General features: G+C 38.8%; 1 protein-coding gene across 2 annotated transcripts; it reads left to right on the top strand.

Annotated features, from left to right (window-relative positions):
* Positions 1-75,361: 75,361 nt before the first annotated feature.
* LOC149246834 (uncharacterized) lies at positions 75,362-249,164 on the top strand. 2 transcript variants are annotated; one of them, XM_089458036.1, is made up of 11 exons: positions 75,362-75,664; positions 75,803-75,873; positions 76,237-76,317; positions 76,450-76,567; positions 139,871-140,124; positions 141,293-141,415; positions 141,583-141,627; positions 211,454-211,510; positions 211,639-211,715; positions 247,898-248,006; positions 248,679-249,164. In XM_089458036.1, the coding sequence occupies exons 1-11, from the start codon at positions 75,544-75,546 to the stop codon at positions 248,739-248,741; spliced, it is 1,119 nt and encodes a 372-aa protein (XP_089314162.1). In that variant the 5' UTR covers positions 75,362-75,543; the 3' UTR covers positions 248,742-249,164. The 2 variants fall into 2 exon arrangements, with proteins under 2 accessions (XP_089314162.1, XP_089314163.1); XM_089458037.1 differs by having other exon boundaries at positions 75,363-75,664; positions 139,874-140,124.
* Positions 249,165-288,358: the final 39,194 nt, after the last annotated feature.

The raw sequence follows: 288,358 nt of genomic DNA, 5'->3' as shown, positions 1-288,358 counted from the left end.
GATATACAGAGTTGCACATGTCAGTAACTAAGTTTGCAAAACACATGGTGCATGTTAGTGCAATAGGATTTTATTTACTTGAACTCACATTGGCCAATAATTTCTGCGACGTATGTTTTTTATTGCTAAACGAATTTGTTCTATATTTGTGATCCAGGAGGATCTCGTCAGATCAGTTGCACAGGTCATCGTCAGTGTTCAGTGTCGTCGTCAATTCAGTTCGATGTCGTTCGCTTCGACGTTGTTGATTATGGATCAGGTTGTTCATGTAATATGGTTTTTCATGGTGTTCAGTTGAGATGGTTTAGAACCTGGTTGTCGACATGAGTTCATCGACAGTTCCGCCAGGATTTGGTCGACGACATGTGTTTGTTGTTCGCCTCGCAATATTTTGGTGTTGACATGGATTTTGCCGTCCACTCTCGGGTTTTGATGTCGATAAGTTTGTCATCATGCGACAAATGTCACTAATGTCGCTTGGTGATGATTGATGTAAATGGGTTGATAAACTTTATGTATTAAACCCTAATCTACATCTAAACCAAAACCTAATGCTAAAACCTAACCTAAGTCTAAACCATAATACATTATAAATCATGGTATTAGAAACCTATGCCTAAGTCCTAAACTAACCTATCATACCTTATTCAAACATTGTAAACCATGTGTTAACACAAAAAAAAACTAGCCTAATTAACCCTCAGGCACTATCCAAATTGCACGAGCAACCTAACCACGTCGGAGAAACATGTGACAGGGTTTGGATAGATCGTCAGGTTAACCACAGTCATTTGACCGCATCGGAGATTTCACCGCAGTGGAGGACATGTGAACGCTATAGCGGGGTTAGGTGGTAACCGCCAGGTCTCGGAACAGCCACAGAAACCGTTGATATGTGAACGCTTGGGAACCGCAATTGTGTCGAAGGTAAGCCACCAGATTTAACCGTGTGGAAAGAACGTGGACACATGCCAACAATCACCGCGAGGGTAGCCGGAACCGCCGGGGAAGACCGCGGAGGTGGAAGCCTAAGATTAGACCATGGCTGGTCACACGCAACCGCCAAACCTCCTCCACCTGGTTAGCTAAACACCAGTGGTTATGTGGTTATCATATGGTATTTTTGGGTTTTTCTAATGCAGTTTGTTAATACAGCTAATGTGACCACCAAGCAACCAGCCTAGGTGTCAATTGCCAACAAGACTAAGATCTAAAACTCATCCTCAGGCAATCAATTCATCTTCAATTCATCTAAAGAGGTTTTTATGTAGCTACATGCCTATAAGAAGCGGTTTTCCTTCATTGATCAAGAGGAGAGTGGTTTTGACCTTTATTTGCAGATTCTAAAGGTCATAGGCAGTTTTGTTTTCAGTGTAACAAGAGCATCCAAAGTCAGAATTGGGAACCGTGACAGGGGTTGGAAAGATGGTTCAGAGAGACATCTGTTAACAGTGATTAGAAGTGCCTGTGTACACATTCAGTCTAGTCTATTTTATGTGTAATCAAACTCCTTGGTTTAGAAGTGTATTATCGCATTTAGAAAATTTCTAGTGATAAAACTAAAATCCAGTTAGCTACACTTAGAATGGGGGGAACAACTTTAATCTGGTGGGAAAGTAAAACTTAGATAGATGTAAAGCATAAAGGAAAAGTCATCTCTTCATGGTCTAAGTTTTTAAAAGCTCTTAGGAAACAATTCTATCCTTTAGGATACATGCAGCAAGTTGTTATTGATTGGTAGCATTTGAGGCAAGGTAAAGGGCAGAGTGTTCAGGATACTCAGGAATTCAGAAAGAAAGCACTGGCGCTTGGTATTTCATTTGATACATGTGAAACTTTGTTAAAATACATCAGTAGTTTACATTCATATTTGCAGCATACATTATTGATGTCTAATCCTGATGATTTTGATGAAGTGTGTGTTCAGGCCATACATATTGAATCAGGTGGTAGACCATTCAAGTTTTTATCGCAGTCATCCAAAGAGTTGGAAATCAAAGATTCCAATGACAGTAAGGGGAAGAACATTTCAAAGAGAAAGAAATCAACGATCGTTCAGAAGGAAAGACCTACTTGTTCTCATTTCCAGACAATCGGTCATGATGAATCAAAGTGTTGGAAACTTCATCCAGAACTTAAGCCCAAAAAGTTCCTTAAGGAGAAGGATGAAAAGAAGGCCATTGCAGTAGTCCAGCAAGATCTAGGGTCAGATTCAGGTGATGAAAGGAGGATAACCGCTATGGTTACGACAGGTAAAACTTATGACACTGGGTTAAGTTCAAAAACTATTGCATCTTCATCTAACATAAATCCTTCAAATAAGGATAAAAGAGTTGAATTGTTTAACATAAGGATAACTTCTAAGCATACAAAGATAGATACAATGTTTGACAATGGATCACAAGTGAATTTAATCTCTGAATATTTAATTAAAAGTTTAGGTTTGGAAACACGGAATCATCCAAGACCTTACCGATTAGGATGGCTAAATAAATCAACTCATATAAAAGTCACCAAACAATGTCAATTAAGATTTTCCATTACAGCTAATTACATTGATGAAGTGGAATTAGATGTGGTTCCAGTAGACATATGTGGAATTGTCTTAAGAAGTCCTTATCTTTATGAACGTGATGCAGTATTTTACAGGAGAGAACATAAATATCACCTTAAGAAAGACAAGGTTGAATTTATTGTTAGGGCACATCAAAACAAAAATCACTTAAATTCAGTTAATGTTAATCAAATGAAGAGATTAATAAGTTCAAACAAGAGATTTGTAATCATGTGTGTAAAGGATCAACATGACAATCAACGTGATGCTTGTTTAAGTTATGAGACTCAGCTTAAATATGGTTTGATTAAAGAGATAGAAACTATTCCAGTTCTATGTAAAACCAAACATCTTATTCATAAGCAGGGATTACAACATGAATTACAATTTCTGCCGAAAGCTCCTTTTCCTAATGTTAGAATGAATCAATTTAGTTCAAGTTTGGAAATAAACAGTTGCATGGATACAAGTCAATATTGGGGAAAATCAGTGTTCAATTTCTCTTGTATTGTGTCGCCAGTTCATGTTTCAAACAGTTTGGAAACTTCTTTTCAAGTGGAGAGGAAACCTATTTGTTTTCATATCAAAGCCTTTTCTAAAGCAGTGTCAAAGTGTCTAAGGGAAACTTATGAATCAGGGGAAAGTGCTAATCAATGGAAACTTCATTTAATAAATGAAGGAAAAGTGATTCAAACAATCAACAGCTAATTCAATACTTTCATAATCAAACTAAGTTGCAGCAGATTTCACCTTATAGTTTGATGGGTTCATTGCAGTAAGTTCACTTACTAATCAGGAAGCAAGAAAGTATGTTTAATCAAGTAGCTGGTTTAATATCAAGAATATCTTTTATTGTATCTGTTATTCCGCAAAATAGATTGTTAATACATGTTGATGGTATTGAACAACATCTAGTAGAGATTGTTTTCAAAGATGATTATGAATCACTAACTCATGGTTCTTCGTGGAAAGAAATCAATTGTCATGTTCATAAAAGGTTGTTTTCCCATCATATGGAGGAAACAGGTCACCAAATCAAAATGTGCCATGGTCAGCATCATCAGGGTCATCACTTGTAAGTGACTGATCGAATGTATTGTTACATTATCAAGTCAATGTAGAAATAGAGGGAGATCTACCCTCATCGACTATCTGTTTAGTTAAACTTTTGTGGTCCAAAAGCTTTCAAGTGGAGAGGATTGATCTAGGAGGATCTCGTCAGATCAGTTGCATAGGTCATCGTCAGTGTTCAATGTCATTGTCAATTCAGTTCAGTGTCGTTAGCTTCGACATTGTTGGTTATGGATCAGGTTGTTCAGGTAATATGGTTTTTCATGGCATTCAGTTGAGATGGTTTAGCACCTGGTTGTCGACATGAGTTCATCGACAGTTATGCCAGGATTTGGTTGACGACATGTGTCTGTCGTTCGCCTCGAAAGATTTGGTGTCGACATGGATTTTGTCGTCCACTCTCAGATTTTGATGTCGACAAGTTTGTCATCATGTGACAAATGTCACTAATGTCGCTTAGTGACAATTGATTGTAAATGGGATGATAAACTTTATGTATAACACCCTAATCTACATCTAAACCAAAACCTAATGCTAAAACCTAATCTAAGTCTAAACATAACACATTACAAATCATGGTATAAAAAACCTATGCCTAAGTTCTAATCTAACATTCAAACATTGCAAATCATGTGTTAACACATAAAAAAAACCTAGGCTAATTAACCCTTGGACATATGTTGCAAAACATTACAAACAATCCATAACACTGTCCAAACTGCGCGGGCAACATAACCGCGTCGGAGAAACATGTGACAGGGTTTCCGTAGACCGTCGGGTTAACCACAGTCAGTTGACTGCGTCAGAGCTTTCATCGCAGTGGAGGACATGTGAACGTTGTAGCGAGGTGAGGTGGTAACCGCCATGTCTCAGAAATGCCACAGAAACCGTTGATATGAACACTTAGGAACCGCAACTGCGTTGGAGGTAATCTGAAAAATTTAATCGTGCGCAAACAATGCGGACACATGCCAATAGTCACCACGAGGTAGCCAAAACCTCCAAGGAAGACCGCGGAGGTGGCAGCCTGCAGTTAGACCGCGACTGGTCACATGCAACCGCCAAACCTCCTCTGCCCGGTTAGCTGACTACTAGTGGTTATGTGGTCATCATATGGTATTTTTGGGTTTTTCTAATGCAGTTTGTTAATACAACTAATGCGACCACCATGCAACCAGCCTAGAACAATGTAAACTTTGAAACGGGAACTGATATTGTTACCAGTTTCGTAGAGATAGAAAAAAAGTGACCTGATTTTGAAAAGGGGTGATGCAGAACACACATGTTTTTCTTAGAGCATAGTTTTTGGCACTTTAATTTTTTTTATGTACATTACGTTTTAGAATGGTAGTGATTTTCATGCTGATTTTAAAAAGTGGGTATTCTGCATCACACCCTTTTTTTAAAAGACCTATTTTTTGACTTTAAATTTTTTAATGTATGAAATGTAAATAATTATTTTCTAAATTTGACAATTTTTGAAGTGGTTGTTTTCTTCATATTTTCTTGTTTTTTATTTTAATTTTAATTTTTTTGTAGTGAGGTTTTTATAGTTTTGCATTTTTAAATTAGAAAGTCGATATTTTGAATTTTCGATATTCTACATATTTATACATCCTTAATTAATTTTTCAATCCACATGAAATAATTGTTTCTAAAAAACAATATTTTATAACAATGGACATAAAAATAACCATTTTTAACATAAATATAACAAAAAACTACACGTTTTGATAATTTTTTGCTAGAATTGAAATGTCAAAATCACAATTTTTATACGAAAATTTTAACTAAAAATTGTTAAATAATAGTTTTTTTTATAAATTTCATGTCAAAAAATTAACAATAATCATTTTTTTCAAAAAATAATGATTAACTTAAAAATCAATGCGAAAATCACATATTACAAATATTGAACGCATAACAACCTTAATTGAGTGTTTATTCTTCTCCTAAAATGTCAAAGTCAAAACATTGCAAAGCTTGATTTCCGAGCATAACTTAAATTTAATCAACAATGCCACGTAATCCAAACTCTTCGTCCTCTAGAGTTTCATCATTGTCTTCTTCCACAATATTTTTTGCTTCCTTTTGCTCATTTTCTTCTTCTAATGGATTCTTGATGTCTGCGAATCTCCCAATGTATGTCTTTCCAAACATTCCATGTAATGGTGGTTGGGGTTCCTTTGCCTTTTTTTCCCCACGTGATTCACTAAAGTCCCCTTTCTTCAACCCAATTTCTTGCATTGCATCTGGAAGAAATTGAAGAGCATTAATTCTTTGTTGAATGAAATTGCACTGTAATGGATCTTTTTCAATTGCAATGCAATTTCTTCCTTTTTAAAGGCAGCATGCTAGCGTTTTACCTAATTATCAAGCACAAAAGAAATAATGAAGTAAATTAGTACAATGACATATTAATTAAAAAATAACATATTGAAATTCAATTCCATATAATAAAACTTACCTGAGCGAGAAAATAATTCCAGAACCCAATCTCCTTCATTTGAACATATGTCTATAAGATAGTTAATCAATAATTGTGGTTTTTTATAAATGTTAACTATCTCTCATTTTGCTTCTTTGTCTTCATATGTTAGTTTTCTCACAACAGCATCATAAGTCAGTATTTGGCTATGACTCTTTCCGTCTATCCGATTAAAAATCATAGACATATGGCTATCATCTTTTGCCCAACTATCAATATGAAGGAACTCACAATTATTTATAAATTGTTGAACTTCATTGTTAAGAAGATTTGACTTTTGCCTATAACATGAAATAGTAGAAGTTCAATTAACTTGTACATAAATGAATTTTTCAACATTAATCAAAGATACATTTTAAACGTCTTACCATGTAAGCTGCATCCTTGAATTTGTTTTCCCCTTGAAACTTGACAATATCATTGCCAATTGTGTGTCTGAATGAAATGTCACAAATCTCCATAATGGTGATGACATGACTTCTACAAATCCGGAAACCACTTTACTAAGAGCTTGATAAGTACATAGTAAATGTTTGGAATATTGAAACCATGGGGAATATCTTCAATAACTAGGGCATACTCCCTTTTCGGTATGAGTTTAGCAATGTCTTCACAGTCGTCTTGTATTACTTGATATTGAATAGTGTCTAGCCCATTCCAAATGAAATGATTAAGAGTTGGATCAAGTTCAACATTTTTAATACGTTGCTTCCTCAGTCTTTCTATATTTATTTTTTCAATAAAGGTTTTGAAACTATCTGGTGCTCAATTATCATCCTTCCTCATCTTTTATAAAATAAACAAATATATGTGTAAGTTATAAATTAAAAATAGTACACAGATGAATAAAAATGAATGTATAAATCAAGATACCTTTTTAAATGCAAGATAAAAAGATTTTAATGTTGATGTAGAACTTGAATCTGGATAGTTGCGTACAACATCATCCCAACTATCTTCATTCAACAATTTAACCATTTGTTCTTGAATTTTCATGTAAACTTTGTGACTACATAAATAAAGTAACAAAAAGTTAATATAATGATATGTATAACAAATACTACCAAGAACATGTTTTATTTAAAAGATAACTATAATCTAGAAATAAATAAAAATAATTCAGCAAACTTACTTTTGAAATTCTTCAAACATTTCCTCCAATGATAATTCCCTTGACCTCACATGAGATAATATTGTTTTGACAATTTTTTCATCTTTCACTCCTTGCATCGCCCTCCAAGGTGTGATAGTCATATCGTCTGGAAGTTGCTTCATTTCAGGAGCTGATTTACTATTGCTACATATCAATGGCTTAGACTTTTTGATCCTCTGGTTTTTAATGCCAATGTCTTCCCACATTCTAAAAATCTCATCAATCAACTTCCAAACATCTTCAGTTCTAAATGCCAATTGGAAAATGTTATCAACACCTCTGAATAAATCACTATTTTTGTTGCATTTTCCACCTTTTGAATTGATTTTCTCTTCAATTTGATAGCCTATTTCCATACAACATTCCTTTCAGAAATCTGCAGTAACATTTATCCTATCCCCACCACATTTTTCTTGAAATTCACTATGAATAAATCTAACCCTTTGGATGAAAGTCATAAACATCCTATATTCATTATCTGAATTATGATCCCATGCCACTAACTTTGTTTCTGTTTCTGATAAACCAGCATAAATGATACATTTCATTGTTTCAAAACGTGGGCTATTAGGATATTCATCCATCAATTGTCTTTGAGCTTTTACAGAATGGTTCCGCCCAAGCACATAATAATTGTATTCAAAACATTTTGACTTATCAAATGCTTGTTTGTTGGGAACTTGAAGTGGATCAACAAGAAGCACATAACTAACCACATGAGCATATGGATTGTACCTCATCAATGTCTTCAAGTTGTGAACATGCAAATGATGTGGCTTTCTAACTTGATATTGACATTGTCCTTCACTTGCCTTATAGGTTTGTCTGACATTAAGCTGAAATGTATGACCACCATCAATTAAGTTTCTCTTTGTCAAATTCTGTCAAATGGCATTTTGTTTTGTTTTGATAATGCCATCATCTAAATAAGTGCCTGGTGTAATGATTTCTCTGCTTTCTTTTGAAGTTTCACTAGGTTCTTGGCTGCTGGTAATGACAACTTCAAAATCTTCAACTTTACTTTTCTTCGTCATAACATTCTCAACAGATTTATTCTTGGGCATTGTTACTTTTGGTATTTTACAGCTCTTCTCAGTTTCAATGTCATCTTCAGTAATGGCAACATATGCTTCACTGTCAGTTTCAACTTCATCGTCCTCAAAAGTAACTTGTTTACCCTTGCTAGATTTATCCACCTGAGGCCTTTTTTCTAATTCTTTGGATGTAGTTTTATAGCATCATCAATTACTACATTTTGCTTGTTTTCCATATCTTCTTCTGACACTGAGTAAAAACTGTTGACAACTTTCATGATATCATGCTCTATGAAATGAATGCCTCCCAACCTAATTAAACAACTTTCAACAAAATTCTACCAAATAAAATATCATATGTCAATAAAAACGAAGTTAAAAAAATATAGCGAGACACTTTCAAGAACGCAAAATACAAATATAAATAACAATACTTACGATGTTTTGTGTCATCTCATTTACGATTTGTTTACACAACTTTGTAGATACCTCTGTCGTGTCATACAATGAATATGATAGTCGGTATTTAATCCTTTCATGTGACTTGGGAGCTTTTGTAAGTATGTAAACAACTTCAGTGTCCGGTACCGAACACATATCTATGACTCTTCCCATCACCTCAAAAGTTCCATTATTATTCGGTATATCAATATATAGATATATATTCACATGTGTGCTTTCTCTTTCTTTCACATACCAAATTCTTGATGGAAATTTCACCTCTTTGAAATTCTTCTAGTCTAAAATCATCTTCTTATCACTTGAGGCACTTAAAAGATTTGTAGCCATGAGCTCAGGTGGAGTTCGTTCACTAATTTTTCTTGAAAATGCACCTTTAAGAGTCTTTGGTCCAGAAAGATTCACAGAAATTTTCTTTGATGCCATTTTCCTGAAAAATAGAAACACATAAATCAGTAAATAACAAAAACATATTAACTTAAATTAACAACGAAAATATATCATAAATTTTTTATTTATATAATCAGAATCGCCCAGTCACCCCTAACGAGTGGGCAGGCGGGGGGTCGGGTGAGGGACGGCGGGGCAAGGTGGGCAGTCAGGCGGATGAGGGCGGGCGGGCCAGGTGGGTGTGGGCGAGAGGGGTGCGTGGGTGTGGATGAGCGGGCGGGCGATGGGGGCGAGCATGCGAGGGGGGGTCGGCCAAGGTGGGTCGGCCCCCAACCTCCCCATCCTCACCCGCACCCGGCCCCCTTGACCCACCAACCTCCCGATTCCCACCCGCACCCAGCCCCTTTCCACCCCCACGCACCCACGCCAACCCTCTTCCCTGACACCCACCTGCCTCTCCCCCACCCCTATCGCCCCCCCTCACACACTCCTTCACCCACTCACACCCACCCGCCTCTCCCTCACCCTTCTCGCCCCCCCCACCTACTCGACCCCTCCCACACCCCCTCACACTGCCCACCCCCTCACACACTAGGCACTCCCGCGCACCGTCGCCCACGGCCTCCCCTTCCCTACCCACACTTCCACTCGCCCTCGTTCTCCCTCGCCTTCCCCTTCTCTGCTCGCCCCCTCACCCGCACACCCTCCTCGCCCACACTCGCCAACGCCGCCCCCCTTACCCGCCCATCCGCCCATGCCCTCCCCCCGCTCCGCCACCCTCCGCCCCTTCAGCCGCCGTCCCCCACCCACATCCGCCTCGGCCACCCCAACCCACACTCGCCCGCCCACATGCCCACACCCGCCCCCTCAGCAGCCCTTCCTCGCCCACGCCCACGGCCGCCCCCTCACCCGAACGCCCTCCGCACCCCCTCACCACCCTCCCCACCCACACCCACCCTCCCCCAGCACCCCCACCCACCCCCCTTCGCCCTCCCCGCATGCCGCGCCCTCCCCACCCGTCCTCGCCCATGCCCACGACTGTCCCACCCCCGACTCGCCCGCCCGACCTCACCCACGCCCACGCCCGCCCCACCCCCTCACCTAGCCCCTCACCCGCCCACCCGCCGTTGCCTACGCCTGCCTCACCCCCTCACCCGACCTCGCCCATGCCCACACCCACCCCACCCCCTCACTCAGCGCCTCACCCTCCCTCCCGGCCGGTGCCACCCCGGCAACTCCCCCGCCCCCCCAAGCCCATCCCCACCCGCACCTGCCCCCCTTCCATGTCCACGCACCCACACCCGCCCTCCCCCGGCACGCCCACCCGCCCCCCTTTGCCCACCCCACATGCTGCGCCCTCCCCACCTGTCCTCGTCCTCGCCCACGACTGTCCCACCCCCTCACCCACCCGCCCAGCCGTCCACACCCACACCCACACCCGCGCCACCCCCTCACCCGGCCCCTCACCCGCCCACCCGACCTCGCCCACACCCACACCTACCCCACCCCCTCACTCGACCCCTCACACGCCCTCCCGGCCGGCACCACCCAGGCGGCCCACCACCCCGCTCGATCGGTGGTCGGGCAATTCGAGGCCTGCACCACGCTGGCGGCTCGCCCCCCTGCCCAGCCACCGGTCGGGTGGGGGGGGGGCGGGCCACTGATCGGGCGCCAGCCGAGAGTGGGGCATGGGCGGTGAGGAAGGGTGGGCGAGGGAGGGCGTGGGCGAGGAGGGTGGGCGAGGGAGGCCGTGGACGAGCGTGGGCAGGGGTGAGGGTGGGGAGAGCCTGGGTGAGGGGGAGGGTGTGGGGGGGAGGGTGGTTGAGGAGGAGGGCGGGCATGAGGGGGTGGGGAAGGAGGACGAGGAGGAGGGCGTAAGGGTGAGGGGGTGGGTGAGGGGGAGAGCGTGCGGGTGAGGGGGTGGCAAGGGTGGATGAGGGGGAGGGCATGTGGGTGGGAAGGGCGGATGAGGGGGAGCACGTGTGGGTTAGGGGGCATGAGTGGGGGGGGGGTCGATGTGGGGTGTAGTCGAGTGGGTGTGGGGGATGAGGGTGAGGGGAGGGGCGAGTGGGTGTGGGGGGATGAGGGTGAGGGGAGGGGCGAGTGGGTGTGGGTGAGGAGATAGGGTCGGTTTGGGCGCATGGAGGTGGAAGGGGGGCAGGTGCGGGTGGGGATGGTAAGGTTAGCGAGTCATGTGGGGATGTGGGGGTGAGAGGTCTGGGGGGTTGGGGACACCACGGCAGCCCACCCACGGCTATTAGGCGATTGAGTTTGATCAGGCCCACCATGCTCATGACGGACGTAATTGTTATTTTGGCTTAGAAAAATTGTTAAAAAAAAAAAGAAATCATTAAACTAATTTAGTATAAAAAAATTCAAAGAAAAAAATTTAACTTACCTTTTAATTGTGAGAATTCTTCGTTGAATATGTTGTTGATAGCAATGTAGCTGCTCCACAAATTTATGAGTCTTTCAACGAACTTTAAAAACCCTGGATGTGATGTGAGTAATAGTGATAATGAAATTTAATATATAAGTGAAATTATGGAGATGTTTTACCGTACAATTAATGTGGGATAATTTGTTTTAAAATATTATAAAACGAATATTGTAGAACTGTTTTACAACGGTTTGAATGTAGGATTAATTTGTTTTAGAATATATTAAAAAATAAATATATATATATATATATTATTTCAATCGTTTAGTAAATATTATATACTTTAACTATTAAAATAATTAATGTAGAAGTTGTAGGTTACAATTTTAATTTTAATGATTTATTTCATAAAAAAAATTAGTTTACATTTTTCAATAAATTGTAGAATAAAATAATGAAGGTAAATAAATCTAACAAACTTTTTGGAGGGAAATATTTTCGCGAAAATTTTGGGAGGGAAATATTTTAGCGAAAATTTCTGGAGGGAAAATTTCATTCTTTAAGCTATATAATATCTTTAGGAGACTCTCCATTTGTATCATTCAACATCTTCTATTTGAAAGGGATGGATTGTTCTGATAGTGAAGTTTTGATTTATACACCATCAACATCTTCATCGCTTAACAACTCTATTTATATTGATGAATATAGCGGGAATTCTTCCACTATGAATAGAAAGTCAATTCTTCCACTTAGTCCTGATTTTAAGGACTATGAGAGCAACACTGATGAAAGAGGGGATGGAGAATTTCAAATAAATAAAGAGTCACAGATTCCACTTAGTCCTACTTCTAAGGACTATGAAAGCAGCAGTGATGAAGAGCATGATGATGAAGTTCAAAAGTATGGAGTGTCACGATATCCACTTAGTCCTAATTTTGAGGACTATGAGAGCAGCAGTTTTGAAGAGCATGATGGTGAAGTTCAAAAGAATGGAGTGTCAGGGTGTCCACTTAGTCCTAATTCTGAGGACTATGAGAGCAGCAATTTTGAAGAGCATGATGGCGAATTTCAAACGAATGGAGTGTCACGGTGTCCACTTAGTCCTAATTCTAAGGACTATGAGAGCAGCAGTGATGAAGAGCGTGATAACGAATTTCAAAAGAATGGAGTGTCAAAGTGTCCACTTAGTCCTAATTCTAAGGACTATGAGAGCAATAGTGATGAAGAGCATGATGATGAATTTCAAAAGTATGGAGTATCACAGTGTCCAGTTAGTCTTGATTCTAAGGACTATGAGAGCAACAGTGATGAAAAGCGGGATGATGAATTTCAAAAGATTGGAGTGTCATGGTGTCCACTTAGTCCTAATTCTAAGGACTATGAGAGCAACAGTTATGAAGAGCGTGATGATGAATTTCAAAAGAATGGAGTGCCACAGTGTCCTCTTAGTCCTAATTCTAAGGACTATGAGAGTAGCAGTGATGAAGGATAGGATGATGCACTTAGTCCTAATTCTAATGAGTATAAAGGTAGCAGTGACAAAGGACAGGATGTAGCATCTTCAATAAGCAAACACTCATATTTTCGACGTAGTCCTAATTCTATGGACTATGAGAGTAGCACTGACAATGCACATGATGAAGAATATCCATTAAACATCGAGTCAAATTTCCCATTCATTCTGAATTCTAAGGACTATGATAGTAGCACTGAAGAAGGGGAAGATGAAGAATATCCTCCAAGTCAATATTTGAAAAGCAGAGCTGATCATAGTGTGTATAACATTCCTCTTAATGATGATGAAAATCCTTATACAAATGATGATTCAATGATGGAGATGTTGCCAAGCAGACCTTTTCATATCAATGCAAGCTGTTCTAGTTATACAAGGGGTAGAGAAGAATATCTGACGAGAAGAAGTTCTATCAGCGCTCTCATTTCAAGGGAATTTTGCCAAAAAAATTGCTTGAAACATATGGATTTCACATTTGCATTAGAAAGCAGGAAGAGATATTTGTCAATGAATAAAAGCATGCAAAATTCATATTTAGTTGGGTGCATGCAATCTACATTGTCAGGTTATGATTATCATATTAGGACTTTATTTATGTGTAGAAAAGCTTTCAAAATGTTTCATTTGATTGGGAATTTTCGTCTCTCGAGAATTCAAGAAAATTTGGAAAAGGATCCCACATTTTATTCAGAAGTACATCATAAAAGACAGTTTGGGCCATTATCGAATACTGCAATGTCATGGATGAAAGATTTCTTTTCAAAGCATGGAGAGTGTATGTCAAATAGAGAGACAATACATATTCCAGATAATTTTTCAAGACGAAAAGTCTACAACTTATAAAAAGAATATGCAGAAGGTGCGGAGGGACATGGCCGGTTTATTACATATCAATATTTTGTGAAGTTATGGAAGAAAGAATTCAACAATGTTTGTATTCCTAAGAAGACAAGGATGGGGATTTGCAGTACATGTGCTTCTCTTAAATAAAAAAGGGACAAATGTGAAGGGTCAGAAATAGGTAAGCATTCATAACTTCAACTTCTAAACTTGTATAATCATCAACTATGAAAACATATTTCTTAATGAATTTTTTTTATGTTGTGTAGATTTAATTGTCAAAGAACTTCAGGAGCATCGCGAACAACAAACAAACGAAAGGAAGAAGTTGCACAAGCATCGAAAGAAGTGTTATGATAATCCGAATAAATATTTGTGTTTGATAATTGATGGTATGGACCAGAAGAAAACACTTTTACCACATTTTATTCGCACACCCAAAAATTTAAAGGAGGAAAGTTTTATTCAGTTTCACTTGGTCAGTTGTGTGGTCTTCAATGGGAAAATGTTGCCAAGGGTGTACTTCACAGCTCCAAATATTCATAATGATACAAATATGACCATAACCATAATTCATGAGGTGATTTCTCATTGGTCTGGTAATCTTCCTGAAGTTTTGTATCTACAATTGGACAACACTTGCCGTGAAAACAAAAATCAAGTTTTTTTTGGATATCTAAACATGCTTGTTGAAATGAGAATTTTTCAAAAGGTAAAGGTTGGTTTCCTTCTTGTTGGGCACACTCATGACCATATTGATCATATGTTCAGTCGTTTTTCAGTCACATTGAGGAGGAAGGAAGTTGGGAGCTTGCCATCACTAATTGAATGTATTAAGAAATCATACATGCCAGAGCCTACTTTTGATGTGTTGGAAGAAACTGTTGACATGCAAAGGTTTATTCTGGGATCATATGGTGAGGGGAAATGCATTGAACAACTTAATGACATCAGCTTCTAACATCAATTTCGTATCAAAAAAATTGATGGGAAAACAATAATATGGGGCAAGAAGTATTCAGCTAATGCAGAATGGGCACCGTCATCAGGTTTGCAATTTTTGAAGTTCATTCCAGATCATCTAATATTTGCATCAAAAATATTGTTATTACAATCAGTTGGTGAAGTTCAGAATGCACGCAGACAGAATAGACATATAAATTATTCTGATTGCCTGGAAGAAATTAAAAAATGTATTAGATATACATATGAGTACTTTGACATTGCTGATTCAGTTTGGTGGGAGTCATTTTTCAATAATCAAAGTGATATCATTTCAACAACAACAAATGAAGATATACCTTTGAAATATCCATTTATTTGGCCACAAAATGTGTCGAATGAACATGAGGAAATAAACATTGTTGAATAGCAATAATCTCAAGGTGTTATTAATTCTTCACAAGCAGCAGAAAGAGAGCTGTATTGGTTCCAGAAGATCTCGTGCACAACGTGAAGCCATGGAAGACCTTTACAGGGGTTCATTACAGGATATTAAGGAGGGTTTCATGATTGCAGTGCTAGCAAATGGAGATCCCAATGGCTATACATTCTGGGTTGCTAAAGTTATAAAGGTCTTTACAGAAAATGAGGATGTTACAAGTGTTGAAGTACATTGGTATGCCACAAATACACACCCATTCAATGGTGTGTATAAGCCAGAGATGGTAGTTGACAAAAAAAAAATGGCGGAAAGAGAAAAAGAAAGGGTACAAATATAAATCATCGCCGCACATACATATTAAAATTGGAGGATGTTGACATACTTGTTTATGACTTCAATTTAACAAAGAGAGGAACTCTTCGCTTCAAGACGATAGAGATTCTGAAAAGGTTGTTACCAGAAGGAACAGTGTTGAAATGGGAGTCTGCTAAAACCAGTCGTAGATCTAGAAGAATTTTGAAACCTAAAATGTTGGGCATGCATGTGGACTCAGATGGGGCACTAGCTGATGAAAGAGAAGAATATGGAACATCTTCTTCAGCATCCAGTCACTCATCTGAAGATGTGAATTCTGATGGTGTGCAAGAAAATATGAGTGATTTTGAATAATTGTTTAAGACAGTTTATATAACTGATGTATGCATCGTATCTTCAAATAAAATTAATGATTTCCATATGGTGTTAAATGAGAAGTTATGAGGCATTTTTATGTTGTTGGATTATACGTCTTAATTATGATAAATTTTATTGTTTAAAATATCTACAATGCAATATTAAATTAGAGATATAATGTATGTTTTATTCAATATACAAATAATGACTTTTGAATTCATTTAGTGATGTAATTTGTTCATAATGTCATGGTTTTTTAATTTTATAGTTGAAAAAATTTCAATTTCTTTTGTATCTAGCATGTTATGATTGAAAACATGTTGAATTTATACTTAGGAAAGAAAAATGATATTTTATCAAAAACATTAATGTGTTTTTTCCTCATAAACAACTTTGTTTAGCACATAAAAATTTGGTTTTACTAGCATTTTTTTTAAATTTTGAAAATTGACCTTAAAAAAAGAAATCATTGTTCCAGTATCATCACTTTCGTTTTGAAACTATATTTTGCATGAAAATTTCATAGTAAATTTCTTAGTCACTGCCATTTTTAAAACATGTTCAAAATTGATGCCTAAAAAATAAAAACATCGTTCCAGTATACACACTTTTCGTTTAGCATTGTTTTTGATGTTTTTTCGGGGTTTTTTTGCTAGAGTTCCCGTTTTGAGTTTATAATTCTCGTTTCAAAGTTTACATTGTTCTAGGTGTCAATTGCCAACAAGACCGAGCTCTAAAACTCATCTTGAGGCAACCAATTCATCTGCAATTCATCCAAAGAGGTTTTTATGTACTTGCAGACCTATAAGAGGCGATTTTCCTTCATTGATCAAGAGGAGAGTGGTTTTGACTTTTGTTTGCATATTCTAGAGGTCATAGGCAGTTTTGTTTTCAGTGTAACAGGAGCATCCGGTGTCGGAATTAGGAACCGTGATAGGCATTGGAAAGCTGGTTCAGAGAGTTATCTGTTGACAGTGATCAGAAGTGTCTGCATCACATTCAATCTAGTCTATTTTCTGTGTAATCAAACTCCTTGGTTTCAATCCTAATAAAGCGGCCACCCATCTTGAAAGCAGACCCAGAGACGTAGTCCATCAGGGATGAACTCCGTAATCAACTTTGTTGTCTGGTATCGCTGTGTTTTTACTATTTTTAATCCTGTTATGCATCTTTCTTAAGTTGAATCAACTGTCGTAAAGTCTTCTTCTCAAGTAGTTTTCCTCAATTTATGCACTTTCAGCTAACATTCAAATCGTTAATGGTTAATCAATTCTACATCAGTTTTAATTTATTATCATTTTAGATCAATTCACTTCATTTGACACGACCGCACCCCATTGCAAGACCCATCTTATCCTTGTTTTTGCTGCTTCTCAGGTTATTAGTAACATGAATTTTGTCTCTCTCCTTGCAAGGTTAGGGATTGGAATCTAATTAACAAGCAGCAGAACGCAACATACATAATCTATGTGGAAGAAATAAAACACTTGCTACTCATCATAATCTTCAGTCAACATTACACATCATTTCGAATGCTATACACATCCTCCATCATACATGAATCATGTATGCTCATACGAGGCAGATTTTGTAAAATAGTCTGGTGATCAACTGCAATCAAACTTTTCCTAGCAAAAATAACCTCCTTTTTTTTAAACGAGGTACATAACACTTTAATCAACTAGAACTTCGATTATAGGAACAATGAAATAAATTAAGTTTTAATTTTTATTTTTTAACCATGATTCTGCGAATAATATTTATTTTAATTTTTTAAATGAGCCATGAGCAGAATTCACACTTGGGATGGTATTGTATTCATATGATATAAGGTTAATTTAATGCAGTTTTGTTGTTACTATGGGATATACTATACATATTCCTAATGTGCTATAATTAAGGTATGTATACTATACATATTCCTAATGTGCTATAATTAAGGGATATATACCATACCTATTCATAATGTGAATATGCATTAATAGGGTAACAAAATCAATAAACATATAATATATTATATAACATTAAAAATTACTTTCCTAATTTCTTTTTTTTAAATAAAATAAAATATTTAAAAAAATATTTATTTTCTCTTTTATTATTTATTTATTTATTGATTTTTTTTAATAAAAAAACTAATCAAATAAAAAAATAAATTCCTTTTTTCTAATTTAAGTTTTCCTTAGTTTTGATTTTATTATTTCTTTTGAGAAAAACATATTAATTAATTTTTTGACTTGTTGGATTGATCTGTTGCATTTTTACTATTTATTATTTTTCTAGTTCAACTATTCATCTATGTTTTGATGATGAATTACACTAAGTGGTTTGAAATGCTTTGACATTAAAAATAGTTATATGATTTTATAAAGAAAATCGTTGATATAAATCATGAATCACAAAACCCTACATTTTGATAAATTAGTCGAAAACTAACATAAATTAATAATTATAAATAAATTAATTAACTACTTTGAGAAATAAAGTATTGTATATACCATAGATATTCTTAATGTACTATGACTATCGATATACCATACTATTCTTAATGTAAAATTAGGCAACACAATCAATAACCTTATAATATATATAAATTAATAATTGCTAAAAACTTTATTTGTGAATGTATATTTCCATAGCCCAAATTCATGTTGATATAAGATCCAACCATTAATGATAAGTCCAACCAATCAAAACTATGATAAATCTTACCAATAAGAATAAATACGACTTTGTTAAAAAATATTTCTTTTAATAAATTTCATCTCCAATTATATATATTCGGACCATTGCTCTATTTGTGTGTGTCATCCTTATTTACAAGGCAGAATATTATATATTTTATAAAACTTATCAATCTTGTTTATATTTTATAGAGAATTTACACTTCTTATCAATTACATCAATACTTAGTAAAGAACATGCTTACCTAATATGGTTAGCTATTGATTACTTAAATTAATTAATAGTGAAACTACTTGTTTGGTAAATCATAGAGATAATAGCACATGACGTGCATGATGTAATGGTTGGGGCGGATGGCTTTCACACCGCCCAGCCAAGTTCGAATCCTGTGGAGGTTGTAAAATGAGAGGTTGTAGAATAAGAGGGTCCTGCCGAAGCTTACAAAAAAAAAAAAAAATCATAGAGATAATACCTTGGGAAAAAATTTCTTTGTGGTAAATACAAAGATTCATGTACTTAGATGGAGTTATGGCTTATTAACCAAAATGTTACATTACTTATTATCCCTTCCGCAAGATGTTGCAATGGGTTTTTGGTCAAACCCATATTAGTCTGAGTTTGACCAAAAAAAAATCTATAGTATAACATTGTACATTAAAATATATGATTTTTTAAAAATAATTTGATTTATTTATGTTTAATTTGATTGGCTATCAAATTGAACATGTTATTGCCCTTTGCCTCTATTAATGTGCCCATTACCTCTATTAATTAACGAGAAGTACATAGATCACATCAAGGTGTAGGATGAGCATTTATGATACAATTTGTTTTGGGAAGGTGATAAAATTATTGCTAATGAATATAATCATTTTATATTCTTATTTATAAAAATGACTAGTGATTAATATAATCTAATAAAAAATATATTGTTTAAAATTACATATATAAATTAAAATGATTATTTAAAATCACATATGTAATTTAAAAAGATTTATTAATCGCCGAGAGATATATTTTTATTTTTACATTATATTTTTAAGGGGTAGAGGTCACTTAGGTTTTTATGTGAACTTAATCACATATGATATATTTTTACACTATTAATGAATGAATGATATTCAAAATAATAAGATGTTTGTAATAGGAATAAATAAATTTCTCATATTCACAAACCAAGGTATAATAGAAATTTATGATAGGACCTCTATACCGAGGTCTAATAATAAAAGTTTCATAAGACCAGATCCACAAACTATAAAATATCAAATGTAAACAATTAATAAATAATTATTACTAAAATATATTTAATAATATTAATTTATTCCTAATAGCTAATTTTTAAATAGATAATATTTCAATATTTGGGCTCCTAACAACTAGTTTTCTAACCAACATATATTATTATTCTAATAAACAACTCTTATTATCAATAATATTTTACCTACCTAATTAACTAATTTAACTAATCTATCAACGGCTAGTTTTCAAGCGCTGACTCTGGGCAATGATACATCCATGCTATTTATTCGTTAAGATCATTTGTTTATTCACCTTGTCCTAAGGATGGACCACATTAGTTGGTTAGAAACGTCGGCCAAATCTTGATAATGTGATTAATACGAAAGACATATATCTACATTATGGATCACAAAAGTCTTAGATCTAATATTAATAATTATTTCTATGTTGTAATACAAATAATGTTAATATACAAAATTTAATAATGCATTTAATTACAATTTAAAATTAATCTAATTATAACATTTTAAATTTTAAATTTTTGTATTTCTATTATTTTCTACTTTAATTTAGCTATATTTAAACTAAGCTACAGGGACTATCTACTATGTAGCCCTTGTTTCTATCCCGTCATATTAAATTACAATTAATTGTGTTTTTTTAAATAAAAAGAGTTGTCTTCTTTAACTATAATATTTTCATAATTATTTATTTTTTTTAAATTAAAAATACATTATTCTCATTTAACTATATTTAAACTAGACTAGCTACTATGTAGCACTTGTTACTATCTTATTTTCCGTTCTTCTTTTTTAATACTATCTTGTCCTCATTTTAATAAATATTATCCCCCTAATTCATTTTATTTATATGATAAATAATTATAATAATTGGTTATATTAGTTTATTATTTCCTTATATAATGTTACACACGCTCTAGGATCGAGGAGCGATTTAACCTTCTGGCCAGGGTTTCAATCTGTAAACCTTGACGTCTCTGTAGAAAACCTTGGTGGCATAGACTCTAGCACCCATACCTACCACGCACAACTCTTCTAACGGAGGTATGAGTATTGTAACGGGGGGGAGAGATCCCCACCTACCAGAATGTAACAGCAAGAGAAACAAGCAATCAAGGAGTGGCGACGGCAAACATCCACGACGGTAACAACAAAGGACCTCCAATCCTGGGAGCCCATTAGCAAGCACAACTGAGAGGTCAGTGTCTACCAAGGGCAACCAAGAAACCACAATTTGTCATGCCAAACAACAAATTGGAGACATACAGGAAGTATATGAAGGACCATGCACTAATCTGTAAATTTATTGGGGTCTGACCGAAAGAAAAGGATCTGGTCAGATGGATCCAACACAAATGGTAGCCAAAAGGCCATATTGAGCTGAAATTGGGAGCAAAAGGCTTTTTTACAATGATCTTCACCAACCTGGAAGACAAAGAACGAGTTTTTGAAGATGGTCCATACTTTTTTAACAACGCGGGCCTCTTCATGAGACACTAGGAGGAATGTTATAACCCTGATCAGGAAAAACTCTTAGTAGCACCAGTGTGGGTTTGTTTATTCACTTTACCAGTAGATTTTTGGGATCCAGAGATCTTGGAGGGGATTAGCAACTCCATTGGAAACTTTGTCAAGGTTGCAGACTCCACAAGAAAGGGAAGGTATACTTCATACGTCAGGATCTGTGTTTATATGAATATCACAGAGCCCTTGCCTGAATTCATAGAGCTAGAATATCATGATGAGGTCTGGCAACAACCTATGGACTATGAGCATATACCTTTCAGATGTCATAGATGCCATGAGTACAGGCATTTGTTTCATGCATGCCCTCTGAACCAGAGTGAGGCATAAGAAGCATCCAATGCAAATGGTGAAACTAAAGAAAAAGAAGATGCAGAGGGCTTCCAGGAAGTCCAAAGAAGGAAAAGGAACTAGAGAAACCCTCTAAACCCCAATCAGGCACAGAGTGGAAAAGGCCCTCGAAACCACAACCACTATAAAGTCTTGTAGGAGGAAGAGGAGGGTATGGAAACTCCCACACAAAGACGAGTCTGGAAAATCATCCAATCCCTTAGAAGGGGGGAACGATATTAAAAGAAAAGCAGAGCAGGAACCTCAGGAAAAAGAAGTCTCCATGCAAACGATGGACCAAGCTAACATGGAGATCGATAATCAGAAGGAGGATCTCAGTACATAAGAACAAGTAATGAAAAGACTATTGAATGAATGGCGACATCTAGATGAGAGATTCATCCCAGAGGATCAAAAATAGTTATACAAAGAAACTTTTCAACAATACAAAGCCAAGCAAGGAATGACAACCATGGACCAACCGGAGCATCTGGGCTCCCAAGCAAGCCAAGTTCCGGAACAAGGAACTCAAGGGAAAGGAGGAAAGAAGCGGGGAAGGAAAAACTTGAGCGAATCCATCCAGATGGTAGGAGAAATGTTGGTAAACTCTAGAAGGGTGGTACCACTATCAGTGGTCTTCCACCAACTCAATAAACCCTTGAAATGATCATTACATCCTGGAATGTACGAGGCCTCAACAATAGGGGAAAACAAAGGTATCTGAAGGATAGACTTAAAAGAGATAAGCCAAGTATCATGATAATACAAGAAACCAAGGTTGTTGAAGTAAAGCTGAAGGAAATCCTCAAAAGCTACAAACCTCAGTATGAAGTAATAGCTCAGGATGTTAGGGGTAGTGTTAGAGGCCTAGCTATTCCCTGGAATCCGGTGTAAATAATCTTTACGGACTGGATTAGCCTACCAGGGATACTCTCAGGAAATTTTTTCCACATTGGGTCCAAATATTGGGTCCTCTTTATAGGGGTTTATGGGCCTCACATTCTAGGAGAAAAAATATTTTCCTCCGGGACCTAACAAAGTTGAGGAAAGCATACCCTAAAGATTTGTGGATAGTAGGTGGATAACATGATATCATCATTAGCAAAAAACAAGGGAGGGACTCGTCAAACAGAGGTAGATATGGAAGCATTTGGGGATCTTATAGTGGATCTGCACTTAGTGGACCTGCAGACGAATAATGGAGTCTATACTTGGAACAACAGATAGGGAGGAAGCCACCAAATCGCCTCTCGGCTGGACATGTATCTGATCTCTGAACAAATCATAAGTAGGGACATCTTCTTTTAGGCATCGATTCTTCCCTGTATGGGATCTGATCATTGGCCTATACACCTGGAGATGGACTTAAAAATTGGACCCAAGAATCACCCATTCAGATTCAAGGCCTTTTGGTTAAGGAACCCTAACTTGATGGAAAAAATTGAAGAATGGTGGAGGAACAATGAAGAGAGAGGGAGAAACTGCATGCATACCTTCCAACTGAAATTGAAGGAGATCAAACACAAGATAAAGAAATGGAATAAGGAAGAGTTCGACCATATTATGAAAGATCAACACCAACTGAATAATAAAATCCAAGATGTACAACAACAGATCATTCAACAAGGAAGATCTGACAATCTAGTGAAAGAGGAAGGATAGTTAATCAATCAGCTGGAGGAACGAAGAAAACAAGAAGAGATATTATGGAAGCAGAAATCAAGGGTTAATTGGTTGCGAGAAGGAGAACAGAATACTCGTTTCTTCCACAAAGCTATGATTCAACATAGGCAACACAATCAGATTTATTCTCTGAAAGATGCAGATGGGAATCGAATGGTACAACATGAGGATATGGAGGATCTGTTAGTGGATCATTTTAAATCCATCCTAACAGAACCACCCCAAGACCGCTCAGAAGTTATACAAAGGATTACGAGAAACATTCCTCAACTCATCTCGAGAGATCAAAACCTAGCACTTATGAGAGCTGTAATGTTGGAAGAAGTGGAGGAGATAGTCAAAGGAATGGCGAAAAATAAGGCCCGAGGACTAGATGGATTTACGGCGGAATTTTTTTAGGCAACATGGAGTTTTATGGGGCATGATATACTGGAGGTGGTGGAAGAATCGTATCGGAACCAAAAGGTATTTCCTAGCCTAAATGCTACTTTCATAGCTCTTATTCCTAAATCTTCGAAATCTAAAGATCCCCAGGGCTTTAGACCCATTGCTCTCTGCAATGTCATTTACAAGATTATAGCCACAGTGATAGTCAAGCACCTTAAATACCTGCTCCCCAACCTCATATCTCATGAACAGACCAATTTTGTGGAACGACGACAGATCTTGGTGGTTTTATCACTTCTCAAGAAATTGTGCATTCCCTAAAGGACCGAAAACTCCCAGGTATGATGATAAAGTTGGATCTCTCCAAAGCCTATGACCGTCTAAGTTGGGATTACCTAAAAAACGTCCTTAAGGCTTTTGGGTTTGATCAGAGATGGATTGCCTGGATTTCTGCTATGGTCTCATCCCCGATGTTTTCCATTCTGCTTAATGGATCCCCCTCCCATACTTTCAACCCTTTGCGTGGCCTTCGCCAAGGCGACCCTATATCCCCATTCCTCTTTATCCTTGCAGCGGAACGCCTGGGTCAATATCTTAAGAATGAAGCCAAAAATTCTCAGCTCAAAGGCATGAGGCTATGGGGTAATGACCTTCCCATCACCCATCAGCAATTTGTAGATGATATTATGCTCTTCTGCCATGTATCGCTGAGAGAATCCCACCGCATAAAAGATGTTCTTCACACCTTTATGGAGGCTTCTGGGACAATGATAAACAATGACAAATCATGTATTTTCTTTTTCAACACCTCGAGGCCTATACAATCTTACCTTGCCCGGGTTCTGGGGTTTGGCATTGGCTCTCTTCCTTCCAAATATCTAGGAATTCCCCTGTCGGTGAACTCCCTAAAGACCTCATGTTGGCAATCTCTGCTCCAAAAAATAAGTGATAAACTAAGCAGTTGGACCTTCAGATTTTTAAACTTGGCAGGCCAGACAGTCCTTCTCAAAGCAGTGCTTCAATCTATTCCGATATATCAACTCTCAGGGATGGCAGCGCCAAAAACCTCTTGTTCAAAAATGGTGGACACCTTCAAGATTTTTTATGGGGAGGAGCTCAGCAAGTAAGGAAATGGGCTTTGGTTTCATGGCCTAATCTAACCAAACATAAGATGGAAGGTGGGTTGGGTCTCTGGGATCCATATACCTTGAACCAAGTAATGGGCGTTAAACTATGGTGGCGATGGATAGGAGGAGGGCTTGACCTCTGGAAACAAATATGGACTCAAAAATATAACATGCCAGCTTGAACAAAAGATATTCTTAGATATCGTGATCCTCCCAAAGGATTGGCTATTTGGAATATGGCAGCTCAAAACAGAGACCTTATACAACAACATGCCTTCTGGAAAATCTGAAATGGGAAAATGGCCTTGTTCTAGCAAGACTCCTGGCAGAAATGGGACAAACTTATTGGCAAACAAGACTTAAGCGACATCTTTCTGTACACTAATGGCAGGAATTTTCATACAGTTGATCAATTTTGGAAACAAGAACATGCTAGTGAATGATGGAGGAAATGGAACGAGCACGTGATTAGCCACATGCACCCAAGTTGGAACAATGGAGTCAGTTGGACAAAGAATTAAATTCTAGAAAGATATCCATTCTAAATGGCCCAGATATCCTTCGATGGGGATACACCACAAAATGAACCTTTACTATCAAAGAGGCTTACGATCTAAGGATAGGACGTGATCGGGCTGCCAGAACCTTATCTGGAAAAATATTTGGAAAGGAGGTTGGTGGCCAAAGGTGGCCGATTTGATAATGCTGGTGTGTAGAGGCCGCATCTTAACCTAGGATCAGCTTCAACGAAGGGGTTTCTATGGTCCTTCGATGTGTACGCTGTGTAAACAACACAACGAAGATCTAGAACACATGCTCAACTCTTGCTCGTTCGTTGATCAAAAGTGGCACCAGATGCAAGATCTATTTGGAAGAATGGATCGGGATAACCAAAGTATTAGAGAAACCATCCTCCTCTAGCAGAAAGGCATATTCTCTAGTCTTGTCCTCAATAGAGCCTGGGGGCTAGCGTTGGGTTTAACTCTGTGGGCCATTTGGAAAGAGTGGAATCATCGAATCTTTAAGAACCAACTTCTTCCTCAAGAGGTTGTGTGGGAAGGGATCATCCAGAACATCCGAGAAACAATCCTAGTAGAAAAATGGCATCAGGAACACTGGAAGGTACCCCCTTATGAAGCTCGAATAATGCATAGGTTGAACCTATCACCGGCGATGATTGCCCCATCATCATGGAAGGTAACTTTGCTGGGCATAGACTCACTCAACTATTTCACTACCCCTACGGAGGGATTTATCAAGTTGAGTTTTGATGGAGCTTCAAAGGGAAATCCAGGCCCGACAGGCCTAGGAGGCCTCTTCCGGGATCCCAGAACCCAAACCAATCTGATTTATGCAGATCATTGTGGGTATGCTAGTAATAATGAAGCTGAATTTGTGGCTATCATACAAGGCCTCCAAATAGCCATCAAGATGGGATATAGAAATATTGTAGTGGAAGGGGATTCCACTCTCATTATTAATACGATGAAAAAATTGAACCACAGAACCAAATGGGATAAGCTCAGCCACAGCTGGAGAACTGCAAGACTAATCCAAGAAATAGGCGATCTGATCCACAACTTTGACTATATAATGACTAGTCATGTCAGGAGGGAGGGTAATCAAGCGACGAACTTCCTAGCCAATTGGGATGTAGTCATCAAAATGGCCCCCTTGAGAAAATATGGTTGATTCAGCTCAAGGATGAGCATCCGGCTCATGGAAGAAATCATGGAGCAGGATCGAAGACAAAGCTCCCAGTGTAGCCAAACATCAGGCCAAACCCCCGATTAGGGTGCAAGCCGAAGGACGTCCCCAGCAAGACAATTTAATGGTGAGTACGCCAAGGTACAACACCACCACGCCCCACACGCTTGAGGCGATGGATGTGGTGGCCTTATGCATGCATAAGATTGTCGCCACATACAAAGGTGTTAGAGTTACGAAGGGAAGTTTTATGGGTAGTAGCGCTTGCAGTGAGAAAGAATTTGGTAGTTTATGTGACTGGGTGAGTGTGGTTTACTGTGAGAATCAAGGGGACTTTGGTATTGGGTCGATGTAGCATCTACAGTAGTGACGGAGGTTCCATCAGCTTCAAACGTAGGAAATCAGGTATGTAAATTGTTTTCTCCTCCCCTCCATCATGCTCCCTTGTCTTTGGTTTGGTTTGTGGGTTCTGTATGGGGGCACCTGGCTGGCGCGCGAGGGAAATTAGGGTTGGCGGAATGGTTTGGTGGTGGTAGCCTATAAGAAGAACTCGAATCCCAAGGGAACCCCTCTAATTTCAATCTGCTGCGAGATTTTCCTTTCTCTCATAGGGTTAATTTGGCTATGGGGCAGGGTGATAACCTTGGGGAATGGAACTGAATTTGGTTCAGAGGCCAGAGGGTTGGGTGCTAGGATAGTGTTGATATTTGTCTTAATGTTGAAGCCTGCTACCTTATGGTTGGACAAATTTTGGCTGGGGATACCCAAGGCCTGGGCCAAAAGGTCCGTGGGATTGTTGTTATGAGGATGTGTTGCCGGGGGTTTGCAAATTGGCATGGAACTGGGGCTAGCTATGCCAAAATTGGAAGAACGGGGGAAGGTTGCTTGGTTAATGGGTCTCTAGTGGGATGGCTCCCAAGGTTGGGCAATCACAACCTGCGTCAGAATGGCCGGAAGGTCATTATAGACTGGGTGAGCCACTAGAGAGTCTACAGGGGTGTCGAGATATTATTGCTTTACTTGGGCTTGGGGAATGCTCTCAAAAGGGTTGGAACTGAGTGCGAGAGACTTGGAATTTTTGAACTGGGTCACCATGCTACAAGTCCTGTGGGCGGATGGTTGTTGGGGCACTGCACCCATGTCATGGGTTGCAGTATATGCAAAATAGCTATTGTGGGGGTGCGCCAATCGGGGTACAAGAATTTCATGCAGGTGCAGGAATGGGTCATATTAGGCTCGAGATTGTCTACACTGCTTGTTATGCAAGAGGTCAGGGGGGGCACGAGACTGCATGCACAAAGGGGATGGTGGACTTCAATGGGTGGCAAAGCTTATGGGTGATGAAATGACACAGTATAATTGATTGTCAAAATTTGTTTCTTGACACCATGACAGGTATGCATAGTGGTAAACCTCCCCCAGGAGTTTCGAGGCCTACCCCATCACCAATTTAGGGATCAGCCAGCTCTCATCAAATTATTAAGCATCGAGATAGTGTGTCTATTGATCGTACCACAAAGACCAAGGGTCAAGGTAAGAGGTCACGGGGGCCTAAGCAGGGAAATGAGCCCATCTCCTTGGGAGGAAAACGCGGGAGAAATCCTGTCAAGAACCTCATTTATGAAGCGAAAGCAGCTTATCGGGAGGCAACCAACGAGGAGATTAAGAGATTGATAGAAGGATGGGAGGCTGACTTGAACCGCCAAGTGAGTGTGACTGAGGTAGAGATTGAAGATTGGAGAATCCTCGTGACGGACCCTGGACATACCTGTGGTCGAGTGACTAAGTTTAAGCAAACCCTATATCTGTATTAGCTAATGAAAATTCTCCTGGGCAAGGCCATGGAGCAGATTTCGGTGAGCATGAAAACAAGGGTTCAGGAGTTTCCAAACTACAAACATGATTTTTAGAAGTTGCAATTTCAAATGCATAAACAAGGACGCATGGGCCGCATTGGGAGACACCTTCCCTGTCTTCTCTCACAGACAGAGCTGCCAGGCTCGAATGTCAAAGATCTGGCTCCAGTTGATTCTACCTTTGGTGAGCAGGAAGATTAAAATGTTGGTTTCCTGTTAGTTTTGTTCAATACTTATGCAGATAGATTTTAATTTTCAATATGCATTTATATATGAATATAGTAAACTAGAGTATGGGTGTGGACATGAGAATCAAACTTATATAGCTTGGGTAGAAAGACTTAGATTTTTTTGCTGTTGGATGGCTTATCATGCGGTTAGGTGGCCAACAGACTTGGTTTACCGCTAGGCAAGTTGAGGCCACCTAGCCTGTTTTATGTGGTATCAATTCACTTATTATTAATGAAAAAGAAGGATTTACCAAGCTTACAAAAAAATTTATTATTTCCTTATGATTATTATTGTTTTATTTTAATATTTTTTGTAACAGTCATTTTTAGTCATTTCTCTTTATATACCTTTGTTAGATTAATTTTGTCCATCTTATCATCCTGATGATGAACCACATTAGTTGGTTCGAAACGTGTTGGCAATTAATTTTTTTATGTGATGGATCCTAAAGACATTTTTATAAATAATTTTAATCACATAAGCCTACATTCAAATATATTAACACCTATCTCAAAAACGAGAGAAACTTGACGTTATATTTTTTTAATTTCATAGTTCACCATCAAATAAAAACATAAACGAGAAATATTTCATAATCTTTGAAAGACAGTGAAAATGTAAAACAACATATCCTAAGAAATGTTAACTTACACCGCCTGTTCTTTGAATACATTCAAACTTTGTTTAGCATCATGACCCTATTTCACTTGAGACTGCGGGGTTTCAATTTGTTTTTTTAGTGTTGTAGTGATAACTTCAATGTTTCTTTCAATTTCTTCTTTCAACATCCATTTTTGTTCTTCATATGCCTTTTTCAATAGTAATCCTCCAACCAGGGTTGTAGAATGAGCTTTCCAACTCTCTTCACTAAATGCTTTGCTCTTTTCAATTGTATGTGGAAAATTCTGACGAAGCCCAAGGACTTGTCTCAGTTGAAGATCTGGGACTAGTTTTCGAAGATGAAGAAACTAGAGCTTCAACTTCATGCTTTGGTATCCTCTTCTTAGAAATATCAAACGTAATATGAGATAAACCAAGAGCTTTGCTTTGTGAGCGAGTGCAAGCCCTTGAGAATTGTATCTGGGGGTGAACATGCATAAAAGAGATCTAACTTAATCTATAACTAAACTAAACAGTACAAATGATAAAACTAAACTAAAAATAGGGGAAAATATGGAATATGTTTGTATTTATGGTTATCTACAAAACATATACAAACTGTTGTTGATGCGCAATAGTTTTGAGTTGATGGAACAAACAACAATGAAGCTAGTAGGATGAGGGATTCATTCAAATATAATATTTAAGAGAAAATATTATGTGTGTTTGATTCTAGCTGGAATCTGGGTCCAGCTAGGCACACAAGATGTTTTTTGAAACGGCTCTTAAACTGAAAGCCCAATGTTTTTTTTTCTCTATTAATTTGCATGGAATAACTAAATCAAGCAACTTAAAATTGAAACCTATCTTGAAAAAGAGAGAAATTTAACATTATATATTTTTGAATATCATATTTCACCATCAAATAAACATAAACAAGAAACAATTCATAATATTTGTATGGCAATTAAAATACATTGCAATGTATCTTAAGAAACGTTAACGGAATATCCCAACATTCAATCAAAGGTGAATATGAATAAAGTTAGAAAATGAGTACTAGATGTATCCATTAAGTAATTAAAATGATGAAAGGACATCAGACGCACAACTCATAAATAGATTCAACTCTGAATTTGGTCTTCAAAAAAGCTTAGCTTCAAAAATTGATTATAGAATGCAGGTCTTGAGTTCCACAATTCATCGACCCTTACACCAACGTAAGAGGCCATATAAATACTAGAATAAAATAAGATAGAGTTTGTTGTTTTTTCCAAATTTAGAAAATCTTCAATATTTTATTTAATCAGAGATGGTACTAGGAATAAATATTATCCGTATCTAAGGATAATTTCCTAGAAAAAAGTGGCAATTTGTTTCAAAATTCCTCCTCGTCTTCAGAGTCCTTGTCCTCAATGTTGAGTAGATGTGGAGCATTTTTTTCGATAAAGATTACCCAATATGTATACACCTGAGAAATTGTAGAAAAGTGAATCAGATGGAAATGAACAATGTTGACCTTGTATATTGATACCAAATTCTGAATGAACCTTTTCTTTTTATAATACTTAACAACAAATATTGAAATTAATTTGATCTGTTAAAGAGGAAATTGCAAAAACTTTTGGAAAGTTTGTCGCATCCAAAAATTGGTTTCAGTTATCACTATCAGATCTTCTATTGTGTTATCTTTTATCTGTTGTTGATTCAGAGATCCAAGGACTACCTTCCTTATTGGTTTGGATCCATGAAAATTGAATTCTTCAATGAAGTTTGTCCCAATCTCCTATACCTTGTTGCAGTGTTCAATAACTTTCTTAGTCCACACTTGGATTTCCTTTGCTTTTAATCCTCTATGGTTTAATGAAGCATACATGAGTCATTTGTCCTTCTTAGAGGATTTAGGAACTTGCTTAGGTTGCAATTGCTTTTCCCATTCAAGAATTGATGAAAATCTTGCTTTAAAATTTCTATCTTCTTCAACCAAAGATTCAATACTTTCATTAAGATTCACAATCTCCTGATAAAGTCTACAAACTTTATCCATTCTTATGTAGAATTTAGCTTGATCCTTTTCAGTATTTGGTTAATCTGCGCTACCTATTCTTTGAATACATTCAAACTTTGTTTAACATCATCGCCCTATTTCAGTTGAGACTGCAGAGTTTCAATTTGTTCTTTTAGTGTTATAGTCATAACTTCAATGTTGCTTTCAACTTATTCTTTCAACATCTGGTTTTTTCTTCATATGCCTTTCTGATTTGATCAACCTCCTAGGAATGCTTGATTTCTAATTCATTCAATTGACTTTCAAACTAACTTTGTAAGTTGGATCTTTCAATATTAAATCCTCCAACTAGGGCCACAAAATGAGCTTGCTAACTTTCTTCACTAAATGCTTTACTCTTTTCAATTTGTAATTCTAACTCTTTAATTCTTTGCAGCGTACTTTGATGAGATTGTGAAAATTCATTGACATGATATTGTTGATTGTTAACAAAGGCTCCAAGGGGCTTTGGAGATTCTTCAACTTTCTCTCTCATATATCTAGTTTCCTACTAGCTATGTTCAGACACTATTTCAAAAGTGTCAAATTTCCTCTTCTTAGTCCTTCTTACAATTGTTTTTGTCTGTGTATTGAAATAATATTCAATTAAAGATGGAACATTTTGAGTTACTAGTTCCATTTCAGTAACAAGCTTAAAGCAAAAAAACATAGAGGAATTTTTGTGGAGATGGGAGTCATGAAGCCATGGGGGCTGTTTCTGGTATTGAAGCTTAGTGGTTTTAGTATGTTATTAAATTGACTCATTCTCTTTATTAAGATTGTCTGAATTATTGAATGAACAAATTCTTCTACATCCTTTTTATCAGTCTCTACCTCTTCGGTTTGTTCAACATATTTTTTAGACTATAAGTTCTCTTATGTGGTTTCCTCAGGAGAATCAAGGACAATAATGTCTTTGGGGAAAAGGTTTTGTTTGGTTACTTGCTCCTCTGATGCTTGTTTTTGGTCCTTGACCTCTATTATTATCATAATCTTTTCAATCATATGGATTTCTTGTTCCTGTTATTTAAGATTAACATCTTTGCTAACCTCTGGACTGGTTGATCCGTGGACTGTAACAGAAACATCAGGAATATTTCCAATTTAAATTTCTTGAAACTGCTCAAAAGAAGAGCCTGGTTCTAGAAGGAGTTGAGTGAAATTAATTCTCATACATTCAAGAGATTTCAAATCTTCAATTAGAATAGAGTACACAAGAATTTTTTGTTTAAGAAAATCTTCATAAGCGTTTTCTCTAAATTCTCGAACTTTTTCCCTGTCCTCAATACTCATTAGTTTTCCCTTTTCAATCGTCTAATCAAAACTATCAATGTTTATGAAAACATCATCAAAAGAAGGATTTTGATGTGTAAAAGTTTTAATATAATTTACAACCTTATAATGATGATTTATTATCCCACTAGGGCCATAATCAAAATGGGGTAATGAGTGAAACCAAACATATTAAGTTCTTCAACTTCTTTGAATGCATGGCCTCTATTCTTCAATTTTATTTTTCCCAAACATAATTGGAAAATTTGGCCAAATCTTCTTCTCAAGTTTACTAGCCAAATAAAATTATGTATGTCTTTTTAACAAGCTTTTTTTAATTCAACTCATCTCTCTCTCTCTCTCTCTCTCTCTCTCTCTCACACACACACACACACACACACAGGCTTTTGTAATAATATATTAGATTAAAAGTCAAATTAACAACAAAAGCTAATGTTTTTTTGTTCTACATGTTTACAAAGACTCCATCATGCAATATTTTATGCCACACTACTAATAAATTCCAAGTGGAGTAGAAAACACATAATTTAGCTTGAAGAAGTGAAAACATAAATAGTGCATGGAATCACTCGATTGACTGGAAGTGCATGATTTGTATTGCGTAGTCTAACGAGGTTTCAAATTTTCCAGGAAAACAATGGAATTTCTGGCAAGATTTTGATCAAAATCTGGCAAAAATTATGGGAAATAGGGTTTTTAATAATGTTGTATCCATTTCCACCATCAAAAATATGATTCAAGCACTCCTCCTTTCAGACTTGTTGAGAAAAAATAACCGGATTCTGGTGATTTTTTTGTTGTCCAGGCAAATTTGTCACCTTGGTAGACAATGCCGATTTGAATTGTTGCAGAGTTGCTCCTCAATGTAAGTTAATTATTCATATTTTTCCACTTCCAATGGAATAACAAATTCATATAATATTATTGCATTGAGAGGCGCTATACAACCCAATACGGGGGGGATGTTGTAGTGTCTGTAAATGACTGTAAATATTTGGATATCTACTCAATATGGGAGAAGATGTTGTAGTGTCTTTAAAATGAAACATTAAATGAAAAACTAACAATAATAAAAGAGAATGTCGATTCAATTAGAAAAGTAATAAAAATAATAAATGGTTCTAACAAGGACCAAGATGAATCAAATCTCTCAAAATGTAAACTTATTTTCAAGTACAAGACTTGAGGAAAAACACCTAGAGATTTCATTCCTTTAATTGATTAATAAATCTAAAAATAAAATAATATATACTAATATGATTCCATCCATTCAAATTAACTTTTTACCATATTTAAAAAATAAAACAATTTATTTCCTAAACATAATATAATGTCGTAGTCTAACAAGGCTTCAAATTTGCTCGGAAAATCATGGAAATTTTGGAAAGATTGAGATAAAATCCAACAATATTTTTTGTAAATCTAGGTTGCTTGTAGGGTCTGATATTTCAGTTTAGCCACATAAACAATTTAACGTGAATTCTATCAATTTACATACAAGTACATACACGTTTCTTTAGTTTGATGTTGATCCCTTGGTTCCTTGGCTCCAAGTCCTCTGTCTTTGCTACCAAACCGACTAATTCCTCCCTGCCAATCTAGGATCAACCTTTCCAGTTCCCAGGCCCAAAAGATTCTGAGGATGAAGTCTTCTAGCCCCTATGCCCAAAACTCCAAGAATAGTTGCTCAGATTCCCTAAATTTTCAAGCTCGCTCCACAATTGTGTAATATTCCTTCCTCCCCCTTCTTTGTCCCATTTGATCTCCTTATATTTCCCCCAAGGCTCTTCTCCCCCCACTGCATCCTCATCGAATCCTCTCCCATCTAAGTCGGTTGCCTGTCGATTCATATCTTGTTGGCCTTGTCAGGAGGATAAGGTATTTATGATCAGAGGTAGTGGTTCATCCTAAAGATGACAAGTTTAAAATCTCATTTTTGAAATATGAGTGTATAATATCAACACCCTCCTTAAATACTAATGGTGTAATGTGCCTTAATTATTGGGTTTGGGTTAGGTAAGATATAAAGCATTATATTTTCTTTTTGTTTTAGCTAATGCACTTTTGGTTTAATTTTTTATTATACATATAACATACTTACTTTTCATTGTATACCATACATAATAATTTTTACTTTTTTTGAAACACAAACTTTATTTTGTACCTTTTTACTTTATTTTACTAGAAACATAAGACTATCATTTTGAACTTATCTATAATTATGAACGATATTTCAAATGATTATGCTTTGTCATGTATGCTTGATTTGAATACATACACGTTGATGGTACATGGATACCTGTGTCAATTATGTCATGAATGAAATGTCTACATATTATGTTTTACCTATTAGCATGTGTGATGAGGTTAAAGAAAACATATTTTCTTTATTATTAATGAGATGAATATAACTATAGTGACCACAATTGACTACTTAATGTGAAAGCTAACTGCAGGTATATTGACTAGACATAGCCAAATATGTTAGGCAAACTCAAAGACCAATATAATGGATGTCAACAAAGATGTATGCTTGAAATTGTTAGTTGAATACATTGTGGTTTTTTATATTTATTGATGCCTATGTTATAATGTGTATTCAAGTGCTTATATTGCAGATGATATCGTTACCCAAACGGACTGCATGATGACAAAACTCCAAGAATAGTTGAGGCTCAGTGAGATTCCATGATAGGGTGTTGACCTTGGTATTACTAGGAGGGGTGGAGGTGTTCTCACCATTTATCCTCCAAAACCTAGGGTCATGGGAGGATTGTGTGAGTCACGCTCCCCTAGACATGTGATGATGACTACCAGATGCCTACTGGGGAATTTAAGTCGATGTAGTCGACACTTGCACCCTTGGGGTTTTATGGATAGTTACGTCAGTATAGTTGATGCCATGGCATATTCCACTAGCGGACGAATAGGTTGGGAGTGGAAGAGATTAGGAAGGATAGGATGATTCTTGAATAGCTTGGGAACTCTAATGGGGCAAAGCATGGCTACTAAAGTTGTAAACCAATAAATGTTCAAAATACAAATTTTAAAATGTCCTTACATTATAAGGGCAAATTCAATTGCAAAACGCAATCCTTACAAGATTATACTAATTACTAGAGCAATTATTGATATACTACATAAACCCTAACTTCAACACAAAGTTTTCTGAAGGGGAAGGGGGTGTATGCAATGACCCATCTAAAATTATAAACAAAATGTGATTATTAGCATACATACGAGGCATGAATATGATAGCTACATATGCATGCATTGCACTAGTATCTATATTAAATTGTGAAGAATTTCGAAGCATAGGATAAAAGACGTAATTATTGAAAATACTAAATAAATACCTAACTCGAAAGAATGCACTAAATACATTAAGGTAAGGTATTTATGTGTGTTTCATCATCATAATTGGTAACCATAGTATATTATTCAAAATAAAAGATTAATCTTATATACTATACAAATCAAAATGGAAATATAATTTATACAAAATAAAATGAAATGACAATTATATATAAATAAAAGAAATTATATATATATATATATATATATATATATATATATATATAAGCAAACAAAAGAAAAAAAGATTATGTATGGTATACAATGAAAAGTAAGTATGCTATATATATAATACAAAATTAAACCAAAAGTGCATTAGCTAAAAAAAAGGAAAATATAATGTGTTATATCTTACCTAACCCAAACCAAATAATTAGATATTTTAAACCTATCATCTTTAGGATGGACCACTGCCTCTTGCCATAAATACCTTATCCCCCTGACAAGGCCAACAAGAGATGAACCGACAAGCAACTGACTTAGATGGGAGAGGATTCGATGGAGAGGTAATGGGGGGAGAAGAGCCTTGGGGGGGATATAAGGAGATCAAAGGAGACGAAGAAGGGGGAGGAAGGAATGATACACAATTGTGGAGCCAGCTTGAAAATTTAGGGAATTTGAGCAACTGTTCTTGGAGTTTTGGGCACGGGGGCTAGAAGACTTCGTCCTCAGAGTCTTCCGAGTCTAGGAACTGGAAAGGTTGATCCCAGATTGGTAGGGAGGAATTAGTCGGCTTGTTAGCAAAGGCAAAGAATTTGGAGCCAAGGCAGCAAGGGATCGACATAAAATGGGAGAAACATGCATGTACTTATATGTAAATTGATAGAATTCATATTAAATTTGTTTATCTGGCTAAATTGAAATATCAGACCCTACATTGTCGTTGTCAAACTTCAAGATTTTGGGTGTTCCAGGGGTTTTTGATGATGCTGAATCCATTTCCACCATCAAAAACACAATTCAAACACTTCTACTTCCAAAAAAATAAAAATTAAAGTCATTTTTTGTTGCTCGAGCAAATTTACACCTAACATTATTACTTTCATAACTTCAAAATTAGGATAAAATATTAAATTTTCAATTTTTATCCATTCTCTTAAAATTCATATAGAAATTTAAGTAAAATAGAGCAATGCTAATAACCCAACTTCAAACTTGCATAAATTTAAAACCCAAGGTGACTGACTCTCACATAATTATGTCGATAAGCGTCCCTTCTTGAAAATGGTCAGCCAACTTTCGTCTACCATTTCATCCACACTTGGCATCTGTCTTAAGCAGATTGCATGGAAAAACCAACACGATTTTATTACGATAAACCTCATCCCCTAGTCTATTGCCGATTTTTTTTATGTTGATAAGCACCTTATTACGCATATCACTGTCAATTTTAGCAACACCTTGTTACGCCTGCAGTTGGAAAGGAAGTTGTACAACCCCACATCAAAACACAATGAACACAAGAAACATTTAAAAAATAAAAGATTCAGATAAGAAATATTTGCTCACCTCCACGATGAAATCTTCGCTTGGGCATATCCTTCTCCCAGGTCATAGAATAGTGAGGAAGACACTAGCGAGCCAAACGAATGGATAGGTTTTTTATTAACTAGCCTGGCAGAATCACAAGGGCATGTGTTATGAAACCAGCTCACAAAAATATAGAAAAGATAGATGAACGCCTTAGAAATAAGCCTCTTCGAGGGGGCAACCTCCTTTACATTACACAAATGAACAATTCTTGGATGATACAAATGACAAGGCCTCCTTTCTATATATAGGAGTCTAAGGGGTCATAATATAATCAGAGCCGACATAACAATAATAATTTAAGGGCACAATAATAACAATAGTGGGCTTTTATGGGGCATAATAATAACAATATGGGGACTACATGGGCACAACAATATAATAAGGGGGTTGTACTAATAACAATAAGGGGTTAGACTAGTAGTATAGTGACCTAACATGTCCCTCTCCTTCAAAAAGTGTTGTCCTCAACGCTTGAGTAGCTCTTGTTGCTTTTGTATAAAATTCTTGTCCTCCCATGCGGAATCTTCAGCGGGTAAGTTCTTCCACTTGATGAGAAACTCTGAAATTGATCGATTTCGTAGCTGTCAGGTTCTTGTTTCTGTGACTGCTCCATGTTCCAATATGATTTTTCCTTCCTCTTCAAGTTCTAGCAATATTGTTTGTATTGGGATATTTTGCAACTTTTGAATGAGTGGCCACACTTCTTTGTCCTTCTTCCATTCATCCCTTGCTTCATTTATCCAATCTAGTTGGATAATAGAAATAACACAAAATAATGCTTCCACATCCTCATCCTTTCTTGAGAGTGCATCTGCAACAAAATTTTTCTTCCCTTTTCTGTAGATGATGTCAAAGTCATAACCAACATATTTGTGACCCATTTTTTTTGTTCTTCTAAAGATAATATTTGTTCTAAAAAGTATTTAAGACTATCATGATCCATTTTTATCTTGAAGTGTCTTCCCATTCGGTAAGGTTGCCATTTCTTAAGTGCATGTAGTATTGCCAACATTTCCTTCTCATAAATAGCTTGCTTGAGATGTAGCCGTAAAAATACCCAATTACCTACATCAAAAAAAAATTTCACTGCGATGTTGATCTACCTGTTGTTTCATTTGGTTATGCACCAAAGTGGCATTATCCTTTAAAAGTTGGAGAACTTGTTGTTGATGATCGATGTGATCTTTCACTGCTTGAACCTTTTTCTTCTTGCTATGTCCTTCTATCTTGAGAGTTTGAGGAGTGGTAATTTCTTCCAATGTTTTACAAGATATGGTCGGATTCATTTCTTGATGCTCGATGTGATCTTTCACTTCTTGAAAATTTTTCTTCTTGATATGTCCTTCTATATTGATATTTTGAGAAGTGGTAATTATGGCCAATGCATTATAAGATATGGTTGGAATCTTTTCTTCTTTCTTGATGTGATCTTGCACTTCTTGAACCTTTTTCTTCTTGATATGTCTTTCTATCTTGAGAGTTTGAGGAGTGGTAATTCTTGCCAATGCTTTACAAGATATGGTCGGATTCATTTCTTCTTTCTCTAGGGTTGGGTCCTGGCATATATCCTCTTCTTTTGATGTTTCTTGATCATTTTCCTCCTACTCTTCATACTCTATGTAAAATAATTTCTTCTCAGCACACTTATGACCTTTAGTGCATTTGCTATCACAATTGTAACAAAGCCTGTTTTCTCTTTTTTCTTCCAATTGTTGTGGTGTAACCCTTGTATGTTGTGGAAGGCTGGGAGAAACAACACTTCCATCTTTATAGTTGTGAGGGGTAGACTTCCTTGTTGCCATAATTTTTCTTTCCACTTTGTAACAAAGCCCTTTTTCTCCCCTTATGCGGGTGTAATTACGACATGTTAATCAAATCGCATGCAACCGCGGCAGCTGTCCAAACACTTGGACGGATCCGGCAGTCCACACACTTCTGCATCAGTTGATATCAAAGGTGAAGAATGTGGAATTAAGGCTCTTGTTATAGCATTCAATGTGCATCTGGTTCGAGATCCTTAGCAAAACGATTTAACCATGGCGCGCTCTCCGGTGTTTGCAGTTGATATTCACAATCCCGTCCTCCTCTGCTCGCTGTTTTTTCCGCACCCATGCTCTGCTCAGGGTGTATGGAAGCCCCTCTGGTTTCTTAATTTGGTTTATTCCGCTTGTGTCTGGTCGCCTTCCCTCTAGTTCTGGTCATCCTATCTACCTAGGCTGCCTTTGCACTCTGCTATGGCTCGACGTCGCGGCATCCCCCGTCGTGGAAGCAATTCTGGTACTTGTGGCGTTTCTCGGCGTCGTTGTGGCTCTGCTCCTCAGAACATCACTCCTTTAGCCTCTGCTTCTCCATCCTCTCTGCCTTCTGATCACTCTCGGCCCTCTCTGAATAACTCCTTTCAAACTACCCGGTTCAGGTTCAGGAGTAGGCTCAATAAGCCTTTAATCTCAGCCACTATCACTGTAATTTTTTCGGAGGAGGAAGATGAGCTTACGAGCTCGGACGACATCTCCAGGGCTCAGTCTCAGTCTCAGAATACGAGCGAATTTCAGGGTGAAATGGCTGGAGTAGTACTCAATGACAACTTCAAGCAGACTGAGGATGGAATCCAGGAAGCCCCTCAACCCCAGCCAGCATCTTCACAAGACCAAATTCTTGCTTGTGAACCAGTGCACTTTTCTGGAAGCGTTATGAATCTAGTTATTCCCCCAGATGGCAGTATAATGGGCGCTGAAGAAAATGAAATGGTGACCTGGCTTGGCTCCCCCAACCAGGCAAACGTGGACGCGACAACCTCTCCTCCGCATGATTAAAGACTTCTGGTTTATATGCCATGACAACAGTCTCCCTTTTGATATATGGTACTCAAGTTATGCTTCCATGGTTCTCTTTTGTCCTATCTGTGCATGTCTCAGGCTTCTTTTTGATATCAGCGTGAATTGTTACAGTCTTCAAGTCAGAAGCACTTACAGACTTGATAGCCTGGTTTTGGCCTTTTTTGTAATAGAAGCTTTAAAAGATAGTATTTCTGCAAGTGAACAGCTACCTCTGAAGCATAGATCAACTATAGGATAGTTTAGTTTTTTGTCTCTCAAGCTTACTTCAATTCTTGCTTCAAAAACTATCAATCATGTAAAAGGACTGAAGTTTGCTATATGCACAAGTTTCTTTGGTGAAGGGCTGGCTACGGCCCCCTCAGAGGTTTAACCCTCTCTGTAAATATTTTTATCTTTTTTAATAGAATAGTCTTTATCCAGAAAAAAAAAAAAAAAAAAAAAAAAAAAAAAAAAGCCCTTTTTCTCTTTTTTCTTCCAATTGTTGTGGTGTTGCTCTAAAGAAGGTGTTTCTCTTTGTATAATCATAATGTGCTATAATTTCCTCTGTGAAAATTGACCACGTAACAAGTGGTTTATGAGAACAAAGCCCTTTATACCATAAAAATTGATCTTGTTCTAAATATGAAGATGCAATAGATACGTTTTGTAACAGTGGTACACCATGTAGATCAAAATATTTTTCCATCTGTAGCATCCAATTTACCTGATCCTTGCTATCAAACTTCCTCTTCTCGATTTTTCTTGATTTTAGGAGCTCAATCTTGAAACGACTGTAACTCTGTAATTTCAGATCTCCAAGTTCTGAAATTTTTGCCTGTGGTAGGTCTCTGAGTTCTCTTTCTAACCCCGCAAGTCTGATCAGAATTTGATTATCCAAAAAAGAATCATGCCAAATCTCCCAAGATGACCTGATTATATACCTTTTTAGAAGAGCTAACTTGTATGAAGTGCCACGTGTCATTATTTTGACCTTTGGATCTGAAATATACACAGTAAACTACAGTTTGTCTTCTTTCTGCAATTTCTTACGAAAATTCAATCTGATGCTCATAGCGAAAGTTATGACAATTTTCCCAAGGCAACCTATTTGGAATGTAATTCGGGGGTCTGCAAAAACCCTAACTTCCTCAGGTTATATCTCTGAAAATATAGCGAAACAGGATCTGAAATTCGGAGCCGAGGTTTAGACCAATTTTTTCTCAAATGGGTTTTTTTTGTAGCTTCTGAAACTTTGTAGCGAAAATGTGCGAAAATGCCACGATGACATATATGGAGCAGCGAAACCTTAGAATCCAAAGCTCTGATACCAAATGTTATGAAACCAGCTCACAAAAAGATAGAAAAGATAGATGAACACCTTAGAAATAAGCCTCTTCGAGGGGGCAACCTCCTTTACATTACACAAATGAATAATTCTTGGATGATACAAATGACAAGACCTCCTTTCTATATATAGGAGTCTAAGGGGTCATAATATAATCAGAGCCGACATAACAATAATAATTTAAGGGCACAATAATAACAATAATGGGCTTCTATGGGGCACAATAATAACAATATGGGGACTACATGGGCACAACAATATAATAAGGGGGTTGTACTAATAGCAATAAGGGGTTAGACTAGTAGTATAGTGACCTAACAGCAGGAATGATTTGTGGTACACTTAACAGAGTCTGACTCTCAGCTACTTGTTGCTGAGGACATTTTGAAAGGATAAGCCACAACGCCACCTACAAATTTTCAGATTCTGGAACGAAATTACATAATTAACTAACCATATTCTTGATGATCAGTCTGCCATGCATAAATCTGGGTCTATAGATGGCATAATGAGATTCTTCTCCAATCAGAAGAGCTCTAATCAGTGGTCTATTGATAAGGGCTATGTGAGAGGTGAAAAAATGGGTTCAAATCAAGGCTTGTTGGGGGAGACATAGTAGGATAGGGAGAACTCGACTGATCACATATAATTTTACTCTACTATTCCTCGATAATGTGTGTGGGTCTATTAAATGGCACATGTGGGGTGATTAAGAAACTATGGGATTATATAACATGCTTAGCTTAAAGGAGGGTGGGGAGAAATATGAAGAGGAGAGCGACTCTACCCGCATCTGGTTCAGTCCATAGCATTGATGCATCATCTACATTACATTAAAAGTAGATGGATGAGATGTATCCATATGGTAAAGAAGGTGTAGAATTTATTATGAACGAAGATAAATCGATCCTATCATGAGTTTCAAGATTCACCCCACTTGTTGATTTGCTTTTCTACATTCGAAAACAAAATAAAATCCTCTGGCCCAATAGTTCAATCACACACGGGAAAACAAATGGAAATGAAAAGGAAAGATCAATCAAAACACAAATACAATAGTTAGATGAGAAAGAACACGGAAAATCAACCAAAATCTCTGCATCCGGAAACAAAATAAAATCATCCAACTAAATAATTCAAACACGCGAGAAAAACAAATGAAAACAAAGGAAAGATCAATCAAAACACAAATACAACATAACGTCGTTAAAGACATTGAAAAATCAACCAGCATGGCCATGTTGCAGACCAATCAAATAAAAATAATAAACAAACCAAGGCATTTCAATCTAAAGACGAAACTATAGTTGAGCTTCCCAAAGAAATTTTATATGCGCTCCATTTCAAATGGTCACTCCTACTTAAATTAAAAAATAATTTAAATGACCACTTTTTCTTGATTATTTTTAGGTTTCTGAGTGCTCGTTTTTTCCGTGGTTTCAAATTCACCGCCATCACCTTTCACCACCTAGGTCAAATTATGATGGAATTACAATATGAAATTTCTTTTTTCCAAATTACGCCATGCGATGATTCTGTTTTGGAAGTTCATATGGTTCCGTTCAGAGCGTATTCTAGTAAGTTCCTTTGGTTATGTTGCAACGTATTAGAGTGCGACAATTCTAATTTGGAAGTTGCTTTGGTTATGTTCCAAATATATATTGATTGAGCTTATTGTTGCCGATCGTTTAAAAGATTTAAAATCATTAATACTATCTCTTACAAATTTTGGTAACATCTATGAACATGAAGAGATGTACCAGAAGTGTTAAATATAAACTTGAAAATCTATATTATTTGAATTGTGTTTTTATTGTGATTTTTATTTTGCTAATTGTATATTTAAATTGCAATGCCATCATGTGTATATATGCCATTTATTATCTAGTAATATCTATTAGTTTTTAGATATCTATAAGCTTAGCCATACACTTGGTGAGCATTTTTTTTGTTTTTAGTCAATGTTCTATTCATATAGGAAAAAAGGAGTACATTCGGTGGTTCAGAAAACATGTGGTCTCACCCCGACCGGGTTTGTTGACCAAAATTTGCACCAGATGACAAAAATACAAAAGGGAAACTAGGGACATTGTCCATAAACGGTAGGGCCAGAGGCACCAAAATATAGATAAAACATAAAAAACACCAGAGAGCATACTAGTCGTCCAACGTGATGGAGAGAGGGCAGTCTAGGGCTATTCCTAGAGGAGGTGGAGGATGGAAATCACACTGAATGTGCCCTTCAAAGTGCGTCAACCAAGTCTCCAGCTTTTCTAATTTCTCGGTTAATTAATTTGGGCCTCACCAAACCACCACCAGTCTCTCCTGGACTTGGTAATGAAAATAGTGCATTTGGTCCAATGTTGCCATTTGCTCTGCATGCTCCTCATGATGGACTCTGAGCTATGTCCACTCTTTCTATCATGCTACTGATAAGTGATCGACAGTTCTCTAAGCAACAATGTTGGATACCTTGTCCTTCATTCGCTTTAGCTCGACCAGACCCACAATTCTCCTTGCCACCCGAAGTTCCTCCACCCCGATGACTCAGCGTCTAAACCCACATAACCCCCTGTACTAGCACCTCGTTTACCTCCTCCATGGCCTCCACGTGCTCCCACAGTAGCTAGCCATGCGTGTCCAATGGTCTTGCCACCCCAACTGGGAGCCCTAGTGGCAATTGCCGAGTCTACCACACCCGCATGGCCAAAGGTGGTTAGGGAGGGGGAACGCCCAACACCGTGCAAGGGGTTTCATAATTCACAAAGATGGCAAACTGTCGTGTTCAAAATCCAAAGGCCAGGCCCCCACGAGAGAAACCAAACACCACCTTCAGAGGAACCATTTTCCACCACACGAGAGAAGCACAATACCACCACCCACTGCCTGAAAAAGACCACCACCACTAGAGAAACCAAATACCATTGCCCACCACACCAACACAGACAATTGAAAGAAAGAAGAAGGAAAAGTAGCTGGCGCCTGAGCGCATCTTCCCCCAAGGCAGCGACTAGCCTCTGAATTCAACTCTCAAAGACCAACCACCAATTTGCCAAACATCATCGCGCCCACGCCAGAGGTCACGAAATTGGAAATTGAAACTAGTTTTCTGCCACCACCCATGGATTTTCCTATACTGTTGGTTCCATCTTCCACTTCTAGCCCGAGCAAATAGGCTTACCATAAGCCAAGAGGAAATGGAATGGAAGAGGTCTCGTCTCACCGACTTCCCATCCTTATGCGTAGAGAATAACAAAGAGGCTTTGTAACAGGGTCCATCTTGACACACTGCTCCAACAAATGCCCAAGATAAGTACACATAGACCACTCCTACCAAATAACCTCCTACGACGCTTTCGTTTTCTCCCTAGAGGCCACCGCAAAGTCCAACACACTAGACTAGAGCACAGATATGAATGTTGGGCTCCCTCATCTTCCCATGCCTTAATCGTTTGCCACCGCCAAAATCCAACAAGATGTTAATACTCGCACGAGTTCCCAACCTACTGATATTGTTCCTCCCATTACATGCGCTTTGGTGAAGGGACCAGAAGGACCATCCCTCACCCCCACTCCACCTGTATTCACACATGAGGCTCCTCCTCCACATGTTGCAAGGATCTCACCCCCATCAGGGAAGAGTCGACCTCCTCCACACTTCTTCGCAGGTCAACCAAGAAATTGTTTTGGGAGGAGGGGGGCCAGTCTTGGACAATTTCCTGGCCTTGAAGCTTACTACCCAATTCGCTAGTTTGTCTACCGCTTTATTTCCTTCACGATCGACATGTTTGATTATCACATAATCAAAGTAGGAGTGTCTGGAGAGTATATATTCCCCTATTAGCTCCAAACGTCAACTATTTATGACCTTTGACAGAGGAGAACCATTAATAAGACATTGGAGCATGGATATAGCGATCCGAGAATCTCTAGTTACTTGCAACTTCATGATCCCCATATCCGTTGTTGCCTGCCATGTTGTTGGTGGTGTGGCCGCAACATGCAACATAGAATCTGAGGGCCTGCCCTTTTTCATTTTGAAGGATTCCCCTGAGGCTTGTTGGGCCATGGTTCCCCTTTGAGTCCCCATCAAAATTGAGTTTAACAAAGCTTTATGGTAGACAACCGAACGCTTCTCAAGAGACAAGTTGAGGTGTAGGTCGACGAGTGGGGCTTGAATAAGGGGGCTCCCTCGGGATATCTAGCGTTAACAGAATAACGCATTCTCGCCCTTTCGCTTTCTAGTCCTCCTCCGACCATGGCGAAATCAATATAGTTTCCTTAAGATTGCGGAGAACAGTGTGCCAGGCATTGACGAGGTGGAACTCTTCTAAGTGGACAACTGCCCTGTTTCTACCGTTCAAGATGTTCCATAGGATGAATCCTTGCGATAGGCACCATGCTCGATTGACAATTGGATTCTTGAACACGGTCCATCTCCACGTGTCTAGAGACTCCCGAATATTGTTAACAGACCTGCCAGTGACTCCAAAGACCTCTGAGTGACATCTCTAGACTCTCAGTGTCTTGGGGCAAAAATTTAGAAGGTGTTCGGTCATTTCCTCCTCCTTGCGACACAAATGACAATAGGATAGACTAAGAAAGCCCTTCTTTCATATTTTATCCCACATGAGAAGCTTACCTTATTCGATCAACCATAAGAAGAAGGAGTTTTTTGGCCGAAGGTGAGAGTACCAAATCCTTTTCTATAGAGGGTCTGGCTCTAGGTCTCCCACAGAAGATTTCAATGAGCATGCCTCTTTAAGGGTGAACATGCCTTGCTGGCGATATCCCCAACATAATCTAACAGGTTCTCCATTATTTAGAATTGGCCACTGGCGGAGAATCATAAGGAGGGCCTCCCAATTCAGAGGGGGGTCATGAGGAGGCCAATTTTCAGAGGATTTCCACTTTTTCCACTTTGAGCCCGGCAGAGGGCCACTCCAGAAGTCTTGGACATAAGCCGCACTAGTCTGGGAGGTGAATGCTTGGAGACTTGCAAACTTCAAATTTTGATGTAATCTAGGATATTGCATCCATCAGTCGGTCCAAACTTTATCTTTTCTTCCACTACAAACTTCTTAGAAACCATGTATCTGAATGAAGTCTTGTTGTGCCTTGGATTTGTTCCAAATCGAGGAACTCGATGGGAGGTCTTAGTGGCAATGAAGGGAATTTTTCCAACCCTCAACCCCGTATTTGGCTACCCATATGTTCTTCCATAGCTCCTACTTGCCTTGGATCCAACGCCACCACACCTTTGCATAGAGGGCCATAGATAATAGCTCATGATCTTTTAGCCGAAGATCACCATAGGTCTTTGGTTTACAAAGCTTCTCCCAAGCCACCAAGGCCCATTTGCAGCCGATCTAGGCCCTTAACCATAGAAATCGGCAGAACCTTGCTGTCATTTCTTTATAGATGTTACTAGGGGCTGGGAGTGATGATAGTTGGTATAAAGTGATTGCCTAAATTACTTCCTTTAACAACACCAATATTCCAGCTGAGTTCAGAGCCCGGAAGATCCATATTGAAAGTTTCTTATCTATGAGAGAGAGAACTTCCTTCTAGATGAAGGTCTTGAGAGAGTTAGGCACTAGGGGGACTCCAAGATAAGTGTTGGGAAGTTTCCCGATTCTGAAGCCCAACATTTTGGCAAGGTGAGATTGCACTCTGGGGTGAGTGTTGAAGAAGAAGATGTTTGATTCCCCACCATTTATCAAAGTGGCTGAGACCGTTTGGAAGGTGTCCAAAATTTTCCCCAGTTGCTTAGCCTCTTTCAATGTTGGCTTCCCAAATAGCATTTTGTTGTCCACAAACTATTGATGTGTTATCAGAGGGATTGTTTGAGAGATGCGGATGCCCGAAAGGGCCTGAGAATCCATCGTTTCCTTAATGAGCTGACCCAACCCTTTCGTCGCGATAATGAATAAGAAAGGGGAGATAAGGTCACCTTGTCTAAGACCTCTTGATCCTCGAAAGGGTCAGGATGGGGCTCCATTCACAAGGATGGGAGTATAACAGAGTTGATATTAGGTCTTTGACCCACCCAATCCATGCTGGGGAGAAATCAAAGTCAGTCATAACTGACATTGAGAAATCCCAATTCAAATGATCATAGGCTTTAGAGAGATCCAGTTTGATAACCATACCTAGCATTTAGGAAGAAGATAAGGTGTGCACCATCTCATGCGCAACCAAAATTCCATCCATGATCTACCGACCTTCCACAAAACCGGTTTGTTTCAGGCCAATGATAACTTGGAGTAAGGGTTTAAGCCTTCACACTAGGATTCCATAGAGGATCTTGTAAATTACATTGCATGTAGCTATTGGCCTGAACCTGATGGGTTCCAAAGTAGCTACCTTTTTTGGGATGAGCACGAGGAAAGTTGCATACAACCCTAACATAGCCATTGGGACCGGCAAGAGTATTCAACGAGCTCGAGGATCTCCTCTCTGAGAAATTTCCATCCCGCCTTTAGGAACTCAAAGGTAAATCCATTGGGCCCAAGGGCTTTGGTGAGCATAATTTTTGAATTGAATTGGTATTGTGATTTTTTATTACGAAGTGTGAAGGGAATTTTTATGGTTTAAAAATGTATTTTTTGAATTGTAGTATTATTATGATTTTTGTGTATGATTAAATGTGATGAAATATTTTATTATTGGAAAAGGTGTTGTCTACTAAGACCACAATTTTGCCAAGACGACAAATTTCTTGCCAGAATTTGGTTAGAAAATAATCAAAAAATTGATGTTGGAGTGTTTTAATTGTTTTTTTGTCTGTTGAAATGGATTCAGCACCATTAAGAACCCTTGGGGCACTAAAATCTTCTAACCTAGATTTCCCAAAAAAATCTTTGAATTTTGTGAAAATCTTACCGAATTTTCTATTATTTTTTGGGGAAAAATGTGGTCTTGTTAGGCTACTCTCTATTAGAAATATAGTTACTACAATTTATAGAAGTAAAACTATTGATATAAATGATTTTAAAAGAAGAAGATTAACATATTTTTATGGTAAACCTTTTGAGTACAATATAAGGTTAAAGTTGATTATAAGATTATAAGAAAGCTAATATTTAAAGATGATAAGAGGAAGGGAACATGGAATGTTTCAAGGATGAAATTTCACCCAGGAATTAAATAAGGAGATTTGTAAGAGAAAAAAAAGTATATGTAAAATTCATAAAGCATGTGTAGAAACCCATTTCCCCTTGTAAAATTTGAACCAGATCTTTTGTATTTCACCTTTAACAATGACAATTATTTGGAGGTATTTCACTATATAGATTTCATGTGCACTTTGTTCAAGTTTTCCATTTGTCCAAGTTTGTTGGAATAACATTTTTTAGTATTAATTTCAATGATGCTTTTTTCAGATGAAAAAAACCTGGTTTATATAATGTACAAGTGCATATGTAGAAAATTGTCACAAAAACCTTCCAAGCGAGATATAGAGGAGCATATTGACATAAAAATATAAGGATACATCTGTGGCTTTAGAAATATAACAAAAATATGAAAAGTAAATGTCTCCATCTAATACCATATATCACCCAGGGATTAAATAAGGAAATTTGTAAGAGAAAAAAAAGTATGTGTAAAATTCATAAAACATGAGTAGAAATCCATTTCCCCTTGTAAAATTTGAACCGGATCTTTTGTATTTCACCTTTAACAATGACAATTATTTGGAGGTATTTCACTATATAGATTTCATGTGCACTTTGTTCAAGTTTTCAATTTGCCCAAGTTTGTTGGTATAACATTTTTTAGTATTATTTTCAAGGATGTTTTTTCAGATGAAAAAAACCTGGTTTATATAATGTACAAGTGCATATGTAGAAAATTGTCACAAAAACCTTCCAAGCGAGATATAGAGGAGCAGATTGACATAAAAATATAAGTATACATCTGTGGCTTTAGAAATATAACAAAAAAATGAAAAGTAAATGTCTCCATCTAATACTATATATCAAAATGTAGAGCATGACTATCTAATAACTGCAACCAAATACAAAATCATATAATCTAAAATAGATATGAGAGCAATAGCCGCTATGGGAGAGGGATGGAACCCTCAAAGCAAATATACTCAGCCTCCATGAGTGTATAATGCATGTAACCATATGTATCGGAAATACCCAACTTAGACAAGGAGTTTACGACCCGGTTTTTCTCTCTGAAGATGTGCTTAAAATGTGTCAAACTAAAAGACCTCGTGAGGTGAGAAATCTAAGTCATCCAGGCCTGGAGATGGGGAGGGGAGAAACGAGATTATTTTGTTAAGCCATGTATAAGTACCTTTGAGTACTCATATATAAATAGAGTGTCAATAGACAGATGATTGACAAACCAGATAAGTCCCCAGAGGGCCATGACCTCATCCCTCATGTTTGTGCCCGGGCCCTCGTTCCAATGAATCTTGTACTATGAAGATTGATCCAGGCGTAGCCAGATGCCACAACTACACTGATTTCGTTGTGCAGCGCCATCAAAATACCCTACCAAAAATTGTAGGGGGTTTGAAATATGTTTAAGAGAAGGATCCTAGATGGGTCGAATGAGAGTCCTAGCCATCTCTAGCCACTGTATGATATTTTGAATTATATGTAGAGGATAAATCAGGGAACCCTAGAAAATGAGTGCATTACGGGCACACCAGATTTCCCATATAGTATAAAAAGGGGCCACCATATATTTTCCACCCCGCTCCAACCACCATTGTAAGCATTATGAATGTGACCAAAACCCATGTATGTGGTTTAAAAAAAAAGACTTCCTTCCAAAACGTGCTTGAGATAGGGCACTCAATGAACAATTGGAGGTTAAATTCAGGAGCATCACAACATAACAAGCATCTACCAGGACCCAATAAACTCTGCTTACACAAATCCTCCCAAGTGAGGTTTTAGTTCCTCCAAACCGGCCAGATAAAAAGGATGATATTGCTAGGTATATCCAATTTCCATACCAACATGGATGTAGATCTTGACAAGTGAGGATGAGATGTCAGTAAATATCTGCCACAACTAAACCATTTGCGCGTGTCATTCTTGTCCAAGAGATAAGGCCCCCTCCCTGTTTCTGCACAGACCTGCAAGTCTAAGGGATAATATATAAGCATCCCATTCTGAAGCCATAGTACCAATCAAGCCCAACTCCAGGCCTGTTTATAAATAAGGATGCTCCCATTCCAACCAGTAATTACTTGATCTAACATAAATATGCCCCGAGAGTGTAATTTGTGCAACAGGTCCCCGTTGAGTTGATGTGCTCCAGCCACTTCTTTTATCTAGTCAACACCGATGATGATATGGGATCCCCTGCCAAATACCCAGCATAATCTGTGTAAGAAGAAAACTTTTAATTTTTGAAAACTTCTCCAGATATAGGATCCCAAGGCACTCCCAAGTGCTCCATTTCTGATCCACTCATTTGGCTCTTTCCTATGCATATATTTTATTTTGATGATGTCTCGCTAGATACCATCCATAAATAGTCCGCGCCACAAGGATTTTGTAAGTAGTGCCCAGCCGAATATTTTAATGTCCAATATACCCTATCCACCTAGCTCCCTTGGAACTGAGATACTTTCCAAACTCGTGAGATGATATTTCCAGTTTGTATCTCGTCCAAGCCACATGAAGTGTGCCATGATGGATTTAATTTTCTTGATGATGGTTGAGGGTAGGATGAATAAATTTTCCCAATATATAACCAATTGTTGAAGAACAACTTGTACTAATATGAATCTACCCCCTGGGGATAGTCAACGGTGTGCCCATCCATTTATCCTCTTCCTGAATTTGTTAATAATCCAAAGCTAGTCCTTATATCTGTAATTGTTAGGTTTGAGTTTACATACAAGGTAAGTGAGGCCCTCACCCAAAGGCCTAGTGTTGAAATTGAAGATACTGACAATGTCATTAATCACCCCCATATCTCCCGTAGAGTAAAGAATGTATGACTTACCATCATTTTCCATCATCCTAGTAGCAACTCCAAATCACATCTATATGCCATGAAAACAATTATAATATGCCCTAGATAGCACACCGAAAACTAGAATATCATCCACAAAGAAATTATGTGAAGCCAAGATACCTGAGCATAGTCTGATCCCTTTGAAATGTCCACATGCAATATCCGATTTTATCTTTAGGCTAAGGCAATCTATGACCAATATAAATAATAGATGGGAGAGTGAGCATCCCTATTGTAATCCTCTACCTACACTGAAGAAATCTGAGGGGAAACCGTTTACCAATACCACAAAGTCTACACTAGTGACACACACCATAATCCACTCGATGATATGGGTGGAAAGGCCTATCTTCGACGGGAAAGTCTCAACAAGTCCCATTCCACGTAGTCATATGCCTTCCACGAGGTCTACTTTCATCACAAGAGCCTTTAATATGCTGGTGTAGATTGAGTGAATAGTCTCCTGAGCAATAACCATTGCATCGTGAATCAACCGGTTGTGGAGGAAGCTTGATTTTTCTTTGTTAATGTGAGGTGAGAGGGTACCCTTTATGCACTCAACACTAATTTTTTAAATGAATTTGTGCATAATGTTGTAGAGAGATATGAGTCGAAAGTCTAGGAAGGTTGAAGTGATAGACGCTTTCAGGATCAGGGCTATGAAATTTGAATTAATAGAGTTGATAACACATCCCAGGGATCTAGATTCTTCCACCATATCTAATAGGTCCATTGCCACCAGGTCGAAAAAATGGAGAAAGAACTCAACAGTCCAACCGTTTGGGTCAGGGCTTTTATCTCTAGCAAATGATTGTAAAGTCTGGTGGATTTCCTCAATGGTAACAGGTCTGAACACGGTAGAATTCCTATCCTTATTAAACATTTGGGGATAGTTAGATGTGCCCCAAATTTGGTCATCTATGTTGACCCCAGTACACTTCTGGAAGAAAGATTTGAAATGTAGTACAACTTCCCTCTGGATTGTCGTAGTGCTATGCACCAACTCCCCACTGTGACAACAAATCTGCCAAATGGTGTTCCCATTTCTCCTCTGATTTGCATATTGATGGAAATATTTAGTGTTCTGGTCACCTTCCCTTAAATAGAGGGCTCAACTTTTTAGCCTCCAAGTCGCTTCTTGTATGAGAAGGATCTGACGCTTTCTGTCCTCTAGTGATTTTAATTTCTCCCAAGTATGAACAGTTGGCGCACCACAGTCCACTAATAGTAATAGACCTTCAATCTCCCTTGTGATAGTCTTCAATTCAAGGGCTAGAGCCCTTTTCTTCTCCTTCTCCCATACCTTGGCCTGACCTTTTAAAGATTGAAGTAATTCAGTGAGATGCTGCAACGGGGAAGTACCTTACTTTCGAATATGCGCCTTCGAGAAGTCGATGACCAGAGTGTTGAAGTCCTCATCCTCCAACCAAGTCTTGTTAAAGTTGAATGGGATGCCCAAACGAGGTCATTCCAACCGTCATTGTAGTACAATAGGCATTTGATCATAGAGGCATGCTTTCACCACTCAAGAGCCCATGCATCTAAGCTGGCCCATAAGGTTTTCATGGACAAGGAAACGGTCCAATCTTTTGCCAATATGCGCATCACTCGATCTACCATTATGCCAGGTAGGAGATAGTGGATGAGGACGTACATCCCTAAGATGGTTTACGTCGAACATATGGGATAAATGATTTGCTAGAGGATCTCCCTGGCACCTAACCCCCCAGCATTCCTCCCTTGATAAAGTAACATTGAAGTCACCGACCAAGATCAAAGTCCCAATTTTGAGAAGATCACAATCATCCATTCTCTTCCATAAATCATATCTTCCGCTGTAAGGAGCATATAGATTGAGGAAGTGTAGTCTTGTCGAGTGTCCCCAGATATATCCCAACAATAGAATACATGTGAAAAGTTTGTATGCTGACATAGTGGCCAATTTGGGGTCGTAGAGAGCGGACATACCACTAGACAAACCATTTGAATATACAACCACCTGTGCCAGTCCGAATTTTTTTTGCAAAAATATGATAACGCGCGATCAGAGATATTCATAGTTTCTTGGAGCAGAATAAAAAAGGGGGCGAGAAGTACAGAAAAGATGTTTGAGGGAGAGAAGTTTTGAGTGGTCCCCTAGTCCATGCAAGTTTATACATATATAGTTCATCCGACAATCGAAGGGGTGGGCGTCGATGCTCTAAGGGCTCGAGAGAAAGTAGTAGTAATAGGGATGTCATGAAGTGCCTTCGAATATAGGAAGTGTAAGGATTTCGTTGATATAGCTGTGTTATGGTGCTGAGAACCCCGACCCACTTTTTTGCGAGTGGTGATGTTACAACTAGAGTTTGGGCTAATAGAAATGGAGGAGATGTGGGATGAGCCCTTATGGATAGTTAAAGATGCAAGATCCATGGTTGATTTACCAAGAGGAAATCCAAGTCACTACCGACAAAATTATGGGGGGAAAGGTCTAAAGATGCACACAATTGTGAAGGAGGAGACCTCGGGGGGGAAATCATAGGGGGAGGAGGAGGGTTGTCGTGGGGGTCAAGCAGGTAAAGGTGAAGTGGCCTGTCATAGTGGACATGGGGGATCCACCGAGATTGGTAAAGATAGATACGAAATGGTAATTGATAAGTGAGCAGGAGGATGTATAAGCGGAATAGGAGGAGCCGAGGAGGATAATGGAGAATGATGGGAGAGGGAACTTGATGAGTGAGGGAAGGTAGGTGAACACGACGAGGGGACACCTTGAGGAGGTGTAAGGAGAAGATGAAGGGATATCATAAAAAATAAGAGATTTCTTTGAGGAAAAATCAATACCTGATGTCCGATGAGGGTCCATAGTGTCGACATTCAGGTGCATTCGTCATCCCGCGTCACGATGCCTTTGAAGTCCCCCTCTTAGGTAGTCTTTGTGGGCACTTTTCCAATAAGTGCCCAGTGCGATGACAAAGAAGGAATGTAAAGGGAATACACCAATAGTACAGACGTTGTCGATGAACAAAAAACTCCCATGCTAGATCAATCTGGCTTGGAAGTACCCCAGAGTAGCCCAACTCTACCAGAATCTAGGCAACCTACTTGTCGTTTTCCCTAAGACAGCTAGGATCAACATAGATGAAGTGGCCGATAGAGTTGCTGATCTCAACAAGAATCCGATTTGTCCAGAACTCCAATGGAAGGCCCAGGAATTTAACCCAGACGAAAGTGTTCTTCGACATATCCAACAATGGATTAAAGCCCACGTACCAGTTATGGAGAAAAAGGAAGTTGCGCCCCTGAACCCATGGAATATTCTAAATCTTGTCTAGGTCTTCCTGATGCAATAAATGAAAATTATACCAGTCATTCATGAGACAACTCATGATAGGTGATCATTTGATTGAACCCCATGATAGGTGATCATTTTGATTGAGCCCACTATTGCATGTCTGAGTCTTGTAAATCACTAAAGTACCATCTGCCAACCAAAGCACGTTTATGTAAACTTACTACTCGATAAGACATAACATCATAACCGAAGCTCAAGAGCTTAGTTTTAGTATCGGGGTTAATGGGTTTAGCGCAAGTCCGCTGTCTCGACCAAGGACTGTCCCGGTGTGATTGTTGCTTATGATTCCCATAACCTACAAGTTTTCCACTTGGAAAATATGCACCATTTGATGGGCACGCCAGGAGGTCCACATGAGAAGGATGGGGTCTAGTTAGATGATTAGGCAAATGGGCATGTTCAACAATAGTGGTGGCATGGATAAAGACCTCATGGGAGGACACATCTGTGTCTAGGGTGGCAATATAATCTGCTAGGTGGGCCATAAGAGAAAAGGAACAGAGGGGGACAATATAGAAGATAACAAATTCCACGACATATGATCATGGAAAGTGCTAGAAACAATGGAAAAGATGGAGGTGCGAGTAAGGAGTAGTCGAGTAAATAACACCTGGAGAGTTGTCAGGTACAGAGCTCGTAGATACACACAACCCACGAGACACTCGAGGAAAATGCCTGACAGATAATAATAGTCCACCACCCTCCCAATATGGTAGTATGAAGGTATAGCCGTTGGATTCAAATAAAGGCAAGTAGAAAGGATGAAAGTGTTAGAGAATATAAATGTTAAGTAGTAAAAAATCCATATCCATATGAGAATACTTATCTAATATCCAAGAGGGTGGAATTATAATATGCTTGATGTACCAATCCAAATTAATCCTGCACCAAACCAAAATAAAAGCACCTTGTGGATGATGACATCGCCACCCTCAAAAACGTCGTGAGATCCGATCCACCAGGATCAAGCGAACAAGAGAATAATCATGCAATAAATGAAATCTAGATGTCGGAGAATGTTTCAAAAAATTCCCCCGGAAAAACTATCTCTAGGAAAATTGAGTCCCTACTGGGACTGTAATGCCACCCTTGAAGCACCGAGAACCAGTCCAAGTACGAGAATCGAAATGGCAAGATGAACCGTAACACAATAGCAAGGGGATGAGAAACCTTGACTAGCAACAACAACAACTCCAACACCCCAACACTTCCACCATTTATGGTAGCATTTGAAGCCAATATTTTTGCAAGGACGCGAGATGTTAAAAGAGGCAATCCATTTATGCCAAAAAAATGTAAATCTCGACTGGTTCTGTAGGTTCCTATTCTCAATTTCGACAACTGGTTTAATTTTCTTGAGAAGGTCTGTCTAACTGACCATGAGGCCTCTTACGTCAAGAACCACAATGTTTAATGACAATCAAGTATAGAATGAAGAGAGAAACGAGGATGAGGCATCCAATATGAAAAATCTCCCATATAGGGTGGTAAAACATCCCACGCAAAATAACTCACAATACCCATAAATTAGCATTGACCCCAGGAGTTTACTAGAAAGTATCAATCTAACACCACTTTGGAGAGACGACCCCAAAGGATAGACCATAATAGACCCAAATGATAGAACAAAGCAACGTCAAACCCCGATAAACCATCCCAAGACAAATATGACACAGGTGCAATGTCCCCAGGTGTAGTCCATAAAATCCCCCCCGTAGGAGAGGGCCAAAGTGGTTTTTAACTGTCGGGACAGTGCAAAAGCAACACATAATAAAGTTCCAATTAAACCCAATACAACACTAGACTTTATACAACTCACAATTGCCACAACAACAAATCGACCAACATAATGTTAAGTAGAAACAATAAATACCATAGTATGAGCTCAAAAAATTACCAAGAAAGCAGTAGAAATCTAGGGTACCAGTGGTAGACTACTGTAACAATGGTAAAATATGTCTGGCTCTACTGTCTACTTTTTTCTACCCTTTTCCTATCTCCTTCTCCACCAAGCTCCAACAAAAAATAAGCCCACCATCTCCGGAAAGAATTATGACTTTGTGTGGGACTTCCTAGGCATATGTACGACAATTAGAATGCAAAGACATATTTCCAGGGACATTTGCCAGATGATGTATACATTTCTTATATGCAAACTATGTTTGTTGTATCATTCTTGTTTCCCATTTCTGGTAACATAACAAATACCTACTATCACTAGTAGATTGTTTCATTGGCATTGTGAACAATATCAACATTAGTATTTTGAACACTAACAAGAAGAAAGATAATTTTTGATTTTCCCTTCGGCCTCATTATTTTGAACATTGACAAGAGCAAAGATAAATTTTTGATTTTCCCTTCAGCCTCATTGACCTATTTTTGTGATCATTTGTCGTTGGACATAAAAAAAATTATCTCATCTTTTTTGAAGTTGAGTTGGTTAATTTCAAGGACGCTTTATGGAAGCAAGGTTTATTGACTTGATGTGGGATTTTAATTTATAACTCATTTTTTTGCAAACTTGAGAAGGTAGTTTCCAACTCACTTGAATTTAAAATTACAACACTCTTTTTCAAGCCTCAAATTGCATTTCCAACCCTCTCTTTAAGTTTTAAGATTGCTATTTAATGCATGGTTTTTGTGTAATATTACATCCTTCATTTGATTGTATGGAAAAATGAAATTTCAGCCACCATTTGCATCTTTGAGATGGTAATATCTAGCTCTATATCCTTGCTTGAAGGATGATTTACTATCTTCTTTTTTGTTTTTGAAAAGAGGGATTGTGAGGTACAAACTATGCTTTGATTGAAACATAAAAGGTGAAGTGATTGCATGTTGGATTTTATGAAAAAATAAGATGAAAAGAAAACTCATTTTTGCAAACTATGTATAGGATAGTGAAATTGAAATCAAAATTTCTATGTTATCCCTTCAACATTTTGAATATCCAAAATTAGTTTGCACATAAGTTTTCATGACAAAAAGGCATTGAAGTAATGCAAAATTTGCATGAAGTAATGAACTTGCATGAAAATCTTTGTAAGATGATGTTTCAACAAACTTTAATCGAATAACATGTGTTATTTCCAAGAGTTGATGCCAACAAACTCGTGATAGGCAAAAGAAACCATCTCCCATTCGGTGATTAGCATGCCTATTGGACAGTGAACGATTAAAATCAATGTGTATGGGAAGATTCAATTAGGCTAAATTTAGTCATTGTGTAATTTTTAAACTTTGTTTGAAGGTTTGTACAAAGATTACTAAATGAAGCATAAGTCCTTAAACTGTGGCCCACTTTTATATAGGCTTGTAAGAAACTTCTTGATCCGAATTGGATCCTTAAACATTTTCATGACTGTTTCAAATTATGTCAGATCAAATCTTATGAATAACAAGCTTATCAGAAATGACCTTTGGACAATGGCAATTGTGGCTAGCACGGAACAACGAGGACCCTCGGTCAAAGCGCGTTGACCATTGGCCCATGGAGACCGCGCATGGACGCAAATTGGCAATCGGAAGCCCAGATCCAGAAACAGAGGCAGTTTCTGATACGTGATTAGCGCAAAGGGCAAAACCCTCAGAGAAGGAAAGCCCCGAGTGCTCGATCACGAGGAAAACAGGAAACCGTGTGGAAACTGTCAGAAGGCAGGTCCCGCGCCCAAAACCGGCAGGATATCGCGTGCACTTCGAGCGGTAAGCGGGTTTGGCCGAGTTTAGCGCGATGCCATACACTGGGCAACACGTGTCCAGCGGATGAGAGAGAAAACTGCTTACATCGCGTGAGTAACGATCGAGCAACTTACTCGCGCGATATAGACGGAGATCGTAGGATCTGGAGGCTCCAGATCAACGACGGAGAATCAACCCAACGGATGACTGGATTCGACGGGGAAATAGGCTGAGGCACATAAAGAGTTGAGGTCCGGCATGACCGATGAGTTGGCAGAAAAATTAGTTTCGTGGGAAAATCCTGGAGTAACGGAAATAATGACCGTTCAAAGAAACTGGCACTCAGTTCGTAAGGCGATAGGTGGCCACCTCTCTATGCAGCGTTACACAACGATGATGACGCAGAGCAGGGGAATTCCAGCGGACAAAGGCAAGCGATCCAAAGAGTCGGGAAGAGGAAACGAACAATTAGGGAGTAGATTGGCTTTAAGCCACGAACATACAAAGAGTAAGAGGGAATAGAAGGAGAGAAGTAAGTGAATTGCAGGGAGCAGAAAAGCCGAGCTGACCTGCAGAGCAAAGGCAGCATCGAGCAGATAGAGACAGAGAGAGTCTGAGAGTCTGTGAACTCCAGAGAAGGCTTGAACGGTTCAAGCAACTCTTCTGTGTATACCTATCCGGTATTGAGTACCAAATTGGGCTCACACCATTGAGACTAGTGAGGTTGAGATTCAGTAAGGGGGAGTCTGTGTACTCTAGAAGCTTGGGGGATCCAAGTACCACCCTATTGATCATCATCTGTTAAGAGAGACTCAAATTGAGCTCCTTATTGTAAAATCTCTGCTTTAAGACACAATAGAAAGGCCCCCACTGAAGGCTAGACTAGGAGACATAGCCCAGGAGGATTAGGTGAACTCCTTATTAAATTTGTTTTGTTTTTGAATTTGCTTACTGTGTTTCTCTTATTGTTTCAAGTGCTTGTGTATTTCGCAATCTTATCGATCCGTTGCTTAAAATAACATAGACACACCCCAACACATGAGTCTATAATACCTTCATTAATTAACTGAGATCATTCACGAGTGATTTTCAGATCACTTCTGCAAACTTGTGGGTTACAAGGCTAATTTATTCCACTTTTTGGCCACTTAATGCCTTGCTAAAATTGACATTTTTTTTAGAAGACCTAAGCATTTTAGGTTAGCATGAGATTTCTAACTTGTTTGAAAACTTTCTTTTACATGTTATAGAATGTAATCTTTAAGATGTAATTTTCAACACATAGCTTTGAGATGAGTTTTGCTTGGAAACCAAAAATTTATCCCTCTTTTGTTTGCTTAAGAATGCATCTCTAATTCTTTTCCAAGCCTTAGATGCATTTCTACCCTCATGTCAAAGACAAGTTTTTTTTTTTTTTTTTTTTAGTTTGTCCAGGATTTTATATACACTTCCAACCTTCATTCACTTGCCTGAAAATTCAAATTGTATCCTTCATGTTTAAAAATAATTTTTAGCCCTTTTGATGCTAGGTTGAAGTGTCATTGACTCATTTCCCATGTTTGAAAACATGTTTAGTGGTATACAAAACAAAGAAAAAATATATATTTTATTCTAATTTAATATATCAATTATTATTTACTTGATTATAAAAACTAAGAAACAATTTTTCCAATTTACCAATTCTATGAGTGTCTTTTTACACTTTTCAAGAGTAATTGCCAGTTAAATTTTTTACTAAAAACATTGCCTAAAAAGAAAGAGTTATATACATTTCCAACATTTATTCAATTACTTGAGTTCATGTTTAAAAATAATTTTTAAGGCTTCCAATACTAGGTTGAAGCGTCAATTTTCCATATTTGAAAATATGTTTAGCCTATACCAAATATAGAAAACAAAAATTCTATTTAATTTAATATATTATTATTATTAGTCCCTGCCGGGGACTATAAGCGATCGATAGATCGCTGACTTTGGGTTGACCGCGGCGATATTTGGAAATATTTGGCGTTTTTCCTAAGTTGAATTAAGGTTTACGGGGCAGAAAGGGTTGGGGGTCTTATTACGCGCTTCGCATGGTTCGAGGCGAATGGCACGTGGCGCGCGTGAGGGGCACGTGGTTGCATGCGGTCTGGTGGTGTGATCGGCGGCCAGGTGTCTGTCCTCGAGATGCTGGAACATTCGGGGTGTGTTTTACTGTCTTCGCGGCATTTGGGTTGGTATTGTTACTTGCTTGTGTAGCTCTGCAGTCTGTGCGATGTTTGGTCTGTGGTAGAGTTCCTGCCTGCCCGGGTATTGTTGCTTGCAGTTTGTGCGATTTTTCGTCTGCGGTGGAGTTCCTGCCTGCTCGGTGTGGCTTTGGTGAGTTCGGCTACTGTGTGGCCTGCATGCAAGAGTCGATGGCATTCTGGTTGAATACTGAGGGTTTGTCTTCTGGTTAGATACTGAGGGTTTCTCTTACGTGCATGCAAGAGTCCATGGTTAGTTGAACATTATAAGTTAATGGCATTCTGGTTGAATACTGAGGGTTTGTCTTAGCTGTGGTCGGCATGCGCTATGGTGGTCTGATCGGCGGCCAGCTGTTCCTGCTCGACATGCTGGAAAGTTCGGCTTGGGTTTTACTGTCTTCGCGGCCTTTGGGTTTTACTGTCTTCGCGGCCTTTGGGTTGGTATTGTTACTTGCTTGTTTAGCTCTGCAGTCTGTGCGATTTTTCGTCTGCGGTGAAGTTCCTGCCTGCTCGGGTATTGTTAGTTGCTTGTTTAGCTCTGCAGTCTGTGCGATTTTTCGTCTGCGGTGGGGTTCCTGTCTGCTCGGTGTGACTTTGGTAAGTTCGGCTACTGTATGGCATTCTGGTTAAATACTCAGGGTTTCTGTTACCTGCATGCAAGAGTCCATTGCTATTTGGGTTTTACCCTGTTCGCGGCCTTTGGGTTATTATGATTACTTGGTTGTTTAGCTGCGCGGTCTGTGCGATTTTTCCTTTCTATTTGTTCTATTGTCTGCGGTGAAAACACAATGCGGTTCCTGCCTGTTGTGTTAGCTGCATGCAAGAGTCCATGGTTATTTGAGCATTATAAGTTAATGGAATTCTGGTTGAATACTGAGGGTTTGTCTTAGCTGCATGGGTTTTATGCAAATTTGGGTAAATGTCTACGTGAAGCTATGATTCTTAGTTGTATTGTTTAGAGGTTAAGTTCGGCTACTGCATTATAAGTTAATGGCATTTGGATTATTATTGTGAATACTGAGGGTTTGTCTTCTAGTTGAATACTGAGGTTTTGTCTTACGTGCATGCAAGTGTCCATGGTTATTTGAGCATTATAAGTTAATGGCATTCTGGTTGAATACTGAGGGTTTGTCCATGGGTTGACGGACGCGATTTTTGCAAATATTTGGCATATTTCCTAAGTCGAACTAAGGTTTAGGGGGCAGAAAGGGTTGGGGGTCTTATTACGCGCTTCGCATGGTTCGAGGCGAATGGCACGTGGCGTGCGAGGGGCACGTGGTTGCATGCGGTCTGGTGGTCTGATCGGCGGCCAGGTGTCCGTCCTCGAGATGCTGGAATGTTCGGCTTGTGTTTTACTGTCTTCGCGGCATTCGGGTTGGTATTGTTACTTGCTTGTTTAGCTCTGCAGTCTGTGCGATGTTTGGTCTGCGGTAGAGTTCCTGCGGTAAATGTCTGCGTGAAGCTATGATTCTTAGTTGTATTGTTTAGAGGTTAAGTTCGGCTACTGCATTATAAGTTAATGGCATTTGGATTATTATTGTGAATACTGAGGGTTTGTCTTCTGGTTGAATACTGAGGTTTTGTCTTACGTGCATGCAAGTGTCCATGGTTATTTGAGCATTATAAGTTAATGGCATTCTGGTTGAATACTGAGGGTTTGTCTTAGCTGTGGTCGGCATGCGCTGTGGTGGTCTCGTCAGCGGCCAGCTGTTGCTCCTCGACATGCTGGAAAGTTCGGCTTGGGTTTTAGTGTCTTCGCGGCCTTTGGGTTTTACTGTCTTCGCGGCCTTTGGATTGGTATTGTTAGTTGCTTGTTTAGCTTTGCACTCTGTGCGATTTTTCGTCTGCGGTGGAGTTCCTGCCTGCTCGGGTGTTGTTCCTTGGTTATTTAGCTCTGCAGTCAGTGCGATTTTTCGTCTGCGCTGGGGTTCCTGCCTGCTGGGTGTGGCTTTCGTAAGTTCGGCTACTGTATGGAATTCTGGTTAAATACTGAGGATTTCTGTTACGTGCATGCAAGAGTTCATGGTTATTTGGCTTTTACCCTGTTCGCGGCCTTTGGGTTGTTATTGTTACTTGGTTCTTTAGCTCTGCGGTCTGTGCGATTTTTGTTTTCTATTTGTTGTATTGTCTGCGCTGAAAAGACAATGCGGTTCCTGCCTGCTCTGAGGATTGCTGTTACCTGCATGCAAGAGTCCATGGTTATTTGAGCATTATAAGTTAATGGCATTTGGTTGAATACTGAGGGCTTGTCTTAGCTGCATGGGTTTTATGGAAATTTCGGTAAATGTCCGCGTGAAGCTGTGATTCTTAGTTGTATTGTTTAGAGGTTAAGTTCGGCTACTGCATTATAAGTTAATGGCATTTGGATTATTATTGTTGCTTGGTTGTTTAGCTCTGCGGTCTCTGCGATTTTTCCTTTGTATTTGTTGTATTGTCTGCGGTGAAAACACAATGCGGTTCCTGGCTGCTCGGTTAACTCTATCGCAAACGTTTGGTTGCAGTTGTGTTGTTTCAGGTGCAGCTTCTATCGCTCGACTGTGTGCTGTCGCTTTGGTAAGTTCAGCTACTGCATTATAAGTTAATGGCATTCTGGTTAAATACTGAGGGTTTCTGTTACTTGGATGCAAGAGTCCATGGTTATTTCAGCATTATAAGTTAATGGCATTCTGGTTGAATACTGAGGGTTTGTCTTAGTTGCATGGGTTTTATGGAAATTTGGCTAAATGTCTGCGTGAAGCTGTGATTCTTGGTTGTATTGTTTAGAGGTTAAGTTCGGCTACTGCATTATAAGTTAATGGCATTCTGGTTAAATACTGAGGGTTTCTGTTACCTGCATGCAACAATCCATGGTTATTTGAGCATTGTAAGTTAATGGCATTCTGGTTGAATACTGAGGGTTTTGTGTGCAGACTTCGTTAACCAATTTCGTCATTTGCACATTTTCTCATGGTACTGGCATAGGCTGCGTTGTGCATGCATATGGTCTAGACGAGAAGGAATTTGAACGCTCGGCTTCGTTGCAGGTACGGTGTTATTCTACTAATTGCTTTTTGTCAATTTTTGTATTACTTGCTTTTTGTCAATTTGTTAGTGTTTTAATTTTTGCATTGTGTAGGTTTATGGTCCAGTTACTCTAGGTTTATAGTCCAGTTACTCCGTGATCCCTGCTGGGGACTATATGCGATTGATAGATCGCTGACTTTGGGTTGACCGATGCGGTTGCTGGCTGCCGTGATACTCTGGGTTTCTGTTAGCTGCATAGGTTTTATGGAAAATTCTGTAAATGTGGGTTTCAACCACGATGTGACTTCGTTATCATTTGAGCCGAGTGGACCTGGGCGAAGCTATGGTTCTTGGTACAGATTGAGTCGCAGTCTTTTGTAGTTTGAACTGTTTTTTCACATGAAGATCTAAATAAATTGGGGATTTTGAACTGTTTGAAATGTTAAAATATTGAAGATTGCAGTCTGTTTTGTAACTGCACGGTTTCCTATCTTAGACGTGTATTCAACGTTTTTCGCTCGTATAATTTATGTATATGTTTACTTTGGTCCATAATGTTTGTTCAAGTTTGTAATTCTGTTATGGATGTATGAATATTCGACTCTGATATTACTCCTAGAATGGAAGGTTGCTTTGTTAACAACTTTGTTAAGTTCATTTAGTTAGTGTTAAGTTCATTTGCTTTGTTAAGAAGTGCTGAATTGAAGGTTTGCTATATTGGTACTAGATGTTGTTCATTTGTTGTTGCTTATATATTGGATGAAATGTTTCGTTTGCGAAAATTATAAGCTTTTCTGTGATACTGAGGGTTTCTCTTACTTGCATGGGTTTTATGGAAATTCCCGTAAATGTCAGCTTCGAGCACCATGTGACTTCCTTGTCATTTGGGCCGAGATGGCCTAGGTGAAGCTGTGGTTCTTGGTACAGGCTCTGTTGTGCATGAATATGGTCTAGACGAGAAGCAATTTGAATAGTCGGCTTTGTTCCAGGTACGCTGTTATTCGACTAATTGCTTTTTGTCAATTTTTCTATTAATTGCTTTTTGTAAATTTGTTAGGCTTTTAATTTTTGCATTGTGTAGGTTTATGGTTCAGTTACTCTAGATTTATAGTCGAGTTACTCTGTGATTGTTTTAGAAAACATAGATATTTAAGCTGTATTCAGTCATTTATATCTTTTCTGTCATTCAATTATATTGGAATTCAAATTTGAAATTGTCATTGTTTATTCTGTGTTTACATTAATATTAATATTAATTATCAATTGTTATAATCATAACAACAATATTATTTGAGATGATCCCAACAAGTAGAAGTTGAGTAATGCATGCAACTAGCTCCGTATAATGATGAATCAAGACATTTTGTCTATTTAAACCTTAGATTAAAATGTCATGTTAGCTAGTTATAACCAGATTGGTTCTCATATGATGTTCAACTACCTTATTCTGCTCAGACAGAAAAAATTATTTTATTATGAAAACAAAATTACATTTATTATATATGTTCCTGCATTTCACAGATATGCTTAAGCATAGGAAGTGATAAAAGTATTGCTGGGAACATATCTTGTTTCATAAACAGTTTCCAAAAATGTCAATATGACAGCCCTATCATAGTCATTCTAACATATATCAGAGCTTTGAAGCGAGTTTTATCTCATAAGAAATTAGCTGCTAGATATGTCCATAAACAGTCCCATAAAAAAATATAGATATAGAGATATGCTTAAGCATAGGAACTGATAAAAGTATGGCTGAGAAGATATGTTGCTTCATAACCAGTTTTCAAAAATGTCAATATGACAGCCCTGTCATGGTCATTCTGACATACATCAGAGATTTGAAACCAGTTTTGTCTCATGAAGAATCAGGTCCTAGATATGTTCATAAACAGTGGCATAAAAAATTATACATAGATATTGGCATTTAAAAGACATTCCATCAGCTCTCCTTCCACTCTCTGTTGAATGAGCCAAGCTCATGCTACCAAGTGTAATCTTGCTTTTGACAGTCCATCAGTTTCCATGTTCCTGTCTTTGTAAACATGTTCAAACATAATGTGTTAAATACTCTGTTTAACGAAGTCGAATCTCCTGAAATATAGGTTGAAGTTTATAATTATCCAATCAATTTGTTCCATTCATCGAATTCACCACAATTTGTGAATCATCAAAGATCTGTAATTTTTGGGCATCTTCTTTCACATGCGACAATTGCCAATAGTCTTGGGACAATTTGCTTAGGCAGATTGTTGCTGTGTTTGCCAAACCTGCCCTTTGAATATATTACATGTTCATCATTTATATGGATCATACCTGCAGTGTCCCATAATGATGGATCTTCTTGAGAAGCGTTATGGAATTATGCTTATGCACTACTCGTATCTGGTTCTCAATGCCTTGTTTGGGTTCCTTCATCCTTGAATTCTGTTTAGATCCATATAGTATAACCATATCCAAATGCCATTAACTTATAATGCAGTAGCCGAACTTAACCTTTAAACAATACAACTAAGGATCATAGCTTCACACAAACATTTACCACAGGAACTCTACCGCAGACCAAACATCGCACAGACTGCAGAGCTAAATAAGCAAGTAACAATACCAACCCAAATGCTGCGAAGACAGTAAAACACAAGCTGAACATTCCAGCATCTCGAGGACGGACACCTGGCCGCCGATCAGACCACCAGACCGCATGCAACCACGTGCCCCTCACGTGCGCCACGTGCCATTCGCCTCGAACCATGCAAAGCGCGTAATAAGACCCCCAACCCTTTCTGACCCGTAAACCTTAGTTCGACTTAAATGAAGACTTCAAAATTTTCAATTGCATCTCAAGTTGCATTAAGCATGAAGTAATGATATTGATAAAGGAAAATATCATTATCCTTGAACATACCCATTTTGAAGACTGCTTTGTAGAAGCATTGTTTGCAAAAATAAAAGTTGACACATTAGAAATTGCAATACTCAATATATATGCATTGCCACATGCAAACCTAAACAATATCCTCAACGTCATTGCAAAATCCTTATACCAGTTAGATCTAAACAATATCATAGTTATACTAGGGGACTTGAATATTGATATGGTGCATTGCAATCAAAAAACAAAGCAGCTAGAAACCTACATGCAAAACTACAATCTTCATTTCCTAGTTGACAAAACTAATAGCATGCACAAATCATTGATTGACCATGTTTGGGCAAATCTAGGCAATATAAACTATAGAATTTTCGTATTGGATGCATATTGGTCTGACCATGATATAATATCTCTTGTCCTTGACCTATGATATACACATGAAACAGTTTACAAAATTCCAAATTTTGACATTTTTGCAATATCTCATTGCTTTTACCATATCTATTTTACTAAAGCATACTACAATATCTTTTTGTGGTAAACGAAGTGATAACAGCATACATACTATGCATTCTATTCTACATTTACATATATGGCGTTCTGTATTGATCAATGCAACTTATGCCAGAGACAGCTTTTCCAATTAATCAACAGAACTATCCTATCATAAATTTGCAGATATGACCCCATCTATTTATGCATGCAGATTCTGCTAGTAAAACCCTTTTCAATTGAACAGAACAACCAAGAAAAAAGAACAACAACATGCAACATAAACAAACACAGTATATTCTTTTTGCCTTTCCTTTTCTATGGATCTTGTCTTCTTATTCAAGTTTTACTTTCATATGTTCTTTTGACTTGTACTAAATATGTCTTGGTATTCTATAACATAGCATAAAACTTGAAAAAGGAAATGAAACAATTGAAGAAATAGAATGCATAAGGCAATTAGAAAGCGCAAACAAACCACTTGTTTTGCAAAGGTATGTCTATGAGAACTACACAAAAATGGTAATTTGTATTTAGAATATTAATGTCTACTATATATGCATTCTATTTTTATTTTTACATATGTATGGTTCTATGGTTTTAATGTTCTTGTTCAGTTTTTACTTCTAGTTTGCACTAAATATATGTTACTATTCTATAACATAGCCTAAATCTTCAGAGACGAAACGAAACAATTGAAGAAATAGAATCCATAACGCAATTAGAAAGGGCAAACCAACCACTTGTTTTGCAAAGGTACGTATGACAACTATACAAATATGCTGATTTGTATTTAGAATAATAATGTTCAGCAAGGTATGTCTATGACAACTATACAAATATACCAATTTGTATTTAGAATGTTAATGTTTAGTATATATCCATTCTATCTTTACATATGTATGGTTCTATGGTTTTAATGTTCCTTGTTAATTGTTTACTTCTATATGCTCTTTGAAATTGAACTAAATATATGTTCCTATTCTATAACATAGCATAAATCCTGAAAAAGGAAAACAAACAACTGAAGAAATAGACCACATAACTCAATTAGGAAAGGCAAACCAACCACTTGCTTTGAAAAGGTATGTATGGCAACTATACAAATATGCTATTTGCTATTTAAAATATTAATGTTTACTATATATATCTCCTCTTTTTACATATCTATATTTAAATGTATATATGTCAGATCAGGCGACCAAACCCCCCTGAAGCTTCTCAACGCCAAAGTCTTTCCCAAAGAACGATCTCCCTTTTTCAACGAAACTGCGAATGTTTGCATTGGTAGTTTTGTTGAAAAAGGGACATCGTTCTTTGGGAAACACTTTGGTGTTGAGAAGCTTCAGGGGGGTTTGGTGGCCTATCGATGACAGTCATGTTCAGTTTTTCCTAACTTCATTAATATTTTTTGCAAAGCTGTACAAGACAATTGCAAAAGCCAACTCTGGTAAGCAATTGCAAATAATGCAAGAAATAATAGATGTTGACAATTACAAATTCAGATTGCAATGCATTTTGCCTGAGAACATTGATATTGTATTAAAAAGAAATGGTCTTTTTAGACTAAATGCATTTTCATATACTGTAGGAGATTGTCTATTTGACTCGTTCGAAATGCTTCTACATTTTCGTTATACTTCAAATGAATTGCGAAATGCGTTAATAGACCACTTTCTTTTTTGCTTAAAGAACAATGACGTTGAAGCAATACAGTGATATCAATATGAACTAGCACTTGAGTTCCTATACGAGTTACATCGTGTTAATGATATTGGTACATATCTTCATAAAATGCGTTATTATGCATCTACAAATATAAAGGAGTCTGAACGAGGTTTATGGGGTGATACCTTTTGCATACGTTGGTTAGCTAAATGGCTAGATATATCAATTGCATTAATGTTGGAAACCACTTTTATATCAGTTTGAATCTTCTGCTGCATTGTTGACGTTCTGTTTTACTTGGTGGTGCATCAGAAGAAAAACAGCTTCAATCAGGGTAAAAGGAGGCTCAAGTTAGCGTGAATCTGAAGTTTGATTGCAGATACAATTCTGTAACCAGCAATAGCATTGCATACGATAAAACACCTTTCAGCAGCTTGATCTTATATTGAAATTGTGTTCTTCCCTGCTCACATAAGGCAAGTGCAATCTGCAACTATTTGATGCTTCTTTCTGTTTGCAAGTATTTCAGGTTTTTTTGCAAATACCTTATCCAGACATCTTTGTTTTATTTATGGCTCAACATATTATTAGATGCAAAATTGAGTTGAGATGTTTTAGGTTACACTTCCATGTTATTTCAGTCTTGCATAATTTGACTACTGTTTTGACTCAACTAGTTTATTTGCATGAGCAAGTGCACTTGATGATACAAAGTGCAACTCGTCACAGAGCATCATGATGATGTTACATGTGTTTATTCTTTCCCAAATATTTCTGTTAGCTTACCTAAGTTGTCAAATTTTTCCATCGCATGGAGCACCGCATCAAATTCTGTTGGATTCAGATATAGATAGAAATGACTTTTTTGCAATTCTTTATCTTCTAAAACAGAACCGCTCAGAGTTCAACGTGAAAGTACGTTTATTTTCTGCTTCACTTGCTTTTACATATATGTCTCTAAAACTTTGCTACGTGTTAGTCTGGATTCTGTGTGCATTCTATTTTAGTTTAATTGCATTCATTTGACTCGAGAATAAAAAAACAAAGATCATGACACATAGTTATTAGTCCCTACCGGGGACTATAAGCGATCGATAGATCGCTGACTTTGGGTTGACCGCGGCGATATTTGGAAATATTTGGCGTTTTTCCTAAGTCGAATTAAGGTTTACGGGGCGGAGAATAAGGTTTATTTGGCGTTTTAAAATAAGCATGATAAAGAATGTCCAAGCAGTAAGTTTACCTCAACCCATTTCATTTTTTATATCATTTGAAGTGCACTTCACACAAAGTGTTGTGTATGCAGAAGCTACCTTTGGAGTACTTCGGCAAGGGGACTTAAAACTTTTTATGAAACCCGTGCCTAAAATTTCTAGTCGGTTCTTTGCATTTAATTGCCTACATCCTCAGCATTGTGCAATATTTTCAGCCAATGTTTCTATTAGACCTCATTGAAAAGCACATGCTACAAGCCTTGTTCCAAAAGTTTATGGCTTTGTAACCTGACACTTTTGATCTCTCCTTCTGCATTCTCATGTTTAGCTAGTTAGCGTGAATATGAAGTTTGATCGCAGATACAGTTCTGTAACCAGTAATAGGATTGCATATGATAAAGTACGTTTCAGCAACTTGATCTTATTTTGAAATTGTGTTGTCTAATTGGCAGGGGTGCTGTACTGACTTCTGATATGAGGCACACAACAACTGCCAATATTAGAATATTACAAAGAGAACAACTTCCTCGGTGTGCTTTCGAAACCGATCAATTGGTTGAGGTATGTACAATACTCACTGTCTAATAAATTGTTTTTGCAAATCAAAATAGATCTCGTCAACATTGCAAAGCTGCAACAAGCCATCTTAGGCATGTGTTTTAGTCTTATACAGCTTTAGTCAACAAAGCAACCTTCCGTTCTAGGAGTAATATCAAAGTCGAATATCCATAGATCCATAACACAATTACAAACTTAAAAAAACATTATGCACCAAAGTAAACATACACATAAATTATACAACCGAAAAACCTTGAATACACTCCATAGCTTGACTCAGGTCGTCTCGTTGCAAATGCCGGTCGAAACCGACATTTACAGAAATTTCCATAAAACCCATGTAGCTAAGACAAGTCCACAGCATCACGGCCGGCAGAAACCGCATTGTGTTTTCACCGCAGACAATACAACAAATACAAACGAAAAATCGCAGAGATTGCAGAGCTAAACAACCAAGTAACAATAATAACCCAAAGGGCGCGAACACGGTCCGATTCATACCAACGTTACACAACGGCTTGGGAGTCACCGGACCACATGCCCTTCACCTCCAACGATGCGAGGCCCCAATAACACCCCAAAACCTTTCCACCCCCAAAACCAACCTTTCCAACCTCCAAAACCTTGGTTCGACTTAGCTTATATCGCTCATAAAAGCCATGCAGGTAAGAGAAACCCTCAGTATTTAACCAGAATGCCATTAACTTATAATGCTCAAATAGCCATGGACTCTTGAGGGAAACGAAGAGACAATACTGCTGGACCTACGAAGCAGGCAAAACTGCACAGTTAAACAACCAAGTAACAATAATAACCCAAAGGGCGCGAACACGGTAAAACCCAAGTCGAGTAACTTTCCAAGATCTCGACGAGGGACAATTGTCCGCCCACAAGACCACCACAGACGAAAAATCGACGAAAAATCGCACAGACTGCAGAGCTAAACAAGCAACTAACAATATCCGAGCAACCAGGAACTCCACCACAGACGAAAAATCACACAGACTGCAGAGCTAAACAAGCAAGTAACAATACCAACCCAAAGGCCGCGAAGACAGTAAAACCCAAAGGCCACGAAGACAGTAAAACCCAAGCCGAACTTTCCAGCATCTCGAGGAGGAACAGCTGGCCGCCAATCACACCACCACAACGCATGCCGACCACAGCTAAGACAAACCCTCAGTATTCAACCACAATGCCATTAACTTATAATGCTCAAATAACCATGGACTCTTGCATGCTCAAATAACAAGCTCAATTGTTGATGCCTTGCTATGAACACACTTTATTTACTGATCATGTTTTCTTTGTATGGTCAGATTTCTCATGCCAAAGTTAATCTTCTTGAAGTTAGACCAGGAAAATCTGAATCACTGATTGAAATTTCAGGCAATCCACAGCAAACAAGTGCACCAATTTTGTATGCAGTTCTTGATCTCCCTCCGACATTTTCCAACATTTGCCAACAATTCGTCTACTGTCCCTCTGTTGCTACTTTTTGATTTTGATTTCTTAGAACAAAAGCAGATTCCTTGATTCAATTAAATTTCTATTTAAGATAATTAACCATAAATCTGTCTGCAAACACGAACCCCTGCAGTACTAACTATATGCTTTGTTTCAAAATTCAGTCAAATCGCAATATAAACAGTATTGGCAATTTCTCTGAGTCTGAGGACCCAATTCTTTGTCAACAGACTTCTGCAAGATTTGAAAGGTACACAACATTTGCAAAATTTTGTCAATTGCTACTATCATAGTGCTTTTGCTGATCAGTATTTCTGTGCTAATGTCCTTGGCATTGTATATCACCTTTGGCAGTGTGACAGCAGCTGGTCAGCTTATCACAAAAACTACAGTTGAAGTTGTAACATCTGAACGCACAGTTGCAGCCATTCTAGGAAAGTCTGGAAATGATCTTGTTAAAATTCAGCAGTTAAGCTAGTATAAAGAAGCATAAATTTCTGCAAATTCCATGGGATCCCCTTCAACTGAAATTTTTGAAACATGCAGACTTGGAATGAACTGCTGTCATTGTTGGCAAAATGACATTGTATTGACAGAATGGCAAAATGTTACAACACAAATCCTATGTTCTTAAATGATCATCTTGTATCTGAACATTCATCTAGTGGAATGTTGCATTAATTATTAGTTAATAAAAATTGGCATTGGCAGTTTTTATTTTGTCTCTATGGCTCTTGATTCATTATGCTAATGTTTAATGCATTAATTATTAGTTAATAAAAATTGCATTGGCAGTTTTTATTTTGTCTCTATGGCTCTTGATTCATTATGCTAATGTTTAATTAAATTTCAATATCTCTGGTCCAATATTTTTTCATTATGCCAATGTTTAATGCATTAATTATTAGTTAATAAAAATTGCATTGGCAGTTTTTATTTTGTCTCTATGGCTCTTGATTCATTATGCTAATGTTTAATTAAATTTCAATATCTCTGATCTAATATAAAAATATTATTATTATTTATTTTTATTTAATTGTAATATCACACTCTATCTTGCATTGTTTAAATAAATAATGCATTTTATGATTTAAATTACCCATATAATATTAAATACTGCTTATCCATTCATATTTAATTATAACTATTAAATTATTTATAGTTTTAACTAAGTATAAATTTCCTATAATATTTTTATTATTCAGTATTCATAATGGAAAGACTACACTTCCAATCACAAAGAAATAAAATTCCTTGAATAAAAAGATTCGCACATTGAAATGAACTGTTATCTATTTTTTATTTAAAACAATATTAATTGAATATGACTTTCATAATTTATAACATGTAATATCATTTCTCCCAATTAACCTGCAATAATTAGCTTATGGCAAGGCAAGCCTTTCTTGTCACCAGGTATAAAGTTTAATAACATAATAACTTTTAAAAAATCAAGCTGTCAAAACATTATTTCTAACTAATAAAGAGTAATTTGAAGTGTCAAAACATTATTTCTAACTAATAAATAGTTTCTAACTAATAAATAAAGTAATTTGAAGCGTCAAAACATTATTTCTAACTAATAAATAGAATAATTTGAACTGGTATAGTCAATCTCCATTCTTTTATTATTTTCAATTATCCCAAATTTCGTCATTCTATATGTCATCATATCTCCTATGCTTATGTTATGTCAAATAAATGAATTATATTAAACTATACTCCCTAATTAAGATAATCACAAAATAGAAAAACAACTATGTTTAATGGCATCTGTTTATCTGTGATGTAAGTGCCTTCATTATACTTTGAAAAAATTTCAATAAGAAAACTAACTTGCTTAAATGGAACACAGATATTGCAAAAAGCAAGAGTATACAACACCAAAAGATAATGAATTTTTTCTTGCAGGTCATGATCAATTTACATTTCAACTCGTAGAGTTTAAATGTTTTTTTAATTTTAATCTGTTTATTTTACTTTTTAATTTATAAAATAAACTTATCAAAATTGCTTTGCTATTGTACTTAGATACTATATTTACTAACCCAAAACTATAAAAAAGACCAAAAGTCATGTCCTTTTGCATCACAACAAATTACTAATTAAATGCAACAAATTACTAATTAGAAATTAGATGCAAGGTTTATTTTCTTTGCTAATTAGTAATTGGACAAATTTAAAGTTCACACTAAAGTTATGATAAACAATATTTTTAAATAAATATATCTTTTGTTCTTTTGACCATGGAATAATTCCCCAATCATTGACATTAACCCCAATGGAATCACTTATGTCCAAACATGTTACTAGATATCTAATCTTTCAATTATGGGTTCAAGACTCCATAATTTTTAAATGCTTAAGTTCTTCTTTGATTTTCGACAATCATTTATCTAAATATTGAACACTCTCCACCACGGATTTAATTAACAAATTTATATTCATAATAATGTTTATTTGCTCATTATCATTTTATGAATATTTCCATAATATTCAAATGTAAAAAAATAACAAAATTCTATCTTTTATGCACCATGAATTCATTATTATGCATTTAAATATATTTTATACCCCATGCTTATTAAAATACATTACTTACTTTAACACTCTCCAATTCTTCATACATTATAATGCATTATTATTACCTTTTATAGTTTTTCCCCGTCAAGGTTTCCATGATTCACTCTTAAATTTTATTACATTTTAATTATTAATCTAAACACTTTCTAAATCATGACACATTGGAAAATTACGTCTAAAACTATTCTTACATTTATCACAATTCTTATTTAACAAACGCAAAGTTCATTATATTTCACTCTTTGCATAAAGTCAAAAAGTCCATACAACAATTCGCTATCTGATTCACTAAATCTTAATACAAATAAGCATGCCTACAACACGCTAGTAATGCAAACCAGCTCTGATGATAATGCAAATTAAACACCTATTAAATCTCATCATAATAACTCACCAAACCCTTCTATTAACCGGCAGGAACTAGCGCCACAAGAGTGGCTCCTTGTTTATTTCATTATGGAAACCTAAAAACAATTTTTCTAATTTAAGAATCGTATCCAAAATCCGTCCTCTTTTGGGAGCAATGGCTAGTTAAAACTCTTACTTCAAACATCATAAGGAAGAGTACAGATACAAGAAAATATACACAAATTTATTCTCTACGAGTTACAAGTCAATGCCCTAATATTTTGTTTTATTTTTGGTATAATCGCAAAAAATAAATTGGTTGTCAGAATAAATTGTGAGAATTTTGACAAACCATTACCACCAGTTCGGAGATCAGCAATGGCGGAAGCGGTGGCAGAAGCGTATTATCACCAGGACGAAGACTTTCTCCGGCAGCCCATCTCACCTCCAGTCTCCCCAGAAACCCAACTTCAGACCCTAATTCATGAAAGCAGTTTATGTAAGTTGTCATATCTCAAAAATCTCCTATTTATTCAGTTTTTTCAGCCACCAATGCATCCGCCTTCTAAACCCTGCAAGTTGTTTTTAATTTATATTGGGGTAAAGTAATTTGATACTTTGAACTGCCGAAAACCAGTTTTTGACAGGCTGGTGGAGTTGATACCGGCCAGATTTTACCTGCCCAGCGAAGACCCACCGAACCCCGGGGTAATTTTATTTTGAATTTTAAGCACTTTGAAGTGTTTTAGTCATGCTTTGTATTTACTGACTAGGACATTGAGATGTTATCAGTAAATTACTATTTACAGAGCAGAAGCACTCTCCTTATTCTAGGACCGCAAATACGCATAATACAAGAAGGCCAGTTCCGTGTTTTAAAACTATGATTTCTGTGAAATTTTGTTCTGAATGCACATACATTTTCTTGAAAGTTGAAACAGATAATTTTCGCTATTGTGTGTGTGAATTTTTTGTGCACATCCAGTTAAATTAAAATATTGCGTGAGTCTACTTGTCGATAAAGGCCAAAGAACACTTCTTTGCTCATATAGGGTTTCTGATGTGTTGTAGTACTATGGCATGAGCAAGGCAGAAAAACTTGCAGCCAGAAAAGCAACGAAGGAGAATCTTAAGAAAGCACGCCGAGATCGGGTAAGTGTTTGGTCATGCAACTCGAGATGTTGAAAATTTCTCATCCTTAAAAAGCTTTATAATGGTATATGTGTGCTTCTTTTTTACTGAACTTATGTGTTTTATTGCTTCCTAATTTTGTACTGGTTGCAGCTGGATCCAGAGACCTATGCTAGTACTTTGGAGCTGGTGAAGAGGAATGCTGAAAAAGATGAACAAAAAAAGCTGAAAGATGAAGAAGATGTCCAAAATGCATTTATCGCATGTAAAGGTAAGCATGGTTATGGGCTGTGTCATTGCAGTTGGGAAAGCTTTTTGAAAAGGGTAAAAATTTGTCGAATCAAGCACTGGCAATCTTAATGATGAATTTTGAATGTAAGGGCAAATATAATGATGAATTTGATGGCCAGACATTTTTTTGTAAAATTCATAAAAAAATCATTAAGATTCCTGTATATTTTGTTAAACTTAACACACACACAAGCAGATATATTTTGACATGTTTTGAACAATATATGATGCTTTATAATGTTTTCAGAAAGTTATGGAAAAGTTTATATAAATATCTTTGTCAAACTGAATGGCCAATTTTATCATTTTCTTTTTACAATGGCAATTTTTGTTCTTTTGGGCAATGTTCGTTGTCATCGAATTTGGATATGAGCACAGATTAGGTGACTTAGATTATAAGCATGCGCTCAACTGTGTGTTACAAAATGCTATAACTGTATTACGTGAATATCAGTTAGGTATGTTACTTGGACCTTTCATGGGTTGCTATCAGGATTTTACTGAAGCTTTTAAGTGATTTATCACATATATATTCATGAAATGACATCTGTGCCAACCTTTTTGAAATTCAGTATGAAATAAACCCAATTGCATAAATCAATGGCACAGACAAAGATAAATTGGCATATTTTTATTTTATATTGGAAGTTATGGTGGAAGTACCAGAGAAGGCTCATCATAGTCAATTCCCTCTATTTGTGAGAACCCTCTAGCCACAAACCTCACCTTGAACTTCTCAATGCTGCCATCTGCAGCATGCTTGATCTTGTAGAGCCACCTGGAAGTCACAACTGACTTGCCCTCAGGCCTAGGCACTACTTCCCAAACATTGTTCTTAATGATAGAGGCATACTCCTCCACCATAGCCTCTCTCCATACCTCCTAGCTGGCAGCCTCCTCATAGCTAGTAGGCTCAGAGTCAACGATGCTGGTAGCCTTGGCTACATAACTGCAAAGTTGCTCAGGTGGCACACTCTCCTTGTTCACCCTCTTTAGAGGACCAACAGACTCCGCTTCCTTCAAGATTTCTTGAAGCCACTTGGGCCTCCTCTTCCCTGAAGAAGCTTCCCCATAGGGAACCTCATCCTATACCCCCTAGTCTGGTGAACTTGAAGGTCTGCCAACTGACCCTGGTGTGCTTGTACCAACACCTATCCTCGAAGAACCTGTACTAGCACCTGTGCTTGTGTCAGCTGAAGTTCCATGTGAACTTTGTACTAGTGGACTCCCTAAAGAAGTGCTCGGTGAACTCGCCACTGGTGCCCCAGATGTCACTGACATTGAAGTACCTCCTGTACCAGTCGATCTAGAACCCTGAGGTCTTGCTCCTTGTACTTGACCTCCCTGCTGAGGAGAAGTCTGTGACTCTCTCTCATCATACTCCCATGATCTCCGATAGGCCCTCTCCTCCTCGAAATTCACATCCCTCCTAATCACCACTCTCCATTTAGAAGGAATGAAGATCCGACAGGCCTTCGAAGTCTTGCTGTAACCCATAAAGATACCCTTCTCTGCCATGGGTTCCAGCTTCGTCCTCTGCTCCTTGGGGATATAAGAATATGTGAGACATCCAAAGATACGAAGATGTCCCACATGAGGCTTCTCTCTAGTGAAAGCCTCCTCCAGAGTCATATTCCCCAATACTCTGTGAGGACTCCCGTTCTGAAGATAAACAACAGTATTGTAGGCCTTAGCTGACAAAAACAAAGGCAATTCCTGATCATGAATCATCGCTGTAGCAACCCCAACAATAGCTCTGTTCTTCCTTTCAGACACCCCATTTTGTTGGGGGTTGTAAGGAACCGTGAACTCTCTCCTAATGTCCTCCTGTGCACATAAGTCAAAAAACCCACCATTGGTGTACTCACCACCATTGTCTGACCTCAAGACCCGAATCTTCCTACTTGTTTGCTTTTCCACAAGGGCTTTGAAATCTTTAGAGCGACTGAAGACCTCACCCTTGGTCTTCAGGAAATATATCCAAGTCCTCCTAGAGTAGTCATCAATGAATATAACATAATACTCATAACCACCCAAAGACACATGAGACATACGGCCACGAACATCAGTATGAATAAAGTCTAGTATACCTGTAGATCTGCTGTCCCTCACTGGGAATGGGAACTTGGTGTACTTGCCCAAAGCACACCCTCTGCAGACCTCATAATGTTGAACAATGAAATCAGGGACTCTTAAAGCTACATGATGCATATGCGCCATCCTTCGGTGCCATAAATTGCACAAGTCTCTACTGCTGGTGGTACTAGTGTGAGTGCTACCAGATGTGCTATTCAACAATGCTCTTGCCGACTGAAAACTGAACCTGTATAGTTTCCTAGAGCGGACTCCAATCACTTTGGCCGAAGTGATGGAAGCTCCCCTGGGATGCATCAAAACTTGCCCTCCTGAGAAAGTGACGTCAAACCCCTTTTCCTCCATAGAAGACACTGAAATCAAGTTGTTCTTCATCCCCAAAACATACAAAACATCCATGACCTTCAAAGGTCACAGTGCCCACACCAACAACTCTTACAGTGTGGTCATCTTCTAGTACAATCTCAATATCAAGTGCCCTCTCTGCAAGCTCTGAAAGAACTCTCGTGCACCTGTCATATGGCGGGAAGCCCCACTGTCTATGTACCACTTGTCAAACTATGAACCAAATTGCTCCACGTTTGCTGAAGTTGCAGCACCCTTCCCCTTGTTCTTCCTCTTAGGACACGTAGCAGTGTAGTGTCCCATCTTCTGACATGCCCAACATTTGACTTTGGATATATCTGTATCTTTCTTCTTCTTCTTCTCCTTTCCCTTAGCCCCATCTGATGAGGCCCCTTTCTTGGCCTTCCCTTTGTTCTTCCCCTTGGTTGTCAAGACTACATCCTCCTCATCTGCTATCTTCACCCCACCACTGCCAGTCTTCTGTATCTCATGCTGCACACAATCATCCTAGAATCTGTCCCAATTGGGAAGATTCTCCCTAGAGGTAACAACATCTCCAAAGACCTCCCAAGACTTAGGAAGTCCCGCTACAGCTATCCTGAGTCTTGAGTCTTGACTAACTCTGTGGGTGCAATTGCCTCACCAATAGTGGTCAAATCATCACGTACCTGTTTGACCCTGCCAAGATAATGAACTACACTTTCAGCCTTTGTCATCCCGATGTTTTTCAATTGTTCTTTGAGTACCATCATCTTCATGCTCTCATTGATACTCTGATAGAGAGTGGTTAGAGCTGTCCACATCTGATATGCATATGTGTTTCCTCTCACCTGAGGAACCACATGATCCTTCAGACTGTCCATCAAAATCCTTTTTGCCTTTGCATTATTTTTTGTGAATTCAGCAAGTTCATCTGTAGCAGTAGGAGGTACAACCACTTGCCGCACTATGTCCCAAACTGCTGCCTCCTCAAACACTGTTTGAATTCTGTCCTTCCAAATGGCATAGTTGGATATCCCATCTAGTCTGTCCTCTATCCTTAAGAACATGGCCATGACTGCTGTCCAAAATTTACAAAACCAAGAAAATGGAGAAATGAACTTTCCAGCACACCTTGCTGTCCCAAAAGTTCAGTCTGTGTGAAATTTCACCTTGCTGTCCCAAAATATCAGTTTGCTGTCCAAAAATTCAGTTTGTTGTCCAAACCATTGTTTGCTGTCCCAAACTACTGTCTGCTGTTCAAACTGCAATTTTCAGCTTGTACCTCTGATACCATGTTGAAATTTGATGACTAAGAAAAAAGTTTCTTGCAATCCCAACCCAGTTTTAATTTCACCTTATCACTCCCATTCAGTTAAATGCACTTCCAAATGGCATAGTTGGATATCCCATCCAGTCTGTCCTCTATCTTTAAGAACATGGCTATGACTGCTGTCCAAAATTTACAAAACCAAGAAAATGGAGAAATGAACTTTCCAGCACACTTTCCTGTCCCAAAAGTTCAGTCCGTGTGAAATTTCACCTAGCTGTCCCAAAATATCAGTTTGCTGTCCAAAAATTCAATTTGTTTTCCAACCCACTGTTTGCTGTCCCAAACAACTGTTTCTTGTTCAAACTGCGATTTTCAGCCTATACCTTTGATACCATGTTAAAGTTTGATGACTAAAAGAAAAGTTTCTTGCAATCCCAACCTGGTTTTAATTTCACCTTATCACTCCCATTCAGTTAAATGCTCTTTCCCATAAACAGAGATTCAACATACAGAATTATGGAAATGAAATTTTCAGATTAAAACACATGGGACTGTCGACACATGCTGAAAATAAATATGGACATAACCAGACTAGCAACACACATAAAAATAACCATAGGTTTTTGGTCAACTTAGACCCAGGCAAAACCCCTTCAATCTTCTCAGAGGAAAACCTGTTAGAGAGCTCTTCAAATTTATTTATCTTTCAAGTTCAGGAAAAATACATTTGCAGACAAAACAAAATAGTAAAATACAACTTATCTCTTCGGCCCAAAACTCCTTGAAAATCGTGCCCACTTTGCCTCGATTTTGTGCCCACTTGAAGCGGAAAATATGTACTGTATGGATACGACTATATGAACTTTATTGTACGGATTTCCATGCCATTGTGCGGTTTTTTCCAAAAACTTCTCTCGAACAACGTGCAACTCACAACATTCAATGCTGTTCGTACTATACCTTCTATTGTTTTCTATGCCTTGATTTCCATGCCCAACTTTACCCAGAAATCACTCCTTCAGCTTGCTGCAACAAATTTCTCTTTCAGAGCTTTTCTCCAGCTCTTAGCGTCCTTTCTCCAATCTGCTCATGAAGAATGAATGTAGTCTCTCTTTTCTTTTCCCCCTTTTGTTTCCCTAAGTGATTTTTGGACAACCCTAAGATTTAATGGCTCAGATTCATTTAGATCAAGGGATGAGAATAAATGTGCATTTAATTCTCACTTTCTATTTTTTAACTCACCCATTAAATAAAGTCCCCACATTGTACTTTATGTTTAAAGTCACTTTTCATTTTATAATTTAACATTGAGTTTACCACTTATAAAGTCACTTTCACTTTATAAAGTCACACTTAGGAAAATAATTATTTTGGACACTTTTCCCTAGGTAGAGACTAACCCATGGGAAACCACTTGTCCAAGGTACATTAAAAATCAACAGGGCCAAATAAAAGTCATCTTCTACATCTTCTCCGTTTATGTCATTGTAGCACACAACTTGGTGTTAGAGGCATCTGATATTCAATTCTAGGGTTCTAGCTTTGTATAATTCAAGAACAATTACTCTTCAACAGCATAGTAAGGACAAGCCACAGAGCCTAGTTTGTGTTTCTAATGAATAATTGGTGCCTTCAAAATTTTACTCAGGTTGGACAACCATACTGAGAGCTTGAAAGTGAGCTTCAAATAAACGCTAAGGTTATTTTCAGTACATGATTCTTTGATCAGTCATATATAAAACCTAGGGAAAGGGCTTGGAGCAAATTTAGAGCTGATTTTTTGTCTAGCTAGATGATGGAATAATCCGAACTTGAAGTGAGGGTATCTAGTATAATATTTTATTTGATCTTCTTTTTTTGGTTTAAAAAGGATTTTTTTTGTTTGTTAAATTTAAATTTAAATTTTATTTATTGATTATTTTAAGTTTAAGGGAAGAATTATGAAAATGGTACAAAAGGATGGGCTTAAGCTCTTTTGTTTTCCTAACACAATAAAAATATTGTCTGCCCATAAGATTAAGCTCATAGATATTAGAAAAAAGACCACCATGGTAGTTTGAAAAATTAAAAGTTAAAACATATCACTGTGTTACAAATTCTTAATAGTTGACTTGCCTACATTCTGACATTCACTGAAAACTAGATTACTGTAACATCTATATCAGTAATAACAATGTTACTTAAACTTAAATAGAAACTTGGTGAATCGGTACTACTTATTTGCATTCTGGCTTCCTTGCTTTGAGAGTCTTTGTGAGGAATTTCCTCCACTATCGATACTGGTGGACTTGGTTCTTCCTTCTTATGCATTTTGGGTGGACTATTTATTTTGCAGGACTTTTCTGACATACTTGATAGCATCTGCCATTTACCATTTGTACCATTTTTGCCTCTTGGATCTCTATTCTGCCTCTTGCCAGGAATTCTACCTGTTGTGTGCATCTCTCAATGCTTGCCAGTTTGTTTCCTAAGCCTGCAACTGCTTGCTGATTATCTTGTTTTACATATGATGCTGCAAGAAATATATTCGAGGGCCTGAGATTGCCTTGGGTCTTGCAAGGGAGCTAGATTCCAATTGTTACTGCAATTGTCTTCCTGCCTTAAACATTCAAACTGTAGCCTACCCTGCACTGTAATATCAGTTACCTATCATGTAAACCTTAGATTACATAATTCTGTGAAAGGTGGAGCTCTCCGAGTCTTGAGATGGCCCCACCTTATTCCCATGAGGTTGGCCTCCCCTCCTTTGCTGGCTAGTCTATTCAGTTTCCATTTTGGGACTGCAGAACCCATTCTCTGCAAAGCTGCAACTTTTGTTCCCATGGCAATGCCAAGGAGGGTGGTGAGGATAGTTCTATGTTTCTTGAATCTTTCATAACATTGAGCATTTTGTTGAGAGTGTCAACAATCATTTTCCCCAAATGCATGTGTATTTGGTTGGTTGGTGATGCTGTGCAGAGGATTTGAATATTTTGGGGAATGTGACACGATGAGGGCCAAATGTCCCTCCCAAACTATAATATTTTTATCTATTTATATGTGGAGTAAAAATTGTATTACCTTCTAAAAAGGAGATTACATGAAAAGCTGAGAAATTTGGACTGGTTGGTCACTGGGAAAACCCAACCAAATCTGTTAATTTTAGGTATGTTCTATGCGTAGAGCAATCTACTTCAATTTTTCATATTAGCCCAATAACAATATTCAGATTAGCAATCACATCAGCATGATAGTAAAGTGCAGATAGAACATAAACATAAACAACAGAAGACAAGCCAAGACAAGATGACACAAGATGTAGCACCAGCAAGGGACAAACCCCAATGTGGTGAAACCCTTGATCAATTCTTCTTATATTATTTAATAGTTCAGCAGAGATAGAGATAGTACAAATACATTTGAAGTCAATACTAGACTTGCCAAATTAGGAGATCAGACATCAGAGATCTTCACCATGAAGATGACACAATAGATCTGATGACAAGCACTGAAGATATGCAGCAGATGATAGGTCTAGAACAGCTCAACCAATTACCGCAAAATACTGAAGCTTTCCTTCCATAAGACTCTCCTTCCTTTGCTGCTTCACTGATCATGACAAGGATGCCCATCTGGCAACTTTTATATGCTGAAAGGACTGAAGCATATCTTGGTAAACCTGATTACAGGTTAGGGCACAAACTCAGTGTGCTACAGCACCTATAATACACCCCACAGTCCACCTATAGACAGTGACTAGCCTTCATACAGTCCTCCAATGAAACGCTGCATTATAGGACTGCTTACCTTATGAACGCAGCTCCTAAAAAGGTCTCCAACTGCTGGCTATGGCCTGCGGCCTAGCCCAGCAGTGGACTGCAACTTAGGTTCCTTCAAACAGTGATCCAAACAACCCTTACATAGCAGCCTCAAGCTCCTCCTTATAGCAGATTCTTCTTCCCTTTAAATCAAGCTTAGGAACAATATTAACATGCCCAAACAGCCTTGCTGTCACCTACAGCAATGTGACATTATCATTGATCCTTCATGCTGTAATATAATTACCCTTGCTGCGTTTTAGATTCACTTTCCAGCTGCGTCTAAGGGTCCTTTCATACTGTGATAAGGGCTCCTTTAACTACGGCTTTCCTCCTTCATTTGCTGCTGATTAGGGCCTCTCCAACTGCGGCCAAGATGACCTCCTTTAGGACTGTGACTAGGGCAGCACTAGCCCTACTTTGACAACGGATTAGGGCACACCTGAACTGCAGCTTAAACTCCTTGTTTGGACTGCGGTTTAAGGCACAATTTGACAGCTGCTTGAGACCTCCATTTTTGGTGGCTGGAATCTTCTCCTTTCACTGCAGCTAGGCCAGATAGAAGCCTCTTGAGACTGGGGATTAGGCTGAGGATTAGACTGCAGATTAGGGACCTTTTAAGCTGCATATTGAAGCTTCCTTTGACTGCTAGAGCTCCCCCAGGACTGCGGCCAGATCTCTTTATTATCTATGACTAGGGTAAGGCTAGAATCCTCCCATTAAGACTGCGGCTAGCTGAGTGTAGAAACCTTCCTCTTGACTGTGGCTAGGGTTCTTTTAGAGCAGCGGCATAGGGTCTCTTCTAGACATGCGTTAAAGCCTCTCCTTGCTTCATTATAGAAGCCTCCTTGACTGCGTTAAAGCCTCTCTTCGATGACTGTGTTTAGATCTCATTAGGGCAGCATATTCTCCTCTAGATCTCTCCTTCCACCAAAACCCAAACAAGTGGAGAGAGATCACAAGAGAGGTGAGTGTGTAAAATGATTTGAAGACCTCTTCTATTTATGGTTAAACGTTGAGGATAGGTTGGGGTAAATTGGTTGCTAGTCGACCTTGATGAATTGTCACACAACACAAATAAATTCATATTTCCATGAATACATGTCGGAATTGGATGATTTTTAGATCAATCGTACACCTCTCGATGTGAGGAATCCAAGAAAAATATCAGCTGCCATAAATAAGAGGACCCACATGGAGTTTGGCCCTAGTTGCCAATTTTAACACTCCCTCTCAACTAGGGAGAACTCCATATGCTAATCCATCTGCCAGTCTGTACTATCTCTGCCATCAATGCAGTGCCCTGCATTGCTCTGCTCTGTTGAACTATGAAGAAGAAGAAGTGATCGAGAATGTATCATACTATTCTCTACCGAACTGAAGTCAGTCCCATATAAAGAGAGTGACTCATACCACTCTTACTGATCCAAAATCAGTTCCAAATAAAGAGAGTGTCTCATACCGCTCTTACTGATCCGAAATCAGTTCCAAAAGAGAGTGTCTCATACCACTCTTACTGACCCGAAGTCAGTTCCAATTGATCCCAGATCAATATCATCCTAGCATAGGGAGTACGGTAGTACACGATGCGTCCATCGGTAATACTATGGTTCCTATCTTCATTTCCCTGCTCATTGGCCAGATGAGAGGTACTTCCCATGAGTCCCAGACTGCACGGGTAGGATGTCTTAGCAGGAGAAGGATGAACCACTCATCCTGCCTACATGTTGCCATGGGTTATCCCAGGGGAAGGCTGAACCACTCGCCCTGTACACAACAAATCACTAGGAGAAGGCTGAACCACTCACCTTATGACTGTGTCTCAGCAGGAGAAGGATGAACCACTCATCCTACCTACATAGCAAACCACTAGGGGAAGGCTGAACCACTCACCCTATGGTTGCTCATCTCTCCAAAAAGTACCCCCAAGCCCCCTCGAGCTCCCAAAGCTCAATATCCATATCATACAGGACCCTTGGGAGAGGGTCTCTCCACGACTCCTAGTCGTTCTCAGAAAGTCAAGAATTTGATCTTTCCCAGGGGCTTCGTCAGAATATCGGCGACTTGCACATCAGTCCCAATGAGTTGGAGCCTTCTTGCTCCTTGTTGTATCATATCCCAGATAAAGTGCTACCTGATGTCTATATGCTTGGAGCGATCATAGAACACGGAATTCCTCAACAATCGAATTCCACTCTGTTTGTCACAGAAGATCACGATGGTATTCAACACATATCCAAACAGCTCACTGAAGAGCTTCCACAACGAGACAGCTTCACAGGAGGCCATACTCTCAGCTATGTATTCGGCCTTCGCGGTGTTGAAAGCAACCGACTTTTGCTTCCTGCTTATCCATGATGTCGAAGCAGAACCTAAGGAGAACCAACACTCAGAAGTGCTTTTGTGATCCTCCACACTGCTTGCCCAATCAACATTAGAATAATAATGCAGCCTCAACTCCAGTAGTGTATCTCAGCCCATGAGTGATTGTGCCCCGAAGATACCTCAGCAGATTCTTGTCACCAATCTAACGAGGCTCAACCATATGTTGGCTCAACATGCTCACTGCAAAACATATATCCAGATGGGAGTTCACCAAGAACATTAATGCTACTATGAGTTGATGAAGCTCAGAGGCATTTTCCAAATCAGGTCCGGCAGCACTACCGCATAACTTCTTCAAGTTAAGCTCCATCGAGGTAGTCACAGGGTTGTAGTCCACCATTCCAAATTCAAAATCCAACTCCCTCTTACTTTTGCAAATGAGAGGGTCTATACCTGCCAGAAAGATATCATCCATATAAAGTACCAGTATGAGAGGTCTATCCTCCATAACCTGAAGGCAAAGGTTTGGATCGGCTTCACTCTTAGTGAATCTCAACTTCATTAGATAGCTATCAATCTTCTCATACCAAGCACGAGATGCTTGCTTCAAATCAAGGAGAGTTTTCTTCAACTTGCATACATGAGATTCCCGATCATGAATCTCAAACCCCTCGGGTTGTTCCACATCTGTGGTCTTGCTATTACATGAGGGGAATGGTACCCTTGTAAGATTTCCTTCGGTACATCTCGGACATGTACCTTCATGCTCTTCTTTGAATTCAGGCATCCCTGTCATCATCTGTCTCACATCGGGTAGGGCCTTATATTGAAGATGGGCAAACCTCTGGTGCCATAGAAGAGATGTGTCACACGACATGGTCCCCAGTGGACTTCCTTCAACTTGATACAAGTTCCCAATCCTAAACCCAAGAGTAAAAGCATATTTAATAATCCTTTTCCAAGCACGTACCTTTCCATCAATGAATGCCACCTTGAAACCTTTGTCTTCCATTGCCGAAATGGACACCAGGTTCTTCTTGAGATCAGGTACACAAAGAACTTCTTGTAAAAGAATCGAGTTACTCTGATTCAATTGAAGAGTAACATTCCCTACACCCTTTACGGGATAGGTGGCATCATCTCCAAGGATAATCTCTAAGATTGTTTCCTTCTCTATCAGATTAGAGAGCGCTTCCTTGTATCCGGTGAAGTGCCTTGAGGCACCACTATCAATAAGCCATTTCCCAACGAGTCTGGAGGAGAGGTAGTGGAGAGAGATAATACTCCTTTCGCTTATCAGAAACAACATTTGATTCTTCATACCTGGAGTTCCTGGCTTTCTTGGAGAGTCAACCATTTCCTTGATGTCTTGCATTCCTTCGATCATTGAAGATGCCCCTGGAATGATTGTGATCATCATCATGTGATGTGTCCCTTCTAATTGGACACCCCCTCGCATAATGGCCAAACTTATTGCAAGCAAGGCATCTGCCCTTCCTTCCATCCTTAGATCTGGACTTTCCATTGAAGTGACCTTTAGGTAGGCCACCAAATGCTTGTCAATGGAATCTCTGATAAACTTCTTTGCTTCGAATTCACTCTTGGTGTACTTGTTCTTTGTAGCAGCTGGTGCATTTGATGGAGGCTCAAGGATTTTACCCTCCACGAAATCCAACACTTCTTGCTCTTCCAATGTCAGATCCAAAGACATCTTTCATCTGTGATTGACTTTTCACGGAGCTTGACTTCAGCCGGGAAGTGGGATGAGGAACCCTTTGAGCCTTTTGTCCTTTCCAATTGTCTTCGGTGATTGCTCTTTCACTCTTGCTTGGGCTTTGTCTTCACCTTAGCTCTGATACCATGATAATTTTAGGTATGTTCTATGCTTAGAGCAATTTACTTGAACTTTTCATATTAGCCCAATAACAATATTCAGATTAGAAATCACTTCAGCATGATAGTAAAGTGCAGATAGAACATAAACATAAACAACAGAAGACAAGCCAAGACAAGAGGACACAAGATGTGGCACCAGCTAGGGACAAACCCAAATGTGGGGAAACCCTTGATCAATTCTTCTTATATTCTTCAATAGTTCAACAAAGAGAGAGATAGTACAAATACATTTGAAGTCAATACTTGACTTGCCAAATTAGGAGATCAGACATCAGAGATCTTCACCATGAAGATGACACAATAGATCTGATGACAAGGACTGAAGATATGCAACAGATGGCAGGTCCAGAACAACTCAACCAGTGACCCCAAAATACTGAAGCTTTCCTTCCATAAGGCTCTCCTTCCTTTGCTGCTTTGTTGATCATGACAAGGCTGCCCATCTGGCAACTTTTATATGCTGAAAGGACTGAAGCATATCTTAGTAAACCTGATTACAGGTTAGGGCATAGTGTGCTACAACACTTATAATACACCCCAGAGTCCACCTATAGACAATGACTAGCCTTCATACAGTCCTTGAATGAAACACTGCATTATAGGACTGCTTACCTTATGAACACAGCTCCTAAAAAGGTCTCCAACTGCTGGCTATGGCCTGCGGCCTAGCCCAGTCCAAACAGTCGTGCTGTCACCTATAGCAATGTGACATTATCATTGATCCTTCACACTGTAATATAATTACCCTTGTTGCGTTTTAGATTTACTTTCTTGCTGTGTCTAAGGGTCCTTTCATACTGTGATAAGGGCTCCTTTATCTACGACTTTCCTCCTTCATTTGCTGCTGATTAGGGCCTCTCCAATCGCGACCAAGATGACGTCCTTTAGGACTGTGACTAGGGGAACAGTAGCCCTACTTTGATAGCGGATTAGGGCACACCTGAACTGCATCTTAAACTCCTTGTTTGGACTGCAGTTTAAGGCACAATTTGACAACTACTTGAGACCTCCATCTTCGGTGGCTGGAACCTTCTCCTTTCATTGCGGCTAGGGCAGATAGAAGCCTCTTGAGGCTGCGGATTAGGCTGAGGATTAGACTGCGGATTAGGTGCCTTTTAAGCTGCGTATTGAAGCTCCCTTTGATTGCTAGAGCTCCCCTAGGACTGCGGCTAGCTGAGTGTAGAAACCTTCCTCTTGATTGCAGCTAGGGTTCTTTTAGAGTCGTGGCATATGGTCTCTTCTAGACCTGCGATTAGGGCACTTTAGGACATCAGCTCAGGGTCCCTTCTAGACCTGCGTTAAAGCATCTCCTTGCTGCGTTATAGAAGCCTCCTTGACTGTGTTAAAGCCTCTCTTCCATGACTGCGTCTAGGTCTCATTAGGGCGGTGTATTCTCCTCTAGATCTCTCCTTCCACCAAAACCCAAACAAGTGGAGAGAGATCACAAGAGAGATGAGTGTGTAAAATGACTTGGAGACCTCTTCTATTTATGGTGAAACATTGAGGATAGGTTGGGGTAAATTGGTTGCTGGCCGACCTTGACGAATTGTCACATAACACAAATAAATTCATATCTCCATGAATACATGTCGAAATTGGATGATCTTTAGATCAATCCTACACCTCTTGACAAGAGGAATCCAAGAAAAAATAGGAGGACCCACATGGAGATTGGCCCTAGTTGCCAATTTTAACAAAATCGAAAACCAAAAGACAAGCTAACTTGAGATTGAAAATACAATGACATATACTGAGATTCTAGTCTTTAAAGCCAGGAATGATCATGGGGCTTTTCGAAGGTCTTTTCATTCTTCTTTCTTACGAACATCAATCCATCTTGAGAAGTTGACAAGAGCAGATAACGTGGAGACAATGGCTGCATTTCCTTGAGGCAATTCCATTTTCGAAGGGTTTGCAACAATGGCTACTTCCTTTTCATGAAGACGTTTGTGCCTGCTCATGGATGAAGCCAAGATCATAGTGTAGGAATTTACAGGGTAAGTTCCTTAGATAGAACACCAGAGGACACCGCTCACAAACAGATCACAAATTAGTACACCAGTGTTCTAGACGTGGTTAAAACCCTTAAAGAGGGAAATAGTCCACGACCTGGGCCAACGAGGCCACTTCAGTGAATTTATTAATGTGAAAGAAAGAAAATTTACATAAGCTTCTCTCATGAATGGTCACCTAATAAATGACCCTCCATGCTCTTTAAATGGAGCTCATGGACCAATCGGGTGTGAAGCCACGGATCAAGTGTCGGTAATACTGAGGAGAGAATGAAGTGTCAAATCACTTCATGTCTAGAACATATCGTGACCGTCGGATTGTAAGTTACAAAAATTACATACTAAAGAAACACATTTTACCTAACTATACACTAGACCAAGTTATACTTAATTATTTCATATGTGTTGGAATATCCTAACATCCCCCCTTAAGAACAACTTGGGATAGGATTGGAGGATGTACAAAGATGACATAATAGGAGAAGGAAGGAGGCATTAGAGCCTATCCCCCCTTAGTGAAAACTTCCTGAAGTCCAACCATAAATCGAAGTTTAGTAAACTTCGCCTATGTGAGAGCCTTTGTAAAGATGTCTGCAACTTGATCATCAGTTGAACAATATTGCGCTTCAAGAAAATGGTCATGAATGAGCTTTCTGATGAAGTGCATGTGTAGTTCAATGTGTTTACTGCGCTGATGTTGGACTCGATCTTTGCATAGTTGAATGGCACTTTGATTATCACACCAAAGTGTAGTTGGATGCTGTTGCTGAAAACCAAACTCTGACGGGATCTGACGAAGCCACAGGGCTTCCTTACTAGCTTCAACGACACCACGATACTCTGCTTCCGCTGAAGAAAGAGAAATGGCACTCTGTGTCTTGCAAGCCCATGTAATAGGTTCAAAACCAAGAGTGAAGACATAACCTGCAGTAGGCTTCCGATCACCAGGGTCACTAGCCCAATCAGAATCAGTGAAACCAACCAATAGAGGAGATGCTTCTATAATATAATGAATATCAAACTGAACTGTACCTCGAACATAACGAAGTATTCTTTTCGCTGCTTTCCAATGACTTTCATGTGGGTTTTACATAAACCGAGCAACATGACCAACAACAAAGGAAAGGTCAGGATGGTTATGGGTCAGATACACAAGTTTTCCAACAAGCTGACAATATAAAGGTAGCATCAACTTCAGGGGAAGTACAAGTGACTGAAAGTTTGGCTCCAAACTGAAAGGGAGGAAGGGGCTGGCTTACAGTCTTCCATGTGAAAGTGGCGTAGAAGGTCACAAGCATACTTGGATTGGGAAAGGGAAATACCTTCTTTGTATTGCAAGATTTGAAGACCAAGAAAATAATGCAAGTGTCCTAAGTCTGTCATTTCAAACTGCTTTTTAAGGCTGGATTTCACATGGTTTATAAGGTTGGGATCACTGATAGTAAGGATAAAATCATCAACATAAAGAACAAGAATGATAAGAGGCTTACCCACTTTCTTGGTGTAGACATTATTGTCAGAATGACACCTAGAAAAGCCAATATCTAAAAGATAGCTATCCATTTTGGCATACCAAGCCCGAGGGGCTTGCTTGAGACCATAAAGGGATTTCTTAAGCCGACATACAAGGCTGGAGTTTGCTTGTATAAACCCAGGAGGTTGTTCCATATAGATTTCTTCATGCAAGTCCCCATGCAAGAAGGCGGATTTAACATCCATCTGATGGACTTCCCATTTGAAAGAGGCAGCAAGGGAAAAAACAAGGCGAATAGAGTTCATTTTGGCAACAAGGGAGAAGGTTTTAGTATAGCCAATGCCTTCAACTTGTGAAAAACCCTTAGCAACAAGACGAGCTTTATGTTTATCAACTTTTCCATCTGGTCCAAACTTGGTTATGTAAACCCATTTGCATCTAACATGTTTTCTTCCCTTTGGAAGAGGAACAAGGTCCCACATATCATTTGCCAATAATGAACGATATTCTTCATTCATAGTTGCGCCCTAATCTGGATGGCCTGAAGCTTCTGCAAAGGTGTCAGGATCATAATTCACTGAAGCTTGCACCAGTAAAGAAGAGGCTCTATCAAACTGAGAATGTGTACGACACTGACCTGTAGGATCACCTGCAAGAGCACCTAGCGCATCTCGAGTAGCGCGGACCCATTTTGGAAGGTGAGGAGATGAAGGAGGATGCTGAGAAGGTGGGGGAGGATTGTCATCCTCGTTGTCATCATTTGAAGAAGAAATATTTTCAGAAGTAGAAGGGATAGAGAGAGGTGGCACATCCGCTGAACTAGGCTTGTAGGCCGATATATTTTCAGCAAACTTTACATCTCTTCTAATGATAACATTTTTGGATTTAGGTTGAAGAAGTCTATATCCTTTGACATCTTCCGAATATCCAACAAAAATATATTTTTCACTCTTAGGTTCTAAGGATTTATGTTTCTCATCTGGAATATGGGCCCATGCTTCACTTCCAAAAACACGAAAGTGACTTACATCTGGTTTAATTGAGCTCCATGCTTCTTCTGGAGTGATATTCTTTAAAATCTTAGTAGGAGTGCGATTTACTATGTAATTTGCACAGTTAATTGCTTCTGCCCAAAAATTAAGACTAAGTCCTTTAGATTGAAGCATGCAATTAGCCATTTCCTTTGAGGTGCGATTATTCCTTTTAGATATACCATTTTGCTGTGGAGTATATGGAACAATATGTTGCAATTGAATTCCATGCTCAGTGCAAAAGTTGATGAATTTGTTGTTAACATATTCTCCGCCATTATCAGATCTTAGCTTAAGAATTTGATGTCCAGATTGTTTCTCAACAAAGGCCTTAAAGGCCAAGAACATGTTAAAGACTTCACTCTTGAGTTTTAAGAGCTAGAGAAATCATCAATGAAAGTTAAGAAATACTTGTAGCTAGAGAATGACACAACTAGTAGTGGACCACATAAATCACTATGCACAAGCTGTAAAGGGGATGAGGCGTGCCAAGAGGCACGTTTTTCAAAACTATCCCGATGATGTTTTTCGACTACACATCCGGAACAAACACCATCTCTGCAAGATACCATAGGAAGACTTGTCACCATATATTCTTTACATAGATTTTGAAGGGAGCGATAGTTTATGAGACCAAATAGCTCATGCCAAAGTTTGCTCACTTCATCATTATGAGCAACAAATACCGAGGGAAGAGTTGATGACTAAAAGTTGTTAAACTTATACAATCTTGTAGAATCATCAGCAATGCTAGTAGCTAAAATCTTTCTAGGATCTCTTAGGTCTTTAATTACAACATCATGACGTGAAAATTTAACGGTTTTACCTTCACCTGAATGAGTTATTTGATATACAGATAGAAGCTTGCAGGATAAAGTAGGAACACAATACATCATTAAATTGACCATTGTCTAAATGAATAGTTTCAGTGCCTACAACACTAAGGGATCTGTGATCACCAACATATATATTTTTGGTGTTACAATCATTTAAAGAAGAAAACATGGCTTTGTTTTTGGCCATGTGATAAGAAGCTCCAGAATCAATGAGCCACTCATGAGAATGAGAAGAAGAAGATACATTTAGTGCATAACCAGATCGAGATGCTTGACAACCACATGCAAAAAGTGCTATTCCTGAAGATGAAGTTGAAGTTGAAGAGTGCTCCAAATGGATGTTATGCTTTTTCATTGCTGCTTCCAAGGCTTCCATCTTCTTAAAGCGTTTGGATTATAAGTGGCCATCACAATTACAAAAGTTGCAATGTCTATTAGTCTTCTTCCCTTTGTTTTTAGTTGCCTTATCATTTTGTTGAGTTGATTTTTCATTTTGAGACTGAAATGGCTTAGGACCCTTGTTTGGTTTATGACCATTCTTTTTAGGATGTTGCTTCTTAGGATTCTTTGAACTTGGTTGCTGCTGGGCTGCTAAGGCTTTCTTAGAAGAGTTTCCAGTATTAAGAAGACCAAGATGTAAGAGTTTTTCTTGTTCTCTTATTAAAGAATCACAAAAGGCATCAAAAGAGGGGGACTTGTAGTCTTGTCCTTGAGAAATAAAGGCTTCTCTAGTAGAATGGAAGGTGGAAACAAACATAGAGTAGGCTGGTCCTAACTTAGTAAGAATGGAATAGATAAGGCTACCATTTTCTTTCTTAACCTTAACACTTTCCAAGAGAAGTATAAGGGTCTTGAACTTGGACAAAAAATCTTCAATGGAAGAAAAATTATTGGGGTCCAACGTAAACAACTCATTTTCGAGTTGATGGACTCTAGTTTCATTTTTAATTCCAAAAACTTTATTGCGCTGTTTCATTGCTTCATCCGGGGCATTAATTTCCGCGATATGGAATCTAAGGTATGGAGAAATAGACATCCCTATCAACCAATGTGCTTGATCTTGCTTATTTTCGCATTTGGTTTACTTCTCTTCATCTTTAGGTTTAGACTCTTGGCCTGAGGCTATTCTATAAAGACCTTTACTTCTAAGTAAATCCACAATGTAGGATAGCCATTGGAAGTAGTTAGTGCTATCAAGAATAACTAGACATGGACTTTCAATTTCAAAAGCAACTGAAGCTATAGATGCTGAAACCAAGTGTTCCAATGGAAAGATCTCAAAAAATTTGGCTGATTAAAAAAGAACGGCTCTGAAAACGGCTTCTGAATGAAGAAGTTATGGCTTTTTTGAAGAAACGTTGTTGAAGATGCTGACGAACCACATGAATGTTGGAAAGTGAATGATAATATGATATTTAAAAAAAACATTCCCCCCTTTCCAAACTTAATCTAATTAGCTCACTTTAAAAAAATGACTTTATGTGACCCACTTTTATAAATAAGTGGAAGTCACTTTTACAATGGTACTTTATGAACTACCCACTAAATTGTAACTTAAATAAAAGATAAAGTGACTTTAGAATTATAAGTGACTCACTTTTTATAATGGGTGAGAACACTTTTACATAAAGTTGTTGAAGAAGGTGTAACTAGGTTCGGTCTTTATAATGACATGATCTTTGTAAATGATGTAATAAATTATTTTTATATGCTTTGTTACATGGGTTTCATGAGCAAGAAGTGTCACTAGGTAAAAGACTTCTTTTTGATGTCATTAAGATTTTATTTATATGTCAAAGAGTCATGTCATATGAAAAGAAACTCTTCATGAGTTCATGTAAATGTATACAAGTCTTCAATAGTGTGTAACAACCCTCCAAGACCAAGAGCAATCCTCCAAAAGCAAGCACACCGAAGTCTGCAAGAAAAACAACGAAGAGATCACCATGTCGGCTCAAAAATAGAATTAAAATGAATTAAATACGTAATTACAAGTCATGTCGGCTAGGGCAATAGACATGTTGATTCATGGATTAATGCCGGCTCATTTGTAGAGCATGAACCACTATAAATACCCGCTTAGGGTTAGCGCAAAATATACAAGAAGATTTCGCGTTTCTCCTCTGAGATTTCGCATATATAGAGGAGCAGAGCCGCATGGATTTTCGGTGAAGGTCTTGATTGCACCTCGGATGGGTTTAAGGTATAGTCAAGCTAGATCTCGGTTGAATGAAGCAGAAGGGACTTCGTATGGGGATGAGAGCAGAGATCCGCATTTTCGGTGAAGGTCTTGACTGCACCTCGGATGGGTTTAACGTACAGTCAAGCTAGATGTCGGTTGAATGAAGCATAAGGGACTTTGTATGGGTATGAGAGCAGAGATCCACACTACAGGAAGGCGTGATACAGATTTCGGATGGATACAACATCTCGGTGATAAGGTGCAGGCTTAGTATTTCGTATGGGTGCAGACAGACAAGACTTTGATGTCTTTCTCGGAGGTTTGAAATCCTGGATAGGCACAACAAGGTACCTCTGTCATAAATGGCTACAATCTTGGTTAAGATCACAGTCTAAAGAAGGAGCAGTAATTCAGACAGTCTCAACATTTAAATGATGAAGTGATATCTCTGCCTCATTCTCGGCATACCTATCTCGGATGGATGAAGCAGAATAAACTTCGGATAAGGACGCAGTACATTCTTGGCATAGTCACAATTCTGGTGAGAACAATCCCGATGGGTCTACCTCACAACAGTCAAGGTATATGTATATCCTCACTGTAGATATCACAATGATCCTAGAGGTACAATCTCAGTCTTGACATATGTATGTTATATATAATCATTTTGAAAAGAATTTCGAAGTCTAGGCATATAAAGGAGCAATGATGAGAGTTTCAAGCAGTGTCAAGTACTGCTGTAATAACGAAAGTGATAGCTACATTCTCGGCATAATGGAAGAAGCTGTGACAGGATGATTAGTGTCAAAGATCACGATCTTGCTCTTGAAAGATCACGATCTCGATGAAGATGCAGAGATCACCTCTGTGGCAATCTCAAGGGACCGTCATGGTGCAACAATGATGTCAACAGTAATGAAGATCTCAGTGATATAGGTGGTGCAACGAAGATAATGATCTCATTAATGACAATGTAAAGGATTGATGTCTTGTTCTTGGAGAGGCAGAGTGTGTCAGGGGTCATGGTCTTGGTATTTGTCAACTGAATCTCCATAAGAAGAATTTTGTGTGGGTTTTCCCCTCTAAGAGGGAGAGGTTTTGGCCCTTGCAGAAAGCCAAATATTTGTGTTCTTGTCTCTTTTGTTTTGATAGTCGTTTGATGAAGTAAACACACACACTAATAATGAATGGAAGATCAAGCTAATATTAAATTGTATAAATACTTCACAAATTGTTATCATGAAAAGAAGAATCACTCTAATTTATGATTGCCCTAGATTTTTCAACAAAAGTAACTTTAAAACATAAGTTACATGTGTTTTTTGAAAAAGTAACTCAATAAAAAGAAAGACTTGAACCCAAGATCTCTATTCTCATAAAGTAACTTTGGACCAAGTGAGCTAGTTTAAAAGGTTAGTAATTTTTGGAAAGGAGGAAGGTTTTTTTTTTTTTTTTTTTGCTCACTGAAGCTTTGGAGTATGTGCTTACTTGAAAAACCCCTTTTTGCCTACAAAAACACACACACACACACAACCCAAAATGAACAAGCAAAAGTAATCCAAGCCTTATGGCTTAGAGTCAGATTTGGTCGAAACTAAATATTTTTCTCAATGTTTCTGATTTTTCGAGATCACACTAAGGCGCAACAGAAAAGAGTATACGCATGAGAAAAATCCTTTCTTTCTATTTTTGGTTTGCTCAGATCGCACAAAGTTGCGGGGCAAAGAGGATACACAGAAATGAAAGGTATAGATCCGGTAATAAAAAAAATTATAGAGGACTATAAACCGAAATAAACAGAGAGATAAATAACTATAACTGCAAATAAAGACTGTATACATCCAGATCTTAAAAATAATGTAGCTAGGGCTATCAGAAACCTTTTTGCATGAAACGAAAGGGGTTCCTCACTGGAACAGATGCTTCTAACACAATAGAGTTGTCCTCTTAGCCCGAAAGCAGTCAGAAACAGTAGATCTAGGAAATGACAGTTGGATGTAGTTGTACCGACTTTGAATTTGGATCCCCAACGGATGCGGCCCTCAAATAGCTTTGATACCATGTCAGAATTTACAAGGTAAGTTCCTTAGATAGAACACCAAAGGACATCGCTCACAAACAGATCACAGATCAGTACTCCAATATTTTTGACGTGGTTAAAACCCTCAAAGAGGGAAACCGTCCACGGTCTGAGCCAACGCGACCACTTCAGGCAATTTATTAATGTAAAAGAAAGAAAATTTAGTAAAGCTTCACTCATGAACGGTCACCTAACAAATGACCTTCCATGCTCTATGAATACAGATCATGGACCAATAGGGTGTTAAGCCACGTATCAAGTGTTAGTAATACCAAGGAGAGAATGAACTGTCATATTGTAAGTTACAAAAAGTACATACTAAAGAAACACACTTTACCTAATTATGCACTAGACCAAGTTATACTTAATTATTTCCTATGTGTCAGAATATCCTAACACATGGCTGTGTCTCTTTCTTCTCCATTCGAGGGATGGACCCCATAGTTTGAGGAATGAGATGGCATTGCTTGGGGCTGAGCTGAGGCTGAAGGACTAGATTTGGCTGCAAAATCTTTTTGTTGCTACATGTTGTCTTGCTTGTGAGCTAAGGAATTCTTAGATCCTTTTGGATCTTTAGGGTCTTGCCATCGTCGATTCTTTTTCTTGGTATCCGGGGGGTGAGAATGCCCTTGAGATGAAAAGAAAGCATGTTGGAAATGCCTTGAGAAGAAGGGCAAGCATTTTGGAGATGACTTGGTTGTTGACCGGTCCTACAACAAAGAACTGTGTTTTCGTAGTCCACTGGATGTTAAAAGGTTAGGCCATTCCAATTAATGAGGATTTGATCATTCAACCCTTTGCTATGATCTATTTTGACACAGATGCGTGCAAAGGTTACAATACCCCTCCTAAGCCTGTTTGTATCTATCTTAATAAAATGACCGAGCGAGTTTCCTACAAAAGCTAGGACATTCATATTTAACAAATGAATGGTCATGTTAGGAGTGTTTCCCAAATTGGAGTGGCTAGAGCTGTCATGGATAGAGGGTTGAATTCAGGAAACCATGGTTGAAAGGTGAGCTTAGAGTGGCCCCAAAACCAGGGTCCTTGATAAAAACCCTCTCAAGATCCTCTTGATTTCTAAGATAAATCATAAAGAAACCCTTCGAACAAAAAAACAGTTCTGTATTTGGGGACTAGGTTTGATGCACCCATTACAGGAGCATAGATGCCAATGGGCAAAGCCCATTAAAGGGGCAAATAATGGCATTCCACTCATATGACATGCAAGTAAGATTGGATTGTGAGTCATCCACCTCTAGAGTTGGAATATCTTCTGCTTGTTCGATAATGAAGGTTGGCCCTTAGAGATATTTGGGAGACGGTTGTGAGAGACTTGGCTTTAAAGCATCCTTAAAGGATTGTGACTGTGTTGAAAATAGTAGCGAGAGAAGGTCTTCTTGACTCGTGCCTTATTCAAGAAAGACCACGATCATTCTTTCTTTTAACATGGACAAGTTTGTGTAGATGGACGAGTTCATGGAGGCAAGAAATTCATGTGTGGAGTTGGAGGAACAATTAAGCGTACTTCCAACAGGTAGTCCGAGTTTGGAAGTTGACGAGTTGGAGAGCCTCATTCTTGATTGAGGCCAGGACGAGTTAACTAGTAGTTGACTTAGTTAACTAGTCAATCAACAACTTGTGTTCTAAATTTGTACCCGTTAGATTTAGCATGAATTGAATTGATGAAAGGAGGACCAAGGCACAATTGTAATTCAATTGTCTTGTGTGCACAAGGTTGTGAGATAAGACAATAACTCACGAGTTTGTGAGAGGTTGCACTAGTTTGTGTGTGAGAGATTCTTGCTGTGAGTGTGTACTTTGGAGGAGCCAACACGTAGAAGTTAGAGGATCTTCTTGCTGCCAGATTGCGCTAGGAGTTAGGGTTGTTGATTTTCTAGTGCAATTAGGGTTAGCACAATCTTTCTGAAATTTTGATAATTACTTTTGATGTAGATCTTCTTTTATCTTATTTCAATATATCATCTAGCAATTATACTTCAGAAATTCAACATTAGAACCGTAGAGATCACGATACAAAAAAAGAGAGACGAGATTTACCCTGGGAAAACCCACCACGAGGAAAAACTGAACAACCCTTTTAATAGAGAAATTATTCCTGTTCTAGACCTATGGTCAAACTTGGTCTTCTCCTCCAAGATAAGTCACCCAATTTGATCCTTCACTTCATTTTGCTTGTGTGATTTAGAAATTTTGGCCTCCCAGCAACTGCCTAGCAACCCTTAATTTCGTCCTCTTGAAGCTGCTCAGTAACCCAGAAAATTTCGGCCCCCTGAAGTTGTTGCTCCAAAAAGATGTGAATCATAGAGAGAGACTTCTATCCATACGTGCAAGTTGATGAGAGAGGAGAGAGAAACACGACCTTTCTTTGTCCTTCCTGACCTCCTTCATTTGCTTAGAAGCTGTCTTGAGTGAGGAATGCAAATCTCCCAATGAGGAGCTCGAGCTACCTCTATATAATAGTCTGTCTAGGGTGAATAGATGTGTCCCTTGGCCCAGGACGACTTGATTAGGAGGGAAGCCAACTTGTCACTTTTTGGAGCAAAAAATTACATTTCAAAAATTCAAATTTACATCTTTTAAAAGTCGCAATGGGACTTTGACTCAAAATAAAATTTCCTTTGACTCAAGCATTTATAAATATGCTTTACAATGATAAATATAATTACATCAAGTGACCACAAATACATTATGAAGATCGACCATAGTTACAAATTAAACACTTCTCTTAACTAGCGAGCTATTCATAATCACTGTCATAGATGTTTTCAGATTGAGCAAATCTCTCTAAAGAAAAGGTTATCCATGATTACCAACATCATTATTATTATCAACATCCACTAGCGACCATTTTCAGGGCGGTTCCAAACCCATGGCAATGTCATTAGCGTATCAGGACTCACTCCTCAGAGTGATCGGTCCTCGAATCCCATGGCCACCACCTAGGTCTCGCAAGCACTCACTCATCCTTCCTAGTGAGCACTTTGGGCCAAGACCTCACTCAACCCCTTCCTGGTCGGTGGTCAAGTCTAGATGCTGAACTAGACCTCACTCCACCCTACTCGGTGTGTTATCAGGGTTTAAGACCTCACTCCACCATGCTTAGTTTGTGATCAGGGTCGTCCTCCAAGAGACACTCACTCAACACTGCCTATTGAGCCCTCTCGGTCTCATGGACCCATTCTCCCAAAAGGGAGAATGTCCATCTGTGCTGCATAATAATCAACACTCCCTCTCAACAAGAGGGGTGATCTCCATGAGCCCCAACTGTCTTTGGAGTACACAAACTTGTCCCTTGGCAATGACTTTGTTAGAACATCAGTGGTTTGCTCATCGCTGGAGATGTACTCGAGCCTCCTCTACATCATGTTAGGATGTAGTGGTACTTGATCTCAATATGCTTTGACCTGTCATGGAACACGGTATTCTCTGAAAGCTTCACACAACTTTGATTATCACAGTGTATCACTGTCTATTCCAACTCTTGGCCAAATAGTCCTGCAAACAGTTTCTAGAGCCATACTACTTCGGTGCAAGCCTCATTGGTTGCGATGTACTCTGCTTTAGCACTGTTGAGTGCTATTGACCTCTGCTTCCTATTCATCCACGATATCATAGCGGATCCCAAACTGAAGCATACTCTCGAGGTACTCTTCCCATTTTCAGCATTTCCTACTCCTTGAAGTTGTACATCCTTGTTTGCAACTTATTTCAAACCGTAATTCGCTGTACCACGCAATTATCTCAGTATGTGCTTGCTGCATTCCAATGCTCATGTCTTGGTTATATTTTGAACTGGCTCAAAGTGTTCACAACAAAGCAAATGTATGGCTTGGTGTTAACCAAATACATAAGCGTACCAATCATCCACCTGTAAATAGATGGATCTACCAAAATGGAGTCAAAGCCTCTTAACTTTTAGGTTAGTCACCATGGGATTCACCATGGATTTGCAATCCATCATTCCGAAACTCTGAAGGATCTTTATCACATACTTCCCTTGACCAAGGAAGACTTCACCAGGTTTCTGCCATACTTCTAATCCCAAGTAATAGTGCATCAACCCAAGATCCTTCATATCAAACTCATAAGCCAACTGCCTCTTGCACGCACCTGTAAAGAACAAGTCATCAACATATAATAATAGGATCACAGGTGCATTCTTCACAACCTTAAAGTAAAGGTTTGGATTTGCTTCACTTTTGGTAAATCCCAGTCTTGTCAAATAACTGTCGATACGAGCATACCAAGCTCTTGGAGCTTGTTTGAGTCCATACAAGGCCTTCTTCAATTTGACAACTGGAGCAAAAGTCTCATCATAGTCTTCTCCCTCTTTTTGGGAGAACCCTCTAGCCATGAACCGTGCCTTGTATTTGTCAATACTACCATCTGCAACATGCTTAATCTTATATATCCACTTGGAAGTCACTACTGACTTCCCCTTAGGCCTTGACACAATTTCCCAAACATCATTCTTCATGATAGATTGGTACTCCTCATTCATTGCTTCCTTCCATACTTGCTGACTGGCTGATTCTTCATAAGTGGAAGGTTCTTCATCATTGAGTTTTGTCATAAGAGCTGCATAACTAGAGAACCTTTTAGGTTTCCTTACTTCTCTAGATGTGCCATTAGGAGTTGCATGCCGTTTTGCCTCTTCTAATGTGGATCTAAGCCATGCTAGTCTCTTCTTGACCTCTAGAACTATGATTGGTTCTGTTAGATCTTGATGCCCTTTTGGCCTTCTGGTACATTTTGTAAAACTTGAATGCTCTTCCCTTGAGGCCTCTTGCTTTACTTCATCCAAGGAATCTATGGAGATTTCCTTAGATCTCCAATATGCCACTTTCTCATTGACAGTGACATCTTGGCTAACCTCATTTTATCGCTGCTCTGGAATGTAAATTTTGTAGGCTTTTGAAGATTCAATGTATTCAACAAATATGCCTTTCTTTCTTGAAGGTTCCAACTTGTTCCTCTTATCCTTAGGAACATGAATATATATAAGACAACCAAAGATTCTCATATGTCCAACCCGCGACTTTTTTTTAGAGAAGGCTTCTTCAGGAGTCATACCTTCCAGATCTCTTTGAGGACTTCGATTTTGAATGTACACTACTGCTCGTGATGATTCACCCCATAAGAACAATGACAAGTCCAAATCATGCATCATGGCCTTCATAGATTCTTCAATGGACATTTTCTTTCGTTCAACTACACCTTTTTGTTCTGGATTATAAGGGACAATTAGCTCCCTTTTAATCCCTGCTTGCTTGCAAAAAACAACAAGCTCTTTTGAGGTCTATTCTCCTCCATTGTCAGATCTCAGTATATTGATCCTCATACTTGTCAAGTTTTCCACTTCAACTTTGACTTCTTGGAACTCGTCGAATACCTCATATTTTGTCTTTAAGAGATATATCCATGCCTTACGGGAGAGGTCATTAATGAATGTCACATAGTACAATGAACCAACAAGCGATTTTATGGGCATTGGACCACATACATCGAAATGAACCAAGTTCAAAACTTCCTTAGAACTATTGTCACTGTTTGGAAATGGTTTCTTGAAGTTCTTCCCAAGAACCCAACCTTTGCATACACCATCATTCTTAGCTATAGTTTAGGAACTCCTGACACTATTTCACATAATTCAGGCAATCCTCTGAAATGAAGATGTTCATACCTTTGGTTGCATAGCGCACTTGGATCTATTTCGTCATGTACCAATGCTTGTTCTGGCTGACTCCCAAGTCTATATAGTCTACCATCACGAATCACAATAACTTTAGCATCATCTATACTAGAGCCCTTTGAACAAACAAGTACTTTGCCATCCACAAAAACAACCCTATCTCCTTTATCTTTGAAACAAGAAACAAAGACAAGATTCCTTTTTAAACTTGGTACATAAAGGACATTGCTGAGATGAACGTTGTTACCAGATTCTAGCTCTATGGATGCCTTCCCAATTCATAACAATTGTTGTCTCCCAATTCAACCCTTTCAGATAGCTTCCTTTCTGTCACGCTTGAAATATTCCTACGTTCTCCAGTCATGTGTCTTGATGCTCTACTATCTACCAGCCACATGTCATCATCATTTGCAAAGGAACTTGTCAAAGTGGAGTAGTAGAAGAATTTTTCTCACCTTTTGGCTTCTTCTGCTTTTCCTCTTCTTCAACTTCTACTGCGGAAGCATGTTGTTTCCCTTTTCTTTTCTTGTTAGCCATGTTAGGACAATCTCTCTTGAAATGCCCATATTCCTGACAACCTTAGCATTGTATTTTTGATAAGTCTTTCTTCTTCTTAGAGGAAGAAGATCCCTTTCTTGACTTCTTATGATGAGGTCCAAATTTCTTCTTTCCCTCGAAGTGAGCTGCAACGGCTTGAACTTCTTCTTCTTGATGATCTCTGGTCATCAATCTTGCTTCTTCTTGAGCACATGATGTCTATAATTTCTCAAATGAAGGAGCTTCTTTCCAACTGCTTATGCCTGCCACAAATGCATCCCATGATCTAGGTAGACCATTTGCGCTATAGTCACAAGTTCTTGATTGGAGATGGTTTCTCCAATGGTTGAAATTTGATCTCTTATTTGCGAAATCTCCTTGAGTATGAAGCGACAGTGTTGTCATTTGTCATTCTCGTATTTTGGAGCTCGTTCTTTAAACTCATGGATTGACCAACATTCTTGATAGCATAGAGATTTATTAAGGCATCATACATCTTCTTGGAGGTATCATGCTTTGCAATGTAGGGAAGGACATGATCTCTAATGGAGTCTACTATTAGAGTGATGGCAGTAATATCATCTTCTTTGAACTTCTCTTTCCCTGCTACATCAGATGGTTCAATAATCTTTCATGTCACAATATCCAACACTTTGTTTTTGGCAAGAATAGGATCTATTCCTTCTTTCCAAGCTTTGAAGTTTGATGCTCCCTCTGGCTTGTTTTCGGATTTCATGGAGGAAGCCATAGGAGTTAATATACAAGAAGGACTTTAGTAAGATGCTCTCTCCAGGGTTTCTGCAAAAGTGATCTCAATATACCTTATTTTCATCACCAAAGCTCTGATTCCATGTTGATTTTCTAGTGCAATTAGGGTTAGCACAATAGTTTTGAAATTCTGATAACTACTTTTGATGTAGATCTTCTTTTATGTTATTTCAATATATCATTGAACAATTATACTTTAGAAATTCAATTGTAGAACAATAGAGATCATGATACACAAAAAGAGAGACAAGATTTACCCTGGGAAAACCCATTATGGGGAAAAACCCAACAACTCTTTCAATAGAAAAATTCTTCTTGTTCAATAAGAGACACACCTAGACTTACGGTCAAACCTGGTCTTCTCCTCTAAGTCAAGTCACCCAAACTGATCCTTCACTTCGTTTTGCTTGTCTGATCCTGAAATTTCGGCCTCCCATCAACTATCTAGTAACCCATAATTTCGGCACCCTAGAAAATTTCGGCCCCCTGAAGCTGTTGCTCCAAAAGGATGTGAATCACAGAGAGAGACTTCTATCCACACATGCGAGTTGATGAGAGAGGAGAGAGAAACCCAACCTTCTTTCTTTGTCCTTCTTCATCCTTCTTGACCTCCTTCGCTTGCCCATAAGCTGTATTGAGTGAAGAATGCGAATTTGCCAAATGAGGAGCTTGAACTACCTTTATATAGTAGTATGTCTAGGGTGAATAAACATGTCTGTTGGCCAAGGCCGACTTGACTTGGAGGGAAGTCGACTTGTCACTTTTTGGAGGCAAAAATTACATTTCAGAAATTCAAATTTACATCTTTAAAAGTTGCAATGGGAATTTGACTCAAAATAAATTTTCCTTGAGTCAAGCTTTTATAAATATGCTTTACAATGATAGATATAATTACAGCAAGTGACCACAAGGAGAAAAAGGAAGCTTGTGCGCATAGATTTCGGGCCAGCCAAAAGAGACCTGTGTGCAGAGAATTCGGGCCAGCCAAAAGAGACCTGTGTGCAGAGAATTCGGGCCATCTAGTGGAGGCCTCTGCCCAAGGATTTCAGGCTAGGCAGTGGCCAGACAAGCGGTAAAGAAGGAGCTAGGTCAAGGTTTTGCAAGGTGTTTTCAAGCTAGGTTTGCAGTGAGAACTAGTGTGTTTTCTAATTGAAACAAGTTGCCTTGTAAGAGATTCATATGCTCAAATTCTATCAATAAAGTTCTACAACAAGGAGAGTGTTTTCCCAGTTGGGTTTCCTTAGAAAAATAATTGTGTTTCTTGTGTCACTGTGTTCTTTATCATTGTGATTATTCTGCTGCTTATATGTTAAGAACTTTTGTGTCTTGGTTAAAAGAAAAGTAGTTTTCAGATTGTTCATTCAAGCAGTTGCAAAATTTTCATGGAAAATTAACATGGTATGACAACAGAGATCGACACAAAGACCAACACAGAGATTAAGTTGATAAGTTTTTGAAGAACATAGATCCGAGTTCTGAAGAGCGTAGATCAGAGGTGTGAAAGAGTGCAGATCAGTGTTGAAGAGCACAGATCACTTAGGGAAGTGAGCGCTAGAGTTTTAAGAGCCAAGTATAGCAGTTACATGGATAGCAGTATGGCATTTTTAGGGCTGAGGTTAGATCACAGTTTAGAGGGAGCCTCGAATTTTTGTGCATGGAAGGAGAAAATCACAATAGTGTTGGAAGATAACAGGGTGGGAAAGTTTGTCAAGAACACTATACTGCCACCTCAAGATCCCCTATAGTCAGCCTATTATAGTAAGAATGATATCAAGGCAAAGAGAGTCATTCTAGAGGGGGTCAGAGACCATATTATTCTTCATCTCCTTGAGAAGAAGACAACAACTGTATCAGGGTTCTAGCGATGCTAGCAAGCTTTCTCTCTAAGAGAAGCTAAGAAGTATTCAGATGAGCAAAGATGAGCCCATCATCACATATCTTTCAAAGTTCACTCATGTTTGAGATGAGCTAGGTGTTGTGGGTGTCAGTATACCAGAGAGTGACCCTGTGAGCCTTGCTCTACTAGGACTTCATAAGTCTTGGTATAGTTTCCAGGATGTTGTCAATGGCCGAGAAAATTTTCCTTGTTGGGAAAGCTTATGTATTGATTGCATTCAGGAAGAGATCCAAAGAGGGATTAGCGATGGTAGATCAACAAAGACAGAGGACGAGGAGAACTTTGCCTTGGTAGGCAAAGCAAAAAGCAAGAAGGGCTAAGGAGAGGTCGAGTTCAGTCAGATGGGCGGGAAGAAGAAGGATCTAAGCCAGATCAAGTGCTTAAATGAAGACTTATTTAATGCTTCATTTGCTTATTGAAAAAATGATTGGTTGCTTGATTTAGGAGCAACTTGCCACATGACTTTTAGAAGATATTTTTTTGAAGAATTTACTGACAATGTTGATGGAGCAGTATACTTTGCAGACAAATCAAAACTCAAGCCATTTGGGCTTGGCACAATCAAGCTTAAATTGCTTGGTCTTCCAGAGTTTCTTTTGCACGATGTTTTATATCTCCCACAACTGAGGAGAAACTTGCTGTCCTTGGTCCACATCCGCTAGTAAGGACACTCCATTCATATGTTTGATGGCAAGGTTGAGGTGAGAAAAGCATCAGATCACTCACTTGTCATGACGGGGATAGAAGAAGAAAGGCTTCTCAAGCTGCAAGGTACCTCTACTCGTGCACAAAAATTCTCATACAATTCTCATTGTGATGAAGGTACATTTCCATCAAGTTTATTACGGCATGCTAGATTTGGACACTTGAACTATGACAACCTCCGCTTGTTGAAGAAAAGTGGTGTTACTGGTTTGCCTAGAATTCCTAGGAAACTTAAGCAATGTGATGCTTGCATTCTAGGAAAGCATAGCAAACAAGATTCACATTCCAGAGCACATAGAAAACTTGAACTCATTCATTCAGATTTATGTGGTCTAATCCCTGTTCCTTCTGCAAAAGGAAATAAATATATGATGTCATTTATTGATGACTACACCAGAATGTGTTGGGTTTATTTATTGAAGAACAAATTTGATGCTTTTCAAACATTCAAGAACTTTAATACATGGATAGAAAATGATGCACAATCTCATATTGGCTCTATTCGCACTGATAATGAAAAAGAATACACTTCAAATGAATTTGAAAACTATTTTCGCCAACATGGGATCAAACATCAAACAACTGTGCCTTATAATCCCCAACAGAACGGAGTAGCTGAAAGAATGAATAGGACAATTTCAAATATGGTGCGCTCCATGATGTTTTACAAGAATGTAAAATTGATGTTTTGCGCTGACGCAGTTCTATGTGCTGTATATGTAAAGAATAGATGTCCATCTAATGCTATTAGAAACAAGACTCCTTATGAAATGTGGTATGAGCACATTCCTTCGGTAAAGCATCTCAGGGTCTTTGGTTCCACCTGTTATGCCTTAATACCAAAGGTACGTAGAAACAAACTTGGTGCAAGGAGTCGTAAGTGTATCTTCTTGGGGTATTCAAACACCTCCAAAGCATACTGTCTCTATGATGAAGTCAATAAAAAGTTTGTTGTATCTAGAGATGTAATTTTTCTTGAATCATCCAAAGCTGACAATGTTGTTGAGCGACAACTTGATCGCTTGGATAGATTCGCAAATGCAAAATCATTTCAAGAATTTGATAACCAAATTCCACATCTTGAAGGGGGGATTCCTATACTGGATCAACTTGTGGAATCTTCTTCTGAAGCACTCTCTCCCCTGCATGAAACTCCAACCACTGATGATACTTTGAGTGATGTGATTGACAGAATTGTGAGACTCAATCTTGATTCAGTCTCAACTCAATCAACCGAGCACCCTGGACCATCTCAGAAAGGTCCCCCAAAGTGGTTGACAAAGACACTTGAAAGTGTTCATCCCGATGAAGGATGAAGTTGGAAAGACAGGAACAAGAAATTCAACCCAACAGAATGGAGGTGATTTAGATGACTCTGAATGTTTCTTATGATTGTGAATTGAATTGTCTACAGATTTTGAACCAACTTCCTTCAAAGAAGCCGTTTCTCATGATGAATGGAAAGAAGCGATGCAAAAGGAGTATGATGCCTTGATAAAAAATGGCACTTGGAAGCTAGTTGATCCTCCATTCGGAACCAAACCAATTGGCTGCAAGTGGGTCTACCAGAACAAGTATAAAGCTGGTGGCTCACTTGACAAGCACAAAGCCAGGCTTGTGGCAAAAGGTTTTGCACAAAAGGGGTCAATTATGAGGAGACTTTTGCCCCCACAACAAAATGGGCTACCATCTGGACACTCTTTGCCCTAACAGCTCAGAACGGTTGGAAAATCCATCAAATGGATGTAAAAACTGCTTTCTTGAATGGAGATTTAAAAGAGGATGTTTTTATGTCCCAGCCTGAAGGATTTGCTGTGAAAGGACATGAACATAAAGTATGCAAACTTGTGAAATCCTTGTATGGCCTCAGGCAAACACCGAGAGCCTGGTATGAAAAATTCACTGAGCATCTTCTGAAACTCAATTTCAAACATTATGATCTTGATGATGCAACTTTGTGGTTGTATATCTTGTGGTATATGTAGATGATCTTTGATGACAGGGAATAATGAGAGCTACATTGCATCCATAAAGAAGAAATTGAGGAAAGGTTTTGAAATCACTGATTTGGGCTCTGTTCATTACTATCTTGGTATTGAAGTAACTCAACGTCCGAAGTCTATATTCCTTTCTCAAAATAAGTTCATTGGAGATATGTTGAACAGGTTTGGCATGACTGAATGCAATCCTCTAACTACTCCAATGGAACAAAACTTAAAGCTCACATCCATTGAAGGAAAAGAATTTGAGGATGCAACAAAGTATAGACAACTTGTAGGAAGTCTCAACTACCTAACTACTACGAGATCAGACATTTTGTTTGCTGTTGGAATCCTCTCCAGGTTTATGCAAAATCCTTGTGAGGGACATTGGTCTGATGCTAAAAGAGTTCTAAAGTACTTGAAGGGAACTCAAGACTTTGGACTCAAGTATACACAGGTGGGCGACTTCAGCTTGATTGGATACTCTGATTTAGACTTTGATGGAGACAAAGAAATTAGGGTATCTACTTCTGGTTATGCTATGAGTCTTGGATCAGGAGCTGTCTCCTGGAGATCACACAAACAATCAGTTCCAACAGATTCCACAACAGAGGCAGAATATGTGGTAGTAGCTGAGGCAACAAAAGAAATTGTGTGGCTTAGGAAAATTCTGGAAGATTTGCAGGTAAAACAAGTACATTCGACTCCACTCATGATTGACAATACCTCTGCAATAAAGTTGGCCAAGAACCCAAAGTTCCATGATTGAACGAAGCACATCAATACAAAATATCATCTGATTCGACATCATGTTGAGGCCAAAGCAATCCATCTTCGCCATTGTTCCACTAATGAGTAGATTGCAGACATCTTCACCAAATTGCTTGGAAGAGAAAAGCTTGAAAGATTTAGAACGATGCTTGGACTCACCAGCATCCCTTTAGATTAAAGGGGGGAATGTTGACACCTAATCATAGGGATTGGGTGAACAATTGTAAATAGTGTAAATAATAAATAAGAGAAAATGAAGAGTCATCGGGAGATGAAACTCAAGAGTCACTCCCTCATGTATATAACTATGAACAACCCAAATGAATAAACATATTCTCATTTGAGGAGTTACCTCCTGGCCTGACAGTTTTGACTTGGTTAAAGAATGATTGCAGGAGGGCTGACTTGGGGCTTGTGGGAGGTCTTGGTCTTGTTTTTGGGTCTTATATTTCTCACTTTGATTTCATTCTATAAGAAGAGAAGTTGGTTGGGTTTGACCCCTTGTGGGGTTTTGCTTGTTGGAGAATGTAACTAAGTTTGGTCTTCATAATTTGTACCATTATGTATTTTATGTAAAAAGAAAAAGAAACGAAAAAGAAAAATTGATCAAAGAGGTTGGCTCACAGATGTAATTTGACTCCTAAACATGCTTGTTTTGGCTCACAGATGTAATTTGTGGTGACATGCTATCAATTATTGTGACAAGCTATCAACTACAATAGGCTTATTACAATGGTTTGAAAGTTCATACCTACTTATCTGTGGCTCAATATAGACTAGGGTTTGTGGTTCATCCTTTTCGTGGCTAGCTACAAGGATTTACATCAAGACTTTTAAGGTTTACAATGAGACAGTGACTATAGTTCTGAATGGCATTGAACTGTATAACATCATATTATATACAGTTGCACAAGATCTCGTTGACTTGAATATAGTAGTTCGTAGCTCTTTGGCATCAATTATACTACAATAAGCAAATATACCTTAGTAGTAAGGTTGTGGTTCACTGTGAGACATTGTTGACAACAACAACATTGTCTTGGCAATAACATACATATAAGTGATATGTATAGCAATAGTGTAATGCCGACCTGGAGCCTTGAAAGAAGATAATATATGGCAATGATCTGATATAAACTTGATATAACAATCACCTTGGACATTGATTAGATTTAACAATGATATGTAAAGCAGTATGATCATGATGACAAAATGCTTTGGGAACTAGATGGAGTTTGAATACCTCTTTGATGTAGCTCCCGGTAATAATGGAAGGCAGAGGTATATATTTTCTTTTTTACATATGACATATGTCTATAGTATGATTGGGGTCTTGCAGTTAGGGTTTTGCAATTTCTTTATGGTGGATAACTAGGAAGATGCTAGGGTTTGTAGATATGTGTAGTCTTGAAGACTCTTTGTATTTAGGGTTTCTAAACCCTAGTTTAGATTGAACTAATCCTAGGAGTGAAAACCCTAATTAGTTGTTCCCTTTAAGGAAATCCTAACTCTCGACATTTAGGGTTTGCAGATCTAATTTTCAAAGGATAATCTAGTGAATGTGGTAAAACCCTAGCAAGGGTTGAATTGGATAAAACCTAAGACTTGAAATCAAAACCCTAGGGCCGATGTTTTCGCTAAAATCTTAATAAGGGTTAGATCAAGAAATATAGGGTTTGTAACTAGAATCCTAGAAGTACACCTTCTGAGAAACCATGGAAACCCTAGATTGGTAGATTTGTCATTATGCTATTGTCTTTGTATATTTTGCTTGGTTGTACTTGCTGGAATTGCAAGCGCAAAATTATAGAAGCAAGATGAGAAGGATGAAGGAACAAAGCAAAGCAACACTTGTGCTTGTTGATGACTCCTTGAAAATAATGAGCATGATGGAAAGAGGGAACCGTAAGGACCCTGATGGACATAATGTTGAAACTTCCAGCTAATAAGTTCATTGATGATTGAAAGATGAAGCAAAACCTTGTTGCAATAAAGCATGCAAAGGAATGTTGACTTCCGAGGAGCAAAGTAGCAGAATTTGGCATGGCATTGTGACTAGAGGATATTTTAAGTTGATAAAATCTGATGATCTGCTTGGGATATGGCTTGGCTCCCTGAAAAGACATATTGCAAAGCCATGTGAAAAAACCGGAAGGAAAGTATGCATGATGATACTAATTGACATCTGATGTAATCTCTTGAAGGAAGTAAGCAATGACAACTTCAAGAAGAAGGTTGGTCATGACAAAAAGAATTTGATGGACATGATATTGAATTTGGCTGATTGGTTCATTCCATAAACATGTTGATTGATGATTGATATCATGGAGAAGGATTCTTGTACAATATAGAGATGGAGGATATAGAAGGATGCTAATTTCAAAGAAAACAAAGCCAGAATATGATATCTTGACAAAATGCCATAATGTTGAGGTAATTATGATATTGATGTTTTGGTATTGGTTATGTGGTTCGTATATGGTTTTGCTATCTAGAAGAATGTTGCAAAAATGTATAATGGCAGTTGAGGCAAGTGTATCCACAACTGTTTGTTTTTGGACTCATTTCAATGAATTCATGAATTGAGTGGATGCCTTTGTTAATCCTTGGAGGATTATATGGTCAAGATGGATTGTGGTTTGAAATATCACAGAGAAGGCAGAGAAGAAGTGGAGAGCCGAAGTCTGAAAGAGAGGATTTCTTCTTGAGCTAGAATTTGTGAAAGTTTTACCTTGGTACATTTCTTTTTGTTGGTCTCTTGCTGATGGATCTGTTAGAAAAAGGAAGGCTTGACTTGGCATCTAGAGGTGGAAGTTTTTCTATGGTTATGGGTCTTGGATATCTCATTTGATCTGATTTTATAAGAAGAGAATTTTTAGGGTTTTCCCCTTGGAGGGTTTTTGCCCTGGTTTGGAGCCTATATCTTTTGTTCTTTTGATTACGTGATCTTCATGTTCATGTTATGGTAATTGTTTGATGAAAGAATTAGAATTAAAAAAATTAATGAGAAGTCATCTAAATTCACAAGCAATGACTATGGAAAAGGAAATCTAAATCTATAAAGCCTCTCAATTTCCAACATTGCCCTGGCTTGGAGCTTACATCTTTGTGTTCGTTGTGTTTTTTGATCTTCATGGTTTATGTTTTGGTAATTGTTTGATGAAGAGAACATAATAAAAGAAATAAGAAGCCAATATATATTCACAAGCAATTATCAAGTAAGAGAAAACAACCCTAATTTGCTAGCCTATTGGTTTCTCAACATGGCATTAGAGCTCAGGTGAGCAAAAGGCAACTTGAAGATCACTTTTGTTGGCTCATTTGAAGGCATTTCTACAATAATCATCCTAGACATTTGCATCAACTACTTTGGAGGACATCATTTGCAGTCATCATTCGAGCACACCTTTTGAAGATTCTTGGAGGCATCAAAATTCTTGGAAGCATCCTCATGATTCAAAGCACTCCACTCCTTTAACAAGTAAGTACTTTATTATATTCCATGTCTCAACCCTCAAATCAAACGACATCTTTTTGTAAGGAAGGCAACAAACTAGATGGGTCATCAAACTTCAAAGTCTGGAAGAAGAGAATTGATTTGGTTCTCATAGAAAATGAAATAATGGATCATGTTCTAGGCAAAGTTCTAGAACCAGATAAGGACAAGACTCAAGAATTGGCCAAGTACAATAAAGGAGAAATAAGGGCTCAAAGAATTCTCATTGAATCCATCAAAGATCATCTTATCCCTTTGTTGCAGATTTAGCCACATCAAAAGAAGTCTATGCCAAATTGGTAAATTATATGCTGTCAATATTATAGGTTAGAAGATATCCTTAAGGAATCAACTTTACAAAACAAGGTTATCAAAAGATGAAGGTTTGGCCTCATACCTTGTGAAAATCTCAAAATTGAAAGACCAACTTCAAGGGCTTGGAGAAGTCATCTTTGATTCAAAATTAACCACTTGCATACTCAATGCTCTACCTCTAGATTGGAGTAATTTTGTGACCAACATCTATTCAAGAAAAGATACTCCAACATTCAATGAACTATGGGCTTTATGTGTTCTAGAAGAAACAAGATTGAAAGCCAAGGATGACACTGAACCCAACAATGAACAATCTCAAGCTTTTGCTACTAAGTCAAAAAAGAAGTGTTGAAGATTTGAAACCTCGTTAGAAAACAATCAGCCACATGGACACTGAGACATGTCCAAAATGCAATGCTTTGGTTGCAATGAATATGGACACTATAAAAGGAATTGTCCCAAGGATCCTAGGAACAAGAAGAACAACAAGAGGAAAGAAAGAAGTGGAGCACACATTGCAAAAGAAGATGAAGAACCTGAAAAGAAACCGAAGACTGAAGATCATAAGGATCTCTATTGGTGAAGGATTTTAGGAGATGTCAGTTAGAGTAACATTTGTAGTTACATTTGAGGAAGAGTCTTGGGATTCACAAATATGGCATCATGGAAAGAGACATATAGTATTGGAAAAATTAGAGTCTACGTAATTAGTTGCATCTCATCACAAAAGGTTGGAAGCAGTCAACTAATTATATGGCAAGCAAGAATAGAAGGATTTGGGCCACCAAGCACTTCATAGTTACTAGAGCAATTACAATTTATTGTGATGATCTAGAAACAATCATTTAGCAAGAAAATCTACAAAGATCTACTATAGAAGCAAGACCACTCACATGATCTAGGTCATTATGCAACATTATAGAAGTTTCTATAGTGTATGGAAGAATCATAGTAACATGGCAAAAGTATATTCCACTAGAAGAACGTGAAAGCAACATTGAAGCAATCTAGAAGTATGAAGGTATGGAAATAGTAGAAGCAACGTGAAAGCATAATTAAAGCATTTCTCATCATAAAGAAGGAATTTCATCATTCATGAACATCATCTTCAAAGAAGGCTAAAGTAGCAGTTTGTTCAAAAGAATTCAACTAAATGGTAGTATGAAAGGAAAAAGTATGCTTATTGGATATCTAGAAAAAGATTCATATCTTTAGAGAATATTGAAGGAAGAGCAAGATGCAAAAATATACTTGGGAGCATAAGCATGATATGTCTTGAACATAATGGAAAGTCGAGACTCTTCCATATGGTTGTTTGATATATAGCAACATAACAGATGGGCAAAACAAAATATTGATCATCATCCAATATGGTTTCTTTAAGAATGCGAGAAAGGAAGTTATATCGACTTCAGAGGGAGCGAAAAGAATAAAGTGACTTGAAGGATCTTACAACTTGAAAATTGGAGTAACATCACTTGTTTTGACAACCTTGATAATGACGAGTGACATCATAATGTTGAAATATGGTATGACTTCCAGAAAGAATGTATAGCAAAAATGTGTACACTATAAAGGCAGGAAAGACAACAAATTGATACAGGAAGTCGTGAGATAGTTTGATGATCACTGGATGATATGATGGATTCGATACTGTTCTAGAAGTTCACTTTCCTCAGATAGAAAGAGGGAGTTATAATTTGTTCTACATTGATTGGTTTGACAGGTACTACTACTGACAAAGATACTACTCTGGATTTAAGACCTCTGTGGTTTATTATTTTCGACTTAGTCACCGGAGAATCCACAGTAAGAACCATTTTCTGCCAACGTTTCGAATCCCAACCGGGATCCATCATCAGGACAACTTGAATGCTTTGATAGAAGAAGAGCAGACTTTTAGTGTTTAAATAGAAATGAGGAGGGAAAAGAAGGGAAGGGAAGGTCGGTTCTCAATTTTTGAGAAGTCGGCTCCCTCATGATTTAATTGATTAATTAATTTTAATTTTTAATTTTTTAATTAGTTTTTTTTTTTTTTTAATTGAAATGATTATTATGAATTTAATTATTATTATCAATATAATAATTAGTAATAAGTATTATTAATTATATATTATTATTGAAATTAATTAAAATGATTATAATTATTTTTAATTATTATTAATAATATAATAATTAGAAATAGAAATATTAATTGAAAGATCGATTATTATTACTTCAACTATTATTATTATAATGATTAGGAATTAGTAATATTTGTAATATTAAATAATGTATATTATTATTCAAATTAATTGAAATGATTATAATTATTTTAAATTATAATTATTTATTTAATATAATAATTAATTATATCAATTTTTATTAATATAATAATTAATATAATAATTAATTATTAGTATAATGATTAATATGAAAATTAATTATATTAATATAGTAGTTAATTATATTAATTATTTATTATTAATTATATTAATTATTATTTTTTTTTTTTTTTTGACAAGATCGGTTGCTATATATTGATTGAAAAAAGTGATAAGGCATGACGCCGTACATAGATTGCTTCGAGAGCACTACAAATCCAAGGATAGAGCATGAGGTTCCTATCCTTGAATTGGTTTCTGTAACTTCTGACTAATAAACAACTAGTACTACTATAAATCCGGACGTACTGATGACACAAAAGTTTGCATTTACAATACATAGTTAATCAATGGAAATATGACTGATATTTCTCGCTGTGGAGTCCTCTGGGTGCTGTTCTGCTTCCATTGGCTTTGCGCTTGAAGATGTTGATTTTTCTTTCTGCTTTGTTTCCATGATTTCCCTTAGAATTGCCAGTGATTCCTCAGCATGAATGCATCTATTGTTGAGCCCGTTGAACTGCTCCTGAAGTGAATGAACCCTGTGGAGAAACAAATTCATTTCTGTGCGGTATTTGGGGTGGAGAATTCTGAACTGTTCATCGAATTTTGCTTCCAGGCTTCGTATCTGCTCAGCGTGCCTAGCTTCCATATTTCGCACTTGATCTTTCAGAATTCGTTGTTGAGCTCTGACCTCATCAAATTCGGCCTGGAGGTCGCGGCAATGGAAGCATTGCTCAGAACGAGCCATCACAAATTGAGATTGGATTCTAAGAGGGACAGTTTCACTGTGATGGTCAGTTGACTCCTTCTGGCTGCAGGAGAAGAAGGGGAGGGGCCGGGTTATGATGCACGGGTTATCGACAGAGCTGTAAGAGATTGAAGATAAACAGAAGAACTTCGAACCCACCGATCTCACTTCCAAGGAAAAGGAGAGGTAATAAAGAAGGTTCTGATTGATAGCGCACAGAACAAAGAGGTATAAACTTGAAAATAGGGGGGATGAGCCGGATAGAGGCGAACTGAGGAGGCAGGATGGAAGGAAGGGGGACGGCCAGCAAGGGCGCAGTGAGAGAAGCAGAAAATGGTGAAGGAGGGGCACTAAAGCTCTTAGCTTCCCTTCGAAGCTATTCCTGTAAAAAACCACGAGATTGATTAGAGAAAAAATAGACAGAGCATAAAAAGCCGATACCAGAGCAGGGGATCTCCGTCGTGACTGATCCAGGGCGCCTTCTTCGTTCCCGCGGGGCTGCTCTTGATCATAGTGATGAATGACAATAATATGCCTTCCTGAGCCCGTATTTATGGATCGGGACCAACTGCAGCGGCCTGAATGCGTATCAAAGATCGGATCCTCTAAAATAATTAGATATTTTTCTATATCTCTAGGACGATTCACTGTGGCAGCAGGATCATTCTTCCGTCCTTCTCTGTGGTGATGATTTTTCCTCGGGATATCAATTGATCTGAGGATCGAATCCTGAGTGTGACTGCTTGAGCACTTCGAGCTATTATGCCCTGAGGCTGTTTTTGCCATACCCATCCCACGCTTGCTGGGATTGCGCGCCTGAGCGTTGTCAGTGTCAACCTGCTTCATGGCAGAGGCTGGAAAAATGCTCTTTGACTGTGCCTCAATGCACCTTCCGATTGTCCGACTGCTTTATTTGCATGTTTATCCGCTTCCCTATTGTATGTGCGAAGGATGTGACAGAATCGGATTTTTTCAAAATGTTCGATGAGGAGGTTGATGCGTTGGATATGCTGTTGAAGACTACTGTTTGGGGATTTCCTGTAATGGTTCATGCAGCCAATGATTATAGAGGAGTCTCCTAGAACAAGTGCATTTCTGATTCCCCTGCTTTTTAATTGCAACAATCCTTGATACAGAGCAAGAGCCTCGGCGTTATTGTTTGTTTTTTCCCCTAAACTCCATTCGTAGTTGCCTATTTCTTCTCCTGATTCGTCTATGATAATACCTCCTGCGCCTGCTGGTCCTGGATTGGACTTGGAGGCTCCGTCAAAGAATAGGATTGGGCAGTTGTTGCTCAGTATCCATCTTTTGAATTCCTGAGATGGTAGCCTTATTTCCCAGTCTTTGGTCTTATGTTGAAGCTGCATGACATTTCTCTGAATGCTCTGGTGTTGGCCTGAGCTACCTAGGATATGCCTGATCATGAGCCTCTCTTCAATTGTATAATCAGTTGCTTTAATTGTTCCTGAACATTTGACAGCCATTGTCTCCTGCGCCAATAGATGAGCACTGCTACACGTTTTCCAGACATTGCCTTCTTTGTTTTGAAATATTTTCTTGTTTCTAGTGAGCCAGATTTTCCAAAGGAGGTTGTGGGGAATGATGTCCCAGGTTCTTGTAACTATCTTGCTCCGTTTATCTTTCCAGGGGCAATTCCTTCTCCAATCTTGGATTGTCTTAGCAATGTTTTGCTGAGGCTGCCATGTTATGTTGCCCAGATTGGCCATGATGGTCCAGCATTTCTTCGCAAAGGCGCAATCAAGAAATAGATGGTGGATGGTTTCCTCCTCGGAGCGGCAGTTAGGACAGATTGAAGGTCCATATATCCCTCTCTTTCTCAGATTTTCCGAAGTGAGGATTCTGCCCTTAAGCAGCAGCCAGATGAAGAATTTGACCTTGGGAATGGCCTCAGACTTCCATATTATTCTCCATTGGTTCCAGACCGGAGCCTGATAAGTATTGTTGCAAATGAATTGGTAGCCAGATTTAATGGTGTAACATGAGCCCGTGGGGTCCCATCTAAACCCATCTAAAGCTCCTTTTTTAATAGGGGCTCTGTTTTGAAGATTTTTAAGGAGGGCTTGGTAGCTAGAATCCAAGTATGGGGGAATAACTGGGAATTCCCAACTAATCCAAGCACCGCTCTCAGCATCCCATTTTGAAATTTGGTCCAGCCTCTGTATGCCTTTGCTGTGAAGATAAAGGATGAAGGGAATGGCTTCTTCAACAGTGTTTAAGGGTTGAAAGCCCATGATTTTGTCAGTGGCATAATTAATACTGCTCCCATCCCCCGGAATCTTTGAGGTGTTTTGAATAAGAGTGGGGATTGCTTTCTTGCAAAGTTGCCAGATTTTGGTGGAGTCTCTTATAGGAATATCAGATTCAAGAAGTCTTTGTCTGTTGTCCGAAAGATATTTGCATTCAATGACCTGTTTCCACCAGGCTTTTGGTTCACTAATTAGTCTCCAAGCCATTTTAATCCCAAAGGCGAGGTTTAGAATTTTGGGGGTTCTGATTCCCAATCCACCTCTGTCTGGAGATTGAATTACACTTTTCCAATTGACCAAATTGTATCTATTTTTTTCTTTTTTCCCTCCTTGCCATAAAAAATTGCGGAGAGCGATTTCTAGCTTATTGTGGAACGAAGTAGGAGCTTGGTAAAGAGTGAAACGATATATAGGTAAGGAGGAAATACCTGATTTAAGCAGGATTAGTCTGCCCGCTGGGTTAAGCCATTGAGTCCCCCATTGCTGTACCTTTCTTTTGACTTTGTCGATTATTTCATTCCAGGTGGAGGCTTTAAGAGAGCCCAAGGTGACCGGCATCCCGAGATAGGTGAAGTGGTCCCAAGTTTCTTTGTAGGCTACTCCAAAGATATTGGCAATATTGTGGGCTGTTTGGTTGGAGATGTTCCATCCATAGATGCAGCTTTTCTGAAAGTTGACTTCTCCTCCAGAGCACTCCATAAATTGATCGAGAAGATTTTTGAAGCGCCTTGCTATTGTGGTGGAAGCCCCACCAATAAGCAGGGTGTCATCAGCAAATTGTGAATGATTGATATTTTTTACTCCATTCCCAAACTTTATACCAGAGATGAGGCCAACTCTTCGGTTGTGATCGAGGTTGCTGCTGAAGGATTCAGCCATCAAGATGAATAGGTAGGGAGAAAGAGGACATCCTTGCCTTAGTCCTCTTGAAGATTGAAAAGCTTCACAAGGGCGGCCATTAATGAGGGGCGAGATCCAGGGTCCAGAGATGCATGCCGCAATGGTGCTAATGAAGTCAGAATTAAAGCCCATTTTTCTCATGACAGCGTACAAGAATGAATGTCTGACTCGATCGAAGGCGTTGGCTAAGTCAAGCTTGAGGACGAAGCCTTTCTCTTGCCTAGAGGTGCTAGAATGGATAGCTTCTTGAACCAAGGTGATGGAATCATGTATTTGCCTGTTGGTCATGAAGCCCCCCTGGTTTTCAGATATAAGGGAAGGAAGCAAAGGCTGGAGCCTGGCTGCTATAATTTTTGCAAAAATCTTATAAGAAGTATTGCACAAGGAGATAGGTCTAAATCTGGAGAAGGAAGTGGGCCTGGTTTCCTTGGGAATGAGGGCGAGAAAAGTTGAATTTGTGAAACACCCCATTTTCTTTTTTCTTTGTATTCCTTTCATCATTTTTACAAGATCTTTTTTTATCAAATGCCAATGGTCCCTGTAAAAATTTATGGAGAAACCGTCTGGACCTGGGGACTTGTCTGGTTGAAGAGTCCAGATAGCTTTTCTTATCTCTTCCTCTGTTATTTCACTGTTTATTCTCTCATTCTCCTGAGCAGAGATTTTTTCTGGAAGGTACTTAAGGAAAGCCGTATAGTCCGTGGCTCCTTGATTTTCGGTGAGGAGGCAATTGTAATGATGGAAGGCTGCTCTTTTAATAGATTCCTGGTCATCATGCTGGCTGCCTTGACTATCTGTAATAGTGGTAACAATGTTCCTTGATTTTTTTACAGCGGCCTGCTTATGGAAATATGCCGTATTTTTATCACCTTCCTTTAGCCATATTTCTCGCGACTTGAGCCTCCATTTGATCTCTTCCGCTCTCTTAATTTGAGTTAGCTGTCCCTGTACCTCCCATTCCTTACTTTTCAGTTGATTAGTGAATCCATGATCTTCTATTTGTTTATGGATCTCTTCCAAACTCTGCTGCATTTTTTTCTTTATTTTTTCTGGCTCTTGGTAGCTGACTTTTGCCCAATCCTTGAGCGCTTTCCTTGTGTTTCGAAGTTTTGTTTCCCAAATGAAAATTGGGGAACCTTCCACGTGATTCTTCCATGTGTCTTCTATGATTGACTCGGCCTCAACGCTGTCTCTCCACAAGGGATTATACCTGAATGGGATTGGTCCCAAGTTGGCGTGGGAGTCCAACGTTAATAGAATGGGGAAGTGATCTGAGGCTGTGGCGCTAAGAATTTTGGTGTGGCCTGCTGCAAAGGAGGAAAGAAGGGAAACATTGATCAGAATTCTGTCCAACCTTTCCATAATGTTACCTGGCCCCAATCGTCTATTGTTCCAAGTGAATTTTCTATTTTTTGGAATGATGTCCATCAATTCGTGCTCAGCCATTATAATTTCCAGCTGCCTTCTGAAGGGATCGGGGGTGAAGACGCCCCCCCTTTTCTCATTCGCATGGAGAATTAAATTGAGGTCTCCAGCAAGGATAACATTTGAATTCTGCTCCTTGTCGATTTCCTCCTTCAATTCCTTCCAGCATTGTTCCTTTTCCCGGAAATGGTTGGGGATATAGACATTGTAAATAATTAAGTCACAGCTCTCTTCCTTGTTGACAAGGTTGGTCCTGATCCAGTTTTGCTTGAGGACAGAGGATTTACAATTCCACTGCTGCTTATTCCACATAGTTGTGATTCCTCCAGAGGCTCCTCTGGAATTACTACTGGCCCCTGTGAAAGACTTTTGGGCTTCTATGATTAACTGCATTTCACTCTGATTTTGTTTGGTTTCCTGAATTAGAACAATTTCGGGTCTTTCTGATTGAAGGAGATCTCGAAGGGCCGCTGATTTAGAGGGGTGCCCCATACCCATGCTGTTCCAAGATAGAAGCTTCATCATGAGACATTCGAGCGAGGAGGTGCTCGCCTCTCAAGTTCTTTAGCGGCTGTGTCTTTCTCTTGTGAACCTGTAATAAAAGAATCCATAGGAGTTTGGATCCCTAGAGCTATGTCTTTTTGCGTGCTTTCTTCCCGATGCTGCTTGGCTGATTTTCTGCCTGGTCCAGGTTTCTTGTGGATATCCCGGATGCACCAAGGTCCTTGGAGGAACTTCTGGTAGTTCTGATGGGGGGAGGGCCAAGGACAGGCTGAGATGGGGTCGAAGAGATCAAGGGGGGCTCAATTCGAGTCAGTAATGATTGATCAGGTTGAGGATCATCATAGGTTACCTTCGATTTGTTTTTTGATAAGGTCCTTTCCACTGAGGGAGGAGGGGAGGCTTGGAGGGGGGAAGAGGGGGAGGTTCCGGGGCCTTTGGGGGAAGGAGGGGGAGATGGGAGATCCTCTGAAGCCAGGGATCCAAAGGGGTTGGAGGACGAGGGGAAGACAGAGGGGAAGGGAGGGGTTCCGGAGTGAGGCTTCTCAGACTCAGGGGGAGGATGTGATTTCTTTTTTTTCCTTACTATTTCCCATGATTCCTCAGGGGTTTCAGCATTATTATTGACTTCTGTTTTAGATTTAGAGCACCTATTGGCAAAATGACCATACTCATGACATACCTTACACTTGAAGGGAAGTTGCTCGTAGTCGACCTGTTGAATATGCGTCCACTGATCCACTCTGAGCTTAACTGCCTCTGGAAGACCTTTGCCCAAATCTACCTCCACACAGATCCTCGCGCATGCATGCATATTTTCTTTTGGTTCAGATCTATCCACATATTTGCCTATTGCATTTCCAATCGCTCGAACAGATTCATCAGCCCAACAGTGGAGCGGTAGATGCGGAAGGCGAACCCAAACAGGGACTGCGTTGGGGACATCCATTTCAGGGTCGAAGTCCGGGGTCCAACGGTTGAGATAAAGGCCTCTAGTGTCCATGAAGTATGGCCCATTCCTGAAAATAAGATTGCGATCCTCGACTGTTTCGAAAAGGAAGGTAAAGAAGCCTCTTCCACAAAACCTTATCGCAATTTTCCCCTGGACCATGGCATTCCAATTTCTTTCCACCCAACGCTGAACAGAGCGAGGGGAGGGCCATAGCCCCGTGAACTGGCCAACCAATCCTCGTTCAGCTAATGCAACAGCAGATCTCCTTGGAAGAGAAGGAGGAAGAGGGATTTCCGGAATTTCATCAAGTTTTTTGATAAATTTGGAGGCAGTAGGTCGGATCCTTTCAGAGTTATTCTCAGGAATAAGTGAAGCAAAGGCTTTCTCGAGGTCGGACTGATCTGAAGAAGGAGGATCCATCGAGCCTGGGGCGCTCGACGAAGGGCAAGGGGGGAAAGGGGGGGCAGGAGGCCCAGGATAGCAGAGAAGCAGCAGAAGGCTGCCCTCAAAGGCAGCACGAAAAGCCAGAGACGGGCAGAAGGCCCAGGAAGCAAGCAGTAGGAAGGGCGCAGCGAGGGGAGCCCGCAGAAGGGCCTGCAAGCCCGGCAGCAGGGCTGCCAAGCTCGATCGAGGGCGGTCAGGGCGTCCAGGGGCGGGAGAGCTCCATCTCCAGCGCGCGCGGTTCCCTCATTAATTATATTAATTATTATTAGTTAATATAATTGATTATTATTAATTATTAATTATTATTAATTAATATAATTAATTACTATATTAATATAATTGATTATTATATTAATTAATATATAAATTAATATAATTATAATTATAATTAAAATAATATAATTAATTATTATATTAATTATTATTAATTAATATGATTAATTATTATTAATCATTATTAATATAATAATTAATTATATTAATATAATAATTAATTATATTGATTATTATTGACTATTAATAAATTTTATAATTGTTTGAAAGAATAAATATTTAATGATTATTATTATTATATTAAAATATATATTTTTATAATATGAAATTAATAAGGATGATTAAATTAAAAACCTAATTAATTAATATTGTAAAGTTTAATGGAGAATTATTAATTATTATTATTAATATATTGATATCGGTTTAATTTTTCTTTGATCAGGGGAAACCAGCTTCCACTAATCTCCATACCATTGTCTCTGTTGAGATTATGCGGGTGTTTGATAATTTCAAGAGCTTCTCTGATCTTTCGCTTATGGTGTTGCTCTTCTTTAGCGATAATGGAGGCGTTTTCCAAGAAGACATGGTGCTTAGTTTTCGACGAGTGTTCTGCAAGGGCGGAAGAACGAGACCTTTCATTTTTAATATCAGCTCCATGTTCCTTGAGTCTGGTCTGCAAGGAGCGACCCGTTTCACCAATGTAGCTTTTCCCACATGAGCAATCGATTTTATAGACCCCTTTAAGTTGATGTTTATCAATATTATCCTTAACCGATCTCATACTTTGCCTAATTGTTCCAGGGGCTGAGAATTGCGTGCTTATGTTTTTCCTTCTTAGGACTTTCACAATCTTATTTCTAACTCCATGAATGTAAGGAAGAAAAACCCTACCACCCTCAGGTTGATCTCGGGCTTTAGGTTCATGAGATAACATCCTTTTCTTGGCTTTCTGAATTGCTTTCTTAATCTCATTTTCTTTGTAGCCTAAACCTTTAAAGGTTGAGACTAAATGCTTCTTTTCTTCATCCAAATGATCAGCGTCAGAAATTCGAAGGGCCCTGATAGCAAGAGTGTTTAGAACACCAAGTTTCTGGGCTGGATGATGGTGGGAATTAGCGTGGAGGTAGTTCTCTGTATGGGTAGACTTTCTGAAGACTTTGTGCCCTATGGATCCATCATCTTTTCTCATGATGAAGATGTCTAAAAAAGGAATGCTCATGTTTTCTTCAAGCTCCATAGTGAATTTTATTTCTGAGGAGATGGAATTTAGGTGAATAAAGAACTTGTCAAGCTCTGCTTTACCATGAGTCCATTTTATATTAGTATCATCGACGAATCGCTTCCACCATGCTGGTTTCAGAGGGTAAGAATCCAGGGCCTTCTTTTCAAAATATTCCATGTATAGGTTGGCCACGATTGGTGAAAGGGGGGATCCCATTGCCACTCCAGATGTTTGCTCATAATATGTTCCTTGGAAGGTGAAAACTGTTGATTGCAAGCAGATTTCGGCCAATCTTGCAGTCCCTGGATCAGTAACCTCTTTTATAACCTGAATGGCTTCTTCAAGAGGGATCTTGGTAAATAGGGACACAACGTCAAAGCTGACAAGGAGGTCCTCACGCTCTAATTTCTCATTCTTAATGAGCTTCACAAAGTCATGGGAGTCCTTGATGAAAGAATCAGTGTTTCCGACAATGGGCCTCAGGATTTTTGCAACGTATTTAGCGAGCTCATAGGTTGGGGATCCAATTGTATTGACAATTGGTCTGAGAGGGACTCCTTCTTTATGGATCTTGGGTAGCCCATAAATCCTAGGGATGCATTCACTAGAGGGAATTAATCTCTTTTTTAATTTTTCATCAAGGTTGGATTCCAAAATTGCCTTTTTCACCTCTTTCATAATCCTGGGGATCGGGTTCTTGTTCAGCTTCTTATAACTACCACAATTGAGGTGTTCATTCATTTTGCATATATAATCTTCTTTATCTAGGATCACTGCTGCTCCTCCTTTATCTGCCTTGAGAACCACAATTTTTTCATTGTTACGCAAGGATTTGAAGGCCTTTTGTTCTGTTTTACTCAAATTACTTTTGGGAGTTTTGGCCTTTCTCATAATAAGGGAGCACTCTTGTCTTAATGCTTCCTTATCTTCCAAGGGAAGGTTGTTAATCCCATCTTCTATATTACAAATCATTTTCTCAATAGGAAGGTTTTTCGGGGCAACAACAAATCCAAGACCTTTTCCGAGGACATTAATGACCTCAGGTTCTAAACCTTGGGAAGACAAATTTACGACTTTTCTTTTTAGTTTTGATTCTGATGTGTTGACAAAAGAAGCCATTAAATTTCGATCCAACGCATCCTTATTCGAGAATCCAACCACAGCATGTGAGTTTCTACACACCGAATCAACGGAGTCAAGTTGAATGGGCGCACTTAAAACACGTTCCAAATCAGTATCGTTCTTGTCCCCAACAGCTACATTCATGTCTCTATCCAACGAGTCGTGCTCCATTAAACTTTACAATATTAATTAATTAGGTTTTTAATTTAATCATCCTTATTAATTTCATATTATAAAAGTATCTATTTTAATATAATAATAATAATCATTAAATATTTATTCTTTCAAACAATTATAAAATTTATTAATAGTCAATAATAATCAATATAATTAATTATTATATTAATTATTATATTAATAATGATTAATAATAATTAATGATATTAATTAATAATAATTAATATAATAATTAATTATATTATTTTAATTATAATTATAATTATATTAATTTATATATTAATTAATATAATAATCAATTATATTAATATAGTAATTAATTATATTAATTAATAATAATTAATTAATTAATAATAATCAATTATATTAACTAATAATAATTAATATAATTAATAATAAATAATTAATATAATTAATTACTATATTAATATAATTAATTTTCATATTAATCATTATACTAATAATTAATTATTATATTAATAAAAATTGATATAATTAATTATTGTATTAAATAAATAATAATAATTTAAAATAATTATAATCATTTCAATTAATTTGAATAATAATATACATTATTTAATATTACAAATATTACTAATTACTAATCATTATAATAATAATAGTTGAAGTAATAATAATCGATCTTTCAATTAATATTTCTATTTCTAATTATTATATTATTAATAATAATTAAAAATAATTATAATCATTTTAATTAATTTCAATAATAATATATAATTAATAATACTTATTACTAATTATTATATTGATAATAATAATTAAATTCATAATAATCATTTCAATTAAAAAAAAAAAAACTAATTAAAAAATTAAAAATTAAAATTAATTAATCAATTAAATCATGAGGGAGCCGACTTCTCAAAAATTGAGAACCGACCTTCCCTTCCCTTCTTTTCCCTCCTCATTTCTATTTAAACCCTAAAAGTCTGCTCTTCTTCTATCAAAGCATTCAAGTTGTCCTGATGATGGATCTCGGTTGGGATTCGAAACGTTGGCAGAAAATGGTTCTTACTGTGGATTCTTCGGTGACTAAGTTGAAAGATACTACTACTGAATGACGATATAATTTCTTGAATAAGGATGAAGACAAAACCCTGTAACGAAGATAGCGTATATGAAAGCTTGTGTCATCAACATTGAAATAGTTTGGCTCCATAAGATGTTTTGATGACATGATAGAGCATTGTGAAAATTGACAAAAGTCCAGGAAGGTCGAAGCTCGTTATGATGTAATGAGGAGCCCAACAACTATAACAAATCTCCCAGAAGAATATGTAGCCGATTGTTTGATGAAGACAAGCTGAGGCTTATGGTTATGTCTCCCTAGCTAAGATGGAGTAAGGATCTCCTCCCTGGTTGAGAGGGAGTGATTGTGGACACAGTGTTCTCCATGTGTCATGCAATGTGGCCAGGACTAACAACCATAAGCTTAGTGAAGGCACTGGTAGGGAGAATGGAGGATTGGATAAGCATATGGGACCGATACTCCTTGAGGAATGGGAATCCAAGTAGGATTAGTTTCGAGGACCGATACTCTTTGAGGATTGGGAATTGATAAGAGTAGTCCCGAGGACCGATATTCTTTGAGTATGGGGGAGATATCCAACATAAGAATAGTCCTGTATGGACATACTTAGTGAACGTCCAGATGGGGTATGTGCCTTGAGAGGCGGTAGTGGTGTCCAAATGTTTGCCTCCTAACATTGTGCTCTAATTTAGTGGAGTGTTAGAGCTTGTTAGTCAAGGCCTTGCTATTCTGTAATTGGCAACGTTGGTTATGAGGATGATGCTTGATGATGCTCATCAATCTGAACTGTTCTTTAGAGAATATTTCAATTTGAGAGTATCCTTATATCTTGTTGTGCAATTATGAATACGTCCCTAGTTAAGAGGGAGTGTTGAAAATGTAACTAGGTTCGGTGTTCATAATTATCATTGTACTTGTATCAATATATATTTCTTGTAAAAGAAAAAGAAGAAAAAAATCATTATTATTATTATTTTTTTAGTTAAAGCACGTTCTTCATGCTTCTATGGTTTATTGAGTCAAAAGAAAATTTGTCATGAGTCAATTTATTGTACTTGAGGCAAGTCCCATTTGGACTTTTGGAAGAAAGAGGAAAAATAAGTTTATTTGAGTCAAAAGAGTCAATTTGTCATCCACCACAAGACCAAGTCAGCCTTGCCTGGACAAGTCGATCCAAAAAGGGACCTACTTGACCTCTTGGATGTGTATATAGAGAGAGAAATTCGACCTCATTTGATCACCAATTCACTTTATCGAAATCTGTGCCAAGAAGAGAGAAAAAAGACCAATGAAAATCCAAGGGAGAAGAGCGAAAGTCAAAGGAGGGAGAGTGAAGGTCAAAGAAAAAATCTTGTGATTCCTGCCCTAAATTTTGCCACACGTGCGAAATTTCACACTGTTGCAGGGGCCGAAAATTCAAAGTTTGGAGTCTGGACAGATTTTGAAGGCATTGACTTTGTTGGTTTTGACTTGGTTAAAGAATGATTACAGGAGGGCTGACTTGGGGCTTGTGGGAGGTCTTTGTCTTGTTTTTGGGTCTTGGATTTCTCACTTTGATTTGATTCTATAACAAGAGAAGTTGGTTGGGTTTGCCCCCTTGTGGGGTTTTGCCTTGGCTTGGAGCCTACATATTTGTGTTAATTGTCTTTTGTGATCTTCATGGTTTATGTTTTGGTAATTGTTTGATGAAGAGAACATAATAAAAGAAATAAGAAGCCAACATATATACACAAGCAATTATCAAGTAAGAGAAATCAACCTTAATTTGCTAGCGTATTGGTTTGTCAACATTAAGGTTTCTTGATGGTCATAGGTATTCACAAGGCCAAGACTCGAGAGAAGAAAGGGATTCTTATGATTTATTCCAATGAATACTAAGTTCATGCAACCCTCAAAGAGGTCCCCAAGGCGAGAGAAAGACCTAGGTTTTCCCTCTTGGTGTGGCACCTAGGATAAGAGATTTTATAGATGAAACTTGGGTGGATATCCACCGAACTTGGAGCATAGGTAGCCTAGACGTTGAGCTTGATGTTTGGACCCTTGGATTCCCGAAAATCCACTACCCTAAAATTTCGCTGCAAGCACTACATTTCCATTTACCATTAGGGGACTGGAATTTAGGAGAAAATATGGAGAAAGAGGAGTTTGATCACCAAAATCCTTGGAGTAGTGCCTAGTCCTTTGGGCAATGGAATCTTGAGATGCTTAAGATAAGATAAAACGTCTTCTATGGAGGCTCAAAATCGATGCCCTAGGTACCAATTTCAAACATTTACCCTCTTTAGGATATAATGGAGTTTTATGAAGAATTCAAAGACATTCATTCACTAGGAGAATTCATTACATGCCTTGCATTGGATAACATATGCAATACTCTACTAGAAAAGCTTTCCAAATTTAATCTTCAACAGTTGGGGCACAAATTCGCATATTCTAGACCAACAATTCGATACATTAAGCGCTTACAAAGATACATGCAATATATACATCCATCATTCAAGAAGAAGCTCCATAGAAGAAAAGCAAATGATCTTCCACACATCGAAATGCATCGAAAGAGTCTCCAATAGCTCTAAAAAAAAAGTGCAAGTTCTTTACAAGAGAACCAATCCAACTGCGATGATGATAAGTAACTAAAATGAGCTCTCATCTATTTATACATGATCTATCAAGTCTAATTTTGGCCTAGAAACCCCTCTTAGTTGTCAAATGGAGGGCGAAACTAATTGTGGTTACAAGCCAATGACATAGCCAATGAAAAATCATAAAGATAAACCCACAAGAGGGTCGAAACGCTGACATCATCACTATGTGGGCCTTCTTGAGGCATGCATTGAGCTCTCCTTGTGCCAAAGTGAGTCAAGAGTGCTCTATACATCATCTACTAGGGGTTGGCCCCTAGACATCCATGCAAATCAAGTGGACCCTAGTATTGTGTTTGGGGCACAAAATGGGTCTCAAGGGTCTCGTGGTGATAAAATAGCCTGAATCTGCTCCATTGTCGAGGGCTTGAAGAATGGTGCTAGCAGTGTTGTGAAAATCGCGATCGAGTTTTTCCCTGAAATGATTAAATCACTGATTTTCTCATTTCGAAAAAATCATACTTTTTGTAATTTTTTAAATTTTGCTGATTTTTACCGATTTTATCCCGAATTTTTGTTGTTCTGTTTTCGGACCCTTACCGATTTAATCCCGATCGCAATTATCACAACATTGGGTGTTAGCCCTCTCATGCCTCTGAGGGTGAGACAATCCTTGTTTGAGCCTCAAATAAATTGCCAAACCACGTGTATATTGCTAAGCTGATTGGGGGCATGCTGGTCCAAGTGCATCAACCGACTAGGGGCATGCTGGTCCAAGTGCATCATCTCATGACTAATATGCAACAAAGTGCAGACTGTTGTGGTGTTGTAGGTGCCCATGGAATGAAGTAATGATGCTTTTGCAAGTACAAGAGTCCCATGGCTCTCAATGCTTCTCCGGAGGGTGTCATATGCTCCTCTAGTGGACTTATGCCCTAGTTAAGTTGCCTGAACCATGATAAAACCACCTTGTCAATCACATATAATGTCTAGTGCTACATCCTCACCATCATGTACAATAATTCATTAGTGCGTCTAAGTGAACCAATCTTTGAAAGAATAACTTCGGCGTAAATCACATGTAGACATACATTTGTCGACGCGTTTCGAACCAACTAGTGTGGTTCATCATCAGGACAAGTTGAAGAAACAGATCCAGCTTAGCATGATAAATAGTCTGAGCAGAGTCTCCAACGGCTAAATTAACTAACGGCTAATTTTGACCTTAGGACCCAGGTCAAATTCTTATTTATTAATTTAATATTATTATTATTATTATTATTATTATTTTTCTGATGGAAATAAGTTAAATTAGGTAAAATGGTTGGTTAAATTTGGACAACTAGGTCCAAACTCCATGTTCTGATGCTCAGATTAAGAGGCTAATATTTTTGTTGGATTCCTCTTTCTGAGAGGTGTAAAATCCATATAAAAATAGTCTTAATCCGATGAGCAGAACTTATATTGTGAATTTATTATTCTTAATAAATTATATGTGCAAGGTCAGCCAGTTTTGTAATGTAGGCTCACATGCCCAACAGATGTGTCACACACCCTCATTGATGGATATATATACAAGAAAAGTTGGAGAGAATTTCAACACAACTCAAATCACATCTTCCTCTCTCATCTTAGAGAGTACGCTACCTGGAGGACGAATTTCAGCCACACGTGGGAAGGACGAAGAGGATAGACCGTACGGATTTTCTGCTGCTAGGGTTTCGCAAAAAGTTTGACCAGCGTTGACTTTGGTCAACGCTTGGTCCAATCAAGCTGAAAATTGGTGGAAAGTTCGATTTTTGAAGGCTGTACTATCTGGCACAAAAATCAAGGTCAAAGGGTTGACCGTTTTGCTGTTGCGTTGACTTTTGTAGAATTGACTTGGGTTGACTCACCTACTAGTTGGAGGGATCTTGTGACACATCTGGGCTGGCTGACCAATGGAGACTTTGCTGGTTAAAGCATCCTGTTGACCGCCGAAACGAACACACACATTTTTCCTGTTTCTGATTTGTCTTCTAGATCTGCTTATATGTTCTATCTGCATTTTGCTTAACTACTTGTATGATTGCTGTGAGAAAAGTGAAATTGCTCTTAGCATAGAACATCTACAAAACTTAACATGGTATCAGAGCTGAGGTGAAGACAAATTCTATCTATAGCAATCATCATCGATGTCAATGGATGCCTTTGTGTCGCTGTACATAAAGGATTATATACGCTATCAATGATATACACGTTGTAACGGAAAGATATACAGCGCAGCTGTAGAGGATATGTTTAGGCAGTAAAGGAAGCCGCAGTCATAAGGACATGAGGCTGCAGTCATGAAGAGTCAAGTCGTAGTGATGGAGAGGTATCCGCAGGCTTAAGAGCTCTGGCCAAAGTGCGAAGAGGAGTATTTCTGTGTCTTTTGTTTATGATCTGATTGGCCGAGTAAGGAAGGAGGCTAGCCGAGCTTGTAAAGAGGAGTTCTGGGCATAAAGACAAGGGTTATTCTCTATGCACAGGCCGCTGAGTGATTTTGAGTTTTACAATGGGACAAAAGTCTGTTTTGAGAGGGCCGAGAGGCCCAACAAGGAGCAGGAAGAAGGCCGCAGTACCCTTGACCATCAACGCAGTAATTAAAGAAGTTTGAAGGCTGTATAGTAGGGCTGTCGTAGCAGCCACAGAAAGCCCTAACCAGGGCCGAAATTTCAGGGTCTGTGCATTGGTCGAAATGTATTTGTGGACAGAAATATGACGTCTATCACATGTATGTGCTTGTCTTTTATAATGATGAATTTGCCAGATATTATGGTCCAGATTAGACAGTTTGCAATTCTGGTATAATGGGCTGTAAGAAGATGCTTGGTAAAGCTCCAAGTATAGTCCCTTGAGAGGGGCAACAAGGGCTGTTATAAGGCAGATGCTTTGGAGTCTTAAAAATGGATATATGGAAGAGCTTAAGGGAAGTCAAGTGGGCTTATTATCAGACCCCATCTTCTGTAGTGAAACATGACAATATGACATAGTTTTCTGACAGTGATCTTCTGCACTTATTGTAGTGTCACTTACTCTCATGACAGTTATGCCTAGCAGTGATATTTCAATTTTCACAAGTCCTCCATCTACAAGATGTACTCTATGTACCCAAATTGAAGAAGAACCTTGTGTCTGTATCTGCCATGGAAGACAAAGGATTCAATGTAACTTTCTCTGATGGAAGGTACTCATGTGGAAGAAGAGCTTCAAGGAAGCTATCTCAATTGGTTTTAGAGTTGGTACACTCTACCAGGTTGGAGGGAGTCCGTTGGGAGCTATGACTTGTGATACTATCCGTCAAACCAAACTATGGCACCGAAGATTTGGACACCCTCATTACAAGGCTCTTCCCGAAGCAAGGAAGGTGGTGACAGGGATGCCTGATTTTGGAAATAATCATGAAGGTGTATGTAAGGGCTGTGCTGAAGGAAAACATTCAAGGGGACCTTTCCCCTCAAGTGTCACAAAGACATCTGAGATATTGCAACTGGTCCATTCTGATCTTTCCGGTATGTTGCCTGTAACATCCTTAGGGGGATGTTCTTACTATATGACATTTACTGATGACTTCTCTCGCAAAACCTGGATATACTTCTTGAAGAAGAAGGATGAGGCTTTCATGTGGTTCCGTACCTTCAAAGCCTTGGTGGAAAATATGACCGGAAAGAAGATCAAGATTTTGAGGACTGACAATGGCACTGAATATGAGTCAAATGAGTTCAAAGACTTTTGCAGAGAAGCTGGCATTAAGAGGGAGACTACCACTGCATATACTCCTGAGCAGAATGGTGTTGCTGAACGCAAGAATAGGACTATTGTGGAAGCTGCCCGTGCCATGCTATGTGACTAGGGTCTACCAAAGTTTCTGTGGGGAGAAGCTGCAAATACTGCTGTGTACATTCAAAACCGATGCCCTCATTCCGCTTTGGACTCCAAAACTCTCGAAGAGGTTTTCTCTGGTAAGAAACCTGATGTCTCACATTTTAGAATTTTTGGATGTCCTGTCTATTTTCATGTGCCGAAAGAAAAGAGAAGTAAGCTGGATGCTACTGGAAAGAAAGGAATGTTTGTGGGCTACAGTGAGACTTCTAAGGCATATAGAGTCTATGTACCTGGTCAAAGGGAAGTAGAGATAAGCCATGATGTCACTTTTGACGAAGATGCTTCCCTGAAGAAAGTAGTAGATCTTCCTAGATCTGAAGAAAATCATGAAGAAAGACCTGGAAATCTGGAAGAACCCCAGGATGAGACTATGCCTGATGATGAAGGGTCTATGGACCCTATTGATCCTTCCCCTTCTCTAGGAAAGAGGCCATCATGGCTCAGGGACACCCTCGAAGATGCTAAGGGTCATGCTGCCCCAAGGGGGACATTCCGAGAAAGCAAGAAGCCGTGTAGATACCAAGGGTATCTAGCTGCCATGAGTTCTATTATACAATCTGAACCTGGATCTTTTGAGGAAGCCATCAAGCATCAAGTCTGGAAGGATGCTATGCATGAAGAATATGAGGCTATTATGAAGAATGATGTCTGGGATGTGGTCCCGAGACCGAAGGACAAATCTGTTGTCACCTCTAAATGGCTCTACAAGATTAAACATGGACCTGATGGGAGTGCTGAAAAGTTTAAGGCAAGATTTGTTGCCCGTGGCTTCTCTCAAAAGGAAGGAATTGACTATGACGATATATTTGCACCTGTGGCACGATATACCACCATCCGATCCATCATAGCCCTTGCTACTACGCAAGGATGGAGTCTTCATCAGATGGATGTCAAGACCGCTTTTCTGCATGGTGCAATAAAGGAAGAGGTGTATGTAGAACAACCTCTGGGATTTGAAGTTCAAGATCGAGACACTTATGTCTGCAGGTTGAAGAAAGCCCTCTATGGGTTAAAGCAAGCACCCAGAGCTTGGTATGAGAGGATGGATAGTTACTTGATGAAGCTGGGCTTCACTCGAAGCAATGCTGATCCAAACCTTTACTTTAAGGTTGTGGAAGGAAAGCCTTTCATTCTAGTGCTGTATGTGGACGACCTCTTCCTGACAGATGATGACCCTCTCATTCATCAATGTAAGAGGGAGCTTGCTGCTGAGTTCGAGATGAAAAACCTAGGACTGATGCACTATTTCCTAGGCCTGGAGGTCTGGCAGAGACCTGGAGAGATTTTCCTTTCTCAAGGAAAATATATTGTGAAGCTTCTGGAAAGATTTGGGATGGTGGACTGTAAGTCCGTGTCGACACCAATGGAACTCAACTTTAAGAAGTTGAGTGGCAGCGCTGCAGGGCCTATCTTGGCCAATCCTACTGAGTATCGTCAACTCATAGGAGCTTTGATGTTCTTAGTGAACACCCGTCCGGACATATGTTTTGCAGTGAATACTTTGAGTCAACAGATGGTTGAGCCTCATCATTTTCACTGGGTTGGTGCCAAGAATCTTTTGAGATATCTTCGGGGCACGATAAACCATGGGCTGAGATACACTGCCGGGAGTGTGATACTCCGTGGATATACTGATGCCGATTGGGCTGGCAGTGTGGTGGATCGTAAGAGCACATCTGGATGCTGTTTCAATCTTGGTTCTGCTTCGATCTCATGGATGAGCAGGAAGCAGAAGTCGGTGGCTTTGAGCACCGCGGAGGCCGAATACATTGCTGCTAGTATGGCCTGTTGTGAAGCAGTTTGGTTGAGGAAGCTCTTTAGTGAGCTGTTCCAACATGTGCTAGATACCACTGTGATACTCTGTGATAATCAGAGTGGGATTCGTATGACTGAGAATCCTGTGTTCCACGACCGATCCAAGCATATTGATATCAGGTACCACTTTATCCGGGATATGGTACAACGAGGCGCCGTAAGGCTCGATCATATAGGAACTGATGAGCAGGTCGCGGATATTCTCACTAAGCCCCTGGGGAAGGTCAAGTTCCTAACCTTTCGTGAGAATCTTGGTGTCGTGGAAAGACCCTATGATGTGGGTCCTGTTGGACGATGAGTTCTGGGAGCTCTGGGGGGCTTTGGGGATAGCTTCTCGGAGCTATAAGCACTCATACTGCTCTTGCCCCACCCTTGTGATTATTGAGCTGGTTCGCCACTCATTTATCTGTGCCCCGTATGCATCCTACCCATTGAGTTCAGGGCTCATGGGAAGTACCTCTCATTTGGCCAATGAGGTGTGGAAAAGTTAGAGACTATTAGCAAAGACTGATGGACGCATCAGAGATTGCCGTACTCTCTATCTAGGATGGCATGGTCCAACCACTTGATCTGGGATCAAGATTTGTGAGGTCTGGGACCTCTGGACTGACTATGTCAGTCGGGGAATGATGTCTTTGTGACTGACCCACTTCTGTTCTGAAATAAAGAAGCCAGCAAAGCAAGTTTCGGCGGGATGACTCACGATGTTGATTGCACTAATAAATGGAGTTCTCCCTAGTTGAGAGGGAGTATTAAATTTGGACAACTAGGTCCAAACTCCATGTTCTGATGCTCAGATTAAGAGGCTAATATTTTTGTTGGATTCCTCTTTCTGAGAGGTGTAAAATCCATATAAAAATAGTCTTAATCCGATGAGCAGAACTTATATTGTGAATTTATTATTCTTAATAAATTATATGTGCAAGGTCAGCCAATTTTGTAATGTAGGCTCACATGCCCAACAGATGTGTCACACACCCTCATTGATGGATATATATACAAGAAAAGTTGGAGAGAATTTCAACTCAACTCAAATCACATCTTCCTCTCTCATCTTAGAGAGTACGCTACCTGGAGGACGAATTTCAGCCACACGTGGGAAGGACGAAGAGGACAGACCGTACGGATTTTCTGCTGCTAGGGTTTCGCAGAAAGTTTGACCAGCGTTGACTTTGGTCAACGCTTGGTCCAATCAAGCTGAAAATTGGTGGAAAGTTCGATTTTTGAAGGCCGTACTATCTGGCACAAAAATCAAGGTCAAAGGGTTGACCGTTTTGCTGCTGCGTTGACTTTTGTAGAATTGACTTGGGTTGACTCACCTACTAGTTGGAGGGATCTTGTGACACATCTGGGCTGGCTGACCAATGGAGACTTTGCTGGTTAAAGCATCCTGTTGACCGCCGAAACGAACACACACATTTTTCCTGTTTCTGATTTGTCTTCTAGATCTGCTTATATGTTCTATCTGCATTTTGCTTAACTACTTGTATGATTGCTGTGAGAAAAGTGAAATTGCTCTTAGCATAGAACATCTACAAAACTTAACAGTTCTAAAAGGGAATTTATTTATTTATTTAAATAAATATATATATATATATATATAATAATGTTAGGTTATTAAGGTAAAAGTTAGGATTAATAATTTCAATGGTTGGTTTGAAATGATAATTTATTTATTAAATAATTATTATTGGTATTATACATATATATATATATATATATTTTAATTAAAATCATAATATTAGGTTGAATAGTATTTTTATTCAATAATAATTCAATGGTTAGTTTATTTTTATGGAAGTTAGTTAAAATATAATTTTAAGGTTAAAGATGTAATTATTTATTTATTTAACTTATTTATTAACAATTATATATATATTCTATAATTAAAGTTATAATATTAGGTTATTAAGGTAAAAGTTAGGATTAATGGTTAGATTAAAAAGATAATTTATTTATTTAAATTATTTAATAATTATTATTAAAATTATATATATAAATTAATCATAGGTTGAGAAAGTAACTAAATAATTTATTTATTTATTAATAATCAAATATATATAATTTAAAAAAGGGCACATTGAGACTTCATATGGGGTTTCCCTTCCAAATTTTGGGCTTTAATCTCATAATAGTGTTACCTCCCTAGGTAGGAGTGGTTAATAGACAACCCTATTAGGTGTTCTCAACCCCTAAGGGGAAAGACAAGTCCCAGGTACATCCTTCAATTAATAGGTGGCATGTGAATGATGATGAAATGGATGGTGACACGAGGATCTCAAGGCCAAATGCCATGGGTACAAGGATAACAATGATGAGGGATGTCCACATATTGGGTATATAGATGTAGGAGGGAGCAATTGTGGATACATGAGTTACCCCAACCTTTGTTTTTCCACCCTCTTTATTTGCCTTTTGCCTTTTCTTGATTTTTCGTTGTATTATTGCTCGCGACTCCAGGAAATGAGAGCATGTTGTGAATGATATTATTACCCCCTTAAGGTGGGGCAATTCATCGCCCACTAGGGGTTGGGACGTGCATGGGTTCCTTAATGATGTGGGGGCACATATGGGTCCCTAGGAACCAGGGTGATGGCCATGATAGGCGGCAAATCTCATGTTTGGATTTTGCCCATGTGCTATATTAAATGTCCCGACTATCTTTCACATTTTATGATCTTCTTTTTCTTTTGTTTCTTGCTTGTGGCCATGATATGCTTTTAACTTTCTTTTAGCTGTATCAACCTCGGGCAACATTTCCAGGCTGGACCCAGATATGTGGACAAGAGGTGGGGGGAGTGCCAGACTTATCCAAAGCTTCTTCCTGTTGATGTTGTTGAATGCCTGCAACCCTGGAATCTTAGTTTAGTCAGATGCTGTTGTAGCAACAATGTTATGTCTCTTTTTTTAAAACTGATACACATGACACATCCCCAAGAGTAGGGGATGTGTTCCTGCAGTAGTGTATCTCCCAAGACATGGCACTTTGATCTGGGGGCCATTCTTGAAAGTTAGGATTTGTACCCTGATTTTCAGATATGTCCTTAGCTCAGTGCTGCCCATCCCATGTATTTGCATCATTGAGAACATCCCTCAAGTGTTTGAGAGGCATTAACATAACCCATTTTTTTTCTTAAAATTCAAATTTAAATCTAAAGGGAAAAATGTAAGAGTCAACAATAAACCATAACAACTCAGCTGCCTCCAAGCAGGGTGATCGTTGTTTGTAAATCCAGTGACCTGCAAAATTGGTGAACAGTGAAGAGATCTGTTTTCTCACAGCTCGAGGTATCTAAAAGTTGTTGTTTCATAGTCCAGGCAAATGAAGGTAGTAGTTATGAACATTGATATTTTGGAATTCAAATAATTGCGAGACTTAATTCAATTGCCTATGTATCTAGTTTGACTTTTCTTATCTGGATCTTTTAATCCTGATTTCTAGTTCATTGATGGTTGATCAATGTATTATGGTTGCATACTGTAAGTGTAATTGTTATAATTTATGCAAATTGATTTATTGTTACATGTCTAATATATTTATTTATATTCCTGTGAAACTGTGTAACATCCCCTATTCTAACCCCTTGCCTCTGCTTGAGTCCCCTTCCATCCCTGACCTTACTTACGTTTCTTTAGATTTTTGGCTGCCCTCCATACCTTGCCCCCTTTGACCTATTCCTGCATCCCCCCATCGTTTAAGATTTAGGATAACTGATTTTCTTCTCATTTAAAAATGATTTTTGATGCATATAAATGCATGATGGAGGCATATAGGAACTTTTATAGTTACATATATTTATTTTTTGTTTCGTATGTAGTAATACTATACCGTACCTCTCAATCTGAGTTTAATGTTTTCATTTACCACTCTCCTCAGTTCCTGCACTGTATATAATTATTAAGATAAGTCCACAATTGAAGACTTAGAAATCGTAATCAGACATAACTGCTTTATTTTTTTAAACATACAAGTATAATATAACAAAGAAGAAAACTTAATCAATCTTGCTTATTTGTTGTGCAGCAGATGATAAGTCAACTACTTATGAGGAGCTTAGGAAAAAGTTACATAAGCGCATTGAGGAGTTGCAAGCCAAGCGTCATGTCACAGTTGCTGATGATGCTCATAATTGGAAAAATGAGAAGAAAAAAGACACTAAAATAAGAAAGCGGAAACAAGAAGCAGCAGCTTCAGCCACTACATCTTCAGGTGCCACTGTAACTCAAGAAACAGTTCCTGCAAAGCGTCAGAAGGAAAGTGTCACTAAAACAAGAAAGGTGACTGACATCTAAAACATTGTGTACTGTATTTGGCTATGTTTTTTACAGAGTAAAGTGATTTCTAAATCAGTCACCTTTCTGTATGCATTAGTTTTGAAAGTGAGCAATTATCTCTTTGTGATATCCTGTTATGTAAAGCACATAAATGTGCAGACTCTCCTCCTGTTTAAGTGTTTTAACTTTTAAGCTTCTAAAGTGATTTTAGTGCCTTATATAACATGAACAATTAAGTGGCTGTGACGAAGCAAGTTTGCTTCTGTTGATTCATCAAGTGACAAAACAGTGAGCTAGAATTGGCAAGGAATATTACATAAACCCTCAAAGAATTTGTTGCAAAGTATGAGATTCCACACAGCAAGAAATTCTGAAATTGTATTTCAGATTAGGCTGTAATGTCATGGGCAGTAGTTAGTAGCTACCTGGTGGTACCACCCCTTGTGCCCTAAAAGTTTTTTAGATATATACAAGTTTTTGTTGAAAATTTGCTTTTGGTGTAGGATTATTCATGAAATTTGATAATTGTGCTGCCAAGTATTTCATGTTATGAATTGCCAGCTATATCAGGTTGTTTGTCTTGTAAAGTGGCCCAATTTTAACTGGTTATGGCTTTTGAATGGATAAATGTGAAGAAAGATGCAACTTCTTGAAAGTTAGCTGCTGGTCAAAGGTTCAAATGCGAACTCTTTATTAATTATGACGTATTCCTGGATGGTTGGAACCCTATGTTTTATTATCTGGTAGAAGCATAGATTTTTTCCCTTAAATTTCTTTACGGATTATTGGAAAGTAGTTTTATTAAACCCAGCATCCTTTTATTTTTGCTAATGGATTTTACTCAAATTTCTACAATATTATGCATGTAGAGCCCCTTCATATCTTGTTAATGTTTCAGGATTCGTTGTGTTATTCGACATCTACACTATATACTAAATTCTTGGAAGATATTTTTTGTTAATTCATTAGTGGGTGTGTTTAAGGATAATGCACCTGTCTACATAATTATATGATGAAATGATATGATTTGAGCAGATTGGTCTTAAAAGCTTTTGGTTGGGATTCAGTTGTTTTCTCAAAATTGTTTGATGTTATTCAGGTTTTTCTCTTTTGGTCTCTTATTTGGAATCCTAATTTTTATTTTGTGCATTGCTCCCAATCTTATACTCAGGATCTGATACAAGACAATACTTCCAATTTTGAGTTTGGACGTGTTAAAATTAGTGTTGGGAGTGAAAATACTAAAGAGACACATAAAAAGCGGAAGGAATCTAAAGGACAGCTTCTTGAAAAGGTTTGCAATGGGAAAACATTTCCCATGGATTTTGCCTCAAATATTTTTCCCGCACTAAAAATTATGAAAGCAAACAAGAGCTTAAAATGATCTTTAAACTGGATAGTTACAAAGTTACTTGACATGTTCAGTTAAATTACTTTTTTTTTTGATTTCTCATGGCACAGGCAACAAAGTTGCATTCAACAATGCAAGATCCAGAAAAGGGCCAGGTGCAACCTCTGTTTTTTCATGAAGCTCGTCTAATAACTCTCTGGTTCAAGTTTGAGAAACATTTTGCTCAATCTTGAAAGTATATGAATGCTTTTGATGTTTGAACTTTGAATTTTAAAGCGCTGCATTTTTTTTCATTTACATGCCGTAAATATTGGTTTCTAAAATATCTTTTCCATGAATTCAGTGTTGCATGTTTTTCCCTTTTGGTTGTTATATTTCTATTATCTCATGAACAATATTTATGTCTTGCCAAATATATGTGAGGTACTGCATTGAATTTTCTTACTAGTTATTAGTATGTCATGACATTCATTTACGGAATGGTATTTATTTTTACTGTCATATTATATTTCAAGGAAAAGTTCAACCCTGTGGTGATTTTCAGTCAGAGTACATTGCCAATTAAAGGAGGGAATCTGTAATTAACCACCAAATCTTGTGGCCCTGGATAGAAAAATATGTATTTCTGGACAGGCACAAAAGGCATCAGTCCCTTACAGTAGGCGATCCTAACATATTTCCATTATTCCCAGCATTACAAGTACATCTGAGAGGCAGTTCTATTAGCCTGTCTCTATTCATTTTGCCTTGCTCCAAGATGTCTTGATTATGGATCTCCTATGACATATTTTGAGGTTTTCTTGGGAAGATTGTTTGTCCAGGATAAAGGAAAAATACAACTGTGGGTTTGAGGACCCTACACCAAGGGCAGGTGGCTTATGATAGTTTAACAATCAGTTTGAATGGTTAGGTTTTGTACTTATTCTGAAGTTTTTCTCTTCGAAAATGGTGAAAAGCTTGAAACCATTTTCTTCAATGATGAAGGTATTTACAGTCACCAGATTGCAGGAGGTTGGCTTGTGTTCTTGCTTGCAAGCACATGATTTCACTCGTCACCAGCCACTGCCAGGTTTGATCTATGTTGCCAGGAGTTGAGGTTGTAATGTTTTGATTTTGTGAGCACACACAACATTTGATCAGATTGTATGGTAGTTACTGCAATGCTCAGTAAATAAGATTTGGTGTAAGCTACACTTGCATAAAAGTTGGACCTGTAGAAGCTGACACAGTAAATGCTAAGTCAATTGAACGCATGCTTACATGTCTTGTTCTTGCACACAAATGCAAGCTGCTATTGGGCTTTTGGGAACTTTTCAGAAAACTCTAACTATGCCTACACCCCTCCACAATGTGGCAAAAATTAGTGGTCCTGGTGTCAGTCTATGCTGGACTTCTTCTATAAAGCATAATCTATTGTAAGAATTTCTTGTTGACTTATGAAGCTGATTGCTTGGTCTAAATAATCTACTGCAGTAGTTGTTGTAAATTCCATAAACTAGATTGCTATGTTCAAAGATGAACCACAACTCCTGAAGGGTGAATTGCCATAGACTTGTTGGAATAAATTGCTACCAAAGCTGTATCAACTATGTGCAATAAGGATTTAACATTTGTATACGAACAGTTTAATAATTTTCAATGTACAGAAATCAAAATTTGAGGGTCAAAACTTGAGTTTATTGTAGTACAAGAGAATACACAGAAACTTGTCTTGGGTCAAAACACGTGTCTGGGCTTGGGAGGAAATAAAACTCCTGTGGCTGTGATGGCAATGCACGCATATTATAGGAATAATTGGCAGGTTAAGGCTTATTGGAGGAAAAAGTGGTGGAATATTCACATATGTGAGTCTTTGATCCATACACAGGTTCTTCCATGGCTATTTCTATTCATTGTAGTCTAAGACAAATGTTATGATAAAGGGTCTATCCTCAGCAAGGGATCGCACAATTGTGAATACTTAATCTCTACCTAACTTCTTATCTTAGGGTATCTACACACCATACACACTATATGCGACTTGAATTAGCCAAGACATTACTTGATAATTGCCTTTACAAATAAACCGAAAACTTTAAGACCAAGGAGGAAATTCTCCAACGTAAAGTTCTATCTAGAATCTAGATAATGTCACATATGATGTGTCTACCTTGGGAAATAGATATGAGCATGAGTGAAGGTTCTATTTCCTCAATGATTGGGTCACCATTTGTACTTTAACTTAGTGAAGTAGAACAATAAAGAAACAAATTATATTGATGTCGATGAATGAACAAAGGTCAAGAATGTACATAAAAAAACAATGGCAATGTGTGAGAGTGTTTGTATGGTAATGTATTCTACATTGTAGGAAGAATTGGCAAGGTAGTTAAGATCTGTCTAACGAAAAATTGGTGGAACCCTTATGTATGTTAGGCCTCGATCTATCCACAGGGCCCTTTGTGTCTATATTCCTCTTCATTATAGTTGACAATCAATGTTAAGATGAGGGGCCTATCCACAACAAAAGAAGTTGCAAGGGTAACTACTTAATCTTATGTAACATATGTCTTAGGGATATCTACACAATAGGTGGGGCTTGGATCAACCAAGCCATGACTTGATCATTGCATCATAGACAAAATTATAATGTTAAGAGTCAAGACCAGTGAGGTCTCTTTTACCACAACATCTAACAAGCCTTGGAGAGGGAAACCCCACAAGACAAAGAGCTAGACTAAGTGTTAACAATGGGACAATGGCCCACTGTCACCACAACCAAGGTCCCTTGCTCTTTATAGACTTTCATCGATGGGAGGAGTCCCGGTATGCAGGAGATCACTTAGAATAGACATGCTAGGTATATGGCACAAAGTGATCAAGCTAGAGATAATTTGAAAGAGAGACTCAATAAAGGTACAAGGCTTCAAGGAAGCGAAACGCTCTCTAAGAAAATCCCTAAAAAAAGAAGGCACAAGACCTAGGGTTTTGAGGTTTTTCGATGGTAATAGATATTTGTGGTTTGACGGTAAGTCACATGGGCAAAGCCCGGGCAGACCGAAGTTCAAATCTCATTGAGTACAATGACCTGCTGTGGTGGCAGCTAGAGGGGCAGATTCCCCTTTCCCGTGAGTCTGCTCTTGCTAAAATCATAGGAACTTAGTATACCCGACTTGTAGGTGGTTGGTTATGCTCTTGGTGTTATAGTGGCAGCTATGAGGTTTGATCCTTGGTCTCCCATAGATTAGGCCTGGCAGTTACCGATTCACCATGTGGTTAAAAAAAAAAGATATTCACAAGGTCAAGGCTCGAGAGAAAAGACTTCTTGAGATATACTTCAACAAGTAGTAAGCTCATACAACCTTCAAAGAAATCCTCTAGTTGAGGGAGAAGAAACTAGGGTTTCCCTCTTGGAGCAACAACTAGGGAAAGAGATTTTATGGATGAAACTTGAGTGGATGCCCACCAAACTTGGAGCATAGGTAACCTAGACCCTAAGCTTGATGTTTAGGCTCTCAAATTCCCAAAAAGTCTTCTCCCTAAAATTTCACTGCAAGCCCTAGATTTTCTCCCTAGCCTTAAAGGACCAAATTTTAGGAGGAAAATTATGGATGAAAAGTAGAGATGACCACCAAGGATTTGGATTAGTGCCTTGTCCTTTGGGCATATGGAGTCATAGGATATTCAAGATGAGCTAAATCGTCTCTAAGGAGGCTTAAAAATGATGCCCTAGGTACCACGTTTAAGCATTTACCCACTTCAAAGATAATGGAATTTCATGGAGAGTTCAGGGGTTTCCTCCCCTAGGAACATTCATTACATGCCATACATGAATAACATATGCAATACTCAAATAGAAAGCCTTCCAAAATTAATTTTCAATAAGTAGGGCACAATTAACGCATTCTAGAAGCAACAATTCTATACATTAAACAAATTCAAGAGAAAAATTCCATCAGCATCAAGCACTTACAAGATGACATGCAATACATCCATCCAAGATCCAAGAAATAGCTCCAAAAAAGAAATGGGAATTAGATCCCAATGTTAAAATGCATTCCAAAATATTCTCCAATAGCTAAAGAAACAAGTACGAATTTTTCTCAAGAGATTTAATCCAAATGTGATGATGACGAGTATGTTAATTTGGTAGCTTAGGGACAAATTCCCTCCTTTGGACAACCTTCCTCATCAAGAAAGACCCTTACTAGCCCTTAGAAGAATTTAATTTGGTCAAGGAAAAATATATTTTTTACTGAAAATGTAACCAGTTTCGATCTTCAGAATTGTTGTTGTACTCATTTCAATATGTATCCTATGTAATAAATAAAAGAAGAAAATAAAACGTTATTATTATTGAAGCATGGGTTTCATGCTTCTTATTGATGGTCCAATAGCTAAAGAAACAAGTACGATTTTTTCTCAAGAGATCTAATCCAAATGTGATGATGATGAGTATGTTAATTTGGTAGCTTAGGGACAAATTCCCTCCTTTGGACAACCTTCCTCATCAAGAAAGACCCTTACTAGCCTTTAGAAGAATTTAATTTGGTCAAGGAAAAAGTTAATTTTTACTGAAAATGTAACTAGTTTCGATCTTTAGAATTGTTGTTGTACTCATTTGAATATGTATCCTAAGTAATAAACAAAAGAAGAAAAGAATAAGTTATTATTATTGAAGCATGGGTTTCATGCGTCTTATTGATGGTCTTCTAGGTAAAAGCATGTTCTTCATGCTTCTAGGGTTTGTTACGTCTTAGGATTTATTGTCACAAGTCAAAGGAGTCAACATCATGTTTATAAGACCCTTTTGGGCAAAATTTAATTGGAAAAAGAATTTATTTTGAATCTAGAAAGTCTTGGAAACTCTGAAAGTACATGTCGGCCTAAAGGAGGGAACTCGACCCCTTGGGAAGGCTATATAAAGGAGCAATTCGACCTCATTTGGTATCCACTCAACAAGAAGTTCGATCTCTCAAGAAAGAATTCGATCTATAGCTAGGAAGTAGGAAGAAGGAAGAGCGAAAGTCTAGAAGGCAAGAAGAATCTATGGAGAAAGCGAAATTTTTGTTTTTGGGTTCTATATCTCTCACATGTGCGAAATTTTAAGGTTTTTGGTGCTGTAAAGGGAGGCTGAAATTGCAAGTCCGAGCTGCAGGAAGACGAAGTGCAATATCTTGTGGCTGGAAGGAAGAATACTGTATCTTGACCTCGTCGACCTTGAGAGGAGCCGTCTTGCTCTAGGAAGGTCTCAGGAGGAAGCTAAGTGAGGGTTTCTGTAGTAGCCATAAGGACGGAATTACAGGGTGGAAGTTGCACAATGAGTTGCAGTGTTGAAGCTTATAGGTCAAAGTTGTAGTTTGAAGCGGATTGGTGTAGGATCAAGGAAGGACTTGTTGGAAGGGATGACTTGGTACTTGGAGAAGGACTTGGTCTAAGGGTTGTGTCTTTGTGTCTCATTTGAAGCATATTATATAAGAAAAGAGTTTTTTGGGTTTCCCCTTGGAGGGGTTTCGCCTTGGATGAGAGCCTAATATCCGTGTTCTCTATTGTTACTATTTTTGTTCTTAATATGTGTTTGATGAAAAGATCTAGGTAAAGAACAAAAGAAGACTAAATAAGTTCACAAGCAGATTGTTAAGATTAGGTATGTTCTATGCTAGAGCAATTTATTTAAATTTTCACAGTTAGCAATCACATCAGCATTAAGATAAACTGTAGATAGAACATAAATATAAATCGCAGAAGACAAGCCAAGGCAAGAGGACACAAGATATGGCGCGAGCCAGGGACAAACCCCACAATGTGTGGGGAAACCCTTTGATCAAATCTTCTTTTATCTTCAAAGTTCAGCAGAGAAAGTGAGAGATAATACATTTACAATAGAAGTCAATACGTTGACTTTTGATATCGCATGAGATCAGTTGAAGACATATTGCTTCAACTGATTCTCTTAAGTGACTCCTTCACCTATCTTAGTGCAGCATCTCGTCCATTTGTTGCACCTAGCCATGTGACACCATGCTGTATTAACACAGTTTTGAACCCGATGACAGAGCTGCTCTCGTCTGCTCTCATCATCATGCTGCTCATTATTTATCCTGCCCACTGTGCTACATCTTCCATCATCATGTTGTTTCATTCATCATCATTCATCACTTAATGAGAGGATTATACACCATGATTGTTCCGAGAGGCTGAGATGATCTTTGTACCTTCATATTAGTGTCACCAAGATCAAGTTTGCAAGATCATCTTCTATACCACCATTCATTGAGTTATGAGAGTTATATCGAGATCAAGTCATGATCCTATAACTATCATAAGACTGTAATTAATAACATATCACAGAGATCATTCCTTACCATCAATATATACATTGGTCACCAAGTATAAGTAATCATATGTACATTAATAGCCTTATAGATCTGACTGGGATATCATCATGATCTTCTATACTAAGATCTGTCGAGAATGTGCCTCTGTTTACTCATGCGAAGATCTCAGTGATTGTCTGCGTTGGAGGTGTCTTTAATCCGTCTGTCCTTATACACATCCGAGGTGGAGATATACTCTTAAGCACTTGCCCTAATGCGGATCTGCTTCTGGGTTCTATCCCTTCTTGTTTGTGGGTCCTGGCATTCATATTCACATGAAATTTCAGAGATGAAACTTCTCTGTCAGCGTGAACAGGTTTCCTGTGAACAGGTCTTTCTTTTGACTGCATTCTCATTTATCTGAATATTAGTGTTATCATGTACAATGCATATGAGACTCATTGATCTGTGTAATAGTGTCAACATGTACAACGTGAATATTGACTACGTGAATATCTCCGATGACGGCGTGAACAATGACTATGTGAATATCTCCCATGACTGCATAAACATATTTGTTATGACTGTGTGAAACCAGCGTATAACACCATAGCGTATCCACATCATATATCATTCACTATGAACAGTGTGTATGTACAGCGTATAAGGTCTCCATGATTTGCATATAAGAAGTCTTCATGATCTGCATAAAATCCTCATCATGAACTGTGTATAGGTTTCCATGAACAGCGTAAGAATGTCTTCCCTTACTGCGGTTAGGAGACTCCATTATAGGACTGCGTTCAGAAGTGTTAGGGCTTCTTGAACAGCATGTAGGCTAGGGCATCATCTGCATATAAGCTAGGGCATCATACTTGGCCCAACGTACTCTTTAACGTTTCTCCTTCTCCAAAAACCCAAGACGTGGAGAGGAGATCACTTAAAGAGTGTGTCTAAATGACATCAAATCCTCTTATATTTATACTAAAATGAGGGTGATGAATAGACACGTCGGTTGGGCTTCTAGAGCCTACATAAGAGCTGGTCGGCTTGATAATAATTACATAAACAAAATAAATTCATATCTCCATAAATACTTATCGGAATCAGATGATCTTTGGATCAATCCTACACCTCTCGACGAGAGGGATCCAATAAAAATATCAGCTGCCAGAAATAAGCTAACCCACATGGAGTTTGGCCCTAGTTGCCAATTTAACACTCCCTCTCAACTAGGGAGAACTCCATCCGCTGATCCATATGTACGACTGTACTATCTCTGCCATTAGTGCCTTGCACTACTCTGCCTAGCTCTGCTGGCTCTGCTTAGCTCTGCTGGCTTTGCTCCGCTCTGCTCAGCTCTGCTGGCTTTGCTCTGCTTTGCTTAGCGTTGTTGGCTCTGCTAGCTCTGCTCTGCTCTGCTCAGCTCTGCTGGCTCTGCTCTGCTCTGCTCATCTCCGCTGAACTATGAAGAAGAAGAATTGATCGAGAATGCGTCATATCATTCTCTACTGACCTGAAGTCAGTCTCAGAGTGCATACCACTGGTCCCATACCAGTCTCAACTGACTTGAAGTCAGCTTCATAGTAAGTACCACTCCTACCACTGGTCCCAGACCAGTATCGCAGTCTCAGAGAGTGTACCACTGGTCCCAGACCAGTCTCAACCAACCCGAAGTCAACGTCATAGTATGTACCACTCTCACTGGTCCCAGACCAGTACTGCACTGACACGATGTCAGTCTCGGAGTATGTACCACTGGTCCCAGACCAGTACTGCACTGACACGAAGTCAGTCTCGGAGTATGTACCACTGGTCCCAGACCAGTCTTAGCCGACCCGAAGTCAGCGTCATAGCATGTACAACTCCTACAACTGGTCCCAGACCAGTATCATTGATCCCAGATCAATGGAGGTCATCCTAGCGTAGGGAGTACGGTAGATACAACGATGCGTCCATCGGTACTACTATGGTCCCTAACTTCATTTCCCTACTCATTGATCAGATGAGAGGTACTTCCCATTAGCCCCAGACTGCATGGGTAGGATGCCTCGACAGGAGAACTTAATCAATCCTGTCCTCACAGGAGAACACATTAATCCTGCTACAATCGCCATGGAGAACACATCAATCCAGGCCTCACAGGAGAACACATCAATCCTGCTACAATCGCCATGGAGAACACATCAATCCAGGCCTCACAGGAGAACACATCAATCCTGCTACAATCGCCATGGAGAACACATCAATCCAGGCCTCACAGGAGAACTAATCATCCTGCTACACAAGAGAGCGTATCATCTTGTCCCACAAGAGAGCGAATCATCTTGTTCCAGTACGCACCACTAGGGGAGGGTGAGTCACCCTGTGGTCGTATGTTGCTCCAATAGAACTGCAAGCCCCCCAGAGCTCCCAGAGCTCAATGTATGCAACATGCAGGACCCTTTTACAAAGGTCTCTCGATGACTCCAAGTCGTTCGGGAAAATCACAAATTTGATCTTTCCTCAGGGCTTTGTCCTGTACATCATCTTAGTGCGATGGAGCCTCCTTGATCATCGACTTACCATATCCCAGATAAGGCAGTATTTGATGTCTATCTGTTGGAGCAATTGTCGAATATGAGATTCCTCAATAATTGAATCCCACCTCTAGTTGTCACAGAGAATCACAGTGGTATTCATCATGTGTACAAACAGCTCACTGAAGAGTTTCAACAACCAGATTGCCTCACAGAAGGCCATGCTATCAGCAATGTATTCTGCTCAGAGTCATCGATTTCTGCTTCCTGCTCATCCAGGATATCGAGGCAGATTCCAAAGAGAAACAACACTGGGAAGTGCTCTAGTGATCCTCCATACTGCCTGCCCACTCATCATTCGAATAATCATGTGGTTTCATATTTCCGCCAGTGTATCCATGAGAGATTGTGCCCTGAAGATATCTCAGAAGATTCTTGGCACCAATCCAGTGAGGCTCAAATATGAGCTCACCATGCTAACTGCATCCCATATGTCTAGACGGAGGTTCTCCAAGTACATCAATGTGAATGAGTTTATGAAACTCAAAGGCATTTCCCAAATCTGGTCCGACATCATTACCATATAACTTTTGAAAGTTAAGATCCTCGAGGCAGTCACAAGCTTGCAGCTTATCTTCTCACATTCAGAATCCAACTCCCTCTGTCTCCTATAAATGAGAGGGTCTGCACCTGTCGACATAGGTGCCGGTACGAGAGGTTTATCATCCACAACCTTCGAGTAATGGTTTGGATCGGTTTCACTCCTAGTGAATCTCAGCTTGCATTAAACAGCTATCAATCCTCTCATATTATGCCCAAGGTGTTTTTTCTTCAAGCCATAGAGGGCTTTCTTCCATCAAACTCCTCGGGTTGTTCCAAACCTGTGAACCTGCTGCATGAGGGGAAACGTCCCCTTATAATATTTTCCTTCGGTACATTTCAGACATGTACCTTCATGCTTCTTTTTGAATTCAGGCATCCTAGTCACCATCTGACTCACAGACCTCCAGTGCTGAGTCAATGGACATGGTCCCTAGTGGACTTCCTGCAACTTGATACAACCCTGAACTCAAAACATCTTTAAAAGATCTATTTTCAAACACATACCTTTCATCAATAAGTGCCACCCTGTAACCTTTGACTCCCATTTCCGAGATGGACATCAGGTTCGATCAGGTACATAAAAGAGATTTTGGGGTTCCTTGCTTTCCTGGAAGAGTCGACCATTTCCTTGATGACCTGCATTAACAGTCATTCCTTTGATCATTGAAGATGTCCCAAGAATGATTGTTATCTTCATCAAGAGATGTGTCTTTGCCATTCGAACACTCCTTCGCATAACGACCGAACTTATTTCAACAAGGCATCCGCCTTTCCTTCCACCCTTAGATCCGAACTTCCCAATGAAGTGATCTTAAGATGGACCATCATAATCTTCCGCTGCGCCACTCTGATAACATTCTCTGCTTTGACTTCACCCTAGGTGAATTATGAGGAACCCATTGATCCTTCTGTCTTGTCCCAACTGTCTTCGGTGATTGCTCTTTCACTCTTGCTTGGGCATTGTCTTCACCTCAGCTCTGATACCATGTTAAGATTAGGTATGTTCTATGCTAGAGCAATTTATTTAAATTTTCACAGTTAGCAATCACATCAACATTAAGATAAACTGCAGATAGAACATAAATATAAATTGCAGAAGACAAGCCAAGGCAAGAGGACACAAGATATGGCGCGAGCCAGGGACAAACCCCACAATGTGTGGGGAAACCCTTTGATCAAATCTTCTTTTATCTTCAAAGTTCAGTAGAGAAAGTGAGAGATAATACATTTACAATAGAAGTCAATACGTTGACTTTTGATATCGCATGAGATCAGTTGAAGACATATTGCTTCAACTGATTCTCTTAAGTGACTCCTTCACCTATCTTAGTGCAGCATCTCGTCCATTTGTTGCACCTAGCCATGTGACACCATGCTGTATTAACACAGTTTTGAACCTGATGACAGAGCTGCTCTCATCTGCTCTCATCATCATGCTGCTCATTATTTATCCTGCCCACTGTGCTACATCTTCCATCATCATGTTGTTTCATTCATCATCATTCATCACTTAATGAGAGGATTATACACCATGACTGTTCCGAGAGGCTGAGATGATCTTTGTACCTTCATATTAGTGTCACCAAGATCAAGTTTGCAAGATCATCTTCTATACCACCATTCACTGAGTTATGAGAGTTATATCGAGATCAAGTCATGATCCTATAACTATCATAAGACTGTAATTAATAACATATCACAGAGATCATTCCTTACCATCAATATATACATTGGTCACCAAGTATAAGTAATCATATGTACATTAATATCCTTATAGATCTGACTGGGATATCATCATGATCTTCTATACTAAGATCTGCCGAGAATGTGCCTCTGTTTACTCATGCGAAGATCTCAGTGATTGTCTGCGTTGGAGGTGTCTTTAATCCGTCTGTCCTTATACACATCCGAGGTGGAGATATACTCTTAAGCACTTGCCCTAATGCGGATTTGCTTCTGGGTTCTATCCCTTCTTGTTTGAGGGTCCTGGAATTCATATTCACATGAAATTTCAGAGATGAAACTTCTCTGTCAGCGTGCACAGGTTTCCTGTGAACAGGTCTTTCTTTTGACTGCATTCTCATTTATCTGAATATTAGTGTTATCATGTACAACGCATATGAGACTCATTGATCTGTGTAATAGTGTCAACATGTACAGCGTGAATATTGACTACGTGAATATCTCCGATGACGGCGTGAACAATGACTATGTGAATATCTCCCATGACTGCATAAACATATTTGTTATGACTGCGTGAAACCAGCGTATAACACCATAGCGTAGCCACATCATATATCATTCACTATGAACAGTGTGTATGTACAGCGTATAAGGTCTCCATGATTTGCATATAAGAAGTCTTCATGATCTGCATAAAATCCTCATCATGAACTGTGTATAGGTTTCCATGAACAGCGTAAGAATGTCTTCCCTTACTGCGGTTAGGAGACTCCATTATAGGACTGCGTTCAGAAGTGTTAGGGCTTCTTGAACAACATGTAGGCTAGGGCATCATCTGCATATAAGCTAGGGCATCATACTTGGCCCAACGTACTCTTTAACGTTTCTCCTTCTCCAAAAACCCAAGACGAGGAGAGGAGATCACTTAAAGAGTGTGTCTAAATGACATCAAATCCTCTTATATTTATACTAAAATGAGGGTGATGAATAGACACGTCGGTTGGGCTTCTAGAGCCTACATAAGAGCTGGTCGGCTTGATAATAATTACATAAACAAAATAAATTCATATCTCCATAAATACTTATCGGAATTGGATGATCTTTGGATCAATCCTACACCTCTCAACGAGAGGGATCCAATAAAAATATCATCTGCCAGAAATAAGCTAACCCACATGGAGTTTGGCCCTAGTTGCCAATTTAACACAGATATTAAGGTTAAGGAAAATTGAATTAATAAGCTACCACTCTAAATATTCCAACATGCTATTGGAGCTAAGGTGAACAAGAAGGCAACTAGAAGAAGTGTCTTGTGGACACAAGGAAGGGTTTGCTTGTCAAGGGGAATCATTTGTGGAAGAAAGAAAGTAGAGGACCTATTAGTCTGGAAGGAGGGTTTCTACTTGAAGAAAATCAAGTATACATCAAGCTCTCATCAAAGGAAGGCTTGAGAGGAAGATTACAAGAAGGTTGTGATATCTATTGTAAAGAAATCTATTTGGAAGGTACATTTGAAAGAAGCATCAAAGGATCTTGGTATCATTCATCGCTCTTGGAAGCTATTGTTGGAGAATCCTAGAAACATCTTTCAAGAACATTATTGAAGTTTCTTCAAAGGTCTTGAGGGCATCAAGAAAGATTAAAGACATCATCAAGGAAGAAGAAAGTCTTAGTTATCAAGTAAGTATCATATTATTACTCAATGTCTGAATCTACAGGTCATATGGGTTCTTTCTACAAGGAGAGGAATAATCTTGTTGGAGCATCAAATTGCCTAGCATGGAAGAAAAGGATTGACCTGGCACCCACAAAGCATGAGGTAATGGAATATGTTATTGGGGAAATTACTGTACCTATCAAAGACAAGACTCAAGAGCTAGCAAAAATAGCATAAAGGGGAAGTGAGGGCACAAAGGATCATAGTTGAATTCATTAAGGATCCTCTTGTTCCATTTGTTGCAAATTTGAAGACTTCCAAGGCTATGTATGACAAGCTAGTGAACTAGTACTCTGTAAGTATGTCAGGACAAAAGATGTCTTTGTGGAATAAACTATATAGAATGAAGAAATCAAAGGATGAGGATATGGCATCCTTTCTCATGAAAACCTCTCAATTAAGAGGCCATCTGCAAGGGCTTGGAAAATCAATTTCTGATTCGGAAATGACTATCTGTGTACTAAATGCATTGCCACCAGAATGGAACAACTTTGCAACAAGCATCGACTCTAAGAAAGATTCAACTCCCTTCGATGAGTTGTGGGCTCAATGCATTTTGGATGAATCTAGGATCAAGGTCAAGGATGACATTGGATCAAATGAGCAATCTCAAGCCTTTCTAGCTAGAGTCAAGAAGCTAAAGAAGGGAAGATTTGGAAAGTCCAAGAAGAAAGATATGACTAAGGTTCAATGCTTTAAGTGCAATGAGTTTGGACACTTTAAGAGGGACTGTTCAAGCCAATAGAACAACAAGAGAAAGGAGAGAAGTGAAGCTCGTGAGTTGAGACTGTGGGAGAACCTGAGAGGAAGCCGAAGAAAGAAGATGTGAAGGATCTTTACTATTAAAGAAGGCACTCTATTTGTCAGGTTCCTTATAAAGATTGGTTTCTCCTTTAGGATAACATGCATTGTTGTTTATACAAGCGTCTTCATTTTGCATAACATCATAGAGAGTAGCATGTGATGGAAGCATATGTACAATCTACTTGGTTAAGTTGCTTTGTAGAAATCATCTAGTCTTTAAGGATAGAAAGATAGACCATTTTACATCTTGTTCATCTAGGCATTATCTAACATTATGTTAGAGGCAATCATCATGCTAAGATGGATCATCATGATCCTGTAAGAACAAAACCATCATTTTGAAGGTTTTTGGAAGAAGCATTATGACAAGGTTAGTATACTTTCCATGTAGTATGGAAATGACACTGTTAAAGGGATGAAGGAATGCAAAGGGTCAGGTTGCAGGCTTATCATGAAACATATAGCTAGATGATGGAATAAGAAGCATAGGAATGTATATTAAAAGTGACTCTCGGATAAGATTCATATGTACAAGATCTTGTACCATGCCTAATTATGTGATGTTGAAAAGAGGTAGAATTTGACTTAAGAATGAATAAAGGTTTAAGACTTTCTTTGGAATATGTAAAATAGTAATTAACATCCAAGTATAATCTTCAGAAGAAAAGTACTAACTTGGTAATCAAGTTCAATCCTTCGGCACTCTGATGCATGAAGGAAGATTTGTGTGGAGATGGACCAGGAGGATGTTGATTAGATGAGAAGGTCATCGTGATGAGGTAAGTCTAATTTTAATTATTGTTGGTTATTTGGTTAACATATTATTTTCCTACCTGGAAGGATGTTATAGGAATACATAATGACAGTTGAGGCAAGTTCAACCATGTATAGAGAATGTTGAGGGAAGCTCAATATCTATTGCCTGGGAAATGTGAAGTCAAGATATGCTCATCTTGAGATTGAAAGGTAGCAGGGCAAGAAGATAACCTGAGGATCAACAAGGGAGATCACTTTCATGTAGAAGCCATGATTAGCTTGAAGTTTGGAAAGGCTCAATATAATTCATCAATAATGACAAGATGGAAGTGATGAGCAAGAAATATGACTTGGACCCTGTCACAAGATTGAAGAGTGAAGTGGGCTCCATGATACTTCGGAAGGAAGCAAGCTCGATTCAAGAGATGCGAAAGAAAGAGGGAGCCAGGTAGCTATGAAGATCAAGTAGCAGACACTCTTTTGAAGACAAGCTATATGACTTGTGGTGGTGACTCCCTAGTTTAAAAGGAAGTCAGGAATCTCCTTTTGTTTTGAGAGGGAGCAAAGGAGTCTCCTTGAATAGGAGCAAGGATCTATTCTCTAATCCAAAGGGGAATAGGGATGTCCTCTCTGGTTGTTGAAATTTGGTATCGGAGGACAGGTGGTTCCCTTAGGCTTTGATCTTTGGCCTAGGGAAAAGTGTCCAAAATAAGTTAATTTTTCTGCTAAAGTGACTTTATAATTTTATAAAGTTAAATTTAATTTAAAACTGACTTTAAGTGATAAAGTTACTAAGTCTAATTTTAAAGTGACTTTTATAAAGTCAATGAAAAATTAGAAAGGAAAAGTGACTTTGGAAATAAATGACTAAGTGGGTCTTTATTAAAGTGGGGTGAATTAAAAAATAAAAAGTGAGATTTAAATGAGCATTTAATCTCAGCCTTAGATCTCAATCTATTTCAGCCATTGGATTTAGGGATCACCCAAAAGTCACTTGGGGTTAGATTAAAGGAGGAAAAGGAGGAAAAGGTCATTCATTTTTTCATGAGCAGATTGGGAGAAGGAGAGCAAGAGAGATTCTTGAGCAGGAAGGAGAAGGAGACAGCAGCTTGGCACACATTCCAAGGCAGCAGTTGAGCAGATTTGTACAGCTAATTCAGCACACAGTGAAAGGCAGATTTTGGCATGATTTTCGAGGAGTGGTTTGCACAAAAATCGAGGAGCAATTTGCTGATTTTTCTGCACGCAAAACGAGTGCCGTACAATGCATTTATTGCAGTCCGTACAACGCATTTAATGCTGGCCGTACAACAACATTTAATGTTGAAAGTGGGCATGAAAATCGAGGAGGCCGTACAACATTTATTGCTGTCCTGTTCGCTGTAATTTCCAGTTTGCTGTGAGTCATGGGAAAAGAGATAAGTTGTAAATTTGCTTGCTGATTTTTTGCTGAATATTTCTCACTGTGAAAAAGGCAATTTTCAGAAATAAAGAAGAGCTCTCAAACTGGTTTTCCCCAAGAGTTGTAGGGGGTTTTTCTAGGGTCAAGTTGACCAAAAATCTCAGTGTTTAAATGTGTTTTAATGGCTGTTTATTACTGCTGATTTTTATTTCTGCAATTTTCAGCATTCTGTAAAATTTCCAGAATTTGTGTTTTCAGCAAATTTATTTTTTCCAGCTTGTTAAATGTATGGTTATGGGCAGTGTTGTTAAAAGCGCGATTTAATCGCGCTTTTTTCAAAAACGCGCGCTTTTTTGCCTTTGCCGAATAAAACCCGCGTTTTATAGGAAAAAAGTGCCAGTTTTTTTTATACCGCTTTTTTCCGAAAAAAGCGCCGAGGGCGCGGGCAGCGGGTTTATAAGTTATGAAAATCGATTTTTAATTTGTCATTTCTGACTGTCGACGCGCGGAGGAGGAGAAGCCTTGAGGAGAAGAGCTGAAGGGTTTGGGTCTACTTTGGGAGCGAATCCAAGTGTTTTTAGGAGAAATCCAAGACAAGATCACCAATTTGTCCATAAAAACGGTATGTAGATTAATTTTTTTTTTGTTTTCCTTGTTTAAAAACTTTGTTTTTCATTGTTTTTGGTTGAGAAACTTCATATGGGCACCATTTTCTTTTTGTTTTCATTGTTTTTAAAGAATTTTTTGTAATTTTTCATTGATTTGGGATGGGTAACTTGGTATGACTATGAGAACCAATTTTTTATTTTTTTTAAACATTGTTTATGTTTTTTCATTGTTTTTTGGCATTTGCCATTTGGTTGGGTAACTTGGGTTTGGAAATTGGGATTTTGGAAATAATTAACTTGTAATTTTGTAAATGCTAAATTGTAATTTGTAATCCTAAATTCCTATTTCCTAATCCTTATTTTTCCATAGGTTTGCAAATTCAAAATTCAAAAACAAACATGCCAAGGAAATTGGATCCTTTCTGGGAATATGGTGAACCTAAAGCTCCGAATGATAGACAAAACTTGAATTGCAAGTTGTGTGGAAAGGAGATACGCGGGGGGGTGTACAGGTTGAAGTACCACCTTGCACAAATCCCTGGACATGATGTGGGGCCCTGTATAAATACAAATCCTGAACTTATCCAAAGAGCCATGAGAGCATTGGGAGAATTAGAGCACACTAGAGAGGCCAAAGAAGAACTCAAAAGGCAACTAAGAAGGTCAGCTGAAGGAAGTGGACCAAGTGGCACTGGTTCTACTGCAGCGTCAGTCAATCCGGTAGCTGCATCATCATTTTTTGTTCCTCGAACGACACCTGGTTCACAACCAACTATCGGTTCAATGCTAAAAAGAACTGAAAAAGAACAAGCTGATAGGTTGATGGCAAAATTTCTCCTCTGGAGTGATATTCCTTTCAGCATTGTAAGGAATAATCCATTTTTCCAACCTGCTGTTGATGCTATTGCCAGTGTTGGCCCGGGGTACAAAATCCCTTCTTATCATGATTTCAGAGGCCGACTTCTTCAAGATGAAAAGCGTGACTGCACCCAAAGATTGGAGGATTTTAGGGCATCATGGGCACAAACAGGATGCACTGTTATGTCAGATGGTTGGACTGACCAAAAGGGGAGAACCCTTATAAACTTCTTGGTTAGTTGTCCCAAGGGGACTATGTTTATCAAATCTATTGATGCAACTCATCAAATCAAAGATGCAAGAACTTTATGTGATTTGCTGGATGTGTTTATTTTGGAGGTGGGTGCAGAAAATGTTGTCCAAGTCATAACGGACAATGCTGCAAATTATGTTGCTGCTGGTAGAATGCTGATGGACAGGCATCCTACTTTATTTTGGACACCTTGTGCTGCCCATTGTATTGATTTGATGTTAGAGGACATAGGGAAAATTCCCTTTGTCAAAGATATTGTTGACTCATAAAAAAGCATCACAAAATTTATTTACAATCATACATCTGTGCTTAGCTTGATGAGAAGATGCACCAACAACAAAGAGTTGGTGCGCCCCGCCATTACACGGTTTGCGACGAGTTTCATATCTCTTCAATCCCTTTTGAATTCTATGTGGGATTTGAAGAGAATGTTTCTTTCAGAGGAGTGGCGTGCTTCGTCAATGAGCCGCAAACCAGAAGGAGAGGCCGTATGCAGACTAGTTTCATACCAGGAAGACTTCTGGGCGGGAGTGCAGGAGGTGTGCGCCGTTACTGAACCTTTGGTAAAGGTTCTTTGGTTGGTTGATGGTGAGAAGCCCGCAATGGGCTATTTGTATGAAGCCATGGACAGGGCCAAAGAAGCCATTCGGTCCTACTATGATGATAAGGGAGATGATGGGTTTCAGAAACAACTCCTTCTATGGGAAGTGATTGATGAGCGATGGAACAACACACTCCATCGTCCCATTCATGCTGCTGGGCTTTTCCTGAACCCTGCATTTTCTTATGCATGTGGGTTTGATTTTGATGCTGAGGTCATAGATGGATTATTATCCTGTGTCCAGAAGATGGTGAGATCTCCAGAACAACGTATAGAGATCTCTAAACAAATTGAGACATATAAGATGTCAGGTGGCACATTTGGCTTTGAGATGGCTGTCACTGATAGGACGATTAAAATGCCAGGTATTTTTTAGTTTGTACTTTGTAACTTTGTTTCAAATTTCATTGTCTCTTCAAATTCCATTTTTTTCTTATGTTTATTTAAAATTTTATTTGTAATTTTGTTGTAGACGCATGGTGGAAGATGTATGGTGGCAGAGTACCCCTTTTGCAAAATCTTGCCGTACGCATCCTCAGCCAAACATGCAGCTCCTCAGGATGTGAGCGCAATTGGAGTGTATTTGAAAAAATACACAGCAAGAAGCGCAATAGGTTAACACTTAAACATTTAAAATATTGCAAATTTCCAAATAAATTTTTGAATTCATTAAACAATATTTTTTTTATAATATTAATTATTAATTATTATTTCATGAACTTTGTACAGGTTGGAGTCCCATAGACTTAATGACATGGTCTATGTCTACTACAATCTTCGATTGTGGGTGAGGCAACTAGAGAAGACACCTGATATGGATGCCATCTCATTGGATGGGATTGACACCACTGCTGAATGGAGGGTTGAGACCGAGAGGCCTCTCATGGATCCCACTGATGATTGGTTAGTGCAGGAGGAGGGGGAGGAGGAGGAGGAGGAGGAGCAGGAGCAGGAGGAGGAGCAGGTGGAGGAGGAGGAGCATGAGGAGGAGGTGACATTGCCTACCCGGGCTACCACTACCACCAGTAGAGGACGTGGTCTCCGTCTACCTCCTGTAGCTGCTACTACTAGTTCTTCAGCTTCTAGAGCACGTCAGACTCCACTGCCATTTCCACCAGCACAGGCACCAGCTTCTACATCTAGAGGGAAAGAGAAAGCTGTGACATTTTCTCGCAAGAGGGGCAGAGGAAATCAATAGGATTAGACTTTCATTTTATTGTATATGACATTATGACATGATGAGATACATTATCATATTTTTTGTTGATATTTTGAGGCTGAGTTGGGACTCAGGACTTACTATTCAGGACATGATTCAATGTTATGTGTGATTTTAGCGCTAGAAATGATATTAAACATCTTATATATTAGTTTTTTTATCATATTTATGTGTCAATGTATTTATTTTATGTTGTAGATGGTTTAGATATTAAAAAAATTGAAAAAAAATGAAAAAAAAATGAATATTTTTGTGCCAAACGCTTTTTTCCCGCTTTTGCCGATTTTTTCCGCTTTATTCCCGGCGCCGATTTAATCCCGCTCGCGCTTTTAACAACATTGGTTATGGGAAAGGGCATTTAACTATATGGGAGAAATAAGGAGAAACTGAAAACCGGGGTGGGAAATGAGAAATTTCTACACTGGTTAGAAGGGAGTGATGTTGGACATCACATGTGCATTCTCTTCTTCAAGTGATGAAGAAAGAATGATAGAGGATTGGATAAGCATCTATGGTTTCCTTGAGGATAAAGCATCCAAGAAAGGAAAGGTATTAACACTCTTTGAGGATGGGACAAGAATCCAAGATAAGAGTAGTCGAAGAGGACCGATATTCTTCGAGGATCCAAAAGTAGGAGTCCAAGATAAGAATATTCCTAAAAGGACATACCTTGTGAACTTCTAGATGGGGTATGTACCTTGTAGAGGTAGTGCGGTATCAAATGTAAAGCCTCCCAACATAATGGTCTCAAATGAAGTTGAGCTCGTCATGATAGGCCTCAGTGACAATGTTGGTTATAATGATGATGCTTACAGTTGGCTTATCAATCCGACTCTTCTTATGAGAACTCTTCAGTTTGAGAATGATGTTGTACTGGTTGTACAATTATGAATACCTCCCTAGTTAAGAGGGAGTGTTGAAAATGTAACTAGTTTTAGTCTTCATAATTGTTGTTGTACTCATTTCAATATGTATCCTATGTAACAAACAAAAGAAGAAAAAAAAGTTATTATTATTAAAGCACGAGTTTCATGCTTCTTATTGATGGTCTTCTAGGTAAAAGCATGTTCTTCATGCTTTTAGGGTTTGTCAGATCTTAGGATTTATTGTCACAAGTCAAAGGAGTCAACATCATGTTTATAAGACCCTTCGAGGCAAAATGTAATTGGAAAAAGATTTTATTTTGAGTCTAGAAAGTCTCGGAAACTCCAAAAATACAATTCGACCCTGGTAAGTTCAATTCGACCTAAAGGAGGGAACTTGACCCCTCGGGAAGGCTATATAAAGGAGCAGTTCGACCTCATTTGGTATCCACTCACCAACTAGTTTGATCTCTCATGAAAGAATTCAATCTGTAGCTGGGAAGAAGGAAGAAGGAAGAGCAAAAGTCTAGAAGGCAAGAAGAATCCAAGGATGAAGCAAACTTTCTGTTTTTGGGCTCTATCTCTCTCTCTCATACGTGTGAAATTCTAGGGTTTTTAGTGTTGTAAAGGGAGGCTGAAATTGCAGTTTCGAGTTGCAGGAAGATGAAATGCAGTATCTTGTAGCTGGAAGGAAGAATACTGTATCTTGACCTCGTTGACCTTGAGAGGAGTTGTCTAATTCTAGGAAGGTATCAGGGGGAACTGAATTAGGGTTTTGGTAGCAGCTACAAGGACGAAATTACAGGGTCAAAGTTGTAGGACGAGTTGCAGAGTTGAAGCTAGCAGATCGAAGTTGCAGTTTGAAGCTGGTTGGTGCAGGATCAAGGAAGGACTTGTTGGAAGGGTTGACTTGGAATTTGGAGAAGGACTTGGTCTAGGGATTGGGTCTTTGTATCTCATTTGAAGTAGATTCTATAAGAAGAGAAGAGTTTTTCAAGTTTTCCCCTTTGGAGGGGTTTTGCCCTGACTGAGAGCCTAGTATTTGTGTCCTCTATTGTTGCTTTTTCTATTCATGATATTTGTTTGATGAAAATATCTAAGTAGAGAATAAAAGAAGACTAACTAAGTTCACAAGCAAATATCAAGGTTAAGGAAAACTGAATTAATAAGTTGCCAATGTAAATTTTCCCACAATTTTTAAGGAGAAACCCACATGTGCATGAAAGTACAAGTCGACTCGAGCAAGCTAATTCGACCCCCTAAGACATATAAATAGAGCATATGTCATATCACTTTGGAGCATCATCATCACTCATCACATCTTCTCTTTGTTCATTTGATTGGTTCGTACATGTCTGTACATGTTTTAAATAAGGAGGTCCGAGCTCACATGCGCAAAGGGAAGGAGGCATTTTCTTATTTTTGCGTTGAATTTTTGTTTGGGAGAGTTTGACGAGTCGTTGACCATCGATGACTTGTTGTTTTGACTTGAAAAATTTCGATTTTGGGAGGCCGAGTTGACTGATCTTTGGACCAAACTTTTCTGCGCAGTTTCACTTGGGTTGACTGCAAACCTTGACCACAGTTGGCTGCATAAAATTTTGAAGTTTGACTGCAGACTTTTCTCTCCTTTGACCGAACCTTTGTTGACTGTTTTGATTGGGCTTTGACTAGCAAAGAAGGTTGCATACTTTTAGTGGTGATTGCACTAATTTGGAGGTGGTTTTACTACTGAATGTTGACTGGTTAGGGCACCTTTGACTGTTGTTGACTTTGACAGGAAATTGCAGAATTTGACTTTGGATCAAATTTGACTTTTGGGCTCATGTCTCATTGGATATTGGTTAGTTGAATTGAATAGTCAAAACTGTTGACCTTTGACTCATTGTTGATCAATTGGAACATTGTATCTCTCCGCTGAACATTTGATTGCAATCTAATAGAAGAAGAATTTTGAAAGGGTTTTCCCCTTGCGGGGTTTTTCGTTGGTCTTTGACCAAGTCTTGTGTCTCTCTTGTTCTTGTTCTTGGCTATCTTCTATTGCATTTGAATTGTTGTTCTATCTACACTTGCTTATTGTCATTGGAAGATTGAATTTATTGGAAAAGTGATTGCTAATTGAAGAATAATTGTTGTAAGTGATTGTGCTAAGCATAGAACACTGGAAATTTAACATGGTATCAAAGCTGAGGTGAAGACAAGCCCAAGGAGACAAGAGACAAAAGCAATCACCTTTGAAGGAATCTATTTGGAAGAAGCTACTTGGTCAAGATGTCTACCTCATACTTCAAGGATGCAGAGAAGCTAGGTGACTCATCTAATTTTGCTGCTTGGAAGATCAGGTTAGAAGTAACATTGGATGAAAATGATGTTTTGGAATATGTGGAAGGAAAAGTACCTGAGCCACCGGAAAATGCTCTTGCTGTTGCCAAGGCCAAGTATAAGAAAGGTGAGATCAAAGCCAAGAAAATAATTATTGATTCTTTGAAAGATCATTTGCTTACATTGGAAAGTTGAAGAAGTCCAAGGATATCTATGACAAGCTGGTTGGGATGTATGAGGTCAACAATTTGAATCACATTCTCTCCTTGAAAAATCAAATCAAGGACATCAAGATGAACAAAGGAGAGACTGTACAATCATACTTCATGAGATTATCACAACTCAAGGATCAATTGCTGACTGCTGGAGAATCTATGTTTGATAGAGAGTTGGTACTCGTTGCACTTCAAGGTCTTCCTCCAATTTGGGAGACATTCATTACTACTATAAGCAATAATGACAAGTTCCCGACATTTGATGAGTTGGTTGGCAAGTGTACTCAAGAAGAAATTAGGATGATATTTAGAGGAAGGATTTAAAAGCATGAAAAAGGAGAGCCCTTTGCATTTTCTACATAGTACAAGAAGAGGAAAGGAAGCGGAAGACCATCTAGTTCAAGAAAGCTTGCCCTTGAATGAAAAGACTCCAATAGAAGAGGAAGGAGAATTGAATATTTCAATTGCCATAGGCATGGTCACTATGCCTGAGATTGTACGGAAAAGAGAGATGCTCCGAGGTCCAACTACAGCAACAATCATGGCTTCAACAACAACAATAGGTTTAATAATAAAAGAAGAGGTGATGATAAAAGAAAAGATGCTCTTGATGATCATGAAGAAGGCCATTTTCCTCAAAAGAGATCAAAGCACTCAAGGTATGGAAATAATGCAACTGTTACTCAATCTAAATATACTTTTATTTATGCTCTTTCTAGTTCCTCTCCTCCAGATTCATGTGATAGTTGGTTCGTAGATAGTGGGGCCTCTAGAAATTTCTCTAGATATCATGAAGTCCTCTCAAATTCGATTGAGAGGGAGGCTAATCTGAAGATCATTCTTGGGGATAACTCTACTTATCCTGTGAAGGGTTTTGGTTCTATCACGTTTCATTTGGATTATGGGGAAACTGTACTTCTTCATGATGTTATGTATGTTTCGGGATTAAAGAAGAACCTTGTATCTATATCTGCCTTGGAAGACAAAGGAATGAGAGTTTCCTTCATAAGAGGAAAGGTCCTCACTTGGCCTATGGAATCTCGCATGAGGGATCCACTCACCTTGGGATCTAGAATTGAAGGACTCTAGAGAGTCAATGGAAGACCATTGCGAGCAATGTTACATGATAGAAATCATCAAAGTGAACTATGGCACCGAATGTTTGCACACTTACACTATGATGCCCTGCCTAAAGTAAGGAGAATGGTCTCTGGAATGCTTGAAGTTCAAACTAAGCATGATTGGGTATGTGCGAGATGTGCCAATGGAAAGAAGTCAAAGGGACGATTCCCTTCTAGCAAAAGTAGGACCAATGATATTCTACAATTCATACATTTTGATTTATATGGACCTATGCCAGTAAAATCTTTTCGTGGCTATCTATATTACATAATCTTTGTGGATGACTTCTCTTGGAAGACATGGATATTCTACTTGAAGCACAAGGACGAAGCATTTGATATGTTCCAGGATTTCAAGGCATCGATAGAGAATCAAACAGGGAAAATGATCAAGGTCTTTAGGTTTGATAATGGTGGAGAATACACTTCTAATTAGTTCGGTGACTTTTGCAAGAACACTGGAATAAAGGAGACAATTGTACCTTATAATCCCGAGTAGAATGGCGTCGTTGAAAGAAAGAATAGGACCATCATGGAAGTTGCCTGAGACATGTGCCATGATCAAAAGCTACTAAAGTTCCTTTGGGGAGAAGCCACTAATACAACAATCTATGTTCAAAACAAGATTCCTCATCAAGCCCTTGGTGACAAGACTCCTAGAGAAGTGTTCATAGGTATCAAGCCTAATGTTGGTCATCTGAGGATCTTTGGCTGCCCCATGTATGCCCCATGTACTTTCATGTGCCAAAGGACAAGAGGAGCAAGTTGGAAGCCAATGGAAAGAAAGGTACGTTTGTTGGATATTATTATAATTTTGAAGCTTTTAGAATATATGTGCCTAGTCAAAGGAATATCAAGTTTAGCAGGTATGTGACTTTTGATTAAGATGTTGCTTTGATTAAGATGTTGCTCTTGGAAAAGCAAGGGACATTCCCCCACCTCCTCCTGTTGAAAAGAAGGATGATGACATGGACCTACTAGAAGGTCCTTCTGTGCCTGAACCTAAGAAAGATGTTTCTGATGATCCCTTGGATCCTCTCCTCCATGTGATCCTCCTGCCAGGAAGAGACCACTTTGGCTTCTTGATACTACACAGGATGCTGAAAGACATGCTGTTGCCAAAGGAACCTTTAGAGAAAGCAAGAAGCCATGCCGATACCAGGGATATGTTGTAGCTATGAGCTTCGCTATATAGGTTGAACCACACACCTTTAATAGGTTTGGAAAGATGCTATGGTCGAAGAATATGAATCTATCATGAAGAATGATGTGTGGGAAGTCGTTCCGAGACCCAAAGGGAAGACTGTTGTGGCTTCTTAATGGAAGACAAGGTCAAACATGGAGCTGATGGGAGTATTGAGAAATATAAGGCAAGGTTCGTGGCTAAAGGTTTCTCCCAGAAAGAGGGAGAAGGTTATGATGACATCTTTGCACTTGTTGCCTGCTATACCACTATTAGATCTATTGTTGCCCTTGCTGCTAGCCAAGGATGGACACTTCACCAGATGGATGTGAAGACTGCATTTCTTCATGGCATACTATAGGAAGAAGTATATGTTGAGCAACCACAGGGCTTTGAAGTACATGACATGAAGACTCACGTTTGTAGGTTGAAGAAGGCACTTTATGGATTGAAGCAAGCCCCTAGAGCTTGGTATTCTTGTATTGATAACTACTTGGTGAAGCTTGGATTCACGAGAAGAAATGCTGACCCGAACCTCTACTTCAAATTGGTCTAAGGTATGCCCCTTATTTTGGTTTTATATGTTGATGATTTATTCTTGATAGGTAGTGAGCCTTTGATGCTCGAGTGCAAGAGGGAACTGGCCTCTGAGTTTGAAATGAAAGATCTTGGATTGATGCATTACTTCCTAGGCTTATAGGTGTGGAAAAGGCTCGGTGAGATTTTCCTTTCTCAAGGAAAATGTTGTGAAACTATTGGAAAGGTTCAGAATGGTGGAATGCAAGTCCATGGCCACATCGATGGTGATGAACTTCAAGAAATTATGTGGAGATGTTGCAGGACGTGACTTGGCGAATCCCTCTGAGTATCGACAGTTGATTGGGGCATTGAATGATTGATGTTCCTTGTGAACACCCGTCTGGACATATGTTTTGCAATTAACACTCTGAGTCAATTCATGACTGAGCCTCTTCTTGCACACTGGGTTGTTGCCAAGCATGTGCTGAGATATTTGCATGGGATGATTATTTCTTGTTTTGAGATATATTGTTGGAGATGTGAGACTTCATGGTTACATAGATGCTGACTGGGCCGAAAATGTTATTGACAAGAAGAGCACATCAGGATGATGCTTTAGTTTGGGTTCTGCCATGATATGTTGGATGAGTAGGAAGCAAAATTCCATTGCCCTTAGCGCTGTTGAGGCATAGTATATCGCTGCTAGCATGGCTAGCTGCGAGACAATATGGTTGAGGAAATTCTTTGGAGAGTTGTTTGAGTAGGTACTAGATACGATAATGATATATTGCAACAAGTGGGATCTGATTAGCAGAGAATCTTGTGTTTCATGATAAATCCAAGCATATTGAGATTAGGTATCACTATATATGATACATGGTGCAGAGAGGAGTCGTAAGACTCCATCATATTTTAAGTCTCGACTGACGAGCAGATAACAAACATTCTCACCGAGGCTTTTGTTGAAAGGGAAGTTCTTGGTCTTCAAAGAGCAGCTTGGACTTATGGATGTGACCCTCCCGGGTAAGGGTCCCGGTTGATTGAGGACACTGAGCTATGCTCTTCCCCCTTGTCTGAGCTCCTAGGGTGAGGAATTGAGCCTTAGAGTTGCTGGGGTTAAGGGAACTCAAGACAATAGGATAGGGTGTGATCCTGCCCCCCTTGTGGTGAGTAAATCTCACCTATTGTCAATGAAGGGTGGGTGTGTGTGTGATCCTTGTCATTTATGACAAGTGGGTATCTCCTCATGCCATCAAGTCTAGGATTGTTCCTCCCCATCTGGCCATTGGGTTGAGGTGACTTGAGATAGGGTGTGATCTTTACCATTTATGGTAAGTAGTATCTCGCTCAAGTGATGGGATGCAAGTGTTCTACCACTTGACTCTTGACGGACCAGGTGGGAAGGATCAACGAACAATAGGACAGAGTGTGATCCTTACCATTTATGGTAAGTAGATCTCACCTATTGTCACAGGTCAATAGGATAGAGTGTGATCCTTACCCTTGTGGTAAGCGGATCTCACTTATTGTCCTTGGATGTAGGATGGTAGTTGGAGCTCGACTATGATGATGATTCTTCTTTTTTAGATTCAAGAGTGTTTAGCAGATGAGCTGAGACGAGATATGACATGGTTCAATGATCATGCTGATGATTTTTGAGATGAGATTCATGGTGCAATTGGAAATTTCTCCTTGGCTGAGAGGGAGTGTTAATTTGGTAGCTCAGGGACAAATTCCCTTCTTTGGACAAACTTCCTCATCAAGAAAGATCCCTACCAGCCCTTGGAAGAATTTAATTTGGTTAAAGGTAAAATATAATTTTTAAGGAGATACCCACATGTGCACAAAAGTCCAAGTCGGCTCGGGCAAGCTAATTCGACCCCATAGGACACATATAAATAGAGCAGATGTCACATTACTTGGGAGCATCGTCATCGCTCATCTCATCTTCTCTCTCTTCATTTGATTGGTTTGTACAGGTTTGAAATAAGGAGGTCCGAGCTCACACATGCGAAGGGAAGGAGGAATTTTCTGATTTCTGCATTGACTTTCTGTTTGGGATAGTTTGGCCATTTGTTGACCAACTTTGATTTGTTTTGATTTGATTTGACTTGGAAAATTTTGATTTTCGAAGGACAAGTTGACTAAGCTTTGGCCCGAACTTTTTTGGGCATATTGACTTGGGTTGACTGCAAACCTTGACCATAGTTGATCGCAAAAAAATATGAAGTTTGACCACAGGGTTTCTTTCTCCTTTGACTAAACTTTTGTTGACTGTTTTGACTAGGCTTTGACCAGTAAAGAGGGTTGCATACTTTCACTGTTGACTGAGCTAATTTGGAGGTGGTTTGACTGCTGAACGTTGATTGATTAGGGCACCTTTGACTATTGTTTACTTTGACCAAAAAGTGCAGACATTGACTTTGGATCAGATTTGACTTTTGGGCTCATCTCTCATTGGATATTGGATAGTTGCTTTGAATAGTCAAAGATGTTGACCTTTGACTCGTTGACGAATTGGAACATTGTATCTCTTTGTTAACATTTGATGAAAATATAATAGAAGAAGAATTTTGAAAGGGATTTCACCCTTGTGTGGTTTTTCCCTGGTCTTTGACCAAATTTGTATCTCTTTTGTTCTTGTTCTCGGCTATCTTCTATTGCATTTGAATTATTGTTCTATCTACAATTGCTTATTGTTATTGGAAGATTGAATTTATTGGAAAAATGATTGCGAATTGGAGAAAAATTGTTGTCAATGATTGTGCCAAGCATAGAACAAAAAATTAAAAGAGTAGCTCAAATAAGCTCTCATCTATTTATACATGATCCATCAAATGTAATTTTAGCCTAGAAGCCCCTCATCATTATAAAAATGGGCAAGATGCATCCCTTGGTCACAAGTTGACCAAGTAGCTTTACAAAAATATCAATTAGCCATCCAAATGTAAGGCGAAATGATGTTGTCATGTTGATGTAGGGCCGTTGGAAGGCAACATTGAGCCTCTTTGTGCCAAAATATGTGAGAGGCCTCTATAAATCTTGAACTAGGGGATGACCCCTAATTCTCCAAGTCAATCATCATGTGGTGCCCCAATTTTTTTTCAGGGCACAAGAACTGGTCTCATCATTCTCAATGATAGAATAGCCTGTAATGCTCCAATACTAAGGGCGCTGACGATGTTGCTTGCCCTCCCACGTCATAAGGGGTGAGACAGTCCTCCTTTGTTCCTTGGATCAGCTGCCACACCACGTGGTAAATGCTAAGCCGGTTGGGGCACATTGGTCCAAGTGCATCATCTTGTGAATAATGTGGGGCAATGAACAAACTACCGAGGGTGCTGAAGGTGCCCATGGCATGAAATGATGCTCTGCACGTGAAGTGAGTCTCTTGGCTCTCAATGCTTCACCCAGGGGTGTCAATATGATCCTATGGTGGACTTGGGGCCCTAATTAAGGTTCCTAGCCCATGATGAAACCACTTGCCAATCACATATAATGTCCAGTGCCGCATCCTCACCATTAGGTACAATAATTCATTACTGCATCTAAGTGGACCAAGCTTCTTAATCAAGGGCACATTGAGACTTCATATGGGGCTTCCCTTCCAAATTTGGGGCTTTGATCTCGAAGTAGTGTTACCTCCCTAGATAGGAGTGGTTAATAAATGACCCTACTAGGTGCTCCCAACCTCTAAGGGGAAAGATAGGTCCCTGGACCCTGGTACATCCTTCAATTGATAGGTCTCTTGTGAATGATCATGAGTGGATGGGGACACGAGTGTCTCAAGGCCAAATGCCATGGATTAAAGAGTGTCAATGATGAGGGATGTCCACAGGTTGGGTGTATAGATGTAGGAGGGAGCAATAGTAGATACATGAGTTACGTCGACCTTTGTTTTTCCACTTATTTTCTTTTTGCCTCTTCTTGATTTTTCTTTGTATTACCTCTTGGGCTCCAGGAAATGGGAGCATGCTGTATATGATGTAAAGCAGTTATTACCCCCTTAAGGTGGGGCAATTCATCGCCCACTAGCGGTTGGGACGTGCATGGGTTCCCTTAATGATGTGGGGGCACTCATGGGCCCTAGGAACTAAGGCGATGGCCAAGATAAAGGGGTAGAGCTCATGCTTGGATTTTGCCCACATGCTATATTTACTATCTCGACCATATTTTGCATTTTATAATATTCTTTTTCTTTGTTTTTTTCTTTTGGCCATGATATGCTTTTAACTTTCTTTTAGATGTGTCAACCTTCGTGGCAATGTTTCCAGGCCCGACCCAGATATGTGGACAAGGGGAGGGGGTGTGCTAGTGCCCTGTTGACCCAAAGAAGTAAAATGATGAAACAAGGCTTGTAATGTGCAGAGGGGAGTGAAAAATGTGGAATGGGAAAATGGGACCACACTACCAAAATTAGGGTTTCCTAAGTAGTGCCCTTTCTAAAACCATAATCAATAGGGGAGATCCCATGGGACTAGGATTGAGGATTAACTTCCCATTTAAGGTGAGGAAACAAAACCACTATCAAATCCCTTCCTTCTTCTAAGTCATGCTATAATCCATGCCCAAGATGCCCAATAAAAACAAGCATAAGCACCTGATTGCACAATGAAAAACATACGTTTTTGGTTGGATTTCCCACCTTCTAACATATGCTCTTGACAGATGAGCGAGGGGACATGTGACTGATGCAGGGAGCGAAGATTGAATGGCACAATATATCGATTGCATCGATGGCTGTCGGGCGCTGCTTGGTGCTGGTTGAAGAGATAACTAGGAGAAAAGTGTCTCCTATGGGGTCACCCACTTTTGGTGCGTAACAGTGACCATTTGTAATATAACTTAGTGAAGTAGAAAAAATAAAGGAACAAATTATATTGATATTAATAAATGACCAAAAATTAGTGGGATGTAAAGTACATCAAACAACAATGGCAATGTGAGAGTGCCTATATGGCAATGTATGCTACATTGTAGGAAGAATTTGCAAGGTAGTTAAAGCCTACCCGATGGAAAAATGATGAAACACTCACCTATGTTATACTTTGATCCATCCACACAATTGTTCGTATCTATCTTAATATTCATTATAATTGAAGATCAATCTTAGGATGAGGGGCCTATCCTCAACAATAGATCTCGTGAGGCTAACTACTTAATTTTAAGTAACTTACGTTTTAGGGATATATATATGGAAGATCAGGCTTGAATCAACAAAGACATTACTTGATAATGGTCTCATAGACAAAATTATAACATTAAGACCAATTAGGAAATTCTTCAACATGTAGTTATATTTAGATGTTTTCACATGTGACATGTCTACCTAGGAAATATACACGAGGGAGATTCCTCATCCTTGTTGAATATCAATTTTAAGATGAGGGTGTATCCCTAAAAAGAGATCTTGCAAGGGTAATAACTACATAGCTCATATCTTAGTGATATCCACACATTAGAGGGGGGCTTGGATCAAATAGTACATTGCTAGATCATTGTCATATAGACAAACTATAAATGAAATTACGGTTTTTTTCATAGGAAAAAAACCGTAATTTCATTTATAGATTAATCAAATTTACATTTTCTATATACACATCCAAGTGTGTATTCATGAAAAGGATTTGCCCAGATCCTTTCAGTGGCTATGAAAGAAAACATATTGTCCAACAAGATAGATCATATATACATCATTCAACCACAGGGGTCTGCAAATAGTCTAGTAAAAAGAGAGGTAAAAAACCCATATACAGTTTATCAAAAGTAAGCCAAAGGAGGTTGTTCTTCAACGTATAATTATATCTAGGTGATGTCACTTATGACATGTCTACATATGAAAATATACATGAGTGAGAGTGTAGGTTCTTGAAATATGTTTCCTAAAAGATTGGGTTACCATTCATAATTTAGCTTATTGGAATAGAGAAAAGTAATAAACACATTATATTAATGTTGACATGTGACCAAATTAGGTTAGTGAGTTTGAAAAGGACGTCAAGCAATAATGACCATGTAAGAATCCCTGTATGGCAAATGCATGCTACATTAAAGAATTAGAGATGTAGGCTAATTCCCTTTAGATGGAAAAGTGGTGGAATTTATTGAAATGTGTAGTTTGGGAGGTGCTCCCACAACCCTTGGGGCACTGGGTTTGTGAGGAGTTGGCCCACGAAAATGAAGCTTCGTGGGCAATGTACCCAAGTGGTGGGATTTGTACCCAAAGTTGTGGGCAAAGACCCAAGTGGGAAATTAATTGTTTATTCATTGGATGCATGAGGGGTACCCTTGATGGACTAAGGGGCATCTAGGGCTTCAATGGTGTGGGCAAAAGTCAAATGAAAGAATTTTATCTCTAATGTTAGTGGGGTTTTTGTATGTAGGCTCAAGTCAGCTTGGGCTACAAGTCATGACCCTTGGTGGAATGCGACACCACCTAAGATCACTATAGGTAGAGATGAGGTTGTGATCATTTGAAGCATTACAAGTGCAATTCATCTTATGAAGACATTTGCCTAAGGAAGTCGCGAAAGCTCAAGGAGGTTGAGTTGGAGAAGGAGGACATGTTTCTTTGTGATACTCTGATCTAACCTAAGACGTGTTTATTAGGGCTGGTTGTTGAAAATGTAACTAGTATTGGTCTTCGTAATTATTGTTTAGCTCATGACATGATGTAATTCTTATGTATTTGTAAAGAGAAGAAAAAGAAAAACTATTGTAGAGATCAATTTTTTATTTTATTTTTGTAAGCATGGGTTTCATGCTCTATTTATTATGATTATAGGTCAAAGCACCCATTGTGTGTTTCTAGGGTTGATTCATGAGTCATTGTCATTGTAATCATGTCCTAGACCCTTATTGGGATTTTTGTATAAAAGAAGAAAATTATTTTTCATGTAATCCTCCTCCGTCGAGTCGGCTTGAAGATCTATCAAGTTGGCCTCATAAGGGAGCTTCAACCACTATATATAAGCAGTGACTTCTACGGTTCTACCTATTGTGGCATCAATCAAGCAAGGAATTCAATTTGCAATCACAAGGAAGTGTGGAAGCTCAAGGAGTGAAAAAGGCTTATAGAAGGAAGAATAACTCTAGCAAAGGAGGAGGAACCCTCGTGAAGGAAAGGAGGCTGTTTCTAGTCCACACGTGCGAAAATTATGAGTTGCAGGAGGGCCAAAAATTGCAGTTCTGCAGTAGAGGCTGAAATTTTGTTGCAGGAGGTCGAGATTTGAAGTTTGACTGAGCTTAAAGGAGGTTGACTTGTGTTGACTTTTGGAGAACTTGACTAGAGTTTGTCTAACTTTCTTGGGAGGTTGACTTGGTGGATTGGAGGAGGTCTTATTGATGGTCTAAGGGTCTTGGTTGCCTCATTTGATTTGGTTCTTAAAGAAGAGAATTTTTTGGGTTTTCCCCTAAAAGAGGGGTTTTGCTTTTGGCTGAGAGCCTACATACTGTGCGACTTGTTGTTTGATCTTCATGCCGTTGGTTTTGATAGTTGCTTGATGATAAGAAGATAAAAGAAGACATAAAAGAAGCTAATAAGAATTCAAATACATCACAAGTAATTATCAAGGTAAGGAAATCTTTCTGCCTTTCTGATTTTCTAACAATTTTTTTGTGGATAAGGCCTTTGTTTTTTGGGTGGATTCTAGGCTGAGTTTAGCTGGTATATTGGAGAGGGTTGAGCCCTAATTTTTATGCAAAGAAGGGTTTGTTACAGGGTTAGAATTAGGGTAGATATACCTGAGATCCAATTGTAGAGGGTTGGAACAGGGTTGAGGCAAAGAAGGGGAGTTTGTTGGCTTGGCAAGGGCCTAAATCAGAAGTGGCCACAGGCAAAGAATAGGTTGAACTTGAGGTGGCCATAGTAACTTGATTCAGGGCCGAGAAGTTCAGACAAGTGTCCACAGGAGTGAGCTTCCTGTGGCTGAGTAAGAGGGAAGCAAGGGAGGTATCTATGCCACGTCTCTTGAAGAAAATTGCAGAGGTGATTTCAGTGTGTGAAGGACTGTTAATAAGGGTTTTGGACAACGTGTAAGAGGTATTATGCACAGTCATTTGTAGAAGACAACAAGCTATGATGAAGGCCTAGTTTAGTGCCCTAAGTGAAGTGAGATTTAAAGGTGCGATTCCATTATTAGAGAGCAGACATGATGAGCCCTAAGTTCAATGAGTTTGAGAGGAAATTCACTGGTGTGAATGCAGCTTGACAAAGATCTCAAGTACAATGACTTAGGAGGTGCTAAATTGTTGTTGGAGGGTAGATTTGATGAGACTATGCTGAGTCTTCTTGGAGCAGTAGGAGGATTGATAGAAGGTAGTTTGATGAGTTGAATGTGCAAACAATTTTGAAGTTGCAGAAGATGTGAGCAACAATGGCAGAGGCATTGGAGTAGTAGTACTATCTGTGTGTATAGTTGGCAAAGGACCTGCCAGGTGTTCAAGGTACGTGGACCAAAAGGGCTGTGGGAAGCGCTTCATCAACAAGTCAAGTGTGTCCTGTTGAAGGGCAGATTTATGGTCATGTGTTGTTGACATCAAGCCCTAGTCTTTTCCTTGTATTAGGGCTAATTGTAAGGGCCATGATCCCTCGTACGAGAGCCCTATGTTTGTTGTATTAAAGTTGTAATATAACAATTTTGTGTTTGCAAAAATTCTTGTGTACTAGATTGATTCAATGTTGTACATTTTCCGCTATGCAAAGTGCTTGTGTTGTGGCATTTTAGTGTGTTTATGATTGGTTTAAGACATAGACTTGATTTTGAAGTGCCAAGGAAAAATTAACATGGTATCATAACAAATTTGAAGGGACAACTGAATCAAAGTGTGCATAACGAAGCAACTTAAGAGGGAGTTGTGAAAATGCCTAAACATGGAGCAGAAGGTTCAGTTGAGAACATGGAAATGTGGTCTTAATTGGCTAGGTGATGAGATACGTTGGGATTTCTGGTGGATTGGTGGAGAACTTGGTGAAGAATAGTTTGTTGTGTGGTAGGTTGCAAATCATGGACTTCTAATGACTTGTCAAAGATTGTTGGGACTACTCAAGGGGTGCTTTGGCATGAATGAGTTAGCTCCGTGTGAAGGACGAGATGATGGCAAGCTAGTATCCTCATTGGGTTGTGAAGTTGAACATTTGACGTTGGAGTCATGTGTGTGTGAGGTATTTGACCTAGGAGGATGAGATCGCTTACTGAGTTGAGTTACAGTGGTTTAGAGTGATTAGACCTAGTGTTTGACCACAACTTGGACTAACCTTGGAAGGACACAAGTTTAGTAGTGAAACTTTCTAGGAGGGAAATCAGAGTGAGCTAGTGAAGCTTATGTAGACTTAGAGGGAGTCTAGCTTCATAGGGAGACTACAAAGGATTTTCAGCTGCACTATGGAAGTTTGAATCTTCAAGTTCTGATGAGATTGAGGTAGGGACACTATTGAGGACATTGTGGTTCATTCTATAGGGTATGCTGTAGTGGCGAGCACTAGAGATTGGGCTAGTGTCGTTGAGAATGTTGAGTTACTTCTGAGTGGTGGAAGTACCTCCCTCGCTAAGAGGGAGTATTGAAATGTGTAGCTTGGGAGGTACTCCCACAACCCCTGGGGTACTGGGTTTGTGAGGAGTTGACCCATGAAAATGAAGCTTCGTGGGAAATGTACCCAAGTGGTGGGCTTTGTACCCAAAGTTGTGGGCAAAGACCAAAGTGGGAAATTATTTGTTTGTTCATTGGATGCATAAGGGGCAACCTTGATGGACTAAGGGGCACCTAGGGCTTCAATGGTGTGGGAAAAAGTCACATGAAAGAATTTATCTCTAATGTTAGTGGGGTTTTTTAATGTAGGCTCAAGTTGGCTTGGGCTACAAGTCATGACCCTTGGTGGAAAGTGACACCACCTAAGATCATTATAAGTAGAGACAAGGGTGTGATCATTTGAAGCATCACAAGTGCAATTCATCTTATGAAGACATCTGCCTAAGGAAGTCACAGAATCCTAAGGACGTCGAGTTGGAGAAGGAGGACATGTTTCTTTGTGATATTCTGATTTGACTTAGGACGTGGAGGGATAGACATGTTTACTAGGGCATGGTTTTGTGGATAAGATCTCTATTTTTGGGTGGATTTTAGGTCGAGTTCTGTTGGAATATTGGAGAGGGTCGAGCCCTAATTTCTGTGTAAAGAAGGGTCTGTTACAGGGTTAGAATTAGGGAAGATTTACCTTAGATCCGATTGTAGATGGATGGAATAGGACCAAGGCAAATAAAGGGAGTTCGCTGGCTTGGTAAGGGCCTAAATCAAAAGTGGTCACAGACAGAGAATAGGCCGAACCTAATGTGGCCAGAGTAACTTGATTCAGGACCGAGAAGTTCAAACAAATGTCCATAAGACTGAGCTTACTATGGCTGAGTAAGAGGGAAGCAAGGGAGGTATCTAGGCCATGTCTTGTGAAGAAAATTGCAAAGATGATTTCAGCGTGTGAAGGTCTATTCATAAGGGTTTTGGATAGCGTGTAAAGATGTCTTATGCACATTCATTTGTAGAAGACAATGAGCTATGATGAAGGCCTAGTTTAGTTTCCTAAGTGAAGTGAGATTTGAAGGTGCAATTCCATTGTTTGAGGGTAGACTTGATGAGCCCTATGTTCAATGAGTTCGGGAGGGCAGCTTGACAAATACCCTAAGTACAGTGACTTAGGAGGTGCTAAGTTTTTGTTGGAGGGCAGATTTGATGACCTATGCTCAGTTTGTTGATTTTCCACAGTGCTCAAGAATCTCAATCACAAACACACTCAAATGCCATAAAACTTATACTTTGCACAACGAAATAACAACGATCAGTGAATCAACTAGTGCACATGACAATTTTTAACTTTTTAAACCTACTACTTGTTACATTACAATCTAGAATACAAGTCTTAGGGCTCCCGTACTGGGGATCATGGCCCTTACATATAGCCTTGATACAAAGACTCATCTAGGGCTTGGTGTCAACTGCCATGACCACCAATCTACTCGAAACAAGATACTCTTGACCTACTCGCTGATGTGGTGCCCCACAACCCTTTTAGTCCATGTAACATGAACACATCTAGGGGGTCCTTTTGCCTTCTCATCTGTTGATCACTGCAACTGAATATTCAGCTGCCCAACCTGCCACTGTCAATGATCACAACTCCTTTGGTGTCACTAAACTTTGGCTCACTGATTAGCCCAATAGCAACTTTGGCTTGCTCATTGGGTCTTCTGGAATTGCCCTTTTATCAACCATATGGTTCCCTTCATCAACTAAACTAGGGCTTCATTACTCTACCTCCTAACAACTCATTAGTCCTTCAATGATAACTGTACATGTTCAATGATCACTATACATGAGGACTTCTAGCCACTGCATACTACATACGAAAATTATTGTTCACAACTTCGTTTGTCAACAATGCTCAACCTTCTAGATCTGCCCACTTGTCAACCTTCTTGCAACTTTAGAAGGCTGATCCTAGAGCATCCAAATATGCCCTACTTCTGTAACACAACCACTGCTTCTGTCACTCTTCTTATGGCTTACAAATTTGCCCACATACAGTCAAAAACTTTCACTGATCTAGGGCATATAAGACTGCCCTTTCATTTGCAATTTGCTCCTCAAATTGGCTAGAACTAGGGCTCTTCTAGATTTGTTGTTCAAACCTATGAACAATCCTCCAAAATTTGGCTCCTTTTCATGACAACTTCGACCCTCTGTAGCACCCTACTTTTCCCTCATATTTCTGCTTAGGATATGGCCTCCTTTTGGATATGTTTTCCCACAAATACCCACACACTCCATCTAAGGTACTCGACCCTTCTTCTACACAAATCTAGAGCAATATGATCACAGACTTTAGGGCATGTTTTCACTGACTGATCATGCATAGGAGCTTCCATAATCTAGGGCACACAAAGTTCTGTCCTAAACTCTTCAGGACATACCCTATCCAACCGTAGCAAGCCATCAACTTAAGGTCACAAATCTGCCTCCATTAGAGACTCGACACAACTCATATGTATCTATAGTTTTGGTCATTTTACTTGACTGAATCTCGACGTAAACTCCACATCTCTGTGACCCTCAAACTAGGGTTACCTTAGTCAACATCAAGCCTGTAGTTACTTCTATTTTGGCCCGAAACTCCTGCGGAAGTCCACTTCCATTTGTGTTGGTCTTATCACAGACCTTGCGATCTACTAACCATCACAAGATAGGGTCTCGACCCTCTCTACTGTTATAGAATTTGATACAACCTGTAGACAGATAAACCATAAAAGTCACATGCCCAAAAATCTCATGAGCAACCTCACATGAGCTCGATCTGCCAAAACTTCAGGTAGAGAAACCGCATGTTTTCCTTCCTTCCTCCTAGCTTGAGCTCCTTGAGGCACGCGACCTTATTTTGATCCTTCACATGACGATCTTGCTCTTGGTGGACGACCTCTGCCTCCTTTGCAACCCTTCTTGGCCTTCTAGCTTCACCTCCTCGTGGGCTACTTTTCGCTAGCCTCTTTTATCAAATGATTCTCCCTCACTTGATTTATCATGGCTTGATCCTTAGGCCTCTTTAAATAACTTCTCCTTTAGTCTCTTAGAAACCCTTTAGACCTAGGGTTTTAGTCCTCTTGACCTTAGGAATTAATAATAATTTCTTCTTAGATTTTAAACCCCTTCTTGGGTCCAAAACCCCATTGCTTGGGTATTTCACCCACAAAACCTTTGTGGTCCATTTTCTCCCAAACCTAGTGCCTTAGGGTTGTGGGAGTACCTCCCAAGCTACACAAATCAACACAGTGTTCTTGGAGCAATAAGATGACTGATAGAAGGCAGTTTGATGAGCTGAATGTGCAAGCGATTATGAAGTTCTAGAAGACCTTGTGAGCAGCAGTGGCAAAGGCATTGGAGTAGCAATACTCTCTGCGTGTATAAGTGACAAAGCACTTGCCAAGTGTTCGAGGTATGTGGGCTGAAAGGACTCTGGTAAGCGCTTCATCAACAAGTAAGTCAAGTGTGTCTTGTTCAAGGGCAGATTGATGGTCATGTGTTGTTGACATCAAGCCCTAGTCTTTTCCTTGAATCAAGGCTAATTGTAAGAGCCATAATCCCTGGTATGGGATCCATATGCTTGTTGTATTAAAGTTGTAATATAACAAAATTTGGGTTTGCAAAAATTCTTGTGTACTGCATTGATTTGCTATTGTACATTTTCTGCTGTGTAAAGTGTTTATGTTGTGGCATTTTAGTATGTTTATTATCATGGTTCTTACTATTCATTTTAGTCAAAGATCAATGTTAGGGTGAAGGCTCAATCCCCAACAAGAGATGCTACAAAGTGCAATATTTAATCTATACTTTACCTTATATCTTGGGGATATCTACACACTTGATGGGGCTTTGATCAACCAAAACATTACTTGATCATTGTCTTTGTATACAAAACAATAGCTTTGACGAAAGAAGAAATTTTGGTGGACTATTGACATATGTTAGGCTTTGATCCATCCACAAGTTCATCCATGGTTATCATGATATTCATTCTAGTTGAATGTCAATTTTAGGGTGAGGGGCCTATCCCCAATAAATGTAATACTTAATCTATTTAACCTTATATCTTAGAGATATTTGCACACTAGATGGGGCTTGGATCAATGAAGACATTACTTGATCATTGCCTCTATTGACAAATTGCTAACTTTAATGCTAAAGAGGAAATTTTGGTGGAAAATGTAATGTCCTCGACCTCTTAGGAGAAATAAGATGGGTTCCGTTAGCCTAATAAGTTCTTGTAGGCCAAGGTAGAGAAACTTTCTTAATAAGGGAAACATGATTTGCCTAGGAGAAACTTTATAATTGCCTAAGGGTGAAAATGGGACATATCCTAGGTTAATGAAAAGTCACTTTAATTTTATAAAGTGAAAGTCTCTTAAAGTGACTTGATAAAATATTAAAAGGGTAAAATGGTGGCAAAAGTGACTACTCAATTATGAAAAGAGAAAAATGAGGAGTTTCTTCTTATTCTTTCACATGCATTTTGGAGAAAACGAGCTCTTGAAGAGTTTTTGAAGAGAAGCTTAGGGTTTTGGAAACTGTAGCCGCCATTGCTAGCTTTAGTGTTGAAACTAGACATACTGTTTGTTCCAAAGAGTGAAATCACTTAGATTTCACCGTTGTGCTTTCATGGAGAAAAATATTTGCAGGAGAAATTGGGCTTGAAGAGGTTTATTAGTTGATTTTAGACTCTAACTTCAAGTTCTTCATTCATCTTACAGGCTGAGCTTACACATTGAGTTTTGGGGGATGAGTTTCTTGTTTGAGGGGTCAAGTTTCTTGTTTATGGGTGGCTGGATGAGATTTCTTGATGGGGAAAGTTTGTGTTGATTTCTGAACCACACTTTTTCCTTCCTTTAAATTGAGAACAGTTCCCTTCTGGCTATCGGCTTAACATCTCTTCGCACAGGACTTGTTCAACATTTTTGTCTCAAGGCAGATATCTCATCTCTGCTCTAGAACGAGTGGCTTCATTGGGTCAAGTTTTTTTCTGCTAGAAGGGTGACAAAATGACCACATAAGGGGCCCAGTTTATTAGTTGATTTTAGACTCTAACTTCAAGTTCTTCATTCATCTTACAGGCTGAGCTTACACATTGAGTTTTGGGGGATGAGTTTCTTGTTTGAGGGGTCAAGTTTCTTGTTTATGGGTGGCTGGATGAGATTTCTTGATGGGGAAAGTTTGTGTTGATTTCTGAACCACACTTTTTCCTTCCTTTAAATTGAGAACAGTTCCCTTCTGGCTATCGGCTTAACATCTCTTCGCACAGGACTTGTTCAACATTTTTGTCTCAAGGCAGATATCTCATCTCTGCTCTAGAACGAGTGGCTTCATTGGGTCAAGTTTTTTTCTGCTAGAAGGGTGACAAAATGACCACATAAGGGGCCCAGTTCATATACATCGGTGGGCATCCCTCTAAGGGTGAGTTTCCCTACATAATAGAATGTGTTTACTCCAGTACAAGTTATATTTAAATACTCCATCACCAAGCCAAATCACTGCTGTGTATATCAGTCCCCTTGTGTGGTGCGTTTAGTGTGATTCTAGTGCTAGCTGAGCGAAAATTCAAATGCTTTGCGCTGAAGTGTAATGCTACTATTAATGTCCATGTTTCTTTGATTTCTGTGCACTGTACTTTTGAATAAATGACTGTGTGAGCTTGCATTTTTGGCTGATATGCATATTTTTGTGTAATTCGAAATGGAGGAATAAATATTTACATTGTTGTAGCATTCTTTCTTTGGTGAAAGATAATGTGTGGATGTCATATGGCTATCTTCCCTATATGTTGCATTGTTTATATGAGCAATTATTGAGACCTGTGCAATTAACTTTTGATGGTTAAACGAGAAAACACACCTATAGCAGTTCACCCACAAACTGTTTGATGAAAGTACCTAATGAAAACTCAGACATATTCAGAAAAATTCAGTACTAGTTTGGATCAATTTTCCAGTGGGTATATTGCAGTGGTATCAGAGCATGTTCGTGGACAGCTGTGGGGTCTAAGGACAGATTATCAACGATTTAATGAGTGGTGAAGAACATCCTTATGTCACTTAGAAAAAACAGTACAAAACCAGAGAGCCTACTCCCATTTCTGAAGAGGAAGAGTCTTCAGGAAAGAACAAAGAAGAAGAAGAGACCCCTAGCAAGGGGAAGGAGGTAGAAGAAACACCTGAAATAGAGGGGCCAAACATGGGTGACAAGGAAGCCCAAGCCTTTAACAACTTGCTCAGTGCATTGAACGATTTGGCCAAGGGCCAAAAGGAGATGGTGTACCTGATGAGAGGGATGACAAACAAAGGAGCTTCCTCCGGAAAGGAACCAATAAATGGAGAATGGTCGAATAGTGCAAAAGACAGTCATGTGCGTGCTACCCCACAAAGCCACTTACGCTTGTATAACAGAGGACCTAGACCCAACATGCCTCAATTCATACAGGAGACAGTAGAGGACCTGACGGAGCAGACGCGTCAGGGGATCCCTTATGCAGATTATTTGGGGGAGTATAGAGCATTGGGACGTGAGTTCCAAGTTGTCATGTGTTTCTTTGACTTCTGCCACCTTCAGTTCAAGAGCAAGCCTAAAACAGTACAGAAGGTGTTGAGGCAGCATAATGCGCTGCAAAAGACATTGGGCAAAGTGACCATCCCTTGCTTTGATGAGGCTTCCAAATGCTCAACTTGGTCGTGGGTAGAGAAATTGGACACATACTTCCTGTTGCATCAGATGATGGAGGAGGAGGCCATTAAGCTGGCCACATTACACTTGGATGACGAAGCCCATGAATGGTGGTACCATGGGTTGGTGACTATGGGTCACAATAACATCTCCTCATATACTGAGTTCACTTAGAAACTCATTGAGCAGTTTGACAAGAAGGACCAAGAGCTTCATTTTAGAGAGCTGGCCCAGCTCTGACAGACAAGCAGTCTGGAGGCTTACATTACATTTCAGAGTTTCAGAGATTAGCAGTTATGGTAAAAGATTTCTCAGAAGCCAGATTGGTGATGCTATTTGTAGAGTAGTTGTTAGAGCCTCTACATACTGGTCAAAGGATTTGAACCCACCAATCTTCATGCAACATTTAACAAGACAAGGGATATGCAGGATGCCGCTTCTAAAAACAAATTCACTCCTAAGCCCCCCCCTCCCTCAGAAGAGTAAAGAGCTCAAACCCTTTCAGAAGGAGTGGACTGTGAAACGAAAGATGGATGAGGAGACTCAGAAGGAGTTAAGAAGGAAGAAGCTCTGTTTCAGCTGTCAGGAGCCTTGGGCACTAGGGCACAGGTGTGCAGGGAAGGACAAGGTGGGCAAGACTCACTATATTGAGTTGTGTTGGGTAAGGTTGTCATTGATGTCAATATGTTGTCAAGAGCCCAACATTATTGAAGCAGCCCTAGGTGTATGGATGAAGAAGTATATGATGATGATGAAACCCTAGTTGCATAGAAAAAGCCCTGAGCATTAAGCCCTAGCAATTAGGTGAAGCAAACATTCTGTGCTCTTTGGTGATAACTTTATTGGAACGTAGCTCTTCTTGGTGACTCAAGAACATTGGATTGGTTTACTGCACATGCACCAGAATTAGGTTTAAGAGGGGGTCATTTTTTATCCCTAGGGAAAACAAGAAACTGAGTATGCCTGGGGCTTAGGCAAGACCACTAGTAATCAGGCAAAAGTTTTTGCATTGTTGCAAGGGATCATAATACTGAAGCAAAAAGGGATGAATCAAATTTTGCTGATTGGGGACTCTAGAGTAATAATTCATCAAATGTTTTATAAATCATAGCACCGATACGCTCAGTTGAGCATGCTTGTTATTAGAGTTCAATATTTGTGGAAAGCTTTGAAATTGAAGGCTATTATCAATTTTTTGGATCACATAACTCTATTGTGGACAAACAAGCAATTGGCATTGTTGCAAGTGATCATAATACTGAAGCAAAAAGGGATGAATCAAATTTTGCTGATTGGGGATTCTAGAGTAATAATTCATCAAATGTTTTATCAATCATAGCGCCGATACCCTCAGTTGAACATGCTTGTTATTAGACCTCAAAATTTGTGGAAAGCTTTGAAATTGAAGGCTATTATCATGTTTTTGGATCACATAACTCTATTGTGGACAAGCAAGCAAATGAAGCTTGCAATCTACAAGCCAGGAGAATAAAAAGTGGGGAACTTCCCCTTGTCATCTCGCATGAATCATTTATCAACCATATTAACAAGAATGAAGATTTTGTTATCAAGAGACAAATAATGAGTGACATTGGAAAGGTGTAATGAAACATCAATGCAACCCCTTCACCGCATAATTTCAAACTTTATATCACTCACAGTCTCTCTTATCAAGACTCTTAGGATGGGATGACAATTCACATGTGGTTTAATGCTCAGATTAATCTGGAAGTTGCTCTCTGCTGTAAGATTCAACCCTTATCTCATATTCCAGTTTCAGAGATTTGGAGCACCTTGGTGGATTAAAGCTTTGGTCTAAGTCTAGAGTCCTCTCTGTGCACTAGATGCCGCTTGATTATTTCACCTTGGATTTAAAAAATTGTTTGCTCCAATGGACACTGCACAACCTGTGAAAATGCAGAACTACACAAGCGGTAACAAGCAAATGGAACAAAATGAGGAAAAAGGATTGGTTTAAACAATATTGTCACATTGCAGAAGGACCAATTCTATACATAGGTTGGCTCATACAAAATTAAATAAAATGTAAGTCAGCCTACATAAGTCGGCTCTCCTAAAGGTATATGTCGATTCAATCTTGAGTAGTCGAAGTAGTATATATAATAATCATTCCACCTCCATTCAAAAAACCATCTGAAGCAAGCAAGGATAAAGAGTGTCTCAGGCCTAAAGAAGAATATTCAGATCTAAGGAATAGAACCTCGACATTCCTTGTCTGTCCTGTATCTCGGCCCTATGGTGCAAAATTCGGGTGCAATTCAAGCCTGTAACTAGGGCACATACCTCGGCCCTATGGAGACCTGTAATCTCAGATATATGCAGCTTGGACCTGATACATAAGCAACTAGACCCATGGCTCATTTCTTCGAATCTGTGGCACTAAGTAAGAAATCAGACCTGAGATCACTCGGCCTTGACAGAAGGAGCTTCAAACCTAGAGCATTTTAAGAACTCCGACCTGTGATAACTTGGAGCAACCTCTTGTGAGCAGAATTGGGCTGAATTGAAACATAAGACCAGTCTTTGAAGAGTTTAGTGGCAGACTATTTGGCATCTCTTGAAGCAGCCTAGTAACACTCTTGGAAGGAGACCTTGAGTAACTATTGAACATATTGTATAGGAGAGTTCAAGGCCATATTTAGAGCAGCGTACTCCTCCCACCCCCCTCCTTGTGGTCTCTGGAACAAGATTGAAGATCTAGAAGACAGATTTGAGGACCTATTTTGGAGCACACTTGCTGAAGCATTTTGAAGACAATTTTTGAAGATATCTTTTGGAGAAGACAATTATGAAGTGCTTTTAAAGAAGTTTGTGCAGATTAGTTGAAGAACATCCTCTGGGCCAACAACATTGTTGAAGCTGTGATGATGTAGCGTTGTAGAAGATTATCTGAAGCAGACATGAAGAGTCTTGGAGACACATACTATGGTTGCTGGATTTAACCTTGATGAATTAGCCCCCAAAGTATTTTGGAGATTATTTGAGGCATTTGTTGAAGCAGATTTTGGAGTTATTTTGAGGACTTGGTGAAGATGATATTGGAAGTCCTTAAGCAGTACAGAAACCTTTTTTAAGAATTGAAGTAGAGGGTTGGAGCCCAGGGGGATTGGAGTCCTCACACAAGGTTGTGCCTTGTGTAAAACTACGTCGGAGCCTGAATTATTGAAGAAGATTGGAGTCCTCAAGTAGACCAAATTGGAGCTTGGATTTATAGTAGTATAGGTTGGAGGAGCTTGGTTTGAAATCGAAGATTGGAGTCTTTGTCTAGGGTTGGAGCCCTGAAGTAATTCTAAGTGTGATTGTACAAACTATTGTTGTAAAAGAGGATTGGAGTCCTCGTTATTTTTGTTAATAAAATTATTCTTCTGTTGTACATCTTGTGTTTTGTTTCTATTAAGTGATCGTAGCTAGTATAAGACAACAATTCTAAAAGAAATATGATTCATCCCCCCTCTCAATGTTTCCAACAAGGTGTACTCTGAGAGCGAATTCGTGGGAATGGTGTGGGATGTTGTAAACATTGCCCTGATGAAGTCACTGCTGAAATGGTAGCTGCTTTGGAAGCTATTAAAGAAGAAAGTTCTATAAGAGGGCAAGAAGGTTGAGCTTGCTGGGATAGGTAGATCTTCATCTCAGAGTGAAGCACAAAATCAAAGTGCAAGTATTGGTAACTCCTCTTCAAGTGTTGTGGCAAACAAGAGTATAACCTCTTCTTTCTTCGCTCGTACAACTCCAGGATCTTAGCCAACCTTGGAGAGTTTTAATGAAAAGAAGAGGAAGGATGCATATATGGCAGTGGGAAGGTTTTGGTACCTTAATAGTCTTTCATTCAACTATGCAAAGTCTTATTTTTATCAGCCCATGGTGGATGCCATTGCAAGTGTTGCTTTGGATACAAAGCACCATCTTATAACGCACTTAGGGGAAAAGAGCTAGATGAGGAGCTCGAGTGTGTCAAAGCACAATTGTAGAGCATTAAAAGCTCATGGAAGTTTATAGGTTGCACAATTATGTCTGATGGGTGGACATATCAAAGGGGTACAACAATAATAAATTTTGTTGTAGCTTCCCCTAAAGGAACCATGTTCCTAAGATCCATTGACGCGTCTGCACATGTAAAAGATGCACATTTGATTTTTACATTATTGGCTGATGTGGTGGAGGAAGTTGGGTTTACAAATGTTGTCCAAGTAATCATGGACAATGCGACAAATTATGTGACAGCTGGAAGGTTGCTTTGTGCCAAATATCCCACCATTTTCTGGACTCCATGCGCTGCCCTTTGCATAGACTTGGTACTGGAAGACATTGGGAAATTGGGGTGGGTGCAAGATGTTGTGCATGAGTGCAAACAAATTACCAAGTATATTTATAACCATGCTTGGGTGTTGAACCTTATGAGGGAATTCACTTGGGGTGAGCTTAGTTGCCCAACTATCACATTGTTTGCTACAAACTTTTTTTCCCTCCAAAGCCTTTTGTGTGAGTATCAAGTTTTGAGAAGAATGTTTTGTAGCCAACAATGGATATTTTGGAAAGATAGCACATAACTAGAAGCATTGTCTGTGAAAGCATATGTCTTTGGTGATAGTTTGTGGGAGAAAGTCACTGAGATTGTCAACTTCACTGAGTCCCTTGTGAAAGTCTTGAGAAACCTACAATGTGATATATTTATGAGGGCACGCACAGGGCCAAAGAGGCCATCAAGATTTTCTACAAGGGAGATGAATCTAAATATCTCCCTTTATGGAAAATCATTGATTTCAGGTGGGACAAGCAACTACATTCACCATTGCATGCAACAGGAGCATATCTCAATCTTAGCCTATTCTATAATGAGGGTTCTAACATTCAAAGAGATTCGGAGGTGATGAGAGGTGTCATGATATGCATTGAGAAGATGTTCCCAAATCAAGATATTCAAGTCAAAATCAACGTACAACGAGATATGTACAAGGAAGCATCTGGCATGTTAGGATTCAACTGAAGCCAACATCTCAAGGACAAGAAAATGCCTTGTTAGTGCGAAGTGTTAGAACTTAGCTTGTAATTGTGCTAGTTCTTTTTTATATGTTTGGCATTGCAAACTGATAACCTTTGTTGTTATTTTTTTACAGCTCATTGGTGGATAGATTGTGGCACCGAGGCACCACAATTACAAGAATTCGCCATCAGAGTTCTGAGTCAGACCTGCAACGTTTCTTCTTGTGAGCGCAATTGGTTGGTATTTGAGAACATCTACAACAAAAAGAGAAACAAGTTGGAGCATGAGAGGTTGGAGAAGTTGGTTTTCATCTACTACAACCTTCGAATGCTCACAAAACAAGTGCAACCAAAGGATCTAGATCCAATTTTATTGGATAGTATTGATTTAGAGTCTGATTGGGTTGTGGAGGAGTTCCTTGATTTGAGTTGGCTTGATGAAGAGATTAAGGATCTCTCTAGTTTGCCATCTCAAATGGAGACTCCAAATACATCTGCCTCATAGTTGCTTCAACCTTTCGATGTTGGCACTAGCTCCATGAGGGCTTATTGTAGGCGTTGTCGTCCATGAGTGATGAGACTCAAGAGTGTTATGAGACTATGATTTATTATTTATGACATATGCATTTGAATTTTGAACTTGCTGCCATTTTTTCTTTTAATTATGGAACAATGATTCATTTTCTTATTAAGTATCTAAATGTTTTGCTTAAAAGAATCCAATATGTTATGTTGTACTTTCATAGCTATGAGATGATGTTATGAATTATTGCATATATTGTGGTTTTTATAACTGAGAAGGATTGGAATTGTCATTAGTTTCTTTTTTTGCTTAAAATTTACCTTATTTTAAGTTTTTTTCTCTTTATTTTGCCGAGTCTTATACGAGTCGCCGAGTCAATAGCTAAACGAGACTTATACGAGTACGAGTCGTGCAACATTGCCAGGTATCATACTTTTAGAGTTAGAGGGGTTCTGGCAAGACACAAGGTGACAATATTGATCGATAGTGGAGCTTCCCACAATTTGATAGACGCAACCATGGTTGAACGGAGAGGGATTCCAACTGAGGAGTTCGATGGTTTTGTGGTTGCCATACTTGGTGGCCATCAGATGGACTGCAATAGATACATCCCCAAGATACAACTAACCATGGGAAACTGCACAATGGCTGAGGAATTCTTCGTGGTGGATGTGCGAGACACTAATGTGGTGTTAGGAGTTTAATGGCTCTACTACATTGGGAACTATACTATGGATCAACGGAACATGGAGATGGAATTCAAAGATCCAATTGATGGCAAAGGGTTAGTTTTGAGGACCATGCATCGATGCCCATCGAAGATAGTATCATCCAACAACATGGAAGCGATATTGAGGCGAGACGATATCGAGTGGGCGGTTGAGTTACAAACAACCGACACCTGTACCAAACACAATAACATGCCGACGACATTCAGGTATTGCTTCATAAACACCAGAAAGTTTTTTCCGACATTCCTCCAGGTAGACCACCAAGCAGGGGATTTGAGCTTGTTATAGAATTGGAGGAGGGTATATAGGCGATAATTTCTAGCCCCTACTGATATCCCAAGGTTTACAAAGACGAAATTGAGAAGGCCGTCAAGGAGTTATTGAGGTTGGGTCACATTTGATCTAGTTCGAGTCCTTTTGCTTCTTTAGTTGTCATGGCTAAGAAGAAGGACAATGCCTTGTGGATGTGTATTGACTAACAGACTCTTAACAAAAGAACAATAAAAATGGCACCCTATGCCTAGGATAGACGAATTGATGGATGAACTGAGGGGAGCCAAATATTTTTCAAAGATTGACCTTTGTTCAGGTTACCATCAGATTTAGGTTTGGGACCAGGACATCCCGAAGACAACTTTCAGGTGCTGCTATTATGGACACTACGAGTTCTTGGTTATGCAATTTGGGCTAACCAACGACCCTGCATATTTCCAGTCATGCATGAGCCATGTGTTTAATAAACAGTTGCAGAAGTACTTGGTGGTTTTCTTTGATGATATATTGGTCTATAACAAGACTTGGGAAGACCATCTGATGCACTTGGACAAGGTGTTGGGGATTCTGAAGGAGCAGGAACTATATGCAAAGCAGTCCAAGTGTGAGTTTGGCATGGCATAGATGCTCTATTTGGGGCATGTGATTGGGAATGATGGGGTTCATTTCCATTAGGAGAAAATTCGAGCAATCATTGAATGGCCTACCTTGAAAAATATAATAGAATTGAAAAACTTCCTTGGCCATTGCACTTACTATAGAAAGTTTGTCAAGGGTTTCTCACAGTTAACAATGCCTCTCACAAACCTTACCAAAAAGGGGGCTTTTAGTTGGACCGAGAAGCCACAGGGAACATTTGAGAGGATGAAACAGGGGATGAGTTTGTGTCCTGTGCTTGCATTACTAGATTTCACCTAGCATTTTGTGTTGGAGTGATGCTTCAGGGATCAGAATATGAGCAGTTTTGATACAGGATCACCACCCCATAACGTTCGAGAGCTGCAAACTTGGAGATTATGAGCGACATTACTCGATTTATGATAAGGAGACGCTGACCATCATGCATGCATTGGCCAAATTTCTACAACATTTAGTGGGGAACAAGTTGAAGGTAATGAGAGATCATAACAACTCGAGATTCATCATGGAGTAGAAGGAGCTGAGTGAGAGACAACAAAAAGGATTAGTAAGTTACAAGCCTATGACTTCGAGATCGAGTATGTCAAAGGAAAGCACAAAAGTAGCAGAAGCTCTCTCGAGGATGCCATCCACACTCTCACTCATGGAGATAACAAATGACTGGAAGTCACTGCTGCTAGTAGAATATTCCAAAAACAAGTTTGCCTGCGAGATTCTAGAAGGGTTGATACAAGATGACAGGTATCGAGTTATGGACGACATCATCTACTATAAGGATCAGACCTATCTTGTACCAAATCACAGCTAAAGGAGAAAATAATGTAAGCAACTCATAGCTCACCTTTGGCAGGACACCCGAGATACCTAAAATCCTATAGGAAAATCAAACAGAGGTTCACTTTGAAGGGCCTCAAGATGGATGTGTTGAGGTTTATGAAAGAATTCAATATTTTCCAATAGAACAAAGTGGAACACACTCACTCGGCAGGGTTGCTACAACCACTCCCTATTCCCGAGTAGAAGTGTGAGAGTATCTCCATGGACTTTATTACAGGGCTACCTTTGGTACAGAGAAAGGATTGGATATATGTAGTGGTAGATTGACTCATGAAGTTTGCGCACTTATTTGCCATACCATCTAAATATTTAGCGTCACAAGTGGCTGAATTGTTTTTCAAGGAAGTCTTCTGATTGCATGGTTTACCGAAGACCATAGTGAGTGACATGGACAATAGATTTATGGGCAACTTCTCGCAGGAGCTATTCAGACTGGTGGGGACTGAGTTGGCACCAAGCACCAGTTATCACCCACAAACCGATGTTTAAACCGAGATATTCAACAAGTGGATGGAGGGCTATCTTCGAAATTATGTATCTGGCCAACAAAAGGCATGGGTTAAATGGTTGCGTCTTGGGGAACACTGCTACAACACCGTTTTACACATCCATTGGTATGATACCCTTCAAAGCCCTATGCAGATATGATGCTTTGACATTTACAGACCGAATTTTTGGAGATAACCACACCCCTTTGGCTAAAGATTGGATTCTAGAGAGGCAAGATATCTTACAAGTCCTTAAGGGCAAGCTACAAATGGCTCATAACCAACAAAAAGTGTATGTAGATAGGAACATGGTGGAGCACAATATTGAAGTGGGGGACATGGTATACGTTCGTCTTCAACCCCATCAACATTCATCACTCAAAACTGAAGGGGCACAAAAATTGAAACCCAAGTTCTATGGGCCATACAGAGTCGTGAGGCAAGTGGGTGAAGTGGCCTATGAACTTGCACTTCTTGAAGGATGTAAAATTCATAACGTCTTTCATGTATCCTACCTCAAGAAGGCATTGGGAAAGTAGGTTATCACCTCCACTCATCTCCCTCCATTGGATGAGGAAGGAGAGCTAATCCTGATTCTTGATACGAGAAGAGATTCTAGAGACAAGGCAACGGAAGTTGAGGAACAGAACTGTGAGGGAGTGCCTAGTAAAATGGAAGAATCTACTAGTTGAAGACGCCACATGGGAGGCGAACATGTGCTCAAACATCTAGAGTTGAAGTTGCTTGAGGGGAAGCAAGCTCGAGCGGGGAGCACTGTAATGTCCCCAACTGCTTAGGAGAAATAAGATGGATGGGTTCTACTAGCCTAATAAATTCCTGTAGGCCAAGATGGGGGAATTTTTTAAATAATGGAATGTGATTCGCCTAGGAGAAACTTAATAATTGCCTAAGGTGTGAAAATAGGACATATCCTAGGTTAATGAAAAGTCACTTTAATTTTATAAATTGAAAGTCTTCGAAAGTGATTTAATAAAATATTAAAGGGGTAAAATGGTGGCAAAAATGGCCACTCAATTATAGAAAGAGAAAAGTGAGGAGTTTCTCCTCATTCTTTCACTTGCATTTTGGAGAAAATGTGCTCTTAAAGAGTTTTTGGAGAGAGACTTAGGGTTTTGGAAACCCTAGCCGCCATTGCTAGCTTTGGTGTTGAAACTAGACACTCTAGTTGGTCCAAAGAGTGAAATCACTTAGATTTCACGAATATGCTTTCAGAAGAAGAAGAAGAAGAAGAAATTATTTTAACGTCCACGAGGCTAAAGATAGCCTATGGGACAGATTGCTTTTTCATCTGCTTGATGTATTCGGCCCTTTTTTTGTGAAGCTTCACAATAAATGCTCCCGTCTTCTCGACAAACCCCTCGTTAAATAGATTATCCCAAGAGTTAGCTGCCAGCGTATCTGCGTAACTTTCCCTGTTGTCTTTGAAGGCCTCACATTCTAAAATAAAATGTTTTTCTGTTTCCACTTTTCCGGAAGAACAAAAAATGCATACCCTTTCCTCCCACACTTCCTTTGGCCTTTTCCAGCGCCCTGTTTCACAACGGAGTTGATGAGAATTAGTCCTTAACTGAGCAATAAGAATTTTGGCTTTCCAAGAGATATTGGCCTCTATGTATGCTTTTGGTTGATGATTATGAGTGGGATTAAACACTTCAATATAGTAATTTTTCTTTCTTCCTAGCTCCTCCCAAGTACGTTTGTGGAACTTTTCCATAACAAAAGCTTTTATCTCTTTGTTGTTTATGGGGCACGCCTTCAAGCAAATATCCCATTTACTAAACCATTTGTTATTTTGTTGCATCCAAGTTTTTTTGCTCTTGCACAATCTATCATTAAAGACAACCTTAGGCCATCTACCATCTTCCATTTGCTCAATTTTTTTTAAATAACTTATGACTCGCACCATAGCAATTGCTTCAATAGGAGCAGCCCCTGTTTCACTTAACAAGATATCATAAGGCACTGCACTTTTGATCTTAAATTTGTTTGTAATCAAACGCTTCTGAATTTTCTCAATTTGTCTCCACTGCATGTCGGAAGTACTACTAGCCCACAGTTCACAACCATATAGAATCACTGGAATCACTAGAAGCCCAAAAAGAGTTTGAGTGGTCTTCCAGTCCCATAACTCTGCCTCTCTACACCTATTTTGAAAAGCATAAAATGCTTTCCAACCCCCCAAAGTTCTTTTCTTTCTACAACCATTCCAGCTTAGATTTTTGTTGAAGTCAACTCCGAGGTATTTGTATTCCGCAACTTCTTCCAGAATGTTGCCTTCAAAGTAGAACTTATGTTGATTATGTTTTCTTTTCTTAGAGAAGACCACTACTTTCGTTTTGCTGATATTGACTTGCATCCCCACACTTCTACAAAAATGCTCAAGGGATAGTAAGTGCTCTTGCAAACCAAGCGCCGATTTAGCAATCAGAATAAGGTCATCTGCATACAAAAGAAGCCTTATAACAAACTTGCACAAATAGATACCATCACCTCCTTGCGAATTTAACCACTCCTCAAGCTTGTCGATATATAAACCAAAAAGGGTCGGAGACAGTGGGCAACCTTGCTTGACCCCGATATCGCTTCTAAAACTTTCAGAAATGCCTGCCGAAGTTCTAATTTTGACTTTCACCTCTTCATACAGTCTATGCACAGCTGCTCTCAAATGTTTAGGAACCCCAAGTTCCTCCATTCTTTGCCAAAGTTTATCCCTAGGAACCGAGTCAAACGCTTTTCTGAAATCAACAAAGCAACAGAAGACTTCTTCCTTATTCTCCCAAACTTTTTCAATGATGTGCCTTAGAGTTATGCAATGATCAACTGTTGAATGCTTAGGTCTAAAACCTGCTTGCCCTTTAGCACGCTTATTTCTTTCTTCTGCCCACTTGCTAATTTTGTTTTCTAGCATGCTTCCAAATAGCTTTGCAAACAAAGGGTTTATCATGATGGTCCTATAATTGGAGGGATTATTGATGTCACCGCTCTTGAAAAGAGGTATTGCCAGACTAGTTGTCCAATCTGTGGGGAGCCCTTGTTGTATGATGTTGTTGAAGATTTTTGTAATGTGAGGTGCAAGGATCTTTGAGCCCCACTTTAGATATTCTGCTTGGAGTTCAGCTAAGTCTTTTGCTTTTCCAACACCCAACTTCTTGATACCCATCTCTACCTCTTGTACCGTGAAGAGTTTAGTATCCGTGTTGACCAAGGGGGGAGGGTCAACCTTGGGAACCTGCTCATAGAGTTGTCTTGCATAGTCAAACCATCTAGAAGCTGAAATATTATTTCCAATTTGTATCTTTTTCGGTTGGAGCTCTTTCCAGAATAATTTGGGATTATTTTTCCCTAGGAAGATTAGTTCTTCCCTCCTTGAAACCATGAAATCAGCCTTTTTCTTGCTTAATAAATGCTTGTAAGATTTGAGCGTTACGTTGTCCTTGTTTGACTCTTTCCAGATTCTCCTTGCCTTTTTGCATTCCTCGTCAAACCAAGCATTAACCGGAAAGCAATTTGTTTCAGACTTCTTAATCTTTGTTCTTTTGCACTTTGCAAGTGCGCATTGAATTAAATGTGTTAATTCATGACTATGAAGGTTGTGAATTGTAATTTTCTCCTTCTCAAAGAGCCTCTCTAACGTCATTTTGAAGGTATTACAATTTTCTGGGGTCAAAAGAATTCTGCCCTGTGGAAGATTTTGTTGGACACGCTGAATTTTTGACTCTAATTGTTTCTTTCCAATCCAAGAGAAACATAAATAAATTGGCTTGTGATCTGATTTCAAATCCCACAGCTGATCTCCAACCAGAACTTCGTCCATTTTCTCACACAAACCATGCGAGCAAATTACATAATCTACCACACTTGCTCCATTATAAGTATTGCACGTGAAATTACCGGACTTTGCCCATCTAGTCAAGCCATTACAAATGACTAAATCAAAGGCCCCACATAGAGTAAGCAATTGTTCACCAAAGAGATTGCAGCCCTTGTCCTCTGAAATTCTTTCCCACTGATGATTGCTTTCTTCTGTAAGCCAAATAGGGTCACAATCATCTTTACAACAAAGAATGCTAGCTTGCTCACTTGCAGTCCTAGCATTGAAATCACCCACTATAAGGACTTCACCTAGCTGAGAATATGTTGCAATATCCGCTTTTAAAGCTGCAAATGGATCTTTGTGGTCAAGCCCTCTGCCTTTGTAGATTTTTGAGACCTGTGGCGCAAAATAGCATGCTGCAATTCTGATGTGGTTTCCATTTTCTGATATTTTGAACCAAATGAATTGCTTATTTGAGTCTTCTTTTTCTAACTGAATGAGACGACCTGCTTTCTCCCTTACTAAAACCATGATACCCCCGTGCCCTTTGCCATTCCCTGCTGCCTTGTTCCACACTGCCATCTTCCAGTATCCTTCAAACAAAGGTGTCTTGCACCCTTCATGCTCATGTGTTTCTATGAGGCAAATTATGTCTCTATTTTCCGCAATAGGCCCTAACCCAGGTCCTCGTCTCCATGGGTAACCTCTGCAGTTCCAACAAACTAATCTCAAGGAAACCTGGGTATGACTTGATTGCTATTTATTTTGACGTGCAAGACTCACATTTGAGTCTTTGTCCCTGTTTTCCCATACTGACCTTGCTTTCTGATTTCCTGTTGAAGAGTTTGTTGCCTCTTCTTTATTACCAACTTGCTGCTCTGTTTTGGAAGGAGGTCCAAATTGCGCTATCACAGCTTTGCCTTTATAAATCCATGCTCTTTTTCCTTCATCTCTTGCTGCCCTAACCTTTAAAATTTCCTCTCTTCTTTCCTCCTGTTGTTTTACAGTTAAATCTTCTTCTAGGAAAAAACGAGAACCCCTCAAGAGATGCTTCTTGCTTAGAATAATATATTTATCACGTGAGCTAGGCATAATGACTTTTATGGGCCTGGCTCTCTCCTTGTTAAACTTACCCACCCTCCATGCTTGGTATATTTGTCCTTGCCATAGCAACTTGTCTTTCAAGAAGTCTCTTGCAAGGTCAAGAGTACATTCATTTTTTCCATAGTCTTTCACCCCTTTAATAATTATGTTTGCTGCCCTATTTTGTCTTTCCTTGCCTTCACTATCTTGCATGCTGTCAACCTTATTAGCAGAATTACTAATAACTTGAGCCCAAGTTTTAGAAACTTTGGTGGAATCTTCTTTCATTTCTTCTCTTGCGTTCTCTTCGTGGTTGTTTATTTGGACAATCATTTTCCCTTTATCCTGGGATGATTTCACATTCACCACCTCTGTACTTTCCACTACAGATTTCTTTACATTTTGCACATCCGCCTTCATGCGTTGCCATTCTGTCTTCCCTATCAGGAGAGCTTCCTGTAGCAATGCCACTTGTTCTTCTAAAATTTTATTGCTTTCTGCTAACGCCTTGTTCTCAGCCGTTATTATATGAATTTTATGATCTCTTTCCTGCCCTTTAGCTTCTAAAACCTCCAACCTTTGTTTTGCATTTAACAATTCTTTCACATAAAGATCAGATGACCAGGTGAGAGGTGTGGATGTGGGACTATATAAGGCAAAATCATCAATGGTTTTTCCTTTGGGCTTCTTGTTGCCACGTGCTTGTGGAGGAGACTTGTTTGGGTGCTTTTTGCGAGGGAGTTTCTTCCTTGTTTGCTCCCATTTTAGACGAGCTATTCTTCGTTTTAAAATGCCCCGATATTGTTTGGCATTGACCCAAACCCACTTCCCAGCTTTGGCGAATGATGCAATTTTCACTTGTCCTAAATCATTTGTCTCCACATGTTCTGAAATTTCTGGTTCCTTTGTCATGTTTGAATGCATTTGTTGTTGCTTGCTTGCTGCTCAATACTTCATGTAGAAAAAAATTTGCAGGAGAAATTGGGCTTGAAGAAGTCTAATAATTAATTTTATAACTTCAATTTCTTCATTCATCTTAGAAGCTAAGCTTACACATTGAGTTTTGGGGGACGAGTTTCTTGTTTGAGGGGCCGAGTTTCTTATTTTTGAGATGGTGGACGAGATTTATTGATGGGGACAAGTTTGTGTTGATTTCTGGGCCAAACTTTTTCCTTCTTCCAAGTTGAGAACAGTTTCGTGCTGGCCGTGGGTTTAGCATCTCTTCACACAGGACGTGTTTAGCATTTGTATCAAGGTAGATATCTCATCTCTGCTCTAGAATGAGTGGATTCATTGGGTTGAGCTCTTTTCTGCTAGAAGGATGACATAATAACCACGAAAGTAGCCCAGTTCATATACATTGGTGGGCATCCCTCTAACGCTGAGTTTTCCTACACAATGGGACGTGTTTACTCCAGCGCAAGTTATATTTAAATACTGCATCACCAAGCCAAGTCGTTGCTGTGTTTATCAGTCTCTTTGTATGGCACATTCAGTGTGATTCTAGTGCTGGCTGAGCGGAAAATTCAAACGCTGTGGTGTTGATGTGTAATACTTGTTAATTTTAGGTATGTTCTATGCTTAGAGAAATTTATTTCAATTTTCACAGTTAGCTCCATATATTTTCCAGATTAGCAATCACTTCAACATTAAAGTAAACTGCAGATAGAACATAAACATAAATCGTAGAAGACAAGCCAAGACAAGAGGACACAAGATGTGGCGCTAGCTAAGGACAAACCCTAATGTGGGGAAACTCTTGATCAATTCTTCTTATATGTTCTTCAATAGTTCAGCAGAGAGAGAGAGATAGTATTTTTACAACAGAAGTCAACACTTTGACTTATCTAGATAAGAGCATAGATCATCTCTAAGAAGATGATAAATGAGATCAGTTGAAGACATGCTGCTTCAACTAATTCTCCAAGGTGACTCCTTCACCTTTCGTTGTGCTGCATTTCGTCATCATGCTGTGCCTCACCGCGCTACACCATGCTTCATCTCATCACGCTTCATTAATCATGACTGTACCCATCACTGTACTGCATTATGTGCCATTGCTGCACCATTTTGCCATCCTGACCTATGTGTTGGTTGCACCTTGCTAGCTTGTTGTCCCTAGCATGCTTGTTGTCCTTAGCATGCTAGCTGTAACATTGCATGCTTGGTGTATTTGCTGCTAAGTACCATACGACTGTCTCATTGTTAGTTAGCTGTCCCTTGCATGCTGCTCTCCTTTGGAGACAGATGCTCCGGCTGTTCCGGTAGTTCTGGCTGTTTCGGCTGATCCCGACAGTTCCGGTTGTTCCCGGCAGTTTCGGCAGTTCCGGCTTTTCCGACTTTTTTTGGCTTTTCCGGCTTTTCGGCTTTTCCGGCAGTTCCGGCTTTTCCAGCAATTTCGAATTTTCCTGCAGTGCTGGCTTTCTTCTCTCTGGATCAAGGCAACGTTATTCCTTAGGATCTCTCCTCCTACTAAACCCAAAGACAAGTAGAGAGAGGAAGAGATCCCAAGTGTGTTGAAATGACTTGAAGGCCACCTCTATTTATACTAATAAAACGTTGAGCACATGTGGGGTTTATTTGGTTGCTAGTTGACCTTGACGAATTGTTTTATAACGCAAATAAATTCATAACTCCATGAATACTTATCAGAATCGGATGATCTTTAGATCAATCCTACACCTCTCGATGAGAGGGATCCAAGAAAAATATTAGCTGCCATAAATAAGATGACCCACATGGAGTTTGGTCCTACTTGCCAATTTTAACAATACTACTATTAATGACCAGGTTCCTTTCATTTCTGTGCACTGTACTTTTGAATAGATGACTGTGTGAGCTTGCATTTTAGGCTGATATGCATATTTCTGTGTAATTCAAAATGGAAAAATAAATATTTACATTATTGTAGCATTCATTTTTGGGTGAAAGATAATGTGTGGATGTTATATGGTTATCTTCCTATACGTTGAGCTGTCTATATGAGCAATTATTGATACCCGTGAAATTATTTTTTTGGGTGAAACGAGAAAACACACCTATAGAAGTCCACCCACAAATTGTTTGACAAAAGCACCCAGTGAAAACCCAGACATATTCAGAAAAATTCAGTACTAGTTTGGATCAATTTTCCATTGGGAATATTTCAAAATATTCACATATGTGAGGCTTTGATCTATCCACTAGTCCCTCCATGGTTATGTTTCTATTCATTCTAGTCTAAGGCTAATGTTAGGGTGAGGGTGTTAGAATTTCAGTGATAATTGAATTCTTTAAACATGATAATTACTTGTGAGCTTGTTGTTTTCTTTATTATTATGTTTTTCTTCTTTCATCAAGCAATTACCACAAATATAAGAATATGAAGATCACAAGAGACAAGAACACAAAGATATAGGCTCTATTAGAATAATGCTATTTTAGTGTTTAATGCTCATTTATGTAGATAAGATCGTCTGTGATCTTATTAGAAGTTTCTTATTAGAAACTTGTTGTTTCTATTTTCTTAGTACAAAACTTGCTGTTTGTGTAAATACTTTTGTATTATTTATTGAGCTTCGTTGCTCATTGTAAATCAATTCAATTCATTCATTGATTATGGTATCAGAGCTTTGGTATTTCGAAATAAATTTTCATTGTTTGAAAAATTTCGTGCTTCATTTCGAAATTGCTCTCTAGGAGTCTGAATTTTTTTTAACTGGGCGTCACAATTTCTGAGCAACAATTTTTTGGTTTTATCCTTTTTTTTCAGCAATGATCTCTGTGATCTTTGGATTTGTTTATATAAGGGTTTTGATTTGAGATTTTCACAAATTCTCAGTTCCCAGATTGTATGGAAACCCTTCCACGTCGTCCTTAAATGTTCGCCAAAGACACGGGTGCTTGGTGTATTCTCAGAGGTTAAAGCTAAGGGGAGCATCCGCTCGAGGTACGCGAAGCACCTACACAGCGACATTCGAACTCTCGACCCATACATCAGATTTCACAATGACCCTTGAATGCGTGATTCAATTTGGGAAGCCGAGAGGGTTTGAGGAGGCAGAGGGGAGACGCTGCGAGCAGAGGCTGCGTGTGAGATTTCCTGGCACGAGTCGCTTAATCAGAGACCGTTGGATTCACGTGGTCGTTTTATTGTGATTTTTTTTGAAGAATTTGTGACGACAAGGGACGATCTTGTCGAATCCCTCATTCCCTCGCAATTGGACGAGTTTGATCATTAGAAAATCGAACTGCTGAATATTTGAAGGGACGTGTTTCTCATTTTGCTGAGTCGAGTTCACTGTGGTTGCAGCGCAATGCTTTGTTTTAATTAAACAGTCGGATTCTATTGCAAACCGAATCCTGCTTCAAGCCTAACGAAGGCGCGGCCTATCTCAGTCGAGGGAGCGAAGGGAATATAGGGCTCACCTGTGGCCCGTTTACCTCCATGAAGTCGTTTTGGGTAGCGGAGCAGTGCGTTAAACTCCCTGAGGCAGCGACATAGTAACGTAACCATTCCTGAGACGGTTTGAAGACAACGAGACTTACCACGAATTAGTTGTAGCCGCGAATTATTTGAGGAAGCACAGAACAATTTTTGAATCCCAACTGGTTACAAATAATTTGAGTCCGCACAGCGCAAGTCAAGGCAATGCGCATCATTTGCTAGGTTGAAGAAAGCAACTGTTGAGCAAACCGAGGAGGGTTGAGCAAACTGAGGAGGGGCCACACGTCCGGAGTCGTGGACTTTTCTGCCCTTTTTTTGTTTGGCGTGATACAATGAGCTGAACGCATGCATTTATCCTCTTTATGATGTGCGTATAAAGCAACCTTCAACCTTCTGAAGCTGAGATCCAAGCATACCTTCTGCACAGGATATCATCTGTCCATAAATATTACGATTTCTGGTTCTATTTCTATTGCACCAGCACCTATAAGATTTTGTCTGGATCAGCCGACATCTGCGTTGAAATCCATGCCGGACTTCTTTGTTGTTTTTTGTGTCTTGGAAAACATGCATATGGCCTCGCTAACCAACCTGATGCTGGAAGGCAGTCAATGCTTTAATGGCACCAATTATGACATCTGGAAACAGAGAATGTTGGCCATTTTTGAATATAGGCATCTTGACCAGCTTGTTTTGGGCAAAAGAGCTTAGTCCTGGTACATCTGGTACAAATCAAGATAAGTTTGATGATTGAAATCGAGAGGCTGTTATGCTTCTCAAACTCTCTGTGACTGATGATCAGTTACCACAGATTCCTTCCGACAAGACAACTGCCGAAATCTGGCAACATTTGAAGGAATTGCACGAGACATCCGACAAGAGCAGAGCTTTCTTTCTAAAGAATTAGTTGTTCTCCATCATGATGGACGAATGTATGTCTTTACAGGAACATCTTAACAAGATTAAAGACATTCGAGATCAGCTCGAAGCCATTGGTCGGACCATGGAGGAAGAAGATATGGTAGTCATCACTCTGAAAAGTCTACCAAAACCTTATGAGCACTTCATAGAAACACTCAACATTACCTCCACTAATGTTGATCTGAAGTTTCCGGAGTTATGCACCAACTCCTACAGCAGGATCGTTGGAAATAACAGTTTGGTAGTGGTGCTTCATTAGCCTCCTCAGAAATCGCTTTTGCTGCGAAATATTAGTCCTCTCAATCCTTTCAGCAGAAAGGTTCTTCTGATCCTGCTAAGAAGAAAAATGTGCAGTGTAATTACTGTCACAAGTTTGGCCACATGAAGAAAGATTGCCGACAGAGGATTGCTTCTGAACAGAAGAAGCAGGGAGTGTCTCATCAGAAAGCGAATGTTGCAGAACATTCCGAGCATAAGGAATTTGCCTTTTACGCCTTTATGGCTAAGAGGTCCTTAGATCATGCCCCATCTTCAGCCTGGTACATTGACTCTGGTGCATCACGTCATTTCTCTCACAGGCGTGACTAGTTTATTGATTTCTCATCTTTCAGTGATTTCGTGGTATTCGGCGGAGGTGAGGAGTACATGGTGGTTGGCAGAGGTACAGTTCAGATCTAGTCTGATGGGCGCACACTCATCTTCCTGAATGTGTACTGTGTTCCTAGTATGGAAATTAATCTGTTGTCTGTCAACTAGATTATGAGGAACTCTTCTCAGCTCGATGTGGTGTTCAGTGCGCACAAGTGCTCCATTATTGACAAGGAAACTCGTCTTACGGTTGCTGTTGGCCTAGAGGATCATGGCCTATACAGGCTTCTTGACACTGGTGATTCTCTAGAAGTGGCTCTAGCAGCTTGTGTTTCTCCCATCAGCACTCTGTGGCATCAGAGATATGGGCATCTAAACTTTCAATATCTCTCTTAGCTATCTCGGGAGGGACTTGTGTCAGGGTTACTTGATATTCAAACTCAGCAATTGGGAGTGTGCAGCGCTTGTCAAGCTGGCAAGCAACATTGGTCTTCATTCAAGGATGGAGAATCTTGGCGCGCATCTAAGGTACTCCAGTTAATTCATGCTGGCATTTGTGGTCCTATGAATACATCTTCAATTATTGGTTGCAAATATTTTTTGCTTATTGTAGATGATTTCAGTAGAAAGATGTGGGTGTACTTTCTAAAACATAAATTTGATGTATTTAGTCTCTTTCAAAAGTTTAAGTCCTTAGTTGAAAAAGAGTCTGGCTGTAATATCATAACTCCTAGGATAGATAACGCCCGGGGGGGGGGGGGATTTTGTTCTTCTGCTTTCTCCAACTTCTGTGATACCCATGGCATCAAACGCCAGTTAACTACACCCTACACTCCTCAGCAGAACAGTGTTGTCGAACGTCGCAACCGTACGGTTGTTGAAATGGCTCGTTCCATGTTACAACACAAGAGTGTTCCGAACAAATTTTGGGCTAAAGCAGTGTTTACTGCTGTCTATCTTCTTAACCGATCACCTACTCAGGCTATTAAGGGGAAGACTCCAGAAGAGGTTTGGTCTGGCCGTAAGCCTAAGATCAGTCACCTCAAAGTGTTTGGCTCGGTTGCATATGTTTGGATTCCAGCTGCTAAGCGCTCTAAGTTGGATTCCAAAAGCCAGAAACTCATGATGACAAGGTACAGTGATCACCACAAGGCCTATAGGCTGATAGATTTAGAAACTGATTCTCTTATCTTCAGTGGGGACGTAGTATTTGATGAAGACAGAGGGTTCTTTCAGTCCCCTTCTGAGCAGTGTTCTGAGGATGAGCCTCCCAGTGTTCTTCCGTTAGGTCCACCTGATGGGAGGGATGATGCAACATCAGTATTTGATGATGCACTACCTGAGTTCCCTTCAGAAAATAATCCTCCTCTCGCTGCTCCTGTTATTCCTGAGCCTCCTCCACCTACTCCAGATATTGGTTCTTCTACTCTCCGGCCAAAATGGTGGGCTAAAACTATTGGTGATCTCCGGGATAATGAGCTCTTTGAAGGTAGAACTTCTAGAAATAAGAGCAAACAACAACCTACAGTAAATTTTGCTCTTATGGCTAACCTACACAGTGTTTTTGAGCCTCAAACCTATTCAGAGGCTAAGGGTATACTTGAGTGGGAACAGGCTATGGAAGCTGAATTCCAGAGTCTTCAGAAGAATCACACTTGGACCCTTTCTAATCTTCCTGCAGGGAAGAAGCCCATTAGCTGCAAATGGGTGTATAAAGTGAAATACAAAGTTGACGGAACCCTAGACAAGTATAAGGCTTGCCTTGTTGCTCGAGGGTTCTCACAGAAGGAAGGCATAGACTATGAGGAGACCTTTGCTCCTACAGCCAAGATGAGTACCATACAGCTCGTCCTTGCCTTAGCAGCTCAGTTCAGTTGGAAAGTCCATCAGATGGATGTAAAGAGTGCTTTTCTGAATGGTGACTTACAAGAAGTCTACATGACGTAGCCTCCAGGATTCAAGGTTGCCGGTCAAGAACAGAAAGTCTGTAGATTAGTCAAAGCACTCTATGGTCTGAAACAAGCTCCTCGAGCTTGGTACATGAAAATTGATAAGTACCTAACAGATCATGGCTTTCAACGGAGTCCATCTGATGCAAACTTGTATATCAAACATACTGGTGATAATATTCTGTTTGTGGTTGTCTATGTGGATGACCTTATCATTATTGGCAGTTCAACACCTTTGATCCATGGGATCAAACAGGATTTGTGCAGCACTTTTGATATGACAGATTTGGGACTTCTTCATTACTGTTTGGGGGTTGAAGTCTGGCAGACTGAGAACAACATCTTTCTCTCTCAGTCCAAGTATGCCAGAAGTCTTGTGGATAGGTTCAAAATGCAGGATTGCAAACCTGCCACGACTCCTATGGAACCAGGGCCCAAACTTTCAGCTCAGTCATCCTCACCACTTGTGGCTGAATCTTTATTCAGGGAATTAGTGGGCAGCCTCATCTACCTTACTTCCACTAGACCTGATATTAGTTTTGTAGTGAGCTACATTTCACGCTTCATGTCAACTCCTAAGGCTGATCATTGGATAGCAGTGAAGCGTGTGCTGCGTTATGTGAGTGGAACTCCTGATTATGGACTTCTGTACACTCGGAGTTCAGATCCTACACTCAATGGTTACACAGATTCCGACTGGGCAGGTTCGGTTGATGACCGTAAATCTACTGTTGGGTATGTGTTTAGTCTGGGATCTGGTGCTGTCACATGGACTAGTAAGAAGCAGTAGGCAGTGGCTCTCTCCTCGATAGAAGTAGAGTATCGGGGAGCAATTAAGGCATCTTGTGAGGCAATCTGGCTTTGACGTATGCTTGTGGATATGCATGTTTCCCAGGCAGGTCCTACTCCCTCGTTCTGTGATAATCAGGGAGTGCTCAAACTCGCCAAGAATCCAGTCTTCCATGATCGAACAAAGCATGTGGAAATCCATTGTCACTACATTCGACAGCTTGTTGAAGACTAATCCATTCAGTTGCTGTATGTTCCCACAACGGAGCAGCCAGTAGACGTCTTCACCAAGCCCCTTGGTCCTGATAAGTTTGTAAAATTCAGAGGGTCTATAGGTGTTGTAAATAGATTGAGCATTAAGGGAGGGTATTAGAATAATGCTATTTTAGTGTTTAATGCTCATTTATGTAGATAAGATCGTCTGTGATCTTATTAGCAATTTCTTATTAGAAACTTGCTGTTTCTATTTTCTTAGTAGAAACTTGCTGTTACTGTAAATAATTTTGTATTATTTATTGAGCTTCATTGCTCATTGTAAATCAATTCAATTCATTCATTGATTAGGCTCCAAGCTAGGGAAAAATCCCCACCATGGGGGAAAACAGGTATCAATCATTTCTTTATAGAATCAAGAGAAATCCAAGTCAAATACATATGCTTCAGTAACAAGGTTCTTCCATTGCCAAGTCAGCCCTCCAACAGACAGTGAGGTCTTTCATACTTCTGTCATAAGTCTTCCCACAGATTTGCCCATAATGTCAGAGTTGCACCATAAGAAGCCCAAACTTTATCACAATATATACATCCGAATTTCGCAGAGACATGTAGCCAAAATTCTCCTTCCACAGAGAGCCGAATTGACAAAAGATTCACAGATATATTCCCACAAAAAGCTCGCTTATCCTCACATACATATACTATAGAAGTCTTACAGTTCATCACAGAAATTGGTCAAATTATCTTTGCCACAAGCATCTGAATACTTCCACAGATGATCCATGAACTTCTGCACAAATGGATGAACACGCTGGCATATATATAGTTGTTCCCATGTTTGAAAGGGTGCCTCCTAGGGCTGAGCCAACCTGTCTCCACGGAGGGCCGACCTGGCAACTTGGAGGACAAATATTATTTATAAAAAAATTAAATTTTATTCTTCTTTCAATTGTCCAAATGGGACATAATACAACCTAAATTTTTCTTTATAACAAATAAGTCATTTCTTCATGTAATTATGAAGATCAAACCTTGTTACAATCTCCAATAGAGGGGTCTATACTTAACAAGAGATACTAAAAGTGTAACACAATTTCTACTAGTCCCGACTCTTTATATTTTAGGGATATCTTCATAGTAGATGAGGCTTGGATCAACCAAGACATTACTTAATCATTGCGTATAAGACAAAACGATAATGTCAAGACTAAATGCTTCAGCTTGTAGTGTTATCTAGGTGATGCCACAAGCGTTATCTAGATGATGCCACATGTGAGATTTTTGTTGGGAAAATATTCATTAGTGAGAATGCGGGTTCTTGAAAGTTATTTCCTTCAATGGCAATGAGAGTTAGCCTTCATCTCTTGGAAAGGAAAGACAAAAACAATAATTTAGACTAGCAAAAGGACAAATTAAAAAATAACAAACAAAGGGGTAGAACCAAAATAAGTAAGCCCTAGACAATAAAGTAGAGATCAATCCTGCATAAGTGAAGAGGATAACAAGCACTAATGTAGTAGATAAACTTGGCTTTATAGATAACATATGGAGGCTAGGAAAGAAAATAAGTCTCAATGTGTATCGTAATCAAAGGAGAAGCTTTCAACCTAATTAACCACGTGAAAGCACCAATGCTCGGCATAATGATGTCTTTTGGAGAACGGTGTGGGTTGAGAGGGTTATAGTAGACCATCTTGGGGGAGCATCAAGTGCTCCTTGTTATTGCTCTCCTAATATCCAAGGTCAACAATTTCTTGTTGAAGAGAGAGATGTGGTGTAGGTATTTGCTAGTGACATTTGGGCTTATGATCTAGGGGGTGGGGTTGAAGAAGGGGTACCAAGGAGGTGTTTCCTAGTGCATTTTGCCTAAGCCTAGGAAAACAAGTGAACCCACCTTTTTAGTGTGACTTTATGTGATTATTAAAGTCATGACTTTTTAGTCACTATGAGTTCTAAAAGTACATTGTACTTTATAATAGTAAAGTTACTTTATGAGGCAAAAAGTACATTGTACAACAAGCTATTAAAGTGACTAGAGGGGGTCATTAATGAAGGGGGAGACATGAGAGGGGGTCAATGTGAGATTAGATCTCCACCCTTGATCAAGAGAAGCTGAGATCTAATCTCAGCCCTTGATCTTAGGGATAGGTCTTTTCATCCTTATGCAGACTAAAAAGGGGAAAAGGCAAAAGGAGATTCATTCTTCATGTGTAGCTTTTGGGGAAGAGGAGAGGAGGAGAGGATAAGCAAGGTGAAGGCTGAGATAGTCATTTGCAGAAGGAGAGACCAATTTGCAGTGCGGAGAAGGCAAGTACAGTCACGAATTGCAAGGCTGGAAGGGTAGCACCAAAAGCGAGGCACAGTGGCAGCTTCAGCATGATTTTCAGGGCAAGTACAGGCCCAAAAATCGATGAGTAAGGTCTGACAGCACATAGTATGAGACATAGAAGTTGGGTCTGACAGCACACATTTCGAGGCAGAGATTGCAGTCTGAAGCATGAAATTCGAGCAGAAATTTGTCTCTGGCATGAATTTCGAGGTTCTGATCTGCTGAAAAGAGGCACGCAATTTGAGGGTCTGAAGTCAAATTGACAGGCACAAATTTTGGGATCCTGAGTGCTGAACAGTGGCATGATTTGTGAGGCTGCAAAGTCTGAACAGTGGCACAATTTCTGAGGCAGAGAAGTGCTGGAAAGTGGCATGTATTTCCAGACAGCAGGACGAGTTTCGAAAAGCTGACCTGAATTCCAAGGAGGGAGATAAGTACCCTTTGTTTAATTAATGCTGTAAAATTTCCTCTGAGATAAAAGCAAATAAAAATCCTCTTCTTACTGGTTTTCCCTTCGAGGTTTTTCCAGGGTCCATTGACCAAAAATCTAGTGTGTAAATTTTTGTGCATGCTTGTGAAATTATCAGCTGAAAGTGAAAAAGTAGTGGTAGCTTCTAGTGTTTCAATTTTAATTTATATTCAAGTTTAAAACTCAGCTATGTACAATGGGGTTTGGGCATTAAACTTATTGGTAAAACAAAATAAAATGGGGTGGGGCTACAGGACCTAAAATTTCTACAGAGAGGGTGAACATGCATTAATGTAGTAGAGAAACTGGCTTTATACATCGCATATGTAGGCCAGGAAAGAAAATTAATCTCAATCTGTATCGTAATCAAAGGCGAAGCTTTCAACATTGTTTACCACATGAAAGCACCAATGCTGGGCATAATGATGTCTTTTGGAGAGTGGTGTGGGTTAAGAGGTTTACAGTAGACCATCTTGGGGGAAGATCAATGGCTCATTTTTATAGCTCTCCAAGGTCAACAATTTCTTATTGAAGAGAGAGATCTGGTGTAGGTATTTGCTAGTGAAATTTGGGCTATGATCTAGGGGGTGGGGTTTTCCCCCTAAGTTGTGCATCGAAGCTAGTATGTGTAGGTGATCTTGTTATTAGAGTACATATTTAATGGTTATATATATTATTGTAGATAGTTAAGTTAGAAAGTTATTAAAATTGGCAACTAGGGCCAAACTCCATGTGAGTCACCTTATTTATAGCAACTGATATTTTTCTTGGATTCGTCTCTTCGAGAGGTGTAGGATTGATCTAAAGATCATCCAATTCCGACATGTATTTATGGAGATATGAATTTATTTATATTATTTGACAATTTGTCAAGGTCGGCCAGCAATCAAATATCCCCCAGCTCAATCTCAACGTTGCATTTAAATAGAGGAGGCCTCAAGTCATTTGTCACACACATCACTCTTGAACTCTCCTCTCCACTTGTTTGGGTTTGTCCTTTCACAAGGAGGACGTAGTGGAAAGGGTCATCTAAGAGAGCCCTAGACGCAGTCATCTAAGGTCACCTAGCCGCAGTCATGAAGAAAGCCCTAGCCGCAGGTGAAGAGGAGACTTAGCCGCAGTTGAAGGGAGAAGCCCTAGCCACAGTCTTGAAGGAGATCTGGCTGCAGATCTAAGAAGCCCTAGCCATTCTTGAAGGAGATCTGGCCGCAGATCTAAGGAGCTCTTATCCGCAGGAAAAGAGGAGCCCTAGCCGCAGTCAAGAGGGAGCCTTAACACAAGCGTGAAGAAGCCTAAATGGACAGCGTGAAAATCCCTGTTTGCTTTAGGTGATAGCGTGGCAAATGAGGCAGTTCTAAAACGTGTGTCAAGGACTTTAGCAAGGCTCTGAATCTGCTGTCATAAGGAGAAGCTGTTCGTCCTCAACACTTAAATCAGATCTACGTAGGGCTAGGTACATATGTGGATTGGGTGCTAACATTAAGCCAAGTTCTTGTAGTCCCATACTGCTGTGTTTATAACTGTTTTGAGGAAATTTGCTACAGGAGTTGCTATGTGCTAGGCCACAGGTCATAGCACCATAGCAAGGGCTACTTAGGGCTGTCTAGATGTGCCACTGTTTCATAGCAAAAGGAGGACTTACTCTAGCATATGCAGCAGCTCTCTTAGGACTGTTTGGATATTGTGAAGGGAGTTTAGGACTACTTCAAGTGCCTTATCAGATCAGCAATTCATCACTGTCAAGGGAGTTTAGGGCTGCATATTGTGCCCTAACCAGAATTGCAGGAGCATCAAGCAAACAGCGGAATGTTGCAACAGTGTTATGTGAAGGGTCGTTAGTTTGATGATCTCCTAAAAGGATATGCTACAGCACTCTTAGTGATTGGTTGAAGACTATCATGAATATTAGTTTTGTATATTTGTACTATCTCTCTCTCTGCTGAACTATTGAAGAATATAAGAAGAATTGATCAAGGGTTTCCCACAATGGGGTTTGTCCCTGGCTGGTGCCACATCTTGTGTCCTCTTGTCTTGGCTTGTCTTCTATTGTTTATGTTTATGTTCTATCTGCATTTTACTATCATGCTAATGTGATTGCTAATCTGGACATTGATATTGGGCTAATTAACAAATTGAAGTAATCTGCTCTTAAGCATAGAACATACCAAAAATTAACAAAAGTACACTTTGGAATAAAATTATTATATTATGACTAATTTAGCTTAGACTTTATATACTAATGTAAAGGATATGTTTTTAGATTATGAAGTCAATCATTTGAATGGTTATCTCTTTCATTTTGCTTGTTTTCTACTTCTTTTACATGCATTCTCTTTTATGTCAAAATCTTCAAATTAATCTCCATTCATTGCCATTTCTTCTGCATTTCTCTATGAAGAATTGCAATAATCGATCCCAATTTCCCTCACAAAAGTTGTCAGACCAAGAAACCAGGGCTATTTCAAATTTCTCTGTAGATTTTCATGCTTGAAAGTTTGAATATTTGTTGTGTGAAGCTTGTTGCATATTAATAAAATTATCTTATCTTATCTTACAGTATGCAGAGATGCAAAAATTTACCTTAGACCAATAGTGGAAACTTGGAACAACCAATGACAAGCACATTCAAACATGAGATCTTCAATATTGAAATGCAAACTAACAAAATTGTGTATCATGCTTCAAGTTTTAAATGATAGTGATTCTGGAGATAGAAGTGCCAACATTATAGGTAAATAATTCATGTCGACTTTTAGGTATGTAAACTGGGGTTGTTCAAGTGCTGTCATTACTGGTTTATTGAATGAATTTGCATACCAGTCTTATTGTCAAATCAGGAGAAGCAATATCATTGTTCGTATTGAATCATTGAGAACAAAAGTACATGAAAAATATTGTACAATGAATAAGTATAGGAATTGATACAGATGAATTTTGGTAGGATTTCCAATTGATAGTTTGGTTTTCATTGAACTGTTTAGGTTCTTTTTGTCTGAACTAAGGAACATTAGAAACAAAGATTTATTCTGCTTTTAATAGGTATCAATAGTCATCATCAGTTTGCCGGCCTTGGTGTCTAATTGCTCAGGTGGTTGCTATGGAACATTCTTGGAGTGCTGCTGCAAATAGAGCTGCAGGAGTAAAAGTAGGTTAAAGGAAGTCTCACCTTCTGCTTATTAAAGTAATTGTAGGATTCCATTCAAAGTCAAGTTGAATATGTTTTGTGAGGGTTTCCATAACATTTATATGATTGTATATAACATGTGTGCATAGGTCCTTGATAATCCTAAGCTTCTGAAGCAAAGTTTGAAGAGGGAGAAACAGAAGCATCATAAAAATGCACAGAAATGGTGAGCTTTACGTTATCTTATTCTGCTATTGATCTGTAAAGACCAGGATTGGTTTATTTTATTAAATTAGTCAGTGGCGCTCAACCTTATTGTGCGATTTATGCCTATATTCTGAATTTAACCTTTATAGCATATTTTAACTCTTGTTTACGGGAGAGTAATTTGGTCTCATCGGGATCTCAGTATTCTAAAATCCTTATTGGCTGTGTGTTGCTTATTTAGTCTTCATTGTTCTTCAGTTGGTAAGATTTGTTGTTGAATTATCTTATATTTTGATAAACATATTTATGTTCATATGGGAGGGAATTTGTGCATTCCTAGTGAAAGGTATGCAGCCCTGTTACATTAAATGGTTCATATATACAGGTCACAACTGATTATTTATCTTTTCCATACCTGTATTGAATCATTGCTGCATCAAATTTGTTTACTAGGATTGTGTTTGCCATTTGTTGACATTTTTTCAAGGAGATGTTTGATCAAACTCCCACACAATGGGTCTTTGCACAAAGTTGTCTGAAGACTCTTGTTATATGTTATTAATGTTGAAGGTAGTCTTAAGTCCAATAAGCTGCAAGTAACAATCATTTTTCTTCAGTGTGTAATCCTAATGAAAAAAATGTTTCTTTCTAAATTTCAAATGGAAAATCCATCAATGTAATGTTCAATCTTAATGCTATATAGGCATTTTCATCCTGTTGCAGTTGTTTTCCAAACACCTTCATATGTTAAGAATTAACATGAGCAAGACAAGACAAACAAGTGGTGGAGAAGGCCTCAAGCCATTGTATTATATTGTATTGATCAAAATGTGAATCTATAATACATCAATTGTCCTTATAGATCTTCTAGATCTAGATCTTGATCACACTGACAACTCATCAGTGGATCATCTCAAAACCTCATCAAGATAAGAATTGCAAGTCATGACAATGGTACTCTTGGACTTTGTGATTGTCTAGGAACTCAAAGTCTAACATTCTCCCCCTCAATCACAAGTCTGAATAATTGTACCAATAACCTTTGTTATCTTCAATCTGAAACTGTTGAACTGAGTTTCAATGAAGATATGCCTGAAAAACCGCCAATATTTGAATGTCTAGAAGAGAACAATTACTATATGTGAAAATTTCCATTGAATGATTGTAGATTGATTGAATGCTGATTGAAATGACTGATAAGACTTTGAAACTTGGAAGTTTGATATCTGATGCCCCCCCTATCAGGTGCAAAGTGAGAAGTTTTTCAATAATTCATTCTTGGAAGGATCCAAAATGGGGCTTTGGATTCTTTAAGTGGTGGTTTTTGACAACTAGCCTTCTTCCATGGAAACTGGTGGCTTATGTTTTACCACTAACCAGATTGCTTTGAATAAAGTGATGGTCCCTGGATGAGCACTAACCAATCTTCTTTGAATAAGGTGGTGGTTTTTGGATGACCACTAACCATACCGGCTACCGCTTTGATTTGGATAAAGTGGTGGTTTTTGGATGACCACTAACCATATAGCTTTGATTTGAATAATGTGGTGGTTTGTGGTTTATAACTAACCATCTTCAATCCATTTACCTCCCCCCTTAAAGGTGTAGGAGAGATTCTTTTATCATTGTGCTCCCCCCTTTAAGTGTGGAGAGTACCATATTTGTTTTGAACTGGTTGCAAACTTTATGCTTTGTTCATTTATTCAGACAACTTTGTCTTTACCTCTGTTTTGACCAGACTGTAGGACTTATGTAATTTCCTTACTTCTTGATTCCATCTCCAAGAATTTATCCATCCATAATTAAGTGTCTTTTTAGCCTTCTTCTACTTTCGACATTTTTTGCATAGGTGATTTGTATTCCCACAATGAAGACAAGCATGGAGATCAAAACATTGACTCTCCATGTGACCATTTCTCTGACAATGTTGGTGTTGAAAATAAGGGTACCAAGGAGGTGTTTCCTAGGCATTATCCTTTTGGCCTAGGAATACACATTAATGATCCTTTTGTCTAGTGACATTATGTGTTTTATTATTGTCAATGAGCAAAGTACTTTTTATGAGATATGTACTATGTATTTTACTTTATTAAAGTCACATGTGTTATAAAAGTGACTTTATGAGAAAAATACTAACTACACTTTATATTATTAAAGTCACATGTTTTATAAAAGCGACTTTATGAGAAAAGTACAAGTACACTTTATATTATTAAAGTGACTTTTATATTTTAAAAGTGACTTTATAAGAAAAAAATGCACATGGTACAAAACATTAAAAAGTACTAGGAGGCCTATTTCTTGAGGGGGACCACATGAGGGAGGGGGTCAAGTGGGGTATTTGATCTTATCCATTGATCTCATGGGTTGAGATTTAATTTCATCCCTTAATTTCTAAGGGTTAGGGTTCTCATCTTTTTGGGAGACAAAAGAGGAAAAAGGAGAGAAACTCATTATTCTCATGTGTGCTATTGAGGAGAGAAAAGAGAGAGCAAGGAGGCAGAGATTGCAGCCAAGGAAAGAGTTCAAACTTCAAACAACTCAAGGAAGTAGACCAAATTTTTAGCAGAGATCACACACATGAATCCCAAAAATTTCTGGCAACAATTCTTTGGTAGGTTTTGCAAGTGAATCAGGTTGAGTTTGAAGGAGAACCCAGGTCGAAACTCAAGGCAGCTGTCTAGGCTGAGTTCATAGGTTAGGAGGTTGTTTTTCAAGGGTGTTTAGCAGGCCGCGAATACTGCTGACTACCTGCACAAAAAATGAGGTTGTTTCTGCACAGAATTCCGGGTCTTTCAACGTGAAGTTCGAGCCCCTAGAAGCACAACTTTCAAGGCTGTGAGAGGGCAATTTTTTTTGGGTTATAGTCTATTGTTCTAACCACAAAAATCAAGGTCTGTTGGGTGAATGTTTTGCACATAAATCAATGCATTTATTAGTAGAGTTTATGACTGTGTGGAGGCTCACATTTCAATGGATCCAAGTAGTGTCTTCTTCAAGCTAAAGCGAGATAAGTGAATTTTTCTCTGTGGTGTATAATTTTCCTCAAGGGAAATCAAATACTCCTTAAAGATTGGTTTTCCCCTTGTGGGTTTTTCTAGAGTCATTAGACCAAAAATACTGTGTAATTTTCTGAGTGTGTTTGCTTGCATTTATTTCTTGTATCAGTTGAGAAAACAACATAAGTAGAGTAGTTCTATGTTTCAAGTTAAATGCAAATTTAATTTCTATATCAGTCATATGTTGTGATGGGGTTTGGGCATTAAACCTATGCAAAAACTTGAAATTGGGAGGGCTACAAACAAGCAAAATTTTCTACATGGTATTAGAGCCCGAGGAAGTTCAAACTTGAGATTTTCGTTAGCTGATAGAGAGACTAGCAAGCAAACTTCTACCATTTCAGTGAACAATAGTCACTAAATCTCAGTTAGAAGCCCAAAGATTTGATGGTTGAGAGGGGAGGAAAATTGCCTAGTAACAAATTTGCTCCTTTGTGTTGGTTGTGAGGGTCATGGCGACGAGTTTGAGGGTGGACGACAAATTGAGTGGGGCTGATAATTTTGGCCCCTGGAAGGAGAGGATGATGCTTTTACTTGAAGAGGTTGAAGTATGGGATATTGTGGGGAGTCCTATACAACCACCTACTGCTGCTACTCAGTTGGCGGAATTCAATAAGAAGAATGTGAAGGCAAGGAGAATCATCCTTGATGCTATCAAAGACCACTTATTCCCTCATGCGACTGGGAAGAAGTTTGCCTACGAGATGTGGGAGTCCTTAGTCAGTAGTCACACTACACCAAATTTCCAATGAGAACAGGAAGATGTTGTTGAGGCAAAAGCTAAGAAACACCAAGATGACCAAGACCGACAATGTAACCTCATACCTCACCAAGATCTCATAGATAAAGGATGAGTTTGCTGCCGTTGGAGAGGCTATCCCTGAGGACGAGTTGGTCAGGATTGCCCTAGATGGCTTCACCCAGAAATGGGATGGATTCATTCATGGTGTTGTGGCTAGAGAGCATTCTCCAGACTGGAGGAGGATGTGGGATGATTTCATCTAGGAGGAGACTAGGAGGGGTGCCAAGGTTGGCAGTCAGAGTGGTGGTCTAGGTGAGGAGGAGAATGTTGCGCTTGTTGCTAAGGGCAAGAAGAAGGCCAAGTAGGAGTCTTTTAGTGGAGCAAAGTAGAAGAAGGGGAGGCAAAAGGCGAAGGACAAGGACATGAGCAAAGTGAAATTCTTTGCTTGTGGGAAGATGGGTCACTATGTTGTTCAGTGTCCCAATAAGAAGGGAAAGAAGAAGAAGGGTGTTGTAGCTTCAACAGAGGTAGATGAGTTCACTTCCAGATTTGACACAGAGTTCGCCTCATCAACAAAGGTGGATGAGTTCGCCTTAGTGTTGAGTTTAGCCACTCGTGTCACATCTTCCCGTGTGTGGTTTGTTGACAGTGGAGCATCTTGACATATGATTGGAGTGAGTGAGCACTTCACAAGTCTCTTAGAGGATGATATTGACTTGGAGGTTGTGCTTGGAGATAACTCCAAGGTCAGAGCAACAAGAGTGGGGACAATATCATTTCAGAGGGAGTCATTACCTCTAAAAGTGACCGATGTTTTTTATGTTCCAGGGCTGAAGAAGAACTTGATATCAGTCTCTAGCTTGGAGGACAAGGGGTATGAAGTGGTGTTTCGAGGGGGACATGTGCTGAAATATGCCAAGGGATTTAGTGTCAATCATGCTAGAGTGATTAGAGTCTGCAGCGGGAGGTTATACAGATTTATGTTTCAGCCTATTAGAGCCTTGGTGGCATAGACTAGCAACAATGAGTTGTTTGAGATTTGCCATAGGAGGATGGCCCACTTACACCATGGAGCATTCAGGACGCTGATTAAGATGCTCACTAGTTTACTTGAGTTCAACACAGAGCATCATGATGTGTGTAGGGGGTGTGCTTTGGGAAAGTACACCAAGATACCTTTTCGGAGCAGTGACAAGAGAGCTGTAGGTATTTTAGAGTTGGTACACTCTAATGTTTATGGTCCTATGTCTCATGTATCACTAAGCAGATGTGAGTACTATGTGACCTTCATTAATGACCACTCTAGGAAGGCCTGCATTTTCTTTTTGAAGACCAAGGATGAGGTCTTTAAGAGGATCCAAGAGTTTAAGGCTCTTGTGGAGAACCAGACAGGGAAGAAGAGCAAGGTGTTGAGATCAGACAATGGGGGTGAGTATACCTCCAAGAAGATGGAGTTTTGTGGTAGTGCGGGCATCAGGAAGGAGTACATAGTACCTTATAGTGGGTGCAACTGGAGCTATGTTGCGTGATCAGAGACTACCTTTCTTCCTGTTGGCTGAGGTGTGTAACACTCTAGTGTATTTACAGAACACGAGCCCACATAGAGTTTTGGGGAGTAAGACTTTCAACGAGGCTTTTTTGAGAAGAAGACTAAGATAGGGCACATCAGGATCTTTGGGTGCCTTACATATTCACACGTCCTTGAGGAGAAGAGGACGAAGTTGGAACCCACTGTAGAGAAGGGTATCCTTGTGGGTTACAGTGAGACTAGCAGGGCCTACCGTATACACAGTCTTGCGCAAAGGAAAGTTGTCCAGAGGTGGGATGTGAGCTTTGAGTGGTCTCTGGAGGTTGATCAGGTAGAGCAGCATGCTCCCCTACAAGGGGCCACACCACAGGTATTAGGATCTTCAGGTGGTACACCAGGGTCAGGAGGATCACCTTCTTGATGGGCCACAGGTTCACAGAGTCCGTTATCACCAAGTGCATGATCACTAGGTGCAGGATCATCGAGTGTAGGATCTCAGAGTCCAGGATCACCATTGATCATAGGACAACATTGATTGTTTAGAGGAAAGGGTATAGTTGAGGATTTTCCCATACTAGTAGAGGAGGCTACTATAGGGAAGAGGAAGCCAAAGATTGCTTTGTGGACCTTGAAGGAAGCCCAAGAGGCGGTGGGGAAACCCAAGTGGTTAGTGAGGGAGAGCAGACCACCAAAGAGGCTGGGTTGTACTTTGTGGCAGATGTTGTGGAGACAGAGCTAGCTAGTTATGAGGAGGGCACCTGCCAGTAGATCTAGAGGGATGCCATGGTGTAGGAGCATGTCTCCATCATGAAGAATGATGTGTGGGAGATAGTGCCAAGACTTGAGGGGAAGTCTGTTGTGACTTCTAGGTGGCTCTACAAGATCAAACACTTCGTGGATGGCAGCGTGGAGAAATTCAAAGATTGTTTTGTGGTGCGGGGGTTCTCACAGGTAGAGGGAGTTGACTATGGGGAGACCTTCGCACAATATGCTTGTTATACTTCCATTAGAGTAGTGATTTCTATAACAGTTGAGCTGGGTTGGAGGATTAACCACATGGATGTGAAGATTGCCTTTCTCAATGGTGTTATACAGGAGGAGGTGTACATTGAGCAACCACAAGGCGTTGAGGTGCATGTGAGGGATTCTTATGTGTGTAGGTTTAAGAAATCCTTATATGGATTGAAGCAAGCACTGAGGGTATGGTACAAGAGGATAGATGCCTACTTGCAGTAGATTGGTTTCCAGAAGAGTGATGTGGATCCGAACCTCTTTCATTATGGTTGGTGACGATCCACTCATTTTGGTTCTGTATGTGGATGACTTGTTTATTACAAGAGAGGACAAACTTATCCAACACTGTAAGAGTGACCTTGCTTCAGAGTTTGAGATGATCGATATGGGATTAATGCATTATTTTTTTGGGTTTGAGGTTTGGTAGGAGGATGGGCATATCTTCATTAGCCAGGGTAGGTATGTCGGTGATATCTTGAGGAGATTCTATATGGAGGGTTGTAGACCTATGGCTACTCCTATGATCATGAACTGGAAGAAGTTGCATGCTTCAGATTCTAAGTTGGTGAACCCCATGTTGTATCATCAGTTGATTGGTTCTTTGATGTGTCTGGTCAAACACTAAACCAGATATTTGTTTCGCAGTAAACATTGAGTCAATTTATGATGGAGCCTAGGAGAGTACACTGGGTGGCTCTGAAACATGTATTGAGGTACTTACAGGGAACAATGGACTATGGTGTGGACTATGAAAGGGGTGATGGAGTCAGATTGATTGGTTGCACGAACTCAGAATCCAGATTGGGTTGGCAGTGCTAGTGACAGGAAGAGTACTTCTGGGTGTTGTTTCTTGTTGGGCTTAGTAGTTGTGTCATGGTTCAACAAGAAACAAAAGTCAGTGGCATTAAGTAGCAAAAAGGTAGAGTATATGGTAGCCAGTCAAGCTAGTTGTGAGGCACTATGGCTTCGCAAGATGCTACATGGGTTATTTGGTCAGAGGATGAGACCAACTACGATATTCTGTGATAATCAAAGTTGTATCAAACTCTTATAGAATCCAATATTTCATGATCGGGCAAAGCATATTGAGATCAGGTAACACTTCATCAGAGAGTGGGTTTAGAGGGAAGCTGCGAAGCTTGAGTATATATCCATTGCTGAACAGGTAATAGACATTCTCACCAAGTAATTGCCAAGGGGCAAACATGTATTTTTTAGAAACAGGATGAGAGTGGTGAGAAACACCTTCCTTGGTAAGAGGGAGTGTTGAAAATAAGGGTACCAAGGAGGTGTTTCCTAGGCATTTATCCTTTTGGCCTAGGAATACACATTAATGACCCTTTTGTGTAGTGACATTATGTGTTTTATTAATGTCAAGGAGCAAAGTACTTTTTATGAGATATGTACTATGTACTTTAATTTATTAAAGTCACTTTTATGAGAAAAATACTAAGTACACTTTATATTATTAAAGTGACTTTTATATTAAAAAAATGAATTTATAAGAGAAAAAGTGCACGTTACAAAACATTAAAAAGTACTAGCAGGCTCATTAATTGAGGGGGACCACATGAGAGAGGGGGTCAAGTGGGGGACTTGATCTCATCCATTGATTTCATGGGCTGAGATTTAATCTCAACCCTTGATTTCTAGGGGTTAGGGTTCTCACCTTTGGGGAGACAAAAGAGGAAAAAGGAGAGAAACTCTCATTATTCTCATGTGTGCTATTGAGGAGAGACAAGAGAGAGCAAGGAGGCAGAGATTGCAGCTAAGGGAAGAGTTTGAACAGCTCAAGGAAGGAGACTGAATTTTTAGCGGAGATCACAGGCACGAATCCCGAGAATTTCGGGTAGCAATTCCATGTAGAGTTTTCAAGTGAATCAGGCCAAGTTTGAAGGAGAACCCAGGTCAAAACTCAAGGAAGCTCTCTAGGCTGAGTTCAGAGGTTAGGAGGCTGTTTTTCAAGGGTGTTTAGCAGGCCGAATTTTATGGGTGAGCAGGCGGAGAAAATTGCTGACTACCTGCACGAAAAACGAGGCTGTTCTTGCACAGAATTCAGGGTCTTTCAACGTGAAATTGGAGGCCCTAGAAGCACAGGTTTCGATGCTGTGATAGGGCAGAAATGTCTGTGTGATAGTCTGCTGTACAAGGCACAGAAATTAAGGCCTGTTGGGTGAATTTTTCTGCACAAAAATCAATGCATTTACCAGTCAAAATTTATGACTGTGTAGGCTTAGATTTCAATGTAACCTAGCAGTGCCTTTTTCAAGCTAAAGGGAGATAAATTGATTTTTCTCTCTGCTGTGTATAATTTTCCTTGAGAGCAATCAAATACTCCTTGAAGACTGGTTTCCCCTTGTGGGTTTTTCCAGGGTCATTAGACCAAAACTATTGTGTAATTTTCTGAGTGTGTTTGCTTGCATTTATTTCTTGTATCAGTTGAGAAAACAAAAGAAGCAGAGTAGTTCTATGTTTCAAGTTAAATGCCAATTTAATTTCTATATCAGTCATATGTTATGATGGGGTTTGGGCATTAAACCTATGCAAAAACTTGAAACTGGGAGGGCTACAAACAAGCAAAATTTTCTACAGTTGACACTTTTTATCAATGCTTTTAACTTCATCAAGAAATTCTGAACTCACAAACTCAATTGGTTTGGATTAATCTGGAATATAAAAGCTATCATCTTTGGTGTAGCCTAATCCGTACTGATTTTTGTTGATTGAGATCTCTTCTCAAGGTCTAACAACCATCCTGGAAAGATCATTTTTTTGTTCTCTGTATTCTTCACAATTGCTTCTGCTACAATTGCTGCTGTTATCATGTGTTCTATTAATTGATTCCATCAAGTTGTCTGTATCACACTAAGCATCAATCATCTGTATTCCATCAACTTTTATTATTAGTTCAACTGTATCACTTGTTGCATCAAACTTTTGAACAAGGTCCTCTATATCACATGTTGCATCACTTTGCTTTATTAGCTCTTCTGTGCCACAACTTGCATCAGCTGTTTGAATGAATTCATTTGTATCACAAGATGCATTAACCTTTTCTATTAGATCTTTCATATCACAAATTGCATCTACCTTCACTATAGATGTTGCATCAATCATATCATCAATCTGATCTTGCTTTTCTCTTAATTTAGTTTGAAGTGCATCAAGTAATTGATCCTTCATATCTATTTCTTTTTGAAGATCTTTTGCAGATGCTAGTGTGTCAGCCATTTGATCAATTATGGTTTTGTTTTGCTATAATTTCCACTCAAGTACTTTAATTTTATTGTGCAATTCATGGTTGCACTCTTGCAAATCTTTGATTTTTTGAGATACATTCAATATACGTTTTCCTCCTTTACCCATTTTTTACTTGACACACTCACTTGTATTTGCTCTTTTATCTTGGGTTCACTTGATTTTTGTCACTTTAGGGTGTCAAGTACTACCGATCATGCACCCTAAAGGAGCGATTACAATTTTTTATTCACTTGAGCTCCTTATTCAATTTCAGGCAGGCCTTGATTTTAACGTTCACTTTTAACTTTGAAAGGGTTTGGGACTTTTCCATTTGTACATTGGAATGGTTTATCCTCCAATTTGGACAATGCTTTGATAATTTTTGAATGCCTTGATACCCCTTGAACAATGTGACAAATTGCAATTTGTGCCAAATCTAGACATGAGATTGAGAATCACACATCTAAAAAATTGTGCATAAAGAAAAATGTCTCTAGACCCCCTTATTGAGATTTCAGGCAAATCTAAGACAGTTCAACACCGCAACAAGATCTTTTCTCTTTATACAACTAGCTCTCACCCTTGAGAGCAATTTCTTGTAGGGAAGAATGACATCCTCTCTTTATTTTTCAATTCTTTGTACAAATTTTGGATATACTTTCAAAAATTCCTCTAAATATCATGCGCCATTAGGAAAAAAATGTTTTACTTTTATTTAAGAAAACCAAAGTAATAAAGTGTTTTAAAACTTTTCACCATTGAAGAAAGTAATTTCTTTTACTTCCTTTTTTTCTGCAAATATTTGGACACCATATGGGAAATGTAATTTTAAGTTTTTACATTAATTTTTTTTTAAACCTTGGAAAGTTTTCTTTGGCTTTCATCAAACATTTTTACACCAATCAGCAACCATATTGGTGTTATGCTTCCAGAATCGCTCCATGCCTTACTCAATCAAACCACCTTACTTCATAGACGTTTGTTATATACTTGGCAGTGAGTTGTTTACTAGTGAAGGAGAAATACCCAATACGAGTTGACAATAATGCTTGGCCATTGCAATTTTTTTTTATTTCTTTCGTAAAATTGGTAAATCCCTGCTTCAAATTAGTGCCTGTGATTTGTGGCAACTTTGTGGGTGAATTATAATTATATGGTGTCTTCATATCTTATATAACCAATTTTGATTTAGCAATCCCCAGGTAAATTTACGTGGAGAACTCTTTGCAGGTGCACACCCATATTACAGAACGTGGAACAAAAAAATCTCACACTTTTTAACTGGCTACTGAGAATTGAAGATCAGGAATAAGAGACATGGTGACTATTTCAATTAAATATTCAAATCATACTGAGTGGTAACCAATTATTCGAACTTCGAAGTCACATCTGGTGATGAAGAAAATGTGGCACAAACATACCCTTGGTGTATCCTGTTTGCTACGTGCTCAGAAGTAGATCCACACCAATTCAAATATAGCTGCTCAAGAAGGCCAAGATTGAGAGATCATCACTATGTCTCGACACTTGGATTGCTGGTGTCTGATTTTCTTTGAACTAAAGGGTTGTTTGCTACTTGTGCATAGAAAAACGTGTGGGCTACTGTCGAACCCTGCTTGGTTTGTCCTTATGCTTTTCACTGCTTCCAAGGCAGCAACAAATGTGATTGCCAAGCATTTTACCTGTCATTCATCTCAGATTCTGCTGCCAAATTCTTGCTGATGTTTGGCCATTTTTCTTAAAGTTACTCCCGGATTATCAGATTGGCAGTAGATCATGAAAAATGGAGCATTAGATAAGTAATAAACTGTACTCTACTCATTATGATCTCGTTGTTCTAAAATATTGGGATCATTCTCAATTTTCAATCTGGTTGATGGCTGCAAGAAACTGAAGAGAATAGCTGAAGGAGACACCGCTTCAACCCAATCCTCACACGAATAGCCCTCTCAACCTCTGCAAATTTGCGTTTATGTGAAGTGTTTAAACATTACACAGTCTATATATAGCAAATGCATATGCATCTGGCAGCCTATCCAATATTGGCTGTGTACAATCTTGTATTTGAGATTGCCACATCAAACAATTGTATTTACAATACCATACCCCATTCCTGATGTGAACAATGCCCAATTAAAACTCAGTGAACCACCTCGAATGGGCCACTTTGAAAAAAATAAAAATAAAAATTTGTTTTCCCGTGGACTAGATTAAGAACACACCAGTCAATGCACAAAAAATGATCTAAAGTAGGGGGCGGAGATCTTCAGATTTGGTACCATATAATACACACCACCTAAAGATCCAAACCATATAATACGCAGCACCTGAAGAATATAGCTGTAGAGAATTTAACCCTAATGTTGTCTTACCTTAAAATACTGTCAGGGAAATATGCTTTTTGCTATAACGGGACGAAGAGAGCACAACATTGGACAGCTAAATGTGGCCCACAGGAAAGCTTTGCGCATGAGGCCTCACCAGAAATCAACAAATCAGATGTCACACCCTCTTTAGTAAATCTCGGTTCCTAACCTTGTTAGCCAAGGCTCTGATAATATGAAGCTCTCATAACCTCGCTATTCTCATTGTGGCCTTATCCTTTGTAGATCTGGCCCTTTCTGCTCCTCGCTATAGAATGGCACACACTCAGATCTAGCATGGCTTTGATATTTTCGTTATCTCACATAGCCTTGCTCTGATAAGTCTAACTGTGGCTCTGATAATATCAGTCTCTCATAACTCCATTGGCTCTGATAATATCAAGATCTCATATCTTCACCTTGCACCTGGTCAAGGTTTGCAACAAGTTGCAGATTTCTTCACTGCCGAGCCCTGCAATCTCGCTAGATCAGATCGGTCTCCTAGGATCAGTTGACGATTAGCTGCTAAATTCAATATTGCAATCCAAATAGAGAAGTAGCAATATTTCTTCCACAGAGACATCACATAAGCCAAAAGAAAGATATTGCAGGTGTTATAGTGTGGTGTGGAAAATGAACTGAATTCCTAATTTCATACCAAGAGAATGCTAGAAAAGGCAGAAGGCTTGGAGGCGGAAGGCTTGGAAAGGACAAGAAACTACAAACAAGAAGAGATTGTTCGTGAGGTAGATCTTTTGAGTTTGAGAAAGGCATTTGACATTACAAGAATTCCAACCATATGTTGTGGATTACATGTTGAATAGTAATGGCGGGTCGTAACGATCATCTATTATGGATTGGAAAGATTTACAATTCATAAAGGAGCTGCAGGTCAGAGAAACAATGTGTGATGTGAAATTACTGCATATTGAGTTTTTTTTTTTTGCCACGGCTCAGAAAAAGTATATCTATATCTATGACAGATCTGGTACAAAAATTCACTGTCTAAAGATTCGTATTGAGCTGCTAAGACTTGAATTTCTTCCAAATCACTTTCTTCTGGCATCTACAAACAAGTATTGTATATTGCGATACAAGGATATGAATACTGGTGATTTGATTTCCCAACACCAAACAGAACCAGGTCACTGTGATGCAATTCATATGAATCCTTATAATGCAATTATCTCTGTAGGACACAATAATGGCACTGTTACAATGTGCAGCCCTAATATGAATACTCCTCTCATCAGTATGCTATGCTATGTCACCATGCTCCACCACCAACATGACTGACCACGGATCGAACAAAAGCACTGGAGAAAATAATGCCAAACAAACTATTTTGCACACATATCTGATCTACCATGGAATCCAGATCCAAAAATGGTTTAGATCCACAAATGAGATGTGGTACCCATTGCATACAGCAAACCGGCATGATTCAGAGGAGATATGAACTATTCATTGATTGTGGTCTCTTATAATCAAACAAAAGAATGGCATACCTTCAGAGGATAGTGTTAGAAAACGTTACTAGGTTGTGTCTTCATAATGATCTTTGTACTTGTATTATTGTATATCTTATATAAAAGAAAAAGAAGAAAAAGAATAATTTTATTATTATTATTTTTATTAAATAAGCATGTTCTTCATGCTTCTAGGTTTTCTTGAGTCAAAGGGTCAAATTCCTATTGGGACCTATTGTAAAGAAAAAGGAAAAATATTTTTTAAATCTGTAATTTGAGTCAAAAACCCCTCTATATGCGAACTCGGCCTACCTGTCAAGTCAGCCCTGCCATGTCTATTCGCACCCCTCTCGACAATATAAATAGAACGAGAGTTGAGCTCATTTGGACACATACATATCACATGATTTGGTCTGAAATATCACAAGAAGGAATAGTGAAGAAGAGGAGGGCCAAAGTCTGAGATTGAAGAACGGTTTCTCTTGATATCTGATTTGTGGAAGTTCTGTCTTGTTGAAGATTGGTTGCTGATCTCATGCTGATGGATTTGCTTTGTAGAAGGAGGGGTTGATTTGGTATCTAAAAGGTTGGTCATGGGTCTTGGATATCTCACTTTGATTTGATTCTATAAGAAGAATTTTTTTCTAGGTTTTCCCCTTGGAGGGGTTTTTCCCTGGCTTGGAGCCTATATCTCGTGTTTCTTGTGTATTGTGATCTTCATGTTTTTATGTTTGGTAATTGCTTGATGAAAGAAGAAAAACATAATAAGAAAATGCCAACAAATTTACAAGTAATTATCGAAGAAAAAGAGAAATCTAATTTAATTGCTAGCCTCCTGATTTCTCAACATGGGATCAGAGCTAAGGCTTGAAATTGGAGGCCTTAAGATCATATTCTGTTGGCATTTGATTTGAAGTATCTTTGAAGGATCTACCTCTCTGTGGAGAGATCACATACTTTCTGTGATAGGTTTATATCTGTGGAAGGCCCTTTATGGTTCGGACCCCTCTTCTCTGTAGCATTGGTTCGCAATATTTTGAGACTCACATTTCTGGGCACCACTTTACATCCTTGTGACTCTTGTTAATAGAGGCTCGATTATGAGACACAGTTGTTCGCATAAGTCCACAATGACTTGCATTAATCAACAATGGCTTGTATCATCTAAACAGAAGCTCGATGTACGCATTCTATGGCTCACTTAAGTTAAGGAGAAGCTCACTCAGGCTTGTTTCAGTGACTTGCACCTATGGTTCATATATGGCTCATTAACATAAAGCTCACATGTCTGTGGTAACCCTAATTAAAAGAACCCTCTATGACTGACAATTGAATTGTCAAAAATGAATAGGCTTGCAAAAGACTTAGAATATGGTTCAAATTACAACTTGTATTAGTGGCTCGTAACTCGCATATGGAAATCGCCTTCTCTAAGCATTATATTTGTCCAAGGCTTAGGAATCGCACCTTGGATTACATCAATGACATCGTTCTGAAACATCATATACAATGATCACATTCATTGTGAAAATTTCTGAACTGAAATTCTATCACTGCAGCAACTAATTTATTTCACCTACTTATTATTCTCAATAAGTTATTTATGAGATTCCTTTAGCAAATATTAAAATAAATTCTATTGCAGTTATCACACAATTACCCAGAGAAAAATACATGCACAAGAATCAATCATATCGACACAATTATTTTTGGACAGTTGTCCCTTGAAAAACCCAATATGGGAAAATCGGTGCAACAGATGAGGGCTTTATTAATCTTCAACAACAATTGCTTTTACAAGGAATGATTTTACAGAGAAACTAAAAGAAAACACCAAAGACTTTCCCTCTGAGACCATCTGACACTTTGGAGACCCTGCTCCCACTTTTGCGTCACCCCTGCGTCACTCTGATTGACCTAGCATGGTTTTGAGTGGCTCTGCGTTAGCGTGCATAGGATCTGCGTCTCTCTTTCTGCGTTGTCTTCTATTGCCCCTGTGTCACCTCCTCCTCGATCACTGCCTGCTGCTGAAACCCTCCCCTTCCTCCACCTTGCAACTCCCTCTGAAATTGATATCCTCTTCCTTGAGAATCAAATTTCCTTGAGATACTGAGCATCTGCTAGTGTGTCTCCAAATGACCCTCAAGTCTTCTCTTATACTTTTCCTGTTGATGAATCAATGGTCGAGATTAAGTCCCTAATCAACGGCTAAGATTAAGACAAACTTGATCTTTGTCTCTTAAAAGCTTCTCATCCTTATCTTTATTAATATCCATTAATTTTTTTATTTTCCTAAGTTTAGACTTAGGAACCCATTAAAAATATTAATTATTTTAATAACTCCTCATCCAGATGGAATTTCCCAAAACAATTTCTAGGTCTTGGAGATCTCATGTGCCTTAGCCTCTACTCCAAGTTTCAAGGCTAGAGCACATCCGATGCCACCAAAAATTAACACTCCCTCTTAACGTGGAATGTGCTCTAGTAATGTTTCACTATAGAAACATCACACTGATCTTCCGCATCGGTACATGTGCTGATGCTTGGCTTGCTGCCTCATATCTCCTGCACTGCTACATCTTGTACTGCTGCCCATGACACTGCCACTACCACTGCTACTGCTGCTCCTACACTGCAACTCTCTCTCAAGCTGCTGCATCATGCTGCCCATAGCACTGCCACTACTAATTGATGCTCTGCAACTTCTGATACTTATCCATTACTGAAATGGATTCTTTACCATCCCCATCTTCTCCCTGAAATGAACAAACTTTGTTCTTCCTAGAGCCTTGGTGACAATGTCTGCCACCTGTTCTCCTGTAGGAGTGTATCTCAACTGTACCGCCCCTCGTTGGACACAGTGTGTGACAAAGTGACACTTGATATCAATGTGCTTCGACCGATCATGAAATACTGGATTCTTAGAGAGCTTGATGCAACCCTGATTATCACACATGATCCTAGTCGCTTCCATCCTTCTCTTGAATAGATTCACAAGCCATTTTCTAAGCCATATGGCTTCGCATGAAGCTGTGCTAGCTGCTATATATTCTGCTTTAGCTGAGCTCAGAGCCACGGATTTCTGTTTCCTACTGCACCAAGAGGTCATTCCTGATCCAATGTTGAAACAGTACCCAGTTGTACTTTTCCGATCTATTGAACTTCCAGCCCAATCTGCGTCAGTGAACCCACTCAGCCTGATGTCAGTGCCTCTGGTGTACAATAGTCCATGCTCCACTGTTCCTTGTATATCCCTGAGAACATTTTTGGCTGCTTCCTAGTGCGCCCTCTTAGGTTCTACCACCATGAACTGACTAAGGGTGTTGACAACGTAACAAATGTTTGGCCTGGTATTGACTAGATACATTAGGGACCCTATAAGCTGCCTGTACAAGGTGGGATCATGTTGGGCATCAGATCCCCCCACAACATGTTTTGGGGCTCAAGGCCCAAGTTTTGGTCAAATGTATTATAAGATTTTCCGAATTGCGGGTGCAAAGCGTGAAGTATAGGTTGAGTCATAGGGTTGTCTGCCCTAAGTTTTGTAATGTAATGTAATGTCATGTCGGCCTACCCATGGTCCGCGAACCATGGGATTGTATAAATAGAGCGAGGCGTTAAGTTGTAAAGAGGGGGGACTGGAGATAGATGAATATGAATGGTTCGAGCATAGAGGAAGAGTCTAAGTGTATTGGGTCGTAGTAGTAGGAAGAGGCTTTGCCGCTGAGTGCACAGAGGCCTAGTAGAGTCCGCAGCTGAGTGCGTGGACCCCTGTAGCTGAGTGCGTAGGGTGAAGTTGAGTCTGTAACCCAAGAAGAAGAGTAATAAAGAGAAGTTTGATTCTAAATACTGTGTATCTGGTTTTGTATGATTTTCTATGCATTTATACTGTTTTGTTTATCGCGCACACTTATATGAATGCTGGATATACTGTTAATTATCACTAGACTTACACAGATAAGTTAACTAATCGGATAATAACAGGTTAATAGTAAGGAACTTGGGTAATAATACGGATCACGCCTAAGTAGGGCTACGCGAAGGCAGCATCACAGGTTGCAAGGGACTAATAGATGCGCATAGCGACGTGCGTGCAGGGTGAAACCGCGGACCGCTAGAGCTCATCAGACATCCCCAGGGTGCAGAAACTTGGTTCTAGCACCCTCCCATACTACTTCGGGTGAGACCTCAGTCTGCGCTCCGCGGACTGTTGCCGAAAGGGCCAGTAGTACCGGGATTTGTTTGGCTAAATCACCTCTGAACCTGGGTCAGGCCCCTACAAGCCAACAGATCAACATCTTTATCTTTTGATGCATCAATCTTCTTCCAGTTGGTGATCATTGGAGTAGCCATAGGTCTACAGTCCTGCATCCTGAATCTCTTCAAGATTTTTGTAGCATATCTCCCTTGTCCCAGGAAGATCTCACCCTTCTGTTGCCAAACTTCCAACCCCAGAAAATAATGCATCTGTCCCAAATCCTTCATGTCGAATTCTGTGGCTAGGTTCTTCTTGCAGTCTTTGATGAGCTTGGATGATCCTGTCAGGAAGAGATCATCCACATATAACACTAGGATTAGAGGCTCATTCTCTACAACCAGATAGTAGAGATTAGGGTCTGCGTCACTCTTGACGAACCCCATCTTCTGCAAGTAGCCATCAATTCGACCGTACCATGCCCTAGGTGTCTGTTTTAGCCCATACAAGGATTTTTCTAGTCTGCATACATGAGATTTCCTCTCATGTGTTTCAAAACTTTCCAGTTGTTCGATGTATACTTCCTTTACTATTACCCCGTTCAAGAATGTCGTCTTGACATCCATTTGATTTTCGCACCACATCTGCGTTGCAAGAGATATCATAGTTCTAATAGAAGTATACCTGGCTACTGGGGCGAAGGTTTCTTCGTAGTCTATTCCTTCCTTCTGAGCATACTTGTTAGCCATGAACTTGGCTTTGTATTTCTCCACATTGCCGTCTTCAGCATATTTGACCTTGGAGATCCATCTCGAACCTACCACTGATCTGTCCTGAGGCCTAGGTACCACTTCCGAGACATCATTGACCATTATAGAGTTGTATTCCTCGACCATAGCATTCACCCATACTTGATGCTGAACGACCTCCTGAAAACTAGAAGGTTCCCCAACTTGAGCTACTAAGGCCTGGTACCTGTCTCGCTGTCTTCGCGCCCTTTTACTATTCTTGGGTGCACCAATGAAGTCTTCTGCATCCCGTAGAATTTGTTGAAGTTCCCAACTCATTCTTCCACTGGTAGTAGGTACATCTGTCAACTCCTCTTCTTCTTGAGATTCCTCCTGTTTTGAAGCCTTGTCTTCAGGAGGATTTCTGGTACTAGTTTTTGCTCGTTGAAGTGGTATGACCAACGACAAGTCTTTCGACTGCTCCTCGGAAGGCATTTCTTGGGATTTTCTGAAAGCTCTATCCTCCATGAACTTTACATCCCGTCGAACTACTACCTTCCTATTCCCTGGAAGATAGACTCTATATGCCTTAGAATTCTCGCTATATCCCACAAGATATCCTTTCTCAGCAATTTGATCTAATTTCTTTCTCTTCTCTTCGGGTATACGACAATATGCCAAACTCCCAAATATCCTGAAGTGATTGACTTTAAGTGTCTTCCCAGTGAAGCCCTTCTCCAGAGTGATTTTTCCCAATGCCCTGTGAGGAGTCCTGTTCTGGACATAAACTGCCGTGTTGCATGCTTCTGCCCACAGGAATTTAGGCATATCCTGATCATACAACATTGCCCTAGCTGCTTCCACAATAGTCCTGTTTTTCCTTTCTGCTACTCCATTCTGCTTCGGATTGTAGGGAGCTGTCCACTCTCTTCTGATGCCTTCCTTAGCACAAAAATCGGTGAAGTCCTTGTCAACATACTCTCCACCATTGTTCGAGCGCAACACTTTTATCTTCTTTCCTGTCAGATTCTCCACTAGAGCCTTGAACTCTTTGAATTGACCCAAAACCTCCTTGGTTTTCAGAAAATAGATCCAAGTCTTCATGGAATGGTCATCGATGAAGGTGACGAAGTATTCGACACCACTAAGAGATTTTGTGGACATCGGTCCGCAGATGTCTGAGTGTATCAATCCTAGCACACTCTTTGCCCTATTGTTACTTCTGGAAAACGCAGCTTTGGCATACTTGCCCATAGCGCACCCTCTGCATACATCATCCCGTTCAGTACTTAGTTTTGGAACCCCTGATACTGTTTTCTTGAAAATTCTTAGAGCCCCATGGTGGAAGTGTCCCATCCTCCTGTGCCATAGCTCATTCAAGTCTTTGTCTCCATTACTGCCTATCAGTGCCATTGGTGATTCTAGCTGTAACCTGTACAACCTGTTACTTTTGATTCCAATCTGAGCCTTCTTTTTCCAACTTGGGTGTTTGACATATACTTTCTCCTTAATGAAGAAAACATCATAGCCCTTGTTTTGAAGTTGAGATACGGAAAGTAAGTTCATTCCCAATCTTGGCACATGCAACACATTGGTTGGCTGAAGTCGCTCTCTTGCTTCGGTTTGAAAAACTGTGGTACCTCTTCCTATTGGAGTACACTTTGCCTTATTCCCCATGGTGTTCTGAAAATTCATTCTTTCTTCCTGATAATCTGAAAAAAATTCTCAGAGGAGGCAGAGCTTGCAAGACAGGCAACTTCTTCTTCCAATCTAGAAGCTAATATAGAATATTCGTCCCTTGTGCATTCTTCTGGAAATCTGTGCAAGTCCCCTTGAGTGGATGCCTTTGCATCATGCTCTTGACCCATAATTGATTTTCCTTTCCTGTTGTCGGATCTTGCTCTGATATCATGTGAAAATTTCTAAACTGAAATTCTATCACTGCAACAATTGTTTTATTTTGCCTACTTAATATTCTCAATAAGTTATTTACGGGATTCCTTTAGCAAATATTAAAATAAATTCTATTGCAGTTATCACACAATTACCTAGAGAAAAATACATGCACAAGAATCAATCATATCGACACAATTATTTTTGGACAATTGTCCCTGGAATAACCCAATGCGGGGAAACTGGTGCAACAGATGAGGGCTTTATTAATCTTCAACAACAATTGCTTTTACAAGGAATGATTTTATAGAGAAACTGAAATAAAACACTCGAGACTTTCCCTTTGAGACCATCTGACACTTTGGAGACCCTGCTCCCACTTTTGCGTCACCCCTGCGTCACTCTGATTGACCCAACATGGCTCTAAGTGGCTCTGCATTTCTCTGCGTCAGCCTGCGTAGGTTCTGCATCTCTCCTCTGGACCGCGTCTCTCTTTCTGCACTGTCTTCCACTGCCCCTACGTCACCTCCTCCTCGATCATTGCCTGCTGCTAAAACCCTTTTTTTCCTCCACTCTGCAACTCCCTCTTAAATCGATCTCCTCTTCCTTGAGAATCAAATTTCCTTGAGATACTGAGTATCTGCTGGTGTGTCTCCAAATGGCCCTCAAGTCTTCTCTTATACTTTTCTTGTTGATGAATCAACGGCCTGGATTAAGTCCCTAATCAATGACTAAGATTAAAATAGACTTGATCCCCATCTCTTAGAAGCTTCTCATCCTTATCTCTATTAATACCCATTAATATTTTTATTAGTCTAAGTTTAGATTTAGGAACCCATTAAAAATATTAATTATTTTAATAACTCCTCATCCAGATGGAATTTCCCAAAATGATTTCTGGGTCATGGAGATCTCATGTGTGTTAGCCTCTCCTCCAAGTTTCAAGGCTAGAGCACATCCGATGCTACCAAAAATCAACATTCATGTCTTGCATCATTGGCACGGTTTGGATTGCATTTGTTACATTGTAATATTATCGTTACACAGTTATCCGTTAATTTGTGATTTGTTACACAATAACATGACAATGTAGATCAATGTTATATATAGTGGCTCGTTTGGCTTATTTATGAAGGATCACATTTGCTCATAACTCACAATTTGCAATAGCTCATTGACTTATGGAAAGGCTTGTTGGTTCTGTGACACACAATCTTATAATGGCTCAAATGAATGCATCATATTTTACATTATAGTACAGTGTGACTCTCCGACTAAGCATAGTGATGATTCTGTGATATACTTGTGGTTCACTCGATATCCTTGGGGCCTGCACAATGACACTATACAATGGCTCTTAATATTCATAAGCGTTAGTGAAATATGATTGGAGTAAAAAGCAGAAAAATTATATGACAACAAGACTGTAACAATGAAACTATAATGAATGCATTGTAAAATGTTATGACAAGAGGTTTGTGGCATCAACAATAAAAGTGGCTTGTAGAAGGGGTTTGGCATTGCTTCATACAATAACCTGTACAATGACATCAAGTAGCATCACATGTTTTGATCATGCCCTATATTATAATGGTCTGCAACACCAATGGCATATGGCACGTATCTGCACATTGGTTCGCATAGCAAATAGTCACGCTAGTTCGCATGACAAATACATAGTGGCACACAAAGTTTTCGCTTGGTAAATATGCATAGGGACAGTGATTGACATACCGAGTTATTGTGACAAGCAAGAATTAAGCATGAACAGATAAAAGGAAGGCAAAGTACTTTCATCATTAAAGGATTTGATTGATTGTGAATCTACTATATTTTGCAATTGTAATACTCTGTGGCACTGCAGTGATTTACAAAGAAAGCACAACTTTGTGGCTCATTGTTTACACTTCGCATGGTCATGATTGCATTTATTATTAGTGGCATAACTTTGATCAGAGGCATCATAATAATATAGAAGGAAAATTACAATGGTCATGCCTTATTGATCAATGGCACGCTACAGTAGTTCGATGGCAATAACTCATATGTGGTAGTGACTCATATATGGCAGCGAAAAACGCTACAAGTCAACCTTCTTTCAAATAATCAACGAGGACTATGACGAATGAATTTTACCATGAAATCGACTTGAAGATTGAAAGAAATGTTAGAAAGTTGTTCAAGACCAGAACGTTGCAAGAAGAGATAAGGTAAGGGTAAAATAGGTATGTATGATTTCTATGTGCATATTATGATTTGTGGTCATTTGTAAAGGTTTGCATAGAAGGTCTCTAGGGTTCTGCAACTGTTCCTTTACAAGATTCTATAGATCTTGAGAATCTAGGGTTTGTAGGACTTGCTAATCAATAAAGTCTTGAAGACTCTTGATATTTAGGATTTATGAACCCTGGAGTGATTCAACCCTAGGTGCAAAAATCCTAACCCTAGCTAATTGTTTTCTTTAAGGAAACCCTAAATGGTACTTAGGGTTTGTAGGACTAAATGATCTCTGATATTAAAAACCCTAGTTTTGAAAGAATAATCTAGGGTATGTGTTAAATTCTATCAAGGATTGGATTAAAATAAATCCTAGGGCTTAAGTCAAAACCCTAGGACTAGATTTCTTCCACTAAAATAAAAACCTTAACAAGGGTTAGATTAAAAAATTTCTAGGGTCTATAACTAGAACCCTAGAAGTATACTTTTAAGAAAATCATCGAAACCCTAAATTGATAGAATTGACATCATGCTCTTGTTACTATATATTTTGCTTGGTTGTACTTGCTAGTGAGAATTGCATGCACATAAGAAAGGCAATCAAAGTTGTGGAGGCAAGATGAAAAGGATGGAAGAACAAAGTAAAGCAAGATTCATGCTTGATGATGTTTCCTTGATAATGATGAGCATGATGGAAAGAGAGAGTTGTATGAACCCTAATGATATATTGAAGCTTCTGGCTGATGAGTTCGTTCTAGGAACACATTAATCGCTGAAAGATGAAGCAAAACCTTGTTACAATCTGAAGATAGAGAATGCAAAGGAATGATGACTTTATAGGGAACAAGTATCAGAATTTGACATGACACTCTAGAGGATATTTATAATGTGGCAACTTTGATATTGATAATCTGCTTGAACATGTGAAGAGGTTAGAAGGAGAATTTGTTTGATGATGTTGTACCTACAACTGCATGGTTTACATGAATTGTGTGGATAAAAATTTTGATGGCTCAGACAAGCATAAGGACATAATTGATAATTGAAAGCTAATATGACATGTTATAAAGCAAAACTCTATTATAAAGGAAGAAGACATGTGCTAGTAGCTGTGAGGGAGCTCGACTCCTTGAAGTTTATAGATGAACCATTTAATGATTGACAAAATCTAGGAAGCTCAAAGTTTGATATGACATGATGCTACTAAGAGCCGAGAAACCCTGTCATGAGGATTAAATGTGAAAGAAGGACGAAGCTTAGATATGATGTATTGCGAATTAGGAATCTTTGTAGCTACCACAAAGATATCCATGGAAGAACAAGTAGCTAATGCATTAATGAAGTATGAGACCAGCTAAGGATTGTGATGATGTCTCCCTAATTGAGAGGGAGTAAGAAATCTCCTTCATATTTAAGGAGTAAGGACCTCCTCCCTGGTTGAGAGGGAGTGATGGTGGACACCATATTGTCCATGTGTCATGCATTAGGTCAGGACTAACCACTGTACGTCTAGTGTATCACACTGGGAGGGAAAATGGAGGATTGATAAGCAACTAAGACTGGTACTCCTTGAGGATTGGGAATCCAAGTTGGGAAGTAGTCATGTGGACCGACACTCTTTGAGGATCTGACAGTGTATCCGCGATAAGACTGGTCGAAGCGGATTGATATTCTTTGAGGATTGGGAATCCAAGATAAGAATAGTCCTTGAAGGACACACCTGGTGAACATTTGGATGGGTTATGTGCCTTGAGAGGCCGAGGTGTCCATATGTGTGCCTCCTAACATTGTGCTCTAATCTTGTGGAGAAGTAGAGCTTGTCTAGTTAAGGCCTTTTTATGTTGCTATTTGACAATATTGGTTATGATGTTGATGCTTAAAGATGGCTTATCAATCCGACTCTTTTTATGAGAATATTTCAGCGTGAGAAGTATCCTTGTACTAGTTATAGAATTATGAATACCTCCCTAGTTAAAAGTGAGTGTTAGAAAATGTAACTAGGTTCGGTCTTCATAATGATCTTTGTACTTCTATCATTGTATATTTTATGTAAAAGAAAAAGAAGAAAAATAGTTCTATTATTATATTTTACTAGATAAGCATGTTCTTCATGCTTCTAGGTTTTCTTGAGTCAGAGTCAAAGTATTTGGACCTATTGTAAAGAAAAAGGAAAAATAATTTTTAAATATGTAATTTGGGTCAAAAGTTAAAACCCCTCTAGATGCCTAGTCGACCTGCCTGTCAAGTCGACCTTTCCTCAATGGACATGTCTATTCTCTCCCCTCTGGACAATATAAATATAAGGAGAGTTGAGCTCATTTGGACACACACAATTCACATGAGTTGATCTGAAATATTTAGGAAGGAATAAAAAAGAAGAGGAGGGCTGAAGTCTGAGATTGAAGAAGGGTTTCTCTTGATATCTGATTTGTGGAAGTTCTGCCTTGTTGAAGATTTGTTGCTGATCTCATGCTGATGGATTTGTTGTGTAGGAGGGTTTGACTTGGCATCTAGAAAATTGGTCATGGGTCTTAGATATCTCACTTTGGTCTGATTCTATAAAAAGATTTTTTTTTTGGGTTTTCCCCTTGGAGGGGTTTTTCCCTGGCTGGCTTGGAGCCTATATCTTATGTTTCTTGTGTTTTGTGATCTTCATGTTTTTATGTTTTGTAATTGCTTGATGAAAGAAGAAAAACATAATAAGAAAATGCTAACAAATTCACAAGTAATTATCAAAGAAAAAGAGAAATCTAATTTAATTGCTAGCCTCCCGATTTCTCAACACATAGCATGCACAACAGAGGAAATCTCGCAATATCCAACACACCAAGAGGCAATTCAACAATTTATTTCAACAAATGATTTATATTTGAGATCAGAGATATCATTCCATGGATCAGAGTGTTATGAATATAATTCATATAAAAATAATAAAATTAATGTAAACAATAATAATCATAATAAGGTTAACTAAATAGATATTAGTAAATAAAATGCACGTCTTAAAGACATGACCATTCATGAAGGAGCACCCGCTTAGGCATATAAGCAGACCTCATTTGTAACGTTCACATCATCTCATATCAATTCTTTTATAAACTAATCAATATACAATTACTTGTCCTACAATGGATGTCTTTGTATTCTAAGTATTCTGAAGATTACTGCAGGTAAACTGTGTTCATTACATTGGTATCAAAACATTCCTATGAGTATACGAACTTTATTCGTTACATTGGTATCAAAGCCATGTTCTTCGATCTCGGCCATTGGCCATTAAAATCTTCATCAACGTAGTTGTCATCGCGATCAAGTGTATAGTTGGAGGTTCTCCATTCTACCAAATTCGCCGTAGAATGATCTATATCTTTTTTGGAAGGCCGACTTGTTTGAGTACTTGTGACAAGGTCTTGGAGGGTCTTTTGACTCTTATAGTGACTCAAAAAATTATGTAACATGCCCAAGAAGGGTCTCTCATAAATGACAAAGACTCAATTGACATTATGACTTAATGACCAATCCTAAGAGCTCACAATGGGAACTTGATCTATATAAAAATTAATTTCCTTGAGCATGAAACCTATGACTCAAGCATAACGGAAATATTTTTATTTTTCTTCTTTACATCAATTACATAAAATCATGATTACACATGTCATTATGAAGACCGAACCTAGTTACATATTTCAACAACCTTGACAAAAAAATACATCCCCCAACAATTTTTCTCTACCTTTCTACATTCTTCTAGTATCTTGACTAGAGATGCCCGGGAGAGATATTCAAACACAAATCTCAGATTCGACATACCCCGCCTCACTTGGGGATGATTCAGACGATCACATCATTAGGTTGATTTGACCGATCGAAGCAACAAGTGATGAGCTGAGTGCTAGAATATTTTAGATAGTACAACAGTGAGACATCAGGTCTCCCCTTAGCCCCCTCACTTTGCAAGGCCACTAGGTATCCTTGAGACCATTGCAAAGGTGCCAAATGACACATCAATTCACTCACACCCAAAGTGTCAGAGGGATTAGTTCCAGACGGTTCTTGAGTAGGGTGCCCCCTCCCTAATGGACTCCTCCGCAGCTCCAACAGAGCAACCAAAGACTTATCCAATGCTTCTTTCCTTTGACCTCGGATGTTAGGAGTGTCCCTTGCTCCTACATCCAACTTGAGATTGTATAGCCGGACACATCGTTGGGTCTAAAGGACTTTGAAAGCAAGTCAACACCACTTTCGCCCCCCCGCGCTAACGGATATCAGATTCTAGCATTCTTGACATCATCGACCTCCAACCCTAGACTTATTCACTTTGTCTTCTACATCAGAGGAGGCCTTTATTTCGGTTATTTACATGTTTGTGAGATTTTTCTATTGTTGTATCCTTCTTTACTGCATTTTATCCTAGATTTAGGTTTGCCTTTTTCTAGGAGTTGTGTTTGCATCCCAACTTTGTACTCGTACATGGTGTATTCTTTAGTCCCATGACCTACCATTGTTGTCATTTGTTGGACATTAATAAAATCATCTTATCTTATCTTATCTTAGTACCTAAAACAACTTTTTTATTGATAGGATCCTCCAACTCAAATGCATTTTATTCCATGCTATAACATCAAGTGCACATTTTCTTCCCTTTCTTCTAACTGTTGGAAAATCAGAAAGGCAATAAAGATTTTCTTGATCTTGATTATTACTTGTGATGTTTCTTATTATTACAATTCTTTATATCTTCTTTCTTTAGTTCATCAAGCAATTACCAAAAGTAGCAGTACATAAAACAGTGGACACAAGGTGTAGGCACATGCCAGGGAAAAACCCCCTTCGAGGGGAAAACCCAGTCAAAGTAATTCTTCCTTTCAATAGTATTCTTTGAGACTCTTCACCTTAGACCAAGACCAGACCTTCCCTCCACACCAAGTCAGCTTCTAGAAGATTGACCTCTTCTTAGGAACTTCGACTATGTAGCAACTTGCAACAACCAGCAGCTTCTGGCAGCAGTCCAACTTGGAAGACTTCGATCTCCCAATCTAGAGCACGAAACAGAGAGATACCACCACCAAAATTTCGATTTTCTTTGACTTCTTAGATTCTCCCAAACTCTTATTCACCTCGGCCTCTCGACAATAGACTTTCCTAGCTACCCACTTCGCACTTTTGCCCAATAGATAGAATTCGAACTTGATGAGAAGTGATGCTCCAAATGAATTCGATGCCCTTCCATTTATAGGCTTCTTGTGGGGTCGAATAGGGTCTTAGGCCGACTTGATTTTCCCTTAGGCCAACATGGTGTGGGGGTTCCATAATTCATATTTGACTCAATACTAAACCTTTTTACATGATTCAAAAGCCCAAGAAGGGTCTCTTTAAATGTACAATAATTCTATAGATCCAGGATAAATCTCAAAAGTCCTCAATGGGGACTTTGACCTAAAACATGGTGACCCAAGCATGAAACCCATGCTTTAATAAGTCACAATAATAATAATAAAAATTCTTTTCTTTATTCTTTTGACAAGTACATTAAATAATGACTCAAGTACATTATTGAAGACTGAACATAGTTACTTTTTCCAACACTAACTTATGCTTCGACTTATATGGAAATATGAGGATACACAAAACATCCAAAACCTATGACCTATGGCTACCTACTTGGCGAGGCCTTTGTTGGAAACATTGAAAGTGGGGGGGGGGGGGTAGGAAGGAGTGGGTGAATCGATATTTCATTATTTTTAACTATTTTTATCTTTTAAAGCATTTGATGCACATTAATCATGAAACATAGATATTTATATAAGAAACACTTATACAATTTTTCTTTGTAAATATTTTGTAAACTTTCTTGTACAAAGCATACACCAACATACAACTTTTGTAGGCACCAACCTACAAGAGACATCAATGCCCCTTAGTTGAGCACCAACCCAACAAATTGTAGGCACCAACATGTGTCTTCAAGTTGTTCCTTTGATCTTTCATCAATAACTTCTGGTCCTCAACAAATTCTTCAGTGTGTTGTCATCTAACCACCCTCAGGTTTGCACCTTCAAGCTTGATCACGGCCACTTGACCTGTATACCTTAACTTTATGCTCTTGAACTAGGCTTCTTGACATCTCTCTTTAGACTTGATCTCCTAAATGTCAGTTCTCTTATATTAGATCAAAAAGAGGTCTGCCCATTTGCCACTTCAACTTCCTCAACTCTTGTTATTCACTCTTCAACTGCCACTGTTTCAGCTTATTATATATTCAAAGAGAAGGTTTTCCCACCCGGTAGCTTGTACTTAACACTGTAGATTTCTATCTTCTACATAGTTCTTTTCAATGCACTTGGAACCAAACAGGTTTTACAACCTTGAAGCTTTGCTTTATGCAACCTATCAACTTTTGTACTAAACACTCACCTTATGCAACCCATAGGCTATCACAAAATTGTCCATGATAACCCTGTTCTTATTGCACCTCTTTCCACTATAGGGTTCGTCTCTATCATCACCTTAACATCACAACTACATCAACTAACAACTCCCTTAACACTGTCTTAGCCAACTGGAATTGACCTACAAAGATCCCTGTAACAATTCTCCAACATAGCTCGATCACGTCAAAGATCAGACCAGAATTGGTCTATAACAAGACTGCAAATTTGACCACAAACCAGACTTGAACGTGGCCTTCAAAACCCCAGAAACTAACCTTCAGACTAGGCTTGAAATCGAACTTTAATGCACCAGAACTTGGCCCTCAAACCAGACCTGAATTAGGCCTTCTAAAATCTAGGACTGGCACTTCAAACTAGGCTCGAACTTGACCTTCAAACACCAAAATTCGGCCCCCAAAATAGACCTAAAACTTAGCCTCAAGTGGACTGAAGTTCAACCTTCAAAAGGGCTAAAACTCACCTTCAACAGGGTTGAAACTCGACTTCTAGAGAAGTTCTGTAACTTGTATGAAGGGTCCAATTTCTTCCTTTTGTCCTTGGGAATGTGAATGTATACAAGACATTCAAATATTCAAAGATGATCAACACTTGGCTTCTTTCCTATGAAAACTTCTTCTGGGGTCATGTCATTGAGAATTTTATGTGGTCTTGGTCATGTAGCATAAGAACTTGGGTAGGTCTTGGTCATGTAGCATGGCGCTAACACATTCTTCTTTTGATTGGTTCTTCCTTTTAGCCACACCATTCTGTTGAGGATTGTAAAGAACTATTAGCTTCCTCTTAATTCTTGCTTTCTTGCAAAAAGCCACAAGTTCTTTGGAAGTGTATTCTCCACCATTACTTGATCTAAGGGTTTTGATCTTCCTTTCTGTCGAATTTTCTACTTCTAGCTTAAACTCTTGAAATTTCTTAAATACTTCATCTTTAGACTTGAGGAGATAGATCTAGAGTGATCATCAATGAATGTTACATTGTACTGATGACCTCCAAGAGACTTCTTTGCCATTGGTCCACAAACATCGGAATATATGGGATCCAATATTTCCTTGGATCTTGTATCACTACTTGCAAAGGGTTTCTTGACATTCTTGCCAAGAGCACATTCCTTACAAACTCCTTCATGCTCTTCTTTCAGCTTGGGGATACCAGTAACCATATGATTCAATGATGGCAATATCTTATACTGAAGGTGACCATACCTTCTATGCCATAACTCACAAGGATTAATATCTAAATGCGCTAGAGCTTGAGGAAGAAGTGTTAGAAGCCTATACAACCCCCCTCACGAATCCCAATAGTCTTAGCATCTTCAATACTAGGTCCCTTACCCCATATGATAACCTTGCCATCGACAAATGCAACCCTATCACCCTTGTCTTCTAAACAAGAAATAGAGAGCAAGTTCTTTTTTCAAACCTGAAACATAGAGTATATTGTTGAGATGAATGTTTCCATCGATTTCCAGCTCCAAAGAAGTAGATCCAATTCCTTTGACTGAGTAGCTCTTCTTGTCTCCAAGTTCAACTGAATGAGAAGAAATTCCTTTTGATAGGGTTTGGAGTTTGACTACATTCCCCTGTCATATGTCTTGAGGCTCCAACAAGTACTTCAGAAGATGAACTTGATTTTGACAGTTTCAAGGAGACTCTTAAGAGTCTTGAGGCCTTTCTTTATATAGCTTTCCATTAGAGAGGGAGATAGAGAATAGAACACTGCTTCAAGAGAGTCTTCCAACAAGAGTGCCAACAAGGATTTGTTCTTCATACTTCCTTCACCTTAGCTCCGATCCCATGTTGAGAAATCAACGATCTTGTAGATTAGGGTTGATTCCTCTTACTTGATAATTACTTGTGAGTATTTGTTGGCTTTTATTAATTAATTATGTCTTCTTCATCAAGCAATTACCAAAACATAAAAATGCATGAAGATTGCAGGAACACAAAGAACACAAGTATAGGCTCCAAGCCAGGGAAAAAACCCACAAGGGGGAAACCCAAACAACTTCTTTTCTTATAGAATCAGATTAAAGTGATACATCCAAGACCCAAAGACCAAAACCAAGATCTCCACAAACCCCAAGTGGGTCCTCCTTCAGAACCTTCCTCAAACAAGTCAAAGTCCACAAAGTCAACCCAGTTCAAACTTCACTAAATCTGGTTAAACTCAGAATTTTGGCCCTGCAACTTCAGATCTGCAGTTCAGCCCTTCCATGGATTTCTCTCTCTTCCTTATCCTTCACACTTCTTTTCTCTCTCTTGCTCAGAGATCAAACTTGTGTGTGTGAGAGTGTGCAAATGAGGACGAAGTTTCTTCCTTTTATAGCCATCCATGTGGTTGAATTGGGCCTCTTTTAGGCCGACTTCTCTTGGCAGGGCTGACTTGGTCTTGGTGGTCAAAATGACTCTTTTAAACTCAAAAATAATATTTTTCTTTTGATACGAACTGTCCAAATGAGACTTTGACACATGCCAAATTTTCTTGACTCAAATAAACCCTAGAAGCATGAAGAACATGTTTGACTAGAAAAATAATAATAGTAATAATTTTTTCCTTTCTTCTTTTTGCTTTTTCATGAAATATACATCGATACAATACAAAGATAATTATGAAGACCAAACCTAACTACAATTTTCAATAATTGCTGCCCCACTGGGACCCAACACACTCGCTGAGATGCCTCTCTCAATCTTGTGCTTTTGTATGGTGTCTTCTCCTTTTCCCTATTCTTGCTTTTAGAACTTGTCATTAAGCTAAAAGTTAAAACCATAACCCTAATCTCCAAAGTGATTGGCGGCCTAGATTAGATATTGTCTCACTTGAGATCAATGGTTGAGATTAAATTATATTCACTGAAGTAATTTACTTCACATTTTCTAAGTTTATTTTAGCTCAATAAGCCAACATAATAATTACGTGCTTTTCCCAAGTCTAACTTAGGCTAAGTTACAAAAACACCTTGCTCATACTAGGTCAAGTGCCTACGGAGACTTTGGGGGACTTGTGCATGCGTAGACACTTAGGCCTGTACAGAAAGTACAAACATCAACACTCTCACTCACAAACTCTGACAACCGTGGATAGAATGAACTATAACTTCCACATATAAATGAACGAAGGGGATAAAGATTATCGAGAAGACATGCTTTGCAATTATATATAGTAAAGCTTTATAATTTGAGAAAAATGGGTCTACTCTGACAAGTTTCTTTATGGATATTGGGAAGGTACTGTGATAAATAGGAATGATTCATGATATCTTTCTTTAAATGGTGAATTAATGCATGATATTTGTATCCATTAGCAGAAGCTTATCTATACATCCCATTGTGATTTAGAGCCAGACTTTGCAAAGTGAACTTTTGCACTGCATGAAAATCAATCATATTTTGGAAAAAAGAAGCCCAAAGATAACTCTGGTTAGCCACTAAAACACGCACAGGTAGATCTTGGTGACCTAGTTTGCAATTTTACTCACCAGAAGGTTAAATGCATTATGCCGAGATTGAAAAATAAAATTAATTTGAAAGAATTCCATAGCCAGTATTTAAGGCTAGATTCAGAATAGAAAACAATGGCATTATATAAGTCCTTGATTCAATAACTTTATGCGCAATAGTATATGGCCTTTGTGGGCTTATTTGTCTCAGTAAAAACAAATTGCATTTCAATTTTTTTTTTTTTAAACGAATTGATTGCAGTGGGACAATGGAGAAACCCAAAGTTGTTTTAGGAAAAAGTATCCCTAAATCTTTTGGGCATAAATGTGTAGATGGGGAGGAATATAAGCTCATTTATCCCATTCATACTTCTACATTCTTTCCAATGACTGACACAAGGACATCAAGTTAAGATCATGAGGAACTGTATATTGAATGTTGCTTGTAGAATGGGTAATTGTGCAAATATTTTGTAGCCGCACATTAGATGCTTGATTGTTTCTGCAGTCTGGCATATTACACAACTGCTGTTTGTAAATCCTCTATGCTGTAGCTTACGCATATATGGTAATGGTAGCATATTTTTCTCCGTCGATTGCTCCTGTTTGGTGGAAGTGCTTCATCTTTGTGTTAAAATTGGCAACTAGGGCCAGATTCCACTTTGGACAGCTCATTTGATGGAGATGATTATTGCACTGAATTCCTCTTTTTGAGAGTACCAAAATCGACCTAAAGATCATCAAATTTGGATAAGGAGAAATGTGTTTTTGAATTTATGCTCACTCATATGCAAATTGTGAAGGTCGGCCTCAACTCCATGTAGGCTCGTAAAGCCGAAACGTCATGTCTCTTCACCGTCACAAATTTGTATATAAAGAGGTGTCCTCCTACCTCATTTGTTAAATCAAAAAGGGGCTCCAATGTATGTCCGAGGTAGCCGAGTTCTAGGAGGCCAAGGGCTGTTTTATTATGGGTTTTTCTTCTGCAATAGGGCCGAGATTCTTCTGAGAGACAGCTGGAAAACTTAGGTGAAATTCTGGACAGTTTGTATGGGTCATTTGTCATTGCAGGACCTAATTCAAGAGCAGAAAATGAGGCCAAGCCTGAGTAACTATTTCTGGGCTGGTTTGTGGTCATCTCAAGGAAGAAACTCTCTCCTTGTGGAGCCGCACTTCTGATCTGTTGTCTCAGGTAGGGCCGCAGGTCTGTATTAGCCTAGACCAGGAGGCTGAGATGCCTAATCTTGGTACAAACCAGCCTTAAGGGCCAATGAAGGGCACAACCATGCATATCAAGTAAAGCTGCAGCAAAGAGGAGGAGCTTTGGAGCAGTTAGAAGGGTCCACCGTGATCTGTATGCAGCCCTAACCAGACCAACCCTCTTCAGTAGTACGCCACCAGCTCATGCCAGGATTGCAGTTTGAATGGGCCATCTATTCGTCTAAGGGTTGTGATGTTAGATCTTCAAATTGGCAAATCAGTGTTGACTTTGAATCATTTTACTCTATCTCTCTCTCTCTACTAATCATTTGATAATTGATAATAAGAAGATTTGATCAAGGGTTTTCCCCATCTTGGGGTTTTTCCTTGGCTTGAGCCAATTTTGTAAAGCCTTAATTTTGAAATTTTTAATAAGATATAACCATTCAGAATATCATGATTTATCAATTTGATGTTGAGTACCTACCTGGTGATTATGTGGTTGAAGATGCTTCTGATTTGGTCCAGTTCTCACTCTCGTTAACAAAAGACCAAAAACCTCCCAGCCAAACTGTGTACAATCTCAGTACCCAGCTCCAAAATACTTCAAATTCGAAGTAATTTGGCCCTCTTGCCCAAAAGCTTCAAGAACTGCTCAATTCTTCTCTTTGTCTTTCTCTTGTAAGTTCCTCCTCTGCCTATCTCTATATAAAATTTTCTTCTCCCCCGTTTCTGCAGTACCTTTCCTCCTTTTACGCTCGAGAGATTACTCCACTGCTTCCCAATTTCTCCATCGCTTTTAATTGGTAAGTTCAAAAGTTGCAAAGGCGGTCACCGCTTTCTTTCCTCCCGATTCGCTGACAATGCCCTTTTATTTATAATGTATCTCCTTTATCATAATATTATGTTTCCCTTTTTGTTTAAATCAAATTATTTTCATAGTATTATGGTTTTATATATACTTTTCTTTATTATATTCACAATTTAATATATATATACACTTCTCTTTATTATATATATTACTTTCCTTTGATTTTATAGAATACACCGTTTCTTTTGTTAGAATAATATATATATTATAATTCTTTTGTACATAATTCCTTTGTGTATAGTTCCTTTATATGTAGTAAGGTACATAATTCCTTTGTAGCGAGTTCACTATAATGCATTTATCTTTAGTATATATATATATATATATATATATTATGGCAGTGGTACATATATCAAGTACCCTACTATATTCTTGTGAGTTAGGTATTCATTTCAATAGTTAATTCGTTACCCTAAATATGTACATTTTTCCATATTAACTAATATATAAACTAGTGCAGTGCAGACGAGTCTTGTGTGCATGCTAATATCCCTATGTTCCATTTAATTCAAGACGAGACATTACAAATTTCATGCGGTCTCTTGTCTTGACTCGTCTTCTGCATCTTTTATTTATGTTCTTTCTTCAATTACTATCAAGGTGATTATGTTTCATGTGATTGCTAATGCAAATAAATGGACTAGTAAATGGGCTAATGTTGAACTATGAAGTAACTGTCCTAAGCAAAGAACATGTTAACCTAAAATTAACATGGTATCCGAGCTCAGGTGAGGACAAGCCCAAGCAAGAGAAGAATAAAATCACTAAGAAACTTGTCGACAAGTCTCCATTCAAGAAAAAAAATCAGAAGCATTCCTAGGACCAAGCTCCTTGAAAGCCTTAAATCAAATTCTGGGCATGATCTCTATAAGCCGAAAACCTAATCAAGGAGTTAGTAACAACAGTTCAGTGCCTATTTAGGAGGGTTTATTCTTTTCTTCTGGCCGAGTTTAGAATCATAGTTTGTGGACTAGAGATAGTCCTTATAAAGGGAGTTATCTTCAATATCTGATTTGTGCACATAAGAAATCCGAGACTTAATAGTGACAAAGAAGCCAAGATAATCTTCGGAAATCTGTGTGTATCTTGTGAACCAACAAAGAGTCTACTTGAAGAACGAAGAACGTACCTAGAAGGCATTATCTTTGTGGTATGAATCTACAAGGTTATGTGTACATATAAATAAGAGATCCGAGTCATATCAATGACCTAGAAGCCATGATTGGTTGGAAACACTTGATTATTTGATGTTTCTTCTTTTGTCTATTAATAATAACATGCATTTGTTTCAAAAATATATGTGAACCTATCAGTGAGACATAGACCTGGTATGTTGTACGTCTTGTCTTAATCTTTGCATGTTCCATCTTTACATTTCAAATATTATTGGGATATGCTAGAGCCTAGATCTAAAGCTTAATTGTGGAAATTTACAGGAAGCTATATACTATAGCAAGTGACCAAAAAGGTTTATCTCTGGATCCTTTTGTTTTGTGTTAAGTCATACACAAAATTCTCTTGATGCATTTTGCTCCATATTCCACATGGTAGTTTGATCTCGAGGACAGCACTAAATCTTCCATTTGAATACAAAATTGATGAATTGCTAATGTCATTTATTTGCTCTATTTCTCCAAATGTAATTTATGTGGTTATGAGAAAGACCTTATATAAATGTAGTAATGTTTTGTAAATGCAGATAATGTTTTGTCCACTGTTTTTCTTTGACATTGTAGCCTACTTGAGATTTAATGTATATCTATATTGGGGGATGCTTGTCCTTAACTGTGGCAGGAAGGAGAGAGCAGAACTTAAAGAAAAAGCTGCAGATGCAAAACAACAAACTCGAGCAGAACACATTGCTCACCGAAGTCAACAAAAAAAGGAGCGACTTATTGCTAAGGTATGTGTCCTTGCAAGATTTTAGCTTCTCACAATGAACTTTTTATAGAACAAGAAATGAGTGGAATGTCAGTTAAAAGATCACATGATTAGATCACTATGCCAGAGGGTGAGGCGTTAGTACCCCTAATTGAGGATGGCCTGTGGATGATAAAATAGAGCTTCCATTACCCATGCTACATATGTTGTCAGAACTTTTATCAAAGATTTTAATACCTCAGCGTTCAGGTATCCTTGTCTGCTGAAATTTGTTTATTGAGAGATGTTATCCAGTTTGCCATTGGAAACCTATTCAACTTATTTTAGTTCATGTCTTGAATATATATCTTGAGTATTAGAAACTAACCTGAGATAATATCCCTATGGGGCACGGAAAAAATTGATTATGACCGAAATGAAATTGAAGTTGAAACACCTTGACAAACAACTGAATAGAATTTGAGTATTAACATGAGTTCACATGAGTTTAGGATTACTCCAGAATGGCTTGACGAAAGTTCACTTTAGAATGGACTATTCATAATTATCTTTTCCATTTGATCACTGCTAGCAAATGAATTAAGTGTGCAAATTATCACTATATTTCTGATTATGCTTTTCAATTCCCCAGCTGCCTATGCTGGCAGTTAATTTTGGCTAGTGTGCTGATATCATATCCAATTTGATTTTGCAGCGAGAGAAGAAGCTTTTGAGACCTGGTTTTGAAGGTCGTAAAGATGGATTCATTAATCTATGAATTTGTGTGATTGTCTGGACCATTCCACCATCAAACCTTTCATACAATATTCTTCTATTTTGAGGAGCTGGCCTCGTTGCTAAATTTGGTGAATTGCGGATTTTTCTCCGAGGTGATGAATGTGACAACTTTGTCATTTGTTGGTCAGACAATCTTTGTAAGTTTGTCTGTACAGTATGGCAAAGGAACAATTTTGAAGCCCTTACCTGTACAGGTAAAAATGTACCTCCAGTGGTTTTGAGTTGTGTATTTTAACAAGGCACACTCTGCTCTATGTGTGTATGTTTGGAACAAAATATGTTCTTTTAGAGGGCTTTTTTTGTTTTGTTTCGTTTCCGAAACTGTCACAAAATTTTGGTAGCTATTTAATGTATGTTTATTGACTTGCGGGCCTTAATTCTTAAAAGTATAAATTGAATTCCACTTGGTTATTTGTATCATATATTTCAGTTGCTTTCTTTTCATGTTTGGCTGAGGAGCTTCTTATGTGATACTTAACCATTTTGCACAAGCCTGATGAAGAGTAAGATACCATGCACTTTTGCCTGAGAACTATTATCTCATCTGCTTTTGAAGTTGGTCTTGTTTTCGACTCCATGCTCAGTACAAGTGTTGGTGCTTTTTGGTATACGGGAAATTAAAGAACCATAAATGCTATAGCTGTATTATCATATACATGTAGGACTGTCGTACTGTTTTTTCTGAACATGCCTGGTGTTAACGAGATTTCATACCGGATGCTAGTATCAATGGTGGAACATGTTAACAATGCTAATATCAAATCATTTAGTTTCTATTCATACCAAAGTGTTTAATAGTGGAAAATCAACATGTTAAAGGTGTTAATACAAAAAAAAATGGTTTTAGTCATATGTAGAGTTGAATAACTATAAAATGATCTTGTATGCTTAATCTATAAATGCTAGACAAATACTACATTGGATGAACCACATTGAAGCTTGTGCACATTATGAACATTAAGCACTAAAAGGGGGCTGCTTAGTGGAAATAGTAGAATTATAATTCTAACCATGTCTCCCGTTATGTTTTTCTTTGGGATGCTTGGAAGGCTATACTTGAAACTGGTCCTTGGGTCGTCATTAATAATGTTCTTCTCTTGAAGTGTACCATGGGGATATGTTGGGACTTGGATTGTCATCAATAATGCCCTTCTCTGAAAGTGTATCATGGGATGTGTTTTGGGTACATTCCTTGTGTCCTAGGATGTGACAACGACTTGCGGATGAGTTGGTGATGTCCCAAGGTCACCCCTCATCCTCAGGTCTCAGAATAACTTGGTGATATCCCCAAAGCACGTCCTACTTGTTGGCAATGTATTAAGGACCTCTTGAGGATGTCCTCTAGTGTTGGGCGATGTGAGGATGTTCCCCAATCCAGCAGTGCTCAATGTTGTGGCATGATCAACAAAGGTGGGTTATTATGTTCTTTTTCCTTGGTGGAAGGATTACAACATCCGAGCTCTAAAACATTACTTTTCTCTTAAAGGAAGAGAAATGGCATTAGTAGTGGAGGCTTTTTTGCAGCAAATATTTTGAGCTTGGAGTGCAGATTTTTTTCCCTAGAATGGGAAGATTTTCAATTTGGATCGATTGAAGGAGGTTTATGGAACGACTACTAGCACTTTTTTAAGTTTTTTCTAAAGTTCAAAAGTTTTTGGTTTCAATTTATTAGTTTCTCCGCCAAAACCTTTGCCTAGTTTTCTTGTTGATGCTGGATTTGATTCATATGGGTGAAATGAGATGAACAAATGAGTGAAACATTTTTACAAAGAGGGGTGGCCAAGTGTTCTAACAAAATCGCAATGAAGGTTGTAAATAATAACCCATACATCCTACAAAACCCTCCTGCAATATGTTAAAATAAATAATAATAATAATAATAATAATATAATAATAATTATGTGGCACCCACACAATCATGGCGTTGCAACAACAATGTGCCCATACACGTTACGAATCCACTCCTGCAATATGTGATAAACAACCAAATAAACGATGGAGGGAAGCATAGGAACAAGGTTTCCTTTCCACGAGACGCCATATTTGATACCTACAGTGCCGTAGTCCGAGGAAACAAAAGAGTGACCTCCAAGAGACTTGAACACTAACCAGTGGCACGATTGAATGCAATGCTTAACACTGAACTTTTTTGACTTTAGCTTTTGAACCTGCAAAAGGGTTTAGCGTTTTTGTTACACATCTCTGGTTCGAAACCAGTAAAGTGAAAAATTCTTTTTTCTCCAACTTAAGGATATTTAGTGTGGGGCTTCATCTTAAAATGGAAAGCAAATCAATAGTAAATGTTAAAAATGGCAAAGAAATCTCAGTGTTTGTGGAAACAAATCATTTGGGTCAAGTCAAAATTGCTTCAACAAACAAAAAAAGGAAAGTGGATTTGGGTAAATACAAAGCAATATCGGGTCATTTTAAGGCGTAGGCTTGCTTGCCTTAAATGAGAACAAAGAAGACAAAACCAGTGCCAGAGAAGAAAATAAATAAAAGCAACACACATAAAGAAGAGTCAACCATTTATAGTCCCACATCTATACCTCTTACTTGGTCATCGAATCTCTATGTCCAAGCACTGATGAAGGTCAGGGCAAGGTTGGAGATTTTGGAAGCCATAGAACATGGAAGAGATTGCAAAATTTCAGAGATCATATTTGCAAATCGATGTTTAATGGAAAGTAATAGAATTTTAAAAGAACAGGTAACAATGTTGCAAGAGGCTCTAGAGACAAGAAAACAATAATGACAAAGTATGAAGACAATGTGACAAACCATGAAAGAATCAATAGCAGCAAGCAGGGATGTGATAATTTCTAAAGCAACTTAGGTAGATACACAAGTATCTTAGCAAACAGACATTTCTAAAGAGAAGACAAAAAAGAACAATAGGAAAGACGGTCCAAAAGAAATCAAAGCTAGAGATGAAGACACTAATGGTTACATAAGGACAGAAGAAGATGCAAGTGTTCATAGAGCACAGGGAAGAGAATACAAAGAAAGAAATGACAAGGAAACAAATTTTATTATCAGGGGAATAAGAGATTATGGGAAGAATGAAAGCACTCTCAATTTGACAAGGGACTTTTTGAAAGAGAAATTACATTAGAAAGGGAAAATTTGCCAAGCAAGGAGGGTGGGGAAGATATGTGAAGAGAGGCCTCGATCGATTAAAGTCATTATGGCAAGCATGCTAGACAAACACCATCTCTTGAGCAAAAAGAAACTCTTGAAAGACTCTCACTTCTTACTAGATGAAGATTTAACCATCAAACAACATGAGGAGAGAAGGGAAGAAGTGGAGAAAATTAGAGTAGCAAAAAATGAAGGGAAAAGGGCATGGTTGTACAATGGTAAAACAATGATTGCAGTGCTTGGGCCTCACGGCAAAATGGGGCAGCAAGTTGGTAGTAAAGAAAAAACAAAGAATTCGATAATAGGGAGGAAAACAACAAGGTCAATATGGATGAAAAGGGGTGAAGACTCAAATTTGAGTTTTATGTGTCAAACTACATAGCAGTGAAATACTACTCAGGTTTACCTAAGTCTAGTTTGTTGGAATTATATAGGCCTTGGAGGAGGGGACCTGGGTTAGTGATCCAGGCGGCTCCAGAAACCTTTAGAAATATAAGTGGCTTTGAAAAAGCTCTAAAGTCAAAGTCATTGGATCGAAATGAAACCAAGACTAGATCCTAATGTTCGTTGCCCTGATTGTAGTAGTGCGAACGACACTCAAATCCAGGGGGCTCCAGAAACGTTTAGAAATATAAGTGGCTTTGAAAAAGCTCTAAAGTCAAAGTCATTGGATCGAAATGAAACCAAGACCAGATCCTAATGTTCGTTGCCCTGATTGTAGCAATGCGAATGACACTCAAATCCGAGTTCGTATGCTTAAGATATAGCTAGTAAAAGTTTTGGTCAAACTAGGCCAAGTCATAGTCACTAACGAGGCAACAATTTGGCAAAGGGTTGGTGCACAGAAATCGGTGGTTGGAAAGGGCGAACATGTCGCCTCTTTTAAAATTGTCGGTGACCCCTAGTTTCCAGTCGGTGGTTTTTGTCCAATATATATAAAATAAAATTTTGGGGTGACGGGCAACGAACCCCGCCAACCTCCCCAATAGAGATTATAACAATAAGTTAATTAAAGGGTCGGGGCCCGCGACTTTGACCCAGAGCCTCGCCCATGACCCAACTATCATATTGTTAAACAACACCATATATATGGGCTGACGGGGTTTGAACCCGCCTCCGCTGGGGGGCCGACTTGTCCGATGCAGCGACCAACAACATAAATCCACCATTAGTCTTTACATGTTAAGGACCACTCAACCAACGTGCACTCCAAAACGTTAAATGTCGAAATTGCAACCACCATTATGTCACCCAATTTAACCGCGCAAGTTCAAAAATGAATGTGCCAACAAACCCTGCCTAGGTCGGGTTTTGAACGTGGGCATCACGCGACCAATTGGGCCACTCCACCAACGGCGCAACGAGCCTTTAATTGAAATATCCACCCACGCAAAAGTATTTAAACTTGGTTTCTTCATTCCCCTGAGGGAGCGAACGCTGTGAGGGACCGAGAGGACGAGCATGGGAGCCAAGTGCCAGAACCACGCACAGGAACCGTGATTAGGCACAATTTATGAGGGAATCTTCCCAAGAAATATTCCACAACATATTTTTATGGAGAATCTTGTGAGGAATCTAAAAGATTTTTTGGAGGACAATTTTTTACAGTGATAGAATCATGTCAACTTTATACTCAAATGAACTAGAATTTCGCAGGGAACATGATGGTGTGGTCTATTTCCTCATCAGAGCAGTAAAATTTCAGGCGGTCAGCGGTGATGAATCTTTAGAGAATCTTTTGGAATCTAAAAGATTTTCTTGGAAGTTGATTTTTGACAGAGGCGGAATGATGTAGACTTTGTAGTCATTCTTCATAGAATATCACAGGGAGCTTGGTGGTGGACTCAGAATGTTCATCTGAGTAGCGGATTTTTTGCCCATCTCCTAGAAAAAATCGTTGGGAGAATCTTCGAGATTCTCGAGGGTCCAGAATTTGACCGTGTCAGAAAGGGGTCAACTTTATAGTTGTTCGACACGATTTCACACAACAAATTCAATGGTGATCTCTGTTTTTGCAACTGAGCTTTGCAATTTCAGGCCATCCCAGAAAGTGGAGGTATATGAAGCCGTGATGCCATGTCTTTCTTTGGATTTGTTGAGATGATGTTTTTATTGTTTAGATCCTTGATACCATTATGTTTAAGGATACTTGTATGCCACATCATTTGAGAATTTATTAGCTTGTCACGCTGAAGGAGGGCCCATGTGAGTGAAAGTTCCTATAAGAGAACATCTTGTGGAGAGACATGTCATTCTAGTTGAGGGAATTTATCTTTGTAATGACAAAGAATGTACCATGTACTCATCATCATCTTGTATCATTTAATGAAGCGACCTCTCCATTATTGACACCGGGTCTAGAGACGTAACCCACACTAGGTGAACTCTATTATCAATATATTTTGTGTTCTTGATGTGATGGCTGTCTTTATGTTTCATCTTCTTTAAAGTATGCACATGTGGCTTTTCATACTCTTTCACATGCAATTATGCTAACATCACAAAAGTAAAAGATCTTAGTTAATTCCGGTCGCTGAAGAGATCCAGATCAAGTTTGGTATTGGAGTGGTCTTCTCGCTAATGTGAATTGCAAGTGTGAATGATTGAACGTGCAACAAGAAGGAAAATGGAGAACAAAAATGTTTTCTATGAGGTCCTCCACAAGATGGCACACATGGTAGACATAATTTACGCAGATTATGAGGAGAAGATGGTAGGAGAGGAACGAGAGAAATATAGAGTAGAGGACGATGCTCCATCTACCCCCTCGAGTGAACATTCTTCTTCTTCATCATCTTCTTATCATTTAGATGAGGAGATCAATCAAAGCCTTGAAGCAGAGAACGCTGAATTGAGGAGACTTCTACGAGAAGAAAAAGAGGAGAAACAGAGATTGCAACTTTAGTTATTATCCACGGAAGAGGCCTTGGAAAACTTGAAGCGCAACTAAGGCTTAACAAAGCCATCATTACCTGCTTCAGAACCGACAACTGAGTTAAATGATGCTAATCGTTCTTCAGTTTCATTTTCATATGATGTTATTTTTGTTGGAAATATGGAGGTGCCCATTTCAGGATCTAACATGAGAATCCTTACCAAGATGGGGTATAAAGGAGGAGGACTTGGTGTTAGTGGCCAGAGAATGAATCAACCATTGGAGGTTTTATAAAGACCTCTATTTGCAGGTTTGGGGTACACTGAAGGAGAGTGCTCGAACGCAACAGAAGCTTCCAAGGCATTGTCGAAACCATCAAAGAAAGAGGATGATGGGAACACATCACAATCCTCCCATGACAGTGCACATTGCAGAGGAAGAGCTAAGGCAAGCTCTCATTGCCAAAATTGCACCATACATTGCCAACAGCTGTATAAAAAGTCTTAGTGTTCTAAATTTCATTTGATTACAAGCATATTGTTAATGATGAGCAAAAATCATGGTGTAGTAAACCATGTAGTTTTTGTGGTTGGCATAACCATGTGGTTGATGAGTGCTAGAAGAGAACGGAAACACGAAAGAGGATGGGGTGTGGAAGACCTTCTCCGCATTAGTGAAAGAAGAAGGTTAAGTAGGTATGCAGGAAGAAGATTTTTTGCAATAATTGCAACAAAGGTGGACATCAAAGAGCCACATGTTGGAGGCTCCATCCAGAGCAATGTCTCAAGGACAAAGCGCCGGTGAGAAAACTAGTTGGTAAGGTTGTTCAATAAACTAATCAACGCTAGAATATGACCCATTCACTTTGATGAGTGAGAGATAGTTTTACTAGACATAGTAGCTTGTCATGGCTGCATTTTGTAAATCATGTGTTGCAATATAATTGTAAAAGTGATGATGTGTTTTCCATCGCTTATTAAAGCAACGATGATGTTTTGGCTTTTTATTGATAGCTAGGGTATTGATTTTAATTATGATGTAAGCTTGACCAAAGAGTGTGTGTAATAAACTCTTGGGAAGTATTGTGATGCTTGGGTCATGATTGGTCATGTAGTTTGCAAAGATTGTATTACAGGTTTGCAGAGGATGCAAGTGTCAGTGCATCACTTATGTCTTCGAAAAAGAAGGGCAGAAGAGAAGGAAGTGTGACCTGTAAGAACACTTGTCATGCAGAGAATGTAACACAACAATTGCAGATTATGTTCATGCTTTTGGAGGACCAAAAGCTCCCCAGTGGGAGGAATGATTCAAGTGGCTCTAAAAACATCTTGAAATAGTAGTAGCTTTGAAAAAGCTCAAAAGTTAGTCATCAGATTGAAATGAACCATGACCAGATCGTAGTGTTCGTTGTCCTAATTCCAACAATGCGAACGACACTCAAATCCGAGTTCGTATGCTCAAGATATAACTGGTCAAAATTTTGGTCAAACTAGGCCCAGTTGCAGTGACTAACGAGGCAACAATTTGGCGAAGTGTCAGTGCACAGAATCCGGTGGTCGGAAAGAGAGAATTTTTTGCCTCTTTAAAATTGTCGGTGACCCCTAATTTCTGGTTGGTGGTTTTTGTTAAATTTATCTTATATATATATATATATATATATATATATATATATTTGGGTGGCGGGCCACCAAGTGCCCCAACATATATTTTAACCATAAGTTAATTAAAAGGTCGGGGTCCGCCACTCTAACCCGGGACCTCACCCACAACCCAATCGTCATATTGTTAGACGACACCATATATATGGGCTGACGGGGTTTGAACCCGCGCTGGCCGATAGGGCTAGCCCGCTTGATGCGATGACCCAACAACATAACTCCACCATTGGCCGTTATGTGTTAAGGGTTGCCCAAACAATGGGCACTCCAAAATATTATATGCCAAAACCGCAACCACCATTATGCCACCCAATTTAACTGTGCCAATTCAAAAAAGAATGTGCGAACAAACTGTTGCCCAGGTCGAATTTTGAACCTGGGCCTCATGTGCCCAATTGGGCCACTCCACCAACGACCCAATGCAAAAGTATCTAAACTCAGTTTCTTCTTTTACCTGAGGGAGCGAAGGCCATGAGGGATCGAGTAGACGAGCATGGGAACCAAGTGTCGGAACCGCGCGCTCGAACTGTGATTGGGCACAATTTTTGAGGGAATCTTCCCAAGGAATATTCCACATCATATTTTTATGGAGAATCTTGCGAGGAATCTAAAAGATTCCTTGGAGGACAATTTTTCACAGTGACAAAATAATGTCAACTTAATACTCAAATGAACTAGAATTTCGCAGGGAATGAGATGGTGTGTTCCATTTACTCATCTGAGTAGAAAAATTTCAGGGAATCAACAGTGACGAATCTTTAAAGAATCTTGAGGAATCTAAAATATTCCCTTGGAGGCTAAGTTTTGACAGAGGTAAAATGATGCCGACTTTATAGTCATTTTCCACAAAATTTCGCAAGGAGTGCGGTGGCGGGCTTAGAATTTTCATCCGAGAAATGGATTTTTCGCCCATCTCCAAGAAATATTTGGGGGAATCTTCGATATTTCCAAGGGTTCAGAATTTGATGGTGTCAGAAAGGGGTCAAGTTTATAGTCGTTCGACACAATTTCGCGCCACGAATTCAACGATGATGTTCGTTTCTGCAACTGAGATTTGGAATTTCCAGCCATCCCGGAAAGTGGACCTATATGAAATTGTGATTCCATGTCTTTCTTTTGATTAGCTGAGATGATGTTTCTATTGTTGAGATCCTTGATACCATTATGTTTAAGGATACTTGTATGCCACGTCATGTGAGAATTTATTAGCTTGTCATGTTGAAGGAGGGCCAATGTGAGTGAGAGTTCTTATAGGAGAACGTCTCGTTGAGAGACATGCTACTCTGGTTGAGGGAATTTATCCTTGGGATGACAAATAATGTACCGTGTACTTATCATCTTGAAACATTTAATGAAGCGTCCTCTCCACTCTTGACATTGGGCCCGAAGACGTAACCCACACTGGGTGAACTCTGTTATCAATGTGTTTTGTGTTCTTGATGTGATGACTGTCATTATGTTTCATCTTCTTTAAAGCATGCACATGTGGCTTTTCATACTCTTTCACATGCAATTTCGCTAACGTCACAGAAGTAAAAGATGTTGGTTAATTTCAGTAGCTGAAGAGATCCAGATCAGTTAGGGGCTATTGTGGAAGGTAGAGACATAATTTGTCTCACGAAAGCTCATGAACATGATGGTTGCCAAACCCATGTGTTTGACGATTATTTGAAGTTAGCAGTGCGGAACAAGGTAGCAGAAAATGGCAAAGGGTATGGGGGAATACTAGTTTTAGTGAAAGAAAAAGAAGGCCGTCACATTCAGTTAATGAAAGAAGATGCAAATAAACAATATTTATGGTTCAAAATATTAGAGAATGAGAATCACATAAGAATTGCAGCATGCTATTTTTCCCCTCAAGTCTCAAAATTTTACAAAATAAGGGGCTAGACAGCAAGGATCCATATGCAGCTTTAAAGCTCTTAGCAGGGAGAAGTTCTTTTAGTGGGAGATTTCAATGCTAGAACAACAAATCAACAAGTTAGTATTCTTTGTTGCAAAGAGGATCACAATCCTATTTGGATCACTGAAGAGGAGAATCCCCAATGGGTGAGATGTTTAAAAAATGACAAAGTTAACAATCATTTTGGAGAGGAGTTTCTTATGCTATGTGGTGCTTTTAACTTAATTATTTGCAATGGTCTAGATAGATGGAAAAGGTCTGGGAACTTCACTTGCAACACATACAATGGGGCAAGTGTTGTTGACTATGTGATTTGTTCACAAAGCTTGATAGAAAAGATAAACGAAGTTAATATTGGAGAGCATATTTGAGACTTAAAATCAGGCCATAAACCAATTTATATAAAGTTATCATGGTTAGAATAAAGATAACATAGGAGGAAAGCCCAATGTTCTCGGTTATCACTATCAAGGGGCAAAATTCTTCTAACACAAGAAAATTATACTATCTTCAAGACAATACAAAAGATATTAATTTAGAAGGAGAAAATTGGTTTCCAAAGCTTCAACAATCGCAAGTTAACAAATATAATTCAAAGTGCACTTGAGAAGTGAAAAAGAGCAAAAAATAGGAAATCATAATCAAATTGTTTCCCTGTCAATGTTTGGTTTGATGAGGAATGAAAAATGGTAAGGAGAACCTTGAAAAATGAGGGCAAGGAGAAGATGAATGCAAAGTTATATAAGAAGATAAATAAAAGGAAAAAAGATGAGTTCATGCAAACAAAACGAGAAGAGTTAATATATTTAGACAAGAATAACCCAAAGCTTTTCTGGCAGGAACTTCAACCAAGGAAGAAGCAAATCGAAAATAATATTACAACCAATCAATGGTTTGAATATGCAAGACAACTCTATGAGAACGAATTAGAGGTTAAGCCTCCCCCCAAGATCAACACAACTACAAAGCTCTTCACATTACAGGAGGTGGACATTGGAATTAAAAAACTGAAAACAGGAAAGACAAAGGACTTGGTTGAACTTCAAGCAGAGTATCTAAAATGGGGAACGAACACTCTTGCACCACACATCATGGAAATATTCAACAACATCATTCAACAAGGATTCCCAAGAGACTGGACAGCTAGCCTAACAATACCTCTTTTTAAAAGTGGAGACATTAATAATCATTCCAATTATAGAACCATTATGATCAATCCTTTGTTTGCAAAGCTTTTCAACAACATGCTAGAAAATAGAATCAATGAGTGGGTAGAAGTAAAAGGAAATAAGCCAAAAGGACAAGCGAGCTTTAGGTCGAAGCATTCTACATTGGATCATGGTATCACACTGAGACACATTATTGAAAAGGTTTGGGGGGACAAAGAAGAAGTATTCTGCTACTTTGTTGGCTTCAAAAAGGCATTTGACACAGTCCCTGGAGACAAGTTGTGGTGTAGAATGGAAGAACTTAAAATTCCTTTGCATTATAGAGCCACTGTCCATAGACTTTATGAAGTGGTGAAAGTCAAAATTAGAACCTTAACGAGTATTTCAGAAAGATTTAGAATTGGCATTGGAGTCAAGCAAGGTTGCCTTCTATACCCTACTATTTTTGGTTTATATATTGATAAACTAGAAGAGTGGCTAAATCTGCAAGGTGGAGATGGAGTTCGGTTGGGGGAGTTTATGATAAAGCTTCTTTTATATGTTTATGATCTTGTATTGATTGCTAAATCGACCCATGGATTGAAAATGCACCTATATGCCCTTGAGAATTTTTGTAGAGCAGTGGGGATCTAAGTCAATACTAGCAAGACCAAAATAATAATTTTGTCTAATAAAAGGAAGCAAAGCCAACATACGTTCTTCTTTGAAGGAAACATTCTTGAAGAAGTAAATGAGTACAAGTACGACGAGATTGATTTCAACAACAAACTTAATTGGGAGGACTGCATAAAGAAGAGAATTTTAGGAGCGTGGAAAGCATTATATGCTCTTCAAAATAGATGTAGAGAGGCAAATTTATGGGATTGAAAAATGATTAAAGTGCTTTTTGGACTCCTAGTTTGTCCAATGATGCTATATGGGTGTCAATTGTGGGCTAGCAACACCTCCGTTTCAAAATGGAAAAAAAATTGAGAAAATCTAAAAATGCTTGATCATGAGCAAGTTAAAAAAAAAAAGTTTGGTACCTTATGAGATAATGTTGAGTGAAATAGGAGAAACTCCCATAGAAGAAATTGCCATGGTGCAGCTCATAATATATCTAAAAAGGATTGATCAAATGGGAGTAGGTAGATGACCTAATGTTATCTTCAATGAAGACATGAGTGAAAGAAAGAAAACATGGATGAGACAAAACTACACATGGATGCAAAAACGAAATATCTCCTTGAATGCATGTTCCACAAATAGCAAGGAGCTAAAAAACATTGTTATGGAGAATTTTGTAAACGAGTACGGGGAAAAGAGTTGGGTAGAAAGAAGAATTACTACATTGATGAATTCAACCTTATGTTTGATCTCCAACAAAAAGAGTACATTGGAGCTAACATTCCATGGAGGACAAAGGTTCTTATTGCTCAATTGAGGACCAACTCACATCTTCGGTGTGAAACAAGACGGTGGAAAAGGCTTAAAGAATCTTGTGAAGAACGTGTGTGTGTATATTTTGCACCTTTGGGGTAGTGGAATTGGAAAAAAATTTCATTTTGGAATGTGCTGTGTTCAAAGACATCATAGAAAGTTATGGGAATATGTTAGCATTAATTTCTCGGCATTGTCTTTTCAATGAGGGGATTGTTAGAAGGTTGGACCAGCTCATCATCAATTTGAATAAGAAAAGGATTGAATTACTAAAGGCGAAAAATCAGGGAAGTAGTGGTCCCATAGGCTATTTTTAGTCTCGTGAATGTTAAAATATCATTTCATTTCATAAGTTAAAAATAACATCAACAACCTACAAAGCCTTTCTTGCAATATGTGAATAGCTAAAAGAAAACATTAGTGAGACACAATCATGGAGATGTAACAATAGTGAACATAATTTGAAGGAGTTGCAAAATAATGAAGTAAATCCTCTTGACCATCGTTCATTATTGTTAAGGAGGGAATTTGTATTTTAATAGAAAATTGAATACGTAGAAATACACAAGCTGCAGCTGGGGTTAGAAAGTAAACAGGTTGGCTGCAGTGGGCATTAGGAAAAATGACTATGGGATGAAGTGAACCTCTTAAAAAGGTTAATGCAGGCAAGTGATTGTTTCGTATAATCAAAACAACCCCTTTTATTTTGGGAAGCATTAGAGTGAGACCAATAGTGATTCATCTAAACTCGGATATACCAAGCGCCAATAGGGATCAAATCTCTTTTCACTCTAAAAGAGTTTTGCATATCAAGAGATTTGATCCCTCTAGGCACTTGGTAGATCTGAAGTTATTATGGATCTAGGTTGGTTTAATTTTCCCCTTTAAATAGACTATATTCCACGTGAATACCGCGAGTCATTTTTTTAATTTTGTTTCTAAGGGATTTTTTTGGGTTATTTTTATTTCCTTGATTTTAGACTTTTGTGATCCATACGGATTTTGATAAAGTCTTTCAGATTAATCACATCATGAGTTGTTGGTTGACATTTCGAACTATCTAATGTGGTTCATCCTCAGGACAAAGGTGAAAAAATCAGTCAATCAAAATGTTTAAATAGCAAGGATGCATTTGGTTCCAGAGTTAGCCGTTACGAAATAGTTGTCAGGAATTATCTATTGAAAATTAGTTGAATAAATTTATTATTATTTTGTTGTTTTATTTTATTTTATTAATATTTTTAATTAAAATAATATTGAATTCGAATTAGTTAGATTAATTTAATAATAATATAATAATAAATGAATATTTGTAAATATATAATTAAAAATAAGTTTAATATATTTATCAAATGGTTATTAAAAAAATAAATAATATTCAACAATTAGATTTAAATATTATTATATGAAAATATTGGATAATATTTTAACAGGTGGTCAAAGAGGATATATATTTTAGATATCAGCCTCTTGATTTTAGACTTTTGTGATCCATACTGATTTTGATAAAGTCTTTCAGATTAATCACATCATGAGTTGTTGGTTGACATTTCGAACTATCTAATGTGGTTCATCCTCAGGACAAAGGTGAAAAAATCAGTCAATCAAAATGTTTAAATAGCAAGGATGCATTTGGTTCCAGAGTTAGCCGTTACGAAATAGTTGTCAGGAATTATCTATTGAAAATTAGTTGAATAAATTTATTATTATTTTGTTGTTTTATTTTATTTTATTAATATTTTTAATTAAAATAATATTGAATTCGAATTAGTTAGATTAATTTAATAATAATATAATAATAAATGAATATTTGTAAATATATAATTAAAAATAAGTTTAATATATTTATCAAATGGTTATTAAAAAAATAAATAATATTCAACAATTAGATTTAAATATTATTATATGAAAATATTGGATAATATTTTAACAGGTGGTCAAATAGGATATATATTTTAGATATCAGCCTCTTGATTTTAGACTTTTGTGATCCATACTGATTTTGATAAAGTCTTTCAGATTAATCACATCATGAGTTGTTGGTCGACATTTCGAACCATCTAATGTGGTTCATCCTCAGGACAAAGGTGAAAAAATCAGTCAATCAGAATGTTTAAATAGCAAGGATGCATTTGGTTCCAGAGTTAGCCGTTAGGAAATAGTTGTCAGGAATTATCCATTGAAAATTAGTTGAATAAATTTATTATTATTTTGTTGTTTTATTTTATTTTATTAATATCTTTAATTAAAATAATATTGAATTCGAATTAGTTAGATTAATTTAATAATAATATAATAATAAATGAATATTTGTAAATATATAATTAAAAATAAGTTTAATATATTTATCAAATGGTTATTAAAAAAATAAATAATATTCAACAATTAGATTTTAAATATTATTATATGAAAATATTGGATAATATTTTAATAGGTGGTCAAAGAGGATATATATTTTAGATATCAGTCTTTCAGATTAATCACATCGTTAGGATTTGGTCGACGTTTCGATCCAACTAATGTGGTTCATCCTTAGGATATATATTGCAATATAAAAGTAAAAATAAATAAATAAATAATTAATTAGTTATAATAATAATAATAATAATATATATATATATATATATATATATATATATATATATATATATATATATATATTTTATGAAGAGAGGGCGGTGATCCAACTTCTACTTAACTTCCAACCATCGTCCTTGTTAAGATTAATAGCACACTTTTCAATTTCAATGGCTTCTCGAAGCTTCCTATGATGGAAGTGATCAACCTTGGCGATGACCCGAAAATCCTCGATGCAAACATGGTGATTGGATTTCACTGCATGTTCAGCTAAAGCTAAGGAACAAGAGTGGTTGTGCTTAATATTTGCTGCATGTTTTTGGATTCTCTGGTTAACATGACATATTATCCTGGCCAGCCTTATCTTAGAAACAACGAGGCTTTATATATTAAACTATCTTCCTAATCAAGAGAGGAACAATAAAAGTTTGAACAAAAGAGTCCTAAATGAAAGCTAGTCGAGAAACAAAGATTATTGAGATGAGTTTCTTGAAGATGGTATGTTCTTATTTAATACAATCAAAATGTTAACCAATCACCATGAATATAGGAGCCTAAAATGCAGTTTGTTGCTCCCAATCAATATTACTTGCCAATCCACCATCATGCCCAAAAAAGGAAACAAGAACATGCTTTCTCTAGTCCAGGAGAAATGGTGAAATTAAATGTACATTTCAAGATCGACCTAAGATTTATGTCTTCTGAGATACCATGCAGTGTATGTGAAGACCACAAGTTTGTGTGTAACAACTTTGTATAATGAATCTATGAAGAGAAATTGGGTTGTTAATTAATAAAATAATATGCATTACTAAGTAATTTCACACTTGCTAGAATTGAAATCAGTCTTGTATAGTCCACTAAAGTTACAGAAACAAGTACAACCACGCTTTGTAGAATTCAACTTAAATTAAACTTGTAGAATGAAATAGAATCACAATTGATGCAGAATGAAATAGAATCACAATTGAACAATGGAATTTCAGACTCACACATATTTTAACAGAGCATATAATTACAGTCACAAATGAATCCTATGAACAAACATACAAAAGACAATGAAAATATAAGCACTATTCTTCTGTTGAGTTGCCCCTACCTCCACAAAATAGAAGTGTTGGGTGTTAAATATTGAATAAATAAATAAGCATATACATTATCAACATCTGGACCTTGCAAGAGTACTTGATTACGACATGAAGATACCAAACCCTCCATTTGAGGTGGACTTTGAAGGACTCGCGGATGATTTTTTCTTTATGTGTTTTTTTTGTGGGGAATGATTTCCTTCTGCACATGCCTACATTGGAAATTCGTGAAGGTGCAATCAACTTACCGATGGTTGTATACAAAAAAGAGTTTGGCGCAATGGGTGGTTATATGACAGATGTAGGTGAGGTAAATTTGACGAGGGTTGAGCATTTTATTTAGTCTGTAGCATTTTACGAGGATATAATTTTTCAAAAGTGAGTTCATTCGATACAAGCACATGAAAATGCATATGCATAGAGACTCAAATTGAAGAAGTTAAACATTCCAATTCCTAATCCTCCACTAGGTGATAAGGCAATGGAAAATGTAGATTCACTAAGTGACAAGGCACATGATACATCAAGACTTGGAATGAAAAATGAAAAATGTTCAAATTCCTATCAGCCACAGGTTGACAAGGTTAAATTAGGAGAACCTAGATGGAAAGAGAGATATTATGTTGAAAATTTTGGAGCACAAACACTAGAGGCCATTGAAGATGTCAAAAGAGATGTTGTAATAATGACAAAGCTTCAAGAAAGGTATAAGACAAAGGGTAGAAACATTTTACAAGCATAGAATTTTTCAAAAGTGAGCTCATTTGATACAGGCACAGGGAAATGTAGATGCATATAGACTCAAATTGAAGAACTTAAATATTTCAGATCCTAATCCTCCACAGGGTGATAAGGAAATGGAAAATGTGGATTCACTAGGTGACAAGGCCATGTGGATCTGTAGCACACTGACTTCCAACATGTTTGGACTATGCCCCAATATTTGTTGCTCAAGCTTGTAATCAACTTTACGAGGTTCGTTAATATCATCTTTTAACCTTTTTAATGCAGTACTCCACCTTTGGCTCCAACCTTTCCTAGTCTCCATTATTTTCAAAAGAAACTAGTTCCCTTCCCTTATCCCTAAGCTAAGGCGAAGAATCATAAAGTCTTAGCCATAAAGTAAGGTACTTTCCATATCGACTTTAAGGTAAGTACTAGCTCGAAGGACTTCCAAAAGGTCCATAGGTTATGGAATTCTAGTAAGGTTTGTTGTCTACATCCATGATAATCTAAGAGTTCAAGCCTTACGATATGGGCTATTAGCCTTAGTAAGTTCAATAGAGTTCAAGCCGTCCGATATATACTTCCCATTGTTTACATTCATAGAGACACTACACTATTAAAGAAAGAGAAAGAGGCCCTACTTCGCTGAGCTAAAGCGAAGAAGCCTTAACTACTCGCCATGAGTAAATTAGAATTCTTCGATTCCATGGAACTATTCTAATTCTAGTTCTAGAAGTTCCATTGTATATAACTATATGCTATAAGTATAGAAGATGTTATTAGTCTATAACTAGTACAAAGGCTGGATAAGGTATATTGTAAGCTCCTTACTTTTGATGCTTATTGAGTCAAGACTCCTTCCTATTCTCCCCATTAGTAGTGATAAGCAAGTCACTATGTGTGAATGATTCCTAGCTAGTCTCATTCTTATGTCACTACATTACCATTACAGTTCCGTGAGGTGGGTCTTATTACACTAGTAATAGCATATTTCAATCCTATTGATCTAGTATTGTCCTTATGTCACTAACACTGTTACCTATTCTAAGGTTGTACCTATTGAAGGTTGAAGACAATGTAACCAATTACATGATACTAGAATCTCTCATTACACTAGTTCACATCATTTCCACTACTTAACTTTGCAATGCTTGTTTCCTTCAAAGCCATTACTATGACATAAGTGGTTCTCTAGATCTTGTTTCACTAGTCCATAAAGTGAACCTGATGATTTCTGTTCCATTGATACATCATAGTTTTGTGTTAAATCTGAGTTAGTAGTTGAGATACTATTTCTGTCTGATCTCCAATCTCCACGGTATTGGAACATACAAAAAAGGTTGTTTTCATTTGAGTGCTTACTTAGTCTAGTCTACTGATCCAAGATGAACACTATGATGACCATAACTATGATTGATATACTGTAACAACCTATTCTAATAAGTGTGTCTCTCTCCTCTATTAGGTCCCACAGCTTGAATAAAAGATTAGTACTGAGAGAAGCTTCCTTTTAGAGTGGTCTACTTGGTAAAATAGGACTACTTTGATACGTGTGTTTCATGATCAAGCTTCATTAGATTGAAGTATTTCCACAAATGGTTGTATTCCGTATGTAACATATATAATACTACTCTCTTTGTTTGAACTTATATGACTGCTGTAGTTCTTATGTAGTTCTTTTAGGTCTAAGTGAAGTAGCTCCAGTTCTTAGCTGAGTTAAGCATAGTTCAACTCTGTAGCTCTAATTAGTTGTAGTTCAACTTGTAGTTATCTTAATTGTAGTAGCTATTAGTTTAACTTGTTCTCTTTACTGTAGTTGCTGTTATGGTACATTGATTCTTCAAGAAAGATCGTATCAGATAGTGGCCTGTAAAACAATGACATTCAAATTGTGAAAATATATAATGAACTCGATAGAACCTGCCTGGCGCTAGGCTATGAGGAACTCCGATGACCTCGACTACTGCTGGCTGGGAGAAGAAATAAAATGAACGGGCTGGCTAGAAGTCAATGTAGGCAGAGTTACTGGCAGGCGGGGAAAAGAAATTGACTGGGATAATACTTGAGACCATACACAGAGAGATGACCTGAGAAGGAAGAAACCATTAGAGAGCAGTCCACGAGACTAAAAGCTGAGATTCTAGCCGTCTAAAAGGAAAGGGACAATTTGAACCTATGCACTAAGACTATGATCGTGACCTCCTTTAAAGAAACTGTGTACTCCATTAAAGAGGGTGAACTCTGAATTTGAATTTGTCATGTACCTTCTAAAAGGAAAAAGAGTAAACCTGAATTTGAATATGTGCAGTAATACTATGAGCGTGACTGTGACTGTCCAAAGGATTGACATTTGAGAAGTCTAGTGTGTTTTGCACTACTGATTCCTCAGAAGATATGGATTTCTTAGAGAATTCAGGTTTTTGGACTTAACTCCCCTGCTACTTTAACTTAGCGTATGCATTGATGACTGTATTCAAAGGTTTTGCGAGGCTGTAGAGAAAGGGAAGGTGGAGCTACCATCTTCTTCTTAGACAGAGATTGATCCACCATTGATCACGAAAACTGCATCTAGTGAAAAGCATTTGAATGTGACAATAAACACCAATCATGTTTACGAGAACTTCGGATTTCCCTTAACTGGCATGGTTTATAATTTTTCGCTGGAAATAAAACTTCTAGCTTACCATATGCAACTGGCGCTAGGACCGGTGAGTAATATGGAAAAAGGTGGGAAACTGTTTGCAGATTGAGAGGCGGGGAAAAAAGAAAACCATATATGTTTCATGGCATGAAACATCTAAATTGACAAAGCTGGCGTCTGGTAAACGTGCCAAGTGCAACGAAGCACATGCATGCCGGGACCGGAGGATGATCAAATATACGCATGCAAGTAGTGACATATGAGGGAATTTCGCTGAAACAACCCATGCCGAAAACTACATGACGCAGATGCAAGGGATTTTTGAATTCCTCCAGAAGAATACTGAGAAAATAATGGTAGTTACGAGGGCATTTTGCTGAAACAGCCCATGCCGAAATTTACAGGACACAGGTGGAAGGGCTTTCTGAATTCCTCCAGAAGAATACCCAAAAAAATGGTAGCAACAACATAATTTCGGTAAGCAAGAGATTTGACAGTGGATTACAAGTTGAATGAATTGCTAAAGTGAACAAATATACAATATGAGCATATGCCCAATGGCGATCCTACCTGTTGTATCCCGAGTTCAGAAGGCAAACCGCTGAAGGGTTTGGCTGGATATTATGGAATGTCGCTGCTAGTTGAAAGAACGCACCTCTCGCTGGCTGGATGTTTTGGAATATCTCTGTTCGGTGAAAGAATGGACCACTTTGCACCATATATTGGTGCTGGAAGTCGGGCCAATCGCCTCAAACTCCACTCAATGCAACAAACTCAACATAGGGACAAGGAAATGGGGAAATTGAATGCGCAAGGCATGCCAATCCAATCCAACAGTTAATGCGACTTAAATTTCCACTTGTTCCAGGACTGAGGTTGAGATTTTTTTTTGCACAGGGCAAAACAAGGAGGAGATAGAAACAATCGAAACAATCGAAACACTGATTGTTGATTGTCTCTGTTACTGGCTCACTGTCAACTCAGAAACTAAGAAAGGCACTGATATTGTTACTATTTGATTCCTAGTTCATTGGTTGACAAATTGATGAGTTCGATCTCCTTTGGTGGTTGCATAATTGCTGTCTTCCTCTGAGGCGAGTAATTTCACAATGCATGCTAAGCAGATTCATAGGATAGTGGTTTATTAAGATTTGATAGGTTGTTTAATGACATTTCTATTTGTCATTTCATTTATTGGTTCGATAGCTATTCCATGGGCATAGGGATACAATGGCCATGACTATTCTGTTGAAATGGTACTTTCAACTGCAGCGTTTACTTTTGAAAACCATCTGAAGATTCCCCGCACCGCCGTTTAAGGAAATGTGGTATTTATCTGAGGGCAATGAGCACATTCTTCAGACAACACGTGCCTGAGTGGTTTTACAAAAACAACTTTCCCCGGCGCGTAAAGTTCGATAAAAAGAGTCGTGCGATTTTGACTGACAATTGTCCGATTAACGTGGAGTAAAATCTACGGTTAATAATAAAAATATATATCGCCATGTGAAGTAATTAATGGAAACTTACTGCGGTTGGTAAATGTAGGTGAAGCATTTATTTTATTGTTTTAATTCACGGGTGTAGTTTTTTTTTTTTTTTTACGGCACAAGTGAAACGTAAAGTTATGTCCGGTTTTTTTTGAGAATGAAATGCAATACGCAGCAGCATGCGAATGAAAATTTTTTACACACAGCAGTGTAAATCTTTGTAGTGAGAGACAGAGTGTTTTTTTTGTAATGCACAACAGTGCAGAGGCAGAGGGCTCCAGTGATTGTATGAATTTTTACAGGCGTGCAACGCTCTGATTTTTTTTATTTGCCGCTTCCGTGAGCTCAGAGGATTTGGGTTTCACTTGTTGGTAGAAAGTTTTTTTTTGTTTTGTTTTTTTTAGAAGAATCCCTCTGTGAGAGGAAGAATTTTGTAACAACAATCTTATTAATGAATACAAGTTTCCTTTTGTGTGTAAAACTCTGTTTCCTGTGTTAAAAACATAGCATTATTCTCTGTTCATTTTTGTTTGGAATTATCAGAAATTCCCAACATGGTATCAGAGCTTGTCCAGGCTCTTTGAAGGTGTCAAAGAAGCTGAAGGAAGGATTTCTTGTTGCAGCAGCTTCTCCAGCAGAGTGAAGACTCAATCAAGAAAGAATCCAAGGTATTTCTCAAGTTAGTTTTTTGTGTTACTGTTGAGGACAGTCAGTTATTTTAAATACACAGTCAAGTATTTTGAAGCATAGTTAAGAGTGCAAGAATGGCTGGAGCTAGCACTAGCATGGGTATCTGTAATACTCAGCTCCCACAATTTAATTGGAAAAACTGTGACTATTGGGCAATAACTGTGAGAGCTTTGTTTGCTTCCCAAGACTTATGAGAATTTGTTGAGGATGGCTTTGAAGAACCAACAGATGAAAATGAGTTTAATAATTTAACTCAAGCAGAGAAAGATCTTTTGAAGAGCAATAAGAAGAAGGATTCTAAAGCCCTCTACTTTTTGTATCAAACAGTGCATGAGAGTGTGTTTCCAAGGATAACAGCAGCTAAGAGATCCAAAGAAGCATGGCAAACTCTCAAGATAGCCTATCAAGGCATGGAGAAAGTGAAGACAGCAGAACTACAGTTGCTAAGGAGAGATTTTGAGAATCTCTGCATGAAGGAGTCAGATAATATTGACACATTCTTCACACATGTGATTGGTCTGGTCACACAGATAAGGTCTCATGGAGAGATTCTTGAAGAAAGGATGATTGTGGAGAAACTATTGAGGATCCTACCCTCAAGGTTTGATGTGATTATCACCACCATAGAAGAGACAAAGGATCTCACAAACTTCTCAGTTGATGAACTACATGCATCACTGATAACACATGAGCAGAGATTGAGTAGAAATGAAAACTCATCTTTAGAACATGCCCTTAAGACCCAGATGTTCTTTGGAAGAGAAAGAGGTCAAGGCAGAGAAAACAAGAGGGGAAAAGGCAGAAGCCAAAACAAAAGTGGAAGAAACAGTCCAACAAATGCTCAAGGAAGAGGCAACAATCCAAATGAGAACCAAGGCCAAGGCAGCAGCCAACAAAGTGGACAACATCATGCTCAAGGACAAAGGTATGATAAATCCAATGTCCAATGTCACTATTGTAAAAAATATGGTCATTATGCAAATGAATGTAGGAAGAAGCAGCATGATATGAGTAATAGAACTAGTGCAAATTTTACTAGAAAAAATATCAGCCAAGATAATTTGTTTTTAGCCTATAATATGACTGAAGCAAAGAGTGAAGATGTATGATTTCTAGACTCCGGTTGTAGTAACCATATGACAGGAAACATAGCCCTGTTTTCTATGTTAGATCAGAGTGTGAAGTCACAAGTCACACTAGGGACTGATAGTAAAGTTTCTGTTATGGGAAAAGGAGAAGTAAATGTCTTAACAAAGAAAGGTGAAAAGAAAACCATATCAGATGTTTATTATGTTTCTGGAATGAAATGTAACCTTATAAGTATTGGACAACTTATTCAAAAGGGGTACAATGTTTTCTTTGTGAATGATGTATGCACCATCATGGATAAAACACCCAACAAACAATGTATTGCTGAAGTGAAAATGACAAGGAACATGATGTTCCCTCTCAGAATGAAAGTAGATTTAAAAAATGGAGAAGAAATAGCAGCAGTAACACAAGAGGCTTTCCAAAGTGAACCAAAAGATGAAAATTGATTGTGGCACTTGAGATTTGGACATCTCAACTTTGGAGGTCTTAACTTGTTAAATAGAAAAGGAATGGTAAGAGGATTACTATTGATAGAGAAACCAAACAACCTTTGTGAAGGTTGTATGTTGGGGAAACAACACAAAGAAAGTTTTCCATCTGGGAAAAGCATAAAGGCAAAAGCACCCTTAGAGATTGTCCACTCAGATTTATGTGGACCGATGCAAACTCCATCACTTGCAAGCAACCACTATATACTAACATCTATTGATGATTTTACTAGAAAAAATTGGGTTTATTTCTTGAAGAACAAAAGTGAAGTGTTTGAAAGATTTTTCAATTTCAAGGCATTTGTAGAAAACCAAAGTGGGATGCATATCAAAGTTTTAAGTACTGATAGAGGAGGTGAGTATATCTCCAAAGAATTTCTACGTTTTTGTAGAGAAAATGGAATTCATAAGCAGTTTACCACTAGGTACACTCCGCAGCAAAATGGAGTTGCTGAAAGGAAGAATATGACAATCATGGATATGGCGAGGAGTATGTTAAAGGCAAAGCATTTGCCAAATGATTATTGGGCTGGCGCTGTACATTGTGCAGCATACATTTTGAATAGATGCCCTACAAAAGCAGTCATGAACAGAGTGTCAGAAGAAGCATGGAGTGGGACAAAGCAAGGAGTCACCCACATGAAAGTTTTTGGATGTGTGGCTTATGCACACATTCCAGATCAACTAAGGAAGAAGTTGGACAACAAAGGGGAGAAATGTATTTTCATTGGATACAGTGAGGAATCCAAAGCTTATAGGTTGTATAACCCATCCACCAAGAAGCTTATTGTGAATAGAGATGTTCAGTTCATTGAGGAGGAAGCTTGAGATGGAAGCATAGAGAAAACAGTGAATGTTAAAAACTCTTTGTCTCATGATGAAGATGATGAGGAGATGGCTGAAATACATCCCCAAACAGCAGCACCAACACAAGGGCAGCAAAAGACACCCTTGAGGAGAAATGAAAGTGCTTCTCCAAGCACACTGCAAGGAGGAAATTCAAGTGCTTCTTCAAGCACTTGTACACCAAATGAAAGAGGCAAGAAGTTCAGAAATTTAAGTGACATTTATGAACAAGAGGCAACAAATGAAGGTATGAACTCTTTGTTTGCTTTATATTATCATGTTGATGACCCTGTTTATTTCGAAGAGGCAATTAAGGATAGGAAATGGATAGAAGCTATGGATGAGGAGATCAATGCCCTAGAAAGAAACAAGACATGGGATTTAGTTGAACTACCAAAAGGAAAGGAAGTCATTGGAGTTAAATGGATCTACATGACCAAGAGTAATGCTGAAGGCAAAATAGAAAGACACAAGGCAAGACTGGTTAGCAAAGTATATAAGCAGCAGTATGAGAGAGACTATGAGGAAACTTTTGCACTAGTTGCTAGAATGGAAACCGTGAGAGCAGTGCTGTCCATAGCAGCAAAAAACAAGTGGAAAGTTTACCAAATGGACATGAAGTTAGCATTCCTAAATGGAGTGTTAATGGAAGAGGTTCTAGGCTATGAAAAGAAAGGTCAAGAGCACAAAGTGTGCAAATTGAAGAAAGCTCTTTATGGGCTGAAGCAAGCACCAAGAGCGTGGTACAGTAGGATAGATTCCTATCTACTGGAAAATGGATTTGAAAAGTGTGAGGGAGAACCCACCCTCCACATCAAAGAAAAGGATGGTAAAATACTAATTGTTGTGTTATATGTTGATGATGTTATTTTCACAAGTAATGATGATTACCTTATTGAAAATTTCAAGACAGTTATGAAAGAAGAATTTGAAATGACTGACATGGGTTTGCTGAGATACTTCTTAGGAATAGAAGTAGAACAAAATGGAAATGGGATTTTTATCTCACAAGCGAAATATGTTAATGAAGTGTTGGAAAGATTTAATATGCAAGAGAGCAAAGCAGCAATCACTCCCACAGTGATGGGATTAAAACTCAACAAAGAGGACAACAACAAGGATTTTGATCTTAGCTTGTACAAGAGCATAGTTGGCAGCCTCATGTATTTGACTGCAACTAGGCCGGATATAATGCATGTTGTTAGTTTGATTTCCAGATTCATGGAGAGGCCAAAAGAAGCACATTGGCAGACAACAAAAATGATTATGAGGTATGTTAAAGGTACTAAAAAGTTTGGAATTTTATATACTGCTTCAGAATGTTCGGATTTAATTGGATACACTGATAGTGATTGGGTTGGAAGTGTAGATGATCAGAAAAGCACATCCGGTTATGTTTTTCATATGGGTTCAAGAGCCATTTCATGTGCTTCTAACAAACAGCCTACTGTAGTGTTGTTTACAACAGAGGCAGAATATGTGGCAGCTACAGCAGCAGCGTGCCAAGCAATTTGGATGAGAAGGATGTTAAGGAGTTTATGCCAAGAGCAAGCAAAAGGAACTGTGATTTTTTGTGACAATAGCTCAGCTATTGCATTATCCAAGAATTCTGTGTTTCATAAGAGAACGAAACACATTGACACAAAGTTTCATTACATCAGGGAATTGGTAAACAATGAAGAAATTGTTTTAGTACACTGCAGAACTCAGGGGCAGGTTGCAGATATTTTGACCAAACCATTGGGTCAGAAAAGTTTTGAGTTTTTGAGGATGAGTATCACTGATAACCCAGCAATTGAAATTAAAGGGGAGTGTCAAAATGGTACTTTCAACTGCAGTGTTTATTTTTGAAAACCATCTGAGGATTCCCCGCACCACCGTTTACGGAAAGGTGGTATTCTCCGAGGGTAGCAGGCACATTCTTCAGCCAACACGTGCCTGAGTGGTTTTGCAAAAACAACTTTCCTCGGAGTGTAATGTTCGATAAAAAGAGCCGTGCGATTTTGACTGACAATCGTCCGATTAATGTGGAGTAAAATCTACGGTTAATAATAAAAATATATATCGCCATGTGAAGTAATTAATGGAAACTTACTGCGGTTTGTAAATGTAGGTGAAGCATTTAGCACATTCTTCAGCGAACACGTGCCTGAGTGGTTTTGCAAAAACAACTTTCCTCGGAGCGTAAAGTTCGATAAAAAGAGCCGTGCGATTTTGACTGACAATCGTCCGATTAATGTGGAGTAAAATCTACGGTTAATAATAAAAATATATATCGCCATGTGAAGTAATTAATGGAAACTTACTGCGGTTGGTAAATGTAGGTGAAGCATTTATTTTTATTGTTTTAATTCACGGGTGTAGTTTGTTTGTTTGTTTGTTTTTTTTTTTTTTTTGCAGCACCGAGCGAATGAAATTTTTTTACACACAGCAGTGTAAATCTTTGTAGTGAGAGACAATGTTTTTTTTGTAATGCACAGTAGTGCAAACGCAGAGGGCTCCACTGATTGTATGAATTTTTACAGCAACACTGATTTTTTTTTATTTGCCGCTTCCGTGAGCTCAGAAGATTTGGGTGTCACTTGTTAGTCGAAAGTGTGTTAAAAACAGAACATTATTCTCCGTTCATTTTTGTTTGGAATTATCAGAAATTCTCAACAACAACCAACATGAGAAATATTGAATGCAAATACACTGAATGAATGAATGAGTTGAATGAATGAGCTAATTTGTCATTCTGCCATGGGAGATATCCAGTACGAGCTACGAATCTGTGGATTTGTGGCGGGAGATAGCAAACAGTTTTTGTAGAGCTCAACAAGCTGAACAAGTAACATTGCAAGCATCCTTGTATTTCGAATGCGATTCTCTAGCCCACTCGCACTCGCAGGTTCAAGATATAACCCTGCAATGAATGCCATTCCCCAGCCCCAAGTTCCAGATATAACCCTGCACTGCACCCATCAAACACCACACCAGTAACACCTGCATTTCACCTTAAGCAACCACTGTTCATAGAAGAGCTTTATTCACCACAGTTAACACCACGTGCTGATCAATTTATGCTTGCTACTTGCTCTGGTCGAATCAACCCCGGTGGCATGGTACAATATTTGATGCCGATTGCCACGAGTCATCGTCGAGTCTTTGCCATGGCGCTTTAGTGGCTATTCCCTTGTTCAACCCGATTACCTAGTTGTTTTTACTGATTCACTTTGTGGGTCCCAATACCTCAGTGTGAACGATTCCGATTGCCCGAGTTCTTGGTTAGCTAGCCCGATTCCTACCAATTAGTTTAGCCCCATTACATACCCCTGATGAGATATGCACAGGGTTACTACTCAGCTCTTTACCAACCCCCGGTCACTGAACGATACAAAACAGGCGGCATAGCACAGGTGCACAGGTGGCATAGCACAAGTGAGAGTTTTTAATTGGTTGAAGGAGGACGAAATTAGAGTGCTGCAATGGGCTGGAGTGAAACAATGTCTGCTCACCCCATGCCCGCACAGAGAACGCCTTTCAGCGTAATTACAGTTCTATTTTTGCGAATTAGAGCTTTTACCTGTCATAATCTTTCTGCTTTGATACAATGTTTTGTCGATTACCTTATGATACAAGAAACATAACTCTTAGAAATAACAAATCTAGAGGAATGAATCTGGAGGGGATTCTAGAAGTAGAATGGATACTCGGATGACATTTCCTCTTCCATGAGATGAATACAAGCTAGCAAGAGTATGAATGGCATTACAAACTAGTCATCCATCGGTTATGGATTTCGTTAGATGTTGGTCGTTGTTCATGCGGTGTGAACCTCAGTGATCAAATGCCAGGAATATATTGGGCACTCCAACGATAACCGAATGCAAAAATACCTTATGAATCACACACCCAGATCTGGTATTCACAAATGGTATCCTCTTTCAAGATAATAATAAGGCTGCAAAAACATTATATCGAACATTATGGTTTTAGAAACCCTAAAAATCAGCGAAAACCTTTAAGAGCAATGTTCTCCATATTTAATTGATGGTAGACATGTTGATTGCATGCGAGAGTTCACGTAAACAGAATCAAGGAAATATCAAGCTATTGTCAGTGAAATCGCTGCAAGATTGCACACTTTAGGTCAAAATAATGAAATAGCTGCGAAATACGTTACAACTTGTAAATCTGTAGTGAGAACATTACCTCTGCCAGCCAAATCATAGGTAAACTGTCAAATATCATTTCAACTCTCATAATTTCCTCCTCATTATGAACCAATGATGGAACTGCGCAATCTGATCACTGGAGAGAAGAGGTGGAATTGGTCACATGTGTTGTGGCAATGAATGCTTCAATTTGCCCCACCTGTAGTTTAGGGACAAGGAATGTGTCTCCTCTATTGAAGACATAAAAGTGAATAAAGTGTATTTTGTTTCAAATATATCGTTGCCTCTCTGGCTGAAATGTGATGTGTTGGTTCATTGATTCGCATTGTGGGAAGTTGGTTATCAAATCTCGTACCAATACAATATCTTGTATGGCTCAATGTTGTGACAATGACATTATCTTTTTAGTTTTTCACCATAGTGTTATAATGTTATGGCAATGGCATTATCTTTTTAGTTTTTGCCCTATAGTGTTATTGCTTCAAAGAAACTTGTGCTTCAACAGGCACTTCAAATTTTAAGCCATAACTTATTAGATTTTACTTATAATTTGAGAATTATATATATATATATATATATATATATATATTTGAAGTAGCAAAGGAGTTGAATATAGGTTTAATGTTTAGCTATCAAATAACAAATTTTATGATGAAGGAACATTAGAGCGAGTTTCTCATTTATTTTCCTAGAAATTGATGTTTTTTTTGCATGCTATTACACTTTGCTCAAGTTATTAGGGAACAAGGATACAACTTTTTCTAATTCTTATATCCATATTTGGAGCTCGACCTAGTTTCTCTTAGAGAGGTTTGGTTTGCATTTCTTAACATCATATGGTCTCTTGTTAAATGACCCCTTTTAAAAAAGATCTGTCAATCCATAAACAAGTAAATGGTGGGCACTGTCTTATATAAGACGATTATGGGGTAGTATCTCTAAGAATTGGAAGTTTTGGGTCGAGGAAAATAGTTCTAAACTTGTTATCATAGATCATCATATAAATAAGCAAGCAATAAAATTTAAATAATGTTTTCAACTTTGGATTGATACCACTGCATATTAAAGTTTTTTTGTCAAGATATGTACTCTAAATTTAAAAAATAGGAAGAGAAGGGAAAATCTTTGTAAGTTGAAGGGTTTTCATTTTATAACTTTGTAATGAAAATAATTTCTTGAAATTGGAAATGAAGAGATGGGAAGGGTGCATGAAAAGTCACCTAATTTTGTTATAAGAGAACTTGCACCTCCATAGAGGGGGATTTTTCTCTCGAAATTTTTCTTGTAATACTTAATCGGGAGAATGAAGGAAAAATGTTGGTGGCCTTTGAAATAATATATTATGTAGCATTGAAGATTTGTACCTCACATGCAGTAGATGATAAGAAATCATAGTTCTTCATTATACACATGAATTTATTCTTTGTTCTGATTTATTATGATTGATTCTCTGAATGGTTATTATTATTTATAGGTGAATTCATAAAACCTTTTGAATAATTATTTGTTTAAAGCCTTTGTTGCATTAAAAATCATACGTATAGAATTGTACTATGAATTTGTTCCCAATATTCTTTTTATATATTTTCCCTTATGTATCTAACATCTTTTATTTTTCTACTTTGAGTTAAGATTACTAACTCACATTGTCTAACTTATACAAATTTTATTTTACTGATATTTTTTCATTCCCTTGTAAACAAATATTTTCTATGGAAAATCATGCCAACATACAAGTTGGAAGCAATGTTTTAAAACTCCAACTTCGACTCTGACTCGCTGAGGGTCGACTACGACTGCGACTGTGACTCGGTATCGAATTGGCCGGCTCGATTTCAATGACTCAGTCGTTGTAAAAAATACATTAAATATTTATTTTTTAAAAAAACACATAAGTTTAAAGATTTTCATTCATGCTTCCAAACACACAGCATTAGAATATAAATAGAAGACAACATATGATCAAAGTAGGCTCATGAATATATCCATTATATCAAAATGGCACCTAGTGCATTGTCCAATACATACACAATGATGATATAGAGATCAAAACAAAAACACATAACCAAGGAGGCTAGAAATGGCCTCTACAACAAAAGTATGTGACCAGTACTACTGGCTACTGCTAGAGTTGCCAACGTCATCTAGCTCAGTGTTACTTGGGAGTGGGAGTGAAAGCGGGGAGTGGAAGCGAAAACGAGAGTGGGAGCGACATTTTCAGAAGCTCCTAGTTTGGGAGCAAATCCCGGAGGAGTTCGACAACCAATGTCACTAACATCAAGGTACATAGAGGGATTGGTGCTCTTGATTAAATACGAGTTCCATACCCTAATACATGACAAAATTCAATGGAAACATTGCAATCCCCCAATCCTGAAACCCTGAAAAACTGATAAGTTTGCTAGATTTTGAATGAAATCTAAAGTTCTACTTTCTCCATATGAAATCCAATGAGGCTGGAACCACTCTCAAACATCCCGAGTCATTTCATGGCAATGTTAAAAATTTAAGTAAAAGGATGAAAATGAAGATTAAGGAGAATTTCACTTTTACTTTAAGAATTTAACATTACCATGAATAACATATCAATACTAGGGATCAGAGTCAAACAGGGAAGCCCAGGGAGTCCTCCACACTCAAGAAAAAAAAAAAAAAAAAAAAAAAAAAAGTGGTTTTTTTGGGCTCAATGGCCACTGTCCGTAACCCTGCCTGGTTGATACGGACTCGGCCGAGCTGGTCAAGTTAATACTGAGCCTGCCGAGTTGTGTAACAACTCGGCCGGCTCGGTATTAACTTGGCCGACCGAACTAGTTCAATGGCCGGGTCAATTTTTTTTTGACCGACTCGGACCAACTCGACCGAGTCGGTTCCGAGTTGGCCGGGTTTAAAAAAACTGGTTGGAAGTTGATAATCCAAATTAGAATGGGTCTAATTGGGCCCTTCCATTGAGAAATTTTCCCCTTTGTTGATTTAGTTCATTTTTCACATTTAAAAAAAATGACGCTAGGAGGGCCATACTGATATGAATGGTTGGTAGACATTCACACATTCCAAGAGGGGCACATTCTATATCACTTCAAAGAATACCTATGTAGCAACCTATTTGTGAAGTCTTTTACACCAAATAAATCTCAAACCTTGAAACAAATTACGTAAACCCTTCCACATATTTTCAATACCTTTGAAATCCATCCTTAGGTGTAACTGAGTTAGAGAGTGATCACATTATATCCTCTCAAGCTGAGCTTACAACATATAGTTCTCCTTAAAATAATTTGTCTTGGGACACAAGACTTGAAAATAACTCAAGTTCTCACCCAAGCTTTGAGTAAAGAATGTGGCCAACCACCTATTGAGTTTGCAGTTCCTGGAAGAATTATGAAATCCAAGAAATATAATAGAGATGATAGTGAGTTTTCTATCGCGACAAAACCTAATTATCATCTTGTTCATGTTTCATAGGTATTAGCAAATATTGTAGTTGAAGGAATTGAAGTGAAGAAGGAAGGTGGTGTTACTATGCCACACAATCACCTCAAAATTCTCCCACATACTCCTTGAGAATATCCACAAGGATATCCCAAGCATAGTCCAAGACACACCTACAAGGTTCTCCTCAGGACCCATTAAAAATGTAAATTGACCTTGCTTGGACCAAGGTGCAGTTGTAGTACCTAGCAATATATATGAATTTTTTGTTAGGGTCCCACCCTAACCCCCTTATTTATGTAATGGGATCAAGTCATAGTCTTAAGGGGGAGGGCATGTTAGGGTCCCACCCTAACCCCCTTATTTATGTAATGGGATCGAGTCATAGTCAAGAGTCAATATAGCCCATATTAATAATTGTAAGTGGTTAACCCGCAATTAATGATGGGACCACAATTAGTTGCAAATGGGCCGTAGTATTAGATAGATGGTATTAATAAAACCCATGGTATTGATCCTTGGTATTGCATGTATGAGTCATATATAAAGGATAGAGACTCCCTGCGAGGAGCATTGTGTCTTATTTTTGTATCGAGCTCTGCTCTATTGGAGGTTGCCCCCTCGAAGAGGCCAGTGAACATTGCTTTCTAAATAATAAAATATTTGCTGTTGTCTCTCACTATTCTATGTTCTGGGTATCTTTCTTCGCATATTCTGTATTTGGGTATCTTTTTGCAGGTTAAGAGCATAACAAGTGGTATCAGAGCACTTTCCAGGGCTGGTGGGATCTCCATTTCTTAGCAATTTTTTTTTTTGGCTAGAGACGTGTTCCGACGTCTTTAAACCACGGGATCTGTCGTTGAGCGCATAAACCTGCGAATTTAGGGAGGCATGCACGCAGGAAATACAAGAGGTGGTCACGCTTGTTGGACTCCCTTGTAACCCCTGTGGGTACCCCTTCGAGTAGTAGCGCATTAGACAAAACCGCGTACGGACTGTCTTCTAAGTACCTTCTGGGTATATCGGAAGCCCCTTAGCTCCTCTGCAACCTCGCCATAGATAAACCGTCGGCCGTCTTGCTGCTACAGTACACCGAGAACAACACTCGGAGAGATTACTTGCCCGTACGATAGGATAGTCGGGTTGTACGACTAAGGGTACGGTTGATCCTCCTTAGTTAGAGCCCTGAAACATTGGGCCGAGTACTACTGCCAGACCCTTATGTATATTGCGATCTGTAGCACCTGACACTCCTCGAGACCATAGTTCCCTTTTTTATCTTGGGATCACGCATCATCTCTGCCAGATCCACTCGTGCAAAGGGGTACAGCAGCATCACACATCAGTCCCGCAGTTCCGAGTTAGAAAACCAACCATTCCGATCTATTCGATCCATCAGATCCGCAGCAACAGTCTGTTCCGCCACCCAGAGCTATCCGATCTGCCTCAGATCCACCAGATTTGAGTAGTTGTGGGGGGTTCCTATACCTGGGCATAATTTTCGCAGGGCTTTTGGCAGCATTTACATTTTGAGGATTTGGCGACTGCAGTATTTCCCGGGGTGCTTATTGGTGATCTATCCCATCAGAATCAGGACGACAAGCTGAGCACGGTGGTACCATTCAATTCTTACTGATTTTTTTTTGGGCGGTCCCAAATCTCAAGAACATCTGATCGGTGCATGGTAGAAACTAGAGCTCAATCTATGGCCAATGAGAAGATTGACAAACTTGAACAAACCTTGCAATCCATCCAGAGTCAACCTGACAGACTATCTCTCCTAATCCTGAAGGGCAAGGAGGAAGCCCACGAGGAGGAGTATAATGGCAATGGACACAGTGAGGGTGAGTCTAGCCACTCTCCTCACGTCTGGCGCACCCACCAACAATCCCGTCAGCGACCTCCCAAGTTGGATATGCATAAATTTGACGGTTCTCACCCGGCAACATGGATAGCACAAATGGAGCAGTATTTCAATCTGAATAACATTTTAGATGATGAGACTCAGCTTATGGTGGGGAGCATGTACTTGGACAATGAAAGGTGGCAATGGTGGGAATGGCATCAATGTTGCAATGGACCTTTTTGGGCTTGGACCAAATTCAAAAAAGCTCTTACAGATCGCTTTGACCAGGAATCTTCTTTTTTGGGTCGTCTTACTAAGCTCCGACAGACTGGCACAGTGGATGAATATATTACAGCGTTTGAAGCCTTAGCCTTCCGCACTTGGGGTCTCTCAGATGTGTTCTACACAGAATGTTTTATCAACGGTCTTAAAGAAGCCATCAAAGCCCAAGTCCTACTGCACCACCCTCCCACATGGACGGAGGCTTGCAAGGTAGCTCATAATGTGGAACGTGCATTAGTAGCCCAGTACAGTCGCCCAAATTTCTCCGCTAAAGGTTGCCCCCCACAGGCTCACAACACGACTCAAACACTTAAGGTCCAAAAGGTGTCACTTGCGTAAATGGCCGAAAGAAGAAAGCAAGGATTATGTTACTACTGTGATGAAAAATATTCCCCAGGTCATAAATGCAAGGAGCCCAAATTTTTTTCAAATTGATGCCACTGAATACAGCTCAATAGAGGAAGATCCACCACTTGAGGAACATGAGGCGCTAGAAGAGGACAACCAAAATGACAATGTCGCTGACAAACCAGTTATTTCGCTGCATGCTTTGGTAGGGATTTCTTCACCTCAAACTCTCAAAATCAGAGGTTTTATTAAACATCGCCCAGTAGTAGTCTTGATTGATAGTGGAAGTACACATAATTTCATCCATCAAAAAGTCGCGGAAGCAGTGCATTGTTTTGTACGAGCAGTTTCTAACTTCCAAGTCCAAATTGCAGATGGGGGCACAATGAAATATGAAGGCCGCTGTGAAAATGTCAAACTTCAAATGGGGGATTATCAGTTGAAAACCCACATGTTTTCCATACACATTGGAGGATGCGACGTTGTCCTTGGCGCTGAATGGCTCCGCACTCTTGGGCCAATCACAATGGATTTCCAGGAGTTATATATGAGTTTTAAGCAGAACAACTCCACACATACCCTCCGTGGACTCCAGGCGTGAGCTCCCTCTATCATCAGCTCGCATAGGATGGAAAAATTGCTAAAAAAGGACCATCATGGAGTTATAGCTCAATTTAATGCTATCCAGGCAGTCGAAACCAAGTCTCTGCTGATTCATCCTGAAATGCAACAGATTTTAAATAACCATCTGCCGGTCTTTGACAAGCCTCATGAGCTTCCACCCTCGCGAGGGGAACATGATCATCGCATCACCTTGGTTCCAGGGGCCCAACCCCCAAATGTGTGCCCATATAGATATCCGTTCACCCAAAAGAATGAAATAGAAAAAATAATCAAGGAACTTTTGGAAGCAGGTGTCATTCGTCCCAGCATTAGTCCTTATTCATCACCGGTGGTCATGGTGCTCAAGAAAGATGGGGAGTGGCGGATGTGTCCAGACTTCAGGGCCTTCAATAAGTTGACAGTCAAAGATAAATTTCCCATCCCAGTGGTTGACGATTTTCTGGATGAACTCAATGGGGCTCAATTCTTCACTAAGCTGGATCTTCGCTCGGGCTACCACCAAATTCGCATGAAGGAAGTCGAAATTCCAAAGACTTCTTTCAGAACTCATGAAGGCCATTATGAGTTCCTGGTCATGCCATTCGGTCTTTGTAATGCCCCCATACTTTTCAGAGCCTTATGAACCACATTCACAAACCATATCTCAGGAAATTTGTCCTTGTCTTCTTTGATGACATCCTCATCTATAGTGGCACTTGGGCCGCACATCTTCAGCATGTAGATCTACTCTTGCAACTGCTCTGCAAGCATAAATTATTTGTCAAGATGTCCAAGTGTTCATTTGGCATGGAAGAAGTCGAGTATTTGGGCCACATTGTGGGGCGTGAAGGTGTCAAGGTGGACCCCCAAAAGATCCAGGCAATGCAGGATTGGCCTCAACCTAAGACCTTGAAGAGCTTGAGAGGATTTTTGGGTCTCACAGGCTATTATCGTAAATTTGTCCGCAACTATGGTCGTATAGCGAAGCCCCTCACTCAACTCTTGAAGAAAAATTCATTCTTCTGGAATGAGGAAGCACAACATGCATTTACAGCTCTAAAAAATGCCATGTGTTCCACTCTAGTCTTAGCACTACCTGACTTCAGCAAATCTTTTGTCATTGAATGTGATGCTTCGGGTACAGGTATTGGGGCGGTCTTAATGCAGGAAGGGCGACCTTTGGCCTTCACAAGCCAACAACTAAGTGGGAAGAATCTGGGCCAATCTACCTACGAGAAGGAAATGATGGCCATCTTACATGCAGTAGAGACCTGGCGACCTTACTTATTGGGGCGACGTTTCCAAATCCGCACAGATCATCACAGTCTTAAATATTTTTTGGAGCAACGCCTATCCTCCCCACAACAAAATAAATAGCTCGCTAAAATGCTGGGATATGATTATGAGATCATTTACAAGAAAGGGAAAGAAAATAGTGTAGCAGATGCATTATCTCGCCAATTTGAGGAGGAAAGTACTCTGCTAGCAATTTCCCTCCTCGTTCCAGAATGGATTGAAGAGGCTCGCAGGGAATGGTTTTCACATCCCGGGCTCTCCCAACTCATTTCTCAATTGTAGGTAGATCCAAATTCCACCAAGGGCTACTCGTGGCAGGATGATATTCTTCGCTACAAGGACAGAGTCGTAATATCACCCACATCCACCCTCAAAAGTCGCATTTTGGCAGAATTGCACTCATCCCCCATTGCAGGACATTCAGGCTTTCAGAAGACGTATGCTCGCACCAGAAGATCATTTTTTTCGACAAGCATGAAAAAGGACATCCTTACTTTCATAGTAGAATGCGATGTCTGTCAATGCCATAAAGGGGAGACCGTCAACACACCAGGCACATTACAACCGTTGCCCATCCCGACATCAATTTGGATGGAGGTTTCTGTGGATTTCATTACAGGTCTTCCAAAGTCAGGGAACAAGTCAGTCATCATGGTGGTTGTGGACAGACTTTCGAAGTATGCTCATTTCTGTGCCCTGCCCCACCCGTTTACACCAACTTTGGTCGCTCAATCTTTCATGGATCAGATCTTCAAATTGCATGGCATGCCCACTTCTATTGTGTCCGATCGCGACCCGATCTTCACCAGTAATTTTTGGCAGGAACTCTTCAGGATAGAAGGCACTCAACTAAAACTCAGTACTTCCTATCATCCGCAAATGGATGGTCAAACTGAAGCCGTCAACAAATGTCTGGAAACCTACCTTAGGTGTTTCACTTCAGAAAAGAAACATCTTTGGGTACAGTGGTTACCTTTGGCTGAATGGTGGTATAACACCAACTATCATGCCACCACCAAAATGACTCCCTATGAAGCAGTATATGGTCAACTCCCTCCTTCCCCTACTTCTTATATCAAGGGGTGCTCAAAAGTACAAGCAGTGGATCAACTCCTACAACACCGCGCAACCATGCTCGCCCATCTTAGAGAGAATATTCGTCAAGCTCAAAACCGCATGAAGTAGCAGGTAGACCAGCATCGCTCAGAGCGCCAATTTCAAGAAGGGGATCAGGTCTTTTGAGTAACCATATAAGCAAACATCACTCAAAGACAAGGGTTGTTAGAAACTATCTCCAAAATTCTACGGACCATATCAAGTACTTCAGCGCATTGGAGAAGTGGCTTACAAGTTGGCTTTGCCACCTACTACAAAATTCCATCCAGTTTTCCATGTCTCATGCCTCAAGAAAGTGATTGGGAACAATCGCAGAATTCAAACCAGTCTACCTGAATTGGACGAAGAAGGGTCAATCTGGCTCCAACCTGAACAGGTCCTAGACACACAAGACAGGCACCTGCGGGGCCGCATGATTAGGGAAGTCCTCGTTAAGTTGAAAGACACCTCTCCGGAAGATGCAACTTGGGAACCAGCCACTATTCTTCAGCAGTTTCCGCAGCTTCAGCCTTGAGGACAAGGCTAGTCTTAAGGGGGAGGGCATGTTAGGGTCCCACCCTAACCCCCTTATTTATGTAATGGGATCGAGTCATAGTCAAGAGTCAATAAAGCCCATATTAATAATTATAAGTGGTTAACCCACAATTAATGACGGGACCACAGTTAGTTGCAAATGGGCCGTAGTATTAGATAGATGGTATTAATAAAACCCATGGTATTGATCCTTGGTATTGCATGTATGAGTCATATATAAAGGATAGAGACTCCCTGCGAGGAGCATTGTGTCTTATTTTTGTATCGAGCTCTGCTCTATTGGAGGTTGCCCCCTCGAAGAGGCCATTGAACATTGCTTTCTGAATAATAAAATATTTGCTGTTGTCTCTCTCTATTCTATGTTTTGGGTATCTTTCTTCGCATATTCTGTATTTGGGTATCTTTTTGCAGGTTAAGAGCATAACATTTTTGAAGCACCGTGAGAACTTCATTCCTAAATTTGATCTAGATAAAAAGTAATTAGTAGATGAATACCTTAATAATTTCATGCTTGTAATAAGACTCATGAGTGTGCAACATGGAGATGTAGTATGTAGATTATTTCCTTTTATTCATGTGAGAGAAAGTATTCTACTTGGTGCTTTTATTTTCCCCAAGTTTCTATCACAAATTAGGGGCAATTTGAAACTACATTCATAAATCATTTTGGAGATTATAAGAGTCCAACTGTGTTCGTCCTAGAATTGTCAAGGAAGAAGATGGATTCAAAATAAACAATCGAGGATTTCAATAAATGGTTGTGACATTAGAAAACAAAATACTTGACACCTCTCAACCTGTAGAAGATGTCACCATTGAGTTTTACACCATAGATTTGCCTACATCTATTACTATTTTTGTCAAGATGGCTAGGAAGGTGACCCTAACCAAGACTTTTGAAGTAGTTAATATCCACAAAGAAATAATTAGCATCAAAGACAATATTGGAGTGAAACAAAATAAATATTTGTTTTCAGCAAAGAAACTAGCTCCACAAGTTAAACCTCTATTAGAAAAGGAGCAGGAATATATAGACATGGAAAGTTTGCAAACGATAGTGAAGAAATTGTCCAATGACATTATTGATCTCAAGTAGAGTTCTAGAGAAGGGTTTTTTAATTGAAAATATTTTAGACCTCCTTCCAAAAATATGAATCCACCATAAAGTTATAGTCCATTTATTGAGGGAATTAATCTTGATGAATTTTCCATGGAGAATCGTTATTGGGCTCACAACATCAATCATTTAGAAAATACATTCAAGGATTTCATTAATATGTTCAAAGTATTCATTTCTATCCTAGAGTAGTCATCAAAAAATGAATACGAATATGAAGAGGATGAATGAAGAAGAACAAGATATATCTAAACAAATGATCAATTTAATGTGGGATACATCATAAGCAATAGAGGATGATGATAATGATAGAAATGTTGAAGATTTTACATTTCCTGAAACACATATAATACTAGAACTAAGGGTTCACCTTCTATATCGGATTCACGTCTACCTCGACCCATGCTAAGAATTCAACATCAACAAACAAACTTACTACTACTCCATGTAATTCTTCCTCTTCCTTTCATTTAAGAAAATTTAAATATGGATTGTGATATAGTTGAAGACTTAAATAAAACCAAACATAATATTTTCTTGTTTGATTTATCCAAGTTGTTGCAAAATCCTACTCAAGGTTCTTGGATAATCTCCAACTAAGAATGAAAAAACCAATGGTATAGCACATTGAGTGACCAAAGGTAAAGGTATGTCTATCCAAATTTGGAAGCTAAAATAAGAAGCAATCCAATGTCAATGCCATATTAATTAGTAAGAAATCTAGTTCTTACACACCGCCTTTCTTGTTAACATTTGAATTATTCAAAAAAATGTGCATAATTATTTAGTATATTTTTGTGCCTCATTGATTTTTATGCCTTATTCTATGTACAAAAAATTGAATACAAAATCCTAGAAATGAACTACATAGATTGTACAACATGATTGGTCAAGTGTTAAAGAATGAGGAGAACTTAAATATGTTTTAATTCGATTGTATTCTAGCCCTAAAGTACATCATACTTTTGACATTATTGTGGTTGAAACTCATGAATCTTATGGATTGTTTTTGAGCAGGGATTGATCTAAGAAGCTTAATGGGTACTTTTCCACTTATTGGTCAAAT

This window comes from Pinus tabuliformis, chromosome 7 (assembly GCF_031772625.1).
Source record: "Pinus tabuliformis cultivar Carrire ecotype Pingquan chromosome 7, CPIR1, whole genome shotgun sequence".
Classification (NCBI taxonomy): domain Eukaryota; kingdom Viridiplantae; phylum Streptophyta; class Pinopsida; order Pinales; family Pinaceae; genus Pinus; species Pinus tabuliformis.
This window is presented reverse-complemented; position numbering and strand designations above follow the sequence as displayed.

Coding starts and splice junctions, on each gene's coding strand:
- LOC149246834 (XM_089458036.1), top strand. CDS start 75,544: ATGGCGGAAGCGGTGGCAGAAGCGTATTATCACCAGGACGAAGACTTT. Junction 140,125..141,292: donor GTGTCACTAAAACAAGAAAG/GTGACTGACATC, acceptor TCTTATACTCAG/GATCTGATACAAGACAATAC. Junction 248,007..248,678: donor AGGAGCGACTTATTGCTAAG/GTATGTGTCCTT, acceptor TTGATTTTGCAG/CGAGAGAAGAAGCTTTTGAG.